The 288,030-nt window shown below is 37.4% G+C and overlaps 7 protein-coding genes and 4 pseudogenes across 12 annotated transcripts; 3 read left to right on the top strand and 8 right to left on the bottom strand.

The window, feature by feature from the left end:
* Positions 1–11,864: 11,864 nt before the first annotated feature.
* LOC308613171 (olfactory receptor 10K2) lies at positions 11,865–12,803 on the bottom strand (the record flags this gene model as incomplete). The annotated part of the gene is made up of 1 exon (XM_081226215.1): positions 11,865–12,803. One exon carries the CDS (start codon positions 12,801–12,803, stop codon positions 11,865–11,867), a length of 939 nt encoding a protein of 312 aa, XP_081082341.1.
* A 27,056-nt stretch (positions 12,804–39,859) lies between these two features.
* LOC308612498 (olfactory receptor 10T2-like) lies at positions 39,860–40,874 on the bottom strand (annotated as a pseudogene). Its single transcript has one exon. The product of its transcript is annotated as an olfactory receptor 10T2-like (transcript).
* A 19,150-nt stretch (positions 40,875–60,024) lies between these two features.
* On the top strand, positions 60,025–60,930 carry LOC308613174 (olfactory receptor 10K1; the record flags this gene model as incomplete). Its single annotated transcript, XM_081226218.1, has 1 exon — positions 60,025–60,930. The coding sequence occupies one exon, from the start codon at positions 60,025–60,027 to the stop codon at positions 60,928–60,930; it is 906 nt and encodes a 301-aa protein (XP_081082344.1).
* Positions 60,931–74,817: 13,887 nt separating this feature from the next.
* OR10R2 (olfactory receptor family 10 subfamily R member 2) lies at positions 74,818–107,139 on the top strand (the record flags this gene model as incomplete). Its single annotated transcript, XM_081258083.1, is given in 4 exon segments — positions 74,818–75,069; positions 106,445–106,695; positions 106,700–106,880; positions 106,883–107,139. Coding segments are annotated over 4 exon segments (873 nt in total). The 5' UTR covers positions 74,818–74,885.
* Positions 107,140–114,053: 6,914 nt separating this feature from the next.
* OR10X1 (olfactory receptor family 10 subfamily X member 1) lies at positions 114,054–114,864 on the bottom strand (the record flags this gene model as incomplete). Its single annotated transcript, XM_081258068.1, is given in 4 exon segments — positions 114,054–114,157; positions 114,160–114,412; positions 114,414–114,691; positions 114,846–114,864. Coding segments are annotated over 4 exon segments (654 nt in total).
* A 13,111-nt stretch (positions 114,865–127,975) lies between these two features.
* OR10Z1 (olfactory receptor family 10 subfamily Z member 1) lies at positions 127,976–129,981 on the top strand (the record flags this gene model as incomplete). The annotated part of the gene is given in 5 exon segments (XM_081258063.1): positions 127,976–128,028; positions 129,097–129,536; positions 129,539–129,915; positions 129,919–129,954; positions 129,958–129,981. Coding segments are annotated over 5 exon segments (930 nt in total).
* A 5,452-nt stretch (positions 129,982–135,433) lies between these two features.
* On the bottom strand, positions 135,434–210,998 carry SPTA1 (spectrin alpha, erythrocytic 1; the record flags this gene model as incomplete). 2 transcript variants are annotated; one of them, XM_081226202.1, is made up of 51 exons in its annotated part: positions 135,434–135,859; positions 136,407–136,551; positions 137,327–137,473; positions 137,853–137,906; positions 138,802–138,989; positions 141,350–141,401; positions 141,871–141,915; positions 143,048–143,160; positions 143,987–144,283; positions 155,199–155,408; positions 158,468–158,544; positions 159,148–159,310; positions 160,268–160,366; positions 160,884–161,016; positions 161,509–161,630; positions 162,230–162,350; positions 163,544–163,752; positions 164,804–164,908; positions 165,094–165,231; positions 165,745–165,876; positions 166,139–166,301; positions 166,751–166,854; positions 167,390–167,533; positions 168,329–168,526; positions 168,641–168,740; positions 170,710–170,891; positions 172,394–172,538; positions 173,428–173,519; positions 178,374–178,475; positions 179,639–179,825; positions 180,463–180,614; positions 181,837–181,974; positions 183,688–183,780; positions 184,602–184,819; positions 186,385–186,507; positions 187,785–188,028; positions 193,012–193,193; positions 194,590–194,794; positions 196,112–196,267; positions 196,413–196,490; positions 197,858–197,968; positions 198,564–198,701; positions 200,187–200,288; positions 200,390–200,525; positions 201,473–201,627; positions 204,190–204,334; positions 204,908–205,041; positions 206,873–207,019; positions 207,811–207,951; positions 209,563–209,688; positions 210,762–210,998. In XM_081226202.1, 51 exons carry the CDS (start codon positions 210,996–210,998, stop codon positions 135,734–135,736), a joined length of 7,254 nt encoding a protein of 2,417 aa, XP_081082328.1. In that variant the 3' UTR covers positions 135,434–135,733. The 2 variants fall into 2 exon arrangements, with proteins under 2 accessions (XP_081082328.1, XP_081082329.1); XM_081226203.1 differs by having other exon boundaries at positions 141,871–141,888.
* Positions 210,999–217,842: 6,844 nt separating this feature from the next.
* LOC308629805 (olfactory receptor 6K6-like) lies at positions 217,843–219,267 on the bottom strand (annotated as a pseudogene). The gene is made up of 2 exons: positions 219,262–219,267; positions 217,843–218,434 (listed from the first exon to the last, which is right to left on the bottom strand). The product of its transcript is annotated as an olfactory receptor 6K6-like (transcript).
* Positions 219,268–234,076: 14,809 nt separating this feature from the next.
* On the bottom strand, positions 234,077–235,157 carry LOC308613169 (olfactory receptor 6K2-like; annotated as a pseudogene). The gene has a single exon. The product of its transcript is annotated as an olfactory receptor 6K2-like (transcript).
* A 7,689-nt stretch (positions 235,158–242,846) lies between these two features.
* LOC308629794 (olfactory receptor 6K3-like) lies at positions 242,847–243,803 on the bottom strand (the record flags this gene model as incomplete). The annotated part of the gene is given in 3 exon segments (XM_081258032.1): positions 242,847–243,377; positions 243,381–243,413; positions 243,417–243,803. Coding segments are annotated over 3 exon segments (951 nt in total).
* A 26,130-nt stretch (positions 243,804–269,933) lies between these two features.
* LOC308629784 (olfactory receptor 6N1-like) lies at positions 269,934–272,922 on the bottom strand (annotated as a pseudogene). The gene is made up of 2 exons: positions 272,832–272,922; positions 269,934–270,926 (listed from the first exon to the last, which is right to left on the bottom strand). The product of its transcript is annotated as an olfactory receptor 6N1-like (transcript).
* Positions 272,923–288,030: the final 15,108 nt, after the last annotated feature.

Below are 288,030 nucleotides of genomic sequence, written 5' to 3'. Positions count from 1 at the left end.
CACGGCTCCCTCCCACTGGTGCAGGTCCCGTCCCTATCCTATTGTCTCTGTTTATTCTTTTTTTCTTTTGCCCTACCCAGGTATGTGGGGAGTTTCTTGCCTTTTGGGAGGTCTGAGGTCTTCTGTCAGCGTTCAGTAGGTGTTCTGTAGGAGTTGTTCCACGTGTAGATGAATTTCTGATGTATCTGTGGGGAGGAAGGTGATCTCCGCGTCTTACTCTTCCGCCATCTTCCTCCGGGTCCCCAACATTTTTATTTTTTGAGAGTAGTTGGCACATCTTCATCTCTCAGCTTTTGTACCTCAATTGCAATATAGAAAAGCTCACATTAGTGTCACTTATGTAACACTAAGATGTTATTATGAGGTTTATTATTATTATGAGGTTTATTAAAAGATGTTATTATGAGGTTTATTGGTAAATATTGAGTTTGGAATGTTATTGAGTGTAAAAATAGTCAAATAGTTGACATGACCAGTGTTATGACCATAGTTAATCACCTTAATCACTCTAGTCCACATATTACAACAGACAGTATTTTGAAAGCAATATCCAAACATGAAATTATCCTCATGAACATGAGTGGGAGAAGACTTGCTTACAATTTAAGGAGTTTATAGAATATCTAAACCCATTCATAGACCCAATTCATGATAGTCCTTGCTCATGGCCAATCTTATCTAAATTGCTTCACTCTATTTTTACCATTTAATCTTTTCTTTTCTACTTTTGACATTTTGTTATAATGTTCCTTTTTACCTGTTTGAGAAATTATTTATATCATTCTGTCACAGATTTTATGTTTTATAATTTGAAAATTATGACAGGATACATTAATTGGCATTTTGCATCTACCTACTAGATTTTCTTCCTGGATGTAAATGTCCCTTCAATGCTGAATTTCAGAAAAACTCACCATGGGGTAAAAAGAGATTCTATTCTGGTTAGGACAGCACATGCAATTAACTAGAGTAGTGCTGTTTTATTACGTCACATGCATTAAAAAAAATTAAGAGGTGCAATCTAACATTTAGTTTCTGCATATAGAGTATGTAGACATTAGGAAATTAAATTCTATACTGCAGGAAGTTGTAGTAGTTAAATAGAAAGCTCCAGAAACAGACTTTACATTTAATGCCTTGATCAACTTTCATAAAAGGTGGCTAAGTTTTGTGTCCAGCACTAGTGCTTGGAATATTTTCTACAGCAGTCTGATACTAAAGTGCTTTTAAAAATTTTTTGTGTATCCTAATTTGTAGGTCTAATTTTCTATTATCCTCTTCATGTGTGGGCCCACTGAATGACTTTTTAATTTAACTCTTATATTTTTCCTAGTGTTTCTATAGTGAACAGCCTTAGAAGAGAGTAATATTGTTATTCTTTGGAGACAAGTGTGCTTATTGCCTATTCTCTATGTCAAAGCAAAAATGGTGCCAGACTATGTTAAACAGGCAAGGAAGGCTTTCTTCAAGGTTATTTTGGTAAAGGAGCGTTAACTAAGTCTGAACTTGGCAACTCTGACATCATTAGATGAATGGATAAAGGAGATATGATACATATATACAATGGAATATTACTCAGCCATGAAAAAGAACAAAATAATGCCACTTGCAGCAATATGGATGGACCTAGAGATTGTCATACTGAGTGAAGTATGTCAGACACAGAAAGACAAATATCATATGTATATGTATAACTGATTCACTTTGCTGTACAGCAGAAACTAACACAACATTGTAAATCAACTCTACTCCAATAAAAATCAATTAAAAAAAAAGTTAGGCTTTCAAGAATGTACACTTTTGTTTGCATAGACAGAAACATCTTTTTCTTTCTATAATTCCCAAACTATCCATATTTAAAACAATAAATTACTATTTACTGAACACTTACTAAGTGTTAGGCACTATTTTAGTTACAGGATACATTAGTAAACAAAAATAAAAAATCCTGCCTTCATGGATCTTCTATTCTACTGCAGAGACATAAAACCTAAACAATAAGCAGGATATATTAGTAAATTATATGTTAGAAGATTATGTGTGCTATGGGAAAAAAGTGGAGCAAGGTAAAGAGCAGAGGTGTTGGGGGTGATGATTTTAAATAGAGTGTCCAAGAAGACCTCTTTAAGAAGGGGCCATTCAAGTAAATACATGAAAGAAGTGAGGAAGAACATTATGGAGGCATAAATTGTCCTTCCTTTTTGTCTCATTTTATGAGTTAAAATTCAGTATCCATCCATGAACAAAAGTACCTCTCAGGGAGTTGGGGGATCCAGTATCATACACCAAAGGATCCAGGAGGAGTTTTTCCCACCTGTGCATTGGGTAACAGGTAGATAAACCTTTTTATGCATTATGGAAATGGCAGGTGTCTGTGAACTGGCTTCAGCCTCTCTTCATTGCAGTAGGGGAACACCTGCAAGATGTTGACTTGGACATACACCCAATGGTAAAAGAGTCTTTGTAGAAGTCCTGGTTTACAGAGGAGAGATGTCAGCACTCTGTTGGAGTGAAAAAAAAAAAACAGAAAAAAAACAAGCAAACACAAAACAGGTGCATTGGACAGTGTAAGAAGAAATTTGTCAGTGCCACCTGTCCCTCAAGGTTGCACAACTTGGGACTGAACTAGCTGACAACGATCTCTCCTGAAGGAAAAGGGAGAGAAATGACTGAGTGCCCACATTCCTCAGCTGTGTGGAATGCTGCTGGAGAAAACTTTTTCTGTCCCAGAGTACCCAGGGTACAGGCAAGACTTTCATGACTGGGTGGGGAGAGGAGCTCAAGAAAGGCAGATAAAAATACCAGAGAACATTTAAGGGATGTGTTTTCTGTTGATTGTGTTCAAGACCGTAGCAGCAAGTCCACCCACAAGCTGCTGGGAAAACCTCACTTGAGGATCTCCACAACTGGCCCATGGGCACCCCCAATACCCCAAGTGCCAAGCCCAAATCTCCCCCAAATCTTCAACGAGCTCCTTGTGAATGTTCCTGAAGTGTCTGTGAGAGTAAGATAAGGTAGACAGGGAGGAAAAACAGAAAACAGAAGAGGGTCTATGAACAAGGGAGAAAGCACAAAGTTGAGCTACAGCACCACCTTCAGGAAAATAAAAGAGAAGTTTCCAATATCTCATCTGACGTGTTGTAAGATCAAGAGAAGACATACAAAGTTAAGAATTCTGCTACATAAAAAGAAATGAAGTATTGATACAAGCTGTAATATTGGATGAACCTTGAAAGCATACTAAGTGAAAAAAGCCAGTCATGTAGGACCACAACATATATGATTCCATTTATATGACATGTTCAGAACAGGCAAATCTATGTAGACAGAAAGTAGGTTAGTAATTGCCTAAGAATGAGAGTGGGGTGGGAAGATTGGGCATGTTGGCTAAAGGTGTGGATTAACTTCTTAGGCTAATAAAATGTTCTAAAATTGATAGTAGTGATGGGTGTATAACTATGTGAATATACTAATAGCCATTTAATTGGACTCCTTACATGGTTGGCATATATGATACATGAATTATATCTCAATAAAGCTGTTTAAAGAAGAATTCTGCTACAAGAGGGAGCATGGAGCAGGTGTATCCATGCAAGGTCAGGAAAGCCCAGGGTATAAGTAGGACCAACAAAGAGTACCTTCCACCTGAAGATGGCTAGTAAGGAATGGGGAAGGTGACAGCTACTCCAAATGCAAAAGTAGCAATGTAAATCTCCAAGATATGCAATGAACCAAGGAAACATGACATGATCAAATGATCACAATAATCCTCTAGTAAGTGAACCCAAAGACACAGAGATATGTGATTTGCCCAATAAATAATTCAAAGTAACTTTTTTGAAGAAACTTAATGAGCTAAAAGAAAACACACAAAGGTAACTCAACAAAATCAAGAGAACAATACAGAAACGAAATGAGAAATTTAACGAAGAGGTATGTCATTAAAAAAGAGAGTCGTACAGAAATTCTGGTGCTTAGGAATTTAATGAATGAAATTAAAATGCAGTAAAGAAAATCAACAGAAGAGTAGACCAAACAGAAGGTGGACTCAATGAGTTAGAGAATAGGAGCTTTGAAATAACTCAGAGAACAAAGGAAAAGGTATGAAAATAGTAAAGATCTAATGGACATCATCAAAAGAACAAATCTCAGAATCATTGGATTTCTAGAAAGAGAAGACAGGGGAAGAAGACAGAAAGTTCTGAAGAAATAATAGTTGAAACCTTCTCAAATCTTGGGAGAGACTTGGACACCCAAGTTCATGAAACTAATACATTACCCCATTATTTCAATTCAGAATGATCTTCCCCAAGACACATTATAATAAACTTTCATAAATCAAAAACAAAGAGAGAATACTAAAAGCCACGAAAAAAATAAAGATTGCAACCTACAAAGTAACACCCATTAGGCTATCAGCAGATTCCTCAGCAGAAAATTTACAGACCAGGAGAGAGCAGAATGATATATTCAAAGTGCTGAATTAAGAAAAAAAGCCAGCCAAGAGCACTCTATCTGGCAAAGTTATTCTTCAGAAACAAAGGAGAAATAAAGATTTTTCCAAATAAACAAAAGTTGGGGAAGTTCATCAGTCACCACTAGACCTGCCTTACAAAAAAAAAAATGCTGAAAGGAGTTCTTTAAGCTGAAATGAAAGGGTGATGATTAGTAATATGAAAATACATGAAAATATACAATACACTGGAAAAAGTAAATATCTAGTCAGATTTAGAAATTTTGAATTTTGTAATATGATATCGTGTTAACTATTCAACTGTAGTATAAAAGTTAAAGAAGATAATTAAAATGAGTATAACTACTATAATTTCTTCATGTATGTAAAATATAAAAAGGGTTAATTTTGACATTAAAAACTTAAAAGAGAGGGAGTAAAAGAATGTAGGTTCCTGTGCAATCAAATGTATGTTGTTATCAGTGTAAGAAAGAAAACACAGTTTTAAAAATGGGTAAAGGATTTAAATAGTCTCTAAAGAATACATGCAAATCTCTAACAAGCACAGGAAAAAATGGTCAACAGTATTAGTCGCTGGGGAAATACTAATCAAAACCATGACATACAACTTCACATCTACTAGGATGGCAATACTACTACTACTACTAATAATAATAATGCAGAAAATACCATGTGTTGGCAAGGAAATGGAGAAATTGGGACTCATACATTTCTGGTGGGAATGTAAATTAGTGCAGCTGCTATGGACAACAATTTGATAGTTCCTCAAAAAGTTACAAATAGAATTACAATATGATCTAGTATTTCCACTCCTATGTGCATGCTCAAGAGAATTAAATACATATGTTTACCCAAAAACTTGTACATGATTCTTCACAGAAGCATCACACATAATAACCAAAAAGTGGGAACTACCCAAATGCCAATTGTTGATGAATGGATAAATAGATTTGGTATACATATGCAATGAAATATTATTCAGCCATTAAAAGGCATGAAGCCCTGATACATGTTACAACATAGATGACCCTTATGCTGGGTAAAAAGAACCATATGCAAAAGACCACATATAATATGATTCCATTTATATAAAATGTTTAGTATAGGCAAATCTATAGAGACAGAAAGTAGAGTAGAGGTTGCTGGGGGAAGAGGAGATGACTGCTAATGCATATGGGGTTTCTTCTCAGGCTAATGAAATGTTCTGGAATTAGATAGTGATGATGGCTGCCCAATTCTGTGAATATACTAAAATCCATTGAACCAACATTTTAAAATAGTAAATATTGTAGTATGCAAATTATCTCTTAAGTAAAAAAATCAGATCCAACCATGAATACAGACTTGAAAGATGTTCATAATATACTTTTGCAGAAAAAAATAAGTTGCAGAATAATTTAAAGATAGATATCAGATATCTATCTATCTATTTTTCTGTCTATGTATCTATCATCTATCTATCATGTCTCTCTCTCTCTCTAAGTGATGTGTGTTTGTGTGTGCATGTGTATATGTTTATAATCAGTCTAACCATAAATAGTGGAAATTCAAGGATAAGAAAGTTGGGGAAGAGAGGACATTTCAAAATCTATTTTATATATTGGTACTTTTTATTATTCTGAGGATCATATGTTATTTAGATAGTTTTACATTTATTTTTAAATAACAATATATTTTAATTAAAAAAATACTAAGTAAACCACTAAGAATCCTGCTGTTGGAACAGAGAGCAAAGGATATTTTTTCACTGCAACTAATTAATAAAAATTTGTTTAATAGAAATGGGGGCTCAGATTCCCCATACCCCTCCTGCTGAAAACCTGACTTCACTTCCTGCCCTCAGGTGTGTGAGAGGAGCATGTTTCTTTCCAATAAATACCAATACATCAAAAAAAGAGAGAAAGAAATGGGGGGTATTTTTAAATGAAGAATTGTGTTACGGGTTGAATTGTGTCCCTCTAAAATTCATATGTTGAAGTCTTAACCACTGGTACCTCAGAATGTGACTGTATTTGAGAATAGGGTTTTGAAAGAGCCATTGAAGTTAAAATTAAGTCATTAGAATGGTCATTAGAGATGACTGACATCTCTATATGAAGAGGAATTTTTTTTAAAGGAGGAAATTTGAACACAGAATTATAGAGAGAAGACGATAAGAAGACATAGGCAGAAGATAGCCAAAAACAAGTCAAGGAGAAAGGCCACAGAAGAAACCAGCCCTGCTGACATTTTTGAATTAGATTTCTAGCTTTCAGACTGTGAAAAAATAAATTTCTGTTGTTTAACTAGCCAAGTCTATGGTACTTTATTATGGCAGCCTTAGCAAACTAATACAGAACATGTGGTATAAATATAGTTTGCATATTTAGGAACTCTAGGTAGAATGAGATGGCTGGAGAGGCAGATGTGGGGAGAGAGAGATTTGAGGACAGTTCATGGAGGACCATATGGCCATCCCTAAATGCTTACTTTTGTTGGTTGTAAATTGTGAACTTTTGAAGTTTTGAGGAAGAGAGGAATTTGATCTGATATTTTCTTAGGTTGAGATCCATGAGCATGGTCAATTTAGTAGTGGAGAGACTAATAGAAACAGAGATTTTAGGAGCAGTTTAGTGACCTAGGAAGATCAATTACTACCAAATAATTATTACACTTGACTGTTTATCTTTGTCCTATAATTATACTGTACAAAATAGTCTCATCTTTATCTCATTTAAATGAAGACATAGACCATTATAGGAGAAGGCACCAATCTTCTTATTTTACAGATGAGTAGTCTGGGGTACAAAGTAAGAAATTAATTTACTCTTAGTAATTTTCTAGGTCACAGAGTAACTTCATGACATAAAATGTGTCCTCCTTCCTTGCAAATTTTTCCTTTGGATGGCCCCAGGCAGTGTGGGAAGTGAGGAAGAGGCAATAGTGCTGGTTGATTTATGAGGTTATCCACAGAATTGACTTCTATGTCACTGCACGGGGAGAGGGTCATGGTGTCCAGGGGTGTGTGTGACAAAGTATGGGAAATAGTTTTCACCATTGTTGGAGCAACGCTAGTGCCTTAGTCATAGCAGGAAGCAGCAGGGACAGCGGCACTGGTCATACCCATGGAGTGAAAATTCAAATGAGCTCTAGGAAAGGAGTAAGAGAGTGGGTTCTCTGCCGTGTACCTGCAGTGTGATAATAAAATTTTATGTAATCTCTGCTATATTCAGTGTTTACAAATGTAGTAGGGGGCTGAAAGTCCTGACTTAGCTTATCTCAAAAATTTTAAAGAAATTTAATACATACAGAAATATATTCCTCTATATATGTATATAAAGGGGGTTTGGGGGATTCATGAGTAATAGATATTTGAAATTTGAGAATATTTATCATATTATCAAGCAATGGATATTTGAGTGGAATTGATTTGAATTTAAAGATGAAATAAGGACAATTGGTATCGCTACAAAACTGAGACATACTGTCCTTGTATAAAGTATCTCTATGTTTATTCGTTTTATTCTGTATCCCTCGGAAAAGTTTCTTTACAGCTTTATTTTAATAGTTCTCGACTAGAAATTGTTAAATATATTTCTAAATGTTTTCCAAGGAAAATAAGTAAAATTTCCCATTTTTGCAAACACCTTCCTTTGATCTTTTCACACAGTTATGTTGAGGTTCCAAAGGAACTCATATATCCCAGGCCTAACATTTTCCTCTTGATATCTTCATTTGTAGGCTGTTTAGGGATTTACTCTTAAACTTTTCAGAGTCCTATAGGCACATATAAGGTTTCTAGTACATCTTTCTACTACCCTGGATCACTCTCTGTAGAGTTCACTTCTACAAATTCCTTCTGAGTTGTTGAACCACTGATTGTTACCAATGATGTCTCTTTTGGTCTCTTGCCAAGCCCAGATAGATACAACATCTGCTCTGCAGCTGTGTTATCAAGTCCCCTGGAATGATTAGTGCATTATGGTTTTTTTTAATTTATTTTTTGATACAAGTTCTTTCCATCTTGCTAATAAAGATTGATCAAGGGAAACGAGCAACTTTCTTGGCTGGGACATAAGGAGTGAAAATGCAAATACAGAAATTAAGTTCCAAAAGATTTTCCATAGGGAAAAGTGCAAGATGAAGTGAAATGGTTGGAAAATCATCTCAAGAAGTATGGAAGGTTTATTTTTTTGGCGGAGGGAAGTATGGGAAATTACTTCATGAGCATTGAATGAGTTTCAATTAATGCATGAAAGTTGAGTCAGTGCAGAAAGGACAAGGGATATTTTGCTAGAAGGTGGGGATTTTTAGAGTCTTATTTTTGCAATGAGCTGATCACCTTCTTCCTATTAGTTATATACGGACTGTATTTCTGGTCACTGGGCTCAATGCCTTATTGAGACAAGTACACTTGTGCCACAGTCACATTTTAATTACAAGGATCATAGAAAGAGGATGGCTCTGCACATATAAAAGTGTACATGTGTGCTTTTCTGAGGAATTGTCTTCTCAAATGAAAGATGTCTAGGAGAAACTTGTGCTAGCAGAACTAAGCTAGCACAAGTAGAATCAATGTTTTATTTTATAAAGGCTGATTTTCTGAAAATGTGTGAAACTATTAGTAGCTCATTAAAATCACCAGGAAAGATAAAAAGACAGTAAGGAATTTAGAAAAAAATAATGCATTGAATTTTTTTCTCTGAATGTATCTACCCAATCAACCTATCAACTCTTAATCTTTGTGAATGTTGTTTTTTCTTTTTTATATATCACTGATTAGGAAAACAAAAATCTATGTGTTTTTAATAATCTTTCACTGACTTATATGAAATATATATCCTTGAGGCAGGAGAATCTTTGTGCTTGCTAAACACAAACTTATTCATCTTTCTCAATATAAATGTCTCTGTGGAGTTATTTAACTGTTGTCTCTCAGCTGTAATTCACTATTCTCTACTTTATATATAACTTAGGTTGAGATCCTGAAAATTACATTTTTTTGAATCATTATTGTTTCATCTGTTCAATGATAAAGAGTGTCTTAGAAAATCAGTCCTAATATCAAGGCCAGCCTGATAGGCTACAAATCCAATTTCAGCGCAACTATATTATATCATGGCCAAGGTCACAGAAATTCCCTAATTCTGCCTTGGTTTAAGCTTTCCTACAGTGTATTCAAAAGATATATATATATATATATCTTTATATATATATATATAAAACAATGATGAATGGGAAATAAACATACCGATTTATTATTATTGGTTGAATTTATGCCTGAAACTTAAGTTCAGATTTCTCTATAAATTCAGCTGGAATACATGGCCTAGTTGAAGGCTGAAGGGGCTTTGTTTTCTTGCTAAAGTCAACCCCCAATCCAAAGATCTTATCTCTTTCCTGTAAGTTACATATGACTAAAGAGGGGAGCTAAAATTAACCAAGGGTGTGTGTGTGTGTGTGTATGCGCGTGCATGTGTGTGAAAAGAGGAAGGACGGCAAGATGTTTAGTTCTAACCCATGAGCACAGGCCCAAAGCCAAATTAATTCTTTGGTCAAGTGAAAAAATAAAAAGAGCCAGAATAAAATGTCAGAAGGAGAATCATTCTAATATACATAACCTTCTAACAAACAGTGATCCTACCCACTTGTGAGTGTTCTGCTATCTGACTGAAAATGATGGTAGCCACAAGTCTTGGAAAAGAACAAAGCAAAGTTGGGAGTTTTTCTTGTTCCCCCTCCTTCAACACCATATTACATCAGGATAGGGATTAACTATACCATATGATATAAAGGCCATTTACCTAATACTTATCAGTATATCTTTTCTACAGAAGTCACATGGTTTAGCCTACTGTTGAAGATGAATATTTATGCATTTTGAAATCCATTAATTAAGAAAGTCATAGTCTTCACAAAGGGTCATGTGAGAGCATTGAAGGAGCATTAAAAAAGGAAGTGAGTGATGTGGAATCAGTATTAACTTTACTCAGTAATAGGAAAGACATTTTAATTTTATGAGTGTCAGTTTTCTCATCTATAAAAAGTAGGTTATAATATACACTTCCAAGGGATGCTCTAAAGTTCAAATATGGTGACATTTTAAAAGAGAAGCTCATAAATGCAAATTTGAACAATTAACACATTAAACTGATTCACATTAAGGGTTATCAGTTTATTTCCTTTTCATGAGATGACTTGATAGGCTAGAAGTCTGGGCTGAGCAATGGTCCCAAGGAAAAAGAGAAGTTGGTGGCCAAAGAAATTATGTTTGTTTTGGTCTCTGTGACCTTCAGGCCCCACCCTCAGGAAGTCACAAGCTTCAGAGAAATGGAAGAAATGCAGTAGGCTTACATTCTTAGCAGACAAGCTCAGCATTCCACAATAAAAGAGGGCCTGTGAATAAAACATCCAGTTCCTTTCCTCTTCCTTCAACCCTTGAACGTATATAAGTCACTGATGAGGAAACTGGTGGAAGAAAAGACTAAGAAATGAAATGATTCAGTCAGAAGACCTTTATTAACAAGTTCATCTTGAAAAAAATATATAAAGCAAGGAAGAAGCTCTCTCCATGGAGCTCCTTGTTTGCTTTCCTTTCTGTAGGAAGGAGAGATAAGTAAAATGGCTAATTCAAATTCTGGCCTGAAATGAATATGACAACCCCTGAGATTCGTGAAAGAGAAACTGATTGCTCTTTACACAGATTTTTCTATTTGATTACTATTTAATAAAATGGGTTTAAGCTTAACCTGCTTTTCTTGACCACTCTGCATGATTTTAGGTGTTCTCTTTAACCTATACCTTTGTGAATATCTTTAAGGAATGCTGACCAAATTAGATTTGTACCAGTTTATAAAAAAATTAGAAAAAACCCCAGCTCCCAGTAATAGAAACATAGAGGTGGAAAACCTTTTGCATACTTTTCTTATTTGAATATTAATTAGATATAACTTATGCACCAAAAATTATAACTTTACAAATGTTATCTCATTTAAAAACTGTAATCTGACTGTACTGAAGGACTGAGACTCAAGGAACATCCAGAAAAGGGAGAGATATAGAGACAGGAGAGTTAGGGTTGTACAATATTTTGTAGGATTGGTTTCCATTCTGGCTGAGATTGGGTAATGGTATTTGTCAGAGCCTAGAATTCTGAACATGTAGTTGTATTCCTACATTCTAATGTTAGCCATCCATCATTTATCCATCAATTGAAAAAACTTCAATAGGCAATAATTTATGTGATCATGGCAAGAAGCTATTATTTTTTTATTTTTATATTTGGAAATAAATGAGAAATGATCTCTGTTCTTGAACACTGTTCTCAATTGCTTGATCATTTTTGCTCAGAGAATTTTTTCCCACATACTTTGTGTTTTATTACTTGAAAAGAGCAGAATCTAGATTAATGTCATGGCAGAGAAATTGTTCTTCCCACAACTCTTTGAAGAGCTGATTTGAACTCTTTATTTCTCAAGCTGTAGATCATAGGACTGAACAATGGAGTTAGGATAGTGTAGGATACTGATATGAGAGCATCCTGGCTTGAGGAGTAGTTGGACTTAGGCCTTAAGTAGATAAAGGAGGCACAGCCATAATGGACAATGACAATAATGAGGTGAGAAGCACAGGTGGAAAAAGCTTTGTACCTGCCTAATGTGGAAGGAAACTGGAGTATAGCAGAGATGATGTGAATATAAGATACCAAAATCAATAACAGGGGGATAACCAGGACCAATGCAGAGAGCATGATAATGACAAACTGACTAAAGTGGGTATGGTGGGATGCCACCTTGAGAACAGGAGAAATGTCACAGAAGAAGTGGTGTAGTTGGTTGGAGGAGTGAAAGGGCAGGTGAAATACCAAGGATGTGATGATCTCTGCAATAGTGAAACCACAAAGACAGGCAGCAGCCACAAGTCCCACACACATCCCATGTCCCATGAGCACTGTGTACCGCAGAGGGTTACAGATGGCCACATAACGATCATAACCCATGGCTGCCAGCAGGAAGGAGTGAGAGCAACCTAGGAAGAGGAAGGAAAACATCTGGATAGAACAGCCCAAGAAGGAGATGGTCTTCTTCTGTGCTAGCAGGTCAACCAGCATCTTGGGTACAATGACGAAGGTGTAGCAAGTCTCGGAGCAGGAGAGTCCAGCAAGGAAGAAGTACATAGGGGTGTGGAGGGCTCTGTCCAGCACAATGGTGGAAATGATGATGGTATTGGTGCCCAGGGTGAACATGTAGACGAGCAGGAAGACAACGAAGAGCAGCCGCTGCAGCCCAGCCAGAGATGAGAAGCCGAGGAAGAAAAACTCTCTCACCAAGGTCTCATTGACCCACTCCATGGAAGACAGATCATCAGGAGACAATCTGGGAGGGAAGACAGTGCCAAGAAAATCCCCTGAAAACTAGAAGAATCATTAGAATGATTGTTATATTGATCATCATATCATGTGTTCTCAGGTTTTGAGTTCTAACTCATTCCTCTTCTTTCCAGTTTTTGTAAGACATGAAGAAGTATCTAAAATTATTCAAAGTGTGCATCCAAATTTGAGTCTCCCCAGTATTTTTAATAACATAGGAAAAATTTCTTGACATTTCCCAGATTTAACTATCCCTTCATCTCCATTCCCAGGATGAGGCTGCTATTAAACTTCTCAGCCTCTCACTCTAAGTTTACTCTGCAAAGCTAGTCCATTCAATTTTATTACCTTCATATTCTCCCACTTTCCTGCAGCTGCAAAATAAATCATCTGAATGCACTACATTTATATATTACTTTATTTATAACTTTATACATAATCTTTAATAGCTTTTCATTATCCATCTGCTTATACCTAAAAGTCTACTCTTAGTTTAATCTCTCCATAATCTAGACTTACATTCTATCCAACTCTTTCTGCCTTATTCCTGACATGGATCATCAACTCCACCTTCTTAAATGCTCATTAAGCTGACTCTTGCTTCCGTGTATGTATTCTGTTCCCAAATCTGGAAAAAGTTCTCCAAGATGGAATACTTCTACACATCCTCCAATGCCTATCTTAGATTCTTTCTTCCTGCAGACAGAACCACAATCTTTCTTCAAGCCTCTTGTCCATTTTCATCACCTTTCATTAATGCCTACAAAAATCACCTTATGGTTATCTTTCCCATCACCATTCTCACACCTCTTCAGTCCAATTTTCCCCTGATGTCAGACTGATCTTCTGAAATATAAATTGTATCCTATTGCTCGCCTCTTCAAAAATTTTACTCATGGCTATAGCACAAAGTGAAAAGTCTTTATGGTTTTTAAGGTCTCCTTTTGGGAGCTAAACAATGTTTCAGTGTTTATTCATAGACACTATGGGATGCATCACTATTGTGCAATATGTTGTATTCTTCCTTGCCTCTATTCTTTGCTCATGTTAGTTTGTTAACCATTTTTTTCTTTACAAATATTTTACCATTATTCTGAAGCCTCAACCAAGTCTATTTTTTTGGAAGCTTCCTTGGAATCTCCTCATAAAGGAGTTGTTTCTTCCTCAGAATTCACATAAGACATTGATTGCCAATTTGATTTGTTGTCTATTTAATTTTGAAATAGTGTGCTTTTTTTTCTTTTCCATTAAATTTTATACTCGAGGGTAAGAAGAGAATCGTAAGCATTTTTATCTAAATTCTCCTCAGCATCTAGAACCATTTTAATTGCCTAATAGTTTCTCAATAAAAATTTTCATATAAATAAAAAAAGCTAACTTGGTATGTTGTTACATACCACATTCACATGACCAGGTTCTTCCCAGAACTCACAGAGTAAGAGAATCCTCAGTGTTCTCTGATCCTGGCTGTGAAGATTTTACAAGATCATAAATATCTAAATATTTCTGTGCTACATGGAACTAAGTTTTACCCTTTCGAAGCAAAAGGAAAATCTCAGTTTATAATAGAAAATTAACACTGAAAAGAGCATCTGGTCACTGGAATTCTATGTACCTAGATTTATTCTCAATTCCTAGTACGTTTGCAACTGTCTAGAACGTATCAGAATACAAATAAATGGGAGGGAAATTGTAAAGTGACCTTGAGTTTATCCCATTTAAAAAAGTATACTTTTCAGGGCTTCCCTGGTGGCGCAGTGGTTGAGAGTCCGCCTGCCGATGCAGGGGACACGGGTTCGTGTCCTGGCCCGGGAAGATCCCACATGCCGTGGAGCGGCTGGGCCCGTGAACCATGGCCTCGGAGCCTGTGCATTCGGAGCCTGTGCTCCACAACGGGAGAGGCCACAGTAGTGAGAGGCCCGTGTACCGCAAAATAAAAAAAAAATAAATAAAAAAAATTATACCTTTCAAAATTATATCTTAACTGATATTAATAACAAAAAAATAATGTCATCATACTCTACCTTAGACGAGAACCACTAAATCAAGAATACCAGGCACTATTCAACAATTATTAATCAGAATGATTACGACCATGTGTCAGGCACTAGGTATGTGTTAAAAATACCCATATAAATGATTTGGTCCAAAGCCTCAAGTTGCTCACATTTCAAAGGTGAGACGTATTCAAAAGAAGAGATTGTTATAAAACGATGTGGTTGAATGATAGATATGCGTTTGCAATTGTGAGAAAACTGAGGAGACACTTTCTTTTATATAGCCTTGGAAAATTTATTTTGTATTTATTTCTGAGTTTATTGATGTCTGTTATAGCAATGTTGAATTAAAGCATTCTTGGAAAAATATCGTGAGTCTGGGCACTATTTAATTTCTATGACTTTTATACAGATGCGTAAGAGCTCAGGTAACCACAGTTACATCTCCTGCCTGGAAAGTGCTGCCCTGTCCCTTATATTTTCTGCTTCTATAGTTATACCTCCTCATCCCCCCAACCCAAACCTCGTGAAAGGGACAAATCTTCTCTTTCTCCATCTTATCCCCCTGGTTCTTTGTTCAGTACTTAACATAGGATTTTTATTGCCTAAAAGGTATATTTATTAATAAATAATTACTGTTATCTTTCTAATTCTAGGATCCTCAATTCTCAGGACTACTAATAAATTTCTACATATATAATCTTGAATTTTACCCTCACAAACACATGTAAAATTGAGTAATATAGGAATAAAATGTAGGAATTTTGAACTTAGATATAAGCTTTAAACCTGACTCTGGCATTTTCTTTTGGTAAGGTCTTACATTCTCTAAGCCCCATTTTCTCATTTGTATGGTGAAAAAAGTAATTCCTACCTTCCAGGTTACAGTGAAAATTAATTGAAATCATGTATACAGAAGAGACTAATTCAGTACATAGTGAGTGCTCAATAAATATTTCCCTCTAATCACTTTATTGTGGTTATACAGGGATTAAAATCAGAAATATTTTCATCAATGATATAATGAGCATTTAACTCATGGCAAATTGTTGAAGCTGCCTTTCTGTACTTTCTCGAGGGTGGGGAGTGGATTTAAGAGAGATTAACATTTTTCTGAATTCTCCAAGCTTGATTAAAAGTAACTTGGTTTTACATGGAGTCCTGTTCTGCACTGGAAGGGAAGCAAGTGTTACTGATCTTGAAGTTCCATGCAAGTTCTTTGGTATCTGGTTGTTATGTAGTCAGAGTCACCCAAACAGTTATCCATACCTAGTAGAAAGCAAAAGAGGTATCCTAAATTTTCTATTTTGGGGGGTGGGCTATAGGCTAAACTTAGAATATAAAACTGTAGTTAAACTTAGTCACATACAAATAACAATGTAGAGGTTTCTCATTATGGACACTCTATAATTGTCAATGATGCCTATTGTATATATGTTTTAATTTACATATTTAGAAATCAACCTCAACTCTTTGTTGAGCTCTTAAAATTTGGAGTAGATTGTTTCATAATTCTCATATTTTATGATTTTATCATTTTGATTATGTTTTAAGCACTGCAGTTATAAATGTGAATAAAATAATTTTTCCGAAAAGGTAGCAGCTCAGGGGAAGGTCAGGCCCGGGCTTCTAGGGTGTTCGCGCTGTGGCTGGTGCCCACACCAGACGAGCCGTCTGGCTGGAACTTTGACCGCAGAGGCACCCTGGAGAAAGGAAGCTCAAGAGGAGGAGAAGTGGGCCCAGCACACAGAAGAGGACCATCCCTGACGACCACCACTGGCCTTGCTTATGGTGTCTTTCAGGGAAACTAGCCTGCTCAAGATAAAAATCTCCAAGACCTCTCGCCGTTGACCTTTGGTGGTCCCACAAATCAGTGGCCCGGCCACTGCCTGATCAATTTATAATGAAGTGCATCATTGACAAGTGCTACTGCTCCACCATCACCATCATCTCCCTGAAAGCACACAGACTTGCCTGATGGTGCAGTGGTTAAGAATCTGCCTGCCAGTGCAGGGGACACGGGTTCGAGCCCTGCTCCGGGAAGATCCCACATGCAGTGGAGCAGCTAAGCCCGAGTGCCACAACTACTGAGCCTGTGCTCTAGAGCCCTCAAGCCACAACTACAGAGCCTGCATGCCACAACTACTGAAGCCTGCGGCGCCTAGAACCCGTGCTGCACAACAAAGAGAAACCACCTCAGTGAGAAGCCATGCACCGCAACGAAGAGTAGCCCCCTCTCGCCGCAACTAGAGAAAGCCCGCACGCAGCAACGAAGACCCAATGCAGCCAAAAATAAAAAAAATAAAAAATAATAATAATAATTTTTCCTTTCTCAGAGGAGAGAGAATCAAATAGTTAGACATATTACAAGACAGACTATCATAAACACCATAAAGGAACAAGCAAAAAATGTCTGAAAATGTTGAGGAAAAAACAAACAATTTCATGGAAATCTTTAAAGAAAAAATAGTATTTGAATATTATCTATAAACATTTTGATATGTAGACTGAGCCTCAGTGGCACTATTTATGTAAACATTGGGATAGAGCTGATTAACATTTTCCTTAATGTTAATTGACCCTTCAGAATTGAACAAGTACCTGCTGTTTTGCTGTCATAGAGATACACTTCTTTTACAAAGGAAATACTTAAATTTATATAGGGTTGTGAAAAGAGAGACACACCTTTCCTCCCTTTGTCTTCCTTTTCTTTCTTTACCGAAACCTTCACATTGGGGTCACAAACTCAAAAACAAACAACTCAACTCAATTAACTTCTTTAGGGATCATCATCCCAAGCATCAGTCCATCAGTATTGCTTTTAATATTTCCAGGAAGAAAAATAGGACACAATTTTGGTATTAATTTATTAACCAAAATTTAGATTCATAGTATAGAAATATAATGTGAAGTATCATTTATCACACGTTTTTCATAGTACAGACAGGGTGAAAATACTGTTATATATAGTCTCTCATTTGGTCATCATGATCTCATGAAGTAGGTATTACTTTTAAAATCTTCACTATGAAAAAGAGTAATTTGAGAATCAAAGTGTTTATGGGCTCCACTCAAGTTCACACAGCTGGGAAACTAGCACTAGACTATAGATCTTCTGATTGGCATAGGAGTAAAATGTTTGTGTGTGTGTATGTGTGTTGGTGAGAAAGGGAAAACAGTATTCTGTCACCCTCCTTTCATATGAAGGTAATTAAAGAAAAGGATTCCTGTTACAATTTTATTACAGGCTCAAGTCCCAGCGCCACTGTGTATTAGCTCCAGGACTTTAACGTGTCTGAATCACTTTCCTCTTCTTTATAATGGGATTCATTCTGATATCTGCCAACCTAATTTTCAAGGTTTGTTCAAAATGAATGAGAAAATATCATTGCAATGGTTAAGTGTTACACAAATGTTAGTTTTGTAATTATAATTTAGAGTTGAAAAGTGGCAGACAGTTTTGAGAATATTACTCTCATACTGCTTGGTGTACTCCATTGATTTCAGGAAGGGTTTAATAGGATAAAGATGATTTCCCTTCCCCAAACTGGGGAAGGTATATTGCATTTTTTGTCCTTGTCTCTTATTTGGGGATCTCCAGAAAGCTGGGGTTGTAAGTGTTATAGCTGTAGGATACCTTAAAGATTTAGCCTAGTAGTCTCATTTGACAGAAGAAGAAATTAAGCCTCAGAGAGTACTGTGAAGATTCCAAGACCAGAAAGCAACTGGGTGGATGTGCTAGCAATAGAACAGAGGACTTTTGTTTTTCAAATGAATGGGATTCCCACAGTATTGTGCTGCCTCCTGAAGATGTTTATTATGTAGATGTTGACTTGGCTCTTTTCCTGAGTCTGCTCTCTATGGCCTTGTGCTAGTGTTTCTGACTGTCTCTGATTTTATGTTCCCCAAAGGCAGGGTTTCTGTGTCTTTATATCTGCCAAGTAAAATTATTTTCATCAGAGTACTCCCTAATTTCTCAAACTTGGATTAAGTATTGTAAGTTTTTTTCTAGATCTCACCTAATATAGCCATTTCTGAAACAAAAAAGAGAAAATATTGTGATTTAAGATTTTGTAGGTATATATATATATACATACATACATACAATGGAATAGTATTTGGCCCTAAAAAAGAAGAAAATCCTGCCATGTGCGACAGCATGGATGGGCCTGGAGGACATTATGCTAAGTGAAATAAGCCAGTCACAGAAGGAAAAATTCCATTTGTATGTGGTATCTAAAATAGTCAGATTCATAGAAAAAGAAAGTAGAATGGTGGTTGCCAGAGCTTGGGGGAAGGGAGAAAGAGGAAGTGGCTGTTCATTGGATATAAAGTTTCAGTTACATGAGATGAACACATTCTAGAGATCTGCCGTACAACATTGTGCCTATAGCTAACGTTATGCTACTGTGTACTTAAACATTTACTAAGAGGGTAGATCTCATGTTAGGTGTTCTTACTATAAGGAAACAAAAGATTCTGTGAGGAAAATATTGAGTGCACTGTTGAATTAAATCGGAACCAAGACAGTGTCTGTGTAAATTTAGGAAGAGCAATGAGTCAGTTAATTCAGTATATGTATAAAATTTATATGCATAGTTTTATAAAAATTCACTTTAAAGTTTCATTAATCCTGGTTAACATTATTTGGAGTCCACATTCTTAGTTGTGGCTATCTCTTTGTTTCACTGGCATTGTACCAGCTTGGGCCCATCACCCTTCTCTGTCTCTTACCTGAGCTGTGAAAGGACAGGTCCTGCTGGGGGATAGATGTTTACTCTTATTCCCTCTCCACTGTCCAGTTTATCATTGCTGTAGGTGCTCAGTCCAACATGGTTGCCTGTTATTCATAGATAGGCCCCAATTTGCCACTCCTTCTCCCTAGGCACAGAGGCTACAGGAGACGAAATGCAAGTTGAAGGGAAAAGATCAAAATGGGGCAGAAGCTACTGATCTCTACTCAGGGGTAGAGATATGATGATGGTCTGGGGACTTAGACCCCGACCAAAATAAAATGTAACCAGTTTCTTCCCAACTTTTTGTGGCAATTGACCGAAGACCACAAGTCATATCTAATAGTGATCATAGAGCAGTTGGCACTTTCATTGAATTTATTGGTAACGGGTGGTTCTGTGGGTCTCCTGATGCCAGAGTCATTGCCATGGAGACATTGCACTGGGTTTAATTAAACAGCTGAGTTGACTGTGGAAAATAGAGGCAAGTTATCAAATGTCAAAATGCTACAAATTGAGCCCGGGCATTAGGGCTTGGGGAGTAGAAGCCTCTAAGCCATGCTCAGATGCAGCAATTTTTGAAAATTTGACGAATTTTAAGTTGGTTTCTCAATTTTATGTTACCAAAGGGATGAAAAGATAATTACACACAAAATTCATGATGATAGGGGAAACTGAGTTCATTTTTTTAACCACTGAGTTCATTTTTTTTCTACCTCTCTATTCCATTATCCAGAAACTAATACAGTGTATTGTTATACATAGGAGTCACTAAATAAATATGTGCTGAATGTTGGGTGAATGAACAGTCAGAGACAGCGATACCCTGATAATATAAATGACCTTTTGTTTTAAACAAAAATACCATTATTACTTTTCTAATCTCCAAAGTTTCTAGTTTCCACTTGCCTTGTGGCTAAGCCAGAAATTAATGATTTAAACATCACACATGTCAATGAATGTTAAAGACACCTACCAATGGCTTGGTGCCTAATAAGAGCTCATGAGTATCTGACAGATGAAGAAATAATGATATTAAGAACAAAAGTGAGAACAAAGCGAGACAAAAAATAATTTAGAATAATAAATAATGCCCATAAAGAAGTAAGAATTAAGAAGAGTGGACTTTAATATATTTGAATCTGAATGCTGAACATTTTTTTGTTATTGATGTCCATCATTCAGTCCAAGCTCACAGTAGTTTTTTTAAAAAAACTACATTAAGGTATGATTGACATGGAAAAAGCTGTACATATTTAGTGTATATAACTTGATGAGTTTAATGTAAGTATACACCCATGAAACAATCACCGCCATCAAAGCCACAGACATATGCATCACCTTCCAAAGTTTTCTCTCACCAACTTTATTATTACTATTATTATTAATTGTGATAAGAAAACTTAACATAAGATCTATCTTCTTAGCAAATTTTAAGTATACAATACAGTACTATTACCTGTAAGTACTATGCTATATAGTAGATCTCCAGAACTTATCTTATATAGCTGAAATTTTGTACACTTTAACCAACATTTCTACATTTCCCCCCTCTTCCCCAGCCCCTGGCAACCACCCTTGTACTATCTACTTCTATGTGTTTGACTATTTTAGATTCCAGACACAAGGAGATCATGCAGTATTTATCTTTCTGTATCTAGCTTATTTCACTTAGGATTACATCCTTGAGGTTCAACCACATTGTGTCAAATGGAAGACCTCACTTCTTTTTTAAGACTGAATAGCACTGTGTTCTATGTTTTTTATCCACATTTTTAAAATCCACTTTCTTTGATGTGTACCATTAAGTTGTTCATATATTGGTCATCGTGAATGGTGCTGTAATGAACATGGGAATGCAGGTATTTCTTTGTGATTCTGATTTCAGTTCTTTATAAATGCCAATAAGTGGGATATCTGGATCACATGGTATTTTTATTTTTAGTTTTTTGAGGAACTTCCATACTATTTTCCCTAATGGATGTACTAATTTATATTACCACCAACAGTGTACCAGAATTCCCCTTTCTCCACATCCTTACCAACACTTGTTATCTTGTCTTTTTGATGATACTCATTCTAACAGATATAAGGTGAATCTCACTATGGTTTTAATTTTCACATCCCTGATGACTAGCCATGTGAGTAGGTTTCATATACCTGTTGGTTATTTGTATGTCTTCGAAATAGGGAAACCATAACCTCTTCTAGAAATGACTGTGGAAAAAACTGCATAGCAACTTGCCAAAGAAAAAATTAGACCCTTATGCTACACCATACACAAAGATCATTTCAAAATAGATTAAGATTTAAACATGAGACCTGAAACCATAAAACTCTTAGAAGAAAACATTGGGGAAAATCTTCTTGACATTTGTCTTGGCAACAAGTATTTAGAAATGCCACCATAAGCACAAGTAACAAAAACAAAAATCAACAAGCGGGATTACATCAAACTAAAAAGCTTCTGCACAGCAAAGAAACAGTCAACAAAATGAAAAGGCAATCTGTGAAATAGGAAACAGATTGGCAAACAATGTATCTGATAAGGGGTTAATATCCAAAGTGTATAAGAAACTCATACAACTCAATAGCAAAAATAATAACTTGATTTAAAAATTGGTAAAGAAACTGAGTAGAGTTTTTTTTCAAAAAAGAAATACAAATGGCTACTCCCACTACTTATAGTACTCCAATTTTATTTTAGTTTTAAAACATTTTTTCTCATTCTCATCCAACTGATTCATCCTGAAATTTCAGGGGGAGCAGATGATCTGTACTAAGTCAGTCAAGACATTGAGTTCTCTCTGTAGTGTTTGGCTATAATGTTTGGTTCAGCATGGGCATGTGATCCAAGTCTGTTCAATCAGAAACAAGATTCAGTCTCCCAACTTTTGTTTTCACATCAAAAGAAGTGAATTATTTCTTCCTCTGGACTAGATTTTGTGAGCTGATGTTGTCAGAGACTGCCGAGTTTAGGCTAAAAATGAAGCCAAGACTGAATAAGAAGAGCTATGAGATGCATCCAGATGACCGAGGATGACTGTTTAACTTCTATCAAATATGGGGCTAGAACAATTATACCAATGGACTTTTCACCTTTCTTAAACCAAGAGATTTATTTTTTGCTAATGCCAGTTTAAGTTAGATTATCTTTTATTTGCAACCCAAAGAATTTTAAATTATAAGATTCTATTTCATTCCATGTTGGATTTGAGATGACTTAAAATATGTACTATTAAGGCAAGCATAAATGTATTATGTAAAAATATAAGAAATTAGAGCCAAAGTAAAGTGAAGATACATTCATATGAAATTGGGAGGGGTCATTATACAGAAATGTATATAGTGAGCAATATGTGTATTAAATTTACTCTCAAAATTAAACATCGAAGTTCATACCAGCTAATTCAAGAGACAACATAATCAAGTCATATTGTTCTCAAATATAAAACATCTGAAGGATGTGATCTCCAACAGTACTTCCAGTAGAAGTACTGATCATATTAGTTAAACCATAAATCATCATTGGATATCCAAACAGAATAAAAGAAGATCTATCAAACAATGTGACCATATCACATATCAGCCTTATAACCTAAGTGGAAAGTGTAGGCTTATTTATCTACTTTCAGCCCACCCAGATCTCCAGTTTACATGAATTATTCCTCTGGATTAAGATGGACCAGACTTTCCCCAGGTGCAATTCCCACTCTACAACCTCTTCAAGTCCTCAGGAGTTAGGGATGACAAAACAAAACATCCCAGTCCAATTGCTCATGTCTCTTCTCCCTTCCACACCACCAACATGAGTGTGACTCTGAGGCTTTGTCATGTTTACTTCAATTTCTGTTATCTTGCTCCAATGTGCACTTCAAAATCATCTGATATCTCACATCACCCATCTTTTCTTTCCCTCCTCTTCCCAATAGTTTCTTCTTTTAAAGTTATTCTCAGTATTCTTCCACATTTTCACTTTGTCTTCTCTCTGGCAGTCTGAATTTGAGGAGTTTATCTTACTACTTTGCTCTACAGGCATCTCCCAAGATAAGCGAATAGGACGAGAGTCAAACATGTTTTCCTTTACTCAGTTGTTCTGCTTCAAAATCCACTGCACTAGATTCCTCCTCCTGTGCAGTTAGGAGGATAAGCCACAGCTTGAAAGGGGAATAGTTGTAAAGGAAGGGAGAGGAGGAAACAGGTAGTTCATTCTAAGTGTCAAATCTCTTAAGTTCTGTGTTGTCTCTGGGCCAAGATGGCCCACAGCCAACCAGTGTGTTATTAGGTGGAGGGCAGGTCACAAAAGATAACAGGAAGGAATGTCTAAAACAGCATACAAATGGATATTGGTATAAGTTAATTTCTTATTAGGAATAATAGGAAGTAACTCACATTGAAACAGATTACAGAAGGAAATCAAAATTATTATAGAAATTTATTTATTCACTCATATTTATTGTACCTAATTTTACTATAAGTGGAACATTAAAAATTAAAATTAAATATACAATTGGTGAATAACACTCTATGAGTTACATTATTCTGAACATTCAGGGGATGTAAGGATGAATGAGATATAGTGCTTGTCCTCATGGTGTTGTAATGTATTCATGGAGTAGGAAACAATTAGGAAACAATAATACTCTGTATATTAAAATACATAATTTATATCCATTTACATTACATTGTCCATTAATCTTTTCTCTTGTCTTTTCAATTTAGCTTTTTCAAGTTGATTCTTTCCTAAATTTTAAGCACATTTTATTAAAGGGTAGCACACATCACAGAAATACACATCAAACTGTATATGTGAATTCACAGAGTGGTGTACCCATGTATCCACAACCAGATTTAGAAGTAAATTATTGCCCACCCGCTTGCCTGAGGAGCCATTATTCTAACTCCTACCAGCATATATTGACTTCCCCATTTAAAAAAAATATATGCATACAATTATATAGTGTGCATTGTTTTTATTTTGGCTTTTTTCATGCAAATTATGTTTGTGAGATTTAGGTATGATATTCATAGCAGTGGTAAATTTTTACTGCTGTATAACATTAAATTACATGAATGCACTTCAATTTATTTATTAGTTGTACTAGTGATAAATATTTAGATTATCCAGGTTAAGCCTATAGTGAAAAGTGCTGTTCAGAACGTAGTTATACCTACCTTTTAGTAACATATGTCTCAATCTGGTCTACACTAGCAGTGGAACTGCTGGGTAGTAGATTACTGCTGAAGATTGAACTTTTAGCCACAGCTCTTTATCTCTTTCTATGTCTTCTGCTCTGTGATATTGTAATCACTCTAATTAGATACAGAACATAATTCCCGACCCAAGAATTTTGATTTGGTATTGATATTTACGTTAGCCAATGAAATGTGGGCAGAAGGGATAATTCACTAGTTCCAAGTCTTGGCCAAAAGAAGCATTGCTGGTTTTCTGCTATCACCATAAGATAGCTCCCCTTGTCCTTTTAAACCTGGGATGTAGAATAGAAATGCTGGTGCAAATCTGATCCCAACCTATCAAAAGGGGCCAAACGCAAGAGACATGTGGCTTGAAGCAGAGTATTATGCTGAGCTCAGCTTAGATCAGCCAATCCTAAGGCAACCTGCCCACACAGCAAGAAATATTGTTTTGAGTGAAGTCAAGGAAGTGGTGCCATGTTACAAAGCCAGTAAGAGAGGCAGAGCTGTGACTCAAACACAGGGATGCCTGTGTCTAGGTTCAGTGTTTTTAATCTCTATCTTTAAAGATAAAATTATATAACTAGAAGGACCTTCAAGATGGTGGAGGAGTAAGACGTGGAGATCACCTTCCTCACCACAAAAACATCAAAAATACATCTACCTGTGGAACAACTCCTGCAGAACACCTACTGAACTCTGGCAGAAGACCTCAGACTTGCCAAGAGGCAAGAAAGTCTCCACATACATGGGTAGGACAAAAGTAAGAAGATAAAACAGAGACAAAAGAATAGGAATGGGACCTGAACCTCTGGGAGGGAGCTGTGAAGGAGGAAAAGTTTCCACACACTAGGAGGCCCCTTCACTGGTGGAGACAAGGGGGTGGGCAGGGCAGAAGCTTTGGAACCATGGAGGAGAACACGGCAACAGGCGTGAAGAGGGCAAAGTGGAGAGATTCCCGCACAGGGGATCGGTGCCTACCAGCACTCACCAGCCTGAGAGGCTTGTCTGCTCACCCGCAGTTTGGGTGGGTGTTGGGAGCTGAGGTTTGGGCTTTGGAGGTCAGATGCCAGGGAGAGGATTGGGGTTGCTTGCATGAACAAAGTCTGAAGGTGGCTAGTGTGCCACAGCTAGTGGGGAGGGAGCCCGGGAAAAAAGTCTGGAATAACCTAAGATGCAAGAGACTATTGTTTTGGGGTGCATGAGGAGAGGGGATTCAGAGCACTGCCTAAACGATATCCAGAGACAGATACAAGCTGCGGCTATCAGTGTGGACACCAGAGACTGGCATGAAACACTAAGGCTGCTGCTGCAGCCACCAAGAATCCTGTGTGCAAGCACAGGTCACTATCCACATCTCCTCTCCCTGGAGCCTGTGCAGCCCACCACTGTTAGGGTCCTGTGATCCAGGGACAACTTCCCTGGGAGAAGACACAGCGTGCCTCAGGCTGTTGCAGTGTCAGGCCGGCCTCTGCCGTTGCAGGCTTGCCCTGCCTTCCATACCCCTCCCTTGCCCCAGCCTGAGTGAGCCAGAGCCCCCTAATAAGCTGATACTTTAAACCCATCCTGTCTGGGTGGGGAACAGATGCCCTCAGGTGACCTACATGCAGAGGCGGGGACAAATCCAAAGCTGAACCCCAGGAGCTGTGAGAACAAAGAAGAGAAAGGGAAATTTCTTCCAGCACCCTCAGGAGCAGTGGATTAAATCTCCACAATCAACTTGATGTACCCTGCATCTGTGGAATATCTGAATAGACAACGAATTATACCAAAATTGATGTGGTGGACTTTGGGAGCAACTGTAGCCTTGGGGTTTGCTTTCTGTATCTAATTTGTTTCTGGTTTTATGTTTATCTTAGTTTAGTATTTAGAGCTTATTATCATTGGTAGATTTGTTTATTGATTTGGTTGCTGTCTTCCTTTAATTTATATATATATATATATATATATATATATATATATATATATATATATATATATATATATATATATATAATTTCTTTTTTTTTCTTTTTTCCCTTTTGCTGAGTGTGTATGTGTATGCTACTCTGTGTGATTTTGTCTGTATAGCTTTGCTTTTACTATTTGTCCTAGGCTTCTCTCTGCCTGTTTATTTCTTTTTTTTTTTTAGTATAATTTTTAGCACTTGTTATCATTGGTGGAATTCATTATTGGTTAGGTTGCTAGCTTATTTCTGTCTTTCTTTTTATAAGATTTATAAAATTTATAAGCGGCTCATGCAGCTTAATAACAACAAAAAAAAAACACAACCCAATCGAAAAATGGGCAGAAGACTTAAATAGGCATTTCTCCAAAGAAGATATACAGACTGCCAACAAACGCATGAAAGAATGCTCAACATCATTAATCATTAGAGAAATGCAAATCAAAACTACAATGAGATATCATCTCACACCAGTCAGAATGGCCATCATCAAGAAATCTAGAAACAATAAATGCTGGAGAGGGTGTGGAGAAAAGGGAACACTCTTGCACTGCTGGTGGGAATGTGAATTGGTACAATCACTATGGAGAACAGTATGGAGGTTCCTTAAGAAACTACAAATAGAATTACCATATGACCCAGCAATCCCACTACTGGGCATATACCCTGAGAAAACCATAATGCAAAAAGAGTCATGTACCAAAATGTTCATTGCAGCCCTATTTACAATAGCCAGGAGATGGAAACAACCTAAGTGTCCATCATCGAATGAATGGATAAAGAAGATGTGGCACATATATACAATGGAATATTATTCAGCCATTAAAAAAAACCAAAATTGAGCTATTTGTAATGAGGTGGCTAGACCTAGAGTCTGTCATACAGAGTGAAGTAAGTCAGAAAGAGAAAGACAAATACCGTATGCTAACACATATATATGGAATTTAAGAAGAAAAAAAAGTCATGGAGAACCTAGGGGTAAGATGGGAATAAAGACACAGACCTACTAGAGAATGGACTTGAGGATATGGTGAGGGGGGAAGGGTAAGCTGTGACAAAGCGAAAGAGAGGCATGGACATATATACACTACCAAACATAAGGTAGATGGTTAGTGGGAACAGCCGCATAGCACAGGGAGATCAGTTCGGTGCTTTGTGACCACCTGGAGGAGTGGGATAGGGAGGGTGGGAGGGAGACGCAAGAGGGAGGGGATATGGGAACATATATATATGTATAACTGATTCACTTTGTTATAAAGCAGAAAAATTTAAAAAATAGTTAAAAAAAAGAACGTCTCAAATACTGAATGGGATGTACTTATACCAAAACATTTTTCATTGTTTATCTGAAATTACAGTTTAACTGTGTATCCTGTATTTTTATTTGCTGAATCTCAAAACTCTCCCAGGGGGCATTTCAGCAGTGGGCAGTACAGATGGAGAGAGGATTGCCAGCAGACAGGCAACATTGGCAGGAACAGGAGCATGTGCTGAGCAGTGATCATTTGTGTCGCTGGAGCAGAAAGGGTGTAGGCGAGGGACAAGGCTATTGAAGCAGGACCAGCCCCGGGGAGGGCCAGTGAAGCCAGACTCTGGAGTCACAAGGCCCCGTTCTCCCAGGCGGATGCTGCACCAGCCTCATGGTCCTGCAAGCCCATCCCTCCCCTCTAGTCAGTGTTCCACATTCAGCCTGAGTAACAGTCACAGAACTTCAGTCAGACCATCTCACTCCCTGCTCAGGCCACACCTAGAAAAAGACATCTGAGCTCCTTACCTGGACCTAGAAGACACTGTAGAATACGACCTTGCCTATTTGAATAAAAGCTACTCCAAAAGGTTGTTGTGAAGATTAAGGGGGATGGCAGTGTTCTCAACCTCGGCTGCCTGGTGAAACCACATGGGGAGCTTTAAAAAAGGCAGATGCCTGGCCCCAGCCCAAGGATTGTGGTTTAATTGGTCTGGGGGAGTCCTGGACATCAGGAGTTTAAAAAGAGTCCCAGTGATTCCGATGCACAACCAGACTGAGTGTCACTGATGTACAGTGTACTCTCTAGCCTGACATAAGCATTTGGTGAGGACCTGTTGCCTTCTGCCTCATGTCCAGCTTCATCTCTATCCATCTTCAGTTTCCCCCTCCCTCCCTGGCCTTCCACTCCCCAAGCCTAGGGCTTCCCACCTGCCATCGCTCTGCCCAGAATGTTCTACCTCCTTTCTCTTAACTTGACCAACATCTATATTCATCTCTCTCTTCCCAAGTTTCTCTGTTCTCTTCTCCCAGAACACACTGCACTTTTTCTTTACAACACTTAGCATACTCTGCACATATGTTTTTAATTGTGCGGGTACCTGCTTAGTTTCTCATTCCCAGCAGACTGTAACTTACATGGCAAAGCCCCTTTCTTTCTTGTTGCTCACTGTCCCCACCCCCCTGGAGCTGGACACATGACGCTGGCACTCGGTAAATGTCGAACAAATGAACGGATGAAAGAATGACTGATCACGGGGGGATGTAGTTAGGTTTGCCTTTCCAGAGAGATCTTTCCGGCTGCTCTGTGCTGAATGCTGGTGGGGGAAGATAGGAAGAGACTGAGGCCAGAGTACCAGTGATTCCACAGCTGTGATAATACAGGCGAGAACTGATAGGGCCTTAACCAGGACAGAGGTGATGGAGTGGGAGGTGGGACAGATGAGAGGCTCTGTATAGGAGGGTGAGGATTTAGGGGAAGGCGTGCCATGTGACTGAGGGTCTACCCTGAGGGACAGGCAGGATGACCAGATGGAATGTGAGCCAAAGGAAGAGGCTGTTGTCAGGAAACAGGAGTTCCGTTTTGGCCAAGTTGGGTTGGACGTGCCAGTGGGACATCAGATGGACATCTTGGAATCTGAGGCCAGGGACAGAGAAACCTAGGCTGGGGATGGAGATTTGAGAGTCACATCAATAGAGGCAAGAGTAAAAACCAAATAAAATTTGAAAGTTAAAAAAATTGATTAATTTTTAATATTTAATAATTTTATTAATTTTTAATTTTAATAATTTAATTTTATTTATTTTTATTTTTTTCCTCCCTTTTCTTCTGAGCCATGTGGCTGATGGGGTCTTGGGGTTCTGTCCGGGTGTCAAGCCTCAGCCTCCTGGTTGGAAGAGCTGAGCTCAGGACATTGGAACACCACAGACCTCCCAGGTCCATGTCATATCAGATTGCAAAAGCTCTCCAAGAGATCTCCATCTCAATGCAAAAACCCAGTTCCACTCAATGACCAGCAAGCTACAGTGCTGGACATCCCATACTAAACAACTAGCAAGACAGAAACACATCCCCACTGATTAGCAAAGAGGTTGCCTAAAATTATACTAAGTTCACAGACACCCCAAAGCACACCACTGGACACCATGCTGCCCACCAGAGAGACAAGATGCAGTTTCATCCACCAGAACACAGGCACCAGCTCCCTCAATGAGGAAGACTACACAACACACTGAAATAACCTTATCACTGGGGGCAGACGCCAAAAACAATGGGAACTATGAACCTGCAACCTGCAAAAAGTAGACCCCAAACGTAGTAAGTTCCCAAAATGGGAAGACAGAGAAATACACAGCAGATGAACGAGCAAGGTAAAACCCCACCAGAACAAACAAATGAAAAGGAAATAGGCAACCTACATGAAAAATAATTCAGAAAAATAATAGTGAAATTGATCCAAATTCTTGGATATAGAATGGAGAAAATAGAAGAAATGTTTAACAAGTACCAGGAAAAATTAAAGAGTAAACAAACAATGATGAAGAACAGAATAAATGAAATTAAAAATTCTCTAGAAGGAAACAATAGCAGAATAACTGAAGCAGAAGAATGAATAAGTGACTTGGAAGGTAAAATAGTGAAAATAACTATCGCAGAGTAGAATAAAGAAAAAAAATGAAAAGAATTGAACACAGTCTCAGAGACCTTTGGAAGAACATTAAACTCACCAACATTCGAAATATAGGGGTCCCAGAAGAGGAAGAGAAAAAGAAAGGGACAGAAAATATTTGAGGAGATTATAGTTGAAAACTTCCTTAGTATGGAAAAGGAAACAGTCAATCAAGTCCAGGAGGTGCAGACAGTCCCATACAGGGTAAATCCAAGGAGAAAAACAGCAAGACACATATTAATCAAACTATCAAAAATTAAATACAAAGAAAAATTATTAAAATCAACAAGGGAAAAGCAGCAAATAACATACAAGGGAATCCCTATAAGGTTAACAGCTGCTCTTTCAGCAGAAAGTCTGCAAGCCAGAAGGGAGTGTCAGGACATATTTAAAGTGATGAAAGAGAAAAACCTACAAACAAGGTTACTCTTCCCAGCAAGGATCTCATTCAGATTTGATGGAGAAATTAAAACCATTACAGACAAGCAAAAGATTAGAAAATTCAGCACCACCAAACCAGTTTTACAACAAATGCTAAAGGAAATTTTCTAAGCATGAAACACAAGAGAAGGAAAAGACTTACAATAACAAACACAAAACAATTAAGACAGTGGTAATAGGAACATACGTATTGAAATTTACCTTAAATGTAAATGGATTAAATGCTCCAACCAAAAGACATAGACTGGCTGAATGGACACAGACACAAGACCCATATATATGCTGTTTACAAGAGACCAACTTCAGACGTTGGGACACATACAGACTGAAATTGAGGAGATGGAAAAGGATATTGCATGCAAATGGAAACCAAAAGAAAGCTGGAGTAGCAATTCTCATATCAGAAAAAACAGATTTTAAAATAAAGATTACTACAAGAGACAAAGAAGGACACTACATAATGATCAAGGGATCAATCCAAGAAGAAGATATAACAATTGTAAATATTTGTGCACCAAACATAGGAGCACCTCAATATATAAGGCAAATGCTAACAGCCATAAAATGGGAAATCGACAGTAACACAAAAATAGTAGGGGACTTTAACACCCCACTTTCACCAATGGGCAGATGATCCAAAGTGAAAATGAAAAAGGAAACACAAGCTTTAAATGACACATTAAACAAGATGGACTTAATTGATATTTATAGGACATTTCATGCAAAAACAACAGAATACACTTTGCAAGAGCTCATGGAACATTCTCCAGGATACATCATATACTGGGTCACAAATCAAGCCTTGGTAAATTTAAGATAACTGAAATCATATCAAGTATCTCTTCTGAGCACAACGCTAAGAGACTAAACATCCATTACAGGAAAAAATCTGTTAAGAACACAAAAACATGGAGGCTAAACAATACACTACTAAGTAACCAAGAGATCATTGAAGAAATCACAGAGGAAATCAAAAAATACCTAGAAACAAATGACAATGAAAACATGACAACACAAACTCTATGGGATGCAGCAAAAGCAGTTCTAAGAGGGAAGTTTATAGCAAGAAAATCCTTCCTCAAGAAACAAGAAACATCTCAAATAAACAACCTAACATGGCACCTAAAGCAATTAGAGAAAGAAGAACAAAAAAACCCCAAAGTTAGCAGAAGGAAAGAAATACTAAAGATCAGATTAGAAATAAATGAAAAAGAAATAAAGGAAACAATAGTAAAGATAAATAAAACTAAAAGCTGGTTCTTTGAGAAGATAAAATTGATAAACCATTAGCCAGACTCATCAAGAAAAGAAGGGAGAATATGGAAATCAATAGAATTAGAAATGAAAAAGGAGAAGTAACAACCAACACTGCAGAAATACAAAGGATCATGAGAGATTACTACAAGCAACTATATGCCAATATAATGGACAACCTGGAAGAAATGGAAAAATTCTTAGAAAAGCACAACCTTACGAGACTGAAGCAGGAAGAAATAGAAAATATAAACAGACCAATCACAAACACTGAAACTGAGACTGTGATAAAAAATCTTCCAAAAAACAGAAGTCCAGGACCAGATGGCTTCAAAGGCAAATTCTATCAAACATTTAGAGAAGAGTTAACACCTATCACTCTCAAACTCTTCCAAAATATAGAAGAGGGAGGAACCCTCCAAAACTGATTCTACATGGCCACTATCACCCTGATACCAAAACCAGACAAAGATATTACCAAACAAGACAACTACCAGCCAATACCACTGATGAACATAGATACAAAAGTCCTCAACAAAGTACTAGCAAACAGAATCCAACAGCACATTCAAAGGATCATACACCATACTCAAATGGGGTTTATCTCAGGAATGCAAGGATTCTTCAATATACACAAATCAATCAATGTAATAAAACATATTAACAAATTGAAGGAGAAATACCATATGATCATCTCAATAGATGTAGAAAAAACTTTTGACAAAATTCAGTATCCATTTATGATAAAAAACCCTCCAGAAAGCAGGCATAGAGGGAACATCTCAACATAATAAAGGCCATATATGACAAACACACAGCCAACGTTGTTCTCAATCATGAAAAACTGAAACCATTTCCTCTAACATCAGGAACAGACAAGGGTGTCCACTCTTACCATTATTATTCAACATAATTTTGGAGGTTTTAGCCCCAGCAATCAGAGAAGAAAAAGAAATAAAAGGAATCCAAATGAGAAAAGAAGAAGTAATGCTGTCACTGTTTGCAGAAGATGACATGATACTATACATACAGAATCCTAAATATGCTACCAGAAAACTACTAGAGCTAATCAATGAATTTGGTAAAGTATCAGGGTACAAAATTATTGCACAGAAGTCTCTAGCATTCCTATACACTAATGATGAAAAATCTGAAAGAGAAATTAATGAAACACTCCCTTTTACCATTGCAACAAAAATAATAAAATACCTAGGAATAAACCTACCTATGGAGACAAAAAACCTGTTTGCAGAAAACTATAAGACACTGATGAAAGAAATTAAAGATGATACAAACAGATGGAGAGATATACCATGTTCTTGGATTGGAAGAATAAACATTGTGAAAATGACTATACTACCCAAAGTAATCTATAGATTCAACGCAATCTCTATCAAACTACCAATGGCATTTTTCACAGAACTAGAACAAAAAAATCACAATTTGTATGGAAACACAAAAGACCCCGAATCACCAAAGCAATCTTTAGAAAGAAATACAGAGATGGAGGAATCAGGCTCCCTGAGTTCAGACTATACTACAAAGCTACAGTAATCAAGATAGTATTGTACTGGCACAGAAGCAGAAATATGGATCTGTAGAACAGAATAGAAAGCCCAGAGATAAACCCATGCACATATGTTCACCTTAGCTTTGATAAAGGACGCAAGAATGTAAAATGGAGAAAAGATAGCCTATGCAATAAATGATGCTGGGAAAACTGGACAGCTACATGTAAAAGAATGTAATTAGAACACTTCCTAACACCATACACAAAAATATACTCAAAATGGATTAAAGACCTAAATATAAGGCCAGACACTATAAAACTCTTAGAGGAAAACATAGGCAGAACACTCTATGACATACATCACAGCAAGATCCCTTTTGACCCACCTCCTAGAGAAATGGAAATAAAAACAAAAATAAACAAATGGGACCTAATGAAACTTAACCTCTTTTGCACTGCAAAGGAAACCATAAAGAAGGCGAAAAGACAACCCTCAGAGTGGGAGAATATCTTTGCAAATGAAGCAACTGACAAAAGAGTAATCTCCAAAATATACAGGCAGCTCATGCAGCTCAATATCAAAAAAACAAACAACCCAATCCAAAAATGGGCAGAAGACCTAGATAGACATTTCTCCAAAGAAGATATACAGGTTGCCAACAAACACATGAAAGGATGTTCAACATCACTAATCATTAGAGAAATGCAAATCAAAGCTACAATGAGGTGTCATCTCACATCAGTAAGAATGGTCGTCATCAAAAAATCTAGAAACAATAAATGCTGGAGAGGGTGTGGAGAAAAGGGAACACTCTTGCGCTGCTGGTGACAATGTAAATTGGTACAACCACTATGGAGATCAGTATGGAGGTTCCTTAAAAAGCTAAAAATAGAGCTACCATATGACCCAGCAATCCCACTACTGAGCATATATCCTGAGAATACCACAATTCAAAAAGAGCCATGTACCACAATTTTCATTGCAGCTCTATTTATAATAACCAGGACATGGAATCAACCTAAGTTTCCATCGACAGATGAATGGATAAAGAAGGTGTGACACATGTATACAATGGAATATTACTCAACCATATAAAGAAATGAAATTGAGTTATTTGTAATGAGGTGGATGGACCTAGAGAGTGTCATACAGAGTGAATTAATCAGAAAGAGAAAAACAAATACCGTATGCTAACACATATATATGGGAAAAAATGTTTCTGAAGAACCTAGGGGCAGGACAGAAATAAAAAGATGCAGACGTAGAGAATGCACTTGAGGACACAGGGAATGGGAAGTGTAAGCTGGGACGAAGTGAGAGAGTGGCATGGACATATATACACTACCAAATGTAAAATAGATAGCTAGTGGGAAGCAGCTGCATAGAGCAGGAAGATCAGCTTGGTGTTTTGTGTCCACCTAGATGGATGGGATAGGGAGAGTGGGAGGGACACGCACCAGGGAGGAGATATGCGGATATATGTATATTTAGAGCTGATTCACTTTGTTATGCAGCAGCAACTAAGACAACCTTGTAAATCAATTATACTTCAATAAGGATGTTAAAAAAGAATATATATATATATATATATATATATATATATATATATATATATATATATTATTGTGGTTAAACAAAACAAAACAAAACACTTTATATAAATTTACATTTCACCACTTAAGTGTACAGTTCAGTAGTGTTGAGTATATTCATTATGTTATAAACAGATCTTCAGAACATTTTCATCTTGCAAATCTGAAACTCCATAAACAACAATTTCTCTTTTCCTAAGTGAAATAAGCCAGTCACAAAAAGACAAGCAAGACTCTTACCTACTGTGCTTTGAAGTGTTTTGTTACACAGCAAATATCAAATGAGAATATGCATATATTCCATATGCTAGACTCTGCCAAACAGGTTTTCAAAGTGGTTGGACCAGTTTATACTCCGGCCAGTATTGTATGCGACTTCCAGTTGCTCCACAGTTGCAACATTGGGTGAGAGTCAAATATGCTCTCCTTTCCTCAGTTATTCTCCCTCCACATCCTCTAGATTTTTCCTCTTGGTCAGTTAGGAAGATAAACCTCAGCCTGAAATAATATTGCAACTCATTTTCATTTGAGACACCCTGGTATGTGTGGGTAATCACACTTGCATTTTCATGATACTAATGAAATTGAACACCTTTTCACAAGTTTATCATCCAATTGGATTTCCTCCTTTTTGAGAGTCATGTTCAATATTTTGCACACTAAAAATGGGGGAATATCTCTTTTCCTTATTGATTAACAGAAAATTACAAACATTCTATAAATTCTTATTTAATTAGTCATGTGCATTTCACATATTCTGGCTCTGAAAATTGCATTTCACTCTCTTAAGGTGTCATTTGATAAACAAGTATTCTTAATTTTAATGAAGTGTAATTTATCAATCTTATGCTTTCTGAGTAACGCTTTGGTATGCTGTTTAAATAATTTTTGCCTCCACAAGATCATAATTTTTTAAACTATTCGAAAATGTTTATTGCTTACCCTTAAACATTTAGTTCTAATATCCACATAGAATTGATTTTTGTGTATGATATGAGATAGAGGTAAAGATTAATTGTTTTTTCTCTTGTGGATATCCATTTGTCCTTGTACTATTTTTCATAAAGATCATTTTTATACTGGATGTGGGAGGAGGATGCACTTGAACTTCAGTGTCATTCTTGTCATGATCAGATGAATATATATGTATTGGTTTATTTCTGAATTATCTTTTTTGTTTCATTGCTCAAGGTATGTATACTTGCACCAATACTGTACTCTCTTTTTCATATGAATTTCTTATATATTTTATATTGGGAACTATAATTCATCTAGGTTTGTGCTTCTTTAAGATTACTTGGCCTTTCTTGTTCTTTTGTATTTCCATACTTCATATTCCTAGACATAGCGATTTTCTTTTCTGCTGAAACTCAGAAATATAATTTATTTTTATATTATTGACTTTATCAGGTGATTTAACAAATGCATTTCATTTATTAATTACTTATCTTTATATTTTTATGAAATTTCTATGTCCCTAATAATATTTTCTTTTTTATTAAAGCATAGTTTATATACAATATTATATTAGTTTCAGGTATACAACACAGTGATTCAACATTTATATACTTTATGAATTGATCACCACATTAGGTCTAGTAACAAACTGTCACCATACAAAATTATTATAATACTATTGACTATATTCCCTCTGCTGTGCATTACATCCTCATGACTTATTTATTTTATAATTGGAAGTTTGTACCTCTAAATCCCATTCACCTATTTTGCCCAACCCCTCACTTTGTCCCTTCTAGTAACTCCCAGTTTGTTCTCTCTATATATGACTGTTTCTATTTGGTTATGTTTGTTCATTTTTTTAAATTTTATATTCTACATATAAGTGAAATCAGACCATATTTGTCTTTCTCTAGCTGACTTATTTCACTTACCGTAACACCCTGTAGGTCCACCCATGTTGTTGCAAATAGCAAGATTTCATTCTTTTTTATGGCTGAGTAATATTCAGTTGTATATATATGCATATATATTAAGTCTTCTTTACCCATTCGTCTATCAATAGACATTTGGGTTGCTTCCATATCCCAGATATTATAAACAAAGCTGCAATGAGCATAGGGGTGCATATATCCATTCAAAGTAGTGTTTTTATTTTCTTCAGTTAAATACTCAGGAGTGGAATTGATGGATCATATAGTAGTTTTATTTTTAATTTTTTGAGAAATCTCCGTACTGTTTTCCATAGGGGTTGTGTCAATTTACATTCCCACCAGTAGTGTATTAGGGCTTCTTTTCTTCTTCACACCCTCACCAACACTTGTTATTTTCTTTTCTGTCTTTATTTTATTTTATTTTTTTAATAATAGCAATGCTGACAGGCATGAAGTGGTATGTTATTTTGGTCTTAATTTGCATTTCCCTGTTGATTAGTGATGTTGAACATCTTGTCATGTACCTGTTATCCATCTGTTTGTCTTCTTTGGAAAAATGTCTATTCAGATCCTCTGTTCACCTTTTAATGCATTGCTTTGTTTTTTGATGTTGAGTTGCATGAGTTCTTTTTTTATTTTAGATACTAACCCCTTGTTGGATATATCATTTCCACATATCTTCTCCCATTTCATAGATGCTCTTTCCATTTTGTTGATAACTTGTTTTTCTTGTTGTTGTTTTTTTTTTTTTTTTGCTGTGCAAAACTTTTTAGTTTGATGTAGTTCCATTTGTTTATAATCACTTTTGTTGCCCTTTGCTTGATGAGACATGTCCAAAAAATATTAATAGACCAATGCCAAAGAGAGTAATGCCTATAATTTCTTCTAGAAGTTTCATGGTTTCAGGTCATACATCTAAGACTTTGTTCCATTTTGAGTTTATTTTTGTGTACAGTGTGAGAAAGTAGTCATTTGATTATTTTGCATGTAGCAGTCCAGTGTTTCTAACACTATTTATTGAAGAGGCTGTCTTTTCCCCACTACATATTCTTACCTCATTTGTCGTAGATTAATTGCCCATATAAATATGTGTTCATTTCTGGGGCCTCTATTATGTTCCATTGATCTATGAGTCTGTTTCTGTTCCAATGTCATAATGTTTTGACTACAGCAGCTTTGTAGTATAGTTTGAAATCAGGAAGTGTGATACATTCTGTTTTGTTCTCCTTCCTCAAGATTGTTTTGGCTCTTCAGGGTCTTTTGTGTTTCCTTAAAATTTGTACAATTATTTGTTCTAGTTCTGTGAAAAATGCCATTGGTTCTGTGAAAAATGCCATTGATAGGGATTGCATTAATCCGTAGATTGTGTGGGGAAGTATGGCCATTTTAACAATATTAAGTCTTCCAACTCAAGAGTATGTATAACTTTCTATCTATTTGTGTGATCTTCAATTTCTTTCAACATTGTCTTATAGATTGCTGAGTACAAGTCTTTTACTCCCTTAGTTAGATTTATTCCTGGGTATTTTATTCTTTTTGATATAATTGTAAACATGATGTCTCTGGCTGCAGGGCCTGGGAACCAGAGCTGGTGCCCCTTACAGGTGGGTGAGGCTGATCCTGGGGTTAGTGATGGCCCACTGGTGGGAGGATCTGTGTTCCAGGGTCTCTGTTTGAGGGTCCTGGGCATCCTTAAGTTGATGTCAGACTCACTGGTAGGTGAGATTGGGTCCTGGGCCCTCTGGTGGTCAGGACAGGGTCCCTTAGGACCCAGCATGTTAGTGCATGGGCCTGTGTCCCTTCCTGGTTAACTGATTGACCTGTGACTTCACAGTACAGTCTTGTGGGTGACCAAGTCCTGGTGCTGATAAGCTAGAGGGAGGATTCTAAAATATCACTTGCCAGCATGAGTGTCCTCATGGTAGAGTGAGCTCCCACAAATGGCTTCTGCTAGTTACTATGTCCCCAGGTTAAGCACTAGCTGCCTCCTGCCTCTCCAGGAGACTCTCCAAGATCAGCAGGTGGGTTTGACCCAGGGTCATTTCAAATTACTGCCTCCTCAATGGGTCCTGGAGTGTGTGAGATTTTGTGTGTGCTCTTTAAGAGTGAAATCTCCGCTTTGTACAGCCCTCTGGCTCTCCCAAAAGTAAGCCCTTCTGGTTTTCAAAGCCAAACCTTCTTGGGTGTCATCTTCCAGGTGCAGAGATTCTCCATAAAAATTGCAATTATCCTCTGTTTGTGGATTGCCCACTCAGGGTTATGGGTTGTTACTATACCCCATCTCTGCCCCTCCTATTCCTCTTGTTGTGGGTCCTTCTTTATACCTTTAGTTGTAGAAGATCTTTTCTGCTAGCCTTCCAGTCTTTCTCATCAATAGTTGGTCTGTAAATAGTTGTGATTTTGGTGTGTCTGTGGGAGGAGTTGAGCTCAGTCTCCCTAATCCACTGTCTTGGCCACTCCAGTCAGAAGGACTTTCCAATAAAAAAAGATTAAGGTGACTTGAAGGCTTTACTTCTATTTTTTAATTAAAAAATCAATTTGTTTATAGAATTGAAGTTTTATCTAGGACACTTTACTGAATATAACCTCCCTGACATATTGACTCACTCCTATAGTTTTGGGAAATAAATATCTACTGAGAACCATTCTCAGAGCCGTCTTCACTTCTTTATTCCTCAGTGTGCAGATTAGGGGGTTGAATAGTGGGGTGATCACTGTATAGGTCACTGCCACAAGCTGTTCCTTATAGGAGGAGAAAAGGGATGTGGGCCTCAAGTACATAAAGGAAGTAAAGCCATAGTGGAAAATAACCACAGTGATTTGGGAGACACAGGCAGCAAAGGCCTTATGCTGTCCCTCCACTGAGGAGATCTTGAGGATGGTGGAAACAATGAAGATATAGGAGATGAAGATCAACACTAAGGGAACCAGCAATACCAGAATGTTGAGGAAGAAGATAACCATCTCCTTCTGGTTGGTGTCTGTGCAGCCCAGTTTTATGACAGGGGAAATATCACAGAAAAAGTGGTTGATTCAGTTGGAGGCAGTGAAGGGTACACTAAAAACCAGGACGTTGGCAACCACAGAGACCAGGAAACCACAGAAGCCTGAGGCTAAAACCAACTGCATGCAGGTGGCTCAGCTGACAATGAGTGTATAGTTGAAAGGGTTGCAGATGGCAACATAGTAATCATAGCTCATCACAGCAATTAGGAAACAGTTGGTTCAAGCCAAGCCCACAGAGAAATAGAGCTGGGAAACATACCCAGAGAAACAAATAGTCAGACTTGTGGAAAGCCCTTGTTCAGCATTTTGGTACAATGACAAATGTATAGCAGATTTCAAAGCAGGAGAGGCCAAAGAGAAAGAAGTACATAGAGATGTGCAAAGCCCAATTCAGATGAATGACAGTCATGATGGTTGAATTGGCCATCAGAATGGTCAGGTAGTCCAGGAGGAAAATAAAGAAGAGAAAGACTTGCAGATATGCCAGCTTTGAGAATCCTATAATGTTGGACTCAGTGATCATATTCTGGTTCTGTCTCTCTAGTAGGCACTGGTGTTCTGACTCAGACATCCTAACATTCAGAACAGAAAGAATTTGACAAAAGTGGAATGCTGCCATGGAAACCACAAATATGTTTCTGTACAAAGCTAATAATACTGGTATGAAAAAATGAGTAATGTGTTAAACACATTGATCATGGAATGAGGGGAAAACAGGAGGCATGATGAGTAGTGATGTAAGTAATATCCTAATTCAATGATATCTGAAGAAATTTATTTTTGTAAGTTGTTTTCATTCTTTGTATTCTTATTTGCACAGAAAAGTCATATAAAGTTCATTAAATCAGTAAGTGATTTCAAGCTCATCTCATCCAATCCTGCCATTTTATGGAAGAAGAAACTGAAGCTTAAAAAATTTAAACCATTTGCTTAATTGACATGAGTTCACCTAAACTTAACAGAAGGAGTAAAATGATGAATTAGAGAAGAAATCAATCAAATATAAACTAGAAAAAGAACATAAAATATCAATAAAACTAAAAGCTGTTTTTTTGAAAAAATAAACAAAATTGACAAAGTCTTAGCTAAACTAAGTAGAATGAAAGAGAAGACTGAAATAAAAAATGAGAGAGAAGATATTATGATGTATGCCTCAGAATTTAAAAAGGGACATAAATGAATATTATCAACAATTGTGCACCTATAAATTGGATAATTTAGAAGAAATGAACAAATTTCTAGAAATATTAATCTATCAAAACTGTATCAAGAAGAAATAGAAAGCTTAAACAGACAATTAACAGATAAAGAGATTTATCAGTAATCAAAAATCTCCCAACAAAGAAAAGTCCAGGACCAGATGGTTTCATGGGTGAATTCTACCAAACATGCAAAGAATTAATACCAATCCTTATTAAACTCTTCCGAAAAATCAAAAAAGAAAGAACACTTCCAAACTCAAATTGTGAGGCTAACATCACCCTTATACCAAGGCCATATTAAGACAAAACAAACAAACTGCAGGCCAACATCCCTGATGAACATAGATGCAAAAATCCTCAACAAAATATTAGGAAATTATTGATAAATATAAGAGAATGTTAAATTTATTACATATTATTCTTTGGATGCAAGGATGGTTGAAGATATACAAACCAATCAATGTACTATACCACATTAATAAAATAAAATAAAATGCATGATAAAATCTATAGATGTAGACAAAGTGTTTGACAAAATTCAACATCCAGTAATGATTAAAACTCTCTCTAAAGAACTTACCTTAACACAGTAAAGTTTATACATGAAAAGCCAACAGCTAAATCATAATCGGTAGGAGAAAATTGAAAGTATTTCTCTAAAACTGGATACAGTAGGGAGGGTTCCCACTCTCATCACTCCTAATCAGCATAGTACTAGAAGTCCTAGTCAGAACAATTAGACAAGAAAAAGAAATAAAAAGCATCCAAATCAGAATGAGAAGAGTTAAATTATTTCTATTTGCAGATGGTACAATCATATATGTAGAAAATGCTAACAATTCAATCAGAATTAGAAGTAGTAAACAAATTTAGTAAAGTAGCAGATACAAAATCAACATAAAAATCAGCCATTTTTCATTACACAAACAATGAATTATCCAAAAAGAAAATTAAGAAAACAATCTCATTCACAATGGCAACAGAAAGAATAAAATATTTAGGAATTAACTTAGCCAAAGAGGTGAAAAACTTGTACACTGAAAACTATAAAATATTGAGAAAGGAAATTAGTAAAGAAACAGATAAATGGAAAAAGAATCAGTGTTCATGGGCTGAAAGAATTAATATTGTTAAAATGTCTATACTACTCAAAGTGGTCTACAAACTAATGCAATCCCTATCCAAATCCTATAAGCATTCTTTACAGAAATAGAACAAACGTCTTGAAATTAATATAGAACCACAAAGGACACTGAATAGCCAAAACAATCTTGAAGAAGAAGAGCAAAGCTTGAGGCTGCACATTTTTTTTATTTAACAAATTTAATCAGTTATACATATACATATGTTCCCATATCCCCTCCCTTTTGCGTCTCCCTCCCGCCATCCCTATCCCACCCCTCCAGGCAGTCACAAAGCTTGTTTTTGATTTCAACATATATTACGAAGCTACAATAATCAAAATGGTATGCCTCTGACAAAATAAAACACATAGACCAACAGAACAGACTAGAGCCCAGAACTGAATCTATGCATTTATGGTCTATCTATAACTTACAGATCTATAATTTAAGTTTATATTTTTATATTAAGCAAAACATTTTCAGAAAAATAAAATCAAATGTGTAGCAATCATAAAAAAAGTAGGATCAATTACCCTACCTAGTGTAAAAGCCCCTTTCTGTCTGTAGAGTATTTGTACAATAGAACAAAGTAGACTGAAGTAACCAAAGGCAAGTCTCAATTTCTGTTTTTGTGTTTCCTGATAGAAACAACACTCCTTTGGAAAGTAACACCTCTAAACTATGAAGCTCATCCTTATGAAGTCATTAGAGGTAATAATGAAAACAATCATTTCCGTCTCCCCTTACATTGATTCCCAGACTTACATATTCTCGTTATTGGAGAATAGGCACAATACATTGTTTGTTAGTTCAGAGTATACACTGCCTTGAGTAGACATGTGGGGTTTCATCATGTGTTGTCACACAGGTGGTGCTCTATCTGAGCCTTCAGTAAGCCATTTAATTTTCTATATGACACCTCATAATGAGTGATGTGTACATAGAAGGACCCAGGTTTCCCATTATTATTTTCTAAATACAGTTTCCTTACTGACTTATGAGGTAATTTCTATTAAAGACCAAGTTTCCAAATATACATAGATCAATTTCTGAGCTCTCCTTTCTGTCTCTTTTGTAATATTTAACTCTTCCTGTTCCAGTAGCAAGCTCTCTTTATCACTAAGGCATCTTACTACTGGGAAGAGTGAGCCTCTATGTCACTTTTCCTTTTTCAAAAATGTCTTAGTATTCCATATAAACTTTAGAAATTTGTATTGTCAGGTTGCCTTCACAATTCATGCTGGGGTTTGGAATGGAATTATATTGCTTTTGGATTAGCTTGGATGATATTGACAACTTTATGTATATAGTTATTCTAGTAAAAAAATTAAGATAAAAAGAAAGTTAATGATAATGTTCAAATAGGTTTAAGACACTTGTTAAAAATTTAGGTTTTGGCAGAACACCCCAATGGTTCTAATTAAGATTTCTATGGACAAAAACCTGAGAAGATAAATTTGCAATTAAGCCCTCTTTTGACTCATAAACACTAAATTTGAGAATCACTGGACAAATATACCAGTTTCCTGACTTAAAATTCAATGAAAAATTTCCACTTGGCCTCTGCATTACAGTCTTAATTGTGGTGATTTTTCCTTCAGAATCCATAACATATGGGCTCAACTTCCAGTGAAGACATGGGCTAATTATGCTTATGGCTCCTACTCCTCAGGTACCTCAACTAAGGCTACCTTTGAGAAACTTGTGACATTATTTTCCAAAATAACCTTGACTTCTAATTAACCCCAGGGCAATGTCTCCAGTGCAGTTGATCAAGCCTCAGGAGTCCAACGATCAGTATATACTTCTAATAACCACACCCCATGTTGGTCACCAGAATTTCTAAAAATAATGACTTTGGCTGGAGAAGTTGAGAGACCTGATGGATAGAGGAGGATGCAGAGGAGAGCTTCTGTCTCAAGGCAGATTCACTCTCTTTTGCTGATATTTCTTCAGGTTCTGCTCTTTGGCTTAGAATCTACTTGTCAAGGGATCCCAGACCCTGAATGTTGCTGTCTGAATTGAAAGGAGGAGAGCAATGTAGGTACTTGCTAAACAGTGGGAATGTTGCTCTAGTCTGGGGTTTTGTGGGGTCTAGACCTGAGTGCGGGCTAGTGCTTGTGAACATTGGCCCCCCATTGCAATTCTGGCAAGTGGCAAGGTTAAGAAGGAGAATCATAGGCTGCTTTTAACTCCAGGTACTAAAAGTGATTTGGCATGCTCCATATAGTTCTCTGAATTTTTCTTAATGATCAGATTGGGTCATTTTTGATGCCAGCTAGATTTTCTTTTCTTTTTTTCTTTTTTTGAACTGGTTGCCTCACGGACTAAGTGAAACACATACTTAACTAAATCCTCTCTTCTCTATCTGCTGTGTACTCATGGATGCATATTTTTATAATCTAATACTTAAGCTCCATTTTAATAAGGTAATTCAGGATTTTCATGTGTATCTAAGAATACAAAAATTTCACTTCTTTTATATCTGAGGCTGAGTACATAATTTCTCTCAGTTAATTGACTGATTTTTTCCCCTAAGATAAGTATTTGAACACTTCCAAATTTTGCATGAGAAAAAAATTTGTAGATTTGCCCCCTTTCTGAGGTACCCAGTACCCTCAATTATTGAGTCACTATTTAAGCTTAAATTATATAAAAATTTTTGGAGCATCAAAGAAGTTAGAAAAATAAGGTGCAGAAGTGTCATCTCCAAGGATCATAACATGAATTCCATTGCTTGGTTCTAGAATATCATAAAGGAAATTTAAGGGTCATCTAACTAGAGAATTTTGGAGTCTCTGAGTTGAAAAGTATCTTAAGGATTAGTATTCAACTTTTACCCTAAGTCAAAACTTCTGCAACATGTTATTCAAGGAACATCTGTTTAAGTACTTTCCAACAGTTTATTACAGTTATTGCCATACCGACTTTAACTTTAAAAATAAAAAGACTGAATATCCAATTTAAAAAATTTTTTTTATTAGTTTCTGCTTTATAACAAAGTGAATCAGTCATACATATACATCTGTTCCCACATCTCTTCCCTCATGCATCTCCCTCCCTCCCACCCTCCCCATCCCACACCTCCAGGCGGTAACAAAGCACCGAGCTGATCAACCTGTGCTCTGCAGCTGCTTCCCACCATCTATCTACCTTACGTTTGGTAGTGTATATATGTCCATGCCTCTCATTCGCTTTGTCACAGCTTACTCTTCCCCCTCCCCATATCCTCAAGTCCATTCTCAAGTAGGTCTGTGTCTTTATTCCCGTTTTACCCCTAGGTTCTTCATGACATTTTTTTTAAAATTCCATATATATGTGTTAGCATACAGTATTTGTCTTTCTCTTTCTGACTTACTTCACTCTGTATGACAGACTCTATGTCTATACACCTCATTACAAATAACTCACTTTCGTTTCTTTTTATGGCTGAGTAATATTCCATTGTATATATGTGCCACATCTTCTTTATCCATTCATCCAATGATGGACACTTAGGTTGTTTCCAGCTCCGGGCTGTTGTGAATAGAGCTGCAATGAACATTTTGGTACATGTCTCTTTTTGAATTATGGTTTTCTCAGGGTATATACCTAGTAGTGGGATTGCTGGGTCATATGGCAGTTCGATTTTTAGTTTTTTTAATGAACCTCCCTACTGTTCTCCATAGTGCTGTACCAATTCACATTCCCACCAGCAGTGCAAGAGTGTTCCCTTTTCTCCACACCCTCTCCAGCATTTATTGTTTCTAGGTTTCTTGATGATGGCCATTCTGACTGGTGTGAGATGATATCTCACTATACTTTTAATTTGCATTTCTCTAATGATTAATGATGTTGAGCATTCTTTCATGTGTTTGTTGGCAGTCTGTATATCTTCTTTGGAGAAATGCCTATTTAAGTCTTCTGCCCATTTTTGGATTGGGTTGTTTGTTTTTTTGCTATTGAGCTGCATGAGCTGTTTATAAATTTTGGAGATTAATCCTTTGTCAGTTGCTTCATTTGCAAATATTTTCTCCCATTCTGAGGGTTGTCTCTTGGTCTTGTTTATGGTTTCCTTTGCTGTGCAAAAGCTTTGAAGTTTCATTAGGTCCCATTTGTTTATCTTTGTTTTTATTTCCATTTCTCTAGGAGGTGGGTCCAAAAGGATCTTTCTGTGATTTATGTCATAGAGTGTTCTGCCTATGTTTTCCTCTAAGGGATTGATAGTTTCTGGCCTTACATTTAGGTCTTTAATCCATTTTGAGCTTATTTTTGTGTATGGTGTTAGGGAATGATCTAATCTCATACTTTTACATGTCCCTGTCCAGTTTTCCCAGCACCACTTATTGAAGAGGCTGTCCTTTCTCCACTGTACATTCCTGCCTCCTTTATCAAAGATAAGTTGGCCATATGTGCGTGGGTTTATCTCTGGGCTTTCTATCCTGACCCATTGATCTATCTTTCTGTTTTTATGCCAGTACCACACTGTCTTAATTACTGTAGCTTTGTAGTATAGTCTGAAGTCAGGGAGCCTGATTCCTCCAGCTCCGTTTTTCGTTCTCAAGATTGCTTTGGCTATTCGGGGTCTTTTGTTTTTCCAAACAGATTGTGAAATTTTTTGTTCTAGTCCTGTGAAAAATGCCAGTGGTAGTTTGATAGGGATTGCATTGAATCTGTAGATTGCTTTGGGTAGTAGAGTCATTTTCACAATATTGATTCTTCCAATCCAGGAGCATGGTATATCTCTCCATCTATTTGTATCATCTTTAATTTCTTTTCATCAGTGTCTTAGAATTTTCTGCATACAGGTCTTTTGTCTCCTTAGGTAGGTTTATTCTTAGATATTTTATTCTTTTTGTTGCAATGGTAAATGGGAGTGTTTTCTTGATTTCATTTTCAGATTTTTCATCATTAGTGTACAGGAATGCCAGAGATTTCTGTGCATTAATTTTGTATCCTGCTACTTTACCAAATTCATTGATTAGCTCTAGTAGTTTTTCGGTAGCATCTTTAGGATTCTCTATATATAGTATCATGTCATCTGCAAACAGTGACAGCTTAACTTCTTCTTTTCCAATTTGGATGCCTTTTATTTCCTTTTCTTCTCTGATTGCTGTGGCTATAACTTCCAAAACTAGGTTGAATAAGAGTGGTGAGAGTGGGCAGCCTTGTCTTGTTCCTGAGCTGAATGGAAATGGTTTCAGTTTTTCACCATTGAGGACAATGTTGGCCGTGGGTTTGTCATATATGGCCTTTATTATGTTGAGGAAAGTTCCCTCTATGCCTACTTTCTGCAGGGTTTTTATCATAAATGGGTGTTGAATTTTGTCAAAAACTTTCTCTGCATCTATTGAGATGATCATATGGTTTTTCTCCTTCAACTTGTTAATATGGTGTATCACATTGGTTGATTTGCATATATTGAAGAATCCTTGCATTCCTGGAATAAACCCCACTTGATCATGGTGTATGATCCTTTTAATGTGCTGTTGGATTCTGTTTGCTAGTATTTTGTTGAGGATTTTTGCATCTATGTTCATCAGTGATGTTGGCCTGTAGTTTTCTTTCTTTGTGACATCCTTGCCTGGTTTTGGTATCAAGGTGATGGTGGCCTCGTAGAATGAGTTTGGGAGTGTTCCTTCCTCTGATATTGTTTGGAAGAGTTTGAGAAGGATTTGTGTTAGCTCTTCTCTAAATGTTTGATAGAATTCGCCTGTGAAGCCTTCTGGTCCTGGGCTTTTGTTTGTTGGAAGATTTTTAATCACAGTTTCAATTTCAGTGCTTGTGATTGGTCTATTCATATTTTCTATTTCTTCCTGAGTCAGTCTTGGCAGGTTGTGCATTTCTAAGAATTTGTCCATTTCTTCCAGGTTGTCCATTTTATTGGCATAGTGTTGCTTATAGTAATCTCTCATGATCTTTTGTATTTCCGTAGTGTCAGTTGTTACTTCTCCTTTTTCATTTGTAATTCTATTGATTTGAGTCTTCTCCCTTCTTTTCTTGATGAGTCTGGCTAATGGTTTGTCAATTTTGTTTATCTTCTCAAAGAACCAGTTTGTAGTCTGGTTGATCTTTGCTATCGTTTCCTTCATTTATTTTTCATTTATTTCTGATCTGATTTTTATGATTTCTTTCCTTCTGCTAACTTTGGGGGTTTTTTGTTCTTCTTTCTCTCATTACTTTAGGTGCAGGGTCAGGTTGTTTACTAGAAATGTTTCCTGTTTCTTAAGGTGGGATTGTATTGCTATAAACTTCCCCCTTAGAACTGCTTTTGCTGCGTCCCATAGGTTTTGGGTCGTCGTGTCTCCATTGTCATTTGTTTCTAGGTATTTTTAAATTTCCTCTTTGATTTCTTCAGTGATCACGTCGTTATTGAGTAGTGTATTGTTTAGCCTCCATGTGTTTGTATTTTTTACAGATCTTTTCCTGTAATTGATGTCTAGTCTCATAGCATTGTGGTCGGAAAAGATACTTGATACAATTTCAATTTTCTTAAATTTATCAAGGCTTGATTTGTGACCCAAGATATGATCTATCCTGGAGAATGTTCCATGAGCACTTGAGAAAAATGTGTATTTTCTTGTTTTTGGATGGAATGTCCTATAAATATCAACTCAGTCCATCTTGTTTAATGTATCATTTAAAGCTTGTGTTTCCTTATTTATTTTCATTTTGGATGATCTGTCCATTGGTGAAAGGGGGGTGTTAAAGTCCCCTACTATGATTGTGTTACTGTCGATTTCTCCTTTTATGGCTGTTAGTATTTGCCTTATGTATTGTGGTGCTCCTATGTTGGGTGTATAAATATTAACAATTGTTATATCTTCTTCTTGGATCGATGCCTTTATCATTATGTAGTGTCCTTCTTTGTCTCTTCTAATAGTCTTTATTTTAAAGTCTATTTTGTCTGATATAAGAATTGCAACTCCAGCTTTCTTTTGATTTCCATTTGTATGGAATATCTTTTTCCATCCCCTTACTTTCAATCTGTATGTGTCTCTAGGTCTGCAGTGGGTCTCTTGTAGACAGCATATATATGGGTCTTGTTTTTGTATCCATTCAGCCAATCTGTGCTTTTGGTGGGAGCATTTAGTCCATTTACATTTAAGGTAATTATCGATATGTATGTTCCTATTCCCATTTCCTTAATTGTTTTTGGTTCGTTATTGTAGGTCTTTTCCTTCTGTTGTGTTTCTTGCCTAGAGAAGTTCCTTTAGCATTTGTTGTAAAGCTGGTTTGGTGGTGCTGAACTCTCTCAGCTTTTGCTTGTCTGTAAAGGTTTTCATTTCTCCATCACATCTGAATGAGATCCTTGCTGGGTAGAGTAGTCTTGGTTGCAGGTTTTTCTCCTTCATCACTTTAATTATGTCCTGCCACTCCCTTCTGGCTTGCAGAGTTTCTGCTGAGAGATCAGCTGTTAACCTGATGGGGCTTCCCTTGTGTGTTATTTGTTGTTTTTCCCTTGCTGCTTTTTTTTTTTTTTTTAAGTGTTTTATTTATTTATTTATTTATTTTTAAATTTTTTGCTTTATAACAAATTTAATCAGTTATACATATACATATGTTTCCATATCCCCTCCCTTTTGCGTCTCCCTCCCACCCTCCCTATCCCACCCCTCCAGGCGGTCACAAAGCACCGAGCTGATCTCCCTGTACTATGCGGCTGCTTCCCACTAGCTATCTACCTTACGTTTGGTAGTGTATATATGTCCATGCTGCTCTTTCACTTTGTCACGGCTTACCCTTCCCCCTCCCCATATCCTCAAGTCCATTCTCTAGTAGGTCTGTGTCTTTATTCCTGTCTTACCCCTATGTTCTTCATGACATTTTTTTTCTTAAATTCCATATATATGTGTTAGCATACAGTATTTGTCTTTCTCTTTCTGACTTACTTCACTCTGTATGACAGACTCTAGGTCTATTCACCTCATTACAAATAGCTCAATTTCATTTCTTTTTATGGCTGAGTAATATTCCATTGTATATATGTGCCACATCTTCTTTATCCATTCATCCGATGATGGACACTTAGGTTGTTTCCATCTCCGGGCTATTGTAAATAGGGCTGCTATGAACATTTTGGTACATGTCTCTTTTTGAATTATGGTTTTCTCAGGGTATATGCCCAGTAGTGGGATTGCTGGGTCATATGGTAGTTCTATTTGTAGTTTTTTAAGGAACCTCCATACCGTTCTCCATAGTGGCTGTACCAATTCACATTCCCACCAGCAGTGCAAGAGGGTTCCCTTTTTTCCACACCCTCTCCAGCATTTATTGTTTCTAGATTTTTTGATGATGGCCATTCTGACTGGTGTGAGATGATATCTCATTGTAGTTTTGATTTGCATTTCTCTAATGAGTAAAGATGTTGAGCATCCTTTCATGTGTTTGTTGGCAGTCTGTATATCTTCTGTGGAGAAATGTCTATTTAGGTCTTCTGCCCATTTTTGGATTGGGTTGTTTGTTTTTTTGTTATTGAGCTGCATGAGCTGCTTATAAATTTTGGAGATTAATCCTTTGTCAGTTGCTTCATTTGCAAATATTTTCTCCCATTCTGAGGGTTGTCTTTTGGTCTTGTTTATGGTTTCCTTTGCTGTGCAAAAGCTTTTAAGTCTCATTAGGTCCCATGTGTTTATTTTTGTCTTTATTTCCATTTCTCTAGGAGGTGGGTCAAAAAGGACCTTGCTGTGATTTATGTCATAGAGTGTTCTGCTTGTGTTTTCCTCTAAGAGTTTGATAGTGTCTGGCCTTACATTTAGGTCTTTAATCCATTTTGAGCTTATTTTTGTGTATGGTGTTAGGGAGTGATCTAATCTCATACTTTTACATGTCCCTATCCAGTTTTCCCAGCACCACTTATTGAAGAGACTGTCCTTTCTCCACTGTACATTCCTGCCTCCTTTATCAAAGATAAGGTGACCATATGTCCGTGGGTTTAACTCTGGGTTTTCTATCCTGTTCCATTGATCTATCTTTCTGTTTTTGTGCCAGTACCATACTGTCTTGATTACTGTAGCTTTGTAGTATAGTCTGAAGTCAGGGAGCCTGATTCCTCCAGCTCCGTTTTTCGTTCTCAAGATTGCTTTGGCTATTCGGGGTCTTTTGTGTTTCCATACAAATTGTGAAATTTTTTGTTCTAGTTCTGTGAATAATGCCAGTGGTAGTTTGATAGGGATTGCATTGAATCTGTAGATTGCTTTGGGTAGTAGAGTCATTTTCACAATGTTGATTCTTCCAATCCAAGAACATGGTACATCTCTCCATCTATTTGTGTCATCTTTAATTTCTTTCATCAGGGTCTTATAATTTTCTGCATACAGGTCTTTGTCTCCTTAGGGAGGTTTATTCCTAGATATTTTATTCTTTTTGTTGCAATGGTAAATGGGAGTGTTTCCTTGATTTCTCTTTCAGATTTTTCATCATTTGTATATAGGAATGCCAGAGATTTCTGTGCATTAATTTTGTATCCTGCAACTTTACCAAATTCATTGATTAGCTCTAGTAGTTTTCTGGTAGCATCTTTAGGATTCTCTATGTATAGTATCATGTCATCTGCAAACAGTGACAGCTTTACTTCTTCTTTTCCAATTTGGATTCCTTTTATTTCCTTTTCTTCTCTGATTGCTGTGGCTAAAACTTCCAAAACTAGGTTGAATAAGAGTGGTGAGAGTGGGCAACCTTGTCTTGTTCCTGATCTTAGTGGAAATGGTTTCAGTTTTTCACCATTGAGGACGATGCTGGCTGTGGGTGTGTCATATATGGCCTTTATTATGTTGAGGAAAGTTCCCTCTATGCCTACTTTCTGCAGGGTTTTTATCATAAATGGGTGTTGAATTTTGTCGAAAGCTTTCTCTGCATCTATTGAGATGATCATATGGTTTTTCTCCTTCAATTTGTTAATATGGTGTATCACGTTGATTGATTTGCGTATATTGAAGAATCCTTGCATTCCTGGAATAAACCCCACTTGATCATGGTGTATGATCCTTTTAATGTGCTGTTGGATTCTGTTTGCTAGTATTTTGTTGAGGATTTTTGCATCTATGTTCATCAGTGATATTGGCCTGTAGTTTTCTTTCTTTGTGACATCCTTGTCTCGTTTTGGTATCAAGGTGATGGTGGCCTCGTAGAATGAGTTTGGGAGTGTTCCTCCCTCTGCTATATTTTGGAAGAGTTTCAGAAGGATAGGTGTTAGCTCTTCTCTAAATGCTTGATAGAATTCGCCTGTGAAGCGATCTGGTCCTGGGCTTTTGTTTGTTGGAAGGTTTTTTATCACAGTTTCAATTTCAGTGCTTGTGATTGGTCTGTTCATATTTTCTATTTTTTCCTGATTCAGTCTTGGCAGGTTGTGCATTTCTAAGAATTTGTCCATTTCTTCCAGGTTGTCCATTTTATTGGCATAGAGTTGCTTATAGTAATCTCTCATGATCTTTTGTATTTCTGCAGTGTCAGTTGTTACTTCTCCTTTTTCATTTCTAATTCTATTGATTTGAGTCTTCTCCCTTTTTTTCTTGATGAGTCTGGCTAATGGTTTATCAATTTTGTTTATCTTCTCAAAGAACCAGCTTTTAGTTTTATTGATCTTTGCTATCGTTTCCTTCATTTCTTTTTCATTTTTTTCTGATCTGATTTTTATGATTTCTTTCCTTCTGCTAACTTTGGGATGTTTTTGTTCTTCTTTCTCTAATTGCTTTAGGTGCAAGTTTAGGTTGTTTATTCGAGATGTTTCCTGTTTCTTAAGGTGGGATTGTATTGCTATAAACTTCCCTCTTAGAACTGCTTTTGCTGCATCCCTTAGGTTTTGGGTCGTCGTGTCTCCATTGTCATTTGTTTCTAGGTATTTTTAAATTTCCTCTTTGATTTCTTCAGTGATCACTTCGTTATTAAGTAGTGTATTGTTTAGCCTCTATGTGTTTGTGTTTTTTACAGCTCTTTTCCTGTAATTGATATCTAGTCTCATAGCATTGTGGTCGGAAAAGGTACTTGATACAATTTCAATTTTCTTAAATTTACCAAGGCTTGATTTGTGACCCAAGATATGATCTATCCTGGAGAATGTTCCATGAGCACTTGAGAAAAATGTGTATTCTGTTGTTTTTGGATGGAATGTCCTATAAATATCAATTAAGTCCATCTTGTTTAATGTATCATTTAAAGCTTGTGTTTCCTTATTTATTTTCATTTTGGATGATCTGTCCATTGGTGAAAGTGGGGTGTTAAAGTCCCCTACTATGATTGTGTTACTGTCGATTTCTCCTTTTATGGCTGTTAGTATTTGCCTTATGTATTGAGGTGCTCCTATGTTTGGTGCATAAATATTTATAATTGTTATATCTTCTTCTTGAATCGATCCCTTGATCATTAGGTAGTGTCCTTCTTTGTCTCTTCTAGTAGTCTTTATTTTAAAGTCTATTTTGTCTGATATGAGAATTGCTACTCCAGCTTTCTTTTGGTTTCCATTTGCATGGAATATCTTTTTCCATCCCCTTACTTTCAATCTGTATGTGTCTCTAGGTCTGAAGTGGGTCTCTTGTAGACAGCATATATATGGGTCTTGTTTTTGTATCCATTCAGCCAATCTGTATCTTTTGGTGGGAGCATTTAGTCCATTTACATTTAAGGTAATTATCGATATGTATGTTCCTGTTCCCATTTTCTTAATTGTTTTGGGTTCGTTATTGTAGGTCTTTTCCTTCTGTTGTGTTTCTTGCCTAGAGAAGTTCCTTTAGCATTTGTTGTAAAGCTGGTTTGGTGGTGCTGAACTCTCTCAGCTTTTGCTTGTCTGTAAACGTTTTAATTTCTCCATCAAATCTGAATGAGATCCTTGCTGGGTAGAGTAATCTTGGTTGCAGGTTTTTCTCCTCCATCACTTTAATTATGTCCTGCCACTCCCTTCTGGCTTGTAGAGTTTCTGCTGAGAGATCAGCTGTTATCCTGATGGGGATTCCCTTGTGTGTTATTTGTTGTTTTTGCCTTGCTGCTTTTAATATGATTTCTTTGTGTTTAATTTTTGACAGTTTGATTAATATGTGTCTTGGCGTATTTCTCCTTGGATTTATTCTGTATGGGACTCTCTGTGCCTCCTGGACTTGATTAACTATTTCCTTTCCCATATTAGGGAAGTTTTCAAATATAATCTCTTCAAATATTTTCTCAGTCCCTTTCTTTTTCTCTTCTTCTTCTGGAACCCCTATAATTCGAATATTGGTGCTTTTAATGTTGTCCCAGAGGTCTCTGAGACTGTCCTCTGTTCTTTTCATTCTTTTTTCTTTATTTTGCTCTGCAGCAGTTATTTCCACTATTTTATCTTCCACCTCACTTATCCGTTCTTCTGCCTCAGTTATTCTGCTATTGATCCCATCTAGAGTATTTTTTATTTCATGTATTGTGTTTTTAATCGATGCTTGATTCATCTTTAGTTCTTCTAGGTCCTTGTTAACTGTTTCTTGCATTTTGTCTATTCCATTTCCAAGATTTTGGATCTGGGAAATAGAATCTTGGATCAGCTTTACTATCATTATTCTGAATTATCTTTCAGGTAGACTGCCTATTGCCTCTTCATTTGTTAGGTGTGATAGGTTTTTATCTTGCTCCTTCACCTGCTGTGTGTTTTTCTGTCTTCTCATTTTGCTTATGTTACTGTGTTTGGGGTCTCCTTTTTGCAGGCTGCAGATTCGTAGTTCCCGTTGTTTTTGGTGTCTCTCCCCAGTGGCTAAGGTTGTTTCAGTTGGTTGTGTAGGCTTCCTGGTGGGGGGACTAATGCCTGTGTCTGGTGGTTGAGGCTCGATCTTGTCTTTCTGGTGGACAGGTCCACGTCTGGTGGTGTGTTTTGGGGTGCCTGTGGCCTTATTATGTTTTTAGGTAGGCTCTCTGCTAATGGGTGGGGTTGTGTTCCTGCCTTGCTAGTTGCTTGGCATAGGGTGACCAGCACTGTAGCTTGCTGGTAGTTGAGTGAAGCTGGGTGCTGGTGTTGAGATGGAGATCTCTGGGAGATTTTCGCTGCTTGATATTATGTGGAGGTGGGAGGTCTCTTGTGGACCCGTGTCCTGAAGTTGGCTCTCCCACTTCAGAGGCACAGCACTGACTCCTGGCTGCAGCACCAAGAGCCTTTCATCCACCCGGCTCAGAATAACAGGGAGTAAAAGCATTAAGAAAGAATTAGTAGAAGAAAGAAAGAGAGAGGGAAAGAAAGGAAGAAGGGAAGAAAGGAAGAAAGGAAGGAAGAAAGAAAGAAAGGAGGGAGGGAGGGAGGAAGGATGGAAAGAGAGAAGGAAAGAAAGGAGGGAGGGAGGGAGGAATGAAAGCAAAAGGAAGAGTGAATGGAAGAAGGGAGGGAGGGAAGGAGGAAGGAAAGAAAGAAAGACAGGAGGGAGGGAGGGAGGAAGGAAAGAAAAAGAAAGTGGAAGAAGAAGGATGGGAGGGAGGGAGGGAGGAAAGAAAAAGAAAGAAGGAAAGGAGGAGCGGAGGGAGGGAGGGAGGAAGGGAAGGTAGGAAAAAAAGAAAGAGCAGGTAAAGTAAAATAGAATAAAGTATGAAATATAGTACCGTTATTAAAATTAAAAAGTAATTATTGAAAAAAAAAACGGACCATTAGAACCCTGGGACATATGGTGGAAGCAAAGCTATACAGAGAGAATCTTACACAGAAGATTACACATACACATTCACAAAAAGAGAGCAGGGGGAAAAATCAAAAATCTTGCTCTCCAAGTCCACCTCCTCAATTTGGGATAATTCATTGTAAAAAGAGGAAAAGGGCGAGAAGTCTGAAATCTTGCTCTCTAAGTCCACCTCCTTAATTTGGGATAATTCGTTGTAAAAAGAGGAAAAGGGGGGAAAGTCTTAAATCTTGTCCTCAAAGTCCACTTCCTCAATTTGGGATGATTCGCTGTCCATCCATGTACTCCACAGACGCAGGGCACATCAAATGGACCGTGGAGCTTTAATCCGCTGCCTCCGAGGCTGCACAGAGAGAATTCCCTGTCTCTGCTCTCACAGCTCTCGGGTCTCAGCCTTGGACCTGGCCCCGCCTCTGCACGTAGGTCGCCGGAGGGCGTCCGTTCTTCGCTCAGTCAGGACGGGTTTAAAGGAGCCGCTGATTCGGTGGCTCTGGCTCACTCAGGCAGAGGGGAGGGAGGGGCATGCAGTATGGTGCGGGCCTGCGGCGGCAGAGGCTGGCGTGACGTTTCAGGAGCCCGTGGCACTCCGTGCGCTTTCCCGGGAAAGCCGTCCCCGGGTTCTGGGACCCCGGCAGTGGCGGGGTGCACAGGCCCCCCGGAAGGCGAGGCGGACAGTGACCCGCGCTCGCACACAGGCCCCGCGGTGGCGGCGGCGGCGGCGGCCGTGGCGGCGGCGGTGCCGGTGGCGGCAGCAGCAGCCCCAGCGTCCCACGCCCGTCTCCGAGGTCCGCGCCTTACCCATGGCTCGCGCCTGTCTCCGGCGCTTCCCCAAGCAGCCCTCTTAATGCCCTCTCCTCGCGCACCAGGAAACAAAAGGGAAAAAAGTCTCTTGCCTCTTCGGCAGCTCCAGACCCTTTCCCCGGACTCCCTCCGGGCTAGCCGTGGTGCACTAACCCCTTCAGGCTCTCTTCCTGCCGCCAGCCCCAGTCCTCTCCCTGCGCTCCGACTGAAAGCCGATACCCGAGCCTCAGCTCCCAGCCCCGCCCGCCCCGGCGGCCGAGCAGACAAGCCTCTCGGGCTGGTGTGTGCCTGAGGGCACCGGTCCTCTGTGCCAGAATCTCTCCGCTTTGCCCTCCGCACCCCTGTTGCTGTGCTCTCCTCTGCTACTCCGAAGCTTCCCCCTCCGCCACCTGCAGTCTCCGCCCGCGAAGGGGCTTGTAGTGTGTAGAAACCTTCCCTCCTTCACGGCTCCCTCCCACTGGTGCAGGTCCCGTCCCTATCCTATTGTCTCTGTTTATTCTTTTTTTCTTTTGCCCTACCCAGGTATGTGGGGAGTTTCTTGCCTTTTGGGGGGTCTGAGGTCTTCTGTCAGCGTTCAGTAGGTGTTCTGTAGGAGTTGTTCCACGTGTAGATGAATTTCTGATGTATCTGTTGGGAGGAAGGTGATCTCCGCGTCTTACTCTTCCGCCATCTTCCTCCGGGCCCCTGAATATCCAAATTAAGTACCTTGCTCGAAGTCACACAAAGCTAGAACTGAAATATAGATCTTCTCACTCCAAACTGAGGGATTTTTTACCTTAATTTTATAGACTGTGGGTATTTGCTGGAAGATCTTTTTATTCTTCTGCACTTATATCTTTCTATCCTTAGTACTGATATAACATTCTCTGGTGGTCTTTGATGTTTTCTTGAACAGATGGGGGCTGCCCTCTCAGATATACTGTGCCAGTGAGTCTGCATACACCACGAAAAGGGAAAATATATCAATCATAAAACTCGTTTAGACTGTGGGGTTATAGTAAGTGTATGTAAAAATCCCCTTAACTGAAATCAGCTGCTCTCATGGGTTTGAGTGACAAATAATCTAAACAGTTTTCTTTTTTTGTTTTTTGTTTTTGGTATTGGGGAGAAACAGGTGCTCCTACAGCATCAGATAATTCTAGCTTCTGTGGTCTACTCTATAATTCATACTCAGTGGAGTGAGAATATAGTGGGGATGAGGTGTGGATTAGATGACAGTAGAACCAGAAAAATCTTGGGAAACTAATAAGAGAAGGATAAGCAATGATCATAAATTTAGATTTCCCTCACTGTTTTGAAAGAGACAAGGTCCCTTTGTCCAGGTGGAGGTATTATACAGGGAAACTGCCTTGTTAGTTTGCCTTTCTTCATATAGAAAATATATGTATATTATACCAATATATATAAGTATACACATACAAATGTATGTATATAACAGGGATATATATGGTATTTACATTCTTTATATTTATATATAATAGAGATACCTTTAGAGTTACAGAATGAAAAATATTCCTATTACTTGTGTCGAAGAACTTTAAAAACAGCATGTGTGACTATCCTAATATAAACCTCAAATAGTTACACCTACTAAGTTTATGACCACTTTCTAGGAATTAAGAGAGAACAAAACTTATCTTCAAATTCTAAGGATAGGTACAGTGAGGTTCAGAAATTTCCGACCACTTAACTTAAGGTCTAGAAAGCCAAGTTTTGCTATTACCATGAAAAATGCAAAAACAAAATTCTGGTAGCAGATGCAAACAATTCCTCAACACATAATGATGTAAAAGTTTAAATATACTGAAAAGTGTACAAATGAATACTGGATACAACCAATAAATGTTAAATGATTTTGCATACAAAGAACATTTTCTTTACTTCTTAGGCTTAGGCAGTTGGGAAATACACCCATGAAAAAAATGGTCTGATATAAACCCTAAAAACGACTTTAGAAATAATTTTTTCTAGCAGTTTTCAAACTGTGTTTAGTAGCAGAATATCCAAAAGGAATCTTATTGACATAACAATATGCAAAATATATAAAGCCTATGATTTGATCAGGAGATGTAATCCTGGAAAACTGCCCAATTGTCACATTCTCTGTCACTCTGTGTGACAAGGAATGTCTTGCCATTTTTGGAAAACTCTATTTTTCTGAGGCACCTCGGAACAGGAAAAGTGAAGTGTGTTTTAAATACCACAAAGTAAATGAGATTCTTTCTAACAGTATGATGATTCTTCTCTTTCTAAAAAAAGGAGAACATTTTCTTTAAACTAATGTTATCTTCTGTTCCACCCTTGGCTCAGTGCTCTAGTTTGTGGAACTTCCAGTAATGTTTCTAACTGGTCTGAAAACTAAAGTTTTTTTTCTTTTTTTCATACTGTTTTGCCTATTGACATAAAATTGTTACAATGAGTACTTGACATAAGGTATATGATATACTAACCACATATCTTATCATATAATAAGTTGTCAATAAACACAAATCCCCTCACAGTTTTGCTCAGAGATAATCTAGTTCTTCTTTTCCTTCCCCATTTGTGGTTGGATAAACTGAAATTCACCTGCTGTGTCTGAACATTACTCATTCTTTCATTCCACTTTCTGATCAAGTTCAGATAGCTGAAGTTTACCATATTTTTCACTTTTGGAGAGCTGTTTTCCTTAAGCTTGTAGTGAGCAAAGGAAAACACGATAATCCATAAGTAAGATACAAGGGGAGAAAAACCTGATACTTCCTTAATCCTTAGCTAGAGAGATAACATGTTCTTGGTCTTGGAAAAAAGGCCTCTAATTGGTCATCAGTTGTTTTGTTCCATATTTAGCCTTAATTCTTATTTTGGCAGGTATTTTTGGAGAAAATGAAAGAGTTCCACCAAACATCTGGAAATGCCTGTCACCTGTAGGCTTTGTGCTGACTTCCCCGTGTATATTTCTCCCTCCCTGGATCCTGGCCTCTGACTCTGACTCTGGCTCTCCTAATAACGTGACCATGGAATGGGTTAATGAGACCTTGGTGAGAGAGTTTGTCTTCCTTGGCTTCTCATCTCTGGCTGGGCTGCAGCGGCTGCTCTTCATTGTCTTCCTGCTCATCTATCTGTTCATCCTGGGCACAAATGCCATCATCGTTTCCACCATTGTCCTGGACAGAGCCCTCCATACACCTATGTACTTCTTCCTTGCTGTACTCTCCTGTTTTGAAACTTGCTACACTTTCATCCTTGTACCCAAGATGCTGGTTGACCTGCTGGCCCAGAAGAAGACCATCTCCTTCTTGGGCTGTTCTATCCAGATGTTTTCCTTCCTCTTTCTAGGTTGCTCTCACTCCTTCCTGCTGGCAGTCATGGGTTATGATCATTATGTGGCCATCTGTAACCCTCTGCAGTACACAGTGCTCATGGGTTATGGGGTGTGTGTGGGACTTGTGGCTGCTGCCTGTGCCTGTGGCTTCACTGTCTCACTGGTCACCACCTCCCTGGTATTTCACTTGCCATTCCACTCCTCCAACCAACTACACCACTTTTTCTGTGACATTTCTCCTGTTCTCAAGCTGGCATCTCATCCCTCTCGCCTCAGTCAGTTGGTCATATTCATGCTTGGTGTGTTTGCCTTGATTATTCCACTGTTACTTATCCTGGTTTCCTATATCCGTATCATCTCTGCCATTCTAAAAATCCCATCCTCTGTTGGAATATACAAAGCTTTCTCTACTTGTACCTCCCATCTCATTGTGGTAACTGTTCATTATGGTTGTGCCTCTTTCATCTACTTAAGGCCCAAATCCCATTACTCTTCAAGTCAAGACATCCTAATATCTGTGTCTTATACCATCCTCACTCCATTGTTCAATCCAATGGTTTACAGTCTGAGGAATAAGGAATTCAAATCAGCCGTTTGAAGAACAATGGTCCAGACTTCGTACCCTGTTAATTAAAGAGGCAGTTAATAACTGTTCAGTTAATTGTATGCCTTTTATGTGCCAAGTAAAATGTGTGCTTTCAAATATTTTCTCATTTAAATGTAGAACATGCTGTAATGTAAAGATGTTTTTCATATGAAGAGAATGGGGCTCAAAGATGATAAGACATTCTGGCTTTCTGCCATGAGTAATACTCTAAGAAGGCTATGTAGACATGTGAAAAGATTACTCATTTCTAGACTAAATTTCATCACATTTACTGCTGTAAAAATTTATTATTCAGGGGCTTCCCTGGTGGCGCAGTGGTTGAGAATCTGCCTGCCAATGCAGGGGACACGGGTTCGAGCCCTGGTCTGGGAAGATCCCACATGCCGCAGAGCAACTGGGCCCGTGAGCCACACTACTGAGGCTGCGCGTCTGGAGCCTGTGCTCCGCAACGAGAGGCCGTGACAGTGAGAGGCCCGCGCACCGCGACGAAGAGTGGCCCCCGCTCGCCACAACTAGAGAAAGCCCTCGCACAGAAACGAAGACCCAACACAGCCATAAATAAATAAATTAATTTAAAAAAAAATTTATTATTCAGAAACAAATAAATCCATTGATGAGAGCAAAGATGCACCAAAGTTGTCTAGTTCAAAGGAACAGAAGAATATATGACTATCTATTCCTACCCCTCCTGATATTAGTTCTTCCTTTCCAGAAGAAAACAGGCAACCTTGGTCCCCTCCATTCTACAGCAAACTTAGTGTCCCTTTTTGGTCCCTGATTCCTCCCCCCACCACCAAATCTACATATTGAAATGGCTTTACCTTTACTTGGGATTGCTTTGTCCTTTCCTTGTTTGAGACTGGAACTTTATTATGGAGTTTCCTTCATATATATATATATATATATATATATATATATATATATATATATATATATATGCCCTTCTAATATTATCCTGTCATAGGCCCCAAATTCATTCCCTGAATATCATACCTATTTATTCTCCTCAAGGCAGCTGCTAACATGGAATGATTGCTGAAGTATCTCAAGTAATCTAGCAAAAGGGTAGAGTTAATATTAATAGGGTGAAAAGCAAGACTTCCCTAATGTCCAGAAAATCCATGAAAAAGTTCTTCAGTGACTCCTCTTTCCATAGAGGATGAAGCCAAGGATTTATCACCTAGTCCCCGCCACCTCTGTGGCATTATTATTTCTAACATTATTACTATCCACTTCTCATATGCACCTTGTTGTGCCTTCTGAAGCTAATCCACTATTTGCTGGTCCTCAAAGTAACATGATTCTGTAGTCTGCCATGTTTTCTCACTTGCTGTTTCTTCTCTGGAAGAATAAATAAAAAAAAAAAGAGTGGTGAAGTCACGTTCAGGTGTGTGGCTGCCTACATGGATGAGCTGACATTCACCAAGACAGGACATGAAGTTGGCTGAGCCAGCTTGGCAGCAGAAGATGGCAGAATAAGGAAGGCTATTCATAACACAAACTTCTCTTTAGTTCCAGGTACAGTACCAGGAACAGGGTCAACAAGGTTGCTTTTAATATAATGAATCTGTATTTCCTGAAGGCACAGATTTTATGTTAAACACAAGCTTGTCAACACGGTTTGGTTTTCTTCAATATTCTTTATTGAAACTATTCTGAGATATAAAGGAATTTTTCCTTCAGGAGAAAGGTGGGAAGTCAAACACCAACATCCCCCAGTTCTATTTTATTTCTATGGGAGTAATTTTGCTTATCCATGCTCAACAGCTGTGCTCTCCTTGACCAAATCTGTTTAGTCATTACACCAAATTATGCCTTTGTTCACAAAGGGATGGAATGAGGTAACATGAAGACATCTGTATAAATCCAATCTTAATACTAATAACATCACTCAAAGGATAAACCATACATTTGGATTCCTGTAAAGAAAGGCACTTCCACAAATTTCTATTTCAGACAACATGGAATTAAAAGTCTAAAACTTACTTGGCATAAACTTAAATATTTCCGAGCTCTAACACAAAGTCTTACAGTCTTATAGTGACATTCTTGAGATCTTTACCCTGAGGCAATAGTTTCCTGAAGCACCTTGAGTTTAATCTTTCCCTTGAAGCCATTTCTTACTTTCAGAATCTTTGCTGGGAGATATTGGGGATTGGATGGGAAAAGCTTTATTTTCAAACCCAGGAAGTTCTGGATTCTTTATAGTTCTTCTAAATTTTTCTCAGAAGCTTAACGACATCTTATTTTGTTCATTTCTTTCTTCTCATATGTTATCATTGATTGGAACTTTCTATAATCTTCCTAGAAATTTCTCATGAGTTTAATAAGTGATTTTTCTGTGTTCCAGGCTATAGTAATGCAAACTTTCCAAGAAAGTACGTAAATGTCCCCTTTTACCAAATTATAATAACAGCTTCCTCTCTGTCCTTCAAATGCTTACCAACAGTGGCCTCAAGGCTCTTACACCTTTCAGTGATAGATTCCTTAAGGCTTTACAGATTTTCCTACCATCAAGTCCAAACTCAGTGCCATATTTTTAAAGTTTTAATTATAATAGCACCCTGACTTTAGATACAAAATTCTGTTCTAGTTATTTATTTCCATTTAACAAACTACCCTGTAGTTTAGCTAAGATAACAGCAGTTATTTATTTTACACACAAATCCACAATTTTGGCAGGGCTTCATGGGACAGCTTGTATCTACTTTTTGTGAGGTCACCTTGGTTGGCCCAACTAGGGCTGAAGGGCCATTTCCAAAACTGGTCACTTATGTGGCTCATTAGTTCATGTTAAATGTTGGCTGTGTGCAAATCTGGGGCTATTGAGTCTTGGTTTCTTACCACATGGATTTTAAAGTACTGCTTGGGCTTGCATGGTGGCTAGAGTAGGATATCAAGATGGCAGAGTAGGAGGACACCAAGCTCACATTGCTCCACCCACACATCAAAAATACAGATACATGTGGAACAATTCTCAGTGAAAACTGGAGGCTAGCAGAAAGACTCTTATACAACCAAGACTATAAGAAAGATCTACACAGGGTTGGGTAGGGAGGGAAGAGAAGTGATCAGGTTGGGGCATTCACCCCTCGGAGGGGACACAGAAAAAGAGGTAGATTACACAGGCTCAGGATAAGTCTGAACCACATATTGGATGCCACAGCCCTGAGCTCTGACACCAGGAGGACGAGATCCCTTAGTTGGTTTGAAAACCATGAGGACTGACAGCAGGGTTGTAGAACCTAGACCCTTCTCATGAAGAGCATGTACATGCTTGCTTACACCCAAAACAAGGTGGAAGAAGCAGAGTGAAGATGCCCAAAACTCTGGCCAGTTTTCCACAACCACCCTAGTGCTCACCCCAGCCCTGCTCTGGTCCCTCTTGCTCTGCAACACAGCTCCACACTAGGATGAAGGTGCTGCAGCAGAGGAGAGGGCACAGTTTCAGGGAATAGAGACAGCTCAGACCCAACACAGCATTCAAACTGGGTTCTGGCAGACATTATGGCATTCATGGGAGCAGCAGATCCGAAGTAGTCAGAATTCTGACTGATGTTGGGACAGCCCCAGCCTATGCCCTTACTCAGGCCAAATCAGTTAAATGTAAAAGATATACACAGGATATTCCATCCAAACTCATCCCCAAGTGTACAGGGAACATGCTCCAGGATAGATCAAATACTAGGCCACAAAACAAGTCTCAACAAATTGAAGGGGACAGAAATTATGTCAAGTACTTTTTTCTGGTTCTAATAGTATGATACTAGAAATAAGTTATGGTAAGAAAAATGGGAAAAACACAAACGTGTAGAGACAAAACAACATACTACTAAAGACCCAGTGGGTCAGTGAAGAAATCAAAGAAGAAATCAGAAAATACCACAAAACAAATGAAAATAAAAACACACCTTCCAAAATCTAAGGGATGCAACAAAAACAATTTTAAGAGGAAAGTTTATAGTGATACAGTCCTACCTCAAGAAAGAATAAAAATCTCAAAAAAACTACCTAATATACCATTTAAGGGAATTAGAAAAAGAAGAGCAAACAAAGCCACAGTCAGTCAGCAGAAGGAAGGATAATAAAGATAAGAGAGAAAATAAATTAAATAGAGACCAAAAAAAAAATAGAAAAGATAAATGAAACCAAAAGCTTGTTTTTTGAAAAGATTAAAAAAAATTATAAGCCAAGCTCAACAAGAAAAAAGAGAGAAGACCCAAATAAACAAAATAAAATTTGAAAGAAGAGAAATAACAGCTGATGTCACAGAGATATGAACAAATCGTGAGAATATTACAAACAGTTAAATGACATCAAATGGGCTAACCTAAAAAAACTGGATATATTTCTAGAAATATACATCTCTCAAGACTGAATCAGGAACAAATATACAATCTAAACAGACTTATCATTAGAAGTGAAATTGAATTTGTAAAACAAAACAAAACAAAACAAAAAACTCCCAGCATACAGAAGTCCAGGACAAGGTGGCTCACAGGGCAAATTCTATCAAACACATAAAGAAGAGCTAATGCCTATTATCAAACTATTCCCCCAAATTGCAGAGGATGGAACGTCCCCAATTTTATGATATGGGACCCTCATTACCCTGGTACCAAAACCAGAAATAAAGAAAATTCAACCAGTGTCTCTGATGAATGCAGATGCAAAAATCCCCAACAAAATTTAGCAAATCTAATTCAACAATATATAAACAGGATCATACACCATGATCAAGTGGGATTTATTCCAGGGATACAAGGATGGTTCAATATCTGCAAATCAATCAATGTAATACACCATTTTAACAAAAAGGAAGGGTAAAAATCACATGATCATCTTAATAGATGAAGAGAAAGGATTTGAAAAAAATTAATATTTATTCATGATAAAACTGTAAAATTCTTATTGAAGTTGGTATATAGGGAGCATATCTTAACATAATAAAGGCCATTTATGACAAACCCACAGCTAACATAATACTCAGTGGTAAAATGCTGAAAGCTTTTCTTCTAAAATTAGGAACAAGACAACGATGTCCAGCCTCACCACTTCAATTTAACATAATGTCAGAAGTTCTAGCCACAGCAGCCAGGCAACAAAAAGAAATAAAAGTCATCCAAATTAGAAGAGAAGAGGTAAATTGCTACTATTTTCAGATGACATGATACTATATATAGGAAGCCCTAAAGTCTCCACAAAAAATATTTGACCTAATAAATGAATTCAGTAAAGTTGCAGGATACAAGATTAATACACTGAAATTTGTTGATTTTCTATACACTAGTAATAAGCTGTCAGAAAGGGAAAGCAAGAAAACAATTCTGTTTAAAACCACATCGAAAAGAATAAAATAAATAAGAATAAACTAAACCAAAATGTGAAAGATCTGTACTCTGAATACTGTAAAACAATGATGAAAGGAATTGAAGAAGATACAATGAAATGGAAAGATATCCTGTGTTCATGGATTGGAACAATTAATATTATTAAAATGTCCATACTACTGAAGGCAATCTACAGATTCAATACAATTCCTATCAAAATATTCATGACATTTTCACAAGTAAAACAAATAATCCTAAAATTTATATGGAACCACAAAAGACCCTAAATAGCCAAAACAATCTTGAGATAAAAGAACAAAGCTGGAGGTATCACACTCCCTGACTTCAGACCATACTACAAAGTTATAGTCATCAAAACAGTATGGTACTGGCACAAAAACAGACACATATATCAATGGAACAGAATAGAGATCACAGAAATATACCTATATACCTATGATCAATTAATCTACAATAAAGGAAGCAAGAATATACAATGAACAAAAGACAGCCTCTTCAATTAGTGGCACTGGGAAAACTAGATGGCTACATGTAAAAGAAAGAGATTAGAACATTTTCTCATACTATACCAAAATAAACTCAAAATTGATTAAAAACTAAATATAAGACTGGAAACCATAAAACTTCCCCCCAAAAAATATAGGTAGAATATGCTTTGACAGAAAATGTAGCAATATATATTTTTGGATCTGTCTCCTATAGCAAAAGAAACAAAAGCAAAAATAAACGAATGGGATCTAACTAAACGTAAAAGCTTTTACACAGAAAAGTAAACCATTGACAAAATGTTTTCCCTACTGAATGGGAGAAAATATGTGCAAATGACGTGACCAATAAGGGGTTAATATCCAAAATATATAAACAACTCAATATAAAAAAAGATTAAAAAATGGGCAGAAGACCTGAATAGACATTTTTCCAAAGAAGACATACAGATGACAAACAGGCACATGAAAAGTGCTCAACATCACTAATAATCAGAGAAATGCAAATCCAAACCACGAGATATCACCTCACGCCTGTCAGAATGACTATCATCAAAAAGTCTACAAATAAAAAGTTGGCAAGTATGTGGGGAAAAGGGTATCCCAGCACACTGTTTATTGGAATGTAATTGGTGCAGGCACTATCGAGTTTCCTCAGAAAACTAAAAATAAAACTACCACATGATCCAACAATTCCACTCCTTGGAATATATCTGAAGAAAATGAAAACATTAATTCAAAAATATATATGCACCCCAATGTTCACAGCAGGTTTAGTTATAATAAACCAACCTATAGAAGCAACTTATGTGTCCATCAACAGATGAATGGATAAAGAAGATGTGAGGTATATATATAAATATATATACACACAAGGGAATATTACTGTCACAAAAATAATGAAATTTTGCCATTTGCAATAACATGAATGGACCTGGAGGGTATTATGCTTAGTGAAATTAGTCAGACAAAGACAAATATTGCATGTTATATTTATATGTGGAATCTAAAAAAATAAAACAAACAAGTGATTATAACAAAACAGAGAGACTCACAGATATAGAGAACAAACTAGTGGTTACCAATGGGGAGAGAGAAGGCAGGATGGGCAAGATGGAGGTAGGAGATTAAGAGGTATAACTTACTATGTATAAAATAAATAAGCTATCAGTATATATTGTACAACAGAAGGAATATAGCCAATATTTTATAATAATTGTAAATGGAGTGTAATCCACAATAAAATTGAATCACTATGTTGTATACCTGAAACTAATATAATATTGTAAATCAAATAAACTTCATTAAAAAAATACGTGTAGGGAATAAAAGTTGATGTTCCAATATGGCCAAGTGACACATGAAAAGATGCTCAACATCTTTAATTATTAGACAGATGCAAATCAAAACTAAAATGAGTAATCACCTCACACAGATCAGAATGTCCATCAGCAAAAAAATCTACAAATAATAAATGCTGGAGAGGGTGTGGAGAAAAAGGAACCCTCCTACACTGTTGGTGGGAATGTAAATTGGTACAGCCACTGTGGAGAACAGTATGGAGATTCCTTAAGAAACTAAAAATAGAGCTACTGTATGATCCAGCAATCTCACTCCTGGGCATAAATCCAGAGAAAAACATGGTTTGAAAGGATATATGCATCCCAATGTTCACTGCAATGCTGTTTACAATAGCCAAGACATGGAAGCAACCCAAATGTCCATTGACAGATGAATGGATAAAGAAGTACAGATGGTACTTGTATATTGTGGTACATATATACAATGGAATATTACTCAGCCATTAAAAATAATGAAATAATGCCATTTGTAACAACATGGATGGACCTGGAGATTATCATACTAAGTGAAGTAAGTCAGACAAAGACAAATGTCATATGATATTGCTTATATGCAGAATCTAAAAAATATGATACAAATGAACTTATTTATAAAACAGAAACAGCCTCACAGACTTAAAGAATGAACTTATGGTTACCAGGGTTAAGGGTTGGGGGAGAGCGATAGAATTGGAATTTGGTATTGACATTTACATACTACTATATTTAAAATAGATAACCAACAAGGACTTATTGTATAGCACAGGGAACACAGCTCAATAAAATGTAATGGCTTATATGGGAAAAGAAATTGAAAAAGAATTGATACATGTGTATGTATAACTGAATCATTTTGCTGTACACCTGAAATTAACACAACATTGTTAATCAACTCTACTCCAATATATAAAAAATAAGTTGATGTTCCAAGAATTAGGAAGTAGAAGCTGACAGGCTCTAGAGACCAGAGTTTATAAATGAACATATCATCAATTTTGCTATAATCTATTGGAACAAATAGTCATTCAGCCTACCCAGATTCAGGGGAAATATATAGCTTTCAGATGAATCTTCTCACTGAAAGATTTCCTGAAGATCTAGCCATGGTCCCAATCTGTGACATAACTGAAGGAGAGAGAAACCACCAAGTCCTAGTCATCAAATTCTTACTTAATACCTTGGAATTTTCTTCTCCTCTTCATGCCTGCAGCATCTCATATAATTTATACAAGAGCAGATCACACGAGCCCCTGAGAAAGACATCTATGAGTGTCTAGTATTACCCCATTTCTAGCCCGAAGTGTCTGGACTCACTGACAGAGGGAATAAATATGTAATGTGAAATTAGGAGGTAGACTCCTGAGAAGTCTCAGCTAATACCTAAAACAGGGCACTATGACATCTTACGCCAGAACCCAAATTTTCTTTCTTAATTTATTGAACAAATATCAATCATGCTCATGTTATATTCCAGAAACAAATACGTTTCTCATGTGTCTGAAAGACCTATGTTGCTTCTGCCCTTCTAATTTTCTGTCCTCTATTCTTTGTATCTTTCTTCCTCTCTTCTAGCTTTCAGAAATGTGAATATGAAATGGATATTTTTCTCAAAGCTAAGAATAAAAATTTAGTCATTAGATAGGGATACTCAAAGGAAGTAATTAACAAATTACCTGTCTGTTTTAACAAATAAAACCAAGAAAACCTCCACCTCTCTAATAAGTCCCCAGAGGATTTCTGGGAGGAAACCAACTAATTTCCACAGTATATTAGAAAGGGTCTTTTCTTTGACTAACTAATTCTCACAGTGTATTACCATAGTTCTACTTGTTAATTGGGGAAATTATGGATACACATTGGGTAAATGTGGTAATTAGATCCCTATGGAGATAAACATTTCAATTACTAACCAAGGCATTGAAGTCATTGCTAATGTAAAAAGGAAGACCATTGTCGTACTCATTGAGGACTTACCTAAACTATCCTTGGTACAGGTGAAATTTTCGTGTGGAGCAGTGTAGATAGTTTTTGTTTTTGTTTTTTTTGTTTTTGCAGTACACGGGCCTCTCACTGTTGTGGCCTCTCCCGTTGCAGAGCACAGGCTCTGGATGCGCAGGCTCAGCGGCCATGGCTCACGGGCCCAGCCGCTCCGCGACATGTGGGATATTCCCGGACAAGGGCACGAACCCGTGTCCCCTGCATCAGCAGGCGGACTCTCAACCACTGCGCCACCAGGGAAGCCCTAGTTTTCTTATAATGGTCCAGAGTTTGTAGAAAATGGTAGAAGAGCCCTTGGACATTATGACAGTGAAGATAATTTTGGCAAATTTCATCTAGAAACCTTATAGAAGATTCCAGGATGTGTCCGAGAATGAAGACACCTGCATGTTACTGGGCACTAAACTCCGATTTGAAAAAAATGTAAATTTTTATTTTTATTTAGGGACTCTCATTTCCTTATTGAGAAGAGCAGTGACAATCCACTTATTTTTATGTCAAATTTTAAAATTGTTGGGTTTTCCCTGGAGCCAGTGATCTGTTATCCCCTAGTTGTTAGTAGTGGAAAATAGAAAATGTGATCAAATGATAGAAAGGGCAGTTTGATGGTAAAAAAATGTAAGGATAAAGATAAAGACCAAGATGAAGAGGAAGGCAGGGCCACAGGGTGAGTTTTGATTTTTTCATAAGGGGATACAGTATAAGAAAGAAAGAAAACAAAAATTTATACAGAACATGGAACATAAGGAGAGCATAAAAAGTATTTTTATTTAGGAGGCACATGGTGGTGCAAAGGGGACCAAGTTGCTGTAAAGTGAACTGAGATCATTATTAATTCATTAATGGGTTATTTATTTATTCATCAAGACTTTTTCATATATTCCATATATTTAAATATTGTGTTATGTTTTAAGAATTCGCAGGGCATATGTTGTGGTATTTATCCTTGAGGCTGTCTGGTCTATTGGAGAGACAATCAGGAGACAATAATTTGGATGTAACATGTTGAGTATTTTGATAAAGACACATGAAAAAACCTTTAAATATATTAAGCTTTAAATATACTAGAAACAAATTCTTCCTAGACAGATTAGAGAAACTTCAATAACTGGTGACTTTAAAAAGTGTGAAGAATGAGTGGATCACAGATGAAAGTTAGAGGATATTTGAGGCTGACATTTCTTTCTCTCTCTCTCTCTCTCTCTCTCTCTCTCCAAGAAGTCTTGAAATACAAAGGCATATATAGAAAACTCTATGTATTTTAGTGCATGTCCTGTGTGATTAAAATTTAGGTTGCAAATGTAGATAAGAGGTAAAATTAGTTGCCTTTATAACCAACTTAAGAAATTGGCTTTACCTTACAAGTGATAAAGAAATATTGAGCAAAATAATGAAAAATCAATTTGCTCTTTCCCCTTGTTGAAGAGGCAACTTAATTACCCTATATGTCCTTTTCTTTTTCGATCTTTTTATTTTCTCCAAGCTTTCTTTGAATGTGTAATATCCTCCTTTCCAAATTCAGAAAATAGCAATACCACTTGTTTGTCCGCACACCCGAAGGACTGTGGCAGCAGCCTCCCTATGGCTCTTTTATAAAAGGTATAATGACTTGAAATGGTCTGTAGGGCCTTTATTTTCTTTCCTGCTTATGTCTGCATGTCCAAATCCAAAATATTCTCCCCAGCTTGTTTCAACTGCCATCTCTCTGCCATGCAGATGTCTCAGATCCTAGAATCTGTAAGTAACAAATCTTTCCCCGTATAGAATTCCCATATTCCTTTAATGACAATTCATGTTCTATTTTGTGTAAAGATCTTATCTCCAGTAGACTATAGGCTACTTGTAACCAAGTTCCTTGCCATTTCATCTTTTATTTACCCACATTACTTAGCATAGTGCCTGGCATGTAACAGAAACTCCACAAATATTTGTCAATGAATAAATCAATAGCTATTTCCAAAAAAACACTATCTGCTACTTACCAAATAGTTTATGCAGCATTCCAGACTGGGTTAAGTACAGTCAACGTTTTCCATAGTTAATTTATTCTGCAGCTTCAGTTCCCACATAAGTTCTGTGGATAAGTTTGAAAAAGTAAATGACGTATTACAGGGGTTTGCAGGGGAGGGTCAGGGAATAGCCATTGAGTAATGTGGCCTTTCTTTCCTTTCAGAAATTCCATCTTTCTCTGGGTAATTATTCACTGTCCTTTCTGAGGATGACCCTATAAAAGAGAAAATATTCAAAGAAAGGAGACCAGGAAGTTGGAAATGTAGAGAAGATATCCCAGGAGGGATAATAAGGGAGTCTTCGCTCTGGTCAAAAGCACAGGGTATACTTCTTATTTATAAAGTTTAGAGATAAGGCAATTCAAAGATATCAAAAGTCCCATTTCAAAATTTTACTAAAACTTTATCTAAGCAAAAGATCAAACAATAATAGAAATTGTATTATTTGTAAAGGACTTTAAGACCAACAGTAAAGTGCTATTAAAATTTTAAAAGCGTGAGGTAATGGAGAAAACCATTTGATAATCAGAAAAGAAACTGAAAAGGCAGCACTTTTTTTCTTCCAGTTTTACTGAGATATAATTAACATGCAACACTATGTAAGTTTAAGGTATACAGCATACTGATCTGATTTACATACATCATGAAATGATTATCACAGTAAGTTTAATGAACACCCATCATCTCATATAGGTACAAAATTAAAGAAATAAAAAAATAATTAAAAAATTAAATAAAGTATTAATAATTATATTTTTTCTTGTGATGAGAACTCTTAGGATTTACTCTCTTAATAACCTTCATATATAACATACAGCAGTTAATTATTTTTTTTGGGATGACAACAATTTTTAATTGATCATTTGTCTCTGCATTTAGAAAATAATATTATAGAGATTTTTCATCACAAAATGTCAAAGCAGAAGGTTAATATTATATGCTAGATTAATATCAAGGGAAAAAGTTAAAAAATCCCTGAAATCAAATGTCATCTACCCAGGAGTCATGAAATAATTCAGAAGAGAAACTGGAATCATTGGTCACTTTGGTTCTTCAACAAGTTTTCAAGTACTTGGTATATACTAGACACTACAGTATGTGTGGGGATGCAGTTTCTGTCTCTGGTGAGTTAATTTGTGTAGTCAAAGATAAACTTATAATACTAATGCCAAAGCAAATAAGATTCTAATGATTGCTAAGGAAACCCAGATAAAGTGATAAAGCACAATTAAGAAGCTGTAGGAACGACAATGTGCACATGTTATTTTAACTGAGAATTTAAATATATTCGCACATTTAAAAGAAGAATAAAATGAAGACAAACATAAAGTATGGACTATTTCCAGATGTAGGGGGTAGTATGAAAAAGGACATGATTGTTCAAGTTTTCTCAATGTTAAAGTGCATGTGAAGAGATATATAGTAGAAGTTATGAGTGGAAATTACTTTTCAGACAAGAATGAAAGTCAGAATATAGCTTTTTTAACTTTATAGATAATTGAAGGCCATTTAGTTTTGTTAATAGGATAGAATTTGCCCTATAGAAAGACTTTACTGCTGTAGCGAATTGTGGCTTAGAGTAGGAAGAGATAGAATCCTAGGAGTCCATTCATAATGCTCTTGTAATAATCCAGGTAAGAGCTAATTTCTGGAAGAACAGAAGAAATGGATTTTAGAACTATTACAGAAAAAAAAATGGATTGGATGTGGAGGATGAGAATTATCATGTGTTTAAACATGCCTCAGAAATTTACAGCTTGGATGACTAAGAAGTTTTGGAAACTTTTTATTAATATACAGAATCCAGGTAAAGGAAAATATTTGGGTTGGAGTTTGGAGAGGATAAGAATGTTTTAAATAAAAATATATAATCTAGTACCAACAATAAGAACTGTGTCAGAGGCCTCAGGGAAAGTATCTGAGCATCACTGCTCAGGAATCCAGAGACAGATACTGGGAGCGTCAGTCTGTTGGGTCTCCAATTCAGGTATATCAAGGATAAGATACATAACCAAGTGGAAAAACAGTGAATGCTGAAGGAAAACTAATTAATTCTAGCCACAAATTTTCTGCAAAGGGAAATCAGGCCTGGTGTCCTAGAAGAGTTTGTAGAGTATTCATAACACTAGTTCTAAGACAGTAGCTGTAGTTCTAAGCCAAATTAATTTTAATGAATGATTGCATTAAAACTGTAGTCAATTTTAATGTGATATATAATTAGTAAAAAAAGAGAATTCTGTTCTTTAAGGACAAGCAGCACAAAGACAAATCAATGGTTATTGACCTAGATGAAGAAAGTATTAAAAGCAGGTGGAACGTAGATCTTCAGACATTGGTGGTATTGCTTGTGAAATATATGTATCAATAATGTGGATAAAACTATGACCACTTAAAATCATAATTAATGTAGAGAAAGGCTTTTTTGAGGATTAAATTACCAAAACATTAAGCAGAGACTATATAAGTCTGCAAGGAAGGGGCCTGAAGAACAGGCTTTCTTTGAGCAAATGTCTGTACATTTCATATGAACAGTTGTCCCCAAATTCAGTGCTAAAATCATAGGCAGAAAAATAGCACTGTGGGTGCATATTAATTTAGGATAAATTTTGCTTAGTTTACAATCCTTTTTTTTTTCTCCCATGCCTGTTGTTTCTCTTCCATATGAGACTGGCTACTTTATGAAGGGTAAATTCCCTTGACTTCTCACTTCTAAAGGTCTCTGAAATTGATCATATTGACTTTATTCCGTGGGATCAACTCTCCATGGCCAATTTCTCCTGTGTTACTGAATTCCTCCTGCTGGGTTTTTCCAGCCTTGGGGAATTGCCGTTTGTCCTCTTTGTGGTCTTTCTCTGCTTCTATTTGATCATCTTGAGTGGAAACATTACAATCATCTCAGTCATCTGCTTGGATCACAGTCTCCACACACCCATGTACTTCTTTATATGTATCCTTTCTACCTCTGAGACCTTCTAAACAATTGTCATCCTCCCCAAGATGCTTATCAATCTAAGACATGATGGAGAAAAATGCTACTGTACTAGCAATTAGAAAACTATTTAAGTCATGACTAAAAAAACTATGGTTGTTCTTTAAATCTAAGTTTAAAATATAGAATATAGGGATAGTATAGTTTTTGCTCCACATGGTTTTTGTTTGTATCTAATGGATAAGATGAAAGTAAGCATGAGTAAAATGCAAAGCTGGACAGAACTCGAGACTCATTATATCAATTAAGACTTTGTACATCTCTGCAAGGACCTTCTATTTCTTTCATATTCTCCAAAAATGATATTTCTGGATGTCTTTTCTGACCACTCATTTGAACCACTCCTGATATAACAAAGAAGATATGCTACAGAACTTCATGAAAAAAATAATAACTATCCAGTCCCAATGCAGGCTGAAGATGTCTACATGGCTTTCCACACTGAATTTATTAAGAAGAGTGGCTCCCAGTTTCAAATTTCTCATCTGACTACCTAGTATAAGAGAGAGAAGGACTCTGTCTTCATGAAAATTAATTTGCCTTAGAATTACAGCTACGGTCTTAGAATTAGTGCTTGATTCCTCTACAAACTCTTATAGGACACCAGACCTGATTTCCCTTTGCCTAAAATGTGTGGCTGGAATTATTTAGTTTTCCTTCAACGTTCCTTCAGTGGTCATCTTGTCCTACCATTCACCCATACAGAAATTTCTTCATCAGTATTTCCAAGCCTGCACTGACTACCAGTAACTTCACAAAATATACATTCTTGCTGTTATCATTTCTCACTACTATTTCCCCTCATTTAAGCTGATATTTCCCTCTTTGCGATCTTAGTACTTTCTGTCTCTTGTGTCATACAGTAGGTATAATCTTGGTTCACAGATGTTTAAGACAGTTACAATGATAATCTGATCCTTTCCCATTACTCAAGTGACTGGATTTCAGACACCTCACCTTCTTGTGTGCAGTCCTTTATACTTGCTGCTGATTACCAATATTCTTTTTGTTTTAATTAATTAATAAATTAATTTTGGTGACGCCACAAGAATGCGGGGATCTATTCCTCCATCAGGGATCGAACCTACACCCCCTGCAGTGGAAGCACAGACTTTTAAGTGGACTGCCAGAGGAGTTCTTTCAGTGTTCTTTTTAAAGCTTAATGAATAAAACTGACATTCATATTTCATGTGTGACCTCCATTTTCAAGGTAAAATGTAACTGTATCCTCCTTTGAAATTTTACTTAGATTTTCAAATAAAAGTGTATAAAATAATCAATAAAGCTCTCATATTTTAAAATTACTACTTATATTTCTATTCTTGGCTGCCTGTTTTCAATTTTGGATTAAGTCTTTTTATATAATTTTTATTCTTACTAGTTAAATAATTAAGGCATTTTTAACATCTGTATTGGAGTATAATTGTTTTACAATGTTGTGTTAGTTTCTGCTGTATAACAAAGTGAATTAGCTATATGTATACATATATCCCCATATTCCCTCCCTCTTGTGTCTCCCTCTCCACTCCCTATTCCACCCCTCCAGGTGGTCACAAAGCACGCAGCTGATCTCCCTGTGCTATGTGGCTCCTTCCCACTAGATACCTCTTTTATATTTGGTAGTGTATATATGTCAATGCCACTCACTCACTTCGTCGAAGGATACCCATATCCTTCCCCAGGTTCTCAAGTTCATTCTCTATGTCTGCGTCTTTATTCCTGTCCTACTCCTAGGTTCTTCAGAAATTTTTTCTTTTTTTTTAGATTCATATATATATGTGTTAGCATACGGTATTTGTTTTTCTCTTTCTGACTTACTTTACTCTGTATGACAAACTCTAGGTCCATCCACCTCAATACAAATAACTCAATTTCATTTCTTTTTATGGCTGAGTAATATTCCATTGTATGTATGAGCCACATTTTCTTTATCCATTCAGTTGTCAATGGACATTTAGGTTGCTTCCATGTCCTGGCTACTGTAAATAGTGTTGCAATGAACGTTGCGGTAAATGACTCTTTTTGAATTATGATTTTCTCAGGGTATATGACCAGTAGCGGGATTCCTGAGTCAGATGAAAGTACTAATTTAGTTTTTTAAGGAACCTCCATACTGTTCTCTATAGTGGCTGTATCAATTTACATTCCCACCAACAGTGCGAGAGGGCTCCCTTTTCTCCACACCATCTCCAGCATTTATTTTTTTTAGATTTTTTGATGAGGGCCATTCTGAATGGTGTGAGATGATAACTTATGTAGTTTTTTTTCACATCTTTATTGGAGTATAATTGCTTTACAATGCTGTGTTAGTTTCTGCTTTATAACATAGTGAATCAATTATACATATACATATGTTCCCATATCTCTTCCCTCTTGCGTCTCCCTCCCACCCACCCTCCCTATCCCATCCCTCTAGGTGGTCACAAAGCACCAAGCTGATCACCCTGTGCTATGCAGCTGCATCCCACTAGCTTTCTATTTTATGTTTGGTAGTGAATATATGTCCATGCCTCTCTCGCTTTGCCACAGCTTACCCTTCTCCCTCCCCATATCCTCAAGTCCATTCTCTAGTAGGTCTGTGTCTTTATTCCTGTATTACCCCTAGATTCTTCATGACATTGTTTTTTTCCCTTAAATTCCATATGTATGTGTTAGCATACGGTATTTGTCTTTCTCTTTCTGACTTACTTCACTCTGTATGACAAACTCTAGGTCTATCGACCTCATTACAAATAGCTCAATTTTGTTTTTTCTTATGGCTGAGTAATATTCCATTGTATATATGTGCCACATCTTCTTTATCCATTCATCTGATGATGGACACTTAGGTTTTTTCCATCTTTGGGCTATTGTAACTAGAGCTGAAATGAACATTTTGGTACATGTCTCTTTTTGAATTATGGTTTTCTCAGGGTATATGCCTAGTAGTGGGATTGCGGGATCATACGGTAGTTCTATTTGTTGTTTTCTAAGGAACCTCCATATTGTTCTCCATAGTGGCTGTACCAATTCACAGTCCCGCCAGCAGTGCAAGAGTGTTCTCTTTTCTTCACACCCTCTCCAGCATTTATTGTTTCTAGATTATTTGATGATGACCATTCTGACTGGTGAGAGATGATATCTCATTGTAGTTTTGATTTGCATTTCTTTAATGATTAATGATGTTGAATATTCTTTCATGTGTTTGTTGGCAGTCTGTATGTCTTCTTTGGAGAAATGCCTATTTAGGTATTCTGCCCATTTTTGGATTGGATTGTTTGTTTTTTATTTATTGAGCTGCATGAGCTTCTTGTAAATTTTGGAGATTAATCCTTTGTCAGTTGCTTCATTTGCAAATATTTTCTCCCATTCTGAGGGTTGTCTTTTGGTCTTGTTTATGGTTTCCTGTGCTATGCAAAACCTTTGTAGTTTCATTAGGTCCCATTTGTTTATTTTTGTTTTTATTTCCATTTTTCTAGGAGGTGGGTCCAAAACGATCTTGCTGTGGTTTATGTCATAGAGTGTTCTGCCTATGTTTTCCTCTAAGAGTTTGATAGTTTCTGGCCTTACATTTAGGTCTTTAATCCATTTTAAGCTCATTTTTGTGTAGGGTGTTAGGGAATGATCTAATTTCATACAATTATATGTACCTGTCCAGTTTTCCCAGCACCACTTATTGAAGAGGCTGTCCATTCTCCACTGTACATTCCTGCCTCCTTTATCAAAGATAAGTTGACCATATGTGCGTGGGTTTATCTCTGGGCTTTCTATCCTGTTCCATTGAGCTATCTTTCTGTTTTTGTGCCAGTACGACACTGTCTTGATTACTGTAGCTTGGTAATATAGTCTGAAGTCAGGGAGCCTGATTCCTCCAGCTCCGTTTTTTGTTCTCAAGATTGCTTTGGTTATTCGGGGTCTTTTGTGTTTCCATACAATTTGTGAAATTTTTTTCTAGTTCTGTGAAAAATGCAAGTGGTAATTTGATAGGGATTACACTGAATCTGTAGATTGCTTTGGATAGTAGAGTCATTTTCACAATGTTGATTCTTCCAATCCAGGAGCATGGTATATCTCTCCATCTATTTGTATCATCTTTAATTTCTTTCATCAGTCTCTTACAGTTTTCTGCATACAGGTCTTTTGTCTCCTTAGATAGGTTTTTTCCTAGATATATTATTCTTTTTGTTGTAATGGTAAATGGGAGGGTTTTCTTGATTTCACTTTCAGATTTTTCATCATTAGTGTATAGGAATGCCAGAGATTTCTGTGCATTAATTTTGTATCCTGCTACTTTACCAAGTTCATTGATTATCTCTAGTAGTTTTCTGGTAGTATCTTTAGGATTCTCTATGTATAGTATCATGTCATCTGCAAACAGTGACAGCTTTACTTCTTCTTTTCCACTTTGGATTCCTTTTATTTCCTTTTCTTCTCTGATTGCTGTGGCTAAAGCTTCCAAAACTATGTTGAATAACAGTGGTGAGAGTGGGCAACCTTGTCATGTTCCTGATCTTAGTGGAAATGCTTTCAGTTTTTCACCATTGAGGACGATGTTGGCTGTGGGTTTGTCATATATGGCCTTTATTATGTTGAGGAACGTTCCCTCTATGCCTACTTCCTGTAGGCTTTTTATCATAAATCGGTGTTGAATTTTGTCGAAAGCTTTCTCTGCATATATTGAGATGATCATATGGTTTTTTTTCTTCAATTTGTTAATATGGAGTATCACATTGATTGATTTGCGTATATTGAAGAATCCTTGCATTCCTGGAATAAACCCCACTTGATCATGGTGTACGGTCCTTTTAATGTGCTGTTGGATTCTGTTTGCTAGTATTTTGTTGAGGATTTTTGCATCTATGTTCATCAGTGATATTGGCCTGTAGTTTTCTTTCTTTGTGACATCCTTGTCTGTTTTTGGTATCAAGGTGATGGTGGCCTCGTGGAATGACGTTGGGAGTGTTCCTCCCTCTGCTATATTTTGGAAGAGTTTGAGAAGGGTGGGTGTTAGCTCTTCTCTAAATGTTTGATAGAATTCTCCTGTGAAGCCATCAGGTCCTGGGCTTTTTTTGTTGGAAAATTTTTAATCACAGTCTCACTTTCAGTGCTTGTGATAGGTCTGTTCATATTTTCTATTTCTTCCTGATTCATTCTTGGCAGGTTGTGCATTTCTAAGAATTTGTCCATTTCTTCCAGGTTGTCCATTTTATTGGCATATGGTTGCTTGTAGTAATCTCTCATGATCTTTTGTATTTCTGCAGTGTCATTTGTTAATTCTCCTTTTTCACTTCTAATTCTATTGATTTGAGTCTTCTCCCTTTTTTAATTGATGAATCTGGCTAATTGTTTATCAATTTTGTTTATGTTCTCAAAGAACCAGCTTTTAGTTTTATTGATCTTTGCTATCGTTTCCTTCATTTCTTTTTCATTTATTTGTGATCTAATTTTTATGATTTCTTTCCTTCAGCTAACTTTGGAGTTTTTTTTTTTCCTTCTATCTCTAATTGCTATAGGTGCAAGTTTAGATTGATTATTTGAGATGTTTCCTGTTTCTTAAGGTGGAATTGTATTGCTATAAACGTCCTTCTTCGAAGTGCTCTTGCTGCATCCCATAGGTTTTGCGTCTTCGTGTCTCCACTGCCCTTTGTTTCTAGGTATTTTTTAAATTAGTTTCTGTTTTATAACAAAGTGAATCAGTCATACATATACATCTGTTCCCACATCCCTTCCCTCATGCATCTCCCTCCCTCCCACCCTCCACATCCCACCCCTCCAGGCGGTAACAAAGCACCGAGCTGATCTCCCTGTGCTCTGCGGCTGCTTCCCACTATCTATCTACCTTACGTTTGGTAGTGTATGTATGTCCATGCCTCTCTTTCGCTTGGTCACAACTTACCCTTCCCCTTCCCCATATCCTCAAGTCCATTCTCAAGTAGGTCTGTGTCTTTATTCCTGTTTTACCCCTAGGTTCTTCATGACATTGTTCTTTTTAAATTCCGTATATATGTGTTAGCATACGGTATTTGTCTTTCTCTTTCTGACTAACTTCACTCTGTATGACAGACTCTAGGTCCATCCACCTCATTACAAATAACTCAGTTTCATTTCTTTTTATGGCTGAGTAATATTCCATTGTATATATGTGCCACATCTTCTTTATCCATTCATCTGATGATGGACACTTAGGTTGTTTCCATCTCCAGGCTATTGTGAATAGAGCTGCAATGAACATTGTGGTACATGTCTCTTTTTGAATTATGATTTTCTCAGGGTATATGCCTAGTAGTGGGATTGTTGGGTCATATGGTAGTTCTATTTGTAGTTTTTTAGGGAACCTTCATACTGTTCTCCATAGTGGCTGTACCAATTCACATTCCCACCAGCAGTGCAAGAGTGTTCCCTTTTCTTCAAACCCTCTCCAGCATTTATTGTTTCTAGATTTCTTGATGATGGCCATTCTGACTGGTGTGAGATGATATCTCATTGTAGTTTTGATTTGCATTTCTCTAATGATTAATGATGTTGAACATTCTTTCATGTGTTTGTTGGCAGTCTGTATATCTTCTTTGGAGAAATGCCTATTTAAGTCTTCTGCCCATTTTTGGATTGGGTTGTTTGTTTTTTTGCTATTGAGCTGCATGAGCTTCTTGTAAATTTTGGAGATTAATCCTTTGTCAGTTGCTTCATTTGCAAATATTTTCTCCCATTCTGAGGGTTGTCTCTTGGTCTTGTTTATGGTTTCCTTTGCTGTGCAAAAGCTTTGAAGTTTCATTAGGTCCCATTTGTTTATCTTTGTTTTTATTTCCATTTCTCTAGGAGGTGGGTCCAAAAGGATCTTGCTGTGATTTATGTCATAGAGTGTTCTACCTATGTTTTCCTCAAAGAGTTTGATAGTTTCTGGCCTTACATTTAAGTCTTTAATCCATTTTGAGCTTATTTTTGTGTATGGTGTTAGGGAATGATCTAATCTCAAACTTTTACATGTCCCTGTCCAGTTTTCCCAGCACCACTTATTGAAGAGGCTGTCCTTTCTCCACTGTACATTCCTGCCTCCTTTATCAAAGATAAGTTGGCCATATGTGCGTGGGTTTATCTCTGGGCTTTCTATCCTGACCCACTGATCTATCTTTCTGTTTTTATGCCAGTACCACACTGTCTTAATTACTGTAGCTTTGTAGTATAGTCTGAATTCAGGGAGCCTGATTCCTCCAGCTCCGTTTTTCGTTCTCAAGATTGCTTTGGCTATTCGGGGTCTTTTGTTTTTCCAAACAAATTTTGAAATTTTTAGTTCTAGTTCTGTGAAAAATGCCAGTGGTAGTTTGATAGGGATTGCATTGAATCTGTAGATTGCTTTGGGTAGTACAGTCATTTTCACAATATTGATTCTTCCAATCCTGGAGCATGGTGTACCGCTCCATCTATTTGTATCATCTTTAACTTCTTTCATCAGTGTCTTATAATTTTCTGCATACAGGTCTTTTGTCTCCTTAGGTAGGTTTATTCCTAGATATTTTATTCTTTTTGTTGCAATGGTAAATGGGAGTGTTTTCTTGATTTCAGTTTCAGATTTTTCATCATTAGTGTACAGGAATGCCAGAGATTTCTGTGCATTAATTTTGTATCCTGCTACTGTACCAAATTCATTGATTAGCTCTAGTAGTTTTTCGGTAGCATCTTTAGGATTCTCTATGTATAGTATCATGTCATCTGCAAACAGTGACAGCTTTACTTCTTCTTTTCCAATTTGGATTCCTTTTATTTCCTTCTTTTCTCTGATGGCTGTGGCTAAAACTTCCAAAACGAGGTTGAATAAGAGTGGTGAGAGTGGGCAGCCTTGTCTTGTTCCTGATCTTAGTGGAAATGGTTTCAGTTTTTCACCATTGAGGACAATGTTGGCTGTGGGTTTGTCATATATGGCCTTTATGATGTTGAGGAAAGTTCCCTCTATGCCTACTTTCTGCAGGGTTTTTATCATAAATGGGTGTTGAATTTTGTCGAAAACTTTCTCTGCATCTATTGAGATGATCATATGGTTTTTCTCCTTCAACTTGTTAATATGGTGTATCACATTGATTGATTTGCGTATATTGAAGAATCCTTGCATTCCTGGAATAAACCCCACTTGATCATGGTGTATGATCCTTTTAATGTGCTGTTGGATTCTGTTTGCTAGTATTTTGTTGAGTATTTTTGCACCTATGTTCATCAGTGATGTTGGCCTGTAGTTTTCTTTCTTTGTGACATCCTTGCCTGGTTTTGGTATCAAGGTGATGGTGGCCTCGTAGAATGAGTTTGGGAGTGTTCCTTCCTCTGATATTGTTTGGAAGAAGGATGGGTGTTAGCTCTTCTCTAAATGTTTGATAGAATTCGCCTGTGAAGGCTTCTGGTCCTGGGCTTTTGTTTGATGGAAGGTTTTTAATCACAGTTTCAATTTCAGTGCTTGTGATTGGTCTATTCATATTTTCTATTTCTTCCTGAGTCAGTCTTGGCAGGTTGTGCATTTCTAAGAATTTGTCCATTTCTTCCAGGTTGTCCATTTTATTGGCATAGTGTTGCTTATAGTAATCTCTCATGATCTTTTGTATTTCTGCAGTGTCATTTGTTACTTCTCCTTTTTCATTTCTAATTCTATTGATTTGAGACTTCTCCCTTCTTTTCTTGATGAGTCTGGCTAATGGTTTGTCAATTTTGTTTATCTTCTCAAAGAACCAGCTTGTAGTTTGGTTGATCTTTGCTATCGTTTCCTTCATTTCTTTTTCATTTATTTCTGATCTGATCTTTATGATTTCTTTCCTTCTGCTAACTTTGGGGGATTTTTGTTCTTATTTCTCTCATTGCTTTAGGTGCAGGGTCAGGTTGTTTACTCGAAATGTTTCCTGTTTCTTAAGGTGGGATTGTATTGCTATAAACTTCCCCCTTAGAACTGCTTTTGCTGCGTCCCATAGGTTTTGGGTCGTCGTGTCTCCATTGTCATTTTTTTCTAGGTATTTTTTTATTTCCTCTTTGATTTCTTCAGTGATCACTTCGTTATTGACTAGTGTATTGTTTAGCCTCCATGTGTTTGTATTTTTTACAGATCTTTTCCTGTAATTGATGTCTAGTCTCATAGCATTGTGGTTGGAAAAGATACTTGATACAATTTCAATTTTCTTAAATTTACCAAGGCTTGATTTGTGACCCAAGATATGATCTATCCTGGAGAATGTTCCATGAGCACTTGAGAAAAATGTGTATTTTGTTCTTTTTGGATGGAATGTCCTATAAATATCAATTCAGTCCATCTTTTTTTTTTTTTTTTTTTGCTTTACGCGGGCCTCTCACTGTTGTGGCCTCTCCCATTGCGGAGCACAGGCTCTGGACGCACAGGCTCAGCGGCCATGGCTCACGGGCCCACTGCTCCGCAGCATGTGGGATCTTCCCAGACCGGGGCACGAACCCGTGTCCCCTGCATCGGCAGGCGGACTCTCAACCACTGCGCCACCAGGGAAGCCCTAGTCCATCTTTTTTAATGTATCATTTAAAGCTTGTGTTTCCTTATTTATTTTCATTTTGGATGATCTGTCCATTGGTGAAAGTGGGGTGTTAAATTCCCCTACTATGAATGTGTTACTGTCTATTTCCCCTTTTATGGCTGTTAGTATTTGCCTTATGTATTGAGGTGCTTCTATGTTGGGTGCATAAATATTTACAGTTGTTATATATTCTCGGATCGATTCCTTTATCATTATGTAGTGTCCTTCTTTGTCTATTCTAATAGTCTTTATTTTAAAGTCTATTTTGTCTGATATGAGAATTGCTACTCCAGCTTTTTTTGGTTTCCTTTTGCATGGAACAACATTTTCCATCTCCTTACTTTCAGTCTGTATGTGTCTCTAGGTGTGAGGTGTTTCTTTTGTAGACAGCATATATATGGGTCTTGTTTTTGTATCCATTTAGCTAATCTGTGTCTTTTGGTCGGCGTATTTAGTCCATTTACATTTAAGGTAATTATTGATATATATTTTCCTATTCCTGTTTTCTTAATTCTTTTGTGGTCATTATTGTTGGTCTTTTCCTTCTCTTGTGTTTCTTGCCTAAAGGAATTCCTTTAGCATTTGTTGTAAACCTGGTTTGGTGGTGCTGAACTCTCTCAGCTTTTGCTTGTCTGTAAAGGTTTTCATTTCTCCATCACATCTGAATGAGATCCTTGCTGGGTAGAGTAGTCTTGGTTGCAGGTTTTTCTCCTTCATCACTTTAATTATGTCCTGCCACTCCCTTCTGGCTTGTAGAGTTTCTGCTGAGAGATCAGCTGTTAACCTGACGGGGATTCCCTTGTGTGTTATTTGTTGTTTTTCCCTTGCTGCTTTTAATGTGTTTTCTTTGTGTTTAATTTTTGACAGTTTGATTAATATGTGTCTTGGTGTATTTGTCCTTGCATTTATCCTGTATGGGACTCTCTGTGCTTCCTGGACTTGATTAACTATTTTCTTTCCCATTTTAGGGAAGTTTTCATCTATAATCTCTTCAAATATTTTCTCAGTTCCTTTCCTTTTGCATTCTTCTTCTGGAATCTCTATAAATCGAATGTTGGCACATTTAATGGTGTCCCAGAAGTCTCTGGGAGTGTCCGCAGTTCTTTTCATTCTTTTTTCTTTATTCTGCTCTGCAGTAGTTGTTTCCACTCTTTTATCTTCCAGTTCACTTATCTGTTCTTCTGTCTCAGATATTCTGCTATTGATCTCATCTAGAGTATTTTTAATTTCATGTGTTGTTCATCATTGTTTGTTTCATGTTTTTTCTTCTATTTCCTTGTTTAACGTTTCTTGCATTTTGTCTATTTTATTTCCAAGATTTTGGATCATCTTTATTATCATTATTCTGAATTCTTTTTCAGGTAGACTGCCTATTTCCTCTTCATTTGTTAGGTCTGGAAGGTTTTTATGTTTCTCCTTCATCTGCTGTGTGTTTTTCTGTCTTCTCATTTTGCTTACCTTACTGTGTTTGGGGTCTCCTGTTTGCAGTCTGCAGGTTTGTAGTTCCCATTGTTTTTCGTTTCTGTCCCCAGTGGCTAAGGTTGGTTCAGTGGGTTGTGTAGGTTTCCTGGTGGAGGGGACTAGTGCCCGTGTTCTGGTGGATGAGGCTGGATCTTGTTTTTCTGGTGGGCAGGTCCACGTCTGGTGGTGTGTTTTGGGGTGTCTGTGGACTTATTTTGATTTTAGGCAGCCTCTCTGCTAATGGGTGGCTTTGTGTTCCTGTCTTGCTAGTTGTTTGGCATAGTGTGTCCAACACTGTAACTTGCTCGTCGTTGAGTGAATCTGGGTGCTGGTGTTGGATGGAGATCTCCTGGAGAATTCCGCTGTTTGATATTATGTGTAGCTGTGAGGTCTCTTGGGGACCACTGCCCTAAAGTTAACTCTCGCACCTCAGAGGCACAGCACTGACTCCTTGCTGCAGTCCCAAGAGCCTTTCATCCACATGGGTCAAAATAAAAGGGAGAGAATGTAGAAAGAAAGAATTAGTAGAAGTAGAAAGAAAGAAAGAAAGAAGGAAGGAAAGAAATGGGGGGGAGGGAGGGAGGGAGGGAGGGTGGAAGGAAAGAAGGAAGGAGGGAAGGATTGAGAAAAGAAAGAAAGAAAGAAGCAAAAGTTATATAAAATAAAGTAATATATAATAAAATAAAGTTATTAAAATAAAAAATAATTATTAAGAAAAAAATTTAAAATAAAACAAACAAACAAAAATAAAACATACAGATAGAACCCTAGGACAAATAGTGGAAGCAAAGCTAAACAGATAAAATCTGACACAGAAGCATACACATACACACTCACAAAAAAAGGAAAAGGGGAAAAAATCATAAATCTTGCTCTCAAAGTCCACCTCCTTAATTTGGGATGATTCATTGTCTAAAGGAGGGAAGGCAGGAAGGAAAGAAAGAAAGAAAGAAAGAAGATAAAGTAAAATAAAATAAGTAAAATAAAATAAAGTTGTAAAAATAAAAAAATTATTATTAAGAAAAAAAATTAAAAACAAACAAACAAGCAAACAAAACGGACTGATAGAGCCCTAGGACAAATGGTGGAAGTAAATCTATGCAGACAAAATCTCACACAGAAGCATAGAGATACACACTAACAAAAAGAGGAAAACTGGAAAAAATAATAAATCTTGCTCTCAAAGTCCATCTCCTCAATTTTGAATGATTCATTGTCTATTCATGTATTCCACAGATGCAGCGTTCATCAAGTTGATTGTGGAGCTTTAATCTGCTGCTTCTGAGGCTGCTGGAAGAGATTTCCATTTCTCTTCTTTGTTCTCACAGCTCCCGGGGCTCAGCCTTGGATTTGGCCCCGCCTCTGCATGTAGGTCGCTGGAGGGCATCTGTTCTTCACTCAGACAGGACGGGGTTAAAGGAGCAGCTGCTTCGGTGACTCTGGCTCACTCAGGCCAGGGGGAGGGAGGGGTACGGAGGGCAGGGAGAGCCTGCGGCGGCAGAGGCTGGCCTGAGCAGCCTGAGGCGCGCTGTGCGTTCTCTCGGGGAAGTTGTCCCTGGATTCCGGGACCCTGGCAGTGGCGGGCTGCAGAGACTCCCCGGAAGGGGGTTGTGGATAGTGACCTGTGCTAGCAAACAGGCTTCTTGGTGGTGGCAGCAGCAGCCTTAGCATCTTATGCCCGTCACTGGTGTCCGCGCTTTTAGCCGCGGCTCATGCCCATCTCTGGAGCACCTTTAAGCACCGTTCTTAATCCCCTCTCCTCACGCACAAGGAAACAAAGAGGAAGAAAAAGTCTCCTGCCTCTTTGGCAGGTCCAGACCTTTTCCCGGACTCTCTCCTGGCTAGCCGTGGTGCACTAACCCCCTGCAGGCTATGTTCACGCCACCAACCCCAGTCCTCTCTCTGCAATCCGACCGAAGCCTGAGCCTCAGCTCCCAGCCCCGCCCGCCCCGGCGGGTGAGCAGACAAGCCTCTCGGGCTGGTGAGTGCTGGTCGGCACCGATCCTCTGTGTGGGAATCTCTCCGCTTTGCCCTCTGCACCCCTGTTGCTGTGCTCTCCTCCGCAGTTCTGAAGCTTTCCCCCTCCACCACACGCAGTCTCCACCCGCGAAGGGGCTTCCTAGTGTGTGGAAACCTTTCCTCCTTCACAGCTCCATCCCACAGGTGCAGGTCCCATCCATATTTTTTTGCATCTGTTTATTCTTTTTTCTTTTGCCCTACCCAGGTACGTGGGGACTTTCTTGCCTTTTGGGAAGTCTGAGATCTTCTGTCAGCGTACAGTAGGTGTTCTGTAGGAGTTGTTCCATGTGTAGATGTATTTCTGGTGTATCTGTGGGGAGGAAGGTGATCTCTGTGTCTTACTATTCCTCCATCTTCCCTTCGTCCTCTCATTGTAGTTTTGATTTGCATTTCTCAAATGATTAGTGATGTTGAGCATGCTTTCATGTGTTTGTAGGCAATCTGTATATCTTCTTTGGAGAAAGGTCTATTTAGGTATTCTGCCCATTTTTGGATTGGGTTGTTTGTTTTTTGGATATTGAGCTGCATGTGCTGCTTGTATATTTTGGAGATTAATCCTTTGTCAGTTGCTTCGTTTGTAAATATTTTCTCCCATTTTGAGGGTTGTCTTTTCATCTTCTTTATGGTGCCCTTTGCTGTGCAAAAGTTTTTAAGTTTCATTAGGTCTCATTTGTTTATTTTTGTTTTTATTTCCATTTCTCTGGGAGGTGGTTCAAAAAGGATCTTGCTGTGATTTATGTCAACGAGTGTTCTTCCTGTTTTCCTCTAAGAGTTTTACAGAATCCTGCCTTACATTTAGGTCTTTAATCCATTTTGAGTTTATTTTTGTGTATGGTGTTAGGATGTGTTCTAATTTCATTTGTTTACTGTAGCTGTCCAGTTTTCCCAGCTACAGTTATTGAAAAGGCTGTCTTTTCTCCATTGTATATTTTTGCCTCCTTTATCAAAGATAAGGTGACTGTATGTCTGTAGGTTTATCTCTGGACTTTCTATCTTGTTCCATTAATCTATATTTCTGATTTTGTGCCAGTACCATACTGTTTTGATTGCTGTAGGTTTGTAGTATAGTCTGAAGTCCAGGAATCTGATTTATGCAGCTCCGCTTTTCTTTCTCAAGATTGTTTTGGCTCTTCGGGGTCTTTTCTGTTTCCTTACAAATTGTGAAATTTTTTATTCCAGTTCTGTGAAAAATGCCATTTGTAGTTGATAGGGATTGCACTGAATCTGTAGATTGCTTTGGGTAGTAGAGTCATTTTCAATGGCTTTCAATGTTCATCTTTCAATGTTCATTCTTCCAATCCAAATATATTGTATATCTCTCCATCTGTTTGTAGTATATTGGCTTTCTTTTATCAGGGTCTTATAGTTTTCTGCAAACAGGTCTTTTGTCTCCTTAGGTAGGTTTATTCCTAGGTATTTTAATCTTTTTGTTGCAATGGTAAATGGGAGTGGCTCCTTAATTTCTGTATCAGATTTTCATCATTAGTGTATACGAATGCAAGAAATTTCTGTGCATTAATTTTGTATTCTGCTATTTTACCAAATTCATTGATTAGCCTAGTAGTTTTCTGGAAGCATCTTTAGGATTCTTTATATAAATTATCATGTCATCTACAAACAGAGAAAGCTTTATTTCTTCTTTTCCCATCTGGATTCCTTTTATTTCTTTTTCTTCTCTGATTGCTGTGGCTAAAATTTCCAAACCTATGTTGAATAAGGGTGGTGAGAGTGGGCATCCTCATCTTGTTCCTTATTTTTGAGGAAATGGTTTCAGTTTTTCACCACTGAGAATGATGTTGGCTGTGGGTTTGTCATATATGGCCTTTATTATGTTGAGATAAGTTACCTCTATGCCTACCTTCTGGAGGTTTTTTTTTTTTTTATCATAAATTGGTGTTGAATTTGGTCAGAAGATTTTTCTGCATCTATTGAGATGATCATATGTTTTTTATCATTCAGTTTGTTAATATAGTGTATCACATTGACTAATTTGTGTATATTGAAGAATCCTTGCATTCCTGGGGTAAACCCCACTTGATCATGGTGTATGATCTTTGAATATGCTGTTGGATTCTGTTTGTTAGTACTTTGTTGAGAATATTTGTATCTATGTTCATCAGTGATATTGGTTTGTAGTTTTGTTATTTTGTGACATCTTTGTCTTGTTGTGGTATCAGGGTAAGGGGGGCCTTGTAGAATGAGTTCGGGAGTGTTCCTCTCTCTGCTCTATTTTGGAAGAGTTTGAGAAGGATAGGTGTTAGCTCTTCTCAAAATGTTTGATAGATTTCAATTGTGAATCCATTTGGTCCTGGGCTTTTGTTTGTTGGAAGATTTTTAATAACAGTCTCAATTTCAGTGCTTGTGATTTGTCTTCTTATATTCTCTATTTCTTTCTGGTTCAGGCTCAGAAGGTTGTTCTTTTCTAAGAATTTGTCCATTTCTTCCAGGTTGTCCATTTTAGTGGCAGTTAGTTGCTTGCAGTAATCTCTCATGATTCTTTGTATTTTTGCAGTGTCCTTTTTTACTTCTCCTTTTTCACTTCTAATTCTGTTGACTTGAGTCTTCTCCCTTCTTTTCTTGATGAGTCTGGCTAATGGTTTATCAATTTTGTTTATCTTCTCAAAGAACCAGCTTTTAGTTTTATTGATCTTTGCTGTTGTCTCTTTCACTCCTTGTTCATTTATTTCTGATCTGATCTTCATGATTTATTTCCTTCTGCTATCTTTGGGTTTCTTTTGTTCTTCTTTCTCTAATTGCTTTAGGTGCAGGGTCAGGTTGTTTACTTGAGATCTTTCCTGATTCTTAAGGTGGGATTTTATTGCTATAAACTTTCCCCTTAGAACTGCTTTTGCTGTGTCCCATAGGTTTTGGGTCATCGTGTCTCCATTGTCATTTGTTTCAAGGTATTTTTTAATTTCCTCTTTGATTTCTTCAGTGATCACGTCCTTATTGAGTAGTGTATTGTTTAGCCTCCATGTGTTTGTATTTTTTACAGATCTTTTCCTGTAATTGATGTCTAGTCTCATAGCATTGTGGTTGGAAAAGATACTTGATACAGTTTCAATTTTCTTAAATTTACCAAGGCTTGATTTGTGACCCAAGATATGATCTATCCTGGAGAATGTTCCATGAGCACTTGAGAAAAATGTGTATTCTGTTGTTTCTGGATGGAATGTCCTATAAATATCAACTAAGTCCATTTTGTTTAATGTATCATTTAAAGCTTGTGTTTCCTTATTTATTTTCATTTTGGATGATCTGTCCATTGGTGAAAGTGGGGTGTTAAAGTCCCCTACGATGATTGTGTTACTGTCAATTTCCCCTTTTATGGATGTTAGTATTTGCCTTATGTATTGTGGTGCTCCTATGTTGGGTGTATAAATATTAACAATTGTTATATCTTCTTCTTGGATCGATCCCTTTATCATTATGTAGTGTCCTTCTTTGTCTCTTCTAATAGTCTTTATTTTAAAGTCTATTTTTTCTGATATAAGAATTGCAACTCCAGCTTTCTTTTGATTTCCATTTGTATGGAATATCTTTTTCCATCCCCTTACTTTCAATCTGTATGTGTCTCTAAGTCTGAAGTGGGTCTCTTGTAGACAGCATATATATGGGTCTTGTTTTTGTATCCATTCAGCCAATCTGTGTCTTTTGGTGGGAGCATTTAGTCCATTAACATTTAAGGTAATTATCGATATGTATGTTCCTATTCCCATTTCCTTAACTGTTTTTGGTTCGTTATTGTAGGTATTTTCCTTCTGTTGTGTTTCTTGCCTAGAGAAGTTCCTTTAGCATTTGTTGTAAAGCTGGTTTGGTGGTGCTGAACTCTCTCAGCTTTTGCTTGTCTGTAAAGGTTTTCATTTCTCTATCACATCTGAATGAGATCCTTGCTGGGTAGAGTAGTCTTGGTTGCAGGTTTTTCTCCTTCATCACTTTAATTATGTCCTGCCACTCCCTTCTGGCTTGTAGAGTTTCTGCTGAGAGATCAGCTGTTATCCTGATGGGGATTCCCTTGTGTGTTATTTGTTGTTTTTGCCTTGCTGCTTTTAATATGATTCCTTTGTGTTTAATTTTTGACAGTTTGATTAATATGTGTCTTGGCGTATTTCTCCTTGGATTTATTCTGTATGGGACTCTCTGTGCCTCCTGGACTTGATTAACTATTTCCTTTTCCATATTAGGGAAGTTTTCAACTATAATCTCTTCAAATATTTTCTCAGTCCCTTTCTTTTTCTCTTCTTCTTCTGGAACCCCTATAATTCGAATGTTGGTGTGTTTAATGTTGTCCCAGAGGTCTCTGAGAGTGTCCTCTATTCTTCTCATTCTTTTTTCTTTATTTTGCTCTGCATCAGTTATTTCCACTCTTTTATCTTCCACCTCACTTATCTGTTCTTCTGCCTCAGTTATTCTGCTATTGATCCCATCTAGAGTATTTTTTATTTCATTTATTGTGTTTTTAATCGATGCTTGATTCATCTTTAGTTCTTCTAGGTCCTTGTTAACTGTTTCTTGCATTTTGTCTATTCTATTTCCAAGATTTTGGATCATGGAAATAGAATCTTGGATCATCTTTACTATCATTATTCTGAATTATTTTTCAGGTAGACTGCCTATTTCCTCTTCATTTGTTAGGTCTGGTGGGTTTTTTTCTTGCTCCTTCTCCTGCTGTGTGTTTTTCTGTCCTCTCATTTTGCTTATCTTACTGTGTTTGGGGTCTCCTTTTTGCAGGCTGCAGGTTCGTAGTTCCTGTTGTTTTTGGTGTCTGTCCCCAGTGGATAATTTTGGTTCAGTGGGTTGTGTAGGCTTCCTGGTAGAGGGGACTAGTGCCTGTGTTCCGGTGGATGAGTCTGGATTTTGTCTTTCTGGTGGACAGGTCCACGTCTGGTGGTGTGTTTTGGGGTGTCTGTGGACTTTTTATGATTTTAGGCAGCCTCTCTCCTAATGGGTGGCTTTGTGTTCCTGTCTTGCTAGTTGTTTGGCATAGGGTGTCCATCACTGTAGCTTGCTGGTCGTTGACTGAAGCTGGGTGCTGGTGTTGAGATTGAGATCTCTGGAAGATTTTCGCCATTTGATATTATGTGGAGCTGGGAGGTCTCTTGTGGGCCAGTGTCCTGAAGTTAGCTCTCCCACCTCAGAGGCACAGCAGTGACTCCTGGCTCCTCAATTTTGGATGATTCATTGTCTATTCATGTATTGCACAGATGCAGGGTACATCAAGTTGATTGTGGAGCTTTAATCCACTGCTTCTGAGGCTTCTGGGAGAGATTTCCCTTTCCACAAATTAGCTTTTTATTATATTTCTGGAAATATTGACTTTCTAATTTTTTATGGAATCTGTTTTTACATTCCAAATAAATCTTTTGGAATTAAACATATATATTCTACCCCTAAATGCACCAAAATTGCAACAGGATTATTAAAAACATAAAAGCACTCATTAAGAAGTCAAAGATGAAAGGACAACACACAGGAGATATTAAAAAATTATAGAAGCAAAAATTTTATTTCCAAGTAGAAGAGTGAGTGCTGAAAATAGAACAGCACAAGGTGGGAAATAAATGAAAAGCAACGAATTCACAGCACAGAACTGTCTGTACATCCTCCTCTCAACTGAATTTCTTAGATGACACAAAATGAGTAAGATTGGTTTAATGTCTTCCTAAGGAACACAGCTTCTCATACAGTGCTTCTTCTTCTTCTTCTTCTTCTTTTTTTTTTCAGTATGCAGGCCTCTCACTGCTATACAGTACTGCTAACATAGTTACCATACTGTATATTAGATACTCAGAGCCTATTCATCTTCTAAATGGAAGCTTGTACCCTTTGATCAATACCTCCCCATTTCTCTCAACTCCAACCCCTGGCAACCATCTTTCTAGTCTGTATGTCTATGAGTTCAACTATTTTGGATTCCACATATAAATGAGTTCCTATAGTATTTGCCTTTCTGATTGACATATTTCACTTAGCATAATGCCTTCAAGATCAATTCACGTTGTTACAAAAAGGCAGGATATCCTTCTTTTTTTAATAGATGAATAAAAAATAATTTTTACAATATATTTTATAGGCAACTAATATATATATATATATATATATATATATATACATATATATATACATATATTTACTTATAATTTTTTCTATCTTTAGCTCTTTTTTAATCTGTGTTATTTCTTGTATCTTGTCTAAGAAACACTTTCCTAAACCAAGGTTAAAGAAACATTCCCTTATATTTACTTCTAGAAGTTTAATAGCTTTAGCTTTTATGTATGCTGTGAGTTTAATTTGTTTATGTTTCATCTCTTAACCAAATACATTGAAGCATAATTAAATACAATAAGACACTCATTTAAAGTGTACAGTTTGATGTGTTTTGATGAGTCTGTATACCTGTGTAACCACTACCATGATCAGGATACAACACATATCCATCACCCTGAAATTTCCCTCATACTCCCTCTCTATCAGTCCCGTATATCACCACCAGTCCCAGGAAACCAATGATTAATTTTTGTCACTAAAATTCTGTTTCACAGTACTAGAATTTCTTATGAATAGAATCACATAATATCTACTTTTTGCTTTTTGATTTCATTCACTGTACGTATTTTTGAAATTTATCCATGTTGGGTGTGATGTAGTAGTTCATTCTTTTTGTTTCATTTTATAAATACACTACACTTTGTTTGTCCAGGCACATGATGATGGACATTTAGTTTTTTCTCAATTTACAGGTCTTAGGAATAGAGCTACACAAATATTTGTGTACATTTATTTACATAACTGTATGGAGATATTTTTCATTCTATTAAGCAAATATCTAAGTGTGGAATTGTTGATTTATATAGTAAGCATATGTTAACTTTACAAGAGATTGCCAAACAATTAGGCAAAATAGTTTTGCTATCTTACACTCTCAACAGCAATGTATGACGGTTACCAATTACTTGACATACTCAATAAAACTTGCCAGTCTTAATTCCATCCCTCAAGTAGATGCACAGTGGTACTTAATTGTGGTTGGAATTTGAATTTCCTTGATGACTAAAGATGCTGAATATCTTTTTGTGTGTCAATTGGCCATCTGTATTTTCTTTAGTTAAGTGCCTCTCAAATATTTTATACATTTCCTAATTGGAATGTCTTTCCAGTTTTTAGACTGGATCATTTGTCTCTTTATTGAATTGTAAGGTCTTGTATTTTTCTAGGTATAATTTTTTGTTACATATATATTATGCAAATATCTTTACCATGCTGTGATTTGCTTTTACTTTTTTATCAGTCTTTTGAAGAGTGAAAATGTTTTTTGTTTTTTTTTTAGTTTTGCTAAAGTGCATTTTATTGACATTGACTTTTATAGTTCATGAGTTTTGTCTCATATTTAAGAAATATTTGCAAAACCTAAGCTCACTAAAATTTATCCAATGCTATTTTCAAGAAGTTTTATAATATCAGCTCTTGCAGGCAGGATATAGTACACTTCCAGTTGATTTTTTAATAGAGTGTGAGAAAAGTGCAAGTTTTTATTTTCCCCTTTCCAAATGCACCACTGTTGGAAAGATTATACTTTTGAAAGTGCAGAACACATTTCGGGACTTAGTATATCATAGGTTCTTCTGTCTCCACACAGAAAGAATTCATTAAGAGGCAGATTGACAGAGAAAAGAGGAAAGAGTTTATTAGTATAGGACACTTGTGAGAGATACAAGCGGGTGGGCAAGGGAATGCTGCCCTGAAAGCTTAGTGTGCTACATTTTTATAATCAAAAGAAAAGTGGGTAGGGAAAGACCACCTTCTTCCTCATTCTTGAGTAGATGTCAATCTTCCATTATTGTCAATCTTCCTCCTCCACATCAGGCAGGGGAGTTTTCTCGCCCCTATTTTTTCTCATTACTCTGTCCCTATCACTTTCCCCTTTGAATTGCCTTGGCAGCCTCATAGAAAATTAATTGACTACATCAATGTGGATCTATTTGTGGACACCATATTTTGATCTATTTGTCTACATTTATACAAAAAATAAACTGTCTATTTAAACGGAACTTTATAAATAAAATTGTATTTCCCTCTGGATTCTGCTCTCTTGGTTCCTGGGGGGAAGCTATCTATGAGAAGGTGATATACTTCAAAACTTGCTGGGAAGCCACCCTCTGGGGTCCTGGAGGAAACCATCCATTCAAAGTGCTTCAGTATGGAAATCTCTGGGAAATGTCTGTGGGGATGGTACTGCTGAAATTGAGAGGGAGTGCCACTGGGTGTCCCACATGCTGCTAGTCTCCAGGCAGAAGCAAGCACACCAGAACGAGGTAGAGAATTGTCTTCTAATTCTGGAGTCCCTTTATCACCTTCTACTGACAAAGCTTAGTATAGTGTCAGGTGGCAAGGGAGAAATATTCCAGGATCCCATTTAAAGAAATCAAAAGAAATTTGGAACTGAAATGCAATTACATTCTTAATTTTCACAGTCTACTTAGAGTTAATATTGTATGGCTATACCTGAAATGTAAAAGCTTTGGAATTACTAGATCCATTTACCCCTATTCTATTCTTTATTCTAAAGTGTATTACACCTCTATACATTAAAAACCCATAAGAAAATGTAATAATTTTTGCTTTATTCATACATATTCTAAAGAAATTAAGAAAAAATAATCTTTTATGTTTACTCAAACATTTATGATTTTAATGCTCATCATTTCTTCTTGATGATACGGTTGTTTTAAAAATTAGTTTCTGCTTTACAACAAAGTGAATCAGTTATACATATACATCTGTTCCCATATCCCTTCCCTCTTGCATCTCTCTCTTTCACACCCTCCCTATCCCACCCCTCCAGGCGGTCACAAAGCACCGAGCTGATCTCCCTGTGCTCTGCGGCTGCTTCCCACTAGCTATCTACCTTACGTTTGGTGGTGTATATATGTCCATGCCTCTCTCTCGCTTTGTCACAGCTTACCCTTCCACCTCCCCATATCCTCAAGTCCATTCTCAAGTAGGACTGTATCTTTATTCCTGTTTTACCCCTAGGTTCTTCATGACATTTTTCTTCTTAAATTCCATATATATGTGTTAGCATATGGTATTTGTCTTTCTCTTTCTGACTTACTTCACTCTGTATGACAGACTCTAGTTCTATCCACCTCATTACAAATAGCTCAATTTCATTTCTTTTTATGGTTGAATGTAAAGATGAGGTTTTGGAGCAAGGATAGATTATTATTATTTACAGCAATAACTGAATAGGTTTCTACTGATCTAATCCTTCTGAGGTTATGTGATGAGAGCCAGATGTCAGCCTACATATATGAGGGTCTGCACTATATAATAGAAATCCTGAAATTAGAAAGCTGGAGCCTATGTAGGAATTGAATTTTTGTTAACCTCCCCCATTGAAATATAAACACATAATTATGGGAAGATAAATCTCTCACTAATTATTTAGCTATATTTTAGGTTTCAAAACTTGTCCTTTAAGCTAGATTGCAGGTTTCTTTACTCAGAAAACCTAACTAAGAGGAAAAATAAGAATGTTCACTTTATGACACTTAACAATTTACATTTCTGTCTAGTATAATTTCCCTTTTCTTGAATAATTTCCTTTAGTATTTCAGGTAGTACAGATCTGTTGATGACAAATTCTCTTTGTTTTCTAACTATATAAAGCTGTCTTTATTTTGCTTTTAATCTTGAATATTTTTAGTGGAAATATAATCCTGAATTGGTATTTTTATTAATTATATTTCTTTCATCATGTTTAGGATTGTGTTCCACAGTTCTCTCGCTCCCGTGTTTTCTGGTGAGAGCCAGCATTAATTTGACTCCTATTTCACTCCTTGTATGATGCTTGTCCTTCATCTTATTTTTTCTTTGGTACTTTCAAGATTTTTTTTTAATTTCTTTCTTTTAAGCAGTTTGACTATAATGTGACTAGGCATGATTTTCTTCATATTTATCTGGATTGAAATTTGTTGGGATTCTTGAATCTATAAATTCGTGTCTTTAAGAAAATTTGTGAAATTTTTGGCCATTATTTTTTTCAAACAATTTTTCTGCCTTATTATCTAGCTCATTCCTTTCTAGAACTCCAATTACATGTGTGTTACACCATTTAACATAGTTTTCCAGGTGCTTGAAGTTCTGTTTGCATTTTTTCATTGTTATCCCATTTTCTTCACATTGGATTCCTTCTTCTGATCTATCTTCACATTCACTGTCTCTTTACTCTGTTATCTCCATTCTTCTGCTAATCTCATCCAATAAAGTTTTTTTCCAGATAATGTATTTCAGTTCTATCATTTTTCTTTTTTTTTATTTTTTTTTGTGGTTTCTCTTTCTCTTCTAAAATTTCTTATATGCTTTTAAGAAAGCACATTTTCTTTTATATCATTGGACATAGTTATCAAAGCAGTTTTAAAATCTTAGTCTACTAATTTCAAAATTGAATTATATAAAATTAGGTCTACACTGACTGCTTTATTTCTTGAGATGGCCATGTACTCCTGGCTCTTTTTTTTTTTTTTTTTTTTTTTTTTTTTGCAGTATGCGGTCTCTCACTGTTGTGGCCTCTCCCGTTGCAGAGCACAGGCTCTGGATGCAAAGGCTCAGCGGCCATGGCTCACGGGCCTAGCCGCTCTGTGGCATGTGGGATCTTCCTGGACCGGGGCACGAACCCATGTCCTCTGCATCGGCAGGCAGACTCTCAACCACTGCGTCACCAGGGAAGGCCTCCTGGATCTTTTTATGTGAAATAATTTTGGATTTAAACTATAATCTGGTGAATACTATGTTGTAGTGACTGTTATATTAAGCTGACAATCATTGGTCTTTTTAGTTTTAGCAGGTAAATAGCTTGGTTGGACCAAAACTAAAAAAATTTTCACTTGGGTAGTAGTTCAAATATCTGTTTATTTCTTTTGTACTTCTGGGCTGCTTTGAGCCTTTCTCACACATGTGTGCTTCAGGAGTCAACCAGAAATTGGGGCAAAATATACACAGAGATTTTGAAATTATCTCTCTGGCTCTGTCTTTCCAGGATTTGCTCCTCCCCTTCCAGCAGTTCTAGTTACCCTAGACTCTATTTTCTGATTCTTCATACCAGGAAGTCTGTTGGTTTTCATTTTAAATTTTAAGCTTTTCACAAACAGTGGTGACTGTGGTCTTCATTCAAACTAAAACTCTATCAAAGAGAAATCATCCTGGGTACTTACCTTCTTCCAAGTGTTGACTGCACTCTAGATCTGCCTGCTTTTATTTATTTATTTATTTTAAAATTTTGTATTTTATTTTATTTATTCGTTTTTTTTTTTTTTTTTTTTGGCTGCGTTGGGTTTTCGTTGCTGCGTGCAGGCTTTCTTTAGTTGAGGCGAGCGGGGGTTACTCTCCATTGCAGTGCATGGGCTTCTCACTGCAGTGGCTTCTCTTGGCATGTAGCATGGGCTCTAGGCGTGTGGGTTTCAGTAGTTGTGGGGTGTGGGCTTAGTAGTTGTGGCTCACAAGCTCTAGAGTACAGGCTCAGTAGTTGTGGCGCACAGGCTTAGTTGCTCCGTGGCATGTGGGATCTTCCCAGACCAGGGCTCAAACCCATGTGTCCTGCATTGGCAGGTGGATTCTTAACCACTGCACCACCAGGGAACCCCTGTCTGCTTTTATTCTATCTCCAGTGTGTTCAAGTAGCTGCTTTTTTTTTTGTTTTTTCCAGAGTTTGTAGCTGTTATCTTGAAGATGTTTGACACACCAAGTACTTAACTCATTCAGACCAGAAGCAAAATTCCTACTTGCCTTTACTTTTATGAAAGTTACACCCCAAATTTTAATAAAATATTTTATGCAATTTAAATATTTTCTTAATTCCTACTGAATCATTGATTCAGTTGAAAATTAATGAAGGAAATATAAAATTATATAGGTGTCAAGAAGAAAATTTAATTTGAGAAATTGTGTGCCTACAAATTATTGGAAAGTTTGAAAGAATCAGAAGTCTGTCACTGGAATTATTGATTAAAGAGAACTTGACCAAGCTGAAATCTACAGGTCAAAGAAATGCTGCTGCTACTGCTGTAATATTTTTACTGTTTTCTCACAATACTCACAAAAATAGGGAGCAGAAACTGAGTCTAACTCCTACAGTATACTCTCAGTACTCAGGTTCTTATTATTTTGCTTCTCTGTATAAGCAAGATAAAAGAAAGGTGACCTCAGTTTTGCCTTCCATTTTACTACCATGAGGAAAACCGAGGAAAAAATGAAACTGAAATAGAGAAGAAAGAAGATCTAAGAAAACATATAAATTGAGCCTATGGTGATGTCATAGCCTATTATTCACAATTTGCCTGCAACTCATCATTTGATGTTCTGATGTTTGTTCAGATATGGGAGTGATGAATTGGATTCCTTTTATCTACTGAGTCTAATATAACTTGAATTTTTTTTCACTTTTTACAGTATAATAGACTGTACAATGGAACCATTTCAAGTGTATCAGTCAAGGGACAAACCCTACCTCCTCTATCCCTTGCCATATATTGGGTGAAAAGTCCTGTGAAATCAATCACGCATTGCTTCAAATTCTATCTAGAAAGAATATTGATTAAATTCAATATTTAGTTGTGTGAGACTGAAACTCTTTTGAGTTGTATGGCTAAGAGTGGAGTTTTAAGAATTTCATCTTCATTTTTTCCCTGTTATTTGGATAAGCCAGCTTATTGCAAAAGAAATTCAGCACAAAGTGTGAAGCTAAGTAAGTGAAAGACAGAAAAACTATTCATTTATTCAACAAATATTTATTGAATACTTATTATGTATCAGGCAATATGCTAGAGATGAGCCTAAAAAATTTAGCAAAACAGGAAAAAATTCCCATGGAGGTGGAAAATAGAGATATAAATGAAAAAATATAATTTAAATGCACATAAAATTGTGACATATGTTAAAGAGAAAAAGTAAATTATAGATGAGGATGTTTTTCAGAGGTTGACTTCTGAGTCAAGACTCAGCATAATGTCGTAATGCAAGTCTCTGAATTGAGCCATATCTGATGAGATTTGTCTTGAACGTCCCAGTGATTTAAACTAATAGATTCCCTTTCCTTATGCTGGATTGTATTGTGCTTCATTCACAATAAAATCAAAGCTACTGATTAACATACGACAGTCTTCTTTTTATAATTTTTAAGATTTCTTCTTTACACTTTTCCATTTCCATTTCTATCTATCACTTATGTGCAGAGTATGTTTTGTGTATTGGTCTTGGTTCTCCAGAGAAACATAACGAACAGGATGTATTCATATACATTCTATTCACAGGAATTGGCTCATACAGTTAAGGAGGTTATCTTAAGTCCACAATTGTTTCAAGAAGTGATTCTGAAATGTGACTAACTGCAGTATTTTTCAGATTTATTTCTGTCTGATACCTTAGAGGTCTTTGAACAGATTTCTTTAAAGGCTTATACAGCACCAAGGCTGAGGACTTGGCCAGCACCCCGTGGGGAAATATTTACTTGGGAAGATGCACTGAGCAGACCAGCTGTCCAAGAAATCCAGGAATTCAGCAGCTATTAGGAAGGATTGTTGTGCACATTTGAAAATTGCTGGAAGCAGCAGTAGCTACTGTCATATCTCTGTTGGTAACCTCTGAAAATGGTATAACTGGAAATAAAAAACTGAGTCAGTAATTATCTCACTTGGGAGTTTCTGCTGTTCTGAGAACAAATGCTGGGGACTGCCAACAGGTACTTCTCTTCCCGTAGCCACTGATGAGATCTGCAACAGAGTCAAATGCGAGAAGACCTTGATGCTAAGTGCCTGCAAGCCTTTCTGACCTCTCCCTGTGAGTCGCTCTTGACTCATGAGGGAGGGTAGAGAGGGTGAAATTTTCTTCATTATCTCACAGAAGAGGAAGAATAAAGATTTCTAGAAAATTTAAAGGTCTAGAAATTGTGTTGTCTGAGTCCAGCAACAGAGAGTTTGACTTTAACTTCATTTCAAATACAGGATATGAAAACAGCGGCACACAAATGTGGAACAGGCACGTAACTGTTTTTCTTTTAACCCCACAAACTCTCATCTGCTTTTGGTCAGTCCAACAGAGAACTGCAGGAAAGAATGAGGATAATTAGGGGACTAGCCAAGCCCTCTAGGATGCTATTCAAGATTTTTCCATCCTATTCCCTACCCTTGAGGCCGACAATTGATTGGAGGTCTTTTCATCTCCATCAAGCTAGGAGGAAGTGGAGTATCATCTCTGTGACCTGCACGTAAACAGTCCACAACTTTCCTTCAGTCCTCAAACCTGTTCTTTGCCACTGTTCTTCAGGATATCAGTTTTGCTAGCTAAGATATCGCCCTTCCTCATCCCTCACACTATGCTCCTATGCCCCTATCCTTGGTGCAGAAACTGAATTTGTAGAGTTCAGATGAACCTATACTAAAAAGAAGATATTTATTTGCCCTGATGAAGTCCAAGGAAGAAAAGGGCTTCTCCCTCACCTAGCAACCTTAGAAAATACAGCCGTGTGTTACCTCTTTTAATATGGGTTTTCCATATTTACTTCTCTTTTTCTTAATTTGCAACAGCCTTCAGTTTCTAATGAGCTACAAGGCAACCTGGGACTAATTGCCAATTAATTGTCAATGTCAGTTTTCTCCTGTTCCCTTTTTATCTTATTGGACCTGTGAGATTTAGGATCCATGTTGTTTTCCACATCCTCTTTACTCATTGAAAGGATTGGAACTGTGCCCAAAATAATGTTGCAATAATAGATCCCTGGAGTTTTGATAAGTATAAATATAAACCAGCATGTTGGGGCTACAACTAATAAGATACAAAAGAAAAGTTCTTCAATGATGCTTTAGGGGATACTTCTCAGATTTCTCAGCAGAGGAGGTAGGAATACAGAGTTTGGGGGTATTGAGATGTCAGTAGTAGAAAGAAATAGAATTGAGTTATTTCAAAATAGAAATGATTGTAGTAATATTAAGTTTTGATTCCTATTTGATTAGATTTCTAGGTTTCACTGACTTCTAATAGCTTTGTGCTAGGGAACTTAGAGAAATCGGCCCTGTTGGGTTATTTTATGTGAAAAACTGAGTAAAGTTAGTGTTTGGGTCTAGTGATAGAGAAGTGCCAGTCACCAGTGATAATTTTAGGAATGTTCTAATTATCCCATGAGCTTTAGTCTATCTATTAATGATGGTTAAAAAAGAGCATGTAGGGAGAGCAAGGCACAAATATATATGATAGACTTAGAAGATGGAGGATAATATAGGGCTTTGGGGTGATAAACAGGGCACCACCAATGAACTGTAGTAGGCACAGGGATGGCTACAAACAAGCGTTATGAAATGTGCTCCCCAACCCCATGGAACTGACTCCCTTTCTATCAACCATCTCTGAAAGACTGATTCCTTTTGAAAGCCTTTCCTGAGTGATTGAAAAAGAAAGGACATAAACTGCTAATTTCCTATCAAGAGTGAATTTTCTACATTTACTTCATTAATTATCCATTCTCGAGTGTCACATGAAACTATTCTCCAGTGAAAATGGTGTATTAGAAAAGTCTAATAAGCAATGAGGAAGTAAAAGAAATGAATGCATAATTGAGTTATCTTTCCTTATATATCTTCTGCTGTTTTTAGACATCACAATCATAACATTCTGTGGACAAATAATCTACTGCATAAGCCTCATAGATGGGAACTGAGGAGGTAAATAAATTACATTCTTCAGGGAATATCCTGGTGGTTTGTTTTGTTAGCCATCTAGTGACGCATTAAGGTATTTTGAAGAACCAGAGTAGTAGTAATAGTAATAATAATAATAATAATAATAATAATAATAATAATAATAATAATAATAATAAAAGCAATGGTAGGGACATTCATGAGAACTTGGGTCTGGTTAATGTTCTTCTTGGTTTTGTGACACCTTATTATGTAGGTAACGTAATTATAAGTTTGCAATATGATCTGGTAGGTTGTGAGCTGAATCTCTGTTCCCAGATTCTCCATACAAGGCTTAAAATTCCACCATCTTTTTCATGAGCTTAGATAATGCCTTTTACAGCTTCCATCTTAAAATAAATAAAATATTTAGTCATCAATTAATTAAACAAATAGTTCTTACGTAGAAATGTGTATTCATATGCTATGGGAAATACAAAACTGCTCCCAAGGCATTTACACTCTGATGTATGAAAAAGTAGAGGCTGGTACTTTCATGATACATTTCATACACAATAGAAAGTAACTAAATAATTTAAGAGAAGGGAAAGTTGATATCACTCTTATCATTGGAGACAGAGTAGTCAGAGGTTGCAGCTTCTATTTGGGTGATCAAGAATGGATAGAAAGTGAATAAAGGTTTTCCAGGTGAAGGGGAAAAGATGAGCAAAAGCACAGAGGCGAGTTGCAAGATGAGAAGACATAGTCTTTCCATTTGTTGAAGAAGGCAAGGTGATTTACTATTATTTAAGAATGGTACTTTACATAATGGCACTTTACTTATAATTACTTTAATTAAAATAGATATGTATTGTGGGTGGGATGAATTGGGAGATTGGGATTGACATATATACACTAATATGTATAAAATATATAACTAATAAGAGCCTGCTGTATAGCACAGGGAACTCCACTTCACTGTACAGTAGAAACTAACACAACATTGTAAAACAACTATACCCCAATAAAAATAATTTAAAAATATAAAATAAAAGTAGATATGGAGTAAATGGAAAATTAATTTAATTTATCAATAAATTAACACATTAGTGAATAAATAATTTGATAGAAATAATGACTTGTCTACTCAGAGAACCTGTCAAATCTACCCATTAGCCTAATGGCCACTATGCTCCATTCAGATAGAAAAATGAAACTGATATTTCCTCTTCTCTTGAAGTGAGGGACCCTGAAGTGAAAACACTCAAAGATGGTCTAGATTTAGAAATATACCTCAAAAATGTAGGATTAACACTCAGCTGGTTTCTTCAATTTAGCTATTATACATTAGGTAAAAATTTTTCTTTTTGTATTCCATTTCTGTGCCTTATGTTTTCCAACTACTTGGTTGCTTTGATGTTTTTTATTACTTTACAAATTCAAACTTGATTTTAGTTGAATTAAAGAAGAAAGGATTTGCTCATCCTTTAGTAAGGAGTAATTGGAGGAGCTGAAACTCCTTGAGGCCAGGTGTGTCCAATGCAATGGTGAGTTCTGTTGGAAATCCAGGGAAAATGTGAAGAGTTGTAATGGTTCATACTGAAGTAAGGTCTGATTGGTTCGATTTATTTCCTTCTGAAGTCTGAAACTACAGTTACAGTAGAATTCTAAATCAGGTCTATATTCTTGGCAGAATAGTAGGCAGTTAGTAAGATCTATTACCAATCTGACTGTAAGAACTTTGTGTTTCTCTAGAGCTACTTAAAATGCACTAAGGTCCTACCCAACTCCCATCAACTGAGTGAGTCAAATAGATTGTTTGATTAGGGGAAAGGATGAACTAAAGTCAACACAATATTATTGTCTCCATAAGTAAACACAAATAGGAGTTGGTTTTGCATGTTGGTCCAGTAGTTTTTAGAAAATAAAACAATAGGATTAAAAAATAAAACCTGAAGAAGACATATGTTTAAAGTATCTCCAAAAGGAAACTTAAGAAAACTAGAACTACTTCCTGAAAATTAAATAACTTATGTAGCAGAAACTGACATTTACTAGAAGTTTACAGTATGCCTGTGCTTTGCTAAGTGCTTTAATTTTCATAAGAAAACTAGTAAAGTGGTGCTGTTAGTATCTTTATGTTACAAATGAAAAAGCTGAGACACAGAGGATTACACAGATAATAAATGGTAGAGTTAAGTTGGCATGCAGGAAGTTTTCAGACACTTTCATTCCCTAATTTGTATTTGAAGTAGGGAGTGTGAAAATAATTTCCTAGACTTAAACACTATGAGAGATGCAGAAATGTCACTGGGAACATGTAATCTGAGTTTTTGGAAACAATTCCATAAAATGATATGATTGATAGGGCATTTCTTACTAGCATTTGTCCTTACCCCTTCTCCTATTTAGATTCTTCAACCCATAGTGGAACTAACTATCTCCACATTTCATGGTAAAAAATGTTTCTTCATTCTTGTTCTTTGTAGATCAATATTGGGGAATAAGTCAACCAAACTAATTTCTCCTCTGTCACAGAGTTCCTGTTGCTGGGATTCTCCAACTTTAGAGAAATCCAGCTTGTCTTCTTTGCTGTTTTTCTGTGACTATATCTGATTATCCTGAGCAGAAACATCACAATTTTCACTGTCATCAACCTGGATCACAGCCTCCATATACCTATGTACTTCTTCCTAGGGATCCTTTCCATCTCCAAGACAGGCTACACCTTTGTCATCCTGCCCAAGATGCTTATAAATCTGTTATCTCTGCTGAGAACAATCTCATTTATTAACTGTGATACTCAGATGTTTTTCTTCCTTGGCTTTGCTGTCACTAATTGCATGCTACTTGGTGTCATGGGTTATGACCGCTATGCCGCCATCTGTCATCCACTTCAGTGCTCTATCCTTATGAGCTGGAAGGTATGTGGAGAACTGGCAGCCACTTGTACTGATTGTTTTTTTGTTCTCACTGATAAGCTCCCTCTTAGTCTTTCAACTACCTTTCTGTGGCCCTAACAAGATTAACCACTACTTCTGTGACATCTCACCAGTTATCCAGCTTGCCTGTACTGATACTTACATCAACAAAGTGGTCATCATCACTGGTGGAGTTCTAGCACTCATGGTCCCCTAACTTTCATTTGCATTTCTTATGGCTTCATTGCTTGTACCAGCCTGAGAACCCCATCAGCTGAAGGCAAGCGAAAAGCCTTCTCCACCTGTGCCTCCCATCTTACTGTAGTCATTGTTCACTATGGCTGTGCCTCCTTTGTCTACCTGAGACCATCATCCAAGTACTCATCCAACAAAGATAGGCTCGTGACAGTGACATACACAGTTGTGACTCCATTGTTGAATATGCCCAGGAGTGGGCTTGCTGGATCATAAGATAATTCTATTTTTAGTTTTCTGAGGAACCTCCATACTGTTCTCCATAGTGTCTGTACCAATTTACATTCCCACCAACAGTGTAGGAGGGTTCCATTTTCTCCACGCCCTCTCCAGCATTTATTGTTTGTATAATAGATTGTTTGATGATGGCCATTCTGACTGGTGTGTGGTGATACCTCATTGAAGTTTAGATTTGCATTTCTCTTATAGTTAGTGATGTTGAGCATCCTTTCATGTGCCTCTTGGCCATCTGTATGTCTTCTTTGGAGAAATGTCTGTTTAGGACTTCTACCCATTTTTTGACTGGATATTGTGTTTTTCTGATATTGAGCTGCTTGAGCTGTTTGTATATTTTGGAGATTAATCCCTTGTTGGTCGCTTCCTTTGTAAATATTTTCAGCCATTATTTATTCAAGTAATTTTTTTCTTCTCCATTTGCTCTTTTCTCTCCTTCTGATACTTCATTATTCCTATTTTGATACGTTTAACAGTGTCCCACATTTCTCTGAGAAGCTCTACATATTCCTTCATTCTTTTTTCATTCTAATCTTTGGAGTGCACAATCTCTATCAATCTAACTTCAGGTTCACTAATTCTTTCTTCAACCAGTTCAAATCTATTGTTGAGCCTGTCTAAATGATTTTTTATTATTTTTATTTTTATTTTTATTTTTATTTTTATTTTTATTTTTATTTTTATTTTTGTGGTATGCGGGCCTCTCACTGTTGTGGCCTCTCCCATTGCAGAGCACAGGCTCTGGATGCACAGGCCCAGTGGCCATGGCTCACGGGCCCAGCCGCTCCGTGGCATGTGGGATCCTCCCGAACCGGGGCACAAACCCGTGTCCCCTGCATTGGTAGGTGGACTCTCAACCACTGCACGACCAGGGAAGCCCTAAATGATTTTTTAATTTAATTTTCAGTTATTGTAATTTTCAAGTTCAGAATTCCATTTTATTGTTATTTTATTTCTTTATTGGTATTCTACAGTTAATCAAAATTTTCATATCTTATTTTAATCATTTTTTTAGTTATTTGAGTATATTTATTATGTCTAGTTGGAAGTTTTTGTCTTTTAAATATAGTCACACTCATGGGCAGGTTTTTTTTTTTTTTTCTTTTTACCTGATTTTTTTTTTCTGATAATGGGTTATATCTTCCTGTTTCTTTATGTCCCATTTTTTTTTGTTGGTGATGAAAACTGCATATTTTAGATAATATATCATAGAAACGCTGTATATTGGTCCTCCCCATTCAAACACACACACACACACACACACAGACTCCCCCTTTTTTCTGTTATTTGCTTTTACATTTGTTGAGTGACTGGATTGATTATTTTATCAAGCTCTATTTTTCCCCTCCTCCTACATTGTTAGGTCTCTGATGTTCTTCCTCAGGAGCACAGCTTGGTCATGCTCACTATTACCCTGGGATGAAAGTGGTTTTAATAAGACTCACTTTGAATATCCTTTTCCTAGCCACCTCCACCTACTAACCTGATGACAGCTTTATTTTTTTCAACCCTACCCTATAATATAAATTGCTCCATAGAAGAATAAAACAAAATTCTGCCCCCTTTGGGAGAATAATTCCTGAGATCAGTGTGTGAGATGTGTTCTGAGCCAGGGAGGACTCCTCCTGGCTGTCTTTCCCTTGTTTAGAGAGCTTCTTAGATGAGGCTGAGACACTGAGGTAGAACAGCCTTATCTGGGGACATTGACCAACAATAGAACTGAACGCTTTAGCAGTCTTTTATGTGTTCAATGTCTCTTCTGTGCGCCCATAGATCTGTGACAACTTTAATCTATGTTGTATCATAATTGTCTTTACACAAGAAGAATGTGAGTTTCTTGAGAGTACAAATTATATATTTTGTGGTTTTGTTTTCACCATTTTTATAGCACAACTAGAAAAGAGTTAATTCTAAATATACACAGAAAAAAGAAATGGACACTTCATACTAAGGTGGAGAACAGAAGTCACTGATCTCCTATTTCATACCTTCATTGATCCCTTATTTTAATTTTTATTGACAGGAGAATATATCTAACAGTTTCCCATTAAGGGACTTTTCTGGTCAGAAAATTTTGAAAAATCTAATTAGAAATTGGTCCAGAGACAAAGTTCTTTAATTGTAAACTATCTCTTAGGCTGTTGAACAAACATGCAGTCTAAAAGGGAATAAAAGGTAGTTTAACATGTACACTGAAGTATGTAGATATAATTATTCATTTTTACTGTTGCATGCTAATACTCTGCATGAGGATACTACAATTTATCTATCTATTGTACTATTAGTGAATATTTGAGTAATTCTCAGCTCAGATCTATTGGAAATATTCCTTTTATGAATACTATAGCATATGTCTCATGATACACCTGTGCATACAATTATCTAAGGTATATACCTAAGAGTAGAAAATCTGGACCATGGGGCACGAGCATCTCCAAAATAAGAGTATAATAGCAAACTGTTTTCTAAAGCGACTGAACCAATATACGCTCTCACCAGGAGCATACAAGAGTTCTTGTTACTCCACAGCTTAATCAATACTTGTTAATCCATTCTTTAAACTTTAAACATTTAAGTGGTTGTCTTGTGGTATCTAATTGGGGTTTTAATATTCATGATCATACTTATGAATGAGTTTAAGCACTTTTTCACAGGTTTATTGGACATTTGGGTATTTTCTTTTATGAAGAATCTATTCATATCTCGAACATTTTTACTATTTATTGGATTGTCTATCTTTTATTTTTGGAAGAGATTTTATATATGCAAATGACAGATGTGGCATATATTTTCTCTCATTCTGTGGATTTCCTTATTTAATCATTATGTTGTAAAATAAAACATAGATGCAGAAAATCAGCCAAACAAATCCTTAGCCTAGTGAACTTTTTGTGAGGCAAACACTTCCATAATTACTACTCAGATCAAGAAAAAGAACGTTTCCAGCCAGAAATCCCTCCATGTGTCCCTGTGCATCACAGCCCCCACTCTTCAAAAGTAACCACTATCTTAAATTTTACATTAATCAGTTTCTTAAATTTCTTTTTCATTTTATGAGGTTTTCCTGTCCATTTTCTGCATAGTGCTTTCTTTTTTTTTTTTTTTTTGTGGTACGTGGGCCTCTCACTGTTGTGGCCTCTCCCGTTGCAGAGCACAGGCTCCGGACACGCAGCGTCAGCAGCCATGGCCCATGGGCCCAGAAGCTCCGCGGCATGTGGGATCTTCCCGGACCGGGGCACAAACCCGTGTCCCCTGCATCGGCAGTTGGACTCTCAACCACTGCGCCACCAGGGAAGCTCTGCATAGTGCTTTTGACATGAAAAAATGCTCTGATATTCAATTAAATTGATGTTTTTATTCCTAGTTGAGATTGTTTTGTCCAGTTTAAGCAATCTTTTCCTAACCTAATGCTATTGGGAAGATACTCTTTTATATCACCATTTTAAACTTTTAATTTTTTTGCCTTTCAAATTTAGGTTTTGATACCCAGAATTTGATTTTGCTGTTGTTGTTGTTTAATGAGGTCGACTTGATATTTCCTATATGAATATACAATTTTCCTAACATGAATTTTTTTTTAAGTCTGTTTTTTCTCATTGCCCTGAAAAGCTATATTTGTTCAGAAGGAGTTCCCAGGTGTGCATGTGAATTTGGGGACTCTCCCTTCCATTCTTTTGGTGTCTTTGTCATCTGTGCCAATACTATGCTGTAGTTGTATAATCAGTCTTGATATTTGGTAAAGTAATTTATGTTAAGTTGCTCTTCAAGAACGTCTTGGCTATTTGTAAATCCATATTAATTTTAAATTACCTCATAATTTTCACATACAAAAAAGGAAACTATTGTAATTTCCATTGGTATTCTTTTGAAACAGATTTGTATGGAAAGAATGGACATTTGTACATTGAGTCTTCTAACCCATGAAATTATATATCTCATCATTTCCATAGTCCTTTTAAATATATTTTAAACTCTTCTCTGTAGAGGTTTTGCATGTCTTTTATTAGTTTTATTTCTAGGGTTTTGATATTTTTGAAGCTTCAATATGTGATATATTTTTAAAAATCATAGTCCAATGGTTGCTAATTTAAGGGAATACAATTAATTTATTCATGTTCATGTATCCTGCAATATGCTGATTATTAATTCTAATAGTTTATAAGCAGATTATTTTGGATTTTCTAACTACCATATGATATAATTCATAAGAAATGACAATTTTTCTTCCTTTACAATCCTGACGTCTTTTATTTCTTTTCTTACTGCACTGACTGTCTGTAATAATATGGAATAGAATTGATGACAGAAAGCTTTCTTGTCTTGTTCCTGATTTAACCTGGAAAGATTTAAATGTTTCACCATTAAGTAAGAAGTTTGAAAATTTTTATTAGTTTAATGAACTTCTTTTTAAATTTCTATTATACTATAAGACACTTTACTGTATTTATTACCTGAATGGATATTAACTTTTATCAAAATATTTTCTGCATCAATTAATAATCACAAGATTAACATTCTTTATTCTGATATTGTGGTAAACTACACTGCATGATTTCCAAATGTGCCAACCTTGCATTTTTGAACTAAGAACAATACGAGTATAGATATATTGTTTGACTGAAACTTACTTGAATGTTTTACATTTATATTCCTGAGAGAGATTTCAAGATGTAGTGTCTGAACTACACTCTCCCCAAAAGATGAGTTGGGGAGTGTTTACTATTTTCTATTCCATGGAAGATTTTGTGCAAGTTTGACATAATTTGCACTCTAAAAATTTGAGAGAATCTACTAGTGACACTACAGGACCTAGACATTCTTCAATGTGAAATATATTAATTAAAATTAAGTTCCTCCTTATGTCAGTTTTAGTATGTATTTTATGGAAAATTTTCCACTTTTTCCAAATTTTATGTGAATTCTCAAATTTATGTTCATAACATCATTCACAGAATTCTTTCATCATTAATGTCTGTATGACCTGAGAAACTTTTAGATTTTCCATTCACATGATTGTTTATTTGTGTCATCTGTCTTTATTTCTTCATCAATATCATCAAGGCAAACATAATTTATTAATATTTTCAATATTCCAAACTTTGGCTTTTTGAACCACTCTGTTGAATACTATTATTTAATTAATTTTGGCTCATATTTTTATTTCTTTTCCTCACAATCCTTTTGTGCTTAATTATTTCTTTACTATATTTTTGAGATGAATTTTTATCTTGTGAATTTGCAACCTATGAATGTTTCAAATATGGATTTTAAAGGTTGTATATTTCCATCCAAACACTGAAAACTGCATCCACAAGCTTTGACTTGTAGTATTTTCATTTTCTCCAGTACAAATCATTTTTTTCTAATATCCATGGGATTTCTTGATTGATTCATTGTTTATTTAGAAGTGTGTTTCTTGACTTATAACCATATAGGTATTTCCAGCTTCCACTTACTCCCAGTTACTTATTTCTAGGTTAATAATGGATGTGAAGCAGGCACCTAGCAATCCCTGCCACAGTCACCATGTCAGATATATGCAGGTTAATTGGCTCTAATCCAAGTTCAGGAACTTGAGTCTAGACTTAATGTCATATCTATTACACTCACCAGGAACAGATAAATTGTTAATATTTATGTACAACATTGTATTGTTTCCTTAGATTGAATAACCAGTTCTGAGGGGTGGAATACAAGCAGAAGAAACACTCTTTTCACTGAGGCATTGACCACAGATGTAGAGGGAAAATATTCTGCCTGCACATGTGTCACAAAAGGTCAAAGGGAAGAAAATAGAGTCATGACAAGAGGTAATTTTAATCAGGGTAAGTACATAATAATTTCCATCCATTATCTTACTTATCTTTGTAACATCCCCATAATTAATGTAGGTCAGAAATTATTCCAACAGTTTTCATATGTTTTATGTACTCCAATCCTCAGGACAGTAGTTGTATCCTTCATGAGAGGGCATGTTAGCAGCAGAACTGAGAAAAGGATTCAGAAGAGCCCTTAGGCTTGTATGTTGGAATTTACAGAAAGACCACTTGCTATATATCTTTGATATATAACCGCCGAAGTACTTCTTATTTTCTTCTGGGTAATATAAAAATTTGATGTTTTGTTTATCTGGTTTCCTTCATTACACACTGTATATCTGCCAAAATTAATTCAGAACACCTTTTATTGTCATATCCATCAATAGCATGACATGATTTGTTTTTTAAACATTTGCTGTTTAATACATTCATCTTGTAGAAAATGGAGATTATTTCTAGCCCTCATCATGGATTTCCCCAGTCATAAAACATACAGGCTCTTCTGTCTTGTTTACTTATTTAAATCAGTGTTCCAAAATATCCTATATATTCAGAAGATAGCATCTGAGAGTCATTGAAAGACACCATCATGAACAGTGTGATTAAAAGCTTTTAAGAGTTGTTATGGCATGGGAATAGAAAATATCAATTCTGATATGCACAAATATACAGCTGATGATTACTCCATAGTGTATCTCCTATCAGAAATGATTTATGTCATGAGAAGCACAAACCAGTAACTCACAACATTACCTAGAAAAATTATTCAACTTTTACATCTCTAGAAGTTTTAAACCATCTCTTAGGGTAGTGGTCATAGGTGTTGATTTTTCCTTCCACAATCTTGCTTTTCCCACTTTATCTAAGGTGCAGAACACCTAGTTGTTGATTGAAAGAAGCCTATAATCTGCAGGGACAGATGTAGAAGTCGTTGGACAACTTCCTTAACATGCTAAGTAAATGCTTGTCAAGGCTTAGATCCAAGATTCAGTCACTTGCCCCCATATGCCAGCCTCTGGAAAAAGGCAAATGGTACAGATGTCACAGGGTAAATGCTTCACTGACTTCAGTGTACAATCAGTCATGCAGTGATAATCCAAGATTATTCAAGGAATTTGTCTTTTCAAGTACCTTTCTGAAAGCATTCTTCACGTCTTTATTCCTGATGCTGAAAATGAGAAGCTGAGGAAAGGAGTAATGACAATGTAAGGGACTGCTATGAGTGTGTCATCTCCTCCTGATGCTTCTGGCTTCAGATAAAAAATAGATGCAAAACCAAAGTGGATGATGACCACTGTGAGATGGGAAGCACAGGTAGAAAATGCCTTCTGCTTGTCCTCAGCTGATGGGATCTTGAGGATAGTGGAAAGAATGAAAATATAAGTGAGGATGATGAGCAGGAATGTGCCCATCAAACCTGACACTGAGATCACTGTTAACAATGAATTCTGTGAGGTCACTGTCTAGACAGGACAACCTCACAACTGCCCGCATATGACAGAAGAAGTGTTTGACAAGGTTGGGTCTACAGAAAGAGCCTCTGAATATCAGTGTAGTCTCTATCACAGAGATAAAGAAGCCAGCAACCCAAGCAGAGGCCAGAAGTTTTCCACATACCATGTTAGTCATAAGCAATGTATATCTGAGAGGGTTGCAGATGGCCAGGAAGTGATCTAATCTCTCAGAGACAGTGGAGCCTGACAGCTGATCTTTGACTAAGAGATATGCAACTTGCCCTGAGCTCTGATTATTCCTTCAATGCTCTGCATAGACTCATATGAAAAAGGGCTTGTGGAACGGGTGTTATAGATACAAGAGATTATTCTTGAGCAAACTCTTTCTTATTCTGTATTCATTTTAGTGTCCTACAGTGTTTGAGAAGAGTCATCATTGTTTGGGGGAAATAATGTTAGATTAGGACTCAAGGCACTTTTTCTCTGGTCTTGGTTTTCTATGACTTCAAGGAAGTCACTTTACCATCTTGGCTCTGTTGCTTAGTCTATAAAATAATATCCTTCAAGCCACCCAACCTCAAGTTCTAACAGGCAACGTGTCTGTGTCCACATGTGTATTATGTGGCAGTGTTATGTATGAGGTTGGTATGAATGTATGTGTGTTGTACATATCTACATAGGTATGTGGTGTCTGAAAATATATGCATTTACAATGTATGTGCACTGTAATGGTAATGTAATATTACTATTAATGTAATATTAATAGTAAATGTGCAGTGCAGAGTTTTGGTTTTTGTTTGTTGGTTGTTTTTTTTATACTGCAGGTTCTTATTAGTCATCAATTTTATACACATCAGTGTATTCATGTCAATCCCAATCGCCCAACTCAGCACACCACCATCCCCACCCCACGGCAGTTTTCCCCCCTTGGTGTCCATAGGTTTGTTCTCTACATCTCTGTCTCAACTTCTGCCCTGCAAACCGGTTCATCTGTACCATTTCTCTAGGTTCCACATACATGTGTTAATATACGATATTTGTTTTTCTCCTTCTGACTTATTTCACACTGTGTGACAGTCTCTAGGTCCATCCAGGTCTCAACAAATGACTTAATTTTGTTCCTTTTTATGGCTGAGTTATATTCCATTGTATATATGACCACATCTTCTTTATCCATTAGTCTGTCGATGGGCATTTAGGTTGCTTCCATGACCTGGCTGTTGTAAATAGTGCTGCAATGAACATTTTGGTACATGTCTCTTTTTGAATTATGGTTTTCTATGGGTATATGCCCAGTAGTGGGATTGCTGGGTCATATGGTAATTCTATTTTTAGTTTTTTAAGGAACTTTCATACTGTTCTCCATAGTGGCTGTATCAATTTATATTCCCACCAACAGGGCAAGAGGGTTCCCCTTTCTACACACCCTTTCCAGCATTGGTTGTTTGTAGATTTTCTGATGATTCCCATTCTAAATGGTGTGAGGTGATACCTCATTGTAGTTTTGATTTGCATTTCTCTAATAATTCGTGAAGTTGAGCAGCTTTTCATGTGCTTCTTGGCCATCAGTATGTTTTCTTTGGAGAAATGTCTATTTAGATCTTCTGCTCATTTTTGGATTGGGTTGTTTGTTTCTTTAATATTGAGCTACACGAGCTGTTTATATATTTTGGAGATTAATCCTTTGTCCTTTGATTCATTTGCAAATATTTTCTCCCATGCTGAGGGTTGCCTTTTCATCTTGTTTATGGTTTCCATTGCTGTGCAAAAGCTTTGAAGTTTCATTAGGTCCCATTTGTTTATTTTTGTTTTTACTTCCATTACTCTAGGAGGTGGATCAAAAAAGATCTTGCTGTGATTTATGTCAAAGAGTCTTCTTCCTATGTTTTACTCAAAGAGTTTTATAGTGTCTGATCTTACATTTACGTCTCAAATCCATTTTGAGTTTCTTTTTTTGTATGGTGTTAGGGAGTTTTCTAATTTCATTCTTTTACAGGTAGCTGTCCAGTATTCCCAGCACAACTTATTGAAGAGACTGTCTTTTCTCCATTGTATATCTTTGCCTCCTTTGTCATAGATTAGTTGACCATAGGTAGGTGGGTTTTCTCTGGGTTTTCTATCTTGGTCCATTGATCTATGTTTCTGTTCTTGTGCTAGTACCATATTGTCTTGATTACTGTAGCTTTGTAGTATAGCCTGAAGTCAGGGAGTCTGATTCCTCCAGCTGCATTAATTTCCCTCAAGAGTGCTTTGACTATTCAGGGTCTTTTGTGTCTCCATACAAATTTTAAGATGATTTTTTCTAGCCCCGTAAAAAATGCCATTGGTAATTTGATAGGGATTGCATTGAATCTGTAGATTGCATTGGGTAGTATAGTCATTTTCACAATATCGATTCTTCCACTCCAAGAACATTTTATATCTCTATATCTGTTAGTATCACCTTTAATTTATTTCATCAGTGTCTTATAGTTATCTGCATACAGGTCTTTTGTCTCCCTAGGTATGTTTATTCCTAGGTATTTTATTATTTTTGTTGCAATGGTAAATGGGAGTATTTCCATAATTTCTCTTTCAGATTTTTCATCATTAGTGTATAGGAATGCAAGAGATTTCTGTGCATTAATTTTGTACCCTGCAATTTTACCAAATTCATTGATTAGCTCTAGTAGTTTTCTGGTGGCATTTTAGGATTCTCATGTCATCTGAAGTGACAGCTTTACTTCTTCTTTTCCAATTTGGATTCCTTTTATTTCTTTTTCTTCTCTGATTGCCATGGATAGGACTTCCAAAATTATGTTGAATAATAGTGCTGAGAGTGGACATCCTTGTGTCATTCCTGATCTTAGATGAAATTCTTTCAGTTTTTCACCACTAAGAATGATGTTCGCTGTGGGTTTGTCATATATGGCCTCTATTATGTTGAGGTGGGTTCCCTCTATGCCCACTTTCTGCAGAGAGTTTGCAATAAAATGGTGTTGAATTATGTCAAAAGTTTGTTCTGCATCTATTGAGATGATCATATGGTTTTTATTATTCAATTGTTAATATGGTGTATCACATTGACTGATTTGCATATATATTTTTTATCAGTCTCTGCTTTACAACAAAGTGAATCAGTCATACAAATACATCTGTTCCCACATCCCCTCCCTCCTGCGTCTCCCTCCCTCCCACCCCCCCATCACACCCCTTCAGTCGGCCACAAAACACCGAGCCGATCCCCCCTGCGGCACACGGCCACACCCCACCATCCATCCACCCAATGCCCGGCAGTGTATACACATCCATGCCTCTCCCCCGCCCCGTCACAGCCCTCCCCCCATATCCCCAAGCCCACCCCTACTAGGTCTGTGTCTCTATTACGGTTTTACCCCTAAGTTCTTCATGGCTTTTTTTCTTAAATTCCATATATATGTGTTAGCATACAGTATTTGTCTTTCTCTTTCTGACTTACTTCACTCTGTATGACAGACTCTAGGTCTATCCACCTCATTACAAATAGCTCAGTTTCATTTCTTTTCATGGCTGAGTAATATTCCATTGTATATATGTGCCACATCTTCTTTATCCATTCATCTGATGATGGACACTTGGGTTGTTTCAATCTCCAGGCTATTGTGAATAGAGCTGCAGTGAACATTTTGGTACATGTCTCTTTTTGAATTATGGTTTTCTCAGGGTATATGCCTAGTAGTGGGATTGCTGGGTCATAAGGTAGTCCTATTTTTAGTTTTTTAAGGAACCTCCATACTGTTCTCCATAGTGGCTGTACCAATTCACATTCCCACCAGCAGTGCAAGAGTGTTCCCTTTTCTCCACACCCTCTCCAGCATTTATTGTTTCTAGATTTCTTGATGATGGCCATTTTGACTGGTGTGAGATGATATCTCATTGTAGTTTTGATTTGCATTTCTCTAATGATTAATGATGTTGAGCATTCTTTCATGTGTTTGTTCGCAGTCTGTATATCTTCTTTGGAGAAATGCCTATTTAAGTCTTCTGCCCATTTTTGGATTGGGTGGTTTGTTTTTTTGCTATTGAGCTGCATGAGCTGCTTATAAATTTTGGAGATTAATCCTTTGTCAGTTGCTTCATTTGCAAATATTTCCTCCCATTCTGAGGGTTGTCTTTTGGTCTTGTTAATGGTTTCATTTGCTGTGCAAAAGCTTTGAAGTTTCATTAGGTCTCATTGTTTTGTTTTTGTTTCCATTTCTCTAGGAGGTGGGTCCAAAAGGATCTTGCTGTGATTTATGTCATAGAGTGTTCTACCTATGTTTTCCTCTAAGAGTTTGATAGTTTCTGGCCTTACATTTAGGTCTTTAATCCATTTTAAGCTTATTTTTGTGTATGGTGTTAGGGAATGATCTAATCTCATACTTTTACATGTCCCTGTCCAGTTTTTCCAGCACCACTTATTGAAGAGGCTGTCCTTTGCCCACTGTACATTCCTGCCTCCTTTATCAAAGATAAGTTGGCCATATGTGTGTGGGTTTATCTCTGGGCTTTCTATCCTGTTCCATTGATCTATCTTTCTGTTTTTGTGCCAGTACCACACAGTCTTGATTACTGTAGCTTTGTAGTATAGTCTGAAGTCAGGGAGCCTGATTCCTCCAGCTCCGTTTTTCGTTCTCAAGATTGCTTTGGCTATTCGGGGTCTTTTGTTTTTCCAAACAAATTTTGAAATTTTTAGTTCTAGTTCTGTGAAAAATGCCAGTGGTAGTTTGATAGGGATTGCATTGAATCTGTAGATTGCTTTGTGTCGTAGAGTCATTTTCACAATATTGATTCTCCCAATCCAGGAGCATGGTATATCTCTCCATCTATTTGTATCATCTTTAATTTCTTTCATCAGTGTCTTATAATTTTCTGCATACAGGTCTTTTGTCTCCTTAGGTAGGTTTATTCCTAGATATTTTATTCTTTTTGTTGCAATGGTAAATGGGAGTGTTTTCTTGATTTCATTTTCAGATTTTTCATCATTAGTGTACAGGAATGCCAGAGATTTCTGTGCATTAATTTTGTATCCTGCTACTTTACCAAATTCATTGATTAGCTCTAGTAGATTTCTGGTAGCATCTTTAGGATTCTCTATGTATAGTATCATGTCATCTGCAAACAGTGACAGCTTTACTTCTTCTTTTCCAATTTGGATTCCTTTTATTTCCTTCTTTTCTCTGATGGCTGTGGCTAAAACTTCCAAAACGAGGTTGAATAAGAGTGGTGAGAGTGGGCAGCCTTGTCTTGTTCCTGATCCTAGTGGAAATGGTTTCAGTTTTTCACCATTGAGGACAATGTTGGCTGTGGGTTTGTCATATATGGCCTTTATTATGTTGAGGAAAGTTCCCTCTATGCCTACATTCTGCAGGGTTTTTATCATAAAAGGGTGTTGAATTTTCGAAAGCTTTCTCTGCATCTATTGAGATGATCATATGGTTTTTCTCCTTCAAGTTGTTAATATTGTGTATCACCTTGATTGATTTGCATATATTGAAGAATCCTTGCATTCCTGGAATAAACCCCACTTGATCATGGTGTATGATCCTTTTAATGTGCTGTTGGATTCTGTTTGCTAGTATTTTTTTGAGGATTTTTGCATCTATGTCCATCAGTGATATTGGCCTGTAGTTTTCTTTCTTTGTGACATCCTTGCCTGCTTTTGATATGAAGGTGATGGTGGCCTCGTAGAATGAGTTTGGGAGTGTTCCTTCCTCTGATATTGTTTGGAAGAGTTTGAGAAGGATGGGTGTTAGCTCTTCTCTAAAGGTTTGATAGAATTCGCCTGTGAAGCCATCTGGTCCTGGGCTTTTGGTTGTTGGAAGATTTTAATCACAGTTTCAATTTCAGTGCTTCTGATTGGTCTATTCATATTTTCTATTTCTTCCTGATTCTGTCTTGGCAGGTTGTGCATTTCTAAGAATTTGTCCATTTCTTCCAGGTTGTCCATTTTATTGGCATAGAGTTGCTTGTAGTAATCTCTCATGATCTTTTGTATTTCTGCAGTGTCAGTTGTTACTTCTCCTTTTTCATTTCTAATTCTATTGATATGAGTCTTCTCCCTTTTTTTCTTGATGAGTCTGGCTAATGGTTTATCAATTTTGTTTATCTTCTCAAAGAACCAGCTTTTAGTTTTATTGATCTTTGCTATCATTTCCTTCGTTTCTTTTTCATTTATTTCTGATCTGATCTTTATGATTTCTTTCCTTCTGCTAACTTTGGAGTTTTTTTGTTCTTCTTTCTCTAATTGATTTAGGTGCAGGGTCAGGTTGTCTACTCGAGATGTTTCCTGTTTCTTAAGGGAGGATTGTATTGCTATAAAATTCCCCCTTAGAACTGCTTTTGCTGCGTCCCATAGGTTTTGGGTCGTCTTGTCTCCATTGCCATTTGTTTCTAGGTATTTTTAAATTTCCTCTTTGATTTCTTCAGTGATCACTTCGTTATTGAGTAGTGTATTGTTTAGCCTCCATGTGTTTGTATTTTTTACAGATCTTTTCCTGTAATTGATGTCTACTCTCATAGCATTGTGGTCGGAAAAGATACTTGATACAATTTCAATTTTCTTAAATTTACCAAGGCTTGATTTGTGACCCAAGATATGATCTATCCTGGAGAATGTTCCATGAGCACTTGAGAAAAATGTGTATTCTGTTCTTTTTGGATGGAATGTCCTATAAATATCAATTCAGTCCATCTTGTTTAATGTATCATTTAAAGCTTGTGTTTCCTTGTTTATTTTCATTTTGGATGATCTGTCCATTGGTGAAAGTGGGGTGTTGAAGTCCCCTAATATGAGTGTGTTACTGTTGATTTCCCCTTTTATGGCTGTTAGTATTTGCCTTATGTATTGAGGTGCTCCTATGTTAGGTGCATAAATATTTACAATTGTTATATCTTCTTCTTGGATCGATCCCTTGATCATTATGTAGTGTCCTTCTTTGTCTCTTCTAATAGTCTTTATTTTAAAGTCTATTTTGTCTGATATAAGAATTGCAACTCCAGCTTTCTTTTGCTTTCCATTTGTATGGAATATCTTTTTCCATCCCCTTACTTTCAATCTGTATGTGTCTCTAGGTCTGAAGTGGGTCTTTTGTAGACAGCATATATATGGGTCTTGTTTTTGTATCCATTCAGCCAATCTGTGTCTTTTGGTGGGAGCATTTAGTCCATTTACATTTAAGGTAATTATCGATATGTATGTTCCTATTCCCATTTCCTTAATTGTTTTGGGTTCGTTATTGTAGGTCTTTTCCTTCTGTTGTGTTTCTTGCCTAGAGAAGTTCCTTTAGCATTTGTTGTAAAGCTGGTTTGGTGGTGCTGAACTCTCTCAGCTTTTGCTTGTCTGTAAAGGTTTTCATTTCTCCATCACATCGGAATGAGATCCTTGCTGGGTAGAGTAGTCTTGGTTGCAGGTTTTTCTCCTTCATCACTTTAATTATGTCCTGCCACTCCCTTCTGGCTTGTAGAGTTTCTGCTGAGAGATCAGCTGTTAACCTGACGGGGATTCCCTTGTGTGTTATTTGTTGTTTTTCCCTTGCTGCTTTTAGTATGATTTCTTTGTGTTTAATTTTTGACAGTTTGATTAATATGTGTCTTGGCTTATTTCTCCTTGGTTTTATTCTGTATGGGACTCTCTGTGCCTCCTGGACTTGATTAACTATTTCCTTTCCCATATTAGGGAAGTTTTCAACTATAATCTCTTCAAATATTTTCTCAGTCCCTTTCTTTTTCTCTTCTTCTTCTGGAACCCCTACAATTCGAATGTTGGTGTGTTTAATGTTGTCCCAGAGGTCTCTGAGACTGTCCTCTGTTCTTTTCATTCTTTTCTCTTTATTTTGCTCTGCATCAGTTATTTCCACTCTTTTATCTTCCACCTCACTTATCTGTTCTTCTGCCTCAGTTATTCTGCTATTGATCCCATCTAGAGTATTTTTCATTTCACTTATTGTGTTTTTAATCGATGCTTGATTCATCTTTAGTTCTTCTAGGTCCTTGTTAACTGTTTCTTGCATGTTGTCTATTCTATTTCCATGATTTTGGATCATGGAAATAGAATCTTGGATCATCTTTACTATCATTATTCTGAATTATTTTTCAGGTAGACTGCCTATTGCCTCTTCATTTGTTAGGTGTGATAGGTTTTTATCTTGCTCATTCACCTGCTGTGTGTTTTTCTGTCTTCTCATTTTGCTTATCTTCCTGTGTTTGGGGTCTCCTTTTTGCAGGCTGCAGATTCATAGTTCCCATTGTTTTTCTTGTCTGTCCCCAGTGGCTAAGGTTGTTTCAGGAGGTTGTGTAGGCTTCCTGGTGGGGGGGACTAGTGCCTGTGTTCTGGTGGTTGAGGCTCGATCTTGTCTTTCTGGTGGACAGGTCCACGTCTGGTGGTGTGTTTTGGGGTGCCTGTGGCCTTTTTATGTTTTTAGGCAGCCTCTCTGCTAATGGGTGCGGTTCCGTTCCTGTCTTGCTACCTGCTTGGCATAGAGTGACCAGCACTGTAGCTTGCTGGTCGTTGACTGAAGCTGGGTGCTGGTGTTGAGATGGAGATCTCTGGGATATTTTCGCCGCTTGATATTATGTGGAGCTGGGAGGTCTCTTGTGGACCCGTGTCCTGAAGTTGGCTCTCCCACTTCAGAGGCACAGCACTGACTCCTGGCTGCAGCACCAAGAGCCTTTCATCTACCCGGCTCAGAATAAAAGGCAGAAAAAGTAGAAAGAAAGAATTAGTAGAGGAAAGAAAGAGAGAGAGAAAGAAAGGAAGGAAAGAAAGGAAGGAACGAAGAAAGAAAGAAAGAAAGAAAGAAAGAAAGAAAGAAAGAAAGAAAGAAAGAAAGAAAGAAAGAATGGAGAGAGGGAGGCAGGAAGGACGGAAAGAAAGAAAGACAGAAAGGAGGGAGGGAGGGAGGAAGGATACAAAAAGAAAGAGTAAAATGATGAAGGGAGGGAAGAAGGAAAGAAAGAAAGACAGGAGGGAGGGAGGGAGGAATGAAAGAAAGAGAGAAGGTAAAGTAAAATAGAATAAAGTATAAAATATAGTAGCATTATTAAAAATAAAAAAAGTAATTATTGAAAAAAACAAAGAAACAAACAAAAAAAAACTGATGGATAGAACCCTGGGTCCTATGGTGGAAGCAAAGCTATACAGAGAAAATCTCACACAGAAAGATACACATACACATTCACAAAAAGAGAACAGGGGAAAAAAAATCGAAAATCTTGCTCTCCAAGTCCACCTCCTCAATTTGGGATAATTTGTTGTAAAAAGAGGAAAAGGGGAAAAAGTCTGAAATCTTGCTCTCAAAGTCCACCTCCTTAATTTGGGATAATTCGTTGTAAGAAGAGGAAAAGGGGAAAAAATCTTAAATCTTGTCCTCAACGTCCACCTCCTCAATTTGGGATGATTCGCTGTCCATTCATGCACTCCACAGACACAGGGCACATCAGGCGGACCGTGGAGCTTTAATCCGCTGCCTCCGAGGCTGCACAGAGAGATTTCCCTGTCTCTTCTCTGCTCTCACAGCTCCCGGGTCTCAGCCTTGGACCTGGCCCCGCCTCTGCACGTAGGTCGCCGGAGGGCGTCCGTTCTTCGCTCAGACAGGACGGGTTTAAAGGAGCCGCTGATTCGGTGGCTCTGGCTCACTCAGGCAGAGGGGAGGGAGGGGCACACAGTGCGGGACGGGCCTGCGGCGGCAGAGGCCGGCGTGACATTGTACCAGCCTGAGGCGCTCTGTGCACTTTCCCGGGGAAGCCGTCCCTGGGTCCCGGGACCCCGGCAGTGACGGGCTGCACAGGCTCCCCGGAAGGGGGGGTGGACGGTGACCTGCGCTCACACACAGGCCTTGTGGCGGTGGCAGCAGCAGCCCCAGCGTCCCACATCCGTCTCTGGGGTCCGCGCCTTCAGCCGTGGCTCGCGCCCGTCTCTGGAGCTTCTTTAAGCAGTGCTCTTAATGCTCCCTCCTAGCGCACTAGGAAACAAAGAGGGAAGAAAAAGTCTCTTGCCTCTTCGGCAGCTCCAGACATTTTCCCCGGACTCCCTCCGGGCTAGCCGCGGCGCACCAACCCCTTCAGGCTCTCTTCCTGCCGCCAGCCCGAGTCCTCTCCCTGCGCTCCGACCGAAACCCGATACCCGAGCCTCAGCTCCCAGCCCCGCCCGCCCCGGCGGCTGAGCAGAGAAGCCTCTCGGGCTGGTGAGTGCCAGTCGGCACTGATCCTCTGTGCGGGAATCTCTCCGCCTTGCCCTCCGCACCCCTGTGGTTGCGTTCTCTTCCGCGGCTCCGAAGCTTTCCCCCTCCGCCACCCGCTGTCTCCGCCCACAAAGGGGCTTCTAGTGTGTGGATACCTTTCCTCCTTCACGGCTCCCTCCCACTGGTGCAGGTCCCTTCCCTATCCTTTTGTCTCTGTTTATTCTTTTTTCTTTTGCCCTACCCAGGTATGTGGGGAGTTTCTTGCCTTTTGGGGGGTCTGAGGTCTTCTGTCAGCGTTCAGTAGGTGTTCTGTAGGAGTTGTTCCACGTGTAGATGAATTTCTGATGTATCTGTGGGGAGGAAGGTGATCTCCGCGTCTTACTCTTCCGCCATCTTCCTCCGGATTCTGATTTGCATATATTGAAGAATCCTTGCACCCCTGGGTTAAATCCCACTTAATCATGGTGTATGATCCTTTTAATGTGTTATTGGATTCAGTTTGCTAGTATTTTGTTCAGGATTTTTGCAACTATATTCATCAGTGATATTGGTCTGTAATTTTTTTGTAGTATCTTTGTCTGGTTTAGGTGTCAGGGTGATGGTGGCCTCATAGAATGAGTTTGGGAGTGTTCCTTCCTCCACAATATTTTGGAAGAGTTTGAGAAGGATGGGTGTTAACTCTTCTCTAAATGTTTGATAGAATTCACCTGTGAAGCCATCCGGGCCTGGACTTTTGTTTGTTGGAAGATTTTTAATCACAGTTTCAATTTCATTACTTGTGATCGGTCTGTTCATACTTCTGTTTCTTCCTGGTTCCGTCTCAGAAGGTTATACCTTTCTAAGACTTTGTTTCTTCCAGGTTGTCCATTTTATTGGCATAGAGTTGCTTGTAGTAGTCTCTTAGGATGCTTTGTATTTCTGTGGTGTCTGTTGTAACTTCTCCTTTTTCATTTCTAATTTTTTTGATTTGAGTCCTCTCCCTCTTTTTCTTGATGTGTCTGGCTAATGATTTATCAATTTTGTTTATCTTCTCAAAGAATGAGTTTCAGTTTTATTGATCTTTGGCATTGTTTTCTTTGTTTCTATTTCATTTATTTCTGCTCTGATCTTTACAATTTCTTTCCTTCTGCTATCTTTGGGTTTTGTTTGTTCTTCTTTCTCTAGTTCCTTTACGTGTAAAGTTAGATTGTTTACTTGAGATTTTTCTTGTTTCTTGAGGTAGGCTTTATAGCTATAAAGTTCCCTCTTAGAATTGATTTTGCTAATCCCATAGGTTTTGGGTCATCACGTTTTCATTGTCATTTGTCTCTAGGTATTTTTTGATTTCCTCTTTGATTTCTTCAGTGATCTCTTGGTTGTTTAGTAACATACTGTTTAGCCTCCATGTGTTTGTGTTTTTTAAGTTTTTTTTCCATGTAATTCATTTCTAATCTCATAGCATTGTGGTCAGAAAAGATGCTTGATATGATTTCAATTTTCTTAAAGTTACTGAGGTTTTATTTGTAACCCAAGATGTGATCTATCCTGGAGAATGTTCCATGCGCACTTAAGAAGAAAGTGTAATCTGCTGTTTTTGGATAGAATGTCCTATAAATATCAATTAAATCTATATGGTCTATTGTGTCATTTAAAGCTTCTCTTTCCTTATTTATTTTCATTTTGGATGATCTGTCCATTGGTGCAAGTGAGTTGTTAATGTCCCCCACTATTATTGTGTTAGTTGATTTCCTCTTTTATAGCTGTTAGCAGTTGCCTTATGTATTGAGGTGCTCCTATGTTGGGTGCATATATATTTATAATCGTTATATCTTCTTGGATTGATCCCTTGATCATTAGGTAGTCTCCTTCCTTGTCTCTTGTAACACTCTTTATTTTAAAGTCTATTTTATCTGATATGAGTATAGCTACTCCAGGTTTCTTTTGATTTCCATTTGCATGGAATATCTTTTTCCATCCCCTCACTTTCAGTCTGTATGTGTCCCTAGGTCTGAAGTGGGTCTCTTGTAGACAGCATATATATGGGTCTTATTTTTGTATCCATTCAGTAAGGCTGTGTCTTTTGGTTGGAGCATTTAATCCATTTACTTTTAAGGTAATTATCGACATGACCATTTTCTTATTTGTTTTGGGTCTATTTTTGTAGATCCTTTTCTTCTCTTGTGTTTCCCACTTAGAGAAGTTCCTTTAGCATTTGTTGTAGAGCTGGTTTGGTGGTGCTGAATTCTCTTAGCTTTTGCTTGTCTGTAAAGCTTTTGATTTCTCCATGGAATCTGAATGAGATCCTTGTGAGGTAGAACAATCTTGGTTGTAGGTTCTTCCCTTTCATCACTTTAAGTATATCATGCCACTCCCTTCTGGCTTGTAGAATTTCTGTTGAGAAATCAGCTGTTAACCTTATGGGAGTTCCATTGTATGTTATTTGTCATTTTTCCCTTACTGCTTTCAATAATTTTTCTTTGTCTTTAATTTTTGCCAATTTGATTACTATGTGTCTCAGCAAGTTTCTCCTTGGGTTTATCCTGTATGGGACTCGCTGTGCTCCCTGGACTTGGGTGGCTATTTCCTTTCCCATGTTAGGGAAGCTTTTGACTATAGTCTCTTCAAATATTTTCTCTGTTTCTTTCTCTCTCTCTTCTCCTTCTGGGACCCCAGAATGCGAATGTTGTTGTGTTTAATGTTGTCTCAGAGGTCTCCTATGCTGTCTTCACTTCTTTTCATTCTTTTTTCTTTATCCTGTTCTGCAGCAGTGAATTCCACCATTCTGTCTTCCAGGTCACTTATCCGTTCTTCTGCCTCAGTTATTCTGCTATTGATTCCTTCTAGTTTAGTTTTCATTTCAGTTATTGTATTGTTCATCTCTGTTTGTTTGTTTTTTAATTCTTCTAGGTTTTTGTTAAAATTTTCTTGCATCTTCTCGATCTTTGCCTCCATTCTTTTTTCTGAGGTCTTGGATCATCTTCACTATCATTATTCTGAATTCTTTTTCTGGACGGTTGCCTATCTCAACTTCATTTAGTTGTTTTTCTGGGGTTTTATCTTGTTCCTTCATCTGGTACATAGCCCTCTGCCTTTTCATCTTGTCTATCTTTCTGTGAATGTGGTTTTTGTTCCCCAGGGTGCAGGATTGTAGTTTTTCTTGCTTCTGCTGTCTGCCCTCTGGTGGATGATGCTATCTAAGTGGCTTGTGCAAGTTTCCTGATGGGAGGGACTGGTGGTGGGTAGAGCTGACTGTTGCTCTAGTGGGCAGAGCTCAGTAAAACTTTCACCCGCTTGACTGCTGATTGGTGGGGCTGGGTTCCCTCCCTTTTGGGTGTTTGGCCTGATGCAACCCAACACTGGAGCCTACCTGGGCTCTTTGGTGGGGCTAATGGCAGACTGTGGGAGGGCTCACGGAAAAGAGTACTTCACAGAACTTCTGCTGTCAGTGTCCTTGTCCCCACGGTGAGCCACAGCCACCCCCCGCCTCTGCAGGTGACCCTCCAACACTAGCAGGCAGGTCTGGTTCAGTCTCCCCTGCGGTCACTGTTCCTTCCCCTGGGTCCCGATGTGCACACTACTTTGTGTGTGCCCTCCAAGAGTGGAGTCTCTGTTTCCCCCATTCCTGTCAAAGTCCTGCAATCAATTCCCACTAGGCTTCAAAGTCTGATTCTGTAGGAATTCCTCCTCCTGTTGCTGGACCACCAGGTTGTGAAGCCTGACGTGGGGCTCAGAACCTTCACTCCAGTGGGTATAAGTGTTCTCCTGTCTGTGAGTCACTGACCCAGCAGTACTGGGATTTGATTTTACTGTGATTGTGCCCCCTCCAACCGTCTCATTGTGGCTTCTCCTTTGTCTTTGGATGTGGGGTATCTTTTTTGGTGAGTTCCAATGTCTTCCTGTCGATGATTGTCCAGCAGCTAGTTGTGACTCTGGTGTTCTCATAAGAGGGAGTGAAAGGATGTCCTTCTACTCTGCCATCTTGGTTCCTCCCCCTCTATTTAGTTTTTAACAGGTCACTTTGGAATGGCTTTTCACTGTGTTTCCTGCTTTTCCTCCAAACTCTGGAACCCTACACTCCACAGGCCCTCCTTTCCATGTGCTGCCTCTTCCCTTCCCTGCAGATCCTAACCAGTGTAGAGTTTTGAATGTGTAAAATGTGCATAATTATGTGTGAGTGCTTTGCATGGGTATGCATGTATATATGTGCCTGCATATATGTAGTCATGTATGTATGTGCACATATGTGCATATTGTGTATATTTGTGTTCATGTATACACATATACACAAGTGAGAATAGATCCATACCTCTGTGTGTCTAATAAGTGCATTTCTGAAGTTTATTGCTGTCTAAGAAAGAGCTTTCTTTTTGAGTTAAAACAGGTACAAAAAATGAGAATCCACCTCATCTTGCCTTCTAAAGAAACAAGGCATCTTCTGGCAAGGTGGAAAGAATCAAATCTATCAGGCATGTCACTCAGAATGGAGTAGACCAATGCAAACTTCTGCAGGGGCTTTGTATCCCTGGACTCCTCCAGCTTTGGGGAACTGCAGCTCGTGCTCTTCGCATTGTTCCTTTCCCTGTATCTTTTCACCCTGACCAGCAATGTCTTTATTATCATAATCATCAGGCTCAACGGCCATCTGCACACCCCTATGTACCTCTTCCTTTCCTTCTTACCTTTCTCTAAGACCTGCTATACCTTGGGCATTATCCCTAGGATGCTTTCCGGCCTGGTCAGGGGTGGGCAGGTCATCTCCTATGCGGGCTGTGCTGTCCAAGTGTTCTTCTCTGCTTTGTGGGCCTGTACCACCTGCTTCCTCCTGGCTGTCATGGGCTTTGACAGATATGTAGCCATCTGTGCCTCACTACACTATGCCAGCCAGGTTGGCACCTCCTTCTTGAGTGGGTATCTCTTTGGGCTGGGAATGACACTGGTCATTTTCCACCTCCCATTTGCAGCTCCCATGAGATCCAACACATTTTTTGTGACACGCTGCCAGTGCTGAGCCTGGCCTGTGGAGATACAGGCCTGAGTGAGCTAGGGATCCTTATCCTCAGCCTGTTGGTCCTCCTGGTCTCCTTCTCCTTCATCACTATCTCCTACACCTACATTCTGACAGCAATCCTGAAGATCCCCTCCAATGAGGGGTGGAAGAAGCCCTTCTCTACTTGCCCCTCACACCTCACAGTGGTCATCGTTCACTATGGCTATGCCTCCTTCAAGTACCTGAGACCCAAAGCCAGTTGCTCTCTTGAGCAGGACCACCTTATTGCTGTCACCTATACTGTGGTGACTCCCCTCCTCAATCCCACTATTTATAGTCCATGAAATAGGGCTGTGCAGACAGCCCTGAGAAATGCTTTCTGAGGGAGGTTGCTGGGTAAAGGATGAAGGCTACCATAATGGGATAGTATCCTCTATGTAGGCTGGACATACACCAGAAACCCAAGCCAATGGGACAGATATTCAGGGCTTTAGACCAAAGCCACCCCAACTCCAATTCCCCGAGAGAGCCCCATCCTGTCTCTTGCATGCCCCCTCACCCCCAGGGCTTCTGGAGAATGCAGATACAGGGTTTCCTGCTCTGGTTACTGTGCTTAACTCACACTGATCTCAGACTCTGAATTTTCACTTTCAGCCTCCCATACACCACACTTAGTTCCTGAAACCCAGTTCATTAAGAATTTTCTAACTGAGCTGAACAAGATGAGGGGAGTTTCAAGTGCCCAAGTTCAAAGCAGGGTTGGCTGGGGCACTGTCAGGGATACTGTAGAGATTTCTAAAATCATTTCATAATTAGATTATCTGACCAATAATGTTCTTCCAGTATCTGAAACTCAGTGACTATAAGGTTGGCAAATCAGTTTGAATGCTTTCCTAAATGAAGAGGTCAGTTATTATTATTTTTTCTCTCCCAAAAGGTGTCTTTAATCTTTTTATGTAGTTGTCTTCTTTATCTCTGGCTCATTATTACTTTGCCCTATTCTTTTTAATTGGCTCTTCTAGTTGGTTAACTTCTATTTCAGAAAATAGATTTATTTCCTATTTCCTTCAATAATAGTTGTTGCTCTCTAATGGCCTCCTAATCTTGGATGTAAGGACCTCCTCACTTGAGTCACTCCCTAGTATGGATACTACTCTTTAGAATCTATGGTGGAACTCTCTGTCCTGCCTATTTTACTTTCAACTCACAATATGTCATGCATGGTACCAGACATTTCTAGGGATAAGTAAAGGTGGAATGAATTCACACAGTTGTCAGGAAGAAGTTTGAATACAGATTCTGCCACTTACAGTGTGACCCTGGGTAAGTTATTTAATCTTTCTCAGCTTCAAAGTCCTCACCTGTAAAATGGTTGTAACTTCATAGTTTTGTGTGGCTGACTAAACAGGTTCATACGAGTAAATAATTTAGTGCAATAATTGGATCATAAAAATCTTCCAATAAATGTCAGCTGCTACTATTAATAATGTGCTAAGCAAAGTGATACTGGCTTTTAGCTTAGGGAGAGGTTATTTTCGGTGGAGGATCAGAGCAGATTTCATGTCTAAGGTAGTACTTGAACTTGTTCCTAAAGAATAAGTAAATTTTGAATGCAGTAAGTGGAAATAAAGTGCATATATTCTAAGAAGACAGAACAGAATAACTACAGTCTCAGTGGCAAGACAATATAGGCTTATTACAGAGTGTGGTGAGTTGTCCAGAGGGACAAAATATCTCACAAATGATGGGTGAAGTTAACTTGGGTTAAGATTTCTTTGAGGAGAGCATTGTGAATACCTTGCTTCAGACTTGATACTTTTGGTAGTGGAAGATAGGATACAGTATACCTTTGAGCAGAGAGTGGAGTTGAATCTGGGAAGTGATTTAGGAAGATTAATCCAGCAGCAGAGAGGATGATAAATCTCAGCAAGGAGAAAACAGAGGCAAGAAGATCAGTAAGAAATCCATTGCCATCATTTAAAGAAAGGCAAAAAGACCTGAACAAGGATAGAGGTATTGGAAACTGAAAGAAATGGAAACATAAGAGATTCTGAAAATGTAGGATTCATGTGATCTTCAATGAGTTAGAAGTGGGACAAAACTTAAGAGAGAGGAAAGAACTTACATTGGGGGAATGTTTTTCAGATAGGAATCCATATTTTTACATGCTTTCAGGGAAGAAACATATCCTCTAGGGAGAATTCAGTGGAAATCAAATTTGGCAGGAAGAAAGCTAGTCCAAGAGAAGAGAATAGGTTGTAGAGAAGTAGGAGATTTAGTTAAATGGCAGAAAGACTTGGGTTAGGGGAGAAAAGCCATGTACTCTAGGCTCCTTTTCACTAGGTCTGGAAGTAATCTCCTCATTGCATTGAGGTATTTGAGCAAATTCATTTCCAAAACGTATTCAGTTCATCTAGCATAACATTCCCTAAATGCACACTCAGCAATGATGGGTAAAGATGTTCTAAAAATTGCTATGTAATACTCAAAGTTCAATCTACCTTCCAAATGTGGTAGTCTTAAGTATGAAAGGGTATAAAAATCACATGAGGGATCTTTCAGTATATGTTCCTGGGAGCCATCTCAATAGACCTTGACACAATTGATCTGGGGTGACAGGCAGAAATAGTTTACAAAATGTGCCTAGGTGATTCAAATTCCCTCCCTTGATTATGAATATGGCCATGTGCTTAAAAAGAACAAATCCTCCTCCCAGGTATATACATACGTATACACATAGCAAAGCAGAGGTCCCTCTGATGTGAACATGACCACATATGCCCAACTCATTGTTCTTTAAAGAGCCAATTTATTCCATAAAGCTCTGGAGTCAGATTTCCTGAGTTTAAAGCCTAGCTTTGCCACTTTTTAGATGTGTGATCTAGAGGAAGTTTATTAACATTTCTGTGCCTCTATTCTCAATGGCAAAATGAAATTTTAACAGTATCTATTTTGTAGGCCTTTTTGTGATGATTAAGATAAAATCTTTAGAACAGAGTCTGCCATACATGAAACAACCAATATGACCATATTTTATTATTTGGAGTTTCTAGGCAGAATCAATTTAGCCTGACATATTTGTTACCTAGTTCATGCTGGCAGAAGCCAGCGCTGGCAGTGTCCAGCATCTTATATTTCATGATATAACCAGCCAAAGAAGAGTAAAGTGCTGTTACCTGGCACAGTGTCTGACTGGAGAATGTAGGAAGATGGACCTAGATCCAGAGACCCGAGAAGAGTAAGTACTGGGAAATGGATCAGGCTATAGGAAAAAAGAATCAGATGCTTCCAGGCAAATGTTTGGCATCAGGGAAGCCCATAGAATGTAAAAGGGAGAGTTCTGTTAAGAGTGGAATCGTTTTTGAGTCCCAATCAAGCAATAAGAATCATAAAAGAAAAATCAAGGGCTTCCCTGGTGGCACAGTTGTTGAGAGTCCGCCTGCCGATGCAGGGGACACGGGTTCGTGCCCCGGTCTGGGAAGATCCCACATGCCGCGGAGCAGCTGGGCCCGTGAGCCATGGCCGCTGAGCCTATGCATCCGGAGCCTGTGCTCCGCAACGGGAGAGGCCACAACAGTGAGAGGCCCGTGTACCACAAAAAAAAGAAAAAAAAGAAAAATCAAGAATGTAGCCTCAGGGCTGGGTCTCAGAGGCAGGCTCCCCTCTATAAATTGTAAAGAAAAGAGTTACCAAAGAGCAGCAGGGATTCCAGTTCAAAGTAAGTAAACAGAAGGTCAAGAAAAGATCACTTTGAAATATTAGGAACTTAACCCTGAGATCAAGAAGAAAATTTGATACAAGTTCTAATTGTTATAATATTATAAATTGAATATTTATAGTCCCCAATTATGTATGATAATTCCCATATTACCATTTTTTGCTTGAGTGCATGGGTGGTCAGAATCTGATTTCAGAAGATGCTGTATGTAACTCTAACAGTACCATCTTCTTAGGGAATTTTTGTTGATTCTTTAGATAAATACAATCTTCTTTAGCCTCTATATTATTAATCTCCTTTTATGAGATGGTACTACTGGTCCTTTGCCTTAAAGACTAACCACATGCTTAATAATCTGCTTTAGCACTTACAGATACTTGGCAGGGTTCAGGAGAAGAATGAAACCATAGTCACTTTTGCCTTTGGTTATTACAAACATACATTTTTTAGATTTTCCATATTTGGGCAGTGTGATATTAAATGACACTGATTTTTGATGGCCTACTGGGCTATGAATATTTTCAACTGTAATCATATTTGGTAACTCATAATTTGGTAACACAATTTAGACATTTATAAACATTTTTTGAAATACTTTTATTATTGTCATACTTCATAGTACCCAATTGTTTAAGCAAAAATCAGTAAAAATATTTATACATTATTAGCAGCAAAGACAGCTTTATAGTTTTAACCAAAATTTCTATAAATGGCTCCTGTGACAGGATTTTTCCCTTAGCAAGGACTAATTTCTATACAAAGAATAGGATTGAGACTTGAAATGGTAACCAAGTGGCAATATACATGTATAAGGAGGTGGAGTCTGTGCAGGATACAAAAACAGCTAGGCAGTTTCATACTGAGCAAAGAAATGAACTAATTCTTCTCACAAGCAAATGACACCATAAATTTTTACAAGTCAGAACAGAATGTCAGCATTCAAACCTATTCAGATCAAACCTGGTCTGGAAATTATTTGGAAATAGCACCACCTCTTGTTTTTTTTTTTTTCTTTTTTCTTTTTTCTTTTTTCTTTTAGAGCTTTTATTTTATTTTTTTTAGAATATAATTGCTTTCCAATGTTGTGTTAGTTTCTGCTGTACAATAAAGTGAATCAGCTCTACGTATACCTATATCTCCTCCCTCTTGGACTTTCTTCCCCCACATCCCACTCGTCTAGGTCACCACAGAGCACTGAGCCGAGCTCCCTGTGCTATACAGCGGGTTCCCACTAGGGATCTATTTTACACATGGTAGCATATTTATGTCAAACCTAATCTCCCAATTCATCCCACTCTCCCCTTCCCCTTCTGTGTTCACATGTCCGTTCTCTACGTCTGTGTCTCTATTCCTGCCCTGCAAACAAGTTCATCTGTACCATTTTTCTAGATTCCACATATATGCGTTAATATACGATCTTTGTTTTTCTCTTTCTGACTTACTTCACTCCGTGGAAGCAACCTAATTGTCCATCGAAAGATGAATGGATAAAGAAGATATGGTGTGTATATATATATATATATATATAAAGGAGTATTACTCAGCCATAAATAGGAACAAAATTGTGTCATTTGTTCTTTTCCTTAATTCTATAAAAATTCTACTGACTCTTAACACTAATAGGAGATAGAAGTAAATCAAAACAAAGATTCTTTTTATCACATTAAAATTTTGGAGAAAATTCAGGGACATACAGGACAAAAAAAAGACCTGCCATGCTCATATTTTGCTGTTCTGAGAGTAATAACTTCACTTTAATGGGGAAGTATGAAAAATGGACAGATTAAGAAGAAAATGTGTGCTGTGCTGGTCTTCTCTGTGTGATTCCATTTTATAGACTAAAATATTGGGGTTTCCCAGAATATCAAATATCTCCATTTTCAAAAGTAAGAATTTAAACACATTTCAAGCTCAAGAAACATTGTTTGTAAGTTATCTTGGATCTTATGTATCTACTGCACCCAAGCACTTATTTACAGTGTAATTAGATGCCTATATTTAGATGACAGTACAATTCTCAGAAATATAGAAACCCAATTGAGTCAGGAACATTTTACTTCATATTGTGCTATCAAAAAGAACTTTAAAAATGTTTTTTTAAAAAAGGAAATACTTTATTCTATAATCAGAAAAGACACAAAGCAATAAGGATAGGTAGAAATCAACAAATGAAAAATAGAGACCTTGTTTAATACCCCTCAGCAGTGACTAGTTGCATATAAAATAAACCCATGGCCTCCTCTCCTCCAATTTTGTTAATGCCTTTATTTCCCAAGCTCAATAATTTTTTTCAGGTCCTGCAATAAATGTAACACACACACACACACACACACACACACACGACTATCTTTCCACCCTCTATACTCGCCTGTCTTCTTCATCCCCTAATACTTCCCACAACACCAAGATTCAATATTCTCTGACCCAGGAATAGCTGCTTATCACTTGCCAAAGTAGGAATTGATGAAGCCAACATAATCATAGCCAGCAGGCTGGCTTCGGCCGCGTGGGTCCATGTATTGCTGCATATGTGAGGCACAGAATGACACTTGTTCTGGGGTTAGGGCCTGAACATAAAAAAAGAAAGAAAGAAAGAAAGAAATACAGTAATAAGGATTAAAAATAGCTGGCTCTTTGGGGCTTTTAATATGCCCTAAACCCAGGAAGTGGAGAGACTTTGGAAGAAGAAGCCAGCCCTGGTCCTATCATGTGCTTTTCTTATAGAAAGAAATCTATAATTTCTAATGAATAAGACCAACTCATCTCTTCAACTTAGTTCTTATCCAAAGAGTCCCATCTCACTCTGACTGCACTATTTACACCATTCTCTAAATTTGGCTTATTAAATAAACAGGATAAATAAATAGCCTTAAAAACCAAGTAGCATGTTTGGGATTGACACTGAGAGTCGTTAGAGATTGACTGTAGATTTTTGAGTTGTGTCAAGACAACATGAGTGATCAAAGCAAATGATATCCAGTGCATAACACTATCTGAGAAAAAGTGGGGGAAGGAACGTGGTTGCCTATGATAAGTAGGCAGCCAAGCCTGAGATGAGCAAAATGTAGATTGTGATGAGAGTGTAATGAGAGTGGATACAAACTGGAATCTGACCTGCTTCATGTCCTCTTTGGTAATATAGGCCTTGCCCTCTGCCAGGGCTTGGAAAGCATCCTCTAGTTCATCACTGGACTTGATGTTCTCTGACTCCTTGTCGATCAGGAAGTCGGTATATTCGGTTTGTGAGATATAGCCCTTTCTGTTGGAGAAATAGATCAGGAATTGTCCCCTCTCAAGACAAAGAGGAAGGCAGATTCCTTTCTCATCCTACTCAGTGTCTCAGAGACAGAGAGAAGCTGGATTCTCCAAGTGTCTGTCCCATCTTAGCTCTCTGAGACTATGGGCTATGATCTCTATTTGACCCACATCCTCATGTCCTTACAGCCAAATAAACAGTTTCCTATGTTCTAGCCTCCGTTTCCACATGGGTCAGTCAGCCTGACTCTCTAAGTAGAATTTGGAGATTTTCCACTAGCACCAGTCTCTAAGTATCTCAAGCTCTTCAAGTTTAGTTGAAGACCTCTATTTCTGATCTTCTTTGGTCCTTGGTATAAGAAAGAATTGGTCCCTAATTAGTAACGTAATCCCTCTATGGCTCTGGTCCAAGCACACAGCAACCCCGTCTGCAGGAGCTGGCCTTTGAATAATCCATGTCTCGTTAAGATATTACACAAGGGAAGGAATTATTCTCTCAAGTTCCTTTCCAGAGCCAGCTGAAATTCCTAGATCAAACATAAACCAGGAATTGAACAAATTGCAGAGCTGGTGCCTGAGCTGGAGTTAGTGCCATGAACTTCTGAGCTAATCCTAAAAGGGCACCAAAAGCTGCTCAATTCATTTATGGTAGTCTGTATATTCCTACTCTCAAGATGAATTAATTTCATATTTTATGGATCATTTTACTTTCTGTGCTTGCCCCCCCCCTCCCCAAGCCTCATTCCCTGCTATGGTCTGACCCTTGGTCTTCCTCCTACCTCCCTGGATCAACAGCATCCAGGAATTTCTCAAACTTGGGCTCAGGTTCACCTTCCTCCACCATGGGCAAGTAGTAATTGAGCCCTCTCAGGCAGGACCGGAAATCTTTGTGACTTAAGCGACCTGTCAAATTCTCATCAAAGTGCCTAAAGAATAAAAACATTGTATCAAGTTCAATAGGAATCAGAGTAAAAAAGAAAAGAATAGATCTTTTTGTACTAGTTGGAGCTTTAGTAACATTCCATAAGGATAACAGTTGAGTGGAGAGCTTGCCTGTGTTTCCACACTTTTTTTTTTAATCTATTGTATGGAGGGAAATGAATAAAATGTTGAACATAAGATAAATGTATTTCCTAAAATCAAGGAATCTCATAGACATACTGAAAGCCAAGACTTGAAGCTAAATAACATATCTATATCTTCATTTAAGATCCTACTAAACCACACTGAGGGAAAAAAAAATAATAGTTACTTGGAAATTCATTTTGATTGTCTGGAAAACAAAGAACCAATCGTTATACTCACCTGAAGGCTGTTTCAAACTCCTGTAGTGTCTCCTCACTCAGACCAGTGATGTCTCTGTAAAGAAAAACAAAAATTAACCCATGAAGTAAACAGAGAAATAGAAAAAGGCATGCCATAAGAATAAGAGAGGAATTTTAGTGACTATTATGCTAGTCAAGTGATCTAGTTCAGGGGTTGGCAAACTATGGTCCATGGGCCAAATCCAGTCGGCCACTCACTTTTGTATAGTCAATGAACTGAGAATGGTTTTTACATGATTAAAAATAACCAAAAGAAGAAGTCTGTTTCCTTAAACATTAAAAATTGTGAGAAATTCAAATTTCAGTGTCCATAAATAAAATTTTATTGGAACATGTCCATGCTCATTCATTTATGAATTATCAATAGATGTTTTCTCTTCACAACAGCAGGGTTGAGTAGTTAACCCAGAGGCTATATGTCTCACAAATTGTACGATACTAATTATCAAGATCTTTACAGAAAAAGTTTGCCAATTTCTGATCCAGATAACTAATGCTGCCAAAAAAGCTATGGAGAACTAAGACTGCTCTGATATAATTAATTTATTTAGAAAAAAATGAAATTTTCTCTTCTGCTCTATACTTTGAATATTTATTTTATTCTAGACATTTTGGTGGGAACTTTACAAAAGGGAATGCTTTCTGAAGAGGTCATATAAGATGGTGAATAGACTCAGAGAAATGGGTGGCGAAAAGACACAGGGGGATGGGAGCACTGTGTCCCAGTTTATAATAGCCTCCTATAAAAAGATAAATAATCATTCTGTGGGTCAGTAAAGAGAGAGAATATCGGTTCTGGGGATAGTGAGTGTACTATCCCTGAAGCAACTCCTGTATACAGTACCCCAAACTTTAGCTCTTGGAGATAAGTTTCTAATACCTAACACCACCCACACCCTTGCCCAGCCCTGGCCACAGGTTCTCAATACCTGGCTTGGATCTGTTGTTCCAGACTGTGTTGCCTTCTCATCCCAAGCTGGTAGAGCTGGTCCCACTGCTGAGCCAGCCCAATGGTGCTGTATTTAATGTCCAGGACCAGAGCCTCTTCTAAGTTTTCACCCAGGTCCTCAATCTTGGTCAGCTTACGCTTCATTGCCTGAATCTCCTTCTGCTTCCTCTGGAAAAAGACAAAGAAAAGAGGCAGTCAACCAGGGTACCAGATCCAAACCTAGGGATGATACAGAAGGTAAGAAGCTAATAAGTTTAGTCTTCACTTCATTGCTCCTTTTCAATTATCTTCAGGAATTTTCCTGTCCTCTGTAAAAAATGAACTACTCACTTATATTTGTATTCCTCATTTATAAAGTGGTGGTTATCATTCTGGTAATCTGTAATATATAAATCTAAGTGTCAACAGTTATGTGCTGCAGATAAAGAAGGGTAGGATTTCCAGGATCCATGCTCCCAGTGATTTGCCTCATGTATTATTTGCACTATTGATTGTGGTTGAGCTCTGAGGTCCACTTAAACTTCCCAGTGTTCACACTTCAGTCTCCTTCATTGGCTTGGACAGACTTCCACAAGACTCTTCTGTCATTCAGGCATATTATGTGCCAAACATCTACATTTAGGTCATGTTTTCTGAACAGGGGAATGTCTTTTCCTAAAGAAGGGGGGAGTGAATTCGTTGTGATGAGGAAGGTAGTTGTGAAAACATATTAGATATTACAATGGTTTGTGGCCCTGCAAAAATCAGTCCTGTCTGACAACATCTTTTTAGATTAAGTTCTCTCATTAGGGATAAATTAGATTTAATTAGTTAATTTTTTCTTCTGGTGGTGGGGGGAAAGAAAATAAGGTTAAGGTTAAAAACACTGTTCTAGCCAACTGCTATTTTTTTTTGTTGCCATTTTATTTTTTTTAACACCTTTATTAGAGTATAATTGCTTTACAATGGTGTGTCTGTTTCTGCTTTATAACAAAGTGAATCACTTATACATATACATATGTCCCCATATCTCTTCCCTCTTGCATCTCCCTCCCTCCCACCCTCCCTATCCCACCCCTCTAGGTGGTCACAAAGCACGAAGCTGATCTTCCTGCTCTATGCAGCTGCTTCCCACTAGCTATCTATTTTACATTTGGTAGTGTATGTATGTCCATGCCACTCTCTCACTTTGTCCTAGCTTCCCCTTCCCCCTCCCCGTATCCTCAAGTCCATTCTCTAGTAGGTCTGCATCTTTATTTCCGTCTTGCCCCTAGGTTCTTCTGACCATTTCCTTTCTTTCTTTCTTTTTTTAGATTCCATATATATGTGTCAGCATATGGTATTTGTTTCTCTCTTTCTGACTTGCTTCACTCTGTATGACAGTCTCTAGGTCCATCCACCTGACTACAAATAACTCAGTTTCATTCCTCTTTATGGCTGAGTAATATTCCATTGTATATATGTGCCACATCTTCTTTATCCATTCATCTGTTGATGGACACTTAGGTTGCTTCCATGTCCTGGCTATTGTAAATAGAGCTGCAATGAACATTTTGGTACATGACTCTTTGAATTATGGTTTTCTCAGGGTATATGCCTAGTAGTGGGATTGCTGGGTCATATGGTAGTTCTATTTTTAGTTTTTTAAGGAATCTCCATACTGTTCTCCATAGTGGCTGTACCAATTCACATTCCCACCAGCAGTGCAAGAATGTTCCCTTTTCTCCACACCCTCTCCAGCATTTATTGTTTCTAGATTTCTTGATGATGGCCATTCTGACTGGTGTGAGATGATATCTCATTGTAGTTTTGATTTGCATTTCTCTAATGATTAATGATGTTGAGCATTCTTTCATGTCTTTGTTGGCAGTCTGTGTATCTTCTTTGGAGAAATGTCTATTTATGTCTTCTGCCCACTTTTGGATTGTGTTGTTTGTTTTTTTGATATTGAGCTGCATGAGTTGCTTGTATATCTTGGAGATTAATCCTTTGTCAGTTGCTTCATTTACAAATATTTTCCCCCATTCTGAGGGTTGTCTTTTTGTCTTGTTTATGGTTTCCTTTGCTGTGCAAAATCTTTTAAGTTTCATTGGTCCCATTTTTTAATTTTTGTTTTTATTTCCATTTCTCTAGGAGTATAGCTCACTGCTTCACTCAATTATTAAGAGATAATCTAGATTCAATTTTATTTTCTTACCACATCAAATAATAACAGAAATTTGTCAATGTTGCAAGTTTTAGGCCAGAAGCTTTTGCATTTGTTCCCTTACTTAATCAGTAGAGTAAGTCTATAATGTAGCTATTATTGACTCCATTGTATAGATACAGAAATTGAAGTTGAGATTTAAGCAAACTGACATCCATGTCCATGAAGTGGTGGCCAAAGGTTAGAATGCAAATTGTTGGCAGGGTTGACACCAGAGCCTTAAGCTTTTGACTTTTGAGCCAGGGTACTTACTGCAAAGAATCACCAGTTTCCTTTGAGTAGTTTTTCTTGCACTTTTTCTAATTCCAGCAATGTTTAGAGCTAATGAATGAACATTACTTACTTTATTTGCTTCCAGCTGGGATTCCAGAGTTCCTGTTTCTTTCAGCAAAGATCTAGTTAAGAACCACAGGAAAACATTACTTATATTATCAGAGGTCAGTATTTTACACAAACAGACTAACCCAAAACCCCTACACTTCTATAGTTCTTCCAAGTTATATGGCTTTTCTGAAATGAATTTTCACAATGCCAAATTTTCACAAGGCCAAACCCTCTCTGTTTATTGGCAAAAAATGAAAAAGAAAGTAAGGCTGTCCCAGTTCTTCTCTGCCTATGAGAAAGCTTCCATACTTCCCTCCTAGTTATTATTCTCAAATATACCTTTAACCTAATGTAGGCAATACTTCACCTAGTGGGGTGTAGGGCCAGAATGATATACACTTTGCTTCTCTTTCTTACCCCACATTTTACTTAGGGACCATCAGATTGCAATGGGATGAAGATGCTTTAGTACTAAGGCCTCCTTAACTAATTCTTTCAGAATGATACAACAAAACAAACATGATAACATAAAATACTGACCCATCCAGAAAATAATCCCTGGATATGGATGTCCAGAACAGGAATCAGAAGAGAGAAAAGTGAAATCACATGTTAACATGGTTTACTTAAATGATCTTCTTTCTTCAGATTTATGACACATTCTAAATTCTTTGTACCTAGAAAGTATGAACTTGTTCCACCCACTGTCCCCAAAATGTCCCCCACACTGAGAAGCTCAGAGCCTTCTGTGCATCTCTTTACTTTAAGATGAAGGGCTCAGGTGTCAGGTGCTATGCTCAGTGTTGGGCACCTGCTGCCAGGGGAGGAGGGACCAAAACCAGAGGCAGAGGAGGGTGAGCTGTATATCCTCTGCTTTCTGTCAGATGTTTTATTTAGCCATGATACAGAATTTCTTTTTGTTCATTGTCTGATTTATCCTTGTCAACGTGTTTGTAGGAACATTAGCATGGATTGCCTAAAACAACACTTTAACTCCACAATGCTGACCCACCTGCTGAATATAGTCTACCACCTTTGACCATTTACTCATTTGTTATACCCTCTAAGTCTCCTCTTTTCCAGGTCATTTGCCCCAGAAGGTGTGAAAAATGTTATTTTCATGTATAGAACATTTTGCATTTAATAAAAGCAATTAGCATATATTATCTCACTTGATTCTTTTCACAGTTTTAGCAGTCAAGCAACATAATAATTTCCTATGAAGTATTCACAGTGTACTCTGCTCTGGTTGTGCCAATAAATACATATGTGATCTTGATCAAGTCAATTTATCTACTGAACTTCTTTCCACATTTGGAAACAGTGGTAATAGGATCAGCTCTGTACACTTTTCAAGGTTGCTCTGAAAGTTGAGATAATGGATCATAGAAATACTTTGTAAAGTACAAAGGGGAAGGCAAACATAAGGGATTGTTATTATTTTTGGACTGTAATTATAGGCGAGGGAACAAAAGTAAGAGTATCAAGGAAAGAATACAGAATGGGCAACGAGATGAAATTCTCATTTCTCAATTTTGCAATGACTGATTTAGAGTACAGTCAATTCCAAATACAGAGCACAGACAGGATATGGTGATTTTAGGACAGCATAAATACTGTAAGAGTTCCCGTTCCTTCCCTCAGTTATGTATTTCATCCCTATAGTAAATGGAAAGTATAGCTTATGGATGATGTGTTTGGGGATATCACAGCACACCTGGTCTGCACGATCCAATCAAGGAAGGCACTGGCATTCTGTTCAAATTCTTGGCACATCTCAAAGTTCTTGACCTGTCTTGTCTCTTCCTTTTCCAGCTCCTGCTCCCTGTCCTAAAACCCCAAATCACAGATAGTAATGTGCAGATTGCAGACCTTTCTTTGAAATAAAATAACTGTTTCTGAGTCTCACCTGCTCATCTTCCCTCTTTCAAATTTCACTTATCTTCCAATACTATTGCCTGTGTGCTCACTTTTCTTCCAACCCACCTCTTCTCATCTCAGAAATGTGAAAGAAGCTTATGCAAATTCCCATAAATACTTACAGGTGTTACCAAGGCCAGTAACAAATAAACTAGTAACAAAGGCAAATCTTTCCTCAACTCAATTTTTTTCCAGTTGAAATTTCATTTAAATGGACATAAAAGTAGCTTTAAAGGAAAAGATAATGAGTTGCCAAATAAAATTGGTGATTTTATAGTGAATTTTTTCTTTGTAAACTTTTAAAATACTTTCCATAGCTTCAGTAATGAGCATTACTATATACAGACAAAAATTAAACACAAACACATTAAAAAGGCACTTTTGGAGATGTGTATAAAATAGAGAATGCCTTGGAGTATATACACTGTAAAGGTATATACAAGCCTCATGAACTTCTCATAACCTATTTTTAGAGCCATCTCCTGGAGCTTGTGCTTGCTTCCTTGAATCACCACTCAACACCCAGATGCTTGAGACTCTAACCTAGGGCATAGGGCTATGCCTGTTGTGAATATATTTCCAAATTTTTTCTTAGATTGTCTCAGTGCATGAGTGCTGTCCTAATATAATTATTAATAGTGTTCCTTTCTTTCTCAAAAGTCCCCAAACTTGGATAATATATCAAGTGATCATGCTCACTATAGCCAAAGGAACTCTCTGCTCTGCCCCAAGCTACCTTGATGATGTCAGATAGGTGATTCCAGATCCTTTCTAGCACCTCCACTGTTAACCACGTATAGGGGCTAGAGGACACATTTAAGGCCTTAATCTGCTGGTCTAGCTCTAGCAAATAGTTGAAGTCTCCTTGGGCCCTTGACAAGGAGGCCAAGAAGTCCTCATGGTCCTTCTGCAGCTGCCGAATTGCATCCAGTGAGACACAGCGCACAGGCTCTGAGAGGTCCTCCTCAGCATTCTCACACCAGTTGTTGAAAGCTGAAGCCTTGTGTGCAAATTCCATGAACAGATCCTCGGCCTATAGAGGAAAAAAAAAGAAACTTCCATCTTTTCTGATAAAGTTTGTCAGCAGAAAAGAAGACTGAGGATAAAAAGATGACTGTCTTCAAATATTTTCAGGGCCAACACTCTAAGAGGGCAGAACTAAAACCTATGGAGACCATGTGATCAGATGGATGGACATGTGCATTCAAGGTACAAGCCCCCATCCTAGCATTTTCTCTTTTTCTTCCAAAATCTACAAATGAAGTTGGATGACTTCTAGGATTATATTAGTTATAAGATTCCAAAAGTGGCAAGGGTAGATTTAAATGATAAGATTTCATGATTTCTTGTTCTGATGTCTGTGTTCCAAGTCTACTTGGCACATAGTAAACATGCACAAATAAGTGTTAAATGAGTGAATTGATAACTGATTGAATAAAAATCAGCCATAAAAAGAAACAAAATTGAGCTATTTGTAATGAGGTGGATGGACCTAGAGTCTGTCATACAGAGTGAAGTAAGTCAGAAAGAGAAAGACAAATACTGTATGCTGACACATATATATGGAATTTAAGGGAAAAAATGTCATGAAGAACATAGGGGTAAGACAGGAATAAAGACACAGACCTACTAGAGAATGGACTTGAGGATATGGGGAGGGGGAAGGGTAAGCTGTGACAAAGCAAAAGAGCGGCATGGACATATATACACTACCAAACGTAAGGTAGATAGCTAGTGGGAAGCAGCCACATAGCACATAGCACAGGGAGATCAGCTTTGTGACCGCCTGGAGGGGTGGGATAGGGAGGGTGGGAGGGAGATGCAAAAGGAAGGGGATATGGGAACATATGTATATGTATAACTGATTACATTTGTTATAAAGCAGAAACTAAAAATAAATAAATAAACAAAAAGATATAATTTAAAAAAAAAGGAAGTAGGAAATTTATTAAAAAGGAGCTAATTAAAGTAATGCTCACATCTTTGGGCAAGACAATTAAAAGAAGACATGCAGGAGGTGGAAATGGTTCAGTGAAAACAAAAGCTCAAGGCTAGTAATAGGAAAGTGACATTTACTTTTACTTCTGAATTTAATCCCATCAGACAGTCTCCTAGGCAAAACTGTCCAGTAAGCTGTCAGCAGCAAACTTCATACTTTCTCTCTCATTGGGTTAGGCTTGCTTTCAAAAAAAAAAAATCAATTTGTGGGATAGGCATTTCTTCTTTCTCTCCTCTGATCTTCTGCAGACCACACTTCTTTGATGTCTCTTTGCTTATACTGCGTTCTCATCATACCTTCCTTCTAAACCTTGTTCAAGGCTCATCTCATGACTGAATCCCCTGCTTAAACCCATTTCCTACCCTCTAACCAGTATCCTTATCCATGCAATGCTCTTAGGAGTTATTCATATGCTCTGAATGACTTTGAATTTCTAAATGAGAGAAATAGCATGGATTTTCCTAAACAGTAGGTAATAGAAAAGTTTTAGATTTAAATACATCACATAGGGACTTCCCTGTTGGCTTGGTGGTTAAGAATCTCCCTGTCAATGCAGGGGACACAGGTTTGAGCCCTGGTCCGGGAAGATCCCACATGCTGCAGAGCAGCTAAGCCTGTGCACCATAAATACTGAGCCTGCACTCTAGAGCCTTCGAGCCACAACTACTGAAGCCCATGCACCTAGAGCCTGTGCTCCACAACAAGAGAAGCCACCACAATGAGAAGCTCGTGCACCGCAACAAAGAGTAGCCACCACTCGCCGCAACTAGATAAAGCCCGCGAGCAGCAACAAAGACCCAATGCAGCCAAAAACAAACAAATAAATTTATAACAAAAAATGAAAAAATATACATCATATATTTTGGGTCAGCATGTTGTACTTTCAAAGAGATTTATGTTATACAGATATGAAAATCAGTTTTCATCTCCAAACTTAGGGGTTAAAGAGAAGAAAATTGACCCAAATGGAAGGAGATTGCAAAGGTATTACACCATTACACCTTCTCTGTATTCATTTCAGCAATCTATACATTAAAATAGACCAAACACAGAGAAAACTAATATTGCCCCTACCCAAGAAGGACATGAAAAACTATAAATAATGTCATATTATATTCATAATATTATGTATCAACTGAATACTTTACAAAGATTTTAAAATCATAAAATAAAATAACAAAACTCTTTGCAGTTTGAAAATTGAGTAAAATAGAATTAGAACGTGAAGTATCTTCTTATGTAGAATGTGTGTATGTACATATATGTGTGTGCGTGTATATATATATAGATATGGATATACAGTTTTCCATTAATTGCTTTAACTTTTCACTAAGATTAATTTCTGTAGGTTCCATGTCCTTCAATAGAGTAGAAATTGAGACCCGGGGGAAGATGGCAGAAGAGTAAGACGTGGAGATCACCTTCCTCCCCACAGATACATCAGAAATTCATCTACACGTGGAACAACTCCTACAGAACACCTACTGAACGCTGACAGAAGACCTCAGACCCCCCAAAAGGCAAGAAACTCCCCACATACCTGGGTAGGGCAAAAGAAAAAAGAATAAACAGAGACAAAAGGATAGGGACGGGACCTGCACCAGTGGGAGGGAGCCATGAAGGAGGAATGGTTTCCACACACTAGGAAGCCCCTTCGCGGGCGGAGACTGTGGGTGGCGGAGGGGGAAAGCTTTGGAGTAGCAGAGGAGAGCGCAGCAACAGGGGTGTGGAGGGCAAAGCGGAGAGATTCCCGCACAGAGGATCGGTGCCCTCAGGCACACACCAGCCCGAGAGGCTTGTCTGCTCGGCCACCGGGGCGGGCGGGGCTGGGAGCTGAGGCTTGGTTTCGGGTTACGGTCTGAGCACAGGGAGAGGACGGGCTGGCGCGGGAAGAGAGCCTGAGGGGGTTAGTGCACCACGGCTAGCCCAGAGGGAGTCCGGGAAAAAGTCCGGAGCTGCTGAAGAGGCAAGAGACTTTTTCTTCCCTCTTTGTTTCCTGGTGCGCGAGGAGAGGGGATTAAGAGAGCTGCTTAAAGGAGTTCCAGAGACAGGAGCAAGCCTCGGCTAAAGGCGCAGACCCCGGAGACGGGCGTGGGACGCTGGGGCTGCTGCTGCCACCGCCAAGAGGCCTGTGTGCGAGTGCAGGTCACTGTCCACGCCCCCTTTCCGGGGAGCCTGATAGCCCGCCACTGCCGGGGTCCCAGGATCCAGGGACGGCTTCCCTGGGAGAACAGAGTGGACGGTGCGACTCGGGCTGGTGCAACGTCACACTGGCCTCTGCCGCTGCAGGTTCACCCCGCACTCCATGCCCCTCCCTTCCCTCTGCCTGAGTGAGCCAGAGCCCCCGAATCAGCGGCTCCTTTAAACCAGTCCTGTCTGAGTGAAGAACAGACGCCCTCCGGCAACCTACACGGAGAGGCGGGGCCAAATCCAAAGCTGAGACCCGGGAGCTCTGAGAACAAAGAAGACAAAGGGAAATCTCTCCGTGCAGCCTCAGAAGCAGTGGATTAAAGCTCCACAATCAACTTGATGTACCCTGCATCTGTGGAACACATGAATAGACAACGAATCATCCCAAATTGAGGAGGTGGACTTTGAGAACAAGATTTAAGATTTTTTCCACTTTTCCTCTTTTTACAACAAATTATCCCAAATTGAGGCGGTGGACTTTGAGAGCAAGATTTCAGACTTTTTCCCCTTTTCCTCTTTTTACAACGAATTATCCCAAATTGAGGAGGTGGACTTTGAGAGCAAGATTTATGATTTTTTTCCCCTTGTTCTCTTTTTGTGAATGTGTATGTGTATGCTTCTGTGTGAGATTTTCTCTGTATAGTTTTGCTTCCACCATTTGTCCAAGGGTTCTATCCGTCTGTTTTTATTTTAAATTTTTTTAATAATTACTTTTTTATTTTAATAACGCTACTATATATTATCATACTTTATTCTATTTTACCTTATCTTCTCTCTTTCTCTTTTTCCTACCTTCCCTTCCTCCCTCCCTCCCCCCTCCTTTCTTTCTTTCTTTCTTTCTTTCTTTCTTTCTTTCTTTCTTTCCTTCTTCCCTCCCTCCATCCCTCCCTCCCTCCTGACTTTTTCTTTCTTTCTTTCTTTCTTTCCTTCCTCCCTCCCTCCTTTCTGTCTTTCTTTCTTTCCATCCTTCCTGCCTCCCTCTCTCCTTTCTTTCTTTCTTTCTTTCTTTCTTTCTTTCTTTCTTTCTTTCTTTCTTTCTTTCTTTCTTTCTTCGTTCCTTCCTTTCTTTCCTTCTTCCTTTCTTTCTCTCTCTCTTTCTTTCCTCTACTAATTTTTTCTTTCTACATTTTCTGCCTTTTATTCTGAGCCGGGTAGATGAAAGGCTCTTGGTGCTGCAGCCAGGAGTCAGTGCTGTGCCTCTGAAGTGGGAGAGCCAACTTCAGGACACGGGTCCACAAGAGACCTCCCAGCTCCACATAATATCAAGCGGCGAAAATATCCCAGAGATCTCCATCTCAACACCAGCACCCAGCTTCAGTCAACGACCAGCAAGCTACAGTGCTGGTCACCCTATGCCAAGCAGGTAGCAAGACAGGAATGCAACCCCACCCATTAGCAGAGAGGCTGCCTAAAAACATAATAAGGCCACAGGCACCCCAAAACACACCACCAGACGTGGACCTGTCCACCAGAAAGACAAGATCGAGCCTCATCCATCAGAACACAGGCATTAGTTCCCTCCACCAGGAAGCCTACACAACCCACTGAAACAAACTTAACCACTGGAGACAGACACCAAAAACAACGGGAACTATGAATCTGCAGCCTGCAAAAAGGAGACCCCAAACACAGTAGGATAAGCAAAATGAGAAGACAGAAAAACACACAGCAGGAGAAGGAGCAAGAAAAAAACCCACCAGCCCTAACAAATGAAGAGGAAACAGGCAGTCTACCTGAAAAAGAATTCAGAATAATGACAGTAAAGATAATCCAAAACCTTGAAAATAGAATAGACAAAATGCAAGAAACAGTTATCAAGGACCTAGAAGAACTAAAGATGAATCAAGCATCGATTAAAAACACAATAAGTGAAATGAAAAATACTCTAGATGGGATCAATAGCAGAATAACTGAGGCAGAAGAACGGATAAGTGACATGGAAGATAAAATAGTGGAAATAATTGTTGCAGAGCAGAATAAAGAAAAAAGAATGAAAAGAACTGAGGACAGTCTCAGAGACCTCTGGGACAACATTAAATGCACGAACATTCGAATTATAGTGGTTCCAGAAGAAGAAAAATAAAGAAAGGGACTGAGAAAATATTTGAAGAGATTATAGTTGAAAACTTCCCTAATATGGGAAAGGAAATAGTTAATCAAGTCCAGGAGGCACAGAGAGTCCCATATAGAATAAATCCAAGGAGAAATACACCAAGACACATATTAATCAAACTGTCAAAAATTAAACACAAAGAAAACATATTAAAAGCAGAAAAGGAAAAACAACAAATAACACACAAGGGAATCCCCATCAGGTTAACAGTTGATCTCTCAGCAGAAACTCTACAAGCCAGAAGGGATTGGCAGGACATATTTAAAGTGATGAAGGAGAAAAACCTGCAACCAAGATTACTCTACCCAGCAAGGATCTCATTCAGATTTGATGGAGAAATGAAAAACTTTACAGACAAGCAAAAGCTGAGAGAGTTCAGCACCACCAAACCAGCTTTACAACAAATGCTAAAGGAACTTCTCTAGGCAAGAAACACAACAGAAGAAAAATACCTACAATAACGAAACCAAAACAATTAAGGAAATGGGAATAGGAACATACATATCAATAATTACCTTAAATGTAAATGGACTAAATGCTCCCACCAAAAGACACAGATTGGCTGAGTGGATACAAAAACAAGACCCATATATATGCTGTCTACAAGAGACCCACTTCAGACCTAGAGACACATACAGATTGAAAGTAAGGGGATGGATAAAGATATTCCATGCAAATGGAAATCAAAAGCAAGCTGGAGTAGCAATTCTTATATCAGACAAAATAGACTTTAAAATAAAGAGTATTAGAAAAGACAAAGAAGGACACTACATAATGATCAAGGGAGCGATCCAAGAAGAAGATATAACAATTGTAAATATTTATGCACCCAACATAGGAGCACCTCAATACATAAGGCAAATACTAACATCCATAAAAGGGGAAATTGACAGTAACACACTCATAGTAGGGGACTTCAACACCCCACTATCACTAATGGACAGATCATCCAAAATGAAAATAAATAAGGAAACACAAGCTTTAAATGATACATTAAACAAGATGGACTTAACTGATATTTATAGGACATTCCATCCAAAAACAACAGAATACACATTTTTCTCAAGTGTTCATGGAACATTCTCCAGGATAGTTCATATCTTGGGTCACAAATCAAGCCTTCGTAAATTTAAGAAAATTGGAATTGTATCAAGGATCTTTTCCAACCACAGTGCTATGAGAGTAGACATCAATTACAGGAAAAGATCTGTAAAAAATACAAACAGGGCTTCCCTGGTGGTGCAGTGGTTGAGAGTCCACCTGCCGATGCAGGGGAGACGGGTTCATGCACTGGTCTGGGAGGATCCCACATGCCGCGGAGTGGCTGGGCCCTTGAGCCATGGCCGCTGGGCCTGCGCATCCGGGGCCTGCATGTCTGGAGCCTGTGCTCCAGGGAGGGAGAGGCCACAATAGTGAGAGTCCCGCATATCACACACACACACACAAAATACAAACACATGGACATTCAACAATACACTAGTTAATAACGAAGTAATCACTGAAGAAATCAAAGAGTAAATTTAAAAATACCTAGAAACAAATGACAATGGAGACACGACCACCCAAAACATATGGGACGCAGCAAAAGCAGTTCCAAGGGGGAAGTTTATAGAAATACAATCCCACCTTAAGAAACAGGAATCATCTCGAGTAAACAACCTGACCCTGCATTTAAAGCAATTAGAGAAATAAGAACAAAACCCCCGCAAAGTCAGCAGAAGGAAAGAAATCATAAAGATCACATCAGAAATACATGAAAAAGAAATGAAGGAAATGATAGCAAAGATCAATAAAACTAAAAGCTGGTTCTTTGAGAAGATAAAGAAAATTGATAAACCATTAGCCAGACTCATCAAGAAAAAAAGGGAGAAGACTGAAAGCAATAGAATTAGAAATGAAAAAGGAGAAGTAACAACTGACACTGCAGAAATACAAAAGATCATGAGAGATTACTACAAGCAACTCTATGCCAATAAAATGGACAACCTGGAAGAAATGGACAAATTGTTACAAATGCACAACCTGCCAAGACTGAATCAGGAAGAAATAGAAAATATGAATAGACCAATCACAAGCACTGAAATTGAAACTGTGATTAAAAATCTTCCAACAAACAAAAGCCCAGGACCAGATGGCTTCACAGGAGAATTCTATCAAACATTTAGAGAAGAGCTAACATCCATCCTTCTCAAACTCTTCCAAAATATAGAAGATGGAGGAACACTCCCAAACTCATTCTATGAGGCCACCATTACCTTGATATTAAAACCAGGCAAGGATGTCACAAAGAAAGAAAACTACAGGCCAATATCACTGATGAACTTAGGTGCAAAAATCCTCAACAAAATACTAGCAAACAGAATCCAAAAGCACATTAAAAGGATCATACACCATGATCAAGTGGGGTTTATTCCAGGAATGCAAGGATTCTTCAATATATGCAAATCAATCAGCGTGATACACCATATTAACAAATTGAAGGAGAAAAGCATATGATCATCTCAATAGATGCAGAGAAAGCTTTCGACAAAATTCAACACCCATTTATGATAAAAACCCTGCAGAAAGTAAGCATAGAGGGAACTTTCCTCAACATAATAAAGGCCATATATGACAAATCCACAGCCAACATTGTCCTCAAAGGTGAAAAACTGAAACCATTTCCACTAAGATCAGGAACAAGACAAGGCTGCCCACTCTCACCACTCTTATTCAACTTAGTTTTGGAAGTTTTAGCACAGAAATCAGAGAAGAAAAGGAAGTAAAAGGAATCCAAATTGGAAAAGAAGAAGTAAAGCTGTCACTATTTGCAGATGACATGATACTATAAATAGAGAATCCTAAGGATGCTACCAGAAATCTACTAGAGCTAATCAATGAATTCGGTAAAGTTGCAGGATACAAAATTAATGCACAGAAATCTCTGGCATTCCTGTACACTAATGATGAAATATCTGAAAGTGAAATCAAGAAATCATCCCATTTACCATTGCAACAAAAAGAATAATATATCTAGGAATAAACCTACCTAAGGAGACAAAAGACCTGTATGCAGAAAATTATAAGACACTGATGAAAGAAATTAAAGATGATACAAATAGATGGAGAGATATACCATGTTCCTGGATTGGAAGAATCAATATTGTGAAAATGACTCTACTACCCAAAGCAATCTACAGATTCAGTGTAATCCCTATCAAATTACCACTTGCCTTTTTCACAGAACTAGAAAAAAATTTCACAAATTGTATGGAAACACAAAAGACCCCGAATAGCCAAAGCAATCTTGAGAACGAAAAACGGAGCTGGAGGAATCAGGCTCCCTGACTTCAGACTATATTACCAAGCTACAGTAATCAAGACAGTGTGGTACTGGCACAAAAACAGAAAGATAGCTCAATGGAACAGGATAGAAAGCCCAGAGATAAACCCACACACATATGGTCAACTTATCTTTGATAAAGGAAGCAGGAATGTACAGTGGAGAAAGGACAGCCTCTTCAATAAGTGGTGCTGGGAAAACTGGACAGGTACATATAATTGTATGAAATTAGATCACTCCCTAACACCATACACAAAAATAAGCTCAAAATGGATTAAAGACCTAAATGTAAGGCCAGACACTATCAAACTCTTAGAGGAAAACATAGGCAGAACACTCTATGACATAAATCACAGCAAGATCCTTTTGGACCCACCTCCCAGAGAAATGGAAATAAAAACAAAGATAAACAAATGGGACCTAATGAAACTTCAAAGCTTTTGCACAGCAAAGGAAACCATAAACAAGACCAAAAGACAACCCTCAGAATGGGAGAAAATATTTGCAAATGAAGCAACTGACAAAGGATTAATCTCCAAAATTTACAAGAAGCTCATGCAGCTCAATAGCAAAAAAACAAACAACCCAATCCAAAAATGGGCAGAAGTCTTAAATAGGCATTTCTCCAAAGAAGATATACAGACTGCCAACAAACACATGAAAGAATGCTCAACATCATTAATCATTAGAGAAATGCAAATCAAAACTACAGTGAGATATCATCTCACACCAGTCAGAATGGCCATCATCAAGAAATCTAGAAACAATAAATGCTGGAGAGGGTGTGGAGAAAAGGGAACACTCTTGCACTGTTGGTGGGAATGTGAATTGGTACAGCCACTATGGAGAACAGTATGGAGGTTCCTTAAAAAACGAAACATAGAACTACCATATGACCCAGCAATCCCACTACTAGGCATATACCCTGAGAAAACCATAATTCAAAAAGAGACATGTACCAAAATGTTCACTGCAGCTCTATTCACAATAGCCTGGAGATTGAAACAACCTAAGTGTCCATCATCAGATGAATGGATAAAGAAGATGTGGCACATATATACAATGGAATATTACTCAGCCATAAAAAGAAACGAAACTGAGCTATTTGTAATGAGGTGGATAGACCTAAAGTCTGTCATACAGAGTGAAGTAAGTCAGAAAGAGAAAGACAAATACCATATGCTAACACATATATATGTAATTTTAAAAAATGTCATGAAGAACCTAGGGGTAAAACGGGAATAAAGACACAGACCTACTTGAGAATGGACTTGAGGATATGGGGAGGGGGAAGGGTAAGCTGTGACAAAGCGAAAGAGAGGCATGGACATATATACACTACCAAACGTAAGGTAGATAGCTAGTGGGAAGCAGCCGCATAGCACAGGGAGATTAGCTCGGTGCTTTGTGACCGCCTGGAGGGGTGGGATAGGGAGGGGTGGGAGGGAGGTAGACGCAAGAGGGAAGGGATGAGGGAACAGATGTATATGTATGACTGATTCACTTTGTTATAAAGCAGAAACTAATAATGATTAAAAAATAGAGTAGAAATTAATTAAGGGTCTGATTTTGTATTTGTGTGTTTTCTGATTCCTGTAACTCCCTACCTTAAGTTGTTGCCAGGTACAATACTTCTTATGGTCTAGAAATACTCAGTAATTTCACTGACCATCTTGACTTCCTTTTACTATTAATATTTTTATCATCAACATTCAATACCTTAGCAGCCACCACTAGAAAGAACATTTTAAAACTTATATCCATATAAAACATGATTTTTTATATTGCATTTTCAGATCTATTATCTCTTTTAATAGTAATAACATAGAACGAGACATGATGGTGATATTACCCTGTTTTATAAATAGATAAATCAAAGTTCAGAAATGTTAGGTGACACAGACCAGGTCCCCCAGCTAGGAAATATAAGAACACAAGTTATACTTGTCTAATATTCCTTTTATTTGAGTTAGCAAAAAAGACAAGGACAACCTTGACTCCTACATGCCAGTATTAGTTCTTCCATACAGTAAGATCTTCTATCCCTTGTCTCACCTACTTCTTTCCATTATATGTACCTGGCTTCCATCATAAGTCAGCTGGAAAACTGATAAATCAGTCAAAAAAATACTCCCTATCAATCTAAAAAAATGAATTACTTCTTGCTCATAAGAATGTCTTCCTGATTCTTTGCAATGTACTCACTTAAATGTCTACAGTATTCAAACACGGTTTCCAGTATCTATTTCTGGATTTCATGGCTAAGGTACAGATAATCGAGGCCTGATGTTTTTTCATCTTTTTTTTTTTTTTTTTTTTTTTACCTTCTGTAGGGGCAGCTGTTTTTCCAGCAATTCCTGTCTGTGGGCTTCAGAAGCTTCCAGCAGCTGTTCCCAGAGCCTCAGCAGGGCAGCATGGCGCTCCTTAATGGCTTCAGTCTGGCTGTGCTCAGCAGCCACTAGTTGGTCCTTCAGGTCAGTTATCTCAGACAGTCTCTCTTGCTGGAAGCTCTGCAGACTGGCATGCAGTGTGTCCTGAGAAAGACCCATAGAGAAACTGTGAACAGAAAAATAATGTAGATTCCAAGGGGTCATTCATACCTGGGTTCCACCAGATTGGACCTACACAAGAGTTTAGAGTGGTGCCCAAGGAAAATGAAATAGGACTTAGAGACTTTTGTAAACATTTGGGATTGGAATTATAGTCAAATTCCCGTGTTTTAAAATTGGATTTTAGATTAGGTACAAAATTAATATTAAGGGAGTATTGGAGCATGATGTGATATTCCAAATATTTCCGAATCAAAACTAAATCCTTCTTAAGTCTCACATTCTAAAACTCTTTTATATCATTTATTAGATTTTGCATTCTAATTAGCAGTAGTACACTACTAGAAATTGTGGAAGTATTCAAACTAACAAAAGACCTTATACAGGTGCCAGTTATACAAATGATTGTGTATGTGTGTGTGTGTGTGTGTGCACAAATGATATCAGAATCACAAAATTCTGGATATTCCACTTCCAGCTTTAACAGGGTGGTATGTATTTGACAAATTCTCCCTTTGAGAACAACTTTTAATGCTGGATAAAAGTACAAAAAATCAGCTGTTTGAAAGGGATCAGAATGTAACTCAGGTAGCTATAACTTGAGGGATCAAAATTCCAGGGAGAAGGAAATAGTAGCAAACTAAGAGTAATACTCTCTGTCACTTTTCCCTTTGAAGTATAAGCTGTACAGGGTGAGGTAGTGGAGGAAGAAGATGCTCAGATCTTTTGATCATCTCATGGAACTAAAGGCACAAAAATAGGAGTTCTAGGAAACTGGGGAATCCACAGTTTGAGGAAATCATGAAAAGGGAGCTGCAGAAAAGGAGGCTCAATAATCTCCCTGTATGTCCCCCTCAGGGTATTTATAGATTCCTAAACACAAGTCCTAGAAGTCAAGCAGAAATTGTAGCTAAGAATGTAAAATCTAAAGAATCTAAAGTCTAAAGAATCTAAAATCTAAGAATTTTCTGCAGTCTCACAGTGCTGAGATCAGGACACATCAATTAGGAGCAGACTTAGTGAAAGAGGTTTAGTTGAAACCTCTAAAGTCCCTAGTTTTAAGAGCAAACAGAAAAAGGCTAGTCCTCAGGAAAACTGAAATCACATCTTGAATCATTACTGAAAAAAGTGGGGTTGGATAGGGGATAGGGTAGAGGAGGTGTCAAATTATAGCTTTAAATAAAACTCATGAATTAATTACTTTAAATGTAAATGGATTCACTACTCCATTAAAATCATCAATAGATAATAAATCAATACTCATCTATATTATATTTATAAAAGACACATCTAAGACATACAGATACTCTGCACTTCTATGTTCATTGCAACATTATTCACAGCAACCAAGATACAGAAGCAAACTAAGTGCATGTCAACAGAACAATAGATAAAGAAGATATGTGATATACACATATGGAATATTATTCAGTCAGGAGGAAGAAGGAAATCTTGCTGTTTGAAACAACTTGGATGAAACTTGAGGGCATTATGTTAAGTGAAATAAGTGTCAGAGAGAAAGACAAATACTGTAAAATGTTACTTACATGTGGAATCTAAAAAAGCCAAACTTAGAGAAACAGCCAAACTTAGAGTACATTGGTGGTTGCCAGGGGCTGGGAGGTGAGGGAAATGGGGAGAAATTGGTCAAAGGGAACAAACTTCCACTTATAAGATTAACAAGTGCTGGAGAGCTAATGCACAGCATGGTGATTATAGCTAATATTTCTGTATTATGTACTTTAAAATTGTTGAGAGTAGATCTTAAATGTTCTCACCTTAAAAAAGAAATGGTAATTATGTCACAGGATGAAGGTGTTAGCTAATGCTACAGTGGTAACCATTTTGCAATTTATAAATGTTAAGCAGAGACTAATAAAAAATATAATAAATAAATAAATAAAATAAAATAAAATAAATGTTCCAAATCAACAACAACAAAAAAAAAATATAAAGGCATAGAAATATTTTTAAAGGGTTGGAAATAGATATACATTGCAAAGAGTAAACAAAAGAAAATTGGTATAGCATACTCATATGTGAAAAAAAATTAAGAAGTGTTAAAAAAACGTGTTATTGGAGAGAAAGAGAAACTTCATAATTAAAAGAATCAATTCATCAAGATTATTTCATAATTCTAAATGTCAACACAACTTTTTACCTAGCTTTAAAATATATAAAAGTCAAATATTTAAATAACATAAGTAACAAAACCTGATAGGTAATATAAATTATTGCAAAATACACATTCTTTTCAATTGTACAAAGACTATTCACCAAAAGAGACCATTTGTTGGATATAGACCTCCTAAAGTAATGTAGATGGTGTTTTAAAAATACAGATGAATAAAATAGATATAAATGTCATAAAAGATAATTAGAAAATTCCCAAATATTTGGAAATTAAGAAATAAATGACAGAATAACCAATGGGTCAAAAAAGAAATTACGTTAGAAATAACAGAACATTTTTAATTGAATGATAACAAAAATAGCATATGAAATTTGTGAGATGCAGCTAAGGGTTTACTTAGAAGAAAATGTATATCCTCAAATCAATATATTAGAAAAGAAGAATGGTTAAATATTTTACAACCTCAATATCTGTCTTAAAAATTTTTAAAATCGAGGGAGGGAGACGCAAGAGGGAAGGGATATGGGAACAGATGTATATGTATGACTGATTCACTTTGTTATAAAGCAGAAACTAAAAAAATTTTTTTAAATCAAGTAATATCAAAGGAAGTTAAAAAATAATAAAGATATAAAAATATATTAATAGAATATAGTACAAAAATACAACAGAGAAAAATTATATAGCCAAAAATTGGTTCTCTAATAAAAATGAACACCTACTGGCAAGACTGATAAGGGAGAGAAAACTAGCAAATTATCTCTATCATGAAGGAAAGGGGAACAATATTATAGGTCTTACAGACAATAAAACCACAAATTTAGGAATGAAATAATCCTGTGTGAAGCTTCTGTGTGTTGTGGGTCTTGGACTTCACGGGCATCTATCAACAAGGCAACCCTGCTCTCACCTGCTTTGCCAGGAGAGTGAGGAAGGCAGCGAGGTCTGCACCATTGCCATTGATCTTCAGGCTTGTTTCTTTCTCAGCTGAAGAACAAAGATAATTAATAAGAAGGGAAATAGAGTTGGTCTTGTATCAGCCGTGGTAAGGAGAAAAGGAATATTTACTATAGACCACAAGAGAGCCTCCTGACTCTCAAAGCAGATGATTCATTGGAATATGGGGAGTGTAGTGTCCAGTGAATTGTTTTTCTAGACTTATGCAGGATAAAACTGACTGAAACAGAGCTGGAGCCAACAGGACTTTTGAATGTTTCATAAGGAAAACTGCAGACTAGAGATAAATTATAAGTAAATCAAACACACAGTTTATTGCCTAGAATGTTTTGTCATGGCCCTATCTTGCTGAATATCACATGTGAAATCACCAGTTTCCAAAAAAGATGTTCTCTGGAATTATAGTACTTAGTTATCCCCTCAGCATGTGTCTCTGTGTGTCTGTGTGTGTGGGGGCATGTGTGTGTTTGCACATGTGTGAGTGTAATTGTAATTGTGTCCAGATGGGATAGGAATGAGTAATGAAGGGAGCATCTTTCTTCCCATGGTAAGCAACAGAGCTCCAGGATCCACTCTATAAATGGAATTATCAACATTTCTCCAACCTAAGACCCTGGCCCTCACACGTCATACCTATCCAGGCCTCAGCCACATCAGCCTTCCAGCTGAACTGCTGAAAGTCATAATCATCTTCCAGTTGTAACTTCCAAGCAGCCATTGCCTTGGCCAGAGAAGGGGTCTTTTCTTTTAGAGCCTCTATCTTGGTAGAAATCTTCTCTTTATTCTGACTTTCCTCCTGTAACACCAAGGTCGAAAGGAGGAGAGACAGATATACTGATGCGTGTCCAGGGCCAGAAATGTGAATTCTTTAGTACTATTAAAAAGCTCTCATCTCTCCCATTCCAAATGTATAGCTACTCTCTTTTGTTTGTTTGTTTTGTTTACGGTACGCGGGCCTCTCACTGTTGTGGGCTCTCCAGTTGCGGAGCACAGGCTCCGGACGCACAGGCTCAGCGGCCATGGCTCACGGGCCCAGCCGCTCCGCGGCATGTGGGATCCTCCCGGACCAGGGCACAAACCCGTGTCTCCTGCATCGGGGGATAGACCCCTTCTAGGTCTAGTGAAATTATTCTGTTATTCACCTATAATAGCATAATATCTATTCCACCCAGATGATTGTTTCTACCCCAGCATTTGGACAATCTTCTCATGTTTGTCCATATAAGTGTGATCTTCTTAGTTGGCATAAGCATCTTGAAGGTACAGAGTCATCTCTGTTTAGGATTCTTTTGTATTCTTTAGGATTCAGCATTTAGATCACTGAGCCTCCATTAAAACAGGCAGCTAAACAAAACAATGGTTCTCAAATTACAAAGAGGTTTCAGTGGGGTCCTCATCTCTAGAGGCATGCAAAGAAATTTCTTCACATTCTTACAATACTCTATGACCAAAGCAAGTCATGTATAAGATATTTTTAAAGGCTGTATTCTGCAGAGGATAAGAGTAAGAGTGTCAACAAATGATTTTTTAAAAAATTTAAAAAGTGCACCTATAAGAACTTGAAAAAAAACTTCCAGAAAACAGAAATTGAATAAAAAATTATTTACTGAAACAATAACACAATAACAAAAATCCAGCTTAGGAGAGATTATCAATGTTCTATGTATGATTTTATCACTGCTCATGATTCTACATTTGGGCCAATCCTTTTTTGAAAATCCTTTTTTTACCCAGAACCCCTAGCACAACTCACCTTGCTCAGGATTTCTTCTCCTTGAGCACACACATTTTGCACTCGGATCTCATGAACAGCGAAGTCATTCTCCAAAGCTTCGAGTTTCTTTAGCAAGCTCTGCGTAAATGAGTCAGTGAGAATCAAAACTTCCAAGACTAGACAATCTATGCCACTTACATTCTGATTCCTTTTAATGCCATTCACCAGGGATGATTCAACTAAATTGTCAGACTAGATGAGTGTCCACTTACTCCTGCATAGCTCCACTAAATTCCTCTCCCCAAACTCTTCACTAGCCAGAAAGGCAATCTTACCAGAAAAAGAGCCAAAGGAATACAAGTGACATTGTTTCTAACTTACCATGTGACCTTAGACTTTTCTGGATTTGGGAATGAGTGTTGATCAAGGTAATACATAAGGATTTCCCCCACATTGAAATTTACATAATTCTAGGAAACATTCCATCTAGTAGAAAAATATTAAGTATCAAGAACATCGTATACTAAGAACTGACCTGAAAGTATTCTTCTTCCAGCAGAAGAAAGATTCTAATTTTACAGGTGAAAATGTTGACTACTTAAGAAAAGATTCCAATTAAAGAGAAGAAAATTGATCCATTCAGCCTGTTACTCACCTGAGTAGCAGACAAAGTGTCTCCAGAATCCCCTCGGGTAACCATAGCTTCCTTTTCACTGATCCAAGCTTCCTCCTCCTCAGCATTCTCCATGAATTCTAAGTATTCTAGGGACTCTCCCAACCGAATCCCTCTATAAGAGGAAAGTAAACCCCAAAAGATAAGAAAAAACTAGTAAGCAATGGGAATGTAGCAGAGTGGAACTATCTTGTAAGATTTTAATTGGCTATAGGACTATATGGTTATAAGGGAGAAAAATATCCCTTCATTCTTTTATTACTAAGCACTGCATGTAATGTTAAAACTGGGGAGATGTATAAAGTAAAACGGGGATGTGGGGGATAACGTGGTATGAAGGATAACACATGTAGGGCAACAATGATAAAAGACAGCTGCAAGTAAGCACAAGAGTAGAGGTATATTCAGAACACAGAGGCAGTGTCATTTCTGCCTGGGGTACATGGGGAAAGCTTCATGGAAGACTTGGCATTTGAGCAGGCACTTAGAAATTAGACAGAGATTGGTAGCTGGGGAGAAATGCTGAGCAAGCACTTAAGTATCTTCTCCATACCAACCGAATACCTGCAATTCAAGAAGAGAATTGAGCCTCATAGCCCCAACTCACCGAGCCTTGGTCAACTCTTTGAGCTGGTCCCAGTGTTGAACAAACTGATCCAGCCTCTCCCGGATCTCCTCTCGCCCCACGGCAGCCTTGTCTCCCAGCCTCTCCGCCATATCCAGCACATTCTGAAGAACACACCCCCTCCATGTCACATTACCCCACAACCTCTCCCCATTTATCCACAGTTTCCTTGCAAAGTATCTAGTCCTTCACACCCTCGGGCTCATTTACAAACTGGAGGTACTCGAGGTGGTCCTGATAATCCTGGGAGAATGAAGAAACCTGCAGTAAGATCTAGCAAGCTAAACTTTACCAAGTATTTGAACAAATACATTGACGTTTGCATGAGGCTACTTTCCAAGATCTGCTTTATGCATTATTCGTGGTCACAAGGTGACCCTGCTGCCAAGACAAGACTCAGGGTTGCCCTCTTTCCATACAGCTCAGCTCAGGTACAGCTTTTCCAGATGTCCCAAACTGTAACCTAATTGTCAGCAATTGTACCCTGGACTAAAAGTGCTCCTTCCACGGAAGAGCATGAGTTTCCATGCAGATTCTTCTGTTCACAGGAGACAAAATGTGGAGGAGAACACTAGTGAACTCTACGACTAACTCTCTATGTGACCTTGGCATGCCACCTTCATGTTTTGTAGCCTCAATTTATTTATCCATAACATGGACTACTATTAGATTATCCCAGTCTTTTCAGGTTTCATATTCTTACCTGGATGCTGGGTTCATGTGCCACCAACTCCCCTTCTAGGCGTTTGTGTTTCTTCAGTAATTTCTGAACCCCCTGCAGATCCCTCCCATAATCCTGGGATCGCACTCGTACCAACTTCTCCCTAAGACCAAGGAAAAGACAAAAAATATAGACTTTAGACATCTGAGGTCATCCTAAAATGAAGGTTTTCTAAGAGTGTGTGTTTGGCTGGGGGTGGTGTGGGGGTAAATTCTGGAACACCGTGGTATCATTAATCACAAAGTTAATTAGAGGCAGAGGCTTTCAGCAAAATATCTGACTTATGGCAATACAAGTTAAAATAGCATATTGATCTCTACCATATGCATAGTCGTAACAGCCTTCCCATTACTTCCTTTGCCTGTCTATGTGTGTATCTTCTCCTCTTTGCTCAAGAACTTACAGTAATGTTTCTCTTTCAAAAAATGTGAAAATTAAAGACACACACACCTACATATATACATATACAAACATATATGCATATATGACCTTTGTCATTTTTGTCTATTAATATCAGTAACTAATTTAGGTAGAATAGGTATAAAGAGGAACATTATAGGAATCATAGCCGTTGGATAGGTTCTGAGCATAAAATGTTTGTATATCACCATGAAGCATGGTAAAAGACTTCATAGACAAGATTATATCATCTTACTATTTCTAAAAAGGTTCAAAAATATCCTACTAGTTGCCCTATGCACATTTCTTTCCTCTAATTCGTTGATTACAAGTAAGAATCAGCAGGTTTGTAAAAGAGGAACATGATGAGGCAGGGTGGAAGTAGGGCAAATAATTTAATTTCTAAGATTTTCCAATCATATTTTTTACAACAAAAGTCAAATTAGCAATAATACCATAGCAGGTACTATGTAACATTTTATGCCAGTGTCAAGTTCAGTGGCATATTACAATAGATACACAAGATACAGAAAGAATCATGACAAAGATCTCATCAGTCCGGTAAGTTGTAAATGCTCAGCTGTCTCATTCAGAATGAACATTACACATTCTATGAACTATCCAAAACAAATATATACAGTTTCTTAATTTTCTTCCCAGAATGTATGTGAACTGCTTCCCACTCCCTCCATGCCTGTCTCCCTCTGTCTGCGTACAGTGAAAAAATTTGGGAAAAATAAAACCAATGTTCATTTTAGGCTAAGGCAGACATGATTAAGAAGTAATGTGAATTGCAAGAAGCAACTATGTATTTCATTTCAGCATCAAATAAGAACATGTTTGGTGGATTATCTATTTTCTTGGACTATCCATGCAATGTGAGCTGGCAGCACATACTCTATCCAGAATTCCTCATTGTCTAGGTCCTGGAAGAACTGGAACAAGGCATAGGCCTCTTTCAGTTTATCATGGTGTTCAGCTGCCAATTTCTGGACATTCAGGAAGCGCTCGTTGACATTATCCCTTTTCTCCACAATCTGGTCAGTATTGAAAGTCCCACTGGAGATCAGATCTGCAGCCAATGTATTCAGGTCCTTGAGTGCATCCTAGAAAGCCCAAGTGTCCTCAGTGAATAGTACAGTATAGGTATTAAGTAGACCCTGGACTTTAACCACCACTAGTTCAAGTTCAAAGACTGGGTCAAATAGATCATTTCTGAAGATAATGAATTTGACCTTATGCTCTTTTAACTCAGATTGGATAAGGGCAAGACCAGAGGCAACATGGATAGCATGGCTACATTATTCGAACTATACATTTGGCCTTCTGATGTTTTCCCCTGTATTTTCTTCCTCTCCCCATATGGAACATAAGACCTTGGTAAACAATGCTGTGTCTCCAAGCAGAACTATCTTTTCACAGTATGACACAGATTGATGGATTGAAATATTCAAGAAGAAGCTACTCTATTGGTAATATTCTTAGGCTGGTCCCACCCAGAACACAGCCTTCTTCTGTGTCTCTTTGCATTCTAAGTCTGCCCCCTAGTGATGTCACAGCGAATATCATCAAGTCCTGAAACTGAACTTAGAAAGCCTTTGACTTCTTGCCCTTTCTGTGGGTATTTGTGTTACCCAATAAAACCGATAATATAAAATGCTCCAGTGTGAAATGAACACCTGTCTGAATGTTTATTACAGCTCCCAGGACACATCTATGCGTGATATTAGGATACAACTGGAATGCTCCATAAAATTTTCAGAGTGTATTTGTAGTTCAACTCCACAGCATGTGTCCCTTATTTTTTTTTTTTTTTCAGTAGTTCTGTAAAATAAACTTCTATTTTCTCTCAAAGACCAGATCAGATATTCAGCTTTGGAAGAGAGTGAGTTTATATACATAGGTCATTAAAAAGTAAACAAGATCATTTTTAGGATCTACTTCTTGGAGTCTTAGAATCTATTCAATATAATTTAATGAAAATAGGTTAATGGCTCTGAAGCCCATGGACTTGACCTGATTATAATGACTGGTGGATGAGAACACTAAGTTCAGTTTTGCAAGACTATGTTTTCAAATGGACTCCTAAGACAGGAGAGAGAAAAGTCACAAACATTTCCATTCTGGCCAGAGGAGTGGGATTCCAACACTACTTACCTTTCGGGCCAACATCTCTGTTTCCAATAGCTGATGCTTCTTTAGCAAGTTTCCTGCCGAAGCCAAATCCCTGGCATGATCTTTCATGGACAGCAGTGTCTCTGCCTTGGAATGGAAGGATAAATAAATAAAGCTGCCAGACACAAACTGTCTTTAAGGAGACCAAGATTAGCAAATACATCCCCAAACTTTTCCCAAGAAGAGTCAAGGAAATTGTTCATGCAAAAGTCTGTTTATCTGACAAGTATTTATTAAGCTCCCATGCCCACACCATTTCCAGGTATAATTACCTCTGAGAGCCAGAACTCAAAGTCCCGGATGCCCGTGTTGTACCTCTGCTGGCGACTAGCTTCATTGAGCTTCTGTCCTTTGTCAATTGTTCTCTCAAACAAGTAGTCCCAGTTTTTCTCCAACTCTTCTACTTGACCCTAGCCTCCCAAAATTGAGTGGTCATTATGGTGTTTAGGGTCCTGTGACAACTTGAAAAGATAACGTAGGGAGACTCTGGAGTTAGGGTCTAGTCAAAATCTGCCAGTACTGGAATCTTATATATTGATATTTTAAATCAGTTATGCTGGTTTAAATCTGGGAAAGCAATGGGAGGTGTTAGAAGAAATTTTGAATAAAGGGTCATGGGCTGATTACGGAGGCTGATGCCTAAATATCAAAGCTCTTGTTAGTAGGGATAGAAAATATAAGGCAAGCATGATAACACATAGGAATTAAGTCTAAAGCTTTCTTGGAGGTCAAGGTACAGAGTATGATGGGAGTGATAAGGTCTGAGCATCACTATTTTCCTCCTCCTTTGTGCAAAAATCAAAGGGAAGACAATTAACTATGAAACATATTCCATATCCCTACACGTGGAAACATTGAAAGAGTATAAAAGATTTCTCTTCATGTGCCTTTGTAGCCCAAAACCCATTGTGAGCAGAACCTACCTTCATGGTCTCTTCATTGCCATCACATGCCCTCCTCTCAATCAGAGTGTTCCCCAAGGTGATGACTCCTTTCACCTGCTCAGCTCGGCCATAGACCTCATTTTCAAAGGTCTTGTGCTTCAGATATTTTCTCTGAAGGGAAAGCAGAAACTAAATTACCACCTAATTTAGGAAGCAAGATGAGATAAATTCTGCTTAAAAGGAAGAATTAACATTTCTATCATAACCAAGGTGATGATAACTTCTGAAGAACTCACTCAACGTTAGACTCAGAAGCCCCTGAAGGCAGTGACAGTGCTCTGACCAGTAAGGAAGTGTTCAGTATCACAAGGTGACCATTCATCTAACAATCTGAGTATATTGAAGTTTTCCAAGATTCTTATCTTGAACTTGCCTGAATGTTGGTGGGGTCTTTGTAGGATTCATCACAGGCTATGGGCAGCATCTCACTGATCCATTCTTCTTGGTCCTTGAGGTCATGGTAGAATTGTTTTAGGTCAGCATAGTCTCCAAGTTTTGTTCGCTCAGCAATCAGCTGTTCTTTGAGAGCCTTCCATCTGGAAATCGGGGCTAGATTACTCTCTGTCTTCTACCCTTCCACCAAGCTTTGATGCCATATTCATGAATCTTCTTACTTGCTTACCTGCCCTTTCTCCTCTCATTATTTATATATTTTTATGTCATATATATAACATAGTTATATATTATTTATTCATATATTTCCTTATATATTACATATATTATATATTATTATGTATTCATATGTTATATATAACACAGTCTCATTATTTTCAGATATAAAATAAAGTGATTAAGTCAGGTAATTTCTAAGGTAACTTCCAAGTCTTTCATTCTATGAGACTAGATCAGAACATTTCCCAAATTTTCAAGATAGTTTTAGGCATTTAGAAATGAGAACTCAGTGTTATCACCATCCTCAATGTTGACAAAGAGGCCACTTTGCTACATCTACCTATAACTCACAAAACAATTGCTCGGGCCTGACCTGTCTAGTACCCGTTGGAGCCGAGCAGCAATCTCTTCCTTGGCATAGTGGTCATCAGCTATGAGCTGCTCAGCAAAAAGTTCTAGTTCAGTGATCTTCTTTTCCTAGATAAAAGAAAGAGAAAAAGCCCAGATGAACAGAAATTAGGCCCTTCGTGCAATCCCAGACTCCCTCTTAGAAAAGGTCTGTGATATCTTTGTGGCTTCACAAAGGGAAACAAAACCAAGGCCAAAAGGTAAATGCCTTATGGGGAGGTGTATTTTAACTCAACAAGAGGAGAAACAATAACGATACAGAAATGAGCTACTTCCCATCTCAGTATGGTGCTGAGTTCCCTATAGAAGAGACACTTCCCATGGCCATTGTAGATGATGATTCCTACACTGGATGGGATGTTAAGCAGTATATAAAATAGCTTCCAATTTTAAAAGTCAAGTTTTAAGAAGCTGGATTTAAAGTAAAAAGTCCAATGTCACAAGTGACTTGGCTAAGACAAAGCCACCATGTGCCCTGCCTACTTCAGAGTTTTCTCTAAGAATCAAATGGGAATTAAAATAAGTATAAACTACAAACATGTGTAGAATTTCTGTTATTATTACTAATAGCTATTATTGGAATTCTTATGTTAGTTTTTATTACCTGGGCAGTGATTGCTTTGTCCAAATCGTCACGTTTCTTCATCAAGGCCTCCAGACTGTCTAAGGAACCCTTATCATCTGACCTTAGGTAATTCTCACGTACCACCATCCAGCTCTCAGCCTGATCACAGTTCCCTCGGAAAAACTATGGGGAATAAAGTTAAATGTATATGATATATTCATTCCAAGTGGACAGAGGAAATTACCTCCCCAGTCTCCTGTGATATTGATATAAGGGACCCTGTAAGGGGTGTCAACATTCTTCCAAAAAACATTCATACCATAAATCTTAGCTATACTGGACCTTTTACTCTTCTCTGAAAACATGTTTTATGTTCTCATATAAGCTATACTCCATTCTTGGGGTACTATTTCCCATATCCTATACATAAATACTGGGTGGTTATTTCTTTAAGACTCTGGTAAACACTATTTTTCAGGGTACCATGTGACTGTCTCACTCCCTTCCCTCAAAAGTGTTAATCACTCCGTCTGCCATAATCTCAAAACACTCATACATATTATCAGTAATTATCTTACTGTATGAGAATGATCTGCCTGCATGTCTAATTTCATTACTTTTAGAAAAGGGACACTATCTTACTAACCTTTGTGTTCTCAGGGCCCTGCACACAGTAGGTTCTCAATAAAACTCAATCAAACCCTCAATCAATCAATAAAGTATAATCACCCAATTTTACACCCCCATGCCCTGGGACTGACCTCCATTTTGTTTGGCTTTTTTAACAGGAATAAGGAGTAAAGAACACCACAATGAACAGTCTACAGAGCAGGAAATACAATGTCAGATAATCAAGAGATGGCCTAATGCTTTCACCATGGAGGTCCAGTGAAATAAGCACCTGTATTAACCATGTAAAATTGCATAGATGAAACAGAGTGCAGCTAATCCTGCCTAATGATTGGGAATTTTCAGTACCTGCAATTCAAGACACTGATCTAACATCTTCTTGCGTTGTTCCCAAGCTTTCTCCAACTCATCTCTCTCTAGTTTGACAGCTTGAAGCTTTTCTTCAATGTCAGGGCTGGCACGGTGCCCACTGCTTATAAGATCTGTACCGAAGTCTTCTAAGGCTTGGAAGGTGGGAGCCTCGGCCTCCATTTCAGCAAGATGTTCCTGTGGCAAAAAGAGGGCAGAGACAGGTGGGGCCAGTGACATCTCACCAAAGTTGTAAAATGAGGGAAGGTCGTGAGGTCATGTGATCAGGGACTATGGCTTTTGTAACCATACCTGGTGTCGCTCTATCATGATCTCTGTGCCAGTTAAATCCTCAGCTAGCTCCTGGGATGATACCATGCCACCAATGCCACTAAGCCAATTCTGTTGGTCCCTAGAGAAAGAGAATATTGACAAGAGAACCTTGTAACTTGCTACAGAACTGTCCGTCCTTGGGTTTTTTCTCCTCTAGAAAACATTTCCATGTCAGTATTTTCTATCAGGTTTATATACTTCACAAATTTTAGATTTGTTGTGTTCACTTTATAACTTAATAATAGCATTCCCTTGCCTTTGAAATTTTCTTTACTTATTATCTCTTTTGATTCTTGCAATAATTTTGTGTAGAATTCTGGGAATTCTTTTCTTTCCATTTTGGAGATGCAGAAGTTGGCCTAGAGAATGTAAGCAATTTGCCCATGTGCTAAAACTAAAAGCAGACATCTGGAGTAGAACCCAGACACTGGAATCCTAGACTGGTACATATTCCATTACTCCTAATAAGTCCTGTTCCTTTAAAGTGGATGGATCTTGGGTTTAAAGACCTATTTTAGTATAGAATCTCAGGAAAGGCATGTCTTTCTTCTTACTTTTATTCCCAATAGAATCCAGTACATGTTTCTGTCCAACACATACACAGACATAGCACCCCCACCCCCTACTCCTATGCTATTGACTAAATCAGGGCCATTTCCCACTCTTTTAGCAGTCAAGAAATTAGACAAGGAGAGCTCAAGTCCATCTGCTCCAGATGGTAAATGTCAAATAATAATGCATTGACTTAAAAAATTATATATGATGGTCAGATTAAGCATCTCATGAAGAATGCCCTTGCTCTTGCTTGCTGAATAGGAATCAGCAGCTTTAGGGCAGAATAGTCTCTTCTTTTGTAAACTTATTTATTCACTTATTTAAACAACTAAGTTTTATTGGATGTTTACTAAGCACCAAACATTGTGAAAGAGATATATTTGTGTCTTCCAGGAGCTCACACTTTATATTGAAAGAAGAAAAAAAAAAGGCAAACAAAACATAGACACTAATACATATTTTTAAAAAGTACTAAAAAACAACACTGTCCTAAAGAGATAAAATAAGGTGTTAGAGTTGCTCTGAGGGTAGGGATATTACTTTTGAAATATTGAAGAGTAAGACTTCATAAAGAGAAAGAGGCAGCATTTAACTTGGAAGCTGAATTACAGGTAGAACCTATATATATACAGAGATAGATGAGCATATATATGATTTGGGGGAATGAGTATGGATGCTATTTATTTATACTGTATGAAAAACTATAGCTTTCCAGAGACCCTGAATTGGGGAGGGGTTTGCCAAGGGCAACTGCAATCATTTGCCAAAGTTGCCCCCTTTTTTCTTCAAAAGTGTTGCATTGCAAATTACTACTTCCTGAACCCTCAATTCTAAGTGATCCTCTCAGCAGACTGATATGATGGGGCAGAATGTGAGAACTGTTCCACAGATAAAGTGCATATTTGCTAAAACGTGATAATGTCTAAAGTCTTTAGCAAGGCAGTGAAACTTCTCCAGGACTTGATTTTAACATTTCTGAGTTTATCTCTTGCTAGTTCTCCTTACACCTTTGACATACAAAACCCACGCTCTAGCTGTCCCAACATCATGGATATTCTGTACCTTTCTTATTCTCACTCTTTTGTTTTCATAGTTCCATCTATTTGTTAGGATGTGTGTTTTAGGCTGTATTATGTTCTACCATGGTTATCTGTATTCTCCTTTGTTTCTCCAGTAGACTAACACCCCCCCATATCCTGTAATTCCTGATATAACACCCTATATATAGTATACACTCTATAGAAACTTACTTAATTGGCATAGATAACCTCACATTCCTTCAAACTGAAATATTTCAGTTTGAAGGAATTGGCTTGAAATATTGAAAATGAGAATTTTGTACCTTACTGGAGGTACAATCTGGACCTAGAGGTACACTCCAAACCCAGCAGTGAAGAGCACCTGTACATAGACTGCTCCTAGATGCTCCACTCATGGGTCAGACTTGGAAATTGCCCACCCCACCTGGTGGAAGTCTGCCTCTGGAGCTTTACCTGGCCTGGCTGAGGAACAGGAAGAATTTTAGGTCCTCCTGTAGGTTCTCCTTACGTTCCGCCGTAAGCCCCAGCAGGTCATCCCAGGCCTGATTCAGCTCCAGTCGCTGCCTCTGCAGGTCATCGGTGGCATCTGGGTGGGACTCACTGAGCCGATCTGCTGTCTCTCCCAATACAGCCACCTAGGAAGTCAAGAGCTCTGACAATCAGCCTGGAGTCACAACTGAATCATAGCAAAGGAAGAGTTCCAAGCCCCAGTGGTGCTCCTTCCTCAAATAGACTTCAACGAGGTACAAGAACACCTTGCTACATTATAAAATATTGTACATTTAAGAATAAACCTTTGTAAAAATAAATAAGCAAACAAACAAACAAATAAGTATATAAGAAGGCTATCAGGCAGGGTGATTGACTCGGTTGGTGGCAAGGGTCTAATTTTTAACGTGAAAATCTTTTCAATGGAGACATTTTCTGAGCTTCTTTTTGCTTTACATGATAATGCAAGTTCTATGATGTCTCTGATTTTTCCAAAGTGTATTTGGCAAGCTCTAGGGTTCATTTTTTGGTCAGAGTAGGATTAAGCTCCTTCAATCCCTTGCTAAGGAAACTCTGTACCATACTTAGTCATAGACCTGGTCATTTCCTATTTATCTGAGGCTACTGACCTCCAACTAACTTTGGTAAGTTCTGGCCTATTGGAACTCACTAAAGAGGTACTTAGATAATAGGAAGTTCATTTACAATAAATTTTCCCTCAATGTAATTTGGTGCAGCCACTGTGGAAAACAGTATGGAGGTTCCTCAGAAAACTAAAAATAGAATTATCCTATGATCCAGCAATCCCACCCCTGGGCATATATCCAGACAAATCTATAATTCAAAAGATACTTGCACCCCTATGTTCACAGCAGCACAATTTACAATAGCCAAGACACGGAAACAAACTAAATGTCCATCGACAGATGAATGGATAAAGAAGATGTGGTATGTATACAAAGGAATATTACTCAGCCATAAAAAGGAATGAAATAATGTCCTTTGCAGCAACATAGATGCAACTAGAGATTATCATACTAAGTGAAGTAAGTCAGAAAGAGAAAGATAACTACCATATGATATCACTTATATGTGGAATCTAAAATATGACACAAATGAACGTATCTATGAAACAGAAATAGAATCGTGGACATAGAGAACAGACTGGTGGCTGTCAAAGGGGAGGGAGTTGGGGGAGGAATGGAATGGGAGTTTGGGGTTAGCAGACGCAAGCTTTTCTATATAGAATGGAAAACAATAAAGTCCTACTGTATAGCACACATAACTATATTCAATATCCTATGATAAACCATAATAGAAAAGAATATAATAAAAGAATATATATATATATATATAACTGAATTACTTTGCTGCACAGCAGTAATTAACACAACATTGTAAATCAACTATAATTTTTAAAAATTTAAAAAGTTTTCCCTCCATGTGAATGGCTCTGGGGCATGCCCTCTTAGTGGACTTGCCTTAGGGACAAGGTAAAAGTACAAGTATGGAGTAGGATAAAAGTACAAGTATGGAGTAGGATAAAACTATAAGAATAAGAGACTCAACAATAAAACCAAAGAAAATGACATTAATAAGTATAAATATGAAGATGAACGTGTTGGAAAAGTTTAAAAGCATGTCTCACCTTTTCCTCCAGGGGTATGAGGTCTCTCTCAAAGCCCTCATGCTGTCGCTGAAGGGCCTGAACACTGAACAAGTCTGAGCCAGGGTCAGCAGCACTGAGGGCCTGGCACTTCTTCTCAATCTGTTCCTTGGTGTCATCTGCTTCTCTGGTACATGAGAGTGAAGAGTTTAAGGATAATAGGCATACTAGAGGCAGACTAGCTGAGTTCACAGAGAAGCCATCACTACCATCATCATCATCTTTTTTAGTGTGTTAGAACTTAGGTGCATTTAATCTTTACAACAACTACTTGAGGCCTAGTTACTATTACCAGTCCCATTCCATTTACATATGAGAAAACTAAAGTTTAAGAGGCTAAGCAGAAAAAAAAGAAAAAAAAAGTTAACTATTTTTTCAAGGTTATACCACTGCCAAATGGTGGATCCTAACTTTCAACCAGGTAGTCTGATGGCAAAGCTCCATGCTTAACTGTTACGATTCATGATTTTCAATCTTAAGCCATTCTAAACAAGACCTGTCTGCATTTCAGTTTTCCCTTCTCTGAGTATTCAAAAATACATTTATACACAGTAAAGGGGTTTGGTTTTCATTGGGCTTGTTCATTCGTTTGTTTGCTTACTTAGTTGTGTGTGTTTCTTAGTGTAGACACAGATTTGGAAATCAGACATAAAAAACTGTTGAATCAACAGTCAGAGTCAGTGTAATATTTCTTGCCCTCTACTGTCTACTTCTAGCTCAGACATGTAATTACTTAAACCTCTTGTTTCAATTTCAATTTTCATTCACTATCATGAAAACATAAAGACTGCTAGTTATGTATGTACCAGGGCCCAAGCCTAGGTATAGAAAATTGAATTTTGTTGTCTGGGAGTAGCCTATGTGCCAAGTGAGGAATCTACTACTGAAGCACCTGATTTCCGATTTTCTCCAGGAAGAAGGGTTAAATTTATAGCTATGGATCTACTATACTAAGTAGAATTGGCAGTTCTTGAGTGGGTTCTAGAGTAGCACTGCTTTTCAGGTAAAATTCTTACCTGTGAAACATTTGGACAGCATGGGCACTGCCCAACAGCTGGCGCTGTTCCTCTGCCAGCCTCTGCAAGGACCCCCAGCGGGCATTCAACTCCTGAAACAGGCAAACACAGACTTTAGCTAGGGAGCTAACTCAGACAGCTCAGTGGTGTCTAAAGACTAGATGGTTGTGGCTGAAACTTCCAAAACTATGTTGAATAATAGTGGTGACAGTGGGTAAACTTGTCTTGTTCCTGATCTTAGTGGATATGGTTTCACGTTTTCACCATTGAGGACAGTGTTGGCTGTGGGTTTGTCATATATGGCCTTCATTATGTTGAGGAAAGTTCCCTTTATGCCTACTTTCTGGAGGGTTTTTATCATAAATGGGGGTTGAATTTTGTCAAAACCTTTCTCTGCATCTATTGAGATGATCATACGGTTTTTCTTCTTCAGTTTGTTAATATGATGTATCACGTTGACTGATTTGCATATACTAAAGAACCCTTGCATTCCTGGGATAAATCCTACTTGATCATAGTGTATGATCCTTTTAATGTGCTGTTGGATTCTGTTTGCTAGAATTCTGTTGAGGATTTTTGCATCTATGTTCATCAATAATATTGGCCTGTAGTTTTCTTTCTTTGGGACATCTTTGTCTGGTTTTGGTGTCAGAGTGATGGTGGCTTCGTAGAATGAGTTTGGGAGTGTCCCTCCCTCTGCTATATTTTGGAAGATTTCAGAAGGATAGGTGTTAGCTCTTCTCTAAATGTTTGATAGAATTCGCCTGTGAAGCCTTCTGGTCCTGGTCCTGAGCTTTTGCTTGTGGGAAGATTTTTGTGTGTGTGTGTGTGTGGTACACGGGCCTCTCACTGCTGTGGCCTCTCCTGTTGTGGAGCACAGGCTCTGGACGCGCAGGCTCAGCGGCCATGGCTCACGGGCCCAACGGCTCCACGACATGTGGGATCTTCCCAGACCGGGGCACGAACCTGCTTTCCCTGCATTGGCAGGCGGACTCTCAACCACTGCGCCACCAGGGAAGCCCTGTCGGAAGATTTTTAATCACAGTTTCAATGTCAGTGCTTGTGACTAGTCTGTTCATATTTTCTGTTTCTTCCTGGTTCAGTCTCGGAAGGTTGTGCATTTCTAAGAATGTCCAGGTTGTCCATTTAATAGGCATACAGTTGCTTGTAGTAATCTCTCATGATCCTTTGTATTTCTGCAGTGTCAGTTGTGACTTCTTTTTCATTTCTAATTCAATTGATTTGAGTCTTCTCCCTTTTTTTCTTGATAAGTCTGGCTAATGGTTTATCAATTTTGTTTATCTTCTCAAAGAACCAGCTTTTAGTTTTATTGATCTTTGCTATCATTTCCTTCATTTCTTTTTCATTTAGTTCTGATCTGATCTTTACGATTTCTTTCCTTCTGCTAACTTTGGTGGTTTTTTTGTTTGTTTGTTTTTCTTACTCTAATGGCTTTAGGTGTAAGGTTACATTGTTTATTTGAGATGTTTCTTGTTTCTTAAGGTAGGATTATATTGCTATAAACTTCCCTCTTAGAACTGCTTTTGCATCATTCCATAGGTTTTGGGTCATTGTGTTTTCATTTTCATTTGTTTCTAGGTATTTTCTGATTTCCTCTTTAGCCACAGCAATCAGAGAAGAAAAAGAAATAAAAGGAATCCAAATTGGAAAAGAAGAAGTAAAGCTGTCACTGTTTGCAGATGACATGACACTATATATGGAGAATCCTAAAGATGCTACCAGAAAACTACTAGAGCTAATCAATGCATTTGGGAAAGTAACAGAATACAAAATTAATGCACAGAAATCTCTTGCATTCCTATACACTAATGATGAAAAATCTGAAAGTGAAATTAAAAAACACTCCCATTTACCATTGCAAAAAAAATAATAATATATCTAGGAATAAACCTACCTAAGGAGACAAAAAACCTGTATGCAGAAAATTATAAGACACTGATGAAAGAAATTAAAGATGTTACAAATAGATGGAGAGATATACCATGTTCCTGGATTAGATGAATCAACATTGTGAAAATGACACTACTACCCAGAGCAATCTACAGATTCATTGAAATCCCTATCAAACTACCACTGATATTTTTCACACAACTAGGACAAAAAATTTCACAGTTTGTATGGAAACACAACAGACCCCGAATAGCTGAAGCAATCTTGAGAAAGAAAAACGGAGCTGGAGGAATCAGGCTCCCTGACTTCAGACTATACTACAAAGCTACAGTAATCAAGGCAGTATGGTACTGGCACAGACACAGAAATATAGATCAATTGAAAAGGATAGAAAGTCCAGAGATAAACCCACACACATATGGTCACTTTATCTTTGATAAAGGAGGCAAGAATATACAGTGGAGAAAAGACAGCCTCTTCAATAAGTGGTGCTCGAAAACTGGACAGGTACATGTAAAAGTATGAAATTGGAACACTCTCTAACACCATATACAAAAATAAACTCAAACTGGATTAAAGACCTAAATGTAAGGCCACACACTATCAAACTCTTAGAGGAAAACATAGGTAGAACACTCTATGACATAAATCACAGAAAGATCCTTTTTGACCCACCTCCCAGAGAAATGGAAATAAAAACAAAAATAATCAAATGGGACCTAATGAAACTTCAAAGATTTTGCACAGCAAAGGAAACCATTAACAAGATGAAAAGACAACCCTCAGAATGGGAGAAAATATTTTCAAATGAAGCAACTGGCAAAGGATTAATCTCCAAAATTTACAAACAGCTCATGCAGCTCAATATCAAAAAAACACAAAAAACAAAGAACCCAATCCAAAAATGGGCAGAAGACCTAAATAGACATTTTTCCAAAGAAGATATACAGATTGCATACAGACACATGAAAGAATGTTCAACATCATTAATCATTAAAGAAATGCAAATCAAAACTACAATGAGATATCATCTCACACCGGTCAGAATGGCCATCATTAAAATATCTACAAAGAAGAAATGCTGGCGAGGGTGTGGAGAAAAGGGAACCCTCCTGCACTGTTGGTGGGAATGTAAATTGATACAGCCACTATGGAGAACAGTATGGAGGTTCCCTAAATAACTAAAAATAGAAGTACCATACATCCCAGCAATCGCACTCCTGGGCATGTACCCTGAGAAAACCATAATTCAAAAAGAGTCATGTAACAAAATGTTCATTGCAGCTCTATATTTACAATAGCTAGGACATGGAAGCAACCTAAATGCCCATCAACAGATGAATGGATAAAGAAGATGTGGCACATATATACAATGGAATATTACTCAGTCATAAAGAGGAATGAAACTGAGTTATTTGTAGTGAGGTGGATGGACCTGGAGACTGTCATACAGAGTGAAGTAAGTCAGAAAGAGAAAAACAAATACCGTATGCTAGCACATATATATGGAATCTTAAAAAAAAGAAAAGAAAAGAAAAAAAGGTCATGAAGAGCCAAGGGCAAGACGGGAATAAAAATGCAGACCTAATAGAGAATGGACTTGAGGATACGAGGAGGGGGAAGGGTAAGCTGGGACAAAGTGAGAGAGTGGCATGGACATATATACACTACCAAATGTAAAATAGATAGCTAGTGGGAAGCGGCCGCATAGCACAGGGATATCAGCTTCGTGCTTTGTGACCCCCTAGAGGGGTGGGATAGGGAGGGTGGGAGGGAGCGAGACGCAAGAGGGAAGAGATATGGGGACATATGTTTATGTATAACTGATTCGCTTTGTTATAAAACAGAAACTAACACACCATTGTAAAACAATTATAACCCAGTAAAGTTGTTTAAAAAAAGACTAGATGGGGCTTAAACCCTGGTTGTTTTCATGTTATCTCCTTTAGAAAATGCAGTGGTTTCTTTCTTTCTTGGATAGCTTGAATTTGGGTCTCAAGTCTGCCAATATAATTAAGAAAGGAATTAGTTTTCTTCTGAAACTGATGTTCTAGGGTGGAACAATGAACCTTGGAGCAGCAATTGATGTTGGCTGCCACAGAGATACATTACAACCTCTGAAAAGTGAGTGGAAGATGTTGCCTTGGTAGTTAGAAGGTATTACCTTTCTCTATGAGAAATATAATACCATTCTGCATCTTGAAATGACTAAACCAGGTAGCCTCTTAGAGCCCTATTTTACTGTAGAGAGTAAGCAAATTGTTCCTATGCACTTTCCTTATCACTCTTACCCCACGTCAATCACTACAAAAGGAGGCAGAGAATTCATCCTCACTGGTTTATGACAACTCAGAGAACTGGACTAGACATTCTATTAATTCATTACATCTCTTATGGAACCACAATTCCAAATCTGAGTCAGGTCTAGAATGCCTTCTCCCCTATCTCTACTACCTATATTCTTCTTTCATCAGATTTTGTCAGAGTATCTCTTCCAGTAAACTTTCTTGATTAACCACTTCCCACTGTCATAGCTCCTTTATCTGCACTTTCTTTGTATTCATGCATTTGATCACTGAATTTCTTGTGACGATGGGGGTGTGTGTGGCAATTTATAGATTTCAGATCAGTTAAAATGGATACATGGCTGGACTATCTGAACTACTTCCTTTGACCTTTCCTGTAGCTAGCTCCATACTCCCATTACCTTCTGCATATTCTAGTTGATCTTCAGAATATGAATAAACTTTTTTTTTTTTTTTTTTTTTTTGCTGTACGCGGGCCTCTCACTGCCATGGCCTCTCCCGCTGCGGAGCACAGGCCCCGGACGCGCAGGCTCAGCGGCCATGGCTCACGGGCCCAGCCGCTCCGCGGCATGTGGGATCTTCCCAGACCGGGGCACGAACCCGTGTCCCCTGCATTGGCAGGTGGACTCTCAACCACTGCGCCACCAGGGAAGCCCTGAATAAACATTTTTAAATGAAATGAAGATTCCCCAAACCTCGTAGTGAGAAGAAAGAAGGAGCCATAGTTACCTGCTGTATTTGAGCTCCTTCTGGTGTCAGAAGCTCTTCAAATTGAAGATCATCAGCCACCTTGTTGATATCCCTCAGCCGAGGCTCATTGGTCTTCAAATCCTAGGTGGGAAAGTGTATCCAAAGCAGTATAAATCCCCTTCTCAAGAATCTTTCATACTTACCTGCTCATCTTTGCCCCAACATGGCTACAGGTTAAAACATATTGCTAACTATATTTGCAGTACACAGCAAACTGCCTTCCTCCAATCTGACAGAAAGAAGAGTACCTTTAAACTCCCTGATACCCAGTGTCTATCAAAAACGTGACAAGAGAACTGTTATTTATATGGATTATGAAGCACTTTAGTTTTCCTAGATTTCTCCCTGGATTAAATTATACCATCAAAGGTGTCTATACCTGAGCCATGTAATGTTCTTTGATATCAATACAAATTCCTCCACCTTTTGTAGAATTTCATTGTCTGAGTTGCAATTTGCTTATATTAAGATATGTTGTAACAGCTCTAGGGAATTCATCACCATGTCTATGGTGATGACATTGTTTATTTCACTATGCAATGGCATTTTAATGAGTTTTCTCATGGAAGTCACATTCTTGATATTCTTTTATAAATTGTACCCTCTTTTTTTCCCCTTCCCTTTCTTTCACTTCTCTCTCTCTCCATATGTATATATATATGTACTTTATATATCTATCGATTGATAGCTTTGTATAACTTTGTATTCCATGTGTAAGGAAAGTATCATATGGAAAAGAAAGAAGGAAGTAGTTTTCACTAATTGCTAGTTAAAATAATAGAATGGATCTGAGAGAATAAAGGAGAATAGAAATGTTTTAGGTAGGCAGAAAATTAGAAATTATCTGGTTGTAAAGTCAGCTTGTTCTTCCCACCTTTCCATCCAAATTTCTCCCCCATAATTAGACCTTGCAAGAGTCTCACAACACCCCATCTCAGCCTGGGCAGCAGGAACACAAGACAGTATAGGACAAGTTGTGAAGATTCTGGGAGACCAGCACTTCCAGTAGGATGTGGGAGTGGCAGGAACTGCAGGCTGCAAAGTCAGGGTGATTAGTTTCCTCTGCATGTTCCTTCCACTTGTAATACCCAGAGGAATATTTGAAATGTGGAAGTCTCAGTAGATTTGGGGAGGCTATATAGCAAATATGAAATTAAGGAGTTACTGAGGAGAAGATATGGGGTAAAAGGAGATGATGATAACCCTCGTAAAGCTGTCTAGAGGAGTTAGTTCTTCTTTCTCACCATTTGGAACTCATCAAACTTTTTCTGCAGCTCCCAAACATCATCTAATTCCAGCCCGCTGTTTTCTGCCTTTTTCTCTCGGATCCAGTCCAGCATGTCTCCTGCCTCATAGGCCAGCAAAAACTCATTGTAACGTTGCAATAGATGACGTCTGCGTTCTTCTGCCCGATCCAGGAGAGAAAGGTACCTGGGTGGAGAAACAAAGAGAATGGGAAATGTGGAATAAGAGATGGAGAAAACACTGTAGAGTAGAAGCAGGGTGAGAAAGGAAGATAATGAAAGGGACAAAAATGAGAAGGAGGAAAAAAATCAAAATAAAACAGTATAGAGAAGAGGAAATAAAGATGGAAGGAAAATAGCATTGAGAACAGAGAGACAAAAGTGTTCCATTTAAAAACAATAAAAATGTCAATGTTCCAACAGTATGACTGGCAATACACCTTCCTCATTCTATAGAAGTGAAAATCTCACATTCCTATTGACAACTGGATATGAAGTAGCCTGCCATAGTTAACAAAGTTCACACGGAAGTCAGAAGACCTTTTGATAACCTTGAAAGAGTGAAAGATTGCCAGGCAGGGAGTCAGAATACGTGACCCTAATATGTGTCTGACCTCTGGCGCTTGAGTTAATGGTTCTGAGGTTCCCTTTCCTCATTTAAAAAGTAAAGAGTTTGAATTACCCTAAGTTTACCTTCAGCTCTTAAAATCTGTGAATTTGCAAAGCATCCTTAATCTAACAGATATAGAATCGTAAGACTTGTTTTTGACCAATCTGGAATGTTTGGCCAAACACTGTTCTGTTCTCCAGCCTTCAGAACTTACTGGTTTTCAATCTGTTCCTGACGCTGGGTGATGTCGCCTGGTTCTTCTCGCCTCCATTGCGGGAGCATAGGGAACTCATCACGGGCAAGTTTCCTGACGTAGACAGCTGGCACAAAGCCCTGGTGATCATCAGCTTCCACCTTCCACCAGTCCTAAAGGAGAGAAAATCCCCACTTCTTCCTTAGTTCTTGGAAAATCCACATATAGGAGAAGTTTTAACCCTCATAACTAAGTCTCTAGGCAAAGGGACAAGCTGATGGCCAGAAGAAGCAAACCATTGCTTATGGGTAGCATATATTTTTTATATATTACAAAGGACATACATCAGAGTTGCAGGAATTGCAGAGATAAGCCTCTGAAATCAAGGAATCTGATATTTGATGCTAGATCCTTAACTTTGATGAGGTTTTCAAAAACTGACAGCCATTCTCTTCATGATGGGGCATTTTGTCCACTAGGAATTCACAAAAAAAACCCATAGGGCCAGAACCAAACTGGGCTTTTCGTGGGTGAAGCACCTGTGTATGACAATATTGTATAATAACTTCTCACCGTTCCTCTCCCAGAGCCCCTAAAAATTGTGTGTTGCCCTGAAATTCACCTATGCGAATGCTTTTGCTTAAGTATGACCTTGATCTCCACAGGATGTTTGCTATGTTAACTGCTTGGGAGTTAACATTCTCAGAGAATAATGTGGTGAAATGAAGAAGACTGAGCAAAGAGAAAAGAGGACTGGAACACAGCTTATTTGATAATAAAAATCTTGCTTCTCTAAAAGAATTACTTGGCCTCAGAGTAACAAATCCCAAGCTTTCTTTTTTTCTTCTCAATCATTTTTGGAGATTAATGAAGCATTAGAATATAAAAATATTTCTCATGCTCTTATGAGAAATATATTTAAAATCCTAGACAATACTTTGTCAGTATTCTCACAGTCATAAAGGCTAAAGAAAATCTAAGTTGACAAAAGACTTCTCTTGACCAGGCTCCTCTTAACCCCAGCCATTTTTGTTCCATTACTAGGAACACTGGGTCAGAAGAGGAACAAGGAAAGATGAGAAGAAAGAGGCAGTTTAATCCTGTAAACATATTACATAATTGTCACTCATGGCTTACATGTCTTTGGGATAGTTACTTAAGCTCTTTGAGTCCTCACTTTGTTAACTGTAAAATTGGTATTATAATCTCCAAAGATATGTACATGATCCTACACAGCATCTGAAGGAAAGATACTGCTCAATAAATTATGGTTATTTAAGAGAGAGAGAAATAGAAAAATATTGGCTGGTTAAAATATGGGTATCTGGCAGGGTTTGGAGAGTAGACTGCAAGAGCCACCTTGTTGATGGGGAGAAAGGTAGAAGAGAAAGTCACCTTGTTGATGGAACTGAGCAGTGTTAATATATCATCTTTCTTCATGGTGACTTCTCGGGGGCTGCGGGCCTGGAAGTCATATAAGGCCATAACCCTCTCTTCTCGAGCAGCTTCCTCCACGGGTGCAGCCTGTTGTTGCTGAACAAAAACAGTAAGCAGAACAAGCCAGTCACCCATAAGAAAGATTTCCCTGTACAGCCTACCCATGGTGGGCCGTCCTGCACCTTACAGGAGAGAGGGGCCCCTGGCTGAAATCTTTTACATGGCTGCCAGTAACAGAGCTATTGCAATATGCCATCTTCAGAGATATCATTCCATCCTAACACTTCTCAGGGAACAGGTGAGTTCGGAAATACAAACACAGAGTGAGCAAGTAAGAATGTAAGTTTTCAAAAACATATTAAATGCTCTAAACCACCAGTTCTTAAGCAGGCAATAAAGGATTGTATACATTCATGTTCCAGAAAATTGTTTGAGAAAGTGAAAGACCCACTATCTCTCATCACATTCTCCAGTCCCTGGGTCTTTAAAGCATTTTGTCAAGCAACCGTGGACCTTCTTTTTTAGAGATGAGTGATCTACAGCACAGGAAAGGCCACAGAATTTAAAAAATTGAGAACATAAACTGAGATCAAATATCTTGTCTCTCTCTCTTTTTAACTTGTCCTTTAAGATATAGTCTTCTCTGATTTTCATTTTTCCCAAATATCATATATCTGAGAGAATGAACAAAATATAATCCTTCTTCATAAGCAATGGCCCACACCTTCTTCAGATTGGAGCTGAAGATGTACTTCCCCTTACATATCCCTCTGATTTTGTATCCTTCAAGTACTGCTTCTTCATAACTTACAATTCATAAATCCACCTGTTTTTGTGTAGGCACCCACTGTGCAGAGCTTGAGGAATGCACAGCACTGAAGCTCTGTAAATATATATTGACTTGACACAGTGAGTCTATGTCTTTTCTACTCCCAGTGTATGGATTCAGAGCTCCTCATAAGACAGAATTCCTTGAATGTAAGAAGTGTGTCTCTGTTGCTTCCACTATACTAGGAGATACCCATATCATTTAGTTGATTCCAGCTCCCATCACTCTTCAGGACACTTATTTTCACCTTGCAGTCTAGCCATTCTCACATTCTCAATCCTTTGCATTTCCCATTTCCCAAATACATTTGATTATTTTGTGCTTCATTGCATTTACTTTCATAGCTTATTCACTAGAAGAGCCCTTCTTCTCATTATCTGCATAGTAAACTACCCTTAAAAAAATAAACTGGCTTGCCTCAGCTATGAAGATTTTCCTATCCTCCAGTACTCTTATTTCAAGAGAATGAAACACTCTTTTCTTTGAGATTCTTTTTCCTGTTCATATATCTATTATATGCAATTATTTGTTAAAATTTATGACCTAATAGACTGTAATTTTCCTTCAAGTCAGGATTATTTTTTATTCATGCTTGCACATGGTAGATATTTAATAAGTGTCAGTATAAAAAAAAACTAAGAAAGGGAGGAAATAAATCAGGAGGAAATATAAGAGGAGAGATGCAAATAAAAGAAGTAAGAAAAGATGGAGAATGAAAATATAAAATGAAAAAGGAAAGTAAAAAAATAATATACCAGTGAATAAATGATAGTACTTACTGAGAAATTCTTATAAACTAAATCTCTGTAGGTGCTACAAAGATGCTACAGTGCCTGCCTAAAGATCGCAGGACTTACTATTTTCTATTGCAGTTGCTTCCTGGACTATGTAAAGTAAAAACTGGTAACAAAGAGAATCTCCTAATTCCTTTTCCTCTGTGGTGGAGAATGTAATTCTTGTCATACCTAAGTCCTTCTTACCTGACAGGCTTCTGCCTGATCCCGAAGAGCTTGCATACTGTTTCCAAAAGCCTTCAGATCCACTAGAAAGGCCTCATGTTTCTTTAGAAGAGCCTAAATTTGTTGATGGGAAGATCATCAGAAGCAAATACAGGAAGAACACTAAGCACCCCTGGGGAGTGTTTCAACTATTGTTTTGTGTTATACTTATTGTCCTAATTCCTGGTAAGAGACGCTCTCCACATATAATAAATTTTTTAACTATAAATTTGCAAGTATCAAGAAAATAAGAGTTAAATGAACAACAATATCAATATATTTGCTTTAATCAGAATAAAGCCAAATTGCACAAGTGTTTTCTCAATGCACATCACAGCTGAAAGAGGATACTGCTGAAAACATTGCTTTGTAGGATTAAATACTGGCATAACTTTAGATGCCCATATCAAGTATTTTTAGTGCATAGGGTTTGTGAAATACTATACTGGCTGACCATAGGACAATGAGCAAAACAAATAAATGGATATAAAGGGTAATTATGACCTTTGAAGTTCTTCTTGCCCCAACATGTCTGCCTGACTTTATTACAATAAAGTAATTAAGTGTATGTTAAAACTATGGTTGGTTTGTGAAATCCCAAGCTTAGTCTGGAAAATTTAGGATGGGACCAAGACAGGCATAGATATCTGGTCATGCCTTTTTGGGCTTAGATAATCTCTAAGAAATATGGATCTCTGTGGGGTTAGGAAAATTTGGTGTATCTTTTGGGATTTCTGTTAACTCAGGTTATCCCAGCTGATGAAGGCCAAAGGTTATCACTCTGGAAACTCAGAAAAATCTGAGAAAACCTATAGTTGTCACACAATCTAATCAGGTACTAATTTGGTACTAGTTTGGTGCGTACTAGACAATATCCTTCCTTGTGCCCACCTTACCCCAGCTGCTTCTTCATCAGCCCCATAGTTAGTGTTGTCTACTATAGGTTCCCTCTCTCTAATCCATGCTTCTGCTTCATGCAGGTCAGCTAGGTATTGCTGGAACTGGACATTGGCTTCAAGATCATTCTGCCGTCTAGCAGCTCGAGCCTGGAGAGATTCCATATTCTCATTCAAACTCTTGACCCTAGAGGCCACATCTTCTGCAGCAAAATGTCCTATGGAGTAGTTATAGAAAAGGAGAATTTTATACTCATTAATGTCCACTATACTTTAATCCTTTTGGTGACCTGGGAGAGAGAAAGGGAGGCATGAGAATGATGCTGCATGTAGTCAATGTGACATTTCACCTAAGTTCCTGGGAACTGGGATGTCATAAGTGAGATTAAGCATCAATAGATGGTAATGGGGGATAGGGTATATGTGTGGTGGTGAATTGGGTGGTACAATCTCTGATATACAGACTGAAAACAAAATACCTATGTGTGGGTACTGCTCAGAGTTCCAAAAACGTGTATTCTCTAGCTTAAGCAAAAATTCAGCAGATTTTCATTTCTTTTTTTTAATATCAATAAATTAAAATTCATTCTTAGGATTGCATTAAGTATGTTTTCTAGAATTTGGTGAACATCTCCACAGATAAACCAAGAAGATACAGTGAAGTGTTGGCAAAAATCAACAAGCAGGTTTTCATTTTTGCCCATAAAAGAGTTATTACTGCAGGAATTGTTCTCCCATTCTAAACAACTAGAAAACAAGACAGAGTATAAGATACAATGATTTTCAGAAGATAGGCAGAGGAGTGTGACTCCTGAGAGAAGGGAAAGAAATGAGCTATGCCTTATGATTGCCACAGTTTGTAGACTGCAGTGCTGGGAGGACTAGCCCAAATAGAACTAGCAATCACACCATTCTGAGGAGACAGAGATCAGAATTGGGGGAAAACAAGACAGATAAACCTTGTGGAGCAGAGTACTGAGAAGGATGCTGTACTGGGGATGGAGTTTGGGAGATACACATAGAGGTCCCGTGAAGTATGTGACTGATTACTCCTTTGCACACATGTGTCAGGAAACTCTTCAAGGGTAAGGAAAAGAAGACTGGAAAGCAGTAGGCCAAAAAACTCCTAAGGTCACATAGGGCTGTGAATAATTAAAATTAGCTCCCAACAAAGTGGAAATATATTATAACACATGAGGTAGTATCCTCAGAAGGGTTATACCTTAGAAGTGGACTAGTCTCTAAATTAGTTCCAGAATAAAACTTCCCTGGAAGAACCATAAGAAAGCAGATTCAAGAACCTCGACGATTGCAAAGCTAAAGAAACAAACACCACTACACCAAGTCATACTGTAATCAAATTGGTGCAAATTGGTGAAAAACAGTGATAAAAGAGTCAGAGGAAAAAAAGACATTACATACAAAGGAGCAAAGATAGTAATGAGAGGAGACTTCTCACCAGAAACTCTGCAGGTCAGAAGACAGTGCAGCAGCATCTTTAAAATGCTCAAAGAAAGACAATATCAGCCAAGAATTTTATATCCAGTGAAAATGTGTTTCAAAAATGAAAGCAAAAGGAAGTCTTTTAGACCAAAACAAAAGCCCACAGAATTTATTATTAACAGGACTTCACTACAGGAAATGTTAGAGGAACTTCATGTAGAAGGAAAATTATGCATGTAAAAGTATCAAAGTAGATAAAGGAATGAAGCCCTAAAATTGAAAAAAACCTCATAAATTTGGCACAGTGATGACAGGTCAATTCAATCTGAATCATGCATACCTTCCTCTACCATTTTGTTTCCCCTCTCTGTTATCGCTTGGATGCGTGGCTCATGGCTGGCAATATTAGCCTGGATGACTTGGTGTCTGTTCAAAAGATTCTTGGAGGCAATCAGGTCCTTGCCTAGAGATAAAAATAATTTCAAGGTCATTGTTATAGTGCACAGAATAATAAGAAGCTACTGTACTTCTTTTTAACTCTTGGGCATACAAGTTTGTCCCATTGAAGTTCATTAAGTGGGCTTCCTAAAATGTATGCTGTTTGTCTGAATTAACTCTGCTCAGCTTTGTTCTTCCCCTTGCCTCTTTGTACTAAGAAAATGCATTATTCTACAAAAGACAATGAATAAATCACTCTTCTCTTTGGATGATAGGTAGAAAGGCACGTAACTCTTCAGCTCAAACTTCCAGTAATTTCATGCAACATATTTTCTTTCAACATACTGTGGTATAAAAAGCAGGATCTTCAACTGGCTTATTTCTATGGATGCCAGAAAGTTATTAAGTCCTCTAAACTAAAAATAACCGTTTTGTAATTTTCTTTGTAAAGATTAGACATAACTTACAAAAAGTGCCTCACTCATTGGTTAACACTAACAAACACATAATAAATACTATGTACTGTTAATTTCCTGCTTCTAAAGTCCCCAGTTCCAGCTGTCTACTTCATCCTCCCTGTCTCCCGTCCACACTTCAACTCTCTTTCCTCCAAAATTTTCTTCCATATAGTTCACACTAAATGTCTCCAGAAACCCTCTATGCCCTTCTCTCCCTCAAAGAGATATTTTCTCTTCTAGGATGTTTTCCCAGACTAGCCCCTCTGTTGTCATATGGTCCAGCCTCTCACAGATGTACCCAATACATGTACATTAAGTTTGCTTTATATTTATGTGCACTTTTTTCTGTATTTCAATGTAAGTGTCCTGGCACTAACAATGGTGGACTGATAGATGCCAAAGGAAAGGAAATTATGTACTTTATCTGCTGCTTCACCCTTTTTACCCTTGTAATAGCTCATACATATCCTTGTGATAGCTCCCCTTATAAAAGGGAGCCACTGACAATATAAACAAAAACACTTGTGACCTCAAACTTTAACCATGACTACTCAGCCAAGGACCTTGGCAAAAACTTAGAGCAAGTAGCAAAAAGCTGGTTACTTTAGCTCTTCCCAGAGGCCTTAAATTCATGGCATTCTTCATGTCTGGTTTTAGGAGGTAAACTTTTCAGTATGAATTATTAAAAAATATTTTTTTTGGAAAGCAGGAAAAATGTTCAAGAGTCTAAGGGGAAAGACCTGGGGGCAAACTTTGCTACTGTATCCCAGATTCCTCAAACTATCTGCAGACCTTGGTCTTCTCCTTATGGCTCTGCCTGCTCGGGCTGTACGGCTGTACTAACCAAGGTAGGTGGAAGCTGCAGAAGGTTCAGTCTCTTGGATCCATGCCTCCTCATCCTCTGTGTCTCTGCAGATCTGGTGCAGGAGGAGAAGGTCAATGAGCTTATTCTTCCGGTTGGCCAGTTGCTTTTTCAGGTCTTCAAACCGAGACACCAGGGACTCCTGCCTTGCCCATATGTCCCCAGCATTGGGATGGCCTATTTCTTCAAAATATGCTGCCAGGTCTGTGAGGTTGTCCACTTGATCCTAAGGAAGAAATAGAATCGTGTCAGAAAATCCCATCATTCAGTAGAAAAGAATGAGAGTTTGGTATCTGGCATGGAGGGTAGGACAGGGGGTGGGTGATGATGAGGAGAATCAGCTCTATATGTACTCATGTTTAAACTTCTAATCAAATCAGTGAAATAGAATGGGAAAGTTTGCTACACTAAGAACCATTTATTCAAGCTAAAGGCTATTTATAAGAAAGTAGTTCTGAAACCACGTGTTAGAAAGGACAAAATATGTATAGAGTGTGCCAAAGAAATCAGGGAAACCAGAACTACAAAGACTTGCTTGTTTTGGAGTAGTGATAAATTGAGGCCCCAAAGAAAACAGCAGGAGGCTTTTTCTATCTCAGTTCCCTTTCCAGGCTCTTTCTCACCCTTTAAAATGAGCTGAAACTGTAAATAACAAGGAAATTTCTGAGGCTTAAGTTTGTTGCATAGCAGGAACCATGCCTATGAGATGAAATGTGACATTAACAAAAACAAATGTCCGAACCTCAGAAAGAAAAATTAAAAGGCCTTTCTTTGGCCACTAACTAGTTGTATGAATTTAAGTAAATAATGGTCCCATTTGGGTCGTATCTGAGAAAGGAGGAAAATAGAAACAGAAGTTTGAAGGACATTCCTAGAAATAAAATTTTAATCGTATTACTATATGGTAAAATACATACAAGAGATTCATCTCATCTTTATTAATGAGGTCAACTGTAACTGGTCTAGCAAGAGCACAGAACACAGGATTTTTGATTGCTTGTTTCATTTTGTTGTTGGAATGGGGGTGGTGGTGATAAGAGAAGTTCTTCAAAACATTGGTATTGGTTTTACTTATTCTATTTTGCCATCCAGTGTTCAACCTACACAGGGTTTGATCTATCTCTTCTTAATTTGGAGCAAACCATTGATCATCAATAGCTTCTTAAAATGTATACTCACTTCTCCATAAAGAAATAAAAGCTCCACAAAGAGTTAAAATTAAAATCTCCTACTAGCCAACTGTTCTCATCTCTTAGGACAATTTAACTTTGAAAAACATCATTGTGTAATAGAGTGATTTTCAAAGCTAATGTAGTGCAACATGCTTCAGACTAAAGAGATAGACGTGGCTGCTACTCAATTGCCATTTTATCCAGCTCTTCACCTGTTTTCATAATAGTTTCCTCACCTATATAATAAGGACTTTGGGCTAGAGAATACTCATGATCTTTTCCAGGTTTAATAGTCCATAGTTAAATTTTTTTTTTGCAAGCATGATATCTTAACCACTACTCCAACTAGGAGTGTAACCAAGGAGAATCCTATGGGGCCTTCCCGGGACAGATCCCTTCCATACCCTCTGTTTTAGTTCCTCTCTGAAGTTGCCAGGTAATAGTATCTGATGCATATTTCCTGAGTTTTTCAGATGCTAAAACCAGCACCAAATAGAAGAAACTAACTAGAATACTTGATGATCATGAACACATAGCCCCCAGAACTTCTGGAACTGAAGGATTAATAACGTTAACTGCCATGTTAGCTCAGCATCAATCAATCAGAGAATTGTGCACAAGCTGATCACATACCCTGTGATGCCCCCTCCCTCTCCTGGCCTCTAAAATGCTTTGCTACTCAAAATGGATTAAAGACCTAAATGTAAGGCCAGAAACTATCAAACTCTTACAGGAAAACATAGAACACTCTATGACATAAATCACAACAAGATCCTTTTTGACCCACCTCCTAGAGAAATGGAAATAAAAACAAAGATAAACAAATCGGACCTAATGAAACTTAAAAGCTTTTGCATAGCAAAGGAAACCATAAACAACATGAAAAAACAACCCTCAGAATGGGAGAAAATATTTGCAAATGAAGCAACTGACAAAGGATTAATCTCCAAGATTTACAAGCAGCTCATGCAGCTCAATAACAAAAAAACAAACAACCCAATCCAATAATGGGCAGAAGACCTAAATAGACATTTCTCCAAAGAAGATATACAGATTGCCAACAAAGACATGAAAGCATGCTCAACATCATTAATCATTAGAGAAATGCAAATCAAAACTACAATGAGATATCATCTCACACCAGTCAGAATGGCCATCATCAAGAAATCTAGAAACAATAAATGCTGGAGAGGGTGTGGAGAAAAGGGAACACTCTTGCATTGTTGGTGGGAATGTAAGTTGATACAGCTACTATGGAGAACAGTATGGAGGTTCCTTAAAAAACTACAAATAGAACTACCATATGACCCAGCAATCCCACTACTGGACACGTACCCTGAGAAAACCATTATTCAAAAAGAGTCATGTACCAAAATGTTCATTGCAGCTCTATTTAAAATAGCCAGGACATGGAATCAACCTAAGTGTCCATCATCAGATGAATGGATAAAGAAGATGTGGCACATATATACAATGGAATATTACTCAGCCATAAAAAGAAAAGAAATTGAGTTATTTGTAGTCAGGTGGATGGACTTAGAGTCTGTCATACAGAGTGAAGTAAGTCAGAAAGAGAAAAACAAATACTGTATGCTAGCACATATATATGGAATCTAAGGAAAAAAAAAGTCATGGAGAACCTAGGGGTAAGATGGGAATAAAGACACAGACCTACTAGAGAATGGACTTGAGGATAAGGGGAGGGGGAAGGGTAAGCTGGGACAAAGTGAGAGAGTGGCATGGACATATATACACTACCAAACGTAAAATAGATAGCTAGTGGGAAGCAGCCACATAGCACAGGGAGATCAGCTCGGTGCTTTGTGACCACCTAGAGGGGTGGGATAGGGAGGGTGTGAGGGAGGGAGATGCAAGAGGGAAGAGATTTGGGAACATATGTATATGTATAACTGATTCATTTTGTTACAAAGCAGAAACTAACACACCATTGTAAAGCAATTATACTCCAATAAAGATGTTAAAAAAATTCTTTGTTGAAACCCTTCAGGGTGTTCTGTTTTTTGGGGGCTCAAGTTGAGGCAGGAGATAGATGGTCCCCAGGCTGAACAGTTTCTCCCCTGTGGACAGATACTACAAAATAGCAGGAGGGAGGAATTGAACCCTGCCTAGGTAAGAGATAAAAAAACACATATTCCTCATTCTTGAAGTCAAGGAGACCTTTCCAACTACACATGTGCAGAAAGGCTCCCTGAAAGTAGAAAGGAAGGGGGCGCCACCCCATAGTAGGTGATGTCAACTTACACATAGGCCTCTTTGCTAGAATCCATCTTGGCTAAGAGATGTGAATGCACACAAGGGAGAACCCTGAGATATACCAAATATAGACTCAGAACCAGGAAAAGCAAGATAATTAGCCAAAGGAAACCTGGAAGAAATTCCCCATATAAGTGATTCAAACTATCACGAGGGCATGACTCTCTCTCTGAGCCCGCCCGTGTGTCTATCCACACATACTCATTTTCCTCTTAATAAACACTTTACTTGTTTCACTACTTTCCATCTCTCTGTGGAAATTCATTTCTACACAGCTGATGGGCCAGGGTCTTGTCACTGGCCACTGGTCCCTGGTTGTCTAGTGGCTAGGATTCAGTACTCTCACTGCCTCAGTCCGACCTCAATATCTCTCCGGGAACCGAAACCCTGCTCCAAGCTGCTACAGGCTGAGGTCATCTGAAATCAAAGCTACCCATTCTTTCATGGCCCTGCAATAAACCTTTCTCTGCTCCAAACTCCGAGATTTTGGTTTGTTGGGCCTCACTGTGTGTTGGGCACAAGAACTTGTGTTCCATAACAAGAGAACAAATTCCTGGTGATTGAATTTCCAAAATAGGGTCAAATGCTCCTACTTATTACATGTTTACACATGCTGTTCCAAACTTTCCAAAATAGGGTCAAACTTTCCAAAATAGGTTCCTAACTTTCCAAAATAAGGTCAAATATTCCTATTTGTTACATGTTTACATATGCTGTTCCTCTTTTTTGTATGTTTTTATTTACTTTTCACCAAATCTTTTCTTTTTCCTTCTTTGAAAATCTGCTCCAAACTCTCTTCCTCCATGTAGATTTCAAAGCTATCTTTATATGGTTTTCCTAACTCCAATCTTTTACTTCAAGCTCCATCAAGCCATACCTAGAGCTATGTAAGTGACTGGGTTTGTTTTGTTTATTTCTATTTTCTGTGGATTATTCTGTCTTTTCCTTTTAACCAAGAGTAACCAAAGAGCAGACATCATAAAAGTGTATTTTAACAGGAAAGATCAGTGGGACTTTGTAGGGAACAGCAGAATAATTTTTAAATACAAGCTAGGATTCCTGTGACGAGAGATTGAGTCACCTGGAAGTGGATTTCTGCTGAGTTCTCCAGAAACTCATATACAGTATCAATACTCTAGAAACATATTGGATACATTTATTTAAACTAACAGTTTGGTGGGATTTCAGTGGGTAACCCTGAAACTAAGAACCTAGACATCTGCTTCTTAGTCCTGGCCCTGCTGTTCATTTTCTCTGTGACATTGGGGAAGTTACTTCACTTCTCTGGGTTTCAATTTTCTTAAGAAAAAAAAATGGTATGATTAAAAATATTTTCAAACTTTGAATTTCAGGATGCCAGAATAGAAAGAGGCAATTTTATAAAAAACTTTTATTTTACAGGTGAGGATCCAGAGGTGTGAAAAGGTGAAAAGATACACCAAATATCACAGAAATAGTAAGTGATAAGGCTATATATAAAACCCAGGATTTTGGATTGAGAGTACAGTGTTATATTTAGAAGAGTCAATAAAGTCTTATATCAACCATGGGGTTCTGACAAAAGACACAAGGCACCCAGGAGAAAGGCTGGATTAAAGGAGATATTGGAAAGAGGTAGTTGACCAACTAAAAGTTTTGAATTTTTACCTTTGGTTTCCTGCTCTCTCTCTCTTTTATTTTAAACAATAATTACTTATGATCAGTGTGCTCAGAACATATACAGGTGATTTGGCCTATAATTGGCCAAAGAGCTAGCAACAAACCTGACGAGCAGCCATGGCAGACTCCAGGAGGCCGTGTTTCCTGAGCAGATTCTGTATATCAGCCAGACCTTTCCCATAATCCTCAGACCTAGCCTGCCATTCCACCTCCTCCAGCCAGTGCTTCAGGTCTTCTGCATTATTTTCAAATTGCAGCTGCTTGTTAGCTTCGTATAACTGGGTCCCTAGGAAAAGACAGCAAGTATAAGATAACCGATAACTCTCATAACTGATCCTCATTACATGCTAATATATGTTACATCAACTTAAGGAGCAATATAATATTTTGACCCTCCAGTGGGAAAAAGTATAACTGTCTCACATGTGATTATATAAGAAATTATCATAAATTTGTAGAATTCAGGTGGTATTTGTTTTTGAAGATAGTAGTGTGCTCAAAACAAAGATAAAGAATTTGTTCATTTCTTGTTGAGGTATAGTGCTGCTATGTTAGATTTTAACTATCTTGGGTATTTTCATGTCATTTGTTACTCTCTATTGAGACTTTTTCAAAGGGATTCAAACACAAACACTGCATTTTCTGAGAGAAGTATAAAACTTGGGGTTGGCTCAGTTTGAAATTTTGAAGTATCTTTTCCTAAATATCTTTCTCAGAACTTTGCTAAGCCCCTCTCTTAGTGCCTGTTCTTCATCACAAACCATGCCTCACAATTTTCTCTGCCAGAGAATATCTTGATTATCCACATTGTTCTCAGCTAAATTCTTTACTCTATGATCTTATAGCAATTATTTGCATTATTTCTATGAAGCAATTACTATGATGTAGAGTAGCAGCAACTTCTTATTGTTACAATCAAGTTGAATTTTTTTTTTCTAAACCAAAAATCAGGATGACATCCAACAAAATCAGTATGATGTATCGTTTCCATAACCAGGGCAGAGTCATGTCTGTAGATTATGCTTATAACAAGGGGGATATTGACAGAGAAACTTCATTATTTGTGTTAATTATGGCAATTGATTAATTTTCCAAAATAAGAGGTGAAGTTAAATTTAAGTAGAGGCTATTCAAGCAGACATGGGAATTTTCTAAGAGATTACAACAAAGCCTGAACATGCTCAGATAGGTAAAAAACGCAACAAGTCATCAAGCCCTATTCGTAAGAATAAAATATCATGGGAACATCATATGAGGCACCAACAATATTTTAATGTCTAACTTTATACCCTGGGTCAGAAAACCTTGTTTCATCTATAGAACCAAAATATGTATAATCTAATTTAAGGACACTAGTTTTAGGTGCATAGCCAATACTGAATTCATGGTATCTGAATGTTTATTCAAGAGGAAGAAAAAGTGGGAAAAAAAGTGAAGAAAACAAAAGTAATTTCAGTTGAAAAGACTTACATACATGAAGAAAACATAAAATTGTGTTAATATATAGTGTGATAAATTTAGGTTAGATTTTTAAATTTCTTGACCAATAGAGGAAGACACAGGGAAGCAAATGAGTAGCATCCCTTCTTATAGAGGTCACTAGGTAAACTCAAGGTGGTAAAGATGAAGAAGTTGGGTTTCAGAATTTAGGAATTCATTTTCAACAAGACTCTGCTTCTAACCTTTCTGTGCTGTAGCCTCCAGCAATTCCGTCCAGAGTTTGGCAACTTCACTCAAACGAACATCCACACTTTCAGAGGCATAATGATTGCTCTCAATCATCTCCTGGCCAGTTTTCTGTAGGTTATTGAGCTGGATCTTGTTAGCTGCCAATTCCTCTTCAAAGACTTGCTGCTTTTGAACCTGGCTCTTCAAGTTCTGTGTATCCTGAGACAAAATGAAAACAATTAAAGAAAACCATTCCTTGAAGAATAAGGGGCAGACATTTTGAGGACAGGAATTCCTTTTCACTATAAATCTAACTGAACAAAGAAGAGGATATAAGGCAGAATTTTCCTAGTCCAAGTATAGAGCGAGAAGAGGCTTAGGAAACTGTGTGACCAATCCTTCCTCTATACAAATGACAGACATGGCTAATCAACCCCTGAATTTATTTCTATTGAGTCTGGATATAGTCTGAAGACCATTTTAAATACGACACCCCATGCAAGCATTAACAATCTATCAGAGCTGTCATGAAAGATGTATAGTATATGAAACATCCATCCTTTTGTCCCATATACAGAAGATCTGTTTACCCTGCATACACTGGAACCATAACTCCTCAGGAGAACACAAGCACATAGTGCTGAGTTTTACAGAATGAAACGTACAGATTAGATGCTCAAAGCTCTATAAAAAAAATGAGAACAAAAGCATCAGAGGTATACATTTAAGACTAAATGACATCTAGAAAGTAAATACTGTGAATAGATATTGGCCTAGAAATCAAGAGACTAATTCTAGCCCTGATTGTAAATGCAAAAATTTGTGAGTATATATGTGTGTGTGCATAATAGTTTATATTGTGAGTGAAAAAAATGTGTTTTACACAAGAAGAAGGTAAAGAAACCTATGTATAGCTCAGATAATTCAGAAATTTTTCAAAGTCATACAAACTAAGACAAGAGGGGGAGAGAATTCAAGCCCAGTTTTTACCTTCTCCAAAGAGAATTAATGCTTCTACCCCTTATGTTAAACTGCATTCTAAACATTGATTCTTGGCTAACCTTGGGCAACTCACTTCACAATTCAGATCCTTAGTTTCTTCATCTGTAAAATAAGGACTTGTTCCTTTCCAGCTACGAAACCGTGTAAGTCTATATTATATCGAACCATTAGGTTACTTTTGAGTTCCGGGTAGCTTGAATGTACATTATGATTAGACACAACATTTTCCTACTATAAGTGTGCAGAAGGCAACAGAGGGCTAAATAAAGAGAGTTCCTCCCTTTCTTCATTCTGTTAAGGACCACTGGAAATTGTGCTAGAGAAAAGGGGTGATGGGCAACAGGGTGTAGGAAAACCAGAAACTAGATGTACAGTCTTGGAGGAGTCATTGCCCTTCTCTGAGTATCTGTCTCTCCATCTATAAAATGAGGCTCACCAGCTGAACGCTATTGTTCTATCAGTTCCAAGACTAATTCCATGAAATTCAGTCCCAATGAGTATGTCCAGGGTCTGCAGTTTGCAAATCCTGCCTACCTTGTAATCTTCATCATCTGCCAACTTTTTCTTCTTGTTGATCCAGTTCTTTAGGTCATCTGAGTCCTGATACAGTCGCTGCAGAAGCAATGAATCCTCCAGTAATCTGCGTCGAGTGGCAGCCCTTTCACGTAAAGCGTTCTGTCGGGCCAATAGCTGCGAAAACCATAAACAAACTCACTGTCAGCAAAATCAAATATGGATACATGAGATTCACTGCCCACCAAGGTTATCATGCTCTAACACTTTCCCTGATCCTGTGCATAAGCAGGCAGAGGCATATATGGGACCTTGGACATACCCCATCCCGGATGGCAGCAATATTCTCTGAATCATAATGGTCATTATCAATCAGTTTGGTTGCAGTCTTGTCTAAGGTCTGGAAAGAAAAAAAAAAGAAAAGGAGTGGTTTTCCCTCAGTGGCCACTGAGTAAGTGGCCACAGTTTGGTTAGCTGTTTAAAAAGGAAGCATGACAATGTCGGAAGTAGACAAGTTTCAGGGTCAGAAGATCTAGGTCCTACTTCTGACTACTGTTATAAATTGTATTTCAAAATGTATTGTATCTCAGGCAGGTTAATTACCTTCTCTATGTCACAAGTTTGTTTTTAACCTAGTTTACAGTATATGAATTCTGATGTCACTTCGAGGTGAATATCTGATCTAGTCTTAAATTTTTAAGAGGAAGCATTATTGATATAGTCACATCCAGTGCCACCAGTCTCTCTCTCTCTCTCTCTATCTATCTATCTACCTATCATCTATCTATCTATCTATCTATCTATTCATCCTTCCACCCATCATACATCATATATACTTTTATCTACATCTATATCTATAGCTACATGGGGAATGGAGTCACAAATTATAGATATGAATTTTTACTCATATTCATTCATGATTCCCAAAATTGCTAGGGCTCAGGATGGATTAATTGATTGGGAATAGGAAAATGATCTAAAGTGAACAGTAGCATTTTATAAACAGTAATTTATTTTACATGGTTAGCTTTTACCAGTGAAAATCAACTTAACAAGCATATGGACTGGGAATGACCATATTAAGCTCTGTATTGACTGAAGATTAACAGAGAAGACTTGGAATTTTGTTGTTAGTGTGGTTGTTGCTGTTTCTGGTTGTATACATGCACACATACAAGTTTAAAGCCAGCACTGTCCTAGGGAACATACAGTAGATTGGACAAATAAAGTCTTCCTCACACTTCTCTGAGACTTGCTTATGTATTGACATAAGACATTTTCTGGGACATTGTACTTACAGTTCACAAGAAGACTGTAGTAGCATTAAATGAGAAACACATAGATGAAGATATACAAGAAAAAATAGTTACTACTTAGATATCTAGATATTACTAAAGAAAACCAAATGGAGATATTATCAGAGGGGAAAAAGTATAAAAAATTAAATAATACATTCAAACTTTTAAGTTATGATTCTATGTTGGATATGGATCCAATAGTTTCTACTTATACTGCAGAAAAAATAAGACAATCATCCACATCATCAGAAAATATAAATGGCTCAAAATTTTAAAACTTTCTAAATATGTTTTGTGGAATAGAAATGTATTGATAAAAATGGGTATGATTATTTTTCTGGATGTTTTCTCTTTAAAGAACAACCTTCATGTTATGTCTGATAGTTATGAGTGATTCTAAGAATTGGTATTGTATGAGACGATATATACAAACATGAAGCCAATACCCAAACCAGGACCCATTTCTTACTGTAATCTTCTCCTCCTGGGCAGTAAAGGCTTCCTCAAAGTCGTCATGCTTCTGAAGAAGGGCTTCAACACTGCCCAAGGAGTTTCCCAAGTCCTCATTTTCCAGGAAGGCCTATAGAAGACAGAAAGAAACATCCCAGCTGTACCTCACTGGTGAGAAACATTCCCTCTGGAATATCTCTGAAAAAGGAGTAAGGAAGGAGGTGAGGGGAATAGAGAGAAAGGTGGGAATTAGCACAAAGTAGGAGAGGAGATAGAGGCTAACATTTAGCAGCAGGAGCTTCAGAGTCCCTTCCCAATCTTCCCATACAACTTTATCACTTTTGTCTCTGTGTCTGAACCAATCAATCTAGGCACTATTCTGAGATCTCAAATACTCAAGAGGACCACTCACCTCCTCCAGGAAATCTCTCATTAACCCTACCTGACTCATTACATTTACTCTTGTTGAACTCTTAACAACTGGATATTCATTTCACCTCATGTTCAGTAGAGCTTAAAGACTCTCTGCTTTGTATTTAGGTATTTTTCTGTGCATTTGTCCACGAGGGAATTTCAAGAGTCTCACAGAGAGGGCCAATCTTTTCTCCTCCTTGTGGCTCACCCTCCAGTTCCCAGGTGAACTGAAGTGGTTGTAAGGGTGTTGATAGTAGTAAATAAGGAGAAAGATAAGTGGCTTCTGGACACTTTCTGAGCCCCTTTGTTACCTCTTGTCTACTCATCCAACTGTCCACTTGCTCACTGTCACGGTAGAAGAGGTGTAGTTCCAGGCACTGTTCATATTGATGCCAACGTTTGTCCCACAGTTCCAGCAGAGCATCCCAATGGGAGGTAAGTACTGCCATCTTTGGAAAGGAAGAGATAATGTGCCAGGAAGATACTAATTAATTTATTTTATCCTATATTCACTGAGCATCTAATAAATGCAAGGCTTTTTGAAGGATACAAAAATGAATAGGAAATGGGATTTTCTCTTAAGGCTGCAACATCTAAGTGAATCACTGTAGTATAGGAAAAATGAGATAAATACCATAACAGAGGTACACCACACTTAACATGTATAAATAAAGAAGAAAAGATTAATTCCGATTAGAAGAACCAGGGAGTAGAAGTATAGAAAGTATTGTATCAAATAAAGATTTGAAGGGCAGGGAGGTGTGGATCAGGATTGTAGGAGGACATCATACCACAAGCAAATAATTACTCCAAGTAATCATTAGATTATACAAAGTGCTCCAGAGAAAAGTGCAGTGTCTAAAAAAGGTAAACATTTAATGAAATTCAAGTTTATAGGGCACTTAAATGATCAGATTGAGAAGCTTGCATTCTATTCCAAAAGCAAATAAGAACCATCATGGTGAAAGTGACATTCTCAAACTCATAAAAGCCTTTGTTTCTGCCCAAGCAACTGCCCAAGAAATTCCAGCTTATCAAAACAGCTGCTGTGTTAACTCCATTAAAAAGACAGGAACAATTCTCAGAATCCCAGGATAATAGGTAAGTTTTCAAGAATTTAGGGTCCCACTATTCCTTTGGCAGGAAATAGTTAAAAATAAAAATCCGTATTATAAGTTTCCCATAGAGTACTTGATGAACTGAAAATATGGTCATCTCAACCTTCATCATATAGCACTGGGGGCTGTGCTTGGAATCTAATGCTATGCAAAGAGCCTGCAAATCTTATTTCAGTTATCATCCCAAGGAGTTCCTGTGACTCTGTGACTGGAGTAAAATGTCTCAGGGATCAGGAGGTTTAGGTGAGCCCTTTGGATCTAGGAGGTTAGGATGATGGTAAACCTGAATCTTCATTCAGTGGAATCTGTGTGTTTAAAGCTTTCCTGTTGCTTAATGGAGATTTGAGAAACACAGATATAGGAAAATCAGTTTGATTTGAGGTTGTATAGAGGAGAGAAGAAAGGGAGCCATGTGCCAGGAACCATGCTAGGTACCTTAGGGAACCCAAAGATGAATAAGATGCAGTCCTCAAAGAATTCACAATCTAGAGATGAGCATGGGAAAGTGATAAAACAGAACACATGTGACAAGGCAAGATGGTATGGAGGTTTCAAATTAGGTAGAATGTAGGTGATGAAGTTAGTTAGGTTGATGAAGTAATGTCTCAGAGGTGAGGGAGCACACATCAAGTCCTGAGAACTTCAAATGCCTCAAATTAGCTAAAGCAACATATGAAGGAAGCAGGGTGATATTTGTGCCCACATTAAGATGTTTATACGTCTTCTGTCCTCTTTCAGAGATTGTCATATTAGTATGAGATTAAGTGAAGACTTAATATGTATCAAAATTTCACAAATTCTGTTAAACTAGATTACCTTATCCATGACTTCATCAGATGCTTCATGATTGGCATCCAGCAGGGCTTGACCAGTCTCATTAGCAGATTGAAATCGGTCATCATAAGAGTCAATCTCATGCTGTGGTCACGAGACAAAATGTTTTAAAATGCAGCAAGAAACCTTCTGGCATTGTTGGAAACTGCCGTCTTCCTCCTACTGGGGAGGCCCTTCCTCTCTACCTTATGCTGCTGATGCCTGTCCAGTAGGGCTTCCCCACCAGTCACATCTGTGGGCAGCTCATCAGCATTGATCAAAGCAGTCTTCTCCTTCATCCAGCCTGAGAGCTCATCATAGTCAGATAAGAACCGCTGGTACCTGAGGGAAAGATAAGGGAAAAGACAGGAAGGAGGAACCAGATACAAATGGACTTTGAACAAAGAATCAGGGTTGGGTTGGGCTAAGATGTACAACATGCGCCTTGCCGTAATCCTACACCTCCCATTCCTCTGATGTACTTCCTATTCCTTTAGCAGTGCAGGTTGTAAATCCTTCACTCCAGGTTGTATATTCCTAGGGCAGATGCGTCATTGTGTGATGAAGCACTTGGACATGACATCTCCAACATCACAAAGTCACATCCCAGATGCACTTAAAGTAGAATAAAGTACTCACAAGGAGGCCAATAAATAAGGACATAACATAACCAACAGGAAGTCTAAGGGACGACTAGAGTTAGGGTTAGGAGCCCTCATGTATTTTAGTTCACCCTTCACCATATCAGTAAAAACAAAAACTACAAAAAAAGAGATCACCTATTCAAAAAAATCAAAAGCTCACTAGTTCATTTTAAATCATATCAATAAGATAAACACTATTTTCTGGTGATTTAATAACTAATCATAAAAATTAACTACTGAAATGATGTCCAGATTTTTTGTAAGCTGACCTACATTCCAGAAATAATTCTAGATTTATTTTGTGTTCTTCAGCTTGGAAATTAATTCCAGTCCCTTAGCTAGGGCCAGAATTTTGACATGTTTCTTCAGCTAATTTTTCAGTTCCATGGACCACTTCATAGCTTCTTACAACTGTACAAACAGAGGAAGACAGGAAGGGTACAGGTGAAAGGAGGTGTCACGCTGAGGATTATATCAGCCTGCAAAGGACTTCTCCTGGTAAATTAAAATTTCTTTTGCCTCTACTGAGCAGGCAGGAGAGCTGGGTCACTCATTATTTTACTCCTTTCACTCTTTTATTTCTGCTTTTGATGTTATACTTTGACCTAGAGATAGTTAAAGCAATAGAGAAGAAGGATTTCTCACCTATAAGAAGCCTGCAGCTTTTCATATCTGCTGGTAGCCAAGGTGCGAATGTGCCCCCAGTTGGAGACCAGATCCTCTTTCATCTGCTGGATCTGCGCTGCATCTGAAGGATGGGAAAGCTTCAACTTGTCTGCTTTGGCACATAACTCCTTCACCTTTGGGATAAACAAGAAACCTAGTATGTGAAGGTGGTCAACTGTATGGTGATGGATGGCAACTTTGTAGTATATACGGATGTCTAATTATAATGCTGTACATCTGAAACTTATATAATTAAAAAAAAAAAAAAAGAAAGAAACACAGTGGGAAATCCAAGCATTCTGGTCCTCTTGGCAAAGTTTTATGGGAAGAATGTAACATAATAATCATAAAATTAGAATAATTTATTAGTGCTTTTATATTGATATATTTATATTAATATACTCATATAACTATATTAACAATAATAATTTACTGATTACATTTTGTCTCTCATTGTGCTAAGCACTTCATATGCATTTTCTTGTTTTATAGTCTTCCTTTAATAGTACTGTGAGGCAAAACTATTCTTGTTCTCTTTGTATGTGAAAAGTGAGAGGTTGAGTATTTTATTTGCCCAAGGTCATTGAGCTAGTCAGTGTCAGAAGCAATGTTTAGACATACATCTGTCCTTCATTACCCTCTATACGAACTCCATAAATATTATTGTGGGAACCAGAAATACATTTCTGCCAAGGAAAATTTCTGCCAAGAAAATTTCAGTAATGCCAGGCCATTTTGAGCACAATTCTTGAGGAGCAGGCCTACTAGGGCAAATTCCACATGCTACCATTAGTCCTTCTACTATACCCAACTATAATTAGGTGTTGTCTGGGACTTGAGATTTCATTATCATTGTTCATTAAATCATGGTATTTTATCATCCATAATTAGAAAAAAAAAAGACAAAAGAGGAAAAATGAGGACGAACAAAAGAAGTAGAATGGTGAAATCGTTTTCAGAAACTGGACCCAGGCACAGACCTATGATTAAAGCATAGCAAGTAGGGATCTTCCTGTGGGCTGACTCCACTGTAGAAGCTCAGGCGTAATTAGTTTGTTATGGTTAAGTTGTGATGGGAAGAAATAAGAATGGGAATCATTCAAGAAAACAGGCTTGCTCCAATTTCTAGTGTGTTTATACCTACTGTAGGTATAGGAACCGGGGTTTTCCAGTTTCCAGAAGAAAACCCAAAGGTGGGTTTAGTAATGTGTTTTTTCTTTTTTTTTAACATCTTTATTGGAGTATAATTGCTTTACAGTGGTGTGTTAGTTTCTGCTTTATAACAAAGTGAATCGACTATACATATACATATATCACCATATCTCCTCCCTCTTGCATCTCCCTATCCCACCCCTCTAGGTGGTCACACAGCACCGAGCTGATCCCCCTGTGCTATGCAGCTGCTTCCCACTAGCTGTCTACTTTACATTTGGTAGTATATATAAGTCCATGCCAGTCTCTCAATTTGCCCCAGCTTATCCTTCCGCATCCCTGTGTCCTCAAGTCCATTCTCTACGTCTACATCTTTATTATTGTCCTGTCCCTAGGTTCTTCAGAACCATTTTTTGTTGTTGCTATTGTTTTTTTAGATTCCATATATATGTGTTAGCATATGGTATTTGTTTGTTCTCTTTCTGACTTACTTCACTCTGTATGACAGACTCTAGGTCCATCCACCTCACTACGGATAACTCAATTTCATTTCTTTTTATGGCTGAGTAATATTCCATTGTATATATGTGCCACATCTTCTTTATCCATTCATCTGTCAATGGACACTTAGGTTGCTTCCATCTCCTGGCTATTGTAAATAGTGTTACAATGAACATTGTGGTACATGACTCTTTTTGAATTAAGGTTTCCTCAGGGTATATGCCCAGTAGTGGGATTCCTGGGTCATATGGTAGTTCCATTTTTTAATTTTTTTAAGGAATCTCCATACTGTTCTCCATAGTGGCTGTATCAATGTACATTCCTATCAACAGTGCAAGAGGGTTCCCTTTCTCCACACCCTCTTCAGCATTTATTGTTTGTAGACTATTTGATGATGACCATTCTGACAGGTGTGAGATGATACCTCATTGCAATTTTGATTTGCATTTCTCTAATGATTAGTGATGTTGAGCATACTTTCATGTGTTTGTTGGCAATCTGTATATCTTCTTTGGAGAAATGTCTATTTAGGTATTCTGCCCACTTTTGGATTGAGTTGTTTGTTTTTTGCATATTCAGCTGCATGAGCTAGTAATGTGTTTTAAGTGTCTGAGTTTATTATAAAAGGGGAAGAAGAAACTTACTCCCTTTTTAACTGAGTGAAGGACAAGAAGAAACAAGGTTCAGCTCCAACAGGAGAAAGTGTAGTTAGATAAAAGAAAAGACTCTCTGGCCATAGGGTACTGAGTGAGATTAGGAAACCATTCTTGAAGGTATCTATTTTGGTTTAAATTATGAAATATATTACAAAAAGCTTGAGCATATATAAAACATATATGTATATTTAAATAAAAATAATTAAATAAAATAAGAGATATCCAAGATTCATGTACAAGTTATAAACTAGAATAAGGAGGTATATTCAAGTGGCACAAAATTTCTCCTTCATTGAAATAGTGAATTTACTGTGTCCTATGGAGATGAGATGAACACCAAATGCCTCTTCTAGCTCAAGGGATTAGCCATTCTTCCAACAGGCTTACCTTGTCATTCATGACTGCAAGGTTCCTCTCAAGGGTCTTGTGACTGTGAAACAGTGCCTCAGAGCTCACAAGGTCTTTGCCATAGTCTTCAGAGGTGACTTGAGGCTCCTTCTCTTTAATCCACTGGATGGCTTCAGTCACGTCCCTGTCAGACATCTCCATGAGCTCCAGCAAAGGAAGAAGGCAGGCATTCCAGGGCAAACAGCACACAACAAGTACCAGTCTAGCTCACTCAGTCAGAAATTACCCTATCTTCCCCCACACTAGCAAAAAAGTAGTGTACACTGTTCCTTACTGATTTTAATGGTTTCCATTGAGAGTTAGAGACTTGGGCATCCTGACAACTGAGCCTCCAGATATACTTCCTATACCTGGGTAAACTCTTCATGAATGCCCTTCTTCCCAACTTCACCCTGCATTCCCTTACGGTTCTTAATCTGCTTTTCTTGCCTCTGCAGAGCTTCCACCACTAATTTACCAGTGCTATTTGTATTGCCTTAAGCTCCATTAGACACATACTTGGCTATAGAGTGGGTCACAATTTTTTTGGGTCACAATTTTTTTAACTACTCTCTCCCTTGTTGTCTTAAAGGCAAGCACATGAGTTTCTGTTTTTTAGAGGTATTGGCCACTAATTGCTAACAGTAGACAGAGGCTAACACAAATAACAAGCATGGTGCTATTGTAGTTTCCTACAGTTCAGTGGTGAGATTCCTACCTTTTGAATCGCTGGAGGTCTGCAGCACTGGACAGTATTTTCTGTCGTTGGAGAGCCAGACCATGGAGCCGCTCCCAGGCTGCATTCACTTCCTTCTGCTTTGACTGAATCAAGGGCAGCTCAGGATGCTTTTCCTGTGGGAGAAAGTCAGTGCTGGACTAATGCAAAAAATCATTTAAACACTTCTTATTTCACATTGGTCCATACTTTGTCAAAAGTGGAGGATGGCCATTTAGCCAGATATTACACTTCACCTTAGCCCTGCTCCCTAACTCTTACTTGATCCACATCACCAAAATCTAGAAAACCAAACCACCAGATATTGTATCTTTTGCTCACAGCTCCAGACTAGCCTACTAACACAGGTTGCCCAACCTCATTATTTTCAGAACTCCATCATGTTGATGCCTGCTAACTCCCTTCAAGATCCTGGAAACCAAGGAAAAGAAGAGAAAATTCCTTTTGTGAAACCTGACTTAATTTTTCAAAACTCTAATACTGTGGGTCTTGGTTCTTTTGGGGTCCTGATACCTCTGAGAATCTAATGAGAGCTATTTCCCTCTTTGCAGAATTATACAGACATGCAGATAAACTTAACTTTGCAGAGAACTTCGCACATTTTTGCAAACTAACTGAAGCAATGAGATTTATGAATACTAGATTAAGCTAGCAGCATCAGCCCATTTTTATACTTGGCAATTTTGAGTAGTTCCCAAATACCCAAGTCTCCCTACTCCTCCTATCCCTGTTTATTCCCATTTCCATTTCTATTTTGAAGGCTCATCAGACTGAATTTTCTACTTCTCCTTCCTTGCTTATAAACAGAAATGAGCCCCAGCATTTAGGAATCAAGAGGCCTTTCAGCTTCTGTTCTTACCTTCTTGGAACACATAAAAAAGCATGACCTACTGAAAGATGAGGCAGCATATGGAGAAAACCTTCATTTTCCTTGCTAAATCTCCAGACATTGGAGCAAGGCCATTTTAGAACTTCCACCCCAACTGACTCATTGTATAACTACAGTTACTTAAGAATACCAGGTGATATCAGCAGAATAACCCAGCTGAGCAGCTGAGTCACTGAGTCATGAATCAGTGAATCTGATTCACTGAAAAAAATAGGTTGTTTGTTATTTTCAGTTTTGTGGTAGTTTGGTAGATAGTGATAGATAACTTAAAAATCTCCACAATAAGAAAAAGGTGATAGAGGGAGAAAATTTGGGGACTCTTGGAAATGTGGCCTGGAAAAAAATTGAGAAATGTTATTTTTCCCTACTCCAGTACCCATTCATCCTGAAATCTTGGTTCTATTAACACAGAAGCATCACTCCCATTATAAAGCTGCAGTGATAATGAAACCTTAAATGGAAAAGCATGATAGCCAACTGTTAGAATTTCTAATTCCTTCATGTACATATAAAATCAGACTGACTTCCCAGTTCTCACATATGTTAGGATTATTTATTCACACACTGAGATTTTACATGCCCAGAAATTAAAAACTTATTTAAGCACTTTCTTAAGAAAATGAAGGTAAATCTGCCTCCTTTTTCCTTCCTCCCAAAATACAAAAAAAATAGTTTAATTATATCATATATATTATGATAGCCCACCATTATTTTATATTCTGTGCCACTTTATTCTAGTTCTTCTTCATGAAGAAAGAGTGCTTCATAAACTTGAGAAATCAATGTACTGCATGGCGCAGGAGTAACCCCACTGTGGATTGAATTCCTTTATGTAAACACACATACACTCACTCACTCTCATCTCCATTTCTGTGGACTGGCAAGGGATAAATTAAGAAAGGAGAGGAAACTGCTGTGGGCATGTTGCTCCAGGGACAGGCATACCTCTGCTTTCTCACAATGTCCTATATCTTTCATGTGCCATCTACTAATGGCCAGAGAGTTTTCTTGAAGATCAGATCCTTTCCCTGGCTTGGCTCTCTTGTTCCCCACCTCACCTCAGCACACTCATTGGCATATTTGTTCACTCCATTCACTCTCTCTTTTCGAACTGCCAGATCCTCTTGGAAATCGTCAAACTTCTTATGCAGAACCTCTGTGCGCTCCCAGTCCTCACCCAGCTCCACTGATGTCACTATAGCCTCCTGTAGACAGAGAAAACTCTGTTAAGTCACCCGTAAACATGGAATTCCTGCAGGACAAATGCCCAAAACCCTTGCTCACATTCCCAGGATAACTCAGAAGGAGATACTGGTGGAACTTGGGAGAACCCTTCAGGAAAGAACCAGAAGCAGCAGTGTATTTCCTGAGGTGACATTCTGGCCCAGGGAACAGTGGTCTTTGGGGTAATTCTTTGGAGAGACCAGGAACATTGTTGGCAAAAGCCCCTGGGAACACCCTTTTGTGTTTTGGAACCTGAAAAATAAATTCATCCTGGTTCTACTAAATTCAACATACTGAGCATTTACAAAAGTATTGTGCTATGCACTTGCTTGTGTAAATGTTCACTCCTAACCATAGGATTATTCTTTAAGTATGTAGAAAATAAAAACCTCCCAAGTTATAGGTAATGAGAGACAAAGAATTAGGGAAAGAACTGCAATGCTCTAAGCTGGACACAGAGTAAAAGTGAAAATCTAGGAGTGAAGGCTCATGGAAGGTAGAACGGAGACAATCCTAGATCATCTTTCAATGCAGTTTTTGTGTAAGGCTTGCCTTCTTCATATTCAGATTCATACATTTAGACTTATCCCCCTACAGTGTTAACTACCTCCAGAATACCCCAAAATCTTTGCCAACATTCCTCTTTCTTCCAAGGAACTAAGCCCAGGAAGAGACATATTGACTTCTTTATGAAAGGCCTGCATTAAATTTCTATGGGATGTCTGGGGCAGATGGATGGGAAGTCCTATATGCATACTGTCTGGTCCTATACCTTGTCTCCAATCCACTCCAAGATGTCAGCACACTCCTGTAAGTACTGCTGAAGCTTCAGGGCCCGCAGCAACAGGGTGCCCTTCTCTTGAGTCAGCTCCAGAAGCAGGTCCCACAGGTGACTGAGTTCCTCCAGAAGGATCTATGGGGAAAGTAAAACCACTCAGGCACAGTACCTGCTGTGGAGCAGCAGGTATGGACTCAGAGACCTGTGCAGAGAGGGACCTGGATAAAAATCCCTCCTCCCATTCACTCGTGCATTAGTTGATCAACAAATATTTAAAGGAGGAAATAGGACATGTATGTGAATAGCAATTAAACCATATGATCTTCCATAATAGAAAAAAATGAATAATGTTTTGGTGTTTTAGAGGATGAAGTGATTACAGACAATAAGACAGGATAGAATAAGAATTCATGAAAGAGTGCTTATTTGAATTGGACCTTGAGGAACAGGTAGAATTTGATAGGTAGACAATGGGCAGAGGGTGTTCAAAGTACTGAAAAAGGCATAGAAAAAACTTAGCATGGACTGTTTGTCAGAAAGGATAAGAGTTACAACGTTTTTCTGACTTATAAAGGAAATAGTGGCACCAAACAATGAGAATTTGAGAGTATATAGTTGAGGGCTCTAAGGCCAAGATAGCTTAGAAGACCAGATTTTACATATACTGTAAAATTGAAGGTGTCATATATGTTATGCCTTCAATATTCTTGTATTTTTCAACTACTTCATGGTCCTAAGGTAACATGTAGCATGTAGACCACATTTATCTCTGAATCCTGCCATGGTACAGACTGATATAGCCCCAGTGATTCTGATAGATGTGAAGATATTTCAGACATGTCTCAAATATTTTAATTAATCTAAGGGATTGGTTTTTGTATAAATTATACAAAGTGATTTCTATTTTATGACAATAAATAAAATTTGAGATTTTCTTGTTACAGAGTCTTCTTTCTAATAAGGTTTATTCTGGTTAATGTCTGTATCGCCTGACCATGTTTTGTTGACAGTAAAGTAAACTAGAATTTGTATGCTAAATATGGAACTACAGTCCTAATTCTTAAATATAACACACATTTGTTTTGAATTTTTAAAAAATATTTAAACAATTTAAAAAATCACTTATACAAAAAAGAACCTGAATTGACTGTATCAACACAAACTTTTTGGAAGAGTATATGAATTAAGTCAGAAAAAAAGATGATACATTAATAATGGGTTCCATAGTGGTGGTGGTCTTCAGTTTTCAGGGTTTAAGGAAGACAAGGGATTTTAGGAGGTTTTTTCCCCAAAAATGAACAAATGAAAGGGTTTGGAGAACCTCAATAGTAGTCACAGTATGTGGGCTGTGAAGAGAAAGAGGCATCATAGATAAAGGGAGAAAGATTTCGGAGAGGATTCAAAGAAGGAGCATCCCTTGTTTAGAGAGTTTAAGGGACAAGGACTCTGAGGCTAGCAGAATTAAGTAGAAAGGACATTTCAGAAATACTGTGGTGGCATAAGCAGGAATGTGATGCTATTTGATGACAGCTTTGTATCATAGCTCTTCTCCCCACTCCAAGGAACACTAGGACATCCCATCGTTTTTCCTGTCCCAACCCAAGTAAAAGATATAAGGCAGTACCATGGTTCCAAGCCAGTTATATCAAGGTTTATACCTGTTGTAATCAATTAAAACTCTGATAATGTAATCAACATGATAACTTAATTAGAAACATCTCTCACAGAGCCCTGCCATAAATTTACCTTGGTGTCCTCATGGGCAAAATGCCCCTCAGGAAATCGAACTTTCCTGGTTTCTTCCAGCTCAGGAATGACCCGTGATTTTGCTTGCACCTCTGCTTCAAAGGATTCATGCTTCTGATATTTCCCCTGAAGATTAGAAATCAGAGTTTATGGCTAATGCAGCCTGGTCTCTCTGGAAGGGAGGTTCTTTTATTCCTCTTCTATCTTGCAGTCAGAACTACTTGTTTCCCAACCTAGATTAAGTGATAACCTATGACCATACCTGGAGGAATCCTATCTGAAAAGAAGCGGTGGTGGCACCACTGCACTTAGGTTTTCAAAGGGTCCCAGGCTCAATGTCCAAGACCATAGAGGAAGTTTCTTTCCAGCCCCCACTGCCTTCGGGGAATTTCCAGTAAATATTATTTTAAATTCTCAATTGCCTTCTGTGGAAATGAAATAATGTAACACAGAGTTTTTCCTCTTCAGAAAAGAGGAACTAAATGTTACTGAAAGTAGTGAACAATGAGGAAGATGATCATGGCAATAATGTTTTTTTTTAATTGAGAGGTTTTTGCATACCAGATTATGCTTTTTCTGTCATATATAAATTGATCCATTTAGTAGATAACACTTTGTTCTTGTTCCGGGTGCTTCCTCTCTAATATCCATTGCACATTTTAGGCATGCAAGCCTTTCTTCTGATCCTGACTGTGCCTCCTTCTATAACATTGTACAAGTAGGAGTGGGAGCTTCCACCAAAGCTCTCCACCTGACACCTCTCATTTGAACTTAACAAGAGGCATGAATAGCCATTTGGGAAAAACCCCGGTTAAATCATATCTTTCTGAGGAGAGTGAAGAGCAGTTGTTTCAGAAACATTGATGTCTCTTCACCTCAATTCCATCCTTCATGTCACAAAATATTGAAATCACAGTGTGTCATAAATTCTTTGAATTCTCAGTGTTTTGCCCATGGGTTAACTTCAGAATGAGTTTATAAAATATTATCTAGAATGAGTTTCCTTTGTAAATAAGACATTGAGGCTTAAGGAGTTGAAGATATGTGCTATTTAAAGACAGAATTACAGTCCCCAAAGTCTAATCTTTCTGTTACATCATCACTCTACAGTTTACCAGATGTACACTTACATTATGAGAATGTTTCCCTCCCTAGAGATCTTAGAGTCTACTCTGGGGAAGTCAATGAAACTAAATGACCTGTATGTTAGTTGGGTCTTCATAGCTTTTATCGCCTGCAATCTTTATTTTCTCCATGATCCATTTCTCGAGGTCATCTGCATCTCGTATGAAAACCTGGTAGTGATAGGAATCTTCAAGCTTCTGACCCCTCTCAGCAACCAGTTCCTTGAACCTCTGGTACCGGGTCAACACCTCCTGACGCCTCTCCTGGATCTCTTCTGCTGTTTCCAGCACCTTTGGCCCACCACTCTCCATAGCCTGCAAGTTAAAAAGCTTCTACCTAGTGCTGGTTCTCAGATCTCTAGTATACTGTCCGTTTATATGTCTCAAGGCATTTACTCATATTGAACTTATGTTCAGATATCTTTAAGCCTATAAAAGCCTGTTTTTAGAAAGACTGTAGTACATTTATGTAATTTTAACCATATACAGCTACAACCTGGGCTAATAATTCTTGATCATTCAGAACATTTTTCCAACTTTTCACATAAGTGTATGCTAACATTAATAAGTTTAATAAACTTAATAAAGTTTGATAACTGCTTATTATTGGACTAATAATCAAAGACAAGTTTAAATTAGCAAAATCACAGACTTACAGATTGATAAAAAAGAAATATAATTTTATTACTTTCAAAGGCTGAAGAGGTGTTAAAATGTACTGATAATGATGAACTTAATTTAATGAATAAATAAAAATGGCTTGCAATTAACTTGATGAATGATATACCCCAAAGTTTGAAAGGATTGAATTCTTCTTACATAAAAATATAACTAATATATTGTTTACTTTTTTATTTGCTTTATTTATAAACACTACAAATCAAAAAGTTTGACACATTTGCAACCTAATTATCACAAATTTCAAATTATTAGCATCTCGGTAATTGGCTTTTGTTATATAAAACATTGTATTACTATCAAACAACATAAAATATTATTTTCCTATAGTGAATCCAACCTATATGTGACAACATCCAGCAAAATCTCCATAGGGTCCACCTTCATTCCTCTGGATATAAGCACAGTTTTCCTAGCTTACCACAATGAAAACATTCAATATAAAGTTTAAATTTTAGTCTCCTTCTGCTATACATAATTGCTATTCTGTGGATGGCCTTTACAAGTTTGGCTATAGAATTAAATCCTTCTATGGAGACTCAAACCTTTACTGTGTGTTACTTTGCTCCAAGTTACTAGGTTGTTCTCCATGTGAACCCATGTAAACAGGTCATTGCTAGATTTTGGTGCTGTATACTCGAAAGCTCAAGGTCATTGTTTAAAGTGAGACATTCATAAAAAGAGTTAAAATTAAACTTCTTTATTTCATAAGAATCAAGAAACAATTCTTGCTGATCCTGTCAAAGATAGTACAGAAAAGTCAAAGGAGACGGCTTTCCTAATTATATTGGTGACAAATTATACTGTAAAGAATTCTGTACTCACGGTTTCCTTTGGAAAGTGTTACGCTTTTCCTAAAGGTCAAGAACCTGTCAAAATAAAATGTATCCAAAAGACAGAGAGAGACAGAGAGAGACAGAGAGAGAGAGAGACAAATGGAGAGGAAGAGAAACAATTCACATGTAGTTGTCTAGTCTAATTCAGATAGAGATGAGAGAAACGTTACATATGTGGCAAGACAAAGAAAAAAAAAGCCCTTTACTTGGGCCAGAATCCCGCCAGCTACAATCTACATTATCTTCAGGAGACAGATTCAGCTGAGACAGCTGCTAACTTTCACAGATGCTGGGTGACTCAGCGGCTTGAAGGACTATGGCTCTCAAAGTTTCTCAACAGGACTTTATAAAAAAATGAAAGCAAATTTTTTCGATGAAATATTAGGAAAAAAACTCAGTTATTGATGTAAGATAGAGGCAGTGTTAAGATGGTGTTTTGTTTCTTTGATTAGTTTTAAATTTTATATCTGAGAATTGTAAATCAGGAAGGAATGGGGATGCCCATTCTTCACACTCTGTGAAGAATTACAAGAACTCAGGGCATACATATATTCTTGTTCTAACCTATCTCTAGGAAATGCAAATCAACGACTCCATCAAAACCCAACTACAGATTTTTAGCACTTTAAGCAACAAGACATCCTAATTCTTGCTGTAGAGCCTTTGTTAAAATAGAAAATTTTATTCTTTGCCTCACAGATTAGGTTTTTAAAAGTCTGATTTAGCCTTACCCTTAATCATTTAAATAAAAAGAGCAAAGGAAGTAAGATATATGCTTTTTTATTTGTATTTTGTGAAACAAAAATTAGGATACTTCATTTGACAAACTAATGAAGTCATAAAATATTTGAAAATTGGACAGAGTTCTAAACTGTAGAATAAAAGTCATCCTAATTTATGTATTATTTTTAATGGAGAGAAAAGAAACAGAAATCCTTCTCCAAACATATAGTTCTTTTAGGCAACTTTACAAAAATGAAACAAACAAACCAAAAGAAAATAGTGGGTTGGTTTCAGACCCTCCTAAAAAATAGTGGGTCTATCCATGCCAAACTTCATTCCATATCCAATTTGAATAATCTAGCTTTCATGGTCTACTAGGGTATATCAAGGTTCTACATTTCTAGTTTCCTTTCTTCCTGGATCATCTCACCCAATGAAATTGAGAGAGCTTTAAATTCTCTTCTTGAAAGTATAATATTTACTTTTTCACATAGTTTCTTTATATTAAAATCAAATTTGGGTGCTAAAGGCATGAACACAAATCTTAGAGAATGCATTATATCACATGAACAAGGGAAACTCTGACTGGAGTTGGTTAGGGAGGAAATACATTTTTAATCTTTGTCCAAGAGATAAGAATCAATTCTAATCTACTGTGTCTTAATTTATATATTGACATGATTAATTTACATTAATTTCTACTCTTTAGAAGATTCTGTGAAGCAGATATTATCAACCTCATTTTTATATGGGAAAACAAAAGTAGTCTCTGAGAGGTAGTCTCAGTGGTTGTTTGGTTTGTAAGTATTTAAACAAAGGATAAAATTCATGTGAGTGTGACCATAATGCCACTCATCTGTTTTAGTCAATCTTCTCTTAGTCCACCAATAATTCTGGTTGACTTATTCCAGGATCTTCTCACCAAGAGTGTCAACCATGTGATAGAGCATTGTAACCAAAGAAATATTGGGACCAAATTAGCAGGATTGGTCATCATGAAATAGAATAAAAGTGGACCAGAACAATAGTCACTAGAGCAGGTATCAATGTGAAAGTGCACAGGAGACAAGGAAGAGAATTTATACATCAAGACAGAAGTGTTCTTTGAGTTTTCAGTTTGCACCCAGGAGAGATTCATGCTAATAGTTTCTGTGGAATACCCTGGCTGCCACTCTGGCTGCTGCTGACTTTAAACTCAGTCCCACCCTATCTTCTCACTCCCTTTAGATTGACAGAGTTTCTTCAGTCTCTGAGCATGTTTACCATTATTAGTACAAAAGTATCAGGGTGTCTCCTTGGGATTGATGGAAGGGCATGATGAAAAACTCTTAAACCCTGGTAGCTTAACACTTGGACCTCTGACCTTCTTGTCACTATTAGAGTTTTCCAAGAATGCTTATTGGCTCTGAGGACATGGAGGCCTTGAGTACCGGGGACACAGGTAAAGAATGTATGAGAGACACTGTGGACGTTTAGAATCATGTATAATCTTTAAAATTGCATGTAGCCATGTACATAAATGAGTGCTAAGAGGTTACAGGGAAAGCATGAGTTGATGACAGACAGCTTCATTAAAGAGAAGTCTTATATTCAGTTTTACAGGGTGGGAGTAATTTGGAGAGCTGTTTTATTTGATCATGGTTATCAGCTCTAGGCAGAACTGTACTTCACACACTAGTTTTATCAGCACTGCCCAGCTTGCCTGAGTCTCTTCTCAGTTATCAGATCTTCTTTTCCTGGACTCAGAAACTCCAAAAGATGCTTTATATGCCCAAATTCTAAAGTCTCCCCAATTTTCAACAATAAAATTCATACGCTTACTGTGGATATTTTGGAGTTCAACTTTCTCAGCCCATTTACCAAAAAGGAAAAATATGTTAACTTTAATGTAAAACTAAGTTTTCCCATGGAATAGAAGTCATCATTATTTTATTTTTAAAATTTTATTTTTGTTTCTCTAGAGTTAGTTCTCATTTTAAAAGGTCTCAAATTGTTGTCTCCTAAATGGGTTAAAATATTAAATATTGTCATCCAAAAAAACAGAAATACCTTTTTGCAGTGAACTGTATCCACTTTAACTCTTATCTCTTCGGGGCCTCTAAAGTTATTTGTCCCTTAACTCTATAAGGAAAATTACATAATTAAAGTTTACAATCCTATAATAAAAAATAAAACTTTTTTCCCTTACCATTATCTTCTCTCACTCTTCCTTACTTATTTTATTATTTTTCTGTTTTATTTATTTGGTATTACTGCATTGAATAAGAAAAAACAAAACCCATGATGTCTTCTTTAACAACAAACTATGTAATTATAATTGAAAAAGACCTTGGGATAATGGAAAGTGCACTGGATTTGAAACTGAAACCATCTAGTCTGAAGACTCAATTCTACCATTTTATTATTTTTTTAATTTTATTTATTTATTATTATTATTATTATTATTATTATTATTATTGTGGTACGCGGGCCTCTCACTGTTGTGGCCTCTCCCACTGCGGATTACAGGCTCCGGATGCGCAGGCTCAGCGGCCATGGCTCACGGGCCCAGCCGCTGCGCGGCATGTGGGACCTTCCCGGACCGGGGCACGAACCCGCGTCCCCTGCATCGGCAGGTGGACTCTCAACCACTGCACCACCAAGAAAGCCCAATTCTACCATTTTATAATCAGATGAATATTGGAAATTTGCTTAAATTTTATTAAGTATATAATGGGAATAGTAATGACAAGGCTACTTATTCCAGAAAAATTTTATATGACTTAATTTAGATGGTTGATTAAAAAGCACTTTATTTAAATATACACAAAAAAGAATGTTTATTGTTATGAATAATACCAAGCACATATATTTCATTTACTTCAAGTCATATATTTTGTTCTGAATCAGAAATCTGAAGTGCTTATCTTTTACAAAATGATTTGCAATGTATCATTAGAAAATGTTATATAAAATTGCTGAACGTTTCCATCCAGTAATAATTATCTCTGAATACAGCAACCCTTAAGGAAACCATATAAGCCTAAATCTTTACAAACTTTATAAAAATGGCACTTTTGGTGACATGGTCCTACTCAGGGAAGAAAGAGTACAACCAAAAAAATTATTTCTTATTAGAATAAAGGAAAGTAGGAGCCAGGACTAAACATTATTTCCTTTATAACCATGACTAAACTATGAAGTTTAATTCTTATATTTAAGGGATTAGATTCCCAAGATATCAATACAATCCTATTAAACATGTAAATAAAGGCCAGTCATTGAAATTTAAGTGGATTATCTGTGACATTGCTTCATTTCACTATTAAAAATGACTCTAAGTGTAAATACACTATGTATCTTATCTTTATTCATTATCGCTGGCTCCCCTGACATCCTCTGTTGAATGTGTGAATAGCCTGAGTTTTCTATAACATAACTTTTTTATAAATTATAGTTTTGTCAGGAGACAAAGAATGCCTCTGTTTATTTACTCTTTTAGTGAACCATTATTGAGCATTCCTCTGGGCAAAGAATTCTAACCGGCATGGGGAATATAGAGATGAACAAAATAAGGTACCTACTTTCAAAGAGTTCACAAACTAGAGGGCTCACAGAAGACATGCAAGCCATGACACAAGATAGAATAAAAACCATACTAAGTAGAAGCTCAAGAAATGTGTTATAGAAACACAAAACAAAGAATGTTTCTTTCTTGTTTCAGCTAATTATAGCAGGAGATGTTTTGCTAAATCTGGCTCCCTGTGCACCGATGCTAAATAAAAATACAGAGTCAGAGAACTGGAAGATAAGAAATATAGAGGATTTTTATTTTCTTTGCCAGGTAAAGGGAAGACACAGTAAACTAACACCTGAAGAACTGTGCCCCCCTCCTTGAAGAATTGGAAAAGATTTTATACGTGGGGCTCATGGTCTGGGATAGGTGATAAGGATCAAAGTAGTGAAGGTCTTGCATTTCTTTTCTTGTGCAAATTCATGGCCAAAGCTGGTATCAGGCAGCTCAGCAACCTGTTCTGTTGTCACTGAAGTTATGGGTTGTGACCTTCTTTCTGAAATGAAGAGTGCTACAAGGGAGTGTAAGAGGAGAAGAAATGCCAAGTCCAAAGGGTAATTCATATGGAGTCAGAGAATAATCAGTTTTGTGAAGGACAAGTCTAGCTACAAGTGTTTGTTAGTAGTAACAGCTAAAGAATAACCAAGATTGCTTAACTCTATCAGGCCTGTTTATGTTGTTTCCCCAGCCTGTTCATCATTTCCTTATTTTCCTTGTTTATCAGAAAAGTCTCATTTCTATTCTTGCTGCAACAGTGTCAGGACAGAGGTAGAATTTTATGAGTCCTTCTGGATTCAAAGAATAAACGACGGGACTGTGTGAGTCTTTGCCCCCATTTTCTTTGTATTCTATGATTAATCAACCTCTGAGAACATTTCCTAAGTGAACAGAGATTGGATGGATAAATGTCCCACTTAGAGTCAATGCACAGAAAAAGTAAACACAACAGCAACACACTGAAAACATAAATACAGATACTGGCATAAATATACTTTGTTAATGGGTATGTCTTTTGTCTTATTTGATAGTAGATCAGCATGTGTGCACTTTTATGGCTTCTTTGATCTCTTTACTCCTTAGACTAGATAATTGAGTTAAAGGATGGCCATAACACTGCAAAGAGTGGGCTAATGGTTGTGTCCCAGGAAAAGGAATCCTTAGTAGAGAAGCACAGGGATATAAAGGCTACATTTCCAAAACAATATCAAGAAAATAGTAAGGTGGGAAACATATGTAGAAAAGGCCTTTGGTTTCATCCAACAGAACAGATAATGTAGGATTACTGCAATGATACAAACATAACCCCAAACCACAAGCAGTATAGCCGTGATGATCTCCACAGCATGTACAATTTCTACAACCTTGATTAAAATAATCTATCAGTGTTCATGCATGTCAGATTCAGGATGAGATCAAAGTTGCAAAAGATATTTTGAATTTGATTTGGACCACAAAATAATAGTGTAGATATTCAAGCAATCTCAGGAAGTGGCATGAAGAAGCCACAGAAGCAACAGCCTACAGTCAGCTGAGTGTAGGGCAGAGGTGTTATGATTGTGGGGTAATAGAAGGGGTTGCAGATAGCCAGGTATCTGTCCATAGCCATGGTGGTGAGCTTGTAAACCTCAGAAATGACAAGAGAGTAAAATAAATACATATGCAGGAGGCAGTTAGTCAGAGAAATGGTCTTCTGCTCACTGACTTGATTGGAGAGCATCTTGTGGATGACGGTTGTAGTATACCAGATCTCCAGGAAGGACAGGACACTGATGAGGAAATACATAGGAGTGTGGAGGTAGGAATCCAGTTTATTGAAAAAGAAGACCATAAGGGTCCCAATGATGATGAACAGGTAAATTAGGAGCAAGAGATAAAAATAAGAGTTCATCTTCCTGCAAATGAAAAAAAAATCCAGTGAATATAAATTCAATCACTGCTATCTGATTTTTACTTAAAATCTTCTCAATGTGGGGCAGAAAAAGGAAAATAGAAAGAAAAAAGGAAGTAGTAATTGGATAATCAATTCATTCATTTATTATATTTTTATTTGTTCATTCAATTATTTGGTCAGAGCTTACTATGTTCCATGTGCTGTGTAATATGGTCGAATGAGAGAGATCACTTAAAAAGAACCAATATTCCAAATGCATAAATTGCTGTATTTCTCCTAGCTAGCCACACCATAAGATTCAGCTTATATAGGCAATTGCTTCTGTTACCCAAGAACACAACTTTATAATTAGCAGAATTGTCCCCTTTATATTTCCTTCACTTCTTTCCTCCATATCAGCCCCTCTCCTGCTCAGAATAAAGAATAAATCAGGGTTCAGCTCAAATAATACTTCCCATGAATTATTCTAGTTAGATTAAATTTTTCTCTCTGTGGTACTCCCATAGCAATTAATTTTGCACTTCCTATATCATGGCTAATAATACAGTACCTGTCTGCTTCTCCAATTCCTTCTTATACTCTATTTTAATCAGGTGTTTTACATGAACAAGTGCTCAGTAAACATGTGTGAATGTGGGGAGGCAGCCTTGCCCACCGGCACACTTAAGCAGTCATGGCTCCAACAAAATAGAAAGGCATACACAGCCCATATATAGGAGACATCCTCATACGCTGTTGGTGAGACTGTAAATTGGTGCAACCACTATGGAAAACAGTATGGAGATTTCTCAAAAATTTAAGAATAGAACTAGTACATGACCCAGCTATTCCACTCCTGGATATTTAACCAAAGAGCACAAAAACTCTAATTTGAAAATATATTTGCAACCCTACCTTCATGGCAGCATTATCTACAATAGCCAAGATATGGAAGCAACCTGTGTCCATTGATGCACAAATGGATAAAGAAGATGTGATACACACACACACATACACACACACACAATGGATTATTAGTAAGCCATAAAAAATGAAATCCTGCCATTTGCAGCAACATGAAGGAAACTTGAAAGTGTTATGCTGAATGAAATGAGTCAAACAGAGAAAGACAAATAATATATGATTTCACTCATACATAGAATCTTAAAAAAAACAAACACAACAAAGCAAAAAAACAGATACAGAAAACAGATTCGTGTTTAGCAGAGGGGAAGACTAAATGCTAATTGGGTTAGTTGGTGAGAGGGTAAAATGGTGATGGATGGTAACTAGACTTGTGGTGGTGATCTCTTTGTAGCATATACAGATGTTGCATTATAATGCTTTGCACCTGAAACTTACATAATAAAAAATATATGAATAGAACTGAATTGTATTGAAAGTGGAGAGGTAAGTAGCATATGGCTGAGCAAATTGAATTCACAACTATGGCAACTTTGACCTGAATTTTGAAAAGTGAGAAAAAGTTTGTCATCTCCCTTTTTCCTGCAGATGAGCACAATAAATTCAGTTCTTCTCAGTGGGCATGTCCTATGTGGAGCAAACAAATAACATGGAGAAAGAAAATGATATATGTAATTGGAGTTGGAAAGAGTGTTTGACTACTTGATCTCCAATACTTTTTGGAAGATAGGGAATAAATATATAAATGAAACAAATGCCTTATCCCACTTAATGGAACCTTCATTCTTCCAGTTCTTTAGACCAAATTCTTTGGAGTCAAGCTTGTCTCCTCTCTCACACCCCATATTCAATCAGTAAGCAAGTCAATTAGTGATACCTTCACAATATTTCTAGAAGCAACTACTTTTTTTTTAAATTACAACTTCTTTATTATATAGAGTTTTAATACTTACTTATTGGACAACAGATAACATTTTAAAGAAAGAAACAATATAAATTATATCCCTCTCCTCAAGAATAGAAACTAATATAACTGCTTCAGGAGTCTCTTCACTTTACATAACAGATATCCTAAAAGTTTATTGTGATATGATTTGAGGTCACTGGATGTTTTGGGCAGAAATTATTTCAAACAGAACCTGAGAGAAGTCACCTTGGCCACTGAAAGTCCTGGGAATGTCACAACAGCACTCTTGGTACAGTTGGAGAGAGTCCCCTATAGTCTTGAGGTATTATAGTAGTTTGTGAGTCATGAATTTAGGGACTCAGGTTTTAGGAGCCGAGGCAATGTCAAGGGCCCCATGATGCCTGGTGATATTTGAAGGAATCTGATTCTTAGGATTCAGATGTAATGACCAAATGGACTTCTCATTCTAATTGTCAAAAGGAAACCAAATCCTGAATTGCTCTCTTGCTAGTACAGAGAAAAGGACACTGCAATGTATCATGGAATTCCACCAGGTTAGAAGGTTTTATATGTAGCCTATTTTAATGTTGGGTTTAATCCTGGGTTTAAAAACAAAACTCATAAAAATACATTGATTTCACTTACCATCTTCTCTCTTTTAAACCTACTACTCATAGGTGTACGACTTAATATTTGGAAATGGCAGGCCACATGATTCATCCTTTTAATTTAAAATAGTGTGTGTGTGTGTGTGGAGGTGTGTTTATTTTATTTATTTATTTATTTATTTTTGCATATAACCTATGCACTTCCTTCCATATACTTTATTTTTTTAAACATCTTTATTGGAGTATAATTGCTTTACAATGTAGTATTAGTTTCTGCTGTATAAAAAAATGAATCAGCTATACGTATACATATATCCCCATATCCCCTCCCTTTTGAGCCTCCCTCCCACTCTCCCTATCCCATCCCTCTTGGTAGTCACACAGTACTGAGCTGATCTCCCTGTGCTATGCAGCTGCTTCTCACTAGCTATCTATTTTAGATTTGGTAGTGTATATACGTCAATGCTATTCTCTCCCTTCTCTTTTACTTCACTATGTATGACAAACTCTAGGTCTATCCACCTCACTACAAATAACTCAGTTTTGTTTCTTTTTATGTCTGAGCAATATTCCATTGTATATGTGTGCCACATCTTCTTTATCCATTCATCTGTCGATGGACATTTAAGTTGCTTCCACGTCCTGGCTATTGTAAATAGTGCTACAATGAACATTGTGGTACATGACTCTTTTTGAATTATGGTTTTCTCAGGTTATATGCCCAGTAGTGGGATTGCTGGGTCATATGGTGGTTCTATTTTTAGTTTTTTAAGGAACCTCCATACTGTTCTCCACAGTGGCTGTATCAATTTACATTCCCACCAACAGTGCAAGCAGGTTCCCTTTTCTCCACACTCTCTCCAGCATTTATTGTTTCTAGATTTTTTGATGATGGCCATTCTGACTGGTGTGAGATGATATCTTATTTCTCTAATGATTAATGATGTTGAGTATGCTTTCATGTCTTTGTTGGCAATCTGTATATCTTCTTTGGAGAAATGTCTATTTAGGTCTTCTGCCCATTTTTGGAGTGAGTTGTTTGTTTTTTTGGTATTGAGCTGCATGAGCTGCTTGTAAATTTTGGAGATTAATCCTTTGTTAGTTGCTTCCTTTGCAAATATTTTCTCCTATTCTGAGGCTCGTCTTTTGGTCTTGTTTATGGTTTCCTTTGCTGTGTAAAAGTTTTTAAGTTTCATTAGGTCCCATTTGTTTATTTTTGTTTTTATTTCAATTTCTTCAGGAGGTGGGTCAAAAATGATCTTGCTGTGATTTATGTCATAGAGTGTTCTGCCTATGTTTTCCTCTAAGAGTTTTATAGTGTTTGGTCTTACATTTAGGTCTTTAATCTATTTTGAGTTTATTTTTGTGTATGGTGGTAGAGAGTGTTCTAATTTCATTCTTTAACATGTAGCTGTCCATTTTTCCCAGCACCACCTACTGAAGAGGCTGTCTTTTCTCCACTGTATGTTGTTGCCTCCTTTGGAACCAACTACTTCTTAAAACATTCATACTGCAACCCTGGCCGAAGCCATCAACCCTTGCCTGGATTTTGCATAACCTCCAAAAGTGTCTGCTTTTGTCGTTGCCCTCTTTCAGTCTATCCTCAGCACCAAACTAAGATAAATCCTATTAAAAGGTAAATGAAATAATTTTGCTTCTCTGCCAAAAACCCTCCAATGGGTCCCACTTTACTCCAAATGAGAAGCAAAAGCTTTTACAATAGTCTTTTAGTTCTTATGTAATCTGGCCCAAGAAAACTTTTTCTGATTCATCATCTATGTCTCTACACCCACCCCAATCACTATCCACGTGCCACCTGGAATGCCCTTACATTAGAGCCTTTGCACTCTACCTAGAACATTCTTCCTTGAAATATTCACATGCCTAGAACTTATTTTCTTTTACTTCTTTTGGCCATAATTCAAATAATACTTGCTGAGAGATGCCATTCCTGATTACCCTACTTAAAATTAATCACATTCCAGCCCCAAAACTCCTTATTTGCTAACCGTATCTTATTGTTTTTTCTCCCTACCATCTTTTACTACTATTTAAAATATAATTGCATTTTATTTAGATTATTGTCCACCATCCTTTCATGTATAGACTCTGTGAGTACAAGGATTTTTTTCTCTTTTTAAAATAGTTTTATATGTAATGCCTAGAACAGCAATTGGTACAGAGTTGGCATGTAATTCCCTCTTTAGAATTTTATGATATATACCATTTCTATTCCTCTCAGGTTGCTGTTACATACAGAGCAAGTATCTTGAAATGCCTAAGACAGAGATAGCTCAAAGTCCCTATGGCTGATGGAAAAGATATAATTAGGTAACAATACTCATATTACAGAGGAAAGGTGGTGAAAGTGTTAATTGCATCAGGCTATGAATATTTGTAAATGAATAGGTTAGAATAATGATGGGAGGATAAATTCTGAATTTATAAGTAAAATATCTAAGAAATTGTTTCCTAACTGTATAATGATCAACACTTTAAAACCTTCAGCCTGCAATTAAGTTTTAGATTGTTCATACCTACTTGCCCTAAGGTAAATGAATTTAAAAGAGTAACAAACACTCTCTTTTTCTAGGAAACTAGATGCTCTGTTTCAATAGACAAACCTCTGAAAATCTATTATTCAAACTGCAGGAAAGTTAACAAGAGCAAAATAATGTCAGCAACGGAACGGTAACTCATAGCATCTCCTCATTTTTGCACTCTTCATAGATGTGACAGTACAGAAAATCAGAAGTCATGAAGCAATTCAATAGTCATTTATTGAGGTCATTATTATGTAGAGCCCAGTGCTAGGCACAGAGAGCAATGTACATATGAACCAATGACACAGTACTTCAAGTCTGATGTATTAATGATAATTCAAGGTAGAAAGCAAGCAGTGTCATAAGAGCGGTACAGATAAAGTACAATGAAACTTCAGAGAAGTTACTGCCCATTGTCTCTGGAGTCAGAGTGTTGGGATTCTTGTCCTTGTTCGGCTACTTTTATGGGTAAATTACTTACCTGCTCTTTGTCTCAGTATTTTCAACTGCAAATTAGAAATGATGAGATGACTCATATTGTAAGTATTAAATAAAGTAAGAGATGTGAAACACTATGTGCTCGGCACACAGAGAAAATAAATGTTAGTTATAATCAAAATAATTATTTATTCTCATTTTTTAAAGGGATTAATAAGTTAAATATGCTTATTAGGAGAGTTTAAGAACAGCACAGTCAGTAATGCTGAGACAACACTATTAAGTATTGCTGTGGTGAGAAAAGCATGCCAGTTTGAAGTCTGGACTCACTTTTTTTTCACTTGCTCTATCATTAACCAACTATGTGAACTTAAAAAGTCTGTTTGCTTCAATTTTCTTTTTCTTTTTTTGATCTGCACAATGGATGTGATAATATCAACTGCATGAGTTTGTTATGAGGATTAAGTGAGGTAATCCAGTGAAAACTTGGTTTATAGGCCATAGTTCTTATTAAAACCAGCCTCAAGTCCTCAAGCCCATGTTGGTTTGTACCAAAATATCTTCCTAAATTAAATGTAAGTAGAGTTCTAAAGGTATATAAATAAAGATTAAAAAACAAAGGTAAGTATATGATAAATATTTTTCATGTCTCAGAACAAATACAATTTCTCTTTGTAATTATTTCTTGATTTTCCAGCACAGTTACTACTCCTGCTATGATTTTATGAATTTTGTTGTTATTACTTTTTATATTGTACTTTTATGGGCCTCTCCAATTCTTTAGTGGAAACTCTTTTAGGTAGAGGTTGTATCTTTGTCCAGAACTTACCACACTGCTTGACATGTAAAGTTTGCTCAGTAATTAATTGTTCAATATGTTCATGCAGATAAGATTTCTGATATTAAAAAAATTGATGGAAAATAATTAACAGTGAACATAAATAGCCATCTTCAGATTACATACTTAATTAGTTATGAAAGATTTTCAGTAAGTGATTATATATTCTTTCATTCATTTATTTATGTATTCAATATATTCTCCCCAAAATATCATAAAATATAATAAGCAGGCTGGTGAGGTGGGAAGCAGTGTGAGAGAACTCACTGCTCAACCCTCAGCAATGTGAATTCAAAAAAAAATCACTGTAAGAAGTTCCACCAGTAGATTAGCACTGTGATCTCCCCTCTGAATGGTGTCCTTATTTTTGACCATCAGACACTGCTGTACGCTGTTTCTTTTCCTTTTGTTTTTTTCTCAGTTTGGAATCTTCTTTATTCAACACACATGAACACACGCACGCATGCACAGATACACAGGTTAGCTAGGAAAATTACATTCACAATTTGGAGTGAGGGCGTATTTAATCTTAGAACGTTTTAAAGCAGCATAGTAAAGCAATAAGATCTAAGTTTTAAGAAATAAAGTAGTCTCAGTTGGGAGAGCAGATAGAAGGTGAGAAAGTATGGATGTAAAAAGGTAGTTTCAGCTATATACATTTTTAGGGACAATGATAAATTTTGAGGGACTAGGAAAGTGATAAATAAATTTTATATTTTAAGGCAGGACAAGAGTTTTTCAACATAAAATTCTCTCTGTGTGTCCATTTGGGCCCCCTCTCTCTCTCCTTAATGTGCAGTGTGTATCTGCATTACACATCAAAAAGAACTTCTCAAAGATGGGAGTGTCTGCTGGACCGTAAAGATCGTTTTGGTGTTTTTTTTGTTTGTTTGTTTTTTCCTTTCTTCTGACCCTAGCAATGTAACTTCTTAAAAAAAAATATTGTTCTTTCCCAACTCTCTAGGGAGTCATGATGACTTGATGCTTGTTTTGTAACTGCTTACCAGGACTATGTATCCTTGTTGAACTTTATGTAAAATATCAATATGTCATTTTGATGCATGATACTTTGTCTCAAAAATGTATCTGACTGTGCCTTTGACCTCTAACAGGAGGAACAGTTCTCAGAGCTTTCTGAGAGCCTGTCTCCCTGGTTATAATGCTCAGTTTGGCTCAAATAAAGTTCCCTTTATTCTTCTTAACTTGATTGTTAATTAGACTTTTATTGAGAAATTGATTATATACTACAAAATCTTAAAACAGACAAAACAGATAAGAAAACTGTGTAACCCTTTCATATGGAGATTTATGTATATCAATTCTGTAATAATATTGCACTTAAAAAGTACAGTTAAAATAATTAATCTATCAGTAATTTCATTCCTCATGTTTTATGAAGAACATTAAAAATACATACACTATTTAAACCCAGCAACACTTCTCGTATCCCTTTTTCCCTCTTCCCTTATTTTCTTACACTAAACTTACTTTCTGAAGACTTTCCTTTACCAAGACCTCTCCACCCACAACCTATGATTTTTCTCACATTTTCTCTCTTCTCTATCTGAATTCTTTATTAGATAACATTATCCTCTTCTTATAAGACATTTCCCTTTACTTCTGTCTTTGCATCTGACTTTTAAGTATCATAAGACTTAAGGGTGAGGATGAGGGCATGGCTATGGCACACTAGTGGGGAAGTGAGGCTGACTACCATAGGATTCCTGTAGGTGGGCTAGGGAAGAGTGAAAATCTACTAACATTTGCAGAGTAATCAGCTTTATTATTGCATCCCCATGAGGTGTGAGCCTTGGAGAAAAGCACCTTTTATGAAGCATGTATAAAGAGAAGAATCCACAAGAGAAAGAGTCCTCAAACAAAATAAGATTAAAAAACATAAAGAGACTTCGGGTAAGATGGCGGAAGAGTAAGACGAGGAGATCACCTTCCTCCCCAAGGATACACCAGAAATACAGCTACACGTGGAACAACTCCTACAGAACACCTACTGAATGCTGGCAGAAGACCCCAGACCTCCCAAAAGGCAAGAAACTCCCCACATACCTGGGTAGGGCAAAGCGGAGAGATTCCCGCACAGAGGATCGGTGCCGAGCGGCACTCACCCGCCCGAGAGGCTTGTCTGCTCTCCCGCCAGGGCGGGCGGCGCTGGAAGCTGAGGCTCGGGCTTCGGTCAGAGCGCAGGGAAAGAACTGGGGCTGGCGGCGAGAACTCAGCCTGAAGGGGGCTAATGTGCCACAGCTAGCCGGCAGGGAGTCCGGGAAAACTCTGGAGCTGCCGAAGAGGCAAGAGACTTTTTCTTCCCTCTTGGTTTCCTGGTGCGCGAGGAGAGGGGATTAAGAGCGCTGCTTAAAGGGGCTCCACAGACGGGCGCAAGTCACGACTGAAAGCGCGGAGCCCAGTGACGGGCGTGGGACGCTGGGGCTGCTGCTGCCGCCGCCGGGAAGCCTGTGTGCGAGCGCAGGTCACTGTCCACACCGCCCTTCCGGGAGCCTGTGCAGCCCGCCACTGACGGGGTCCCGGGATCCAGGGGCGGCTTCCCTGGGAGAACGCACGGCGCGCCTCGGGCTGGTGCAACGTCACGCCGACCTCTGCCGCTGCAGGCTCGCCCCGCACTCCGTGCCCCTCCCTCCCGCCCGGCCTGAGTGAGCCAGAGTCCCCGAAGAGGCTGCTCCTTTAACCCTGTCCTGTCTGAGCAAAGAACAGACGCCCTGCGGCGACCTACACACAGAGGCGGAGCCAAATCCAAAGCTGAGACCCAGGAGCTGTGAGAACAAAGAAGAGAAAGGGAAACCTCTCCCAGCAGCCTCAGAAGCAGCGGATTAAAGCTCCACAATCAACTTGATGTACCCTGCATCTGTGGAATACATGAATAGACAACAAATCATCCCAAATTGAGGAGCCAGGAGTCAGTGCTGTGCCTCTGAGGTGGGAGAGCCAACTTCAGGACACTGGTCCACAAGAGGCCTCCCAGCTCCACATAATATCAAACGGCAAAAATCTTCCAGAGATCTCCATCTCAACACCAGCACCCAGCTTCACTCAACGACCAGCAAGCTACAGTGCTGGACACCCTATGCCAAACAACTAGCAAGACAGGAACACAACGCCACCCATTAGCAGAGAGGTGGCCTAAAATCATAAAAAGTCCGCAGACACCCCAAAACACACCCCCAGACGTGGACCTGCCCACCAGAAAGACAAGATCCAGCCTCATTCACCAGAACACAGGCACTAGTACCTTCCACCAGGAAGCCTACACAACCCACTAAACCAACCTTAGCCACTGGGGACAGACACCAAAAACAAAGGGAACTACGAACCTGCAGCCTGCAAAAAGGAGACCCCAAACACAGTAACATAAGCAAAATGAGAAGACAGAAAAACACACAGCAGGAGAAGGAACAAGATAAAAACCCACCAGACCTAACAAATGAAGACGTAATAGGAGGTCTACCTGAAAAAGAATTCAGAATAATGATGGTAAAGATGATCCAAGATTCTATTTCCCAGATCCAAAATCTTGGAAACAGAATAGACAAAATGCAAGAAACAGTTAACAAGGACCTAGAAGAACTAAAGATGAATCAAGCATCGATTAAAAACACAATACATGAAATAAAAAATACTCTAGATGGGATCAATAGCAGAATAACTGAGGCAGAAGAACGGATAAGTGAGGTGGAAGATAAAATAGTGGAAATAACTGCTGCAGAGCAAAATAAAGAAAAAAGAATGAAAAGAACAGAGGACAGTCTCAGAGACCTCTGGGACAACATTAAACGCACCAACATTCGAATTATAGGGGTTCCAGAAGAAGAAGAGAAAAAGAAAGGGACTGAGAAAATATTTGAAGAGATTATAGTTGAAAACTTCCCTAATATGGGAAAGGAAATAGTTAATCAAGTCCAGGAAGCACAGAGAGTCCCATACAGAATAAATCCAAGGAGAAATACGCCAAGACACATATTAATCAAACTGTCAAAAATTAAACACAAAGAAATCATATTAACAGCAGCAAGGCAAAAACAACAAATAACACACAAGGGAATCCCCATCAGGATAACAGCTGATCTATCAGCAGAAACTCTACAAGCCAGAAGGGAGTGGCAGGACATAATTAAAGTGATGAAGGAGAAAAACCTGCAACCAAGATTACTCTACCCAGCAAGGATCTCATTCAGATTTGATGGAGAAATTAAAACGTTTACAGACAAGCAAAAGCTGAGAGAGTTCAGCACCACCAAACCAGCTTTACAACAAAAGTTAAAGGAACTTCTCTAGGCAAGAAACACAACAGAAGGAAAAGACCTACAATAACGAACCCAAAACAATGAAGAAAATGGGAACAGGAACATACATATCGATAATTACCTTAAATGTAAATGGACTAAATGCTCCCACCAAAAGACACAGATTGGCTGAATGGATACAAAAACAAGACCTATATATATGCTGTCTACAAGAGACCCACTTCAGACCTAGAGACACATACAGACTGAAAGTAAGGGGATGGAAAAAGATATTCCACGCAAATGGAAACCAAAAGAAAGCTGGAGTAGCAATTCTCATATCAGACAAAATAGACTTTAAAATAAAGACTACTAGAAGAGACAAAGAAGGACACTACATAATGATCAAGGGATCGATCCAAGAAGAAGATATAACAATTGTAAATATTTATGCACCAAACATAGGAGCACCTCAATACATAAGGCAAATACTAACAGCCATAAAAGGAGAAATCGACAGTAACACAATCATAGTAGGGGACTTTAACACCCCACTTTCACCAATGGACAGATCTTCCAAAATGAAAATAAACAAGGAAACACAAGCTTTAAATGATACATTAAACAAGATGGACTTAATTGATATTTATAGGACATTCCATCCCAAAACAACAGAATACACATTTTTCTCAAGTGCTCATGGAACATTCTCCAGGATAGATCATATCTTGGGTCACAAATCAAGCCTTGGTAAATTTAAGAAAATTGAAATTGTATCAAGTGTCTTTTCTGACCACAATGCTATGAGACTAGATATCAATTACAGGAAAAGAGCTGTAAAAAATACAAACACATGGAGGCTAAACAATACACTACTTAACAACGAAGTGATCACTGAAGAAATCAAAGAGGAAATTAAAAAATACCTAGAAACAAATGACAATGGAGACACGACGACCCAAAACCTATGGGATGCAGCAAAAGCAGTTCTAAGAGGGAAGTTTATAGCAATACAATCCCACCTTAAGAAACAGGAAGCATCTCGAATAAGCAACCTAACCTTGCACCTAAAGCAATTAGAGAAAGAAGAACAAAAACACCCCAAAGTTAGCAGAAGGAAAGAAATCATAAAAATCAGATCAGAAATAAATGAAAAAGAAATGAAGGAAACGATAGCAAAGATCAATAAAACTAAAAGCTGGTTCTTTGAGAAGATAAACAAAATTGATAAACCATTAGCCAGACTCATCAAGAAAAGAAGGGAGAAGACTCAAATCAATAGAATTAGAAATGAAAAAGGAGAAGTAACAACTGACACTGCAGAAATACAAAAGATCATGAGAGATTACTACAAGCAACTCTATGCCCATAAAATGGACAACCTGGAAGAGATGGACAAATTCTTAGAAATGCACAACCTGCCAAGACTGACGCAGGAAGAAATAGAAAATATGAATAGACCAATCACAAGCACTGAAATTGAAACTGTGATTAAAAATCTTCCATCAAACAAAACCCCAGGACCAGATGGCTTCACAGGCGAATTCTATCAAACATTTAGAGAAGAGCTAACACCCATCCTTCTCAAACTCTTCCAAACAATATCAGAGGAAGGAACACTCCCAAACTCATTCTACGAGGCCACCATCACCTTGATACCAAAACCAGGCAAGGATGTCACAAAGAAAGAAAACTACAGGCCAATATCACTGATGAACATAGATGCAAAAATCCTCAACAAAATACTAGCAAACAGAATCCAACAGCACATTAAAAGGATCATACACCATGATCAAGTGGGGTTTATTCCAGGAATGCAAGGATTCTTCAATATACGCAAATCAATCAATGTGATACACCATATTAACAAATTGAAGGAGAAAAACCATATGATCATCTCAATAGATGCAGAGAAAGCTTTCGACAAAATTCAACACCCATTTATGATAAAAACCCTGCAGAAAGTAGGCATAGAGGGAACTTTCCTCAACATCATAAAGGCCATATATGACAAACCCACAGCCAACATTGTCCTCAATGGTGAAAAACTGAAACCATTTCCACTAAGATCAGGAACAAGACAAGGATACCCACTCTCACCACTCTTATTCAACATAGTTTTGGAAGTTTTAGCCACAGCAATCAGAGAAGAAAAGGAAATAAAAGGAATCCAAATTGGAAAAGAAGAAGTAAAGCTGTCACTGTTTGCAGATGACATGATACTATACATAGAGAATCCGAAAGATGCTACCGAAAAACTACTAGAACTAATCAATGAATTTGGTAAAGTAGCAGGATACAAAATTAATGTACAGAAATCTCTGGCATTCCTGTACACTAATGATGAAAAATCTGAAAATGAAATCAAGAAAACACTCCCATTTACCATTGCAACAAAAAGAATAAAATATCTAGGAATAAACCTACCTAAGGAGACAAAAGACCTGTATGCAGAAAATTATAAGACACTGATGAAAGAAATTAAAGATGATACAAATAGATGGAGAGATATACCATGCTCCTGGATTGGAAGAATCAATATTGTGAAAATGACTCTACGACACAAAGCAATCTACAGATTCAATGCAATCCCTATCAAACTACCACTGGCATTTTTCACAGAACTAGAACAAAAAATTTCAAAATTTGTTTGGAAAAACAAAAGACCCCGAATAGCGAAAGCAATCTTGAGAACGAAAAACGGAGCTGGAGGAATCAGGCTCCCTGACTTCAGACTATACTACAAAGCTACAGTAATCAAGACAGTGTGGTACTGGCATAAAAACAGAAAGATAGATCAGTGGATCAGGATAGAAAGCCCAGAGATAAACCCACGCACATATGGTCAACTTATCTTTGATAAAGGAGGCAGGAATATACAGTGGAGAAAAGACAGCCTCTTCAATAAGTGGTGCTGGGAAAACTGGACAGGGACATGTAAAAGTTTGAGATTAGATCATTCCCTAACACCATACACAAAAATAAGCTCAAAATGGATTAAAGACTTAAATGTAAGGCCAGAAACTATCAAACTCTTAGAGGAAAACATAGGTAGAACACTCTATGACATAAATCACAGCAAGATGCTTTTGGACCCACCTCCTAGAGAAATGGAAATAAAAACAAAGATAAACAAATGGGACCTAATGAAACTTCAAAGCTTTTGCACAGCAAAGGAAACCATAAACAAGACCAAAAGACAACCCTCAGAATGGGAGAAAATATTTGCAAATGAAGCAACTGACAAAGGATTAATCTCCAAAATTTATAAACAGCTCATGCAGCTCAATAGCAAAAAAACAAACAACCCAATCCAAAAATGGGCAGAAGACTTAAATAGGCATTTCTCCAAAGAAGATATACAGACTGCCAACAAACACATGAAAGAATGCTCAACATCATTAATCATTAGAGTAATGCAAATCAAAACTACAATGAGATATCATCTCACACCAGTCAGAATGGCCATCATCAAGAAATCTAGAAACAATAAATGCTGGAGAGGGTGTGGAGAAAAGGGAACACTCTTGCACTGCTGGTGGGAATGTGAATTGGTACAGCCACTATGGAGAACGGTATGGAGGTTCCTTAAAAAACTAAAAATGGAACTACCATATGACCCAGCAATCCCACTACTAGGCATGTACCCTGAGAAAACCATAATTCCAAAAGAGACATGTACCAAAATGTTCATTGCAGCTCTATTCACAATAGCCCGGAGCTGGAAACAACCTAAGTGTCCATCATCGGATGAATGGATAAAGAAGATGTGGCACATATATACAATGGAATATTACTCAGCCATAAAAAGAAACGAAACTGAGCTATTTGTAATGAGGTGGATAGACCTAGAGTCTGTCATACAGAGTGAAGTAAGTCAGAAAGAGAAAGACAAATACCGTATGCTAACACATATATACGGAATTAAAAAAAAAAAAAAGTCATGATGGACCTAGGGGCAAAACGGGAATAAAGACACAGACCTACTTGAGAATGGACTTGAGGATATGGGGAGGGGGAAGGGTAAGCTGTGACAAAGCGAAAGAGAGGCATGGACATATATACACTACCAGACGTAAGGTAGATAGATAGTGGGAAGCAGCCACAGAGCACAGGGAGATCAGCTCGGTGCTCTGTGACCGCCTGGAGGGGTGGGATGGGGAGGGTGGGAGGGAGGGAGATGCATGAGGGAAGGGCTGTGGGAACAGATGTATATGTATGACTGATTCACTTTGTTATAAAGCAGAAACTAATTAAAAAAATTAAAAAAAAAAAGAGATACACTCAAACAAAAAACAAAACAAAACAAAACATAAAGAGTCCAACATCCTGAAATCCAAGGGAGAAGAGATTGAAAGGGAAGCATTATTGTCCAATATGGTTGATCAGTTGTCTGGGACAATCAGAATGCAGTATGGTGATATTGTTTTATTTAATCAGTAGATATTTATTGATATTATTGCTTAATTAATAAGTACAATACATTTGATTATAGTGAAACCAAGGATTACATTTTTGAATTTATCATGAAAAAATATTGATTAGCTAATGAATAGATTAGTTATATTACTTTACTTATTTTTAGAACCAAGATTTTTGTTTCTTTATTTATTGCACTTAGAATATTCTTCTGTGACCTTCTTGGCCTGATAGTCCTTAACTACCACAGAACTGCAACCAACCCTTTTATGAGGTTTCTCTCTCTGTCAGTTTTAAAGAGCCCTATCCATTCTCCTCATTTCTAGTGGTCATTGATATTAATGAAGTTGATTTGGGGTTCAGCAAAACAGCCTCCACTAACTTGACACACACAGGCTCAATACAGGTAGACACAGGGCTTAGTGTCTGTTATTGACACAAACATGGAATCAAGAGTGTGTAGTACTGCCAAGATATAAATCATACAAGGGATTCATAATAGAACCTGCTGAAAAACATTTAGACTGCTATTTATCAATGCATGAATACTCAATTAGAAATTAGGGTTATTCTTCAAGTATATCCATTGGGAATACCATGGAGAGAACTTAGTCTTATGAAGATGGTTTTCAATTACTATACCTTACAAACAGAAGTCTCGACTCTGTTAAAATTAGTAAATTTTTACCCAGATTATTTCCACAAATTAAATTTACCTTGAATAAATTGAGTGGCAGAAAAATTAATCAGAAAAGTCAGATCCAAAATATGTCAAATTGAATAAAGGTTGAAAGAAACTATTGTGTTCAGTTATTAGTGAATTTAGTTTTTTGGTGACTTTTGGGAGACCAGTTTCAGCAAAAGGCTGATGGGAAAAGATGTATTGCAGAGAGTTGAGGATAAAAATGCTCCAACAATTATATAGACTCCCAACTACTAGATCTTACTTGAGGTCGCTGGTCTTATGAAAAATGTTAGCTTGACTTATGTGCTTTTTTCTAGCTTCCTTTATCTCTTTATTCCTCAGATAGATAATGGGGTTAAAAAAAGGGAGACAAAACTACAAAGGCCAGAGCAATGACTGTATCCCAGAATAAGGAGTAGGTGGCAGAGAAGTGTAGGTACATGAGATCCACACTGCCAAAGAAAACCAGAAAGCCAGTGAGGTTGGAGACACATGTGGAAAATGCCTTGCAATGACCCTCAGCTGAACGAATACATAGAATTACAGCCACAATACCAACAGAGGACATGAAAATGAGCATCACATCTGTAATGATCTCCACTGCATGGACAACATCCACTGCCTGCATCATGATGATATCTTGTGTGTCTAGGCAGGCCAGACTTGGCACTGGGAGCAAGTCACAAAAGATATGCTCAAGGTGATTAGAGCCACAAATAGCAGTGTGGAGATCCAGGCAATCTCAGTGAGGGGCATGATAAAGCCACAAATACAGCAGCTTAAAGTCAGCCGGGCACATAGCTTAGGGGTTATGATAGTGGGATAATGAAGAGGGCTTCAGATGGCCAGGTAGCAGTCAAAAGCCACAAAACCTCACTCATGCCTGTGGAATGGAAGAAATACATCTGCAGGAGACAACTGCTTAAGGAAATACTCTTCTCACTAAGCAGGCAAGACAGCACCTTTGGTATGGTAGCTGTGGTTTACCAGATCTCCAGGAAAGAAAGGGCACTAATAAAGTACATGAGAGTGTGGAGGTGAGTATTCAGCTGGACCACTGTGATGATGACTAGGTTTCCAACAACAATGAAAGCATAAATGAAGAGCAGTAGAACAAAACAGATGACAGGATCTCCCCAGGAATAAGGGAAAGCAGAGAAGATAAACTCCTGAGTAGTGGTTTGATTGGGGCTCTCCATCTCCAGGTGAAAAATGAGGATTTCAATTCCTACTGCACTCAAGCCTTCTAGGAGATGTTTACTATTGGTCATAGAGTGAGTACACTTACCAAATGCCAGCATCTGAATAAATCCCTGTATTTGGGCTGTAGAAGAAGAAGGAATATTCCATATTCCATAGATGCTTACAACTAAAATTGGAGTATGGGGAAAAAATACAGTCAGAAAACACAGCCAGTATTTTAGACCAATGATCCTCAAAATTCAGCATGCATCAGGATCACTTGGAGGGCTCGTTAAAACTGAGATTACGGGTCCCCATACTGAGAGTTTCTAATTCAGTAGGTGTGAGGTAGGGTCAAAGAATTTTCATTTCTAACAGATTTCCAGGGAATGCTAATCCTGCTGATCAGAGGACCATATTTTAAAACCACTGCATTTAGACAAAGAAAGAACTAGAAGAGATAGTGAAAAAATAGCAAGGTGATGCTTTTGCCCATATTCAAGTCATATTGATTTTCTAACAATCTCCCCATAACTGTTTCAAAATTCTTCCTTATAAGCTCTCAGTTCCTCATCTGATTCTTTTGTTTGTTTGTTTGTTTGTTTTTTTACAGTACACGGGCCCCTCACCACTGTGGCCTCTCCCGTTGTGGAGCACAGGCTCCAGACACACAGGCTCAGCGGCCATGGCCCACAGGCCCAGCCGCTCTGCGGCATGTGGGGCCTTCCCAGACCGGGGCACAAACCCGTGTCCCCCGCATCGTCAGGTGGATTCCTAACCACTGTGCCACCAGGGAAGCCCCTCATCTGTTTCTTAGCATATGATTTAATTGAATATTTTAATGATGAAGACAGACATCATTAATAAATTCCACCATCTTCTTCCTTTTTCTGCCTCTAAATAACGCATCCTTTCTTTCATCTCTCTTTTCCTTCTCCATCTTCTAGGAAAATGGAGCTGAAATGTATTTTGTACCAGAAGCCTTTAGTCAAAAGAAGTAATAGATGGAAACTGACTATGTCAAGCAATAAATGCAAAGCTTTTCTAGTATAATTATACTGGGTGGTTGGGTGGACAGAGAGAGCTGTAGTGTTCTGTAGAATAGAGTTTAAGTACAACACATTTTAATATATTGTCCTATTCCTTTATCTTCTGTTCAGAACTATTTATTTTACTTTCTTTAATGATTTCCTCTCTTCTGCTATCAAATATGCACAAATCTTATCTTGAGAGGAAAGTCCTATCTCTATTCAGACTATTTCTCTCTTTTGTATCAACATCATTATTTCCTATCATGTTAATACGTATTTACTGTCTTCATTCCCTCCTGAATCCCTTTGAATCAATTGTCTTTCAACTTTCCATGCCTCTTTTCTTAAATTATACCAATGACTTTCTCATTGAAAATTCAATGGCCTCCCTCTGTCTTTGTTGCCACTAACCTTTGAAGGTCAATCACCCAATCCTTGGAAGTCTTTCCTTCTTTTGCCTATTCCACACTACATTATACAGGTTTACCTCATTGTCTATTCTGTCTTCCACCTCCCAAGTTTATGGAAATAACACAAAATTCTATCTTTGTTCTTTGTTTCTCATTCCATCTTCCCTTCTTCAGAGATAACTCATTTATTCAAGATTATTGATCAGCTCCTTAGGTTTTCAACTCTCATTAATTAATGTGACTCCAGAATTCCTTGTTTTGTATCTCAGTCCTGAGCCCCACATTTTCTTTAGGACTCTCTCACTTAGATGCATCACCTTGACCTAAATTTGCCACCTCCACCTGTTATGGAGTGAATTGGGTCCTTCCCCTGAAATTCATATGTTGGAATTCTAACCCTGATACCTCAAAATGTGACTGTATTTGGAGATAGGATCTATAAAGAGATAATTAAATTAAAATGAGATTATTAGGTTGGGCCCTAATCTGATATGACCAGTGTCATAAGAGGAGTAAATATGGACACAGTTTCAGAAGGAGGCTCATAAGAAAATTCAAGGAAAGACAGCCATCTACAAGCCAAGGAGAAAGGCCTTGGAAGAAATCAACTCTGTCAAAACCTTGATCTCAGACTTCTAGCTTCCAGAACTGTGAGAAAATAAATTCTTGTTCAAGCCATTCAGTCTGATACTTTGTTATAGCAGACCTAGTAAATTAACACACCATCCTTACCCCCAACACGCAACCAATTTCCCTTGCTGATTTTCTTATTTTTGTTCTTCTATATATCAACTTTACACATTTTTGCATCTATTGTCCCATCATGTCTCAAACCTAATTAATCATCAAAGTCTGCTTAACTATTTTTTTTTTGCTGTATTACCAATATCTTTTATTTCCATTGTCTTACCCCTAATTCAATGTCTAGTCATAATGTCTACACTATTGTAATGGATTTCCAAATGTTTCTGCTTAGGGTCTTACTTTTCTCATACAAGCCTCCATTCCCTCAAGATTAATCTTGCTAGAGCATCAGTTTACTCATGTGACTCCCCTTCCACACCTATACTTAAGTTTTACATTCTCATCATTTTCTTCCTCTAAATTGTCCCTTCTTTAAAAAGGAAACAATCTCAAATCCTCTAGGATAACAAATTTCTAATCACTGAGATAGGAAAAAATAAGCTCCCTTTTTGTCTGTCATTGATTAATAACCTTGTGTTGTGTGTGCATTAGGAAAGGGCACTTTATTAATGGTCTATTATTTGTATTAGCTATAGATATTTGTTCATTGATTATGTGACTAAGTCCCATCAAACTCCCAACTACATTGTCTTTCTTTAATATTGCATTGAAACGAATTTTTTGTTATTTCAGCAGAAAACAAAGCCATCTTACCTACTGTTGCTGTAAAAATTATTCATTACCAGTCCAGTTTAGTAAACCTGTTATTAATCCAAACATGTCACTTTCATTTTCTGGTCTCTGAATATTCCTGAAAGAAATCTTTCCTGCCTGAAATATCCTCTTGTTCTTTCCAAGCTCTGCCTCCTTTATATATGTATATATTTTTAATTTTTTTTTAATTTTATTTATTTTTTTATACAGCAGGTTCTTATTAGTTATCCATTTTATACATATTAGTGTATATATGTCAATCCTAGTCTCCCAACCTGCCTCCTTTTTAAACTAACCAAATTCTACATGTGTCTTTTCTAGTTTTAACAAGCTAATCCCACATCTCTAATCACTCTATTTCCTGTAATAGTTATGTATCTATATATCTTTTCCTCTTAAGATAATTTTCCCTTTTAAGTGTTCTTGATTTTTCATATGCATATCTGATCTTTCCCATAAGTCTTGATGTCCTCAGTAGTAGTCACCACGTCTTGTGACTATGGTCCTATGAACTAAACTGGTCTACTAGTTCAAGAAAGTGCCCCTCAGCAGACCCAGGTCTAATTCCCTATTCTATTGAAGAGATGTGGCCTAGCCAAAGAAAAGGTAAGGAAAATCGAAACCAAAAAGAAAAACTATTAGACTTTCCCCAGTGAACACTCTATCTTTATCCAAAGCTCAGTAAAGTTATGTCTAGTACAATTGTCAATGACGTTAATGCCTAACAGTAAACTGGAAATCTCACTTGATTCCTGAAACACTGATTCCTGAAACATTTCAGAAATCAATCACAATGCTCATTTGTTGTTTTAAAGCCATCCCATGAGCTTTGACTCCTTTGTATCCCACCCATTTCTTGGGAAATTTAGTAAGTGAAATCATTTTTCTTTGTACTAACTTGCCTTATAAAAATCTTTCCTGATTTCCTCTTGCCCAGCCTTCCCAACAGTTACTCACAGTATCTATATTCATACTAGGGCTCTCTATTGTCATGTGTGAGTATTTTTCTTTCTCTGGATATCTACCATTCCCCAAAATTAGTTAAGTTACTGACCTTGTTGCTCTTGGGTTCCAAAGTTGGAATGAACATGGGTGAAGACTCTATCTTTCTCTACCCTGATGTGGTCAACAATATAAAGCTACTGAGACAAGAGACAAGCATCTTTTTCTCTTCTGCTATGTTTCTACTCTGAGCTCTCCATCTAAACTATATTTCCTTCATCAGTTAGAGATTAAAAAGATCTGACTTTCCTTTAGAGCTCTCTCCCTCTCTCCCACACCTTTGTGTGTACACAAGTATATCTTTTCCTAAGCCTAACTAGAAAGAGAAGATGGACGTTTGGGAATTCTACACAAGTGAGTTAAGATAAGTAGGAAAACAATCATTCACATAACGGTTCCAATCAGGAAAAAAGTTCAGGCCTGTAATTAGGAAAACCCCAATCTGAGGCAACTCCAATCCAGGAAAAATGAGAAAATCCAGGAACTTGAGTCATTGAAATAAATGTTTGTTTTTTATTAACTTCCCTTTCTATGGCACTTCTGATTGGATTAGCTTTAACTAAATCAAAAGCTGAAATTCCAAGAGTCAGATTTGAAGAATGTTAATGCAGTAGAGGGGAGGAGATTTGTGGAACAATAAAAAGAGTGATCTGCGCTTACATCTACTTACTAATTTCTAAGACATTCAGCCAAATTTAGGAAAAATAATTGGCCTTCCGTATGCTCCACCTATTAGTTCCATATTGAATTTTGTAGCCAGTGTTTTAGCTAATCCTGTTGATTTTTCCCTGTTTTGCCTCTTTTTTTGTGCATAAATGTCAGGGAAGATAAATGACAGGCAGGACAGTGCCCCAAATGTTAAACCAAATCAATAGTTTTGTATGTTACTCCTATTAAGATTGTTTCCATTTTCATTCATTTATTCACTAAACTTTCTGAGAATAAAAAAGATTAATAAAATGTAATCCATTTCCTTCATTTCTTTAAATGTAATGACTTTTCTTAGTCAAAATAAGTTAAATAAATATGCAGTAATAAATGGTATTATGATTTCAGACAAAAACACTCTCACAAATTTTCCTAATACAACAGTTACTAGTTAAAGAATATCACATAGAATTAATAAGAATTTTGTGCCACATTTGGACTAACCCAAAACATTTTGCTTATGTACATATGACAAGCAACAAGAATAAAAATGTAGAATTGTCTTTTCTACTTGTTAAAATTCTTCATTCTGTTGTGCATATTTCTTTTTCCCACAGGGTTTGAAGAGTTTTTTAGCTTTCATTTTACCTTGAAAGATTTTTTAATTCCATAACTTTATATTCAAGCACAGATCAAGTGCAACGTGACTATAAGCCACCCACACAATGAAGAAAAAATGTAGGAAGGAGAATGTAATGTCCAAAGAATGACTCCTTTGCATCTCTTTATTTTCCACTACTCAGCCCCTGCTCTATTTCTAAATGATCTCAAATCCCTTTAATGTGTAAAAGTTCTTTAACATACAAAAGAACAGGCAGCATGGTTAAATAACTACACATCTAATGCAGGTAATCTTTCTGGAAATGGTAGAATTATTTTAAAAGATTTTTAACAATACAGTTCTAAAATACCTACAACTCAAAAGAATATCTTAAGATTCAGATAAGAAGCATTAGTTATTAAATTTCTGCAATCTCAGGATGGTACAATGTCAGACAAAGCCCACACACAGCAGAGTACAGTAATTTATTAAGTGTTTCACACATTGATTTTAAAACAATAATCATTTATCCTCACACACATAAGTCTGTTAGTCAGCTGCAATAGGATGAGCTATGCTCAACTTCAGGCTCTGGGCTCTGGGTTCTGGGCTCCAGGCACCAGACTTCAGGCAGGTTTTGTTCAGGTCATCTCCACACATCTCTCGTTCTCTGAACCAGTGACTCTCAGAGACAAGGTTTCATATGGGTCCAGGGATGAAAGGGAAGCAGCTATCTGAAGCAAATCTAACTACAAAGGAACATATTCAATACCTGTAACATTCATTGATATCTCAATAGTCAATTAAAGGAAAAACCCAATCCAAATCTGTGTGTCAGGAAAGTATATGCTACCCACCATGAATCCATTCATTGGAAAGTTATGAATTTATAAATCTGTTGCAGGGATGTGAAGAATTGGGACCAAAGACTCAAATTATCATCATTTCTTATTATAATTGTACTGCAATTTCAGCTTGCCAATGATAGAATTGATATGATCCACAGAATAACTAGACTTTCATTTAATCTATACATCAGTTACCATACTATTGAAGTTTTATCAAAAGTGTTACATTGATACATTATTTGTGCAAACATTTACAAAAGCAATATTTTTACCAAGAGCTATAAACATATTTGCACATTTGCTTTTAATGTCAATTTCTTGAAATTTATCTTGAAACAGAAGTTTTTGAAAATGGAAAGGACTTTATGCAAGAAAATGATAATTGCCATATTTATAAGAATGGTGATAGTCAAAAAAACAGTATAGAGAAACAAACAATAGAGAAACAAACAATAGAGAAACAAAATGGAAAAATAATTTGTATGTCCAATCAGTGAAATATTTTACCATAATTAAACTGATGGTTTTAAACATATTGTGGAAACACAAATAAATTTGAGTACATAATTTTGTTTTAACATATTCATTATCATATCACATATATATTATCTTAAAATATTATACAAAGTATATATTTTAGCACAACATGGAAGGAAAAATAAACAATTTTTAGAGAGGTGGATTAAATCATTAATAAATTTGATTGACTTTAGATGGAAATATATGCATTTATTATGTTTTAACGCTCTCTTATATTGATTCTAAATAGGATAGTAAGTTTCCATGGGTAGGAATCTGACCTTCCTAACTGCTTTTTTATAGTAGTTAACACAATACCAAATGCAGTTCATGATGTCCCAGTCATGATAGCATCACATTAAGATCACATCAGTACATGTATTTTTTTCTTTTTTTAATTGAAGTATAGTTGATTTACAATGTGTGTTAGTTTCAGGTGTACAACAAAGTGAGTCAGATATATATATACACATATATATATATATATATATACACACTTTATATATATATTCTTTTCTATTTACCATAGCCAAGACATGGAAGCAACCTAAATATCCATCTAAAGATGAATGGATAAATAAGATGTGGTGTATTTATACAATAGACTGTTACTCAGCCATTAAAAAGAATGAAATAATGCCATTTGCAGCAACATGGTTGGACATAGAGATTATCATACTAAGTGAAGTAAGCCAGCCAGTACATGTATTTTAAATGTCAGCAAAGCTGACTGAAAAAGAAACAAAGATGAGGGATAAAGTCAATGGCCTGGGTGCCAGGAATTCTTGCTTCTTAATGTCCAGTAACTTATTGAAAGGGCTTAGAGAAATCACCTTAGTAACACAGAGAGTTATCATGTAGTGTCACTGAACTACATGGGCTTCATAAGGAAACTAAGAGTATTGTAAAGACAGATTAGATATCAAAGAGAGGTATTGAGTAGTAAAGGTAATACCTATTAGTATTATATTAACATTTATGCAATTAATAATTTTGAAGTAACAGTAAATTAAAATCAAATAAACAAGACTATAGATACAGAAAAAAAATTACACTGACCCTAGAAAGTCAGAAATAGAATTGTTATTGTTGTCATCTCTGTAAATCCTCAGAGGACTTTCTTTACCAGTCTATTCACCAGTTATGGGGAAGAAAGTTGGACTAATTGTATAATTCTTTGAAACCCTAGTCTATTTGGGCTCACTATTTTGTGAAGAAGTTCCATTTGTATAGAGGACTGCAGCCTAAATTACATACCAGATATATTAAACACTTTTGGGGAGCAAAGGAGCTTCTTAATAGCATCTTTCATGTCCTTATTTCTCAGGCTATATATAATGGGATTGAAATAGGGAGCAAGCACAGAGAACGTTAGAGCAATGATGGTATCCCAGAATGGTATATAAATAGCAGTGAATCTAAGATACATGAGGGCCACACTGCCAAAAAACAGTAGGAAGTCAGCAATGTGCACAGCACAGGTGAAAAAGGTCTTTTTATGACCCTCAGGTGAAGGTATGTCCTGGATAACAATGATAATTCGAATGTAAGAAAGAGAAATAATCAGACATGTTATTAGAATAGCGAGAGCATGAATCACACCTTGCACCAAGATCACAAAGGCATCCGTGCAGGCTAAATTTAATAAAGGAGTGAAATCACAGAAGATCTGATGGATTTGGTTGGGACCGCAGAAAGGTAGGGTAGAAATCCACATAATCTCAGGTAGAAGGATGAGGAAACCAAAGATACAAGACCCTGCAGAGAGCTGAGCACATAGTCAGGGAGTCATGATGGTCAGGTAGTGGAGCGTGTTTCAGATGGCAACATACCTGTCAATGGGCATGACAGTCAGCAAGCCTCCTTCAGTGTTTCCGAGTGAATGGAAGAAGTACATTTGCAAGAGGCAGCCAATGAAAGAGATGGTGTTTTGATTGCTGATCAGATTGGAGAGCATCTTAGGAATGGTGGCTGTGGTGTACCATATCTCAAGAAATGAAAAGATACTTATGAAATTATACATGGGATTGTGAAGATGGGTATCCAACCTTACAGCAAAGAAGATCATTAGGTTCATTAGGTTCCTGATTACAATAAACATGTAGATGAAAAGTAAAGGAAAAAAGTATAGGAGGCCACCATCCTGGAGTTTGGGGAACCCAGTGAAGATAAACTCAGTTACTGCTGATAGATTTCCACTCTCCATATTCCCAGAAGAGCTACCTGTGAATGAAGAAGATGGTACACCCAACAAACAGAGAAGAAAATCAGTGCAACATAAATGTAAATGGTACTTTTTTACCTGGTATTTTTGTGTTTTGACATTTCCCAGATTCAAAATAACTGATAACTTGTCTATATCACTAATCTTTTTGTTTGAGAGACAATATAGCATGATGATTAGTAGCATGGGTTCAAATCAAACATTCCAGGCCTGAATTTTCATTCTGCTACTTATTAGTTGGCTAAATAGGCAAGTTACATAATCTCTCTGAGCCTCAGAGTCTTCTGTAGTTGAAAAACATTAGTGCAGAATTATGAGTATTAAAGGAATTAATGTATCAACGTCCATCATATTAATATTGATCCATATTTGTTAGTTATCATTTCCTACCTTGAACAGCTTTCTAAACGAATAATATTAACAATTTATTAACTGTTAATTGTCATTAACAATTTATTAATTGTCATTTAGATCTTGTTCACTCCTCAATCACTTGCTATGTGACTGCTTTCTCTACTACTATACAGAAGCCATTCTGTCCTATGTATCAGTGACATGGTAACTGCAAAACAGTGAAAAAGGTTCAGTCATTACATTACAACTACACTTTGGCACCAGAAACTACTGATTACTACTAACTGAAGATTATCTTCCTTGGCTCTCATGAAACCACCATCTCCAGGTTTGCCTTCTTCCTGAATGGAAGCTTCCTCTCGGGTGTTTTGTCATAACACTGTTTCTTATTTTATGTTTTATAAACTCATCTTCTTGACCCATTCTATAAATGGCTCTGTGCTCCAACTTCCTGCTGTGTTCCCTAAAACCATGTCCTTCCTTGTGGTTGATGAACACATACTCCTGTACTTTTCAGTTCTTTCAAATCTCCAGCACAGATATGTTTCCTGAACTTTAGACCTGCATATCCAATATTCCCCATCTACCACTCTCTCATGCTGCACTATGGCAGTTTTCAGAGTTCACCTTGATTTCTCCTGGGTCATTGTTTATGTGAATGTTAACCCTCTCCTTAGAAGCCACTCTTACTCCCTTTTCTTCACTTGAATACTTCCTAGGCTTTCCTCAAGTTTCAGCTCAGCCATTGCCTCCTATCAGAAGCTCTACAACTCTTGCTGTGGTCTCATCTTCTTCCCCACATTCACACACACACACACACACACACACACACATACACACCTGAATTTATTCTCATCTATGTGTCCTACAGAAGGCTTCTACCATAATCCTTACTATGTCTTATTGTAACTTATTTGTTTAGCTTCACTAGACTGTGAACTTCTATTAGAGCAGGATCAACATTTTGTCTTTCACAACCCCTGGAATGTATTAAGCACTTGAAAGTAGCTTTTTTTTTTTTTTTTTTTTTGAGGTACGTGGGCCTCTCACTGTTGTGGCCTCTCCCGTTGTGGAGCACAGGCTCTGGACACGCAGGCCCAGCGGCCATGGCTCACGGGCCCAGTTGCTCTGTGGCATGTGGGGTCTTCCTGGACCTGGGCACGAACCCGTGTCCCCTGCATCGGCAGGCGGACTCTCAACTACTGGGCCACCAGGGAAGCCCGAAAGTAGCTATTTTTTAATGAATATGTTTGGATCAGACTTACAAACATAATTAAAGGTAGAAAAATCCAGAAGGCTGGTAGGAAGGAAACTTATAAGCACTTATATCTTAGACAGCTGTAAACTCTGAATAACTAGATGTTATTTCTGATTATAAATATGCAGAGCCCAGAACTCCAAAGATAGCAATTTATCATAAACCCTAGTCCAATGCCAAAATTCAAGCCTGTCCAAATCTTCATTATTTGAATCTTTAGAGTGTGTCTCATCCCCAACATAGGAAATGAATACTTCCTTTCCAGACCTCAGTGACCCTCAACTCACCTCTGCCAGATAGCCTACTATCATCCTTTTCCCTGGGTCTCTGCGTTCTTAAATGTTCCTTCATCTTCTCTGAAAGGGTTGTTATAGCCATCTTAAGAAAAATACTAAAAAGGCAATGAGTTCCACTGGGGCTTCATCCCTTGGTAATAAATAGAAAGCAATCTTTTTTTTCCCCATGGGGTCAATTATCAGAGTGCATCTGCAGTTTTTTCTCAGTAGATCTCCAGATCAAAGGGGAATCAGTGCTCCAAGGAAGACTTACAGGTTCTGATGACCATTGTTACCCCTTTTCTTGTCATCATTATGATTTAACCAGCCAGTCTCCATTTAGGTAGGGAATTGAAAGTGTATCATATACAGAAGAGCCTGGATTGGACCCTATCCTTTCAAAAACACTAGAAATAAGACATGTTGAAGGAGACTCACTGGCATGTTAATTATTGTGAATAAATGAATGAATAGAAAAAGGAACCGTTTCCATGAAAACAGGTGATTTGGAAGTGTGCCACACTAAACAAGATGGAAGAATGGCAAGTTTTTCCTCCAACAATATACACAGGGTTTCCCTTCAAATTGTTTCTATTGATTCTGCTAAACTCTTTATATTCCCAGTTTTTTACTGCAAAATGTGTTAAAGATTTGTATGTGCTTCTTGTATACCACTTCCTTCCACTCATTCTTTCTGAAATACCTGTAATTTCTTCTCACCTTTCTGCCATAAGAAATACCTCCAAAAATTTTATGAATTTATGAACATAAATAAAAACATATCTGTTTGCTGTAAAAATTGAATTCTTCTGTGTGTGAGAAGACTTATTAACATAAGATTATATTTGTTCCAATGTAACAAAATATATCTTCCCATTTAAAAGCAAACTCAATGGAGTCTGTTTGTAGTAGGATGAGTAACTAAAAAAAAATTTTAAATTTAATGTGACACAGCAAATGTTTGAAAATAAACATGAAAATTTGGATAATGAAGGCTTACTTAGAGAAATAATTAACTGCTAGATATTCAAACTTATTGTAAAGCCACAATTATCCTATCAATATTGTGTAAGGACATGTATATGTCAACATGTTAGAGGGTAGATAGCTAATTCCAGAAACCAATAGGGGAAGAAATGAAGCATTTCTTGTGGGAAAATGTGGTATTGTATCACTGGAGAGGATGATTTATTTAATATGATCTGACATAAGTGGATACATCAAAAACAAAATCATTTTAAATGATTATTTTGCACCATACCCAAAAATTACTTCAAAGAGATTAAAAAAGAGAAGAAAGGAAATAATAATTAGACAAAATATATATGGAGAAGAATTTCTAAATCAAGAAAAAGATATAAAACCATAAAGAAAACTATAGAGATAGTTGGCTGACTAAAATTTATCCCCTCCCCAAGGGAAATATAATAGTGTATTTTTTTTCAGAAAACAAATTTAATGATAAATAATTCATGTACAAAAGTGCAAAACTTATAAATATGTATCTAAATAAAAATTTACATTGTGAACATACTTTTCTAAACTCTACACAAATCAAGTATGAGTTCTATTTTATCCTGTTATCAAACATGTCCTGTTTGTTAACCTGCTTTTTTCTTTTAGTTTTAACATATTTATTGGAGTATAATTTCTTTCCAATGTTGTGTTAGTTTCTGCTGTATAACAAAGTGAATCAGTTATATGCATACTTATATCCCCATATTCCCTCACTCTTGTCCCTCCCTCCCACCCTCCCTTTCCCACCCCTCTAGGTGGTCACAAGGCGCCGAGCTCATCTCCCTGTGCCATGCAGCTCCTTCACACTAGCTATCTGCTTTACATTTGGTACTGTATATATGTCAATGCTACTCTTTCATTTCATCCCAGATACCCCTTCCCCTTCCCCACATCCTCAAGTCCATTCTTTACGTCTGCGTCTTTATTCCTGTCATGCCCCTAGGTTCTTCAGAACTTTTTTTTTTTTTAGATTCCATATATATGTGTTAGAATGTGGTATTTGTCTTTCTCTTTCTGACTTACTTCACTCTGTATGACAGACTCTAGGTTCATCCACCTCACTACAAATAATTCAATTTCATTTCTTTTATGGCTTAGTAATATTCCATTGTATATGTGTGCCATGTCTTCTTTATCCATTCATCTGTCACTGGACACTTAGGCTGCTCTCATGTCCTGGCTATTATAAATAGTGCTGCAATGAACATTGCAGCACCATGTCTCTTTTTGAATTATGGTTTTCTCAGGATATATATGTCCAGTAGTGGGGTTGCTGGGTCATATGGTAGTTCTATTTTTAGATTTTTAAGGAAGCTCCATACTGTTCTCCATAGTGGCTCTATCAATTTACATTCCCACCAACAGTGCAAAAGGGTTCCCTTTTCTCCACACCCTCTCCAGCATTTATCGTTTGTAGATTTTTGGATGAAAGTCATTCTGACGGTGTAAGGTGATACCTCATTGCAATTTTGATTTGCATTTCTCTAATGATTAGTGATGTTGAGCATACTTTCATGGGGTTGTTGGCAATCTGTATATCTTCTTTAGAGAAATGTCTATTTAGGTCTTCTGCCCATTTCTGGATTGGGTTGTTTGTTTTCTTGATATTGAGCTGCATGAGCTGCTTGTATATTTTGGAGATTAAACCTTTGTCAGTTGATTTGTTTGCAAATATCTTCTTCCATACTGAGGGTTGTCCTTTTGTCTTCTTTATGGTTTCCTTTACTGTGCAAAAGCTTTTAAGTTTCATTAGGTCCCATTTGTTTATTTTTGTTTTTATTTCCATTTTTCTAGGAGGTAGGTCAAAAGGATCTTGCTGTGATTTATGTCACAGAGTGTTCTTCCTATGTTTTCCTCTAACAGTTTTATAGTGTCTGGCCTTACATTTAGATCTTTAATCTATTTGGAGTTTATTTTTGTATATGGTGTTAGCAAGCATTCTAATTTCATTCTGTTACATGTAGCTGTCCAGTTTTCACAACACCCCTTGTTGAATAGGCTCTCTTTTTTCCACTGTATATTCTTGCCTCCTTTGTCAAAAATAAGGTGACCATATGTGCGTGGGTTTATCTCTGGGCTTTCTATCCTGTTTCATTGATCAATATTTCTTTTTTGGTGCCAGTACCATAATGTCTTGATTACTGTAACTTTGCAGTATAGTCTGCAGTCAGGGAGCCTGATTCCTACAGCTCCGTTTTTCTTTCTCAAGATTTCATTGGCTATTCGGGGTCTTTTGTGTTTCCATGTAAATTGTGAAATTTTTTGTCCTACTTCTGTGAAAAGTGCCAATGGTAGCTTGATAAAGATTTCATTGAATCTGTAGATTGCTTTCGGTAGTATAGTCATTTTCACAATATTGATTCTTCCAATCCAAGAACATGGTATATCTCTCCATCTGATGGTATCATCTTTAATTTCTTTCATCAGTGTCTTATAATTTTCTTCATACAGGTCTTTTGTCTCCTTCGGAAGGTTTATTCCTAGGTATTTTATTCTTTTTGTTGCATTGGTAAATGGGATTGTTGCCTTAATTTCTCTCAGATTTTTCATTGTGGTGAATAGGAATGAAAGAGATTTCTGTGCATAAATCTTTTATCCTGCTATTTTAACAAATTCATTGATTAGCTCTAGTAGTTTTCTGGTAACATCTTTAGGATTCTCTATGTATATTATCATGCACCTGCAAACAGTGACAGTTTTACTTCTTCTTTTCTGATTTGGATTCCTTTTATTTCTGCTTCTTCTTTAATTGTTGTGCTAAAACTTGCAAAACTATGTTGACTAATAGCAATGAGAGTGGGCAACTTTGTCTTGTTCCTGATCTTCGAGAAAACGGTTCCAGTTTTTCACTATACACAATTATGTTGGCTGTGTGTTTGTCATATATGGCCTTTATTATGTTGAGGTAGGTTCCCTCTATGCCTACTTTCTGGAGAGTTTTTATTATAAATGGGTGTTGAATATTGTTGAAAGCTTTATCTGCATCTGTCGAGATTATAATATGGATTTTATCCTTCAGTTTGTTAATATGGTGTATCACATTGATTGATGTGCATATATTGAAGAATCCTTGCATTCCTGGGATAAACCCCACCTGATCATGGTGTATGATCTTTTTAATGTGTTTTTGGATTCTGTTGCTAGTATTTTGTTGAGGATTTTTCCATCTATGTTCATTAGTGATATTGGTCTGTAGTTTTTTTGTGACATCTTTGTCTGGTTTTGGTATCAGGGTGATGGTGGCCCTGTAGAATGAGTTTGGGAGTGTTCCTCCCTTTGCTGTATTTTGGAAGAGTTTCAGAATAATAGGTGTTGGCTCTTCTCTAAATGTTTGATAAAATTCAGCTGTGAAGCTATCTGGTCCTGGGCTTTTGCTTGTTGGAAGACTTTTAATCACAGTTTCAACTTCAGTCCTTGTGATTGGTCTGTTCATATTTTCTATTTTTTCCTCATTCAGCCTTGGAATGTTGTGCTTTTATAAGAATGTGTCCATTTCTTCCAGATTGTCCATTATATTGGCATATTGTTGCTTGTAGTAGTCTCTCATTAGACTTTGTATTTCTGCAGTGTCAGTTGTCACTTCTCCTTTTTCATTTCTAATTCTGTTGATTTGAGTCTTCTCCCTTTTTTTTCTTGATGAGTCTGGCTAATGGTCTTTCAGTTTTGTTTATCTTCAGAAAGAACCAGCTTTTATTGATCTTTCCTACTGTTTCCTTCAATTCTTTTTCATTTATTTCTGATTTGATCTTTATGTTTCTTTTCTTCTGCTAACTTGTTTTTTGTTTGTTTGTTTGTTTTTGTTGTTGTTCTTCTCTCTCTAATTTCTTTAGGTGTAAGGTTAGGTTGTTTATTTGAGATTTTTCCTGTTTCTTGCGGTAGGATTGTATTGCTATAAACTTCCCTCTTAGAACTGCTTTTGCTGCATCCCATAGGTTTCGGGTCATTGTGCCTTCATTGTCATTTGTTTCTAGGTATTTTTTGATTTCCTCTTTCATTTCTTCAGTGATCTCTTGGTTATTTAGTAGCATTTTGTTTAGCCTCCATGTGTTTGTATTTTTTACAGTTTTTTTTTTTCCTGTAGTTGATATCTAGTCTCATAACGTTGTGGTCAGGAAAGATTTTACTATTGATAAGATTTCACTTTTCTTAAATTTATCGTTGCTTGATTTGTGACCCAAGATATAATCTATCCTGGAGAATGTTCCATAAGCACTTGAGAAGAAAGTGTATTCTGTTGTTTTTGGATGGAATGTCCTATAAATATCAATTAAGTTTATCTGGTATAATTTGTCTTTTAAAGCTTGTGTTTCCCTATTTATTTTCACTTTGGATGATCAGTCCATTTGTGAAAGTGATGTGTTAAAGTCCCCTACCATTACTGCGTTACTATCAATCTCCCTTTTTATGTCTGTTAGCATTTGCCTTATGTATTGAGGTGCTCCTCTGTTGGGTGCATAAATATTTACAATTGTTATATCATCTTCATGGATTGATCCCTTGATCATTATGTAGTGTCTTTCATTGTCTCTTGTAATAGTCTTTATTTTAAAGTCTATTTTTTCTGATATGAGAATTGCTACTCCAGATTTCTTTTGATTTCTATTTGCATGGAATATCTTATTCCATCCCCTTACTTTCACTCTGTATGTGTCCCTAGGTCTGAAGTGGGTCTCTTGTGGACAACATATAAATGGGTCTTGTTTTTGTTTTCATTCAGCCAGTCTTTGTCTTTTGGTTGGAGCATTTAATCTGTGTACATTTAAGGTAATTATCAATATGTGTGTTCCTATTACCATTTTCTTAATTATTTGGGGTTTGTTATTGTAGGTCTTTTCCTTCTCTTGTGTTGCCCGCTTAGAGAAGTTCCTTTAGCATTTGTTGCAAAGCTGGTTTGGTGGTGCTGAATTCTCTTAGCTTTTGCTTGTCTGTAAAAGTTTTCATTTCTCCATCAAATCTGAATGAGATCCTTGCTGGGTAGAGTAATCTTGGTTGTATGTTTTTCTCTTTCATCACTTTAAATATGTCCTGCCACACCCTTCTGGCTTGCAGAGTTTCTGCTGAAAGATCAGCTGTTAACCTTATGGGGTTTTCCTTGTATGCTATTCTTTGCTTTTCCCTTGCTGCTTTTAATATTTTTTCTTTGAAGTTAATTTTTGATATTTTGATTAATATATGTCTTGGCATGTTTCTCCTTGGTTTTATCCTGTATGGGACTCTCTGCACTTCCTTGATTTGATTGACTATTTCCTTTCCCAGATTAGGGACATTTTCAACTATAATCTCTTCAAATATTTTCTCAGGCCCTTTCTTTTCTCTTCTTCTGGGACCCCTATAATTTGAGTGTTGGTGCATTTAATGTTGTCCCAGAGGTCTCTGAGACTGTTTCAGTTCTTTTCATTCTTTTCTGTTTATTCTGCTCTTGGTAGTTGTTTCCACTATTTTATCTTCCAGGTCACTTATCCATTCTTCTGTCTCACTTATTCTGCTATTGATTACTTCTAGAGTATTTTTAATTTCATTTATTTTTGTTCATGTTTGTTTGTTCTTTAGTTCTTCTAGGTCCTTTTTAAATGTTTTTTGTATTTTCTCCATTCTATTTGGAAGATTTTTGATCATCTTTGTTATCATTACTCTGAATTCTTTTTCTGGTAGACTGCCTATTTCCTCTTCATTTGTTTGGTCTGGTGGTTTTCATCTTGCTCCTTCACCTGCTGCATATTTCTCTGTTTTCTCATTTTGTTTAACTCACTGTGTTTGGGGTCTCGTTTTCAAAGGCAGGAGGTTCATAGTCCCCGTTATTTTTGGTGTCTGCCCCCAGTGGGTGAGGTTGTTTCAGTGGCTTGTGTAGGCTTCCTGGTGGAGGGGACTGGTGCCTGTGTTCTGGTGAGTCGGTCTGTATGTTGTCCTTCCGGTGGACAGAGCTGCATCCAGTAGTTTATTTTGGAGTGTCTGTTAACTTAGTATGCCTTTAGGCAGCCTCCCTGCTAATGGATGGGGCTGTGTTCCTGTCTTGCTAGTTGTTTGGCATGGGGTATCCAGAACTGGAGCTTGCTGACCGTTGGGTCGAGCAGGGTCTTAGTGTTGAGATGAAGGTCTCTGGGGGGAGCTCTCACCAACTGATATTACATGGGGCCTGGAGTTTTCTGGTGGTCCAAGGTCCTGACTCGGCACTCCCACCTCGGAGGCTCAGGCCCAACACCCAGCTGGAGCACCAAGACCCTGCCAGCCACACGGCTCAGAGAAAAGAAGAAAGAAAAAACAAAAACAACCCCCCCCAAAACAATAAAACAAACAGAGAGAACCCTAGGAGAAATGGTAAAAGCAAACCTATACAGACAAAATCACACAAAGAAGCATACACATTCACACTCACAAAATAGAAAAAGGAGAAATATATATATATATTAAAAAAAGGAAGAGAGCCATGAAACCAATAAACAAATCCATCAATGATAATAAACACTAAATACTAAACTAAGATAAACATAAAACCAGAAACAAATTAGACACAGAATGCAAGTCTACAGTTGCTCCTCAAGTCCACCGCCTCAATTTTGGGAACATTCATTGTCTATTCAGGTATTCTTCAGATGAAGAGTTTATCAAATTGATTGTGGGGATTTAATCTGCTGCACCTAAGGATGAACAGAGAAATTTCCGTTTCTCTTTGTTCACACCGCTCCTGGGTTTCAGCTTTGGTTTTGGCCCTACTTCTGCATGTAGCCTGCCCTCAGGAGTCTGTTACCCACCCAGACAGGAGGGGGCTAAAGCAATGGCTGATTAGAGCTCTCTTCCTCACTCAGGCCGGGGCGGGGGAGGGAGGGGTACCTTAGTACTAATTGGAATGCAGGGCAAGCCTGAGGCAGCAAAGTTTGCAACAGCCTGAGGCAGGCTGTGTGTTCTCCTGGGAAAGTTGTCCTGGATCACGGGATCCTGACAGTGGTGTGCTGCACAGTCTCCTGGGGAGATGTGGTTAGGACCTGAACTTGCACACAGGATTCTTGGTGGCAGTGGCTGCAGCGTTAGTGGTTCATGCCCGTCTCTAGGGTCTGAGATGATAGTCACAGCTTGCACCTGTCTCTGGAGCTCACTTAGGCAGTGTCCTGCCTTCTGTGAGCACACTGGGAAGGAATCCCCTCTCCTCAGGCACCTCAAAACAAAGGTCTCTTGCCTCTCTGGCAGCTCCAGACTTTTTTCTGGACTCCTTCCCAGCTAGCTGTGACTCACTAGCTCCCTTCAGGCTGTGTTCATGCAGCCAACACCAGTCCTCTCCCTGGGGTCTGAACTACAAAGCCCAAGCCTCAGCTCCTAGCCCACACCTGCCCTGGCAGGTGAGCCAACAAACCTCTCATGCTGGTGAGTGTTGGTTGGCACCCATCCTCTGTCAGGGATTCTTTCCACTTTGCCCTCTGCACCTCTGTTGCTGTGCTCTCCTCTGTGGTTCCAAAGATTTCCCCCATCCACCCTCCATCTCCATCAGTGAAGTGTCTTCCTAGTGTGTGGAAACTTTTCCTACTTCACAGCTCCCTCCCAGAGGTGTGGGTCACATCCATATTCTTTTGTCTCTGTTTTTTCTTTTTTCTTTTGCCCTACCCAGGTACGTGGGGATTTCCTTACCTTTTGGGGAGTCTGAGGTCTTCTGCCAGCATTCAGTTGGTATTCTGTAGGAGTTATTCCACATGTAGATGTATTTTTGATGTATTTGTAGGGAGGAGGTGATCTCCAAGTCTTACTCCTCCGCCATCTTGAAGGTCTTCTGTTAAGCTATTTTTTAACCTTCAGTATGATTGTGAATTTCTCCATTGTTCATTTTGGTTCTATCAATTTTTGTCATAAATCTTAAGCCTATGTTTTTTGAAACACAGACAGTACAGTATATTCCATTTTAGTTAGAAACAGATTTATTTTTGTATGGCTTTGTTTGAAGATAATTTCATTTATTATAACTGTTGTAGAAATTTTAAAGTTTCCTCATGTTATAGTCTCTTTATTTCCAGAATTTCAATTCATTACTATTGCATTTCTAGGATTTAGTTTTCACATAATCTATCTTGCATGACATTATATTTTCTTTGAATTATATATTTTCTCAAGTCAAAACTTTAGATTAGTTTTCTAGTGTTCAATATTTTCTTTACTTCTTCCATTGAATTTTTATATTTTCTAATGATTTTTAGTTATCACTAACATTACCATAACAAAGTAATATATTTCATACATTAAAAGACCTCTACAATTTCTTTATAGATTTAAATTTAGAATATTTAAAATTATTTTTGTAATTATTTCTTAGGGCAACTTATGGTTAAATATTTGCTATTTTTAACAGAATATGCCCATTTTTGACATACCTTAAACTCTGTCCAACTGTTGTACCATACCTGAAAATGCAGATTCCAATGTAGAGTTCTCATACACACACACACACATCCCTAAATGGCTCACATGAAACATTCATAGAGATATATACACAGTGCTGAGGGATGGGATGGGGACATATGTGCCTTCAAAATAAGCAAACAAAGAGAAACCCTGTGCACAGCAAAGAAGACCCAATGCAGACAAAAATAAATAAAGAAAAATAAATAAATTTAAAAAAATCGAGCAGTAGAAGATTTTGTAAGTAGGAAGAATGTCCAATAGGTGACCTATGAACTCTCTCTTTGGAACCTGTTCTTGAAATCTTTCAATCAGGCTCCTAAAGATTCAATCCATTAGAGATATTGAAAAGAATCAGAGATTCTTAATGAATACCTAAGTCTTCCTCTTCAAGTTTCTCAATTGACTTACAGACGAGGTAATTTTCTGATATTAAAATTTTAAGGATAGGAGATTTGGAGAAAATGGCTGAAATGCCTCAAGGAAAAAAACTGAGCAAACTAATACATTCAGTGTTTTCTGTGATATATCCATGGCCTACCTGAGGTTGGAGATCACACTTTTTTTTCTCCTTCATCATCATTCAGGAATCTAGTTGTAGTGTCTAAAACATTACATGGTGGCATTGACTCAAGGCACTTGATAGAATAAGGTAGACTTTTGTCCAAGAGAGAAAAAAATCCCAAAGATAATGGCATAAGTTCTTTAGCTTTATGGATTTGGGGGTTTAAGATGGATGGATAAGAATGTGAAGACAATAAAGCATTGATAACTGAGAAAATAGATAGAGGTCTAGAGACTGATATTTCAATGAGACTCAAGAGGAATTGTAACAGAAATAATCTAATCAATAAGCTAAAAGGAAAAGACCATATTCTTAAAGACAAATATATTAGAGTTTAAAATATTTAAGATGGAATACTTACTATATGTCTAAAGTCCTAGACATGGGAGAAAATCGATGTTATAAATTCAAGGGCATTTAGTAAAATTTTCTGAGAAAAGTTGTTAGATGAGTCATTCCTGTGGACTTTAATGTCTTCGGATGATCCGACTAGGACTGAAGGCATCAAACTATATGCCAAAGAAACAATCTTTAGGTAGCAGCAATATAAGGAGATAGAAGATACCAATAAGACATTTTCCCTAGAATTTTTCTCAGCCTAGAGGCACATAGGAAGCAGTAGAACAGGCAACTTTCATCTGAAAAATGTATTGTTTCTGGAAAAGAGATTGATTTCAGTTAAGCGAGAAGGTATATAGACATTATAGACACAGAGAAGGTTATTTTCCAAGGGAAAAAATGCTGTTGGGGAGTCATAGGAAAGAATAGGAAAGAATGATATTAGTTGGGATTAGTAAGAACAGAGCTATATTGGGATGAAACTCCCAGACAAATGATAAAAGAGTACTATATTAGATAATGGCCAAATATGTTAGGATTGAAAAAGATGTCCAAATATTACCTGGAAACCTGGTTTAAAATATTTCTATATGGGTGCTCAGTTTCATGGGAGCTATGAAACGGGGGTGGGGGGTGAGAATTGGCACTTTCTCTCGTCACGCTCTCACAGTAAATGATTCAAAGCTTCACTGTTACTTTCACTTGTTTCAGTTGTTGCTTTAATCCACTACTCTGACACCTGGCAGTTCAACTCTCTCTTAGCTCAGCTGAGCCCTGACACATACCCATAAAGAAATTAAGGGAAGGAGCAAAGAAGATTTATATTATCTCCAATTACAAATCTGTGAAGAGATAACTCCTACTAATTCCTTAAAATGGAGAGATTTTGGACCTCTAAAGCAGTCACAGCTGTTGTCTTCTTGTGTTTCTAGCCTCTCTATTTATTTCCCCTGAGTGACTGGTATTAATACTTTTAATAGAATCTAGGTGCTTATATTTTAGCAAAATCAATATTGTGCTCTATAGAACTTAATATGAAATTTATATGTTGGCGACTGGGAGAAGAGAAATGAGCTGACCCAATACCATTGGAGAAAGGAAGATGTGCATAAAAAAATTGATCTGGAGCTACAGACTGTTTAGTTTGAGTCAATATTCTGGGATATGATTTTCAGAAATAGGCTACTTATATACTTAACCTCTCTTTATTTTATGTTCTCGTTTGGTTTATATTCACTTCACTGGGAAGAGAAGCCAGTGTGTAAAACGGTATCCCCTGGATCAGAGTTAATTTAGAGAAAATCTGAAGGTGTGAGAGCAGAGGAACTATATCATTATTAGGGAAAAAGTCTTAATTATTCAGCCCATCATGCCCCAGATAAAACATAACATTTTCACTGATTTTTAATCTTATAAGTATATCTCCTCCCCTCTGAACCTAATTCCATTCAGCCATTCATGCAATCTCAAATATGTCCCCAAATATTTGGTATTTATGTCAACAGAAGGAGCACTAGATAAGTGTCCTTCCCTTCTACCCAGTAGGTAATTTACTTTCTCATTAACACCGACAAACCTGCATCTTGGACCCACGTGCATTCTCCTCTTACCTCTGACAGAGACAGAGATGTCTGTTCCCTTTTCTGTGTTTAAGCAGTTCATGTCCCTTAAGTACATCAGGAAAGACTGTTATACCTCTTTCTGAAACCTTATTGGGGAGATTTCTCTACTGGAAGATTTCCCCTGATGACTGGAGAAAAACAGCAATTCTATTTCCCCATAGGATAATTAGTAGAAACCTTCTCCTCTGATCTTCTCTCATTAGTTCTCCTTTGTGTTAAGAACTCTGAGTCTTCCTTATGTATGGTCTCTTTTGATAGATTTGCTCAGGATCAATACACATGAATACACATTATTATGAAGAATTTCTTTCAACAGGATTAGGGTGTTTTTTTTTTGTTGTTGTTGTTTTGTTTTGTTTTTTAACTTCCCTACCCTCTGAAAGGATAGTGGCATTTTTCAAGGCCTGTTGAATTTCCCTGAGGAAGATAAAATATCCATTGCAATAACATTGTTGACTGTAACACACTATGCCATGATAAATTTGTCTACTTTGCTGAAGATACTCCTTTACCACAAGCTCTAAATATAGACCACTACCCCTCAATATGAGACCACACATACAGGATTAGTTCTAGTGGTTCCAGTAAAGATTTTAGCATAATGTGGGGATACCAATCATCTCCATATGGCAAAGAAAATGGCACAATCTTAACACTTCCCTGTATCCATGCCCTTTGCAAGGTGATTTGACAGCTCTTCCTACCAAGAAGTGAAATCTCTTTCCCTCCTCTAAGTCCCCCTTGTGAATTAATTTGGTTATAGAATGCAACAGAAAACATCGTGTGTTCATTTCTGAGCTGAGTCTCAAGAAGCCCGTGCATTCAGGCTCTGTATTAACACTCCAACCAGCCTTTATGTGGACAATAGGGACTAGCTTGCTGCAGGAGGGAAGACTTGGAGAAAGAGTACAACTGTCTTAGCTAACATTGTCTTAGTTCAGCCAGCTCTAGGCAAACAGTTGCTGACCCCTCGCTGCATGAGCGAACCAGGACTAAAAGAACAATCTATTTGATTCCAGCCAAAATTAACACATAAATTATGAGATAAAGAGATATTTTCTGTTTTAAGCTCTAATTCTGGAGGCAGTCTGTTTTGTAGCAGAAAAGCATTACCATGTTCCCTTAAATCATCTTTTCCACCTCCACTTTAATTTGTATTCATACAACAGAGATGCTGTTCTAAGAATCTAATATCTTACTTCAGTCTCTTCAGTGTCTTCACTTGGCAATTGGAGTAAATTCCAGTATCTCATAACATGGTCCACAAGTTTGCATATTTTGCTTCTAATCTTCATCTCATGACTCTTACTGTGTTTCATTTGCACAAGTGCATTTTGTTCCTACAATGGTTTTCCTAGAAACCCAGCTATTTCTAATCTCAGGATGTGTGCACAATTGTTTTATCTTATATATTTTCCTGGCTGATTCCTTCTCAGTCTTCAAGTGTCAGCTTAAATGCTGCTTCATCAAAAAAGCATTCTCTGCCTCTACTTCTAAATAGACATCCAGGCTTATTAATTATTTTGATGCATATTGTTAAATTGCTCTAGAAAGGATTATGCTATTTTGATATCCTGTTAGTACTGTCAGAGAGTGCATAGTTATTTTCTTCATCACATTTAAGTTGTCACCATTTTTAAAAGTACAACTTGTTTTTTTAATAAAATGCAATACTTAATTATAACTAAATTAGAAAACTATCGATAAATACAAAGTTAAAAATAGAAACAGCTTATTAACTCTCTATGACAGTCTCTAGGTCCATCCACGTCTCTACAAATGACCCAATTTTGTTCCTTTTTATGGCTGAGTAATATTCCATTGTATCTATACACCACATTTTCTTTATCCATTATTCTGTTGATGGACATTTAGGTTGCTTGCATGTCCTGGCTATTGTAAATAGTACTGCAATGAACATTGGGGTGCATGAGATATCATCTCACACCTGTTAGAATGGTTATTATCAAAGAGATAAGAAACAATAAATGCTGAGGATGTGGAGCAAAGGGAACCCTTGTGCACTGTTGCTGTTACAGCCACTGTGGAAAACAGTACAGTGGTTCCTCAAAAAATTAAAAATAGAACTACAATATGATCCAGCAATTCTACTTCTGGATATTTATCTGAAGAAAACAAAACCACTATCTCTAAAAGATAAATGCACCCCCTTGTTCACTGCAGCATTATTTACAATAGCCAAGATATGGAAACAACCTTAGTGTCCATCGATGGGTAATGGATAAAGAAAATGTGGTATGTATATACAGTGGGATATTATTTAGCCATAAAAGAGAGTGAATCTTGCCATTCGTGGCAACATGAATAGACCTTGAGGGCATTATGCTAAGTGAAATAAGTCAGACAGAGAAAGACAAATACTGTATGATCTCACTTATATGTGGGTTCTAAGAAGCAAAACAAAACAAATAAACAAAACGTCAAGCTCATAGATACACAGACAGACTGATGGTTGGCAGAGGTGGGGATAAAATGGGTAAAGGGGGTTAAAAGGTACAAATCCCATCTATAAGATAAATAAGTAATAAGGATGTAATGTACAACGTGGAGATTGGGACTATAGTTAATAATACTGTATTGTATATTTGAAAGTTTTCATCACAAGAAAAAAATTTCTAACTATGTATGGTAACGGATGCTAACTAGACTTATTGTGGTGATCATTTCACAATATGTACAAATATTGAATCATTATGCTGTACATCTGAAACTAATATAATGTTATATATCAATTCTATCTAAATTTTTACAAAGGTCTGACTAAATAAATAGATAAAAAGTAGAATTATAGAATACATTCCTCACCTGTACAATCTTGCACAACATAGTTATTCCTTGTAAAAAGAAGAGAAAGAAACAGCTTATTAGATATGTATCCAAAGAGAATCAAAGTTAAAGACTGAAATTCAGTTTTCTTTCAAGCTTAGGCTCACAACCCATTAGTGAAATCAGTTCCAAAAATGGTTTTAATGAAATAGAATAGGGGGGAGAAAAGAAGAGAAAAGATAGGAAGTACTGTATCAACTAAGCATAAATAGTCTTTTGTAAAAATATTGTTTTAGTTATAAATTGGATATGAATATGTAAATATATGCATATATATGTACTATATTATGGTTTAAAATATACTGTGAATATATATATATATATTATATATATGTAATATATATATAATATATATATACTGTGAATCACTTAACAGTATTTTAGTGATCCCACTTGCTGCTTATTACCTCACTTCTCTGCTTTCAGTGGTAGTAAAACTCCATGAAAGAGTGGTCTGTACTTGAAATTTCCAATTTTTCTTTAATTCTTTTCTATTCAACTGATCAATTCAGGCTTTTACTTCCACTATTTCATGTATACTTCTTTCATTAAGTTTAACAATGACCTCCAAGTGTCTAAGTTCAAAGTCAACTTCCAGTCCTTATCTTACTTGACTATTTGCAGGATTTGACAAAGCCAATCACTTTTTTCTCCTTGATGTATTTTGTCCACTTGAAGTTCAGATCTTTGCTCTATCTTATTGATCATGCCTTTGAATCACATTTTCACTAGCTTTTACTGCTGCCTGGATTATTCATTATTCTCCCTCCATATATCCATGTGAATAACTCAATTTTCTTCAAATCTTTGTTCAAATGTAACCTTCTAATGAGGTCCAGTTATGATCACTTTATTTAAAACTATGATCTCCCCACCCACACCAGATCCTTTTATCCTGCAATAGTTTTTTTTTCTATTGCATACAGACTACATGATTTCCTTTTATTTTGCAATTTTTTTGTATTTTAAATATATATACATTTTAATATTGCCTCTATCACAGTGTAAGCTACATAAGGGCAGGGGACATTTTTCGGTCTTATCACAAGCACCTAAAACAGTGCCCGGCATAGTGGCCTTAGTAACATTTGCTGCATGAATAAAGAAATGGGTCACCTAATTATTTCCTTAGTGGGTTAGCATCTTTTAAACTCAGCAAGATTTTAGAGCTAATTATAGAAATGTTTAATAGACTCAAAACTTATTATTTATATTTTGCACTAAAGAATTTGTATATATTTAGTATTTTATGTATTTGCATTATTTAAGATAATTTGACCTATTAGAATACCAAATCTACCTTGCAATTCTAATTTTAGATTTGTAATTGAACAATTAACTTATAATTTTTTAAATCAATCTTACTGAGGTAAAATTTATAGTCCATAAAATGCACACATTAAGTTAAGGTATTGGGCCTTTTTATTTAAAATTGAAATCTTACTACATTTGTCACAGTATTAAAATGTTTAAAAGGATTTAGGATTAGCCATATTTATAATTTTGTTTCTTGTTTTGGAGGGCTTTTTTAAGATTATAAATGTTATTTTTAAAACCTGTGGACGCTTTGTTTATTGAGTCAGAAAACTGAGGTACTTAAAAACAAAATAGTGTATATCATATTTAAATGTAATTTAAAATGATTTAATTGCCAAGTTTATAAATCAGACCAAATATTTGTCAGGGCTTCCCTGGTGGCGCAGTGGTTGAGAGTCCGCCTGCCGATGCAGGGGACACGGGTTCGTGCCCCGGTCCGGGAAGATCCCACATGCCATGGAGCGGCTGGACCCGTGAGCCATGGCCACTGAGCCTGCACGTCCGGAGCCTGTGCTCTGCAACGGGAGAGGCCACAACAGTGAAAGGCCCATATACCACAAAAAAAAAAAAAAAGGAAAGGCTTTTCTGATACCCCCCCACACACACACACATATAAATATACACATCATTTACAACCAGGATAGACCAGATTCTCCTATTACATGATTCCAGAGAACTGCGTATTTCTGAATTCCTCCCATTTCTAATAACTTATCCTGTATCTATTTACAAACTGAACGTAAGCTTCATGAAGGCAGAGATTGTGTTTGTTCCATGTGTGTCCATTCAACGCTATTTATTTATTTATTTATTTAGTGGCCACGCCACACAGCTTGTGGGATCTCAGCTTCCTGACCGGGGATTGAACTCAGGCCAGGACAGTGAAAGCCCGGAATCCTAACCAATAGTCCACCAGGGAACTCCCGTTCATGCTATATTTTTATTGCCTGATACAACGCCTGTAGTAGAGAAGACATTCAGTACACTTTTTCAAATGGATATAAATAGTTTTTTTCCTGCCTATACTTGTCTGGAGGGTTTTATTATGGTTAATGAACTTGCTCTTTTTGTTTTGAAACCCAAACACAAGACACTTTCTTACCTCAATTAGAGTGCATCTTGTGAGATTCAATCTATTTTCCTAGTGCTTTCTGATGCTTTTAGATTCTGATTCTTCCCTCTGCCCTTTTGTGTATTCCTCCCAACTTTATCCACAGATTTGACAGGTATAATATTTAGGTTCTCCTCCAGGTTATTGGTTCCACTGCTGATTGAGTAGAGACCACTGTGACAGACCCCTAGATCTTTTTTTGAAAGTAATTTTGAAAAAAACATTCTTTAGGAAAAGTTATTTTTCTAGCTATAAGCTGTCCTAACAATACTCTCATCCAACCCACATTTTTCCTTTTCTCCCCAGGTATATCCAGGGCATGTTCATAGGATTGGGATCCTGTAGGCAAAAGGAAATAGAAGGTAAGAAGTCCTGGTAATACTTGAGTAGAGCTAAGAAAAGCATTGTGTAAAACATCAAAGGACGCTGTCTCAGAATCAGAATCATCAGTGGGGAGATGCCTAATTAAAAACCAACATGAAAATGGTAAGTGACTACTTATTAGTTTGTCCTGAGAATATAATTTGTCCTAAGATTATAATTTAATCAACTTAATGCTTACCAGTCTATACATTATAGAATAACATGTAAATACTGTAGGGAAAGCGTGGGCAAACTTTATTAGAGCCAGATAGAAAATATTTTACGCTTTTCAGGCCCTATGTCTCTGTAATAACTACTCAATTCTGTGGCTGCAGCACAAAAGTAGCCATAGACAATATGTAAATAAATGTATGTGGCTATGTTCCAGCGAAGTTTGTTTCCAAAAACAGGTTATGTACCTGATTTGGTCCATGGGCCATAGTTGGATCCAGGGCTGTAGCTTGGGAACATTTTTTATGCGTGCATGCATGCACACACACACACACACACACACAGAGAGAGAGAGAGAGAGAAACATACACACTATGTTGAATGACTTTCCTCTGACTCTAGTGTTTTGAGACTGCTTCCATTTGTCATGATGCCTGAAAAGACATCTTTCCCTACTCAGAAAGTAATCATTCTGCAAAAAAGTCTTAAGTGAATGTAGGGCAAATAGATATTCTTCTACGAGTTTTTCTTATTAAGTTTTGATGCAATTAACAAACGTAGAATTTTAGAGAGCCACACCCTGTCTCTCGGAACTGGAAGGCAGTGCCCTTTAAATGACTTATAGGTGGCAGAGATAATACCAGCAAACCCTGGTAGGAGCAGTGATCTCAGTGAAATGTCATCTAAGCCCCCTTTAGAGGAAGGAAAAAGTGGCATATTAAGGTGATGGGGGTTTCCACCAGGCACCAAGTGAGTCAGAAGGAAATAAACTATAAGGAGGAAAGGAAAGAAATAACCTATAAGAAGGAAATAAACTATAATTGAAAGGAAACTCTAAAGCCATCACTTGGACCTCAAAGTTTGTTTAGAAACTCTTTTCTAAATCTCTTGATTATTGTTAATAGGAGAAACATAAGAATACAGTTATTTAAGCCCCCCAAAACTAGACAATTGTGCATACTAATCAAATTGAAGCAAAGTTCTTCAATATGATTAATGTTGACTCTGCTTAGAAGTCTACCATAAGCACAGACCACATCTGTTTTGCTTTTATGAATTCAGAGAAAAAAACAGTACTGTATTGTTGTTAATTTTCATTATGCACATAAAAATTAAGCTTTCATTTTTTTCATGAGCTATAAAATATTATTTGGTAGATTTTAGGATGTCATAAAGCATGTCCAATATGAAAGATTAAGAATGGTCATAACTTGTTTTTGTAGTTAGTCCTTTCAGATGTATCTGATTTCCCCACACACAAAAAGAGTTTAACCTTTGTTTTTTCAAGAAGAAAGATTATAAAAATTCAGAACAGCTTTTAATTTCTAAAGCAATAATCACATTAACTTCCACCCTTCCGTTTAAGTTTGTAGGAATCTAAAAAAAATAATTCTTTTAGCAAGTTTTAAACTGAGCATTATGTGGAACTTTCTATAAACTTGTGACAGGCACCCTATAACCTCCTGTTTAGGATTCCAATCTCTGAATATTTTTCAGCTTCTCTTATGGAATATACATTCTGACATGGCCCATTTTAGTTCTGTTTCTAAAAGAAACATTAGAGAAAAGCATCACATTCAAAAGAATTCTTTACCATATAAATCAAAGCTTAAATTATAATTTCTTCTAATACTGTCACCTTCATAGGCCACTGAGTATAACTAAATTATCTTGTAAATCTGACTCACTTGATGCCTGGTGGAAACCCCCATCATGCTAATGTGCCACCTTTTCTCTTCTCTTTCTTCTTCTTGAATGTCATGCCTATTCTTGACCTTGGGAAAAAATTGTCAAATTCCATGCACACCGTTTTTGGAATTTCATATGAGATTTTGTTTTATTAATAGGCCAATTTAGGGAGAAGAAATATTTTTCTAATATTGATGTCCCATACATGAATGTGTTCTATATCATCACATATAAAAGAGCTATATAATGACTTTAAATACAAATTTATGAGTTTTCAAAAATGTCATGAATATCTTTTTTATATATATATACAGCAGGTTCTTATTAGTCATCAATTTTATACACATCAGTGTATACATGTCAATCCCAATCTCCCAATTCATCACACCACCACTCCCACCCTCCATGGCTTTCCCTCCTTGGTGTCCATATGTTTGTTCTCTACATCTGTGTCTCAATTACTGCCCTGCAAACCGGTTCATCTGTACCATTTTTCTAGGTTCCACATATATGCGTTAATATAAGATATTTATTTTTCTCTTTCTGACTCACTTCACTCTGTATGACAGTCTCTAGATTCATCCACGTCTCTACAAATAACCAAATTTCATCCCTTTTTATGGCTGAGTTTGAATATCTTTTAAGTACTATATATATATATATATATATTATAAATTGTCTCTTTCCTTGTATTTTATGATTGTTGTTGTTATGCAATAATGCAGTTGTTTTGGTTTTTTTTAAATTGAGTAACATCTAGCAAGCTGGTCAACCATATTGATGCTAATAATTTATCCATGGTTATCTATGCTTCAATATAAATACCACCTAAAAATAATTAAAGTTTTATCCAGTATTTATACTTTTAATTTCTTTACTCTTTTTGCTTATTTGCTTCAATAGCCAGGAACTCCGATAAAATGCTGACTAAAAGTTGTATTATCCATTAATCTCATTTTGTTCTTGATCTTAAAAGAAATGCTTTCCACACATCACTATTAGTTATGCTGTATGATTTTAGAAAGTGCCCTTTATCAGGATAAGGAAGTCTTTTTTTATTTGTAATTTTATTATTGTTTCTTACTTTTAAATTATGAATTATTATTGAATGTTTTTTTATTCTTGAATCAAGAGATATTCATCATGGTTTTTCTTTTTTAATCTGTTAATATTATAAATCATATTATTCACATTTCAAATGTTAAGTAAATCTTGCATTTCTGAGATAAACCAAATTCAGTTATCATCACTTAATATAGATCATTGAATTTGGTTTAGGATTATTTGGAGGGAGAATTTTGCATTGATGTTAATGAGTGAGACCGGCCTGTGGTTCTTTTCTTCATACGCTGGTTTTATTTATTTTGGAACCAGCAACCAGCAAGCTTCAGGAAATGCTTTGCTGAATTGTACTTCCAGTATATTTGTTCTCTTAATGAGTTCTATAAAAATAGGAATTACCTTTTTCTTCAATATTTGGTAGAACTCTCTTGTTAAGCCATCTGAGCCCAATGATTTTTTTTTCTACTAATATTTTTAATTTCTAATTCAATATTACTAAGATTTTCTACTGCTTCTGAAGTTGATATTGGTAATTTTCAATTTTCTGAAAATGAATCTAGCTAATTAAATTTTTAATTAATTAACATATATTGTTAATACTATCATCACTTTAAACTTTGTAGTTTAAACCTGTAGTTATATCAGTTTTTTATTCTTATTATTTCCTAATTTTACTCCTCTCTCCCTTTTATTCTTTGTTAGTCTTGTCAGGGGTTTATTTATTTTTTTCCTAGAATGAACTTTTTGATTTATATATCCTCTTTGCTATATATTTATTTTTATTATATTAATTTCTGCTCCCATATTTATATTTTTCCTCCTTTTACTTTCTTTGTTTTTTCTCCCTAATATTATTTTTCTAAGTGCCTAATTTGGATGCTTGCTTGACTAATCAATTTTGCATATTTTTTCTTTTATAATGTAAACATTTAAGGCTATGAATTTCTCTCTAAAAACACTTTAGATTTATCGCATCAGTTTTGAAATTATAATTTTTATTATTGTTCAGGGCTAAATGTTTTCTACTTTCCCTTATAATTTCATCTTAGATTCATAAGTTGTTTAGAAGTGTTTTTTTAATGTCAAACTTAAGGATATTTACTAATTTAATTATATCATGAAACTAGTCTACAGTTTAGAAACTAGTCTACATAGTATTAATTCTCTTAACTGTGTTGAGACTTTTAATTTATTTTTTAGTTTTATTGACATATAATGGACAAATAGAAATTGTATATTTTTAAGGCATACAACTTGATGTTTCAATATAAGTATACATTGTGAAATAATCACCACAATCAAGCTAATTAAAATATCCATTACCTCCCACAGTATGATTTTTCTTCCTTTCTCTCTTTTTGTCTTTCCTCCCTCCCTTCCTTCCTTTCTTTCTCTTTTTGTTATAAGAATTCTTAAGATCTACCCTGCTCTCTTAGCAAATTTCAAGCACACAATACAGTATCATTAACTATGGTCACCAGGGTACAAAATTTCAGTGAGCCTTATATTATAGTTTAGCATTTGTTTAATTCGACATGAGCTTAAAGTCAATCTGTATTCTATGTTCCTTCAGTGGAATATATATCTGCCTGGTATATATTTACTCAGGAAAGGGTTTTCCAACATCTTACTATGATAATGGGTGTGTTAACTTTCCTTATGGTTCCCGCACCTGATTACCAATAAGCACTGAACGCCACAGCCCTCCTCCATGGCGACAAGTTCCTTCCACTCCATGGCAGAGAGCATAACACACAAACTAGGCAGGCTGGTTCCCAAGAATAGGAACAGAGAAAAAGGCTGGGCTACACCTGCCCAGTTCCTCTTCCAGTTTCACCAGATTAGATCCATGGCTCTCAGACTTGAACTTACTTCAAATCACCTTGTGTTTGGGGAAAGTTCAAAAAGGTTTAATGATTTGTTCACTGAGTCAAAGAACTAAAGAAATTACCTATAATTTCTTATTTTTAGAACTTTATGACTCTAGGGGAAAAATACCTTTCTAATACTGACTATGCAGGCTCATATAAATCATATTTGAAAGGATTTTCTCTAGCTAACCTACATTTAAGTAAAAAGTCATCTGTGACCTGATTCCTGGGTTCATACAGACTGAAAAATCCATAGTTGACAGGAATTGTAGGGAGAGTGAAGACTCAGCCAGCAGAATTAGACCCTCTGTTTTTTAAAATGTTGTTCTTTCTTCTTGCTCAGTAAAGTTAAACTTTTTGAATTGAGTTCAGACTCTTTACCTACTAACTGAATTTGGAAAGACATTCATCCATTTACCTGCTATGGGAGATCTAATGAGAAAATGGACACAAAATATTCAAGTATAAATGGTAAGAGCATGGGATGGCTCTGGGAGGCAGAGAACCCACTCCTACTTTTGAAAAGGAGAGATGGCAAGAAGCCTAGAGCAGAAAGGCTGACCAGAGAAATCCTTGTTAAATCTCATGGTAGTCATGTTCTCTAGAAGAAGGAGAGTTATTCTATGGGAAGAATAGTTTGTATGTCACTCCACATACATTTTCTCCCAGTAATATAAATTAAAATAAACACCAAGTTATCCTTGCAATAGAAATAAAGTATTTCCACATCATTAGTTCAGGAAATCCTAAACTCATTTACTCAATCATTTCAAAAAATGCTGCCCAGGAGAACTATTTTTAAAATGAGTTTTCTTTTTGTATTTTCAGTATAGTCGTGACAATGTTATCCGATACAAAGAATCTCCAAGGGGGATACTACAGTTTCATGTCTTATTTGAAGAGAACTTCAGAAAAGTACCAACCGAGTGCCCAGGGTTTTAGGATCCCAAAATCTGAGACTTGAGGAAAATGTGAGAATAAACTTCTATGAAACTTTTGTTTTCATCATTCCCTTTCTGCCAATCTGTGCACTCCTTCCCTCCACTTTCCATGACCTCCACCATCACAGATATACAGAAATTAAAATGGAAAAATCTATCTCTTGATATTAATCAATATGTTGCTGCTGGGGTATAGAGCGTGTGTGTTTGTGTGTGTGTTTGAGAGAGAGAGAAGACAATTGACCCTTCACAACAAAACTATAAGCTATTTGAAAACAAATTGTGCCTCCTTTTTATATCTCCTCTTGGTTTCCAGACCTAGTTTTGCACTCAAGGACCCCTATGAACAATGTTGCCTTGTTGACTAACTGATGATTTCAAATTCAAGTCTATAACTCACATTTAACCATCAGCACACCCAGGACCCTCATTTCTAACCCCCTGATCATCCCAATTATAAAGTAAATTTTGAGATCCAGCTTTAAACATTCTTTTATGCTAGCTTCGCCCAGAAACACTGAACTCCACACTCTTATGAACCCTATTCCCATGGCTCATCAATTAACATCTAAACATTTACCCAAGAAGTTCTTTTACTTTTCATTCCACTTAGCTCCTTTACTACTTTCTCAATGTTTCTCCAGGAATTCTATCTCGAGCAAAGTCTCACAGTCAGTTTTTTTCCAAATTCTTTTAAACACAATTATGTCTCTCTCTAAGGTCTAAGTCTACCTTGGTATTTGCGCTTCCATCATTATTATTTGATTATTTTTTAAGCTATATGATCTTTCACCCATATTTGACAAGTGTGGGTTCAGAGGCCATATTTCTCCACCTTCTAGAAATTTCCCAATTTGTCCCTATCTAAGACCTCAATCCATTTAAATTGGTATGTGCACTATATTTAACAAATTATTTGATTAGTTGATAGACTAAGCAACTAAAGCCTACCCTTACCAAATGAATGGCCTATGGATTGATCCTCAGAGTCTCTTCAACAAAGCCCTAATCCTTTGGGTGACACTCCTGACAGCCTCCCTCACTTCCTTGTTGCTGAGAGTATAAATAATGGGGTTGAGAAAAGGAGTAAGAAAAGTGTACACCAAGGCAATAAGCTTGTCAGTGTCTTCAGGGTGACTCTCAGGTGGCCCTAATAGACAATGAAGGCAGAGGCAAAGAATAACGCTACTACAGTTATACGGGAGGAACAGGTGGAAAAGGCCTTGGCATGGCTGGCAGCTGAAGGCAGCTTCAGCACAGCTCTAAAGATACAGTCCTAAAATGAGCACAAGATTGCATGCATTGATAATGCCAATCACTGCAATATGGACTTGCGCATGCCAGCTTGTGTCCACACATGCCAACTTCGTTAGTGGTGCCAAGTCACAAAAGTAATGAGCCAACTCTTTTAAACAGAAGGACAGAGTGGATGTGAGGCTGGCCGGCACAAATGCAGCTGAGAAGCCAGCCACCCAATTGGGCCCTGCTAGCCATAATTTTCCCTGTCTGCTCATGAGTGCATGTTAGTGGAGTGGGCGACAGATGGCAAGGTAGCTGTCCAGTGCCATGACACCCAACAGTTAGCACTCAGTCATGCCCAAGGAATGGAAGACCTATAGCTGGACAAAACACACAGTTGATGAGATGGGTGGATGCCAATGGAGCAAGGTATGCAGCAGCATGGGAACTGTGGTGCTGACATATCAGAGTTCCAAGAAGGAGCAGACACTGATGAAGAACTACATGGGTGTGGACAATCCAGAATCTGCCTGAATCAGGGCAATGATGAACAAATTCCCTGCCAGGGTGAGGAGGTAGATGCACAGTGTCCCCAAGAAAGCAAGGGGTCACAGGGTTCCAGTGGTAGTGAAACCAGCAAGGAGAAAATTCTGGGTCCGTGTGTGATTGACATGATCCAGGATTCCTATGAGCAAGGTGTAAAGACAGAAAATTAACAACATCAGGAATTTTCCTCTATACAGAAAATTTCCCTAGGGTCAAGAACACCACATGTGGGCACCTGAAAGGAACTTAATATTATCTAAGCAATGCTCCTCACTTTGTAATAGAGAAATTGAAGTCCTGAAGGTACACATGGTTGGAACTGTTGTTGACAGGGTTGGAACTAGAAACCAAGGCTCCTGAGGCCAGTTCAGTCCTTTTCTATACTATAATATTGTGCTCTAGTGACTCCGGAAACTGACTTTCTTCCCTACTCCACCATCAGGAAACAAGAGAGACCTAACTACTGGTTGAAAATAGCTATAACAAGGGATGATGGAGAGAGTAGAGGAAATAGACAACAGTCTCCAAACTTAAAGTAAAACTGTCATTTATTAAGTTCTGTAGACAGGAAGATATAGAGAAGCATGCATAAAGCTGAGGGTCAATTCTCTTAGTACCTTAAGATTACAAACTTTAAGAAATATACCTTTATGTAAGGTATATTTAAATCTAAAACTGAATATATATATGTATCTATAACTGAATCACTTTGCTGTACAGTACACACTTTGTGTGCTGAAACTAACACAATATCATAAATCAACTATACTTCAATTTTTTGTGTACATATATATATAAAGGAAACTGAAGAGATAAGAAAAAACTTATCTCTATCCTTCTTATCATTTTTAATGATTAAAAAACAGCAATATATGGCTTTGGAGAAGAGAGAAAAAGTATCCCCTAAAAGTGACTGCTGAGGCTTCTTTCAGGAATCCTCTCTAGAGTTTATAGACTAGTTTTCTAAGGAGTATAAAAAAAATAAAAGGGAAATAAAAGAAGCACAGAATTTCTGAGAACAGCCCCTGCAGTCTCACGTCCATGGTGCCTGATGATAACTCACTTAAGAGTTTCACTCCTTTGAAAGATGATCTCCAAAGGAGAAATGCACTGGGAATTCTCAAGGAGGAAAACCATGAAGTCAGAACACCCAAGCAAGAAGTTCTATAGTATTTAAAAAAGAAAAAGTCTTCCTTTAAGTCGGAGATTTGGCTTTGAGAACTTGCTCTGTCACTAACTGGCAGTGCACTGTTGGCTAAGCAACTCCGTGCATAACTGCAACTTCTTTTTCTCTAACACGAAAATGTTTGAATGGATGTTTTCTAAAACTCTTACAACACAGATAATTTATAGTTTCCTAAAATCACTGAAAATGTTTCTGGGCTGTGAGGGACATGAACACCATGGTTCCTAGCATTTTCCTCTCATAGCCTAACAGACCTCAACTAGGAAATGTCAAAGTGCTCTCCTACTCCTCTTCTTCCGCATCTCTTATCTCTGATGCACCATCCAAAACCATTACCTGTTTGGATGAAATTAGGACTTGTTGTATCTTCCTCAGCATTCTTTCACCCCAAAACACTTCTCTACTTATATCTCATGTTCCTGGAGATGCTGGTCTCCCAGGGGATGCTTGCCATTCATTCAATGGTATTGCTGAGTGTAACTAGCTCTCAGTAGGGGTTCCTCTGGGGCAGGATATTGGGCACAGGAAAGTGAAGCAGAGTAGCTCTATTTCTTAAATGACTTTTCTCAACCCTGCAACCCTGATTGTTGAGCTCTGGGATCAAGTCTCAGGGACATTGTCTTTCTAGGCCACTAGAACTTTGTGAAAATTCCATATAGCTTTCTATGGAAAGAGACAACCCATCTTGCATAATCTTATGTACACAAATAGAATAACACATTGAGTGCCCCAGAAGTGAGTTTCATCTTCTTGAAAATTGCATTGCATGGAGACTTCTCAGTTTCATTTCCACTCAACTCCAGTAATAAGACCTAGGTGACCTAGGAAGAGTAAATCATCAATTTGTCCACTACTAACCTACTAGTATAAACAAGATCAGCGGCACCATCACTTCTGCTTTGACTCTCTTCATCCCCATGACAATCATCACCACCACTACCTTCTCCATATCCACTATCATTTATTCATTGATTCAATCATTATTGAATATTTACCGTGTGTCAAATACTGTTCTAAACCAACACAACCACCAGTATTGCTAATCGCTATCATCATTTATACCACCGCCACAACCATTATAATTATATGGAACGTCTACATAATGCTTATTCAGTTTTCCATCATCGTTGTCATTTTTATTACCATCAGCATCATCTTGATAAAATTCCTGCAGTCAGCATACAAATTCTGACCTTGACTGGGCATTATACATAAGCATGGCCTGCATGGATATAATGGTCATATAAGTAACAGATTGAAAGAATTAATCCACTGGAGAATAGTAGATTTGCACCATTGGCTGATGCAAATGTGGTTTCACATTTAGGAATCAGAGGCAGAGGACAAGATAATAACAAAATTAAACTGGCTATCAGAACATTAATCATGAAATATTTGCAGATAGACCACATAAACCTAAGAGAAACGATTAAATCTCTGCAAATCAGCTAGGAAAATCTTCCTGTGAGAGCTGGAGTTGTTTTAACAACAGAAAAGTGTGATATTTGTTTTTGAGAGTTTTGCTTTAGACAATAATGTTACCTAACAATTGGAAGAATCTGTCCTTGAGTAATATTATTTTCCAGATGCTTGGGCATTTAGAGGTTCTTGTTCAGTCTTTTCTAGCCTTGTGCATAGATTCCACTTCAAATGAAACACCTGACATTTCTCCAGGATAAATAGTTGCAACTACCATTTGATGAAATTGCTGCATCCCTCGCATTCCCGAATACCAAAACATCCCAATTTGTAGCCTTGTTTATGGATCTATAAGGCAGATTCTGGGACAGACTTCACCCATGCTTTGCAGTGTTCAATTGTATATAATCCTGACTTGCACCAAAAGAGTATATAATGGCTGTGCATTTGCCTCCAGAAAGCAATCAATGTAATACAAATATGTGTTTATAAGGAGCTCAAACACAAACTGAAATCAGTGCAAAATATATATTCAAAATATTTAGCACTGTAAATGAATAAGGAATGAGGTGTTTGACCTAAAAGTAGCATGAAGAGGGAAAATAAAAATTGAAGCGTTTCAAGTTTAGGTCTTGCTTAGCTAAGCAAATTGTTTATTTTCCTCTCATGTCATCCCCCACCAGTAAAACATGCTCAATTAACACTTATTCTGTATTAGAAATGGAGCAAAAGAAAAGAACAAGATCTGATGCTTCCATTAAGAAATGCATGATTTAGCAAAAGAGGTAGCAAAGAATGCCTATTAGAGTGTTAAGAGAAGAAAACATTATCTCAAGTGTCAACATTGTACAATGATTGTTAACATTTGAAAAAAAAGCCTATATTACAGGAGATTATTAGAAAGGAATAGATGAATAATTGTTTTAAAATAATTTTATAAGTGATTTAGAATTTTTATTTATCTATATATTCTATATTATGCATATATTTATATGGAATATTGTTTTCCAACAGAAAAAATGTGATGATCCAAGGGTTAGGAAAGGTGTTACCAAAGGCAGCTTAAATAGTGTATGGAGAAGGGGAACCAGTGATTCTGTTACTCATTCATGAAATATATTTATTAAATGCTTCCTATTTCACACACCTCTTACTGAGCAAAGTATAAGATGAATAAAACATAATCCCTTTCCTCAAGATACTTAATTTGGAGTGTGGGTGATCAATCCCCAAATAGGCATTTATAAAACAATAAGGTCACTTAAATACATGAAAAGATATTCTTCTTAACTAATAATGATACATGCAACTTTAAACTGCATTGAAATACTTTTATCACCTTCAGATTTATAGAGATCCAGAAGTTTAAAAACACGCTTTATTGGGAAAACTGCAGGGAAACAGACATTTTCATACATTGCTCATAGGAGTACAAAATAGCAAAATAAATTTGGAGGAAAGCTGAGCAATCTTTATGCAAACTACACGTTCACTTGTGCCCAGCAATCCTACTTCTAGGAATTCATCTTGAAGATATGTATATGAAATGATGTATGCACAGGGTTATTCATTATAGTTCTGTTTGTAATAGTGAAACTGGAACAACCCATGAGCCCTTCAGTAGGGGACTGGTTAAATTAAACACACAATGGAACACCATGGAACTGTTTATCAAAAGGAGAAAGCACTTTCTACAGTGATAGGAAATGGTCTCCATGGGGCTTATAAGAATACTCATATTTACTTGTTTTTACATAAAGAAACACTGCACTGTTGTAGGAAACACTGATGAAAGTTGTTTCTTATCGTGGGGAGTAGGGCTGGCACGGGACCAGTGGGCCTGGGTTGGAGAAATACTCTTTACATATACCTTTTTATGAACTATTTTGATTTTTTAATAATGTAGGTATATTATCTATTGAAACTAATGTGTTTATTCTTAAAATATATGTCAATACAGTGGCACAATGCAATCATACATCCTGGTTTGCTCAAGTGAGTTCTGGTTAATGCCTGTTGTCCCAGGATAACTATTAATAGTGCGCTGCTTTATTCTTAAAAACATTTGGGCTTTACTTCAATGATAAACTGAATATACATCCTACGTGATAGAATGTTAACTTTGATACTACTGCAGAATTTGCAATCAGAGTTGATATTATACATATAACTTCTTCTAGAGTGATAAACTGCTGTCAACATGGAAAAAGGAAGAGGTGACCCTGAGGGATCCACCCCAATGTGTCACATTCATACATTGCTTCCCACTTCTTTTCACATCTTAGCAAATTTTAAAAAGTGTTAATAAAGATTGCTTAAATGCAAACTGTCCAGAGGCTGTAATTTCCTCAGGCTCTATCTTATGACTCAAAGGGTAAGGTAGAGGGAGATGGGCAACTCAGCTCACCTAATACCTATGTTTGTTAGGAAGCTCTGCCCTAAGGAAGGTCTAAAGAGAAGGACCTCAGAAGGTTTAGAGAATAAAATATTGTGAAGTAAAGAGAAAGATGAATTTGAAACACTGAGTTGATCTAAAAAAGAGTAATGACTCCTGGTGGGGTTATAGAAAGGACACAACCTCTGTCATCTCATTTGACACTTAGGAGTTCATTCTTTCATTCATTATTTTGTTCACTTATTCATAAATGAAAGAATACACCAGGCTCCATACCAGAAATCACTGGTGAAATATATGCTACCTTGAGTTGTAGGATGTCTCCACAATAGGATTGTAAGTCCTCAAGCTCACTACACAGTATTGATTAATATGACCCAAGAAATTGTCAGTGATTCTTTTGGACTGCCACCTGGGAATGTGCTGACTGAATAGTATTTTGCTACCCCCATGACCACCCCAATAAAGACAAGTTGAGATAACCACAGTGTAGAAGAACAGAAAGAGTAAGAAGAGGATAAGGGCCCCAAAGTCATGCATTAAAGGATAGTATAAATTTCACAAGGGCAAGGATAAACACACAGGATGTCTAGGGTGATTTTGGACACCTAGGCCCAAGGAAGATGTTCAGTTTGGAGTATTATCAATTCTACTGACCCACAGATGTGACAAAAGTGTGAGATATATGTAAAATCAGGCATGCCTAGGGGAAGAAATTCTCCTTGAAAAAAATTATGTGACAAATTTGAAGTAATAATGACTATCTCATATGTAGTGTTAATTATTCTATATGTTTTATGTATATAAAATAATTTAATCCTCAAAAGAATTATTTGAATGAGGTTCTACTGCTGTCCCCATTTTACAGATGAAGGAACATCTTACAGATGGAAAACAGGAAGATTAAGTGAATTGTTCAAGGTTGTGCAGAAAGAAAGTGGTAGAGATGATGATTGAATCCAGGTACCAGTCTTCAAACTCCCTTCTCTGACTAATACACAGCCCTGCCTCTAGAATAATAAAGATTTTATTATTTATGGAGTACCTCAACTTCAGGAACATTTAAGTACTGATCACTTTACATGTTTTGTTTCCTTTAATCTTTATAGGACTGTGTGGTAGAGATCATTATAAATATTTTTCTTTCAAATATGAGGAAACGGTTGCTCAGACAGAGGTTAAGTTTTTATATTTGGAATCATATAGCCAAAAAGCAGGAAAACTAGGATTCGGACCAACACTATTTCCTCTATATTCTCTTTATTCATATCTTACTCATCCAGGTGGAGTTTGGATCTTGCTTTCCTTACAAATGTTGCAATTGTGGAATTAAAACTTCCTGAGCAGAAAGGAATGTGCTCAGTCACCCACTTCTTACTCTCATTTGGCAAAGAGAGAGAATGAGGCCGAGGAAGCCTTGCCAAGGTCACCCAGTCCACTGGAGTGGATCTGGGGTTGAATCCATGTCCAGAAACATTTCTAATTTCGTTTTTGCATAAGAACAATTAAAAACATTTTCATAAAGAATATTCATGATCCATACAGTGACCTGTCTCTGCCAAACTCTGGTCTTGTCTTAGTCCCTAATAAGCTGTGCATCTTTGGTAGTTCACGTCACCTCCTTGGCCCTCAGTTCTCTCATCTGAAAAAGTGAGGAAGTGAAATTGAATCATCTCAGCAGAGGAACTGGTTGAGGAGCCAGGGTAGAAAAGAGGGCACAGGGAGTGGCCAGAGCTTTGGGTCCCCATTTCTACTTTCTATTTCAGTCTGTTTTCTTCTTTGTACTCATCTATTTTATGTATTATGTTTCTAATGCTGTACGTCTGTTTGAAAATATGAGATCAGATGATTTCCTGGTGTCTTCTTTGATATTTCAAGAATGCTGCGTCTGCTTCATGCTAGGGCTACACAGCAATTGATGAACTAACGTAAAGAAGGAAAGAGCATTCCTTATTCCAGGACACCTACCTACCTGTGGCAGACATAGACAAGGGTGCATTCTGAACAGGTAGTGTAAGTCTATGCACTCTACAAAAGAGTCAACAAGACTAGAGCCTCAGCATACAGATTGAGGTCCAGGAACCCAGGGCTGGATGATGGCATAACTTAACTAAAAACTCCTACCAATGGTGAGGGGCAGAGCAAATGGGGAAATTGGAAGAGGATCTGAGACCCCGACATACTAATGAATCTTCTCTTTCTGCTGTTGCACACAGAAACTGTGTACTGTACTTTAAGAGACTAAGGACGAGTCTTTTGGTAGATCCAGATACCACAGGTCAGGGAAGGTAAAATCAGGGTAATGGTGACCTTTAACATTTTCTGAATCTACTATCTCTAATTGCACCTCCAATTTATTCCCCTTGTATACCTTCCTTTCCATCTGTTACTAATTATTGAACCCATCTCCCTACCTGTCCTATATTAGTGTTTATATAAAATTTTCTCCTCCCCCTCCCCTAACCTAGCCATGATCACTAGATGCATCATTTTTGCTATGATCCTAAACTAGTCACATAGCCTTTCTGAGCCTCAGTTTCCTCATGTAGTATAAGTTTATATATCTATTATTGTGGGCACTCAATAGATAGTATTACTGCTATAACTACTAATTTGTTGGTGGTAAATATATAGGTATCAAATTAAATTACTGATGGTTGGTCTGAATGGGCTGAAATGTTAAGCAATTTTGAATGTCATTTCACCTGATCTTAACTAATAAGGGCTAGAAATCCCCCAAAACAGTGAAGTCAGTCTCTGTACAAGGTAGGCCTCAAGCCCCTATTTAAAAAACAGAGAATAATAACATTTATCCTGTCCTTCCTTGCCTCAGTGGGGAGGCGCTGCTGCAGTGTGAGAGTGCTTGGTGAATATGAAAGAGCTGTACCAATGTGTGGGGTCTGTAGGAATTCTGTATGTGGGGAGGAGTCCGGACAGCACAGGCACCTCTGCACAGAGGACCAACAGCACAAGATGAGCCTGGAAATCTTTGAGCAGTGTGTCCAACACAAGTCAGATATTCCCTTCCCTCAGATCTCAGGCAGTTGTAGTGAACATCCATACCCTTAGCCAGCCTAGGCTTTTCCTTCTACTTCCTTTGGTCAAGCAGAGGAGCCTTGGGGCCACCACTGAATTATCACTGCCACACACAGCTTGTTTGAAGGACCTGGTTACGGAGGTATCCCACAGGGAAGCATGAGAGGCCCACTATCCAGCTAAGGAAATCTTCCCGCAAAACTTTTCTTCTGAGCAACTCGTGAACAGAGCACGTGCTAACAAATTTGCTAATGAGAAGGCAAACAAGCTGTTTAGTTGAGCTGGGAAAGCCAGAGGGTGAGGCCAGGGAACCATTCCCAGGAGGGGATGCACCTGCTTAATGAAGCAGAGCCTCAACTTTAGTGATAATCAGCAGTTTCTCTGTAGAGGCCTCCCCCTGCCTGAGTTGAGGAGGAGGGAGCTTTGGGGAGGCCTCAGTTGTCTCCTCTTGCCTCCCTCCATGATTACTAATTGGAAAAGTGGGAATGCAGAGCAGTATGTCAAAAAAAGCAGCTCTAAGATATGGTCCTCCTAGGAGCCCTTTCCCCAGGCCTGCGGGAGACACCAGCCTCTCAGCTTTGTCTGAACCATGCAGAAGGGCATCTGTTCCCTACATTCATAGGAGGCACTGTGGAGGTAGAGTGGAAGTCAGGAGGCCTGAGATTTAACTGAGGTTCTGCCACAAACTACTTCTGACTCAAAGTGGGTCACACACCTTCCCTGACCTATTTACTTTTTTTTTGACCTGTACTACTTTTAATATCTAAAATATGGAGATTGGACTTCATGTATTAAAGAAACATGGTGTCTTTGAGCTGTGATGTGGGTTTTGTTCTGATAGCCCTGGTAACAGCATCAAGAAACAAGAGTGTAGTAGCCTCACTTCTGCCAAAAAAAAAAATTAAAAAAATTAAAAAAGTTTATTGAGTGTAAAGGAGGTAAAGGGAGAAGTAAGGAATATGAGAGCAAGATAAATATATGCCCCAAGAGACACCCCGCCCCAACAAAAGAGAGTATGGTATGTATGGTATACATACCATCTAGGTTCAAACAAAGGAAGGTGTTACCACACTACCTTGCACTTTCAGAACATTTTTTAAACTCTCATTTCCTTTTTGGGAAAAAAAAAATCCTATCATTTTCTTTTAGAAAAAAATAAAGCAGTTCTAACCATCTTCCTGTCTGCACCTCTCTGCTTGTCTACATACCTATAGACACATATATGGCACTATGACTCTCAGACAGTACCAAAAAATCAGAACCACGAGTGCAATTTTCAGTGTTGGTAATAATATAAAGAACGTGCAATAAGAAAACCCTGGGTTTGAATCAGCAGTTGTAAAATCACAATCACAAATCAGCAGTTGTAAAATGTAGTGCAATTTAGATAACCCCTTTTTGCCTCATTTGTAAAACTGAAATTGTTAATAGCACCTATCTTTTGGGTTGTTGGAGAATTAAGATAATTTATGTTGGAATTGTCAACTACAAATTGGCACTTGCCATTGGCACTTGCTATCTACCTCTACAAGGATTAAACCATGTGCTGCTTCAGCTGCTGACTTTCAACACCCCCCTGAAAGGAGCAGAAATGAGGCACCAGTTAAATGCTACAAGAATAACATCTAACTTTGTTGATTGCTATTATTATTAACATTATAGTTACATGTCTAATACCTAATAGAACCAAGGAGATGACTCCTAAATCCACAAGAGGAATTCGACAAAGAGCTGAAATCCCAAATAGTCTTAGTTCTGTAGTCACAGTGTCCCTTCAAAAGCCCTGCAACCACTCATAGGCCAAGCTGCTTAATAGTGGTCAGAACCACTTCAGACACTTACTCAGACTTAGTTATCTTTAAGGATTTGAACTCTTCTTCTAATAAAGGGCAAGCAGACCAGAATGTGGTTGTAAACATGATGGTGGGAGAGATGGAAAAGGAATCTTGCTATGAATAAGTAGAATTGTTTAGGATGAATTTGATTAGGAGTTGTCTGCTGGATACCAGAATCCCTGCACCATATACAAGTTGCCTCTCTCTCTTTCAAATTATTTCCCAGTATTTCCTACTCCTGAATAACAGGAGATCGCCAATTCATTCATTATTTCATTCATCCAGTATTTATTGAGCACCTACTATGTGCTAGACACTTACTGACTATGTGTAGGTACTAGTAAAACTGGCCATTTTTACATGATAAATATTTTCTAATTAAGTTGTGCTTGAGAAGAGTTTATAAATGTTGGATTCAAAACATCATAAGTCAAATAAAGTTTCTTAAGTCGTTAACTGTGTTAGTCAATCTTCTGAATCTTAATCATAACTATTTTCTTTAGCCTTGTTGCTTCAACAATTGAGAGAGATATGATGAAATCTCCAGCTGTAATGGTAGTTTTGTCAATTTCTCATTGTAGTTCTTTTGAATTCTTCCATATATTTTTATATAGTTTACATATATACAGGTTTCCCCCACTATCTGAAAGGAGAGTGTTGCTATGAAACCTTTCATAAGCCAAAACGGCATAAAGCAAAGAGCGTCCCCCACTTTCCAAAAGTTTGCCTTTCACCACTGCACTTTTACCAAAGACCTATATTAGTACCGTTTTTGTTAACTGAAAAAAATCCAGAGGATTTTCACCTTTACAAAAAAAGCCATTACCGCACTAACGTAGGTCTTTGGTAAAAGTTAAGTGGCATAATGTGAACTTTTGGAAAGCAGAGGATACCTGTAAATACAAGTATATATACTATGTAAATAAAGGGAAAGAAAAAATTACTATATGTTGTCATATTGAGTAATGTAAAGTAATAACAAGTTTTGTATATGTGTAGATATATATATATATACACACACACATATATATATAATGTAAATACATAAATTATATTTTCTCAGGGGTTGAATATGTTGTCATTATGCAGTGAAACTCTGCACTGATACTTTTTTCTAAAAATCTATTTAAAGCTACACTATTATATCTAGTTATTCAACTTTTAAGTGACTGTGCTTTATGTGTATTTTCTCAACAACATATAGCTGGATTTATTTTTAATCCAAATTGAAAAAATTTGTCTCTTGTCCATTTATGTACCTACTTTATGTATATATTTTAACTTAATTCTTCCATCAGAGTTTATTAAAATTTGTAACACTTATTCTATGCTTTCTTCTTCTCCTTTCTTGTCGTTTCTTTAAAAGTGTTTATCTTCTTTTTAAGGACAAGAGTCTTAGTTCTCATATTCTCTGGTCCCCCAACCTCCAAACCTACCATGTTGACATACTTCCTGTTTTCTTTTTTGTTCTGGCTTTACTTATTTGTAAAACATCTAATGAAGGCATTTGCTTACCCTTACTTTTCTTTTGGCTGCCAACATTTCTTTTCTTATTGAATAGTTCTTCCCAAAGAGTTGTTGATGAGGGTCTTTGTGTTGCAAAACTTGTGAAGCTTTGAATATTAGAATAGTTTTGTTTTGTTTAATTGTGTTAAAATACACATACCATAAAATTTACCATTTTAACCATTTTAAGTACAGGTATATCTAATTTTATTGTGCTTCATTTTATTGCACTTGGAAGATATTGTGTTTTCACAAATTGCAGTTTTGTGGCAGCCCTATCCAGCAAGTCTAATCAGCACCATTTCTCAATAACATTATATTTAAATTAAGGTATGTACACTGTTTTTTAAACATATAATGCTACTGTATACAATAGACTACAGTATAGTAAAGATAACTCATATGCACTGGGAAACCAAAAAAAATCATGTGACTTGCTTTATTGCAATATTTGTCTCAGTGGTCTGAAACCAAACGCACAATATCTTTGGGGTATGCCTGTATATAATTCAACAGTGTTAAGTACATTTACACTGTTGTACAACCAATCTCCAGAACTCTTTACATCTTGCAAAAGTGAAACTCTATATCCATTAAACAACAATTTCACCATTCTCCCTCCCCCCATGTTCTGGCAAACACCAGAAACACTACTTTCTGTCTCTATGAATGTGAATACTCTAAGTACCTCATATAAGTATAATCATACAGTATTTGTCTCTTTGTGACGGACTTATTTCACTTAACATAATGTTTTCAAAGTTCATCCATGTTGTAGCGTGTGTCAGAATATCCTTTCTTTTTAAGGTAAAATAATTTTCCATTGTATGTGTATACCACATTTTGTTTATTAATTCATCTATCGATGGACACTTTATTGCTTTAATCTTTTGGTTATTGTGAAAAATACATCAATGAATGTGGGTGTGTAAATATTTCTTTAAGATCATGTTTTTACTTCTTGGGATATATACCTAGAAGTGGAATTACTGGATCATAATATTATAATATTATTTTTAATTTTTTTGAGGAATCCCTATATTGTTTTCCATAACAACTGTACATTTTTACATTCCCACTGACAGTGCACAAGTGTTCTAATTTCTCCACATCCTCACCAAAGCTTTTTATTTACTGTTTCCTTTATATATATATATATATATATATATATATATATATATATATATATTCATGTACAGATCCTCTTCCCATGTAAATTATTGCAGCGTGTTCCATAGACCTCCATTGCTATATGGTCGGGCTTTTTGATATATATATTTAATATGTATTTGTATACATATGGTAACCCTAATCTTAATTTACCCATTCCCCCCTCTTTTCCTTTTAGATAAGCATAGTTTTTCTAAGTCTGTGAATGTCTTTCTCTGTGGAAATGTGTTCATTTGCATCACTTGTTAGATAACGCCTATAAGTGATATCAGGGGATATATGTATTTTGCTTTCCGACTTACCTCATGTTCTGTGGTTATCTCTAGGCTCATCTATGGTGCCTCAAAGAGCAGCGTTTCATTGTTTTCCATGGCTAATATTCCATTGTGTATATGGACCACTTCTTCTTTATCCATTCATCTGTTGATGGACATTTTGGTGGCTTCCGTGTATTGGCTGTTATCCAAATGGCTGTGGTGAAGCTGTTGCATGTTGTATCTTCTCGACTCTGGTCTTCTGAGGTGAGAGGCTCAGTGGCGGCCCTGCTGGATGGAATGGTGGCTCAATTTTTACCTATAAATGCAACTCCTTTCTGTTCTCATTATTGTCTCTTACCACTTTACATCTCACCAGCATCTAGAGGGTACACAGTTCTCTAATACCCCTTCAGCATTTATTGTTTGCAGACTTTTTGCTGATAGTAGTTAACTTGTGTGAGATGAAACCTTTTTGTAGATTTGATTTGCATGAGTCTAATAATTCCTGATGTTGAGCTTTTATCAATTTTATGTTTTTTTGGAAAAAGACTGAGTAAAACTTACTTCTTCATACTATCTCCTTGAAACATTTGCCTCTTTTGAATTTTTTTGGCCATTCCCTAGCTCAGGACATTTTTTGAGGGCAGGTGTCCTTTACAGCCCTGAGTCCTTGTGAATGTTAAGTGACCGTTAGCTGTGGGTTTAAAACCGCTCTTGCGGGAAACGGCCACAAGGTGGCAGCATTTCTACATTTCCAACTGGGTTTTTGGGCAACAGAGCCTTCCTGGAAATCGTGTTAGTAGGCTGCAAATTAGAGTGGAATGTGCCAGGACCAACCCCCAAGAGCTTATGTCTCCTTACTTCTTGTTCGATTTTTAATTTAATTTTTATTTATTATCAAAGCAAATTTGATAAAAATGTAGTGTGTGTTCTAGGTGTGCAGCATCTGGTTCATTATATCTATGTATCGATCTATTCATCTTTGGATTCTTTCCTGTGTAGGTTATTATAGAGTGTTGAGTAGACCTCTCTTGGTTTTCCATAGGTATTTTGTGATTATATATTTCATATGTATTAGTACATGTCTGTTACATCCCCATATCCTAATTCATATATTCCTTACACATCTCCATTTTGATTAATGAACTTTGGTTTTCTGAATGCATGCATGTCCTTCTCTTGGAAATAATTTCATGGGTATAAGCTTTTATATAACACCTATAAGTAGTGTCATAGGATATCTGTCTTTTTGTTTCTTTCTTACTTCATGTTGGGTGATTATCTCTAGATACTTCTATGGTGGTGCCAAAAGCACTGTTTCATTCTTTTCCATGGTTAATATTCCATTGTGTACATGGAACACTTTTTCTTAGTGCATTTTTCTCTCGATGGACATTTTGGTTTCTTCCAAGTCTTGGCTATGGTACATGGTGCTTCAGTGCAGGATTGCCAGCCTGTGTCTTTTTGATTCTAGTCTACTCAGGTGATAGGCCCATCAGTGGGCCTACCAGATCACATGGTGGCTCAACTTTTACCTTAAAACACACCTCCATTCTGTTGTCAGTACTGGCTGTTACCAGGTTACATCCCACCAACAGCTAGAGGGTATGCAGTCCTATAAAACCCCTTCTGCATTTATTCTTTGTAAAGTATTTTGCTGATGATCATTCTGACGGCTGTGAGGTGAAAGTATTTCTACACTGAATTTGCATGACTTTATTAATTCTTGATGTTGAGGATTTTTCCATGCCCTTTTCTTAACAAAAAAAGAAAGAAAGAAAGAAAAGAGAAGACAAAATGTGCATAAGATATGCCCCTTGAAATCGTCATTTGGAAATATGCTCGTCTTTTGTGTTTTTTGCTTGACATACGACGCAGAGATTTTTTTTGAGGGAAGGTGTCATTTACAGGCCTGCAATTATTGTGAATATCAAGTGACCATTAGCAATGGGTTTAAAGCTGCTGTTTTGAGAAACGGCCACAAGGCAGGAGCAGTTCCCCTTTACCAAATCGGGTTACTAGGGCAACTAGAGCCTCAATGGAAGTAGTGCTCTAGGCTGTAATTTAGAATGGAATGTGCCAGGAAAAAGCCCCTTAAGTTTATGTCTCACTACTTATTGTACGTTTGTTTAATTTAATTTTTATTTTTTATCACAGCAACTTTGATTACAAAGATCTGCTTGTTCTAGGTGTGCAAGATGTGGTTCTTTTACACATATACATATATCTATTCTTCTTCAGATCCTTTTCCCATGTAGGTTATGACACAATGTTGATTAGTCTTCTCTTGGTAATCTGTAGGTCTTTGGTGATTATATACTTCACCTGTGTTTGTATATCTCTGTTAACCCCAATATCCTAATGTATCCAATTCTCACACCTTTCCTTTGGTGAACCATAAATTTGTTTAATGAGCCTGTGATTGCTTTTCTCTGTGGAAATATCTTCACTGGTATCAATTTTTAGGTAACACCTATAAGTGATCATATAGGGTATGTGTCTTTCGCTTTCTGACTTACTACAAGTTGCATAATTACCTCTAGACTCATCTGTGGTGCTGCAAATGGCATTGTGTCATTTTTTTTCCTTGGCTAATATTCCATCTGTACATGTACGAGTTCATCCTTGTCCACTCATCTGTTGATGGACTTTTTGGTTGCTTCCATGTCTTAGCTATTGTAATACTTCTGCTATGCACATTTTCCTGCCTGTCTTTCCTATTCTGTCTTCTTAATTTATAGGCCCAGGAGTGGGCCTGTTGTGTCATATGGTACCAAAACGCTTACCTTGTAAAGTCACCTCTATTCTGTTCTCATTAGTGGCTCTTACCAGGTTACATCCCACTTAAAGATGAGGGTATGCACTTCTCCACAACATCTTCAGCATTTATTGTTTGTAGTTTTTTTGCTGATGGTTATTCTGACTGGTGTGAGCTGATACGTCTTTGTGGTTGGATATGCATGCATCTCAAAATACATTGAAATTGAGCTTTCTGGCATGTCCTTTTTTTCTTCAAACTGTGAGAACAGCTTACCTCTTCAAATTGTTTTCTTGAAGTATGTGCCACACTTTAAAATATTTAACCTTTAGCTCCATCAAGACATTTTGAGGGCAGGTTTCATTTACAGCGTTCCAGTACTTGTGCATATGAAGTGACCCTTAGCACAGGTTTCAAAGCTGTTCTTACAGGTAACGGTCAGAGGGTGGCACCCTTTCTGCATTCTCCACTCTGGTAACTAGGGAAAGAGACCTTCCTGCCAGTGGTGTTCCTCAGTTATAAATTAGAGTGGAATGTGCCCGGATAAACCCCCAAAGGCTGATGTCTCCTTACTTACATTTGTTTTTTAATTGAATTTATATTTTTTATTAGAGAAATATTCAATTGTGTACATGGACCACTTCTTCTTTGTACATTCCTCTGTTGACGGATATTTTCGTGGCTTCCAAGTAATGGCTATGGTAAATATTGCTGGAGTGCAGGATTGCCAGCCTGTGTCTTTTTGATTCTCATCCTCTCAGGCGATAGACCCAGAAGTGGGTATGCTGGATTGAATGGTAGCCAATATTTACCTTTTCAAGGCACCTCCTTTTTGTTTTCATTACTGGCTCTTACCATGTCCCACTTTGAACTGAGGCTACACATTTCTCCACCACCATTTCAGCATTTATGGTTTGCAGAATTATTGCTGATGGCCATTCTGACTGGTGTGAGCTGATAGGTTTTTGTAATTTGGATTTGCATGTCTTTAATAATTCCTAATGTCCAACATTTTTCCATATCTTTTTTGTTTTATTTCTGTTAAACAAAAACAGAAAAAAAAGTGCGGGTACAATAAACGTCTTGAAATTATCTTCTTGGAAGGTTACCATCTTTTGAATTTTTTGTTCGATTTTCGACCCCAGGATGTTTTTTTGGGAGCAGGTGTCATTTACAGGCCTGCAATGAGTGTGAATATTTAGTGACCATTAACACTGGGTTTAAAGCTGCAGTTGTGGGAAACGGCCACAAGGCAGCAGCATTTCTCTGTTCCCAAATCTGGTTACTAGGGCAGCAGAGGCTTTCTGGAAGTAATGTCCCAGCTTGTAAATTAGAATGGAATGCACCAGCAAAAACCCCCATAAACTTATGTCACATTACTTCTTGTTGGTTGTTTTAATTTTTGTAATCGGGTTAATGATTAGAATATTGATTGTCCTAGGTGTACACAATTTGGTTCATTTGTATTTTATATATATATATATATATATATATAATAGCCAACCTAATGTATGTAATGTGGTATTTCATTGTGTTTTATTTGAATTTCCATAATGATTATTGATATTAAATACTTTCTCATGTGCTTATTGATCATTCATATATGAACTTTGGAGAAATGTCTACTTCAAATTTTTCATATATTTTCTAATCAAGTTGTTTGACTGTTTTTCATTGAGTT

Source organism: Mesoplodon bidens (assembly GCF_964165515.1).
Source record: "Mesoplodon bidens genome assembly, chromosome: 2".
Taxonomy (NCBI): domain Eukaryota; kingdom Metazoa; phylum Chordata; class Mammalia; order Artiodactyla; family Ziphiidae; genus Mesoplodon; species Mesoplodon bidens.
This window is presented reverse-complemented; position numbering and strand designations above follow the sequence as displayed.